This window comes from Carassius auratus, chromosome 36 (genome assembly GCF_003368295.1).
Source record: "Carassius auratus strain Wakin chromosome 36, ASM336829v1, whole genome shotgun sequence".
Classification (NCBI taxonomy): domain Eukaryota; kingdom Metazoa; phylum Chordata; class Actinopteri; order Cypriniformes; family Cyprinidae; genus Carassius; species Carassius auratus.
The window spans coordinates 904737-1135541 of NC_039278.1; the positions used below are offsets into that span (position 1 = coordinate 904737).

At 38.9% G+C, this 230805-nt stretch overlaps 1 protein-coding gene, 1 long non-coding RNA gene and 1 other non-coding gene across 11 annotated transcripts; 2 read left to right on the forward strand and 1 right to left on the reverse strand.

Moving 5' to 3' along the window:
* Positions 1–16598: 16598 nt before the first annotated feature.
* LOC113054914 (plasma membrane calcium-transporting ATPase 2-like) lies at positions 16599–214684 on the reverse strand. 9 transcript variants are annotated; one of them, XM_026220711.1, is made up of 25 exons: positions 101999–102097; positions 85487–86015; positions 67597–67794; positions 58090–58347; positions 51155–51280; positions 50478–50603; positions 48143–48175; positions 47417–47509; positions 44087–44128; positions 42557–42721; positions 42239–42453; positions 41248–41490; positions 36289–36530; positions 35778–36012; positions 32260–32439; positions 29909–29996; positions 28782–28888; positions 27488–27679; positions 26406–26619; positions 26038–26249; positions 25658–25765; positions 24547–24729; positions 22901–22987; positions 21341–21389; positions 18107–18231 (listed from the first exon to the last, which is right to left on the reverse strand). In XM_026220711.1, the coding sequence occupies exons 2-24, from the start codon at positions 85683–85685 to the stop codon at positions 21348–21350; spliced, it is 3588 nt and encodes a 1195-aa protein (XP_026076496.1). In that variant the 5' UTR covers positions 85686–86015; positions 101999–102097; the 3' UTR covers positions 18107–18231; positions 21341–21347. The 9 variants fall into 9 exon arrangements, with proteins under 9 accessions (XP_026076491.1, XP_026076490.1, XP_026076492.1 ...); XM_026220708.1 differs by having other exon boundaries at positions 18140–18231; positions 22819–22987; XM_026220713.1 differs by having other exon boundaries at positions 18174–18231; positions 21338–21389.
* On the forward strand, positions 53447–53519 carry trnac-aca (transfer RNA cysteine (anticodon ACA)). The gene has a single exon. It is a non-coding gene; the product is annotated as a tRNA-Cys (tRNA).
* On the forward strand, positions 159482–160671 carry LOC113054915 (uncharacterized). Its single transcript, XR_003277459.1, has 2 exons — positions 159482–159673; positions 159974–160671. It is a non-coding gene; the product is annotated as an uncharacterized LOC113054915 (long non-coding RNA).
* Positions 214685–230805: the final 16121 nt, after the last annotated feature.

A 230805-nucleotide genomic window follows, 5' to 3' on the forward strand; every position in this document is an offset into this window, starting at 1 on the left:
ACTTTGACTCCTAATAGTCACATATATGCGATCGACATCATACAATGAATAATCTGATGAAGTTTGATTAAAATTAGGAAATGTATGTGGATGGTATTAGACACTTCCTGTTTCTCAATTCTAGCCATAAATTCAACGCCTCGCTACGAGCAAGCCATTTGAGATATCAAAAATCCCCTGGCAATTTTTCATCCCCAATGTCTTGAGATCATGTTGACCGAGTTTGGTGGCAATCGAGTAAAAAACCTATGACAAGTATATCAAATTCCAGAGCATGCGCTTTTTACATAACTCTAAATAGCTGACTTCCTGTTGGGCGGAGCCTATGACATGCAATACGCAAGTTGTTCGGCACAATGAGATCTATATGTGTACTGAGTTTCATATTAATACGTGCAAGTATGTGTGAGCTATACAACAACATTTATGACTGTGTTCCAGGGGGCGCCGTAGAGCCCCTTTGCCACGCCCGGGTCCCAACCTCTGCAGGCTCCTTAAGGCCACAGATTCCAAAGTGTGTGCAAATTTTCAAGAGTTTTTCAGTATGTTAAGGACTCCAAAAGCCCCCACAACTTTGATGAGAAATATGAATAATAAACCCTAAATAGCCAACTTCCTGTTGGGCGGAGCCTATGATATGCAATAGGAAAGTTGTTTGTATTGATGAGTTCTATACGTGTATCGAGTTTCGTACGTCTATGTACAAGTATGTATGATATATGGCCCTCCATATTCCAGGGGGCGCTGTAGAGCCCCTGTGCCACGCCCGTGTATCAGTCTCTGCCCGGCCCTAATGGCCGCAGGTTTCAATGTGTGTGCCAATTTTCAAGACTTTTTAAGCATGTTAAGGGCCCCAAAAGCCCCCGTAACGTTAGAAAAAAAAATAAAAATAAAGCTGCATGCAGCGATGGCGGGCTCAAGCCACCAGTGCCATCGCCACCCCGGTGGCATCAGGTAAACTGTGCCCAGCGGGCACATGCATTCACAATATCCCTCTGGCAGTGAGGTTTTAAAGGATATGGCAGTTAAAGGGTTAATCCGAATCATCTAGACTTTAAAATCACATTCACAGAACAATATATATGTATAACGTTAGTAACACTTTACAATAAGATTCCATTCATAAACATTATGTTAACATGAACAATATTTATATAGCATTCATTCACGTCAGTTAATATTCCAAACTTAAACATTAAAACATTGTTTTATTGTGATTTTTTTCCAAGCACATTTTACCAATTCCTAACCATATAAATCTTAATAACTACCATTATTTTTTATTTAATCATTTATGAGTGCTATACAATAGTCCAGGAAAGCTGGAAGAGAAAAACTCCTTATATTCATGTGTGCAGAATTATTAGGCATGTTTTCTTTTACAGATGAAATGCGCTAAAATAGACTTTTAACTCAAACTGTAAGGTCGAAAATTATGAAATACCCATGAGAAATATCAAACACAAATGCAATACAGAAATGGATAAGTTAAGACTTGACCATTGTACAAAAAATACTGACTGGGTCATGAGGTCAGAAAAGAAGAAGAAAAAAGCAGGTCAAGAAGAACTGACAAAAAGAATTGCAAAATAATTAGTAATTAATGTGAAGATTAATTTTTAGTCAATTCTGCAAGACAGACTTTTCAGGAAAGGAGGTGGAATAAAAATGAGCTCCTAAATCTTAATCCTGGATTCTGGAAGATATATTCCTCAAACCATCGAACAAGAGGAGGTGGTGCTGGTCCTTCACGAGTCACTCTAATCTGTTCATAAAGCCTATATATAAAGTCTTAATATATAGTATTTCACAATACTTCATGGTATTCTAATTAAATCATTTTTTGGGATCTTAAGTCTCTCAGAGCCTGACACCGAGTAATTCTGGAGACTCCAGGAAAGTGGCAGTTCTGTAAAATGTTGGCGCTGGAGACTAAATGCACCCTGATAGTTTCACACCTAATTCACTTAACACACACACACACACATTACCCACAGTGACAGTGGGACTGAGTGAAATCAGATGTATGATAGTTTTTTTTAATTTTCTATCATCCATACAGTGTTGTATAGTCATGAAACTATGGTCATGAGACCAGTCATTCTGACCAGTCACCTCAGAATGACTGGTCTTCTATGTGTACATTTTTTTTTTTTTTTAAGTGTTTAGAAGCTGCACTTTAAAAAAATAAAAAGACATTTACTGGTTCCTTTTTTACTATTATTTAAAAAAATCATCACGGCAAAACCATTCAAGCTATCCAAAATTCATTCACACCTGTTCTGTAAGATTAATTCTTTAAACAGTGGTAAAAGAGGATGTGGTGCTGAACCTTCAAGAGTCACTCAAAACGTTATCTGTCCATAAAGCCTATAAAGAATTATTCTTAATATACAGTTCAAAATACTTCAGCTTGTTATTCTAATTAAGTGAGGGTCATTTTATCAGTAAAATATATACAATTCATTTTTTTTTTTGAAAGATTTCTATAAATGATTTAAATCATACTCGTTTCTACAATAATTATTTAAAAGTAATCCTATAGCTTCCTCTGGTGGCCATTATAGGTACTAAGAATTGCAAGCTTGATTTATAAGTTATGATAGTTTAAATTTTATGCTGGCTCTTGAAAGTGATAAAGCTATGAAACTTACTGTGCTTCCTTCAAATGAGGACTTCTACTTATATAAAAAATTATGAAGATTTAGAATGAAAAATTGTAAAGATATAGTAAAATAACTATTGTATTTTTTTTTATGTTACTTTAATAAATCTCTATGGCAACACCATTTAAGCTATCCTAAACCCATTCACAATTTAACATCTCAGTATATAGGCATAATGTTGAAAAAGGAGTATGGAGTAGTATGAGTAGGAGTATGAATTCATTTGCAGGCTTTATCATAAATCCACAATAAAATTTCTGAGTTCTGTATCAATCTGTGTTGTTGTTTGTTTATTTTTATCTTTTATTTTTCATAGGAAGATAACTTACTCTCATTTTTAATAAATGTGCTTATAAACCAAGGACAAGCTATTTATAGCTGTATTTATAAACTGCTTACTACTGACTATTGATATTGGGACAAGGCTTTATAAAGCATGAACTGACTATTTAATAATGAGTGCAGTTATTATAAAGTGTTATCAATGAATTTGCTAATGTTAACAAATTAGACATTATTTTACAGTGTTATCAAATCCTTAAATGACTCATAAGCATTTGTGAAAGTTCTGCTTGCATTACAGCTTAGTATTGATCTGTGAGCTGAACAGATTTACTGTTACATCCATGAGATTATGTAAATTAAAATAAATATAATGTCACAGGATGTCATAGGTCAGTATCAAATGAGTTTGAAATTATTATTTGCAGCACAAATAAGGTTTTTTTAGGATTTTTAAAAATCCCTAAAACTGTCAGAAAAAGGTTAAGGCCTAAGCTATTTCTATGTGAGTGCCTAATTTTATTTTTGTTTTTATAATTGTAATACACAAACTATGAAATTATACAAAATGTATAAAAAGATAAATAAATAAATACGCACACATTAAAAAAGCAGCCAAGTCGAATGAGTTTCCTTTTTTATATAGATTAAAATTGAAGACAGAAACAAGTGGTAAATGTGGTCACTTTAATATTCAAATCCAGTAGATCCAGTTTATGTTCACGTGGCTGTTTTCGTTTATATTCGCCAAGCTATTATGTATTTTGAAATAATCTTGTCCGTGATGTGTTCGTTCGTACGACGAAAGCCAGAATCCTGCAGCTCGAGAGATATGTTATTCTGCCAGTCGCGCTTTCAAATAGTCTTGCACACTTAAACAGGTCACAAACACCTGCATTTAGCTCTTGTTGTGTTACAATGGGTTTATTGTGTGCATTTGTGGTAATATTTTATTTAAAAAAGCTCTTAAACAAGAATAAATTCGTTTGTTTTGAGCTGGACACTTTACGCGCTGATCGGAGGCGGTGATTTCAGATAGGCAGCCACAAATATTTCATTTTCACACAAACAGTTCAAAAACATCTTAATTTAGCTCTTGGTGTGTTCTAATTGGTTGATTGTGTGATATCGCTGTAATAATTTATTTTTAAAAGCTTTAAAACAGGAATAAATTCGTTTTCTCTGAGCTCTTTACTCCAGACGCTCGTGATCACAGCGGTGATTCATCTCTCCTATTTCTCACATATCTCTGGCCAGAAATAATTTATCCATGAGCCCTGAACCGGTAATAATCAGATATGTTGGTTTAGCTTGTCAGTGTGAATTAAATCTAAGTATTTGTTTGTATTTTTAACCGATTTAAAAGTGAAAGTAAAAGTTCGGGAATTGAACCTGTAGGGGCGCTATTTCTCTCAGACAATGGAAGTCTGAAGCACATATAGTAAAACAGAGGGACAGAGTGAGATGAGATGTCTGACAGTTTTTTAATTTTCTGTTATCCATACAGTGTTGTAAAGTCGTGAAACTATGCATATTTCCTCAGAATGACTTTTTCATCTGTATGAAAAAATTATTTGACGTGTTTGGAAGCTGCAATTTAAAAATACAATAATGATTCCCTTTGTAAGGTCATTTAAAAAAATCACCACGGCAAAACCATTCAAGCTATCCAAAATCCATTCACAATTTAAGTTCCTATCAGAAATACTGATGTGTGTTCAGAGTTTTGTGAAATTCTAAGTATGTTATTTGCCTCAAAATCACCTGAGAAGTATTCCAGTTTGACACGTTGCCATGGCAACACTATATCAGATATCAATATCCCCACAACAGATTTACATCGGCCGTGTTTTGTCATTATTCTGATGAAGTTTTAAGCAAATCGAGTAATAATAAGATGCTGAATTCAAATCATTTTGAAAATGACACACTTCCTTCTGCCAGTTGGTGGCGCTATAACTTTGACTCCTAATAGTCACATATATGCGATCGACATCATACAACGAATAATCTGATGAAGTTTGATTAAAATCAGGAAATGTATGTGGATGGTATTAGACACTTCCTGTTTCTAATTTCTTGCCATAATTTCAACGCCTCGCCACGAGCAAACCGTTCGAGATATCAAAAATCCCCTGGCAATTTTTCATCCCCAGTGCCTTGAGATCATGTTGACCGAGTTTGGCGGCAATCGAGTAAAAAACCTATGACAAGTATTTCAAATTCCAGAGCATGCGCTTTTTACATAACTCTAAATAGCTGACTTCCTGTTGGGTGGAGCCTATGACATGCAATACGAAAGTTGTTTGGCACGATGAGATCTATATGTGTACTGAGTTTCATATGAATATGTGCAAGTATGTGTGAGCTATACATCAACATTTCTGACTGTGTTCCAGGGGGCGCCGTAGAGCCCCTGTGCCACGCCCGGGTCCCAGCCTCTGCAGGCTCCTAAAGGCCACAGATTCCAAAGTGTGCGCGAATTTTCAAGAGTTTTTGAGTATGTTAAGGACCCCAGAAGCCCCCACAACTTTGACGAAAAATTTGAATACTAAACCCTAAATAGCCAACTTCCTGTTGGGCGGAGCCTATGATATGCAATACAAAAGTTGTTTGGATTGATGAGATTTATATGTGTACCGAGTTTCATACGTCTACGAGCAAGAATGTATGATATATGGCCCTCCATATTCCAGGGGGCGCTGTAGAGCCCCTGTGCCACGCCCGTGTATCAGTCTCTGCCCGGCCCTAATGGCCGCAGGTTCCAATCTGTGTGCCAATTTTCAAGACTTTTTAAGCACGTTAAGGGCCCCAAAAGCCCCCGAGACGTTGGAAAAAAATAATAATAATAATAATAAAAAATAATCCTAAGGAAAACAATAGGCCTCTCGCCCTTTGGTCTTGAGCCCTAAATAAACGGAGCAATTCCAAGAGGGTCCTCCCACCATCGGTGCTCGGGCCCTAATAATAAACGGAGCAATTCCAAGAGGGTCCTCGCACCATCGGTGCTCGGGCCCTAATAATAATAATAATAATAATAATCAACGGACCAATTCCAAGAGGGTCCTCGCACCATCTTTGCTCGGGCCCTAATAATGATAATAATAAACGGAGCAATTCCAAGAGGGTCCTCGCACCATCGGTGCTCGGGCCCTAATAATAAACGGAGCAATTCCAATAGGGTCCTCACACCATCGGTGCTCGGGCCCTAATAAATATAGCTGCAAGCAGCGATGGCGGGCTCAAGCCACCAATGCCATCGCCACCCCGGTGGCATCAGGTAAACTATGCCCAGCGGGCACATGCATTCACAATATCCCTCTGGCAGTGAGGTTTTAAAGGATATGGCAGTTAAAGGGTTAATCCGAATCATCTAGACTTTAAAATCACATTCACAGAACAATATATATATATATATATATATATATATATATATATATATATATATATATATATATATATATATATATATATATATATATATATAACTTTAGTAACACTTTATATAAGAGTCCATTTATAAAAAATATGTTAACATGAACAATATTTATATAGCATTCATTCATGTCAGTTAATATCCCAAATTTAAACATTAAAACATTGTTTTATTGTGATTTTTTTCCAAGCACATTTTACCAATTCCAAACCATATCAATCTTAATAACTACCATTATTTTGTATTTAATCACTTATGAGTGCTATACAATAGTCCAGGAAAGCTGGAAGAGAAAAACAGGTCAAGAAGAACTGACAAAAAGAATTGCAAAATAATTAGGAATTAATGTGAAGATTAATTTTTACTCAATTCTGCAAGACAGACTTTCAGGAAAGGAGGTGGAATAAAAATGAGCTCCTAAATCTTAATCTTGGATTCTGGAAGATATGTTCCTCAAACCATCGGACAAGAGGAGGTGGTGCTGGTCCTTCACGAGTCACTCTAATCTGTTCATAAAGCCTATATATAAAGTCTTAATATATAGTATTTCACAATACTTCATGGTATTCTAATTAAATCATTTTTTGGAATCTTAGATCTCTCAGAACCTGACAAATTGTAATTCTGAGACTCCAGGAAAGTGGCAGTTCTGTAAAATGTTGGCGCTGGAGACTAAATGCTCCCTGATAGTTTCACACCTAATTCACTTAACACACACACACACACACACACACACACATTACCGACAGAGGGACAGAGTGACATCAGATGCATGATAGTTTTTTTAATTTTCTATCATCCATATAGTGTTGTATAGTCATGAAACTATGCATATTTCCTCAGAATGACTTGTCTTCTATGTGTACATTTTTTTGAAGTGTTTAGAAGCTGCACTTAAAAAAATAAAAGACATTTACTGGTTACTTTTTTACTGTTATTTCAAAAAATCACCGGGACAAAACCATTCAAGCTATTCAAAATTCATCCGCACCTGTTCTGTAAGATAAATTCTTTAAACAGTGGTAAAAGAGGATGTGGTGCTGATCCTTCAAGAGTCACTCAAAACGTATCTGTCCATAAAGCCTATAAATAATTATTTCTTAATATACAGTTCACAATACTTCAGCTTTTTATTCTAATTAAGTCAGGGTCATTTTATCAGTAAAATACATAAAATACATATTATTTTTCTTTGAAAGATTTCTATAAATGATTTAAATCATACTTGTTTCTAAAATAATTATTTAAAAGTAATCCTATAGCTTCATCTGGTGGCCATTATTGATACTAAGATTTGCAAGCTTGATTTATAAGTTATGATAGTTTTATTTTTATGCTGGCTCTTGAAAATGATAAAGCTATGAAACTTACTGTGCTTCCTTCAAATGATGACTTCTACGTATATAAAAAATTATGAAGAGTTGGAATGAAAAATTTTAAAGATATAGTAAAATAACTATTGTATTTTTTTATGTTACTTTAATAAATCGCTATGGCCACACCATTTAAGGTATCCTAAACCCATTCGAAATTTAACATCTTCAGTATAATGGCTTCATGTTAAAACATTTTGGTGTGAACTACTTGTGTCTTCTTGGAGGAGTATGAATTCATTTAAAGGCTGATTTTATCACAAATCCACAATAAAATTTATGAGTTCTGTATCAATCTGTGTTGTTTGTTTATTTTTATTTTTTTATTTTTCATACGAAGATAACTGACCCTTTACTCTCCTTTTTAATAAATGTGCTTATAAGCCAAGAACAAGCTATTTATAGCTGTATTTATAAACTGCTTACTACTGACTATACCATAGAGCCCCTGTGCCACGCCCGGGTCCCAGCCTCTGCAGGCTCCTTAAGGCCACAGATTCCAAAGTGTGTGCAAATTTTCAAGAGTTTTTGAGTATGTTAAGGACCCCAAAAGCCCCCACAACTTTGACGAAAAATATGACTACTAAACCCAAAATAGCCAACTTCCTGTTGGGCGGAGCCTATGACATGCAGTAAGAAAGTTGTTTGGTTTGATGAGATCTACATGTGTACCGAGTTTCGTGTGTATACGTGCAAGTATGTATGATATATGGCCCTCCATATTCCATGGGGCGCTGTAGAGACCCTGTGCCACGCCCGTGTATCAGTCTCTGCCCGGCCCTAATGGCCACAGGTTCCAAGGTGTGTGCCAATTTTCAAGAGTTTTCAAGCATGTTTAGGAACCCAAAAGCCCCCGTAACGTTAGAAAAAAAAAAAATTATAAAAAATAATCCTAAGGAAAACAATAGGGCTCTCGCCCTCCAGGCTTGAGCCCTAATAATAATAAATATAGCTGCAAGCAGCGATGGCGGGCTCAAGCCGTCAGTGCAACGCCACCCCGGTGGCATCGGGAAAACTGTGCCCAGCGGGCATAAGCATTTACAGTAACCTTCTGGCAATCAAATTTTAAGGGATATGACAGTTAAAGGGTTAATCCGACCCATCTAGACTTTGAAATCACATACACAGAACAATATATATAACTTTAGTAACACTTTATTTTAATATATATAAAAAATGTATAAGTCGTAGCTGACACCTAAATGAACACATTACAATTGTTTTGTGACTGCAAGTCTTTTTCCTCAAATGCTATTGAGCTTCAAATTTGCGTTTGAGCCCATTTGAAAAAGTAGCATAATTTACATATGACTTACAGTTTGTTTTAATAAATATCAAACATTCAATTTAATTGTGCATTATAGCTGTCACCTAGATGAACAATTAGAGTTGTTTTTATGACTGTAAGTCATTCTCTTCAAATGCTACTGACGTTAGAAAAGTGTATAACAATATCACATATAACTTTAGAGACCAGCCCTAAATTTCAGACTCTAGAATGTCCAATGTCAACTTTATGCCTGTTTTTTTTTCTTTAGTTTTCTTTTCTCTGTGCCGGATTACTGATGTCCTATACCCAGGCATAGATGTCCATCCATCAATTACGAACATTCAGCTGCAAACATGGGGTGTGAGCGGTCGCGAGCGCGGATGGGAGAATGGCGCATGTTTTTTTTTTTTGTTTTGTTTTTTTTGAGCAACTGGGATGGTGCCCCCTCTGGGAGTTGGTACCCTACGAAGACTGCATACTCTGCATATAGGGAGCGGCGGTACTATCTGGAAGATATATTCCTCAAACCATCGTACAAGAGGAGGTGATGCTAGTCCTTCATGAATCGCTCAAAACCTATTCAAGTGTACAGTTTCCTTTTATTGCATCTTGAAATAAATATTTCTGAATTCTGAATCAAACTGGGTTGTGTTTATTAATGTATTTATTTTATAAGACAACTGAGACTTTAATCTCCTTTGTAATATATGTGATTTTAAACCAAGAACAATTTATTTATAGATGTATTACTGCTTAATAATGACTATTATTATAATAGAGTGCCTCCTTCACGCCCTTTTAAAAGCTTTTGCCATTGTCCAGCTATCAATAATACCGATATGTGTTTTGACTTTCATGTAAATCTGAGCTTGGTATCTGCCTCAAACTCACCATAACAGAATATTCAAGTTTGACACGTTGCCATGGCAACACTATATTAGATATCAATATCCCCACAACAGATTTTCATCGGCCGTGTTTTTTCATTATTCTGATGAAGTTTGCAGCAAATAGAGTAAAAATTAGATGCTGAATTCAAAGCATTTGGAAAATGACACACTTCCTGCTGCCAGTTGGTGGCGCTATAATGTTGACTCTTAATAGTCACATATATATTATCTGTATCATACAACGAACAAACCAATATAGTTTGTTGAAACTCAGGAAATGTATGTGGATGTTATTAGGCATTTCCTGTTTCTCATTGTTTGCCCTAATTTCAACGCCTCGCCATGGGCAAACCGTTCGAGATATCAAAAACTCCCTCACAATTTTTCATCCCCAATGTGTTGAGATCATGTTCACCAAGTTTGGTGGCAATCAAGTAAAAAACCTATGACAAGTATATCAAATTCCAGAGCATGCTTTTTATAAACAGCCCTGGATAGCTGACTTCCTGTTGGGCGGAGCCTATGACATAGAGCGTGAAAGTTGTTCAGCTCAAAGAGATCTATAAGTGTACTGAGTTTCATATAAATATATGCAAGTGTATGTGAGCTATGGTTAAAGATTTCTGACTGTAGAGCCCCTATGCCACGCCCGGGTCCCAGTCTCCGTGGTGTCCTGATGGCCGCAGATTCCAATGTGTGTGCTAATTTTCAAGAGTTTTTGAGCATGTTAAGGCCCCCAAAACCCCCCGGAAGGTTTAATAAAAAAAAAAAAAAATAATAATAATAATAATCCTTAGAAGAACAATAGGGCTCTTCGCCCCTTCGGGCTTGAGCCCTAATAAGAATAATCCTTAGGGGAACAATAGGGCTCTTCGCCCCTTCGGGCTTGAGCCCTAATAAATAATCCTAAGGAAAACAATAGGGCTCTCGCCCTCCAGGCTTGAGCCCTAATAATAATAAACGGAGCAGATACAATAGGGTCCTCAAACCTTCGGTGCTCGGGCCCTAATAAACAAAGCAGATACAAGAGGGTCCTCGCACCTCGGTGCTCGGGCCCTAAAAATAAGGGCATGTAAAAAAAAATACAGTTAAATAAAGCAGGACAAGGCAAATGGAAGAAGTGCAAGCCAGTGAAGTAAACTAATAGTGCAGATAAAATGAATGTAGTGCAAAATAGTACAGAGTTCAGTGGTGACTGTGGCAAAATAGAGGAGGGGAGGCAAGGTTGGGAGGGGGTTCAGCTTCCTGACAGCCTGATGAATGAAGCTGTCCTTCAGTCTGCTGATCCTGGCCTGGAGACTCCAAAGTCTCATCCCTGATGGCAACAGACTGAAGAAGCTGTGTGACAGGTGGGTGGGATCACTTGCAATGCAGAGGGCTTTGCGGGTTCCATAAATGTCCTTTAGGGAGGGGAGAGAGAGGCGCCAACAATTTTCTCAGCTGCTCTTACTATGAGTTGAAGTGACTTGCGTCAGGACGCGGTGCAGGCGTAATACCACAAAGTGATGCAGCTAGTCAGGATGCTCTCGAAGGTGCACATGATGGGGGCCGGGGCTTTGGCTCTTCTCAGTTTGCGGAGGAAGAAGAGACATTGCTGTGCTTTCTTGGCCAGTGCTGCGGTGTTGTCCTCTGTGATGTGCACACCCAGGAACTTAGTGCTGCTTACTCTCTCCACAGTCGCACCATTGATGGTCAGAGGAACATCATGAGTGTGCACTCTCCTGAAATCAACAACAGTCTCCTTCGTCTTCTCCATGTTCAGAGAGAGATTGTTGTCACTGCACCACCTGGCAAGGCGGCTCACCTCGCTCCTGTAGTTTGTCTCATCTCTGTTGCTAATGAGACCCATTACAATAGTTTCATCCACAAACTTAATGAAGAGATTGGAGTTGTGTGATGGTGTGCAGTCGTGTGTCAGCAGAATGAAGAGGAGGGGGCTCAGGACACATCCTTGGGGAGCCCCAGTGTTCAGTGTGATGGTGCTGGATGTGTTGCTGCAGGCCTATACTGCCTGAGGTCTTCCAGTTAGAAAGACCAACAGCCAGTTGCACAGTGAAGGGGCCAGACATGATATGTTGCATGACTAGCCATTCAAAGCACTTCATGAGAATAGGGGTGTACTCACACTGCCAGTTTGAACCGTGCCCGAGTGCGTTTGACCACCAAAGCGCGGTTCGTTTGACTAGTGTGAGTGCTCCGAATCGTGCCCGGGCGCGGCTCGATTAGCCGGCCCTGGCCCGCTTGGAAGAGGTGGGCCAGGGCACGGTTCAGTTGGACTCGGGCGCGGTTCGCATGCAGTGTGAGCGCTAACCGTGCCGGAGCACGGAAAAGGACGCTTTGCATCACGGTTTTGCGACGCTCCAAAACCAACATGGCAGGGAAAGGGTCGCTTTGGTCTACGGCAGAGGTGCAAAACGCATAAAAAACGAAAAACTGCAAAGTCCTTGCTGCACTTCAGCTGGTACCTTGCAAACATCCTCATATGAGTAGCACGATTACGTGAAAATGTTCGCGCCACTAAGGCGACACATCTGTTTAACAACAGGCTGTGGACCAAACAACACAAAATTATCCACAAAGAAAACAGAGCGATGCACTCCATTGTGTTCAGAGAGCGCCGCTCTTCCTGTTTATCCCGAAACCGTCGCACCATAATGACGTAAGCGTGCTCCGGCACGAATGCTGAAACCCTATATGTGAGTGCAGGCCAGAGGGGGAGTGGGGAGGGGGGACAATCGTACTCGGGCCCGGTTCATGGCAACCGTGCCTAGTGTGAGTACACCCTAGGAGTAAGTGCAACTGTACTGTAGTCATTGAAGCAGGATGGAGACTGCGTGCTTTAATCATGCTGAGGTATCTCCTCAAGCTGTCTGGGGTCAGCATCATCACCTGGTTGCCAGGAGGAGGAGGAGTCTTCTGTGCGGTGGTGCTGTTTTGTTCCTCAAAGCGAGCAAAGAAGGTGCATTTTATTATTATTATTATTAGTAGTAGTAGTATTATTTATAGCTTTATATTATAATACAGATGTATTTTCATAAAGCAGTCCAAAAATGGCTGGGATGCAAATGCGCCTTTTTCCAGTTTTGACCACAAGATGTCACAAGTGTGCAATGTGTTGAAAAGCTTTGAGTAATGAATAATTTTACATAAAGTTGAGGGGAAGGCCTCAGTGCTTCCTAAAGCATAATTTCTCCATCACTACTGGTTACATAAATCTACAAATTGCAACACTAACTAATGAAACATACAGCACACATACCTGCAAGAATGGAAGGGGCAAGACTGGAATGGACAGGCCTCAGGCAGTGGCACACAAGCGGTGCTCTGACACACAAATGGTCTTAAAAGTCCCATTTTACACACTCAGAAAATTAGGTGATTAGACAACTCACACATTCACACTGAACATTTTTACCCCAGTACACTTTGGATTAGTTAAAAAATATATATACATCTATTGGCAATTTGATTTAAAGTCATAACAGTGCAACCTTTGCTAAAAAGAAATCCACATCCATTAATCCACAAACTTTTCATGATTTATTACATTTGTAAACTTAAGGTATTTTCCCTTAAAAAAATAAATAAAAATAAAAGTATCATTATTGTCACAGTTTTGTTCTGTTTGATTCTGCCTTCTGTGTTGACCTTGTTTCTCAGTCTGTTTGATTAACCTTATGTCCACCTGTGAGCTGTGACCTCAATTATTTCATTAGTTCTTTCTCATTTATACTCCCTGTTTAGTTCTGTTTCTTTGTCTGGGGTCTTCGTGTTTTATAGTTGTATTTTGCTTACTTACCTTAGTTTGGATTTATTTGTGGATATTATTAAAGACTATATTTGAATCTAAATGTGCTTCATCATCCTCATCTATACAACCAAGTTGTGGCAACTATACTAGAGTCAGTTCTAAGTCACATGTAAGTCAGTTATTATAATTAAACTAAAGTATAAAACACTACTGAAATAAAATGAAAAAAATTAAATAACAATAATGATAATAATAATAATAATAATCAAATAATAATAATAATAAAAACAATAAGCTTTTATTTCAGCTACTTGTCAAATACTTTCTTTCTTAGTTTAACTTTGTGCTAAAATAACTACAATTGAAATATAAATTAATTAAATGTATAGTTATATAAAACAAATATAAATGAAAAGAAAATGGTAAAACTTTAAAAGAATGAAAATAAAATAAATGAAAATAAATCTAAAAATAATATGTATGTGTGTGTCACTATCGTCTCAGTTATGTATGTAACCCTCAGGAGCATCAGTTCTGGGAACCAAGTCTGACTGGGCCAGTATGGAGCTAATAAGAGGACCTGCTCCTCTTCCTCCCTGACCATTCACAGCATCTGTGCTGGAAGGCTCACTGGGGGAAACATATACTTGCAAAGAACAGATGGCAGTGGGACGTGTACGGGAAGGCAAACAGGTCTACCTGAGGTTTAATATACAGAAGACTTGAACGCAACATTGGGATGGTCATATTCCCACAAGAAGAACATGAATCATCCACGAACGCTGCCTCAGCATGCTCGGTCCTTTTATACCCACGCTGCAGGGCGAGGTGTGCGATGCAAATCTTGCACGTCAATATTCATTGGCTTGTTTTGTTAACACTCGAAGGTGATTCATCTCTCTAGCGAGTTCCCCAATTTTGTCAGTCACTAACCAGACTAAAAGGGAACTTCAATTTTCTTTATGTTTGCTCAATTTTATTTTTATTTTTTTGGTGATTTTTAGTTGAATGTTCAATGTTTAGATGAAGTTCACACAGGTCTTCTGTAGAAAAGGAACCACAGGACAGTTCCAAATCTGTAGTTTTAGCATAACTACAGTGTGTGCTGTATTTGTTGATTTAATATTGGGTTAAATAATGCAGTTATTACATTCAATAAGATGTCCATGCATTTAAGAACAACTCAACTGAATGAGGCATGCATGTTGAAGCACATGATAATCAAGAAATGTCCCAATGATTGAGGGACTAAAACATACATTAACTTTAACAATCATGTACTATAATGATGCTGCAGCTCTGAAATCATGTGCCACAGATGAAAGTTCACACACACGCACACTGCCTCACGGGACACACGTCCATGCTCTTTTGGGAGTTTATTAAGTGCTTGTTTTTTCTTCTTTTTTTCTTCACTTGTATCACTTACACTCCTGTCTGGAATCTTGATAGAGACAGTGAAGCAGCATGAGCCAGTTTATGTTCTAGGTATAGAAAATAATTTACATCACTTTTGTTGTTGTTGTTGTTGTAGTTTTACTGACTTTGAGACCACAAACATTCCAGCAACAAACTCTAGGGTAGATGAGAAACAATCAGAAAGCTTGACATTTTGCATAGTTTTAAATGAACAAAAAAGACATTGTTTTTTTTATTTTATTTACAATTATTGTATATATTATAAAATTCATAAAAACAATATGGATGAACACTTTTCATTTACCCATAAATTGCTAGATGCGCCAAAAGTACCTGTGGCATTGTAAGCTCTTTGTTCCAGAAACGCATGCTGCTAAGTACAGTACATAGAAGCTGATGTATTGCAAGAAATATTATCATTATTATTATTATTATTATTATTATTATTATTATTATTATTATTATTATTATTATTACTATTATTTGTGATTATTAGAATGCTGTCTTCTCTTCAATATATTGGTTAAACATTTTAAACTGCATCCGTAATTTGGCCCGTCAACAGAGGGCACAGAACAAACTGAATTAAACTGAAGTGGCCATCCATAACGCAAAGGTCATTGCAGTCCACACACATTTCAGACAAACTCCCCTGTGGCGCCTTTCAATGTGTCAGGTGATTCTTTTGGTCAGTTTAAAGAATAATTGTGAATGAAGCATTGACAGGAGTTAAAGGGATCCTTAACCCATTTTTTAAGACCGATTTCATAGCTGGACCAGCCGACCAATTGAAAAGATCTTATTTATTCATTTCTTCTCTTGCAAACGTGCCAAGGATAGCTACAGATGATGTCATGATTTTCAGTAGATAACACCTTTATTTTGATCTGCTTCTGTTTCAGAAGACTAGAAGTCGTGCGTCCCACTTCTATGAAACTTTCATGGTCCTTTTGGAACAGAATTTGGATGAGTAAACTATCCCTTTAACATGATAAAGACCAAATGATTTCTAAAGAAACTAATCTCTCTCAATTTTCCATTTGCATATATTCTCTCATTGAGTATGCCTGAGCTAACAGTTAAAGCTTGTGCGCCTTATCTTTATGAGTACAATTTTCAGCAAAAAAAAAAAAAAAAGAGGTAAAATTTAAGAATGAATAAGAAAAATGAGTTGCATATTAAGTGTATAACATGATGCCTTTCCAATTGCAGTGAATATCAATGAACACATGGGTGACATTTATAAGTGTGCCTTTTGGTAGACCCCCATTTGTCCTTTCACTTCTAGAGTACAATAAATAGTTAACAACTAGTGAATACTGTTGAGATGCTAGAGTATATCTACTGACTGCAGGAAGACAAGCTTGATTTTAACACAGAAGCACATCTAAATTTACACCACAGAAATTCATTCATATCTGGATAGTGCAGAAAAGGAGCATAAATGTATATGTCGATATATATTTTTGTTTGTGTTTTTTTTAGTTTTTTTTTTTTTTTTTTTTTTTTAGAAAAGAGTCAAAAGCAACATTCCTTTTCGTTTTGTTACATTACATAATTCAGTTGTTCAAAGTGTCGTCAGCTCAGGAGCTAGGTTAATTTTCTTTAACTAAAAGAAATCTACAAATGGAATGTCAAAAAGAAGAATCAACACAACAAATCACAATATTTGAACACAATTTTGATTTCCATACAGAGATGACAGATATAACTTAGTTTACATGTTTCCAACATAAAACCCATTGCAGCTTTTGATGGTCACATGGAACTGAAACTATTTTATGTTAAAAAGTATGTACTTCTAAAGAAGATATTTAAATCCAATCTGTTGTGTGTGTGTGTGTATAACCACAAGTTCATCACCAAAACCTTCAAACATTTTTCAGGGTGCTCAGAGCCATCAATCCTGACACTCATTTAATACTACGATGCCACGTTAATGATATATCCCCATATAATTTGGTTTCTTTTGTTATCCTCTAAAAATATCTACATTATTTGACAAAATAGCAGGCAAAACCAGCACACAATTGGTAATAAAACACCTAGAGCTGAACAACGTGAGCTCTTCCAACTATGTCTGCTGCTTGATTTTGAACCCTACAAATTGTTTTTAACCCTACAAAGAAACCAGGACGCATCTACAGGTTTGTAAACAAATTACATTCTCTTTAGGACATAAACAAGTTAAAGTAGTTATTGAAGTAGAACAAGGCAACATGCCAACAAATAAAGATAATCTCTGTAAATATATATTTATAATATGTCTATAAATATATATGTACACTTAATAAATTCTAATTTCTATGGGATTTCTTTTTCCGACAGGTGCAAATCTACTGTGCAAGTTGAGCGCTGCGACCCGGATACACCTTAATCAAATAACCAAATAAATCTATACAATAAGATACATGCCACACACAATACTCACAGATCAGTGAATCAGAGAAGCTGTCTTAAAATAGCAGTCCTACGTACATCCCACCAAATCAAACCAAACAGTTTAAATAAAAATAAAGGTTTCCAAATGAAAACCTGGGTTATGTACATTCATGCAGGAGCAAAGATAATAGCTGATTTCGGATTAAACTACTTGTAATAGTCTGACGTTTCCTCAGGAAGTGGGAGCAGTGCACTTGCTCTCGTGGGTTCTTATCTTGTTTCTCGAGTCACTTCACGATTATCCAAGTTAGTCATCATACATGCGTTCAATAAAAGAATGTGGCGCGACCACACGTACAGTCAACAGTACACAATCTACGTTTGTGTGCACTCCAGAGTGCTTTTAAACGTAGAGTCTAAGATGAGTATTAAGCGATCCCCCGCATGAGATTGCTAAAGCGATGTTTCCAGGCTATGAAGCGGGCTCCCGGGACTGGAGGAAGCAGCAGATTTACTTGTGTCGGTTGTCAAGTTTATGCCGCTATCAATGGCGTTGTTGTTCTTGTTGGGAGATGAGGGCTGACTGGAGTTCTTCCTGGCTGCCTCGTCGTCAATGTCGGTGTCGTCTATAAGAGGAATGTGAGGTGTGGAGTCTTCTATTCTAAACTCTGGATGGGTCATGAAATTGTGGATGGAGGTTCTGGATTCGGGTTTTTCCAAGCCTTCATAGAGGGAGCTACGAAATGCGTTCACAACACGAATCTGCATGAGGAAAGAGATCAGTGTCAAAGGGTTGAAAAGTGAGCTGCAAGACCCCCCAGTGGCACAGTGACAGCAGAAGGAGAGAATGACTGTGTACCCACCAAAAATTCCAAAACATTTGGAAAGCATCTGTAATTCACTTATTCATCTGTGCACTGAGGATTTCATTGAAAAGAACGTAACTCAAACTCATGGTAAAATAAAGAGACTGTACAAGAAAACATAGGCAATGCTCTTATGTCCCATACAGTACACAATACAGTGCAAGGTCCAAAGTGTTGTATACCTAGAGACAAGCATTGTTAATTCAACAAAAATGTAAAAAAAAAAAGATATAAATAAATAAAATAACAACAACAACAAACTAAAAATCTAAATGTCATGCAAATTGAACACATCTTGTGGAACGTTGGTAAGAGGAATAGATTAGATATTGAGATCCAGGATGAGTTTCAAGATAAACACAAAGTCACAAAGCCAAACAAAAGAGAAGTCATCTACAAAGATTAAGATGACATGTACAGGAGATCCTATGCTTCCAGAGCATAGACTCACAACATGATGATGGAAGCAAACCAACAGCTTGACAAGCCAACTCAATGACTACACACAACATGCAGCTCGGGACAACACCATATAGAGATGAACACAGGCACACAGACCGTGGAATAGGAAAAACAAAAACAAAACAAGAACAAACAAAAGTCTGTTCTTTCAACATCTCCATGCGTTTCTGTGTAAACACTCAAGTATAGGCTGAAAAGTTTTGTTCAGATTCACAGAACTACACTAAAAATAAGAGAATCCCTTAGTATGTTACTACTGAGACTTCCTATAATTATTTTACCATAATAACTGGGATTAGCTAATATTCAGCTTTGACGGTTAAAATTACAAACACACAAGTATGATAATCTAGGCAATATTCTCACAGTAAACTGAATACAATCTATGGTCATGCTCCACAACCTATTTAACTTATTCTGCCAAATTCTGAGGTAGCATTACATTTGCCCTTCACAGATAAAGCACCTTGGCGTAAATTCTCATTTTCATCAGTTGAATATATATTGTATGTTATTAAATTCTACAAATCATTGATAAAAATCTGGGCTACTTATTAGAGCATTGAGTTTTTAGCTTAACAACATGCTAATGTCAGACAAGAACTGTGATCTTTTCTGTGCTTCAAGTGAGAAGCATTCACTGTAGAGAGTTTTATATTTGTCACTTTTTAGGTTCTGTTTGGCAGGCGGGGCTGTCCTGTTCATGAAGGGCCACTGTTCTAGAGTCCCAATTAAACAATCCAGGATGTTGGGTTAGATTGGACAACCCTGCCATAAGGGTTGTTCACAGGGAACTGCCTTTAGGTTAGTAGAAGATGTTCCTACTCAAACTGTATCCCTGCATCTACAGTATGAACTGCCAAAATTGAAAATGAGTAACTTGCAACCTTTGTCACTGTCAGTGTGATCAGCTCCTTTTAAAGGGGGGGGGTGAAATGCTCGTTTTCACTCAATATCCTGTTAATCTTGAGTACCTATAGAGTAGTACTGCATCCTTCATAACTCCAAAAAGTCTTTAGTTTTATTATATTCATAAGAGAAAGATAGTCTGTACCGATTTTTCCCGGAAAAACACGACCGACTGGAGGCGTGACGTGTGGACGGAGCTAAAGAATCACGAGCGTGAGTAAGCTTTTGCGTTGAGAGCGTTTGGAAGCTGTGACCGTGAGGGAAACAACATCATCCAAAACAAACCATGGCTAACAGTCAGATTCAGCGTATATTTATGATCCAGAATCAGATCCCGAGGCTGAAACTGAACGAGAGCAGCAGCAGCAACGACTCGCTCCTAGCGGGGCTCGAACCCGGGTCTCCGATGGGAGGGGACGCACTAACAAGGAGGCAGAGATATTTGAAGCAGTTTTACTCACCGCCTGCGGTTCCAACACACGATCGTGACCCTTTTTCCTTGGGATTGCATCATCCTTAAGAAGTAAACGATACGCAAATCCGTCATCAAACTGGGCCTTGTTTGTAAATAAACTCCATCCACTGGTCCCTTAATGCTGTTTCTCTTTTGGTAATCTGTGCAGGGTTGTCTTTCCCTGGCAACCAGAAACACACTCCTTTTGTGACATTTGGCGACGCTCTCGCTCTGATCAGTGAAGTCTGTTGTGCTCTCAGTGCTCTGCTATACGGGAGCCCGCGCTCTTCCGGCAGAAGTGCCCTCAGGACACATATAAGGAAATTCCGCTCCATCTAACGTCACACAGACCCATACTCGAAAAAAAACTTTCCGAAACTTTTGACAAACCGGAAGGAGTATTTTTGGAACAGAAATACTCCTTCAAACGTACAACTTAATTTTTGAAACTTTGTCCATGTTTAGCATGGGAATCCAACTCTTTAACAGTGTAAAAAACTCAGTATGCATGAAATAGCATTTCACCCCCCCTTTAAATTGATCTCCCGAAGCAAAGGAAAGTAGAGGAGCTTGCTAGGGTATGGCAGAGAATCTGCCATAATCAAACTAGCTCTAACGACCATCAAGCTTGATTCTAACCTTCTGTCCTGGTAGCAAAGCTCACACTTTCAACCTAGCTAAGAGTAAACTTACAGAGCCAACACAAACTGGTCTAAATGACAGATGAAAACGAATGTCAGAAGCAATCACATAGATGAAAACTGGCCTAATGTTTAGTGAGATTCTACAACTGTCAGCATTACACAGAAGACTACATGACCAACAGAGTAAAGCCATGAGACATAATGGATCACTGTGGGCCTCGGATCTATATCACACAGACGACAAATAAGACAAGACTATGGGGAGGAGGCGCCACTCTCTTCACACGTCTCCGTAGCTGTGTGGAGAGAAAGAAAGTTTTTAAAAAAAAAAAGTAAAAAAAAAAAAAACATCCTCCCGTGATCAATAGAGTAACTTCAACATTGCAGCCTAGAGCATTTTGGAGAATATGTCAGGCTATAGCTGAGTGGGGAATGGTAATGTTGGCTATACTTGAATGTTTACCCAGCCTGGTGAGTTTGTTGATGGAATATTAGTTCACATCAATTTTGCGACGAACAATGGAGGGACTCACAACCTGAAATTCACTTCGTAGGCTGCACACTTAGTCCAGGGCTCTTAGCACTCTGGGGAAAACAAACACATGGTACATTGAAACACATGTTCTTCTGAGAAGTGGGTTAAAGATGATCTGATAAACAGTGACATGAAGAGTAAGAGGAAATCAGAAGCAAAGCGGATTTTCAGGGATGCCCTTTGACTGTACTTTACAATAATTGTCTATGTCTACAGAATAAGAAAATATCTGAGAGCTCCAGTTTAATGCCGAATCTCAGTCAGACCCGATGGGTAATACATGATGTCGGAGCCTTAGCCCTGATGCCAGGGCTCTGAAATAAGGCACAGCTAGACCATGAGTGATCAAATTTTGAGGTCCTTTCCTGGTCCTGTAACTTCTCATATTGCCTCTCCCTACACTGTTCTATTAAAAGTTGAAAAGCCCCAAAAATATATATAAAAAAACATTTCTGTATTTTTATTTTATTTTTAATTTAATTTTTTATTTTAGGTCTGAACAACCTTGAGAAAACTATATACTGGCAAAGTACCTGCAGTTTGTAATCTGCATGTGTAGTACAAAGTTTGAAATATGACATTCCTTATGGAACCACAGAACTTTTTGAGCCTATCATCTGAGCCGTAAATGCCATGTGACTGATCTAAGTCCACTTCACACTTTTAAGAGCCTCCAAAAATAGTCAGTAAACTAGAATAGCATATTATTCTAGACAAACTTTTTAGTATTATCACCCTTGGTTAAAAAGGAGATATCGGGGGCCCTTATCTCCAGCTAGTGCACAAATGGTGCTAAATGTTCATTATTGTCCAAGGTTGACCATTCAACTCAAAATTCCTGTAATTAAAAGGTTACTACTTAAACTACTTTAAACAAATCTTGTCTTTATCAAAAGCTTGTACATTTGAAACAGTGAATTTTGTAGGGTTTTATTATAGCTCATAACATGAAGTATGCCTTGTTTTTTAGTGATTAAGGATTTTGTTGTCAATAACAATGCTGTACATGGATGTACATTGGGCATTGCCATAAATAATAATAATAATAATTTCTGACTAAGAAAATGTGAACATCTATGAGTAGCTGTCGTTGTCTTATAATTATGGTAACCCTCACATATGATTAATGCAGCATTATATTTGCAACATTATATAAGCTTCTTTCTAGAATCTCTGTGTCAAGCCTGCTACCCCGTGATACCTTTTACATAATGTTTACTGTTGAGTCTAAAAATGTAATACTTTACTCCTTGAACTTATGTCCTACGTTAACCTATTTATATAGGGGCTGCGTCTCAGAGATTTGTGATGCGTAAGAGTCTATTTCCATCCTCTCATGTTTTATTGCTTCTATTGTCTTAATTTGTAAGTCACTTTGGATAAAAGTGTCTGCTGACTATATGTAAATGTTATGATCAGCCCACTTCAGCTCTGGGGTCTAAGGGCATCCCTGACAAACACCCAAAGAGTGTCACTCACGCCCAGAGGGAGCAGCAGTGCTGGTAGGAGAGGAAAAAGCATTGCACAAGGACACGTGACTAGGACTAGAAACATTGGTTACATCCTGATTTTGACTGGTGGTGGAGGACTGGCGTCTCAGAGCCCCCTGAAAGGATGTCCCACTCTTGAACGTGTTCACTACCTCGATCTGCAACAAGGGGAAGAGGAATATATGGAGTACAGTGCATCAATGCTTCATCACCTGGACATGGTTTAGAGGTCTATTACAGGCCCTCATCACACATTAAACGCTTCATCTTAAATTAGCACTGAGGCTTTAAAGGCTTTAGAACAGTCATCCTCCCTGCTACTGCAGCTTTGACAGCAGTCACGATGAACGCCCAGACACCTTTGAAAGCCTTGCCGCAGGATTCCTAGAAGAGCACTGTTATCATATCCCATGACAAACAACAGCCAATAGCAATCAACTGTGAATGATTTGCATGCAACTACCAAAATGCAGCAACTGCAGCATATGAATTCTGTCAAAAGCAGTGAATTACACAACCTTTTTTTGCTGCTCATCTAATCTGATGGGGCAAATGGCATTCCAGTAGTGCAGATATTTAGAATATGGGAAGTTTTTGCTGTTCACTGGTTCGCTGCTTGTCTGTGTTTGTAGCATTCCAGATAACGTGAGCAGATTTGTGCGATTTTTGCCTGGACTGAGAAGCAGTTTGGAGCAGAAATGAAGTTACAAAAGTCTTTGAGCAGGTATGGGAAGTTTCTGGTTCATTGAATTGTTGTATAAAAGCATCAAGACACTCAAAATGGTGCTGTTGGTCTGAATATCAGTCCTGTGATTTCCTCTGCCTCATGCCCAAATAACAGCCATGATACTATTTACAACAACAATGCGCTTGTGGTTGTGATATTGCTTAAGAACATGATTTTAGACATTTAAACTTCACTAAAGGCAAATATTATCATAGGAATTATCTAAGTGACTAGGCCACGACTTCCCCTTATATTAAAAACTGTTCAAAGCAAATGTGTCATATTACACATTTACATTCTCTCACATCTGATCTTATGGCTGTTTGAGAGAAAAATAATGTTATTATTAATATTATTACTACTACTTATAAGTGACCTTTGACCGATTTAAGTAAAGTAGCATCAGAAAAATTGCAAGATATGAGACTTACAATACATTATAACTATGAGAAGTATAATCAGTTGTAAAAGTTGATGCAACATGGTCATTATGTTATAAATAATCATACTCTTAAAAGCAATAACCACAAATAAGTATATATTATAATATATTAAAACTGTTCTTATGATTATACATGGGATGATACAACATATTATGAGTTTTTTTCTAATGCATATAATCATTATAATGCCTTAAGAATACCCTTATAATGTATTATAAATATAGGCTTCATAGAAAGTGTTACCAGTTTTTTTTTTTTTTTTTTTATGAAAGGTGTACTGACAGCTCATGATTAATGCAACAGTACTAAAGTCATGCGACCAGCGCTGATGTTTGTGCCAGTAATATCGATTGACTGTTCAACCTCCGCACTGTTCTAAATCTGCCTGTAAAACACACTTCCAGCCATGCAGATGGTTGAATCTCAAGTACATAATTACAAACACAACTGATGTACCAGCTAAGTATAGTTACTTTCTACCAATGCCATTTCACTGCTGAATATTTCAAACAGTTGTTACATCTCAAAGATTATAAGAGGCTCTAACCTGAGTCTGGATTCTGCTGAGGCCTCTGAACCAGAGGATCTGCCCTCTCCGCAACTCTCTCTCAGCGTGATCGATCTCCTCCTGGTCCTCGTTCATCTCCTCCTCGGGTAATTCATCCTTCTTCGACAGCTGACCAGCCCCTCTGAGGAACCTCAGCTTGCTGTTTGGGATTGATGATATAACCTGATCCAGAGTGAGGATGTGCATGACACACATGTATGGATATTAGGACATGAATGCTTAGAAAATTGAGTCATTTCAGAGCTCCATCCTCAAAGCTCCAGGTGAGGAGCAAGCCCTGTGTGTTGTTTGTAGAACACCTGGTGCATAGCTGTATAGTTATGCTGATGGCAGATACTGTTAAAAACTCTGATGGCAAAAAGAATACTTCCAAGGTCACATGCCCTGAACAAGCAACTACCAATGAGATGCATGTGTAACACACAATTCCTTCATATAGACACTGAACAAACGGTGCGTTTTGCATGGTGATATTTTTAGCCATGGAAAATCTTTGAAGGGATATTTTGACTGTAAACCTGGTGTGCCATTTATAACTTCAATGGGAATATTTTCAAAATGCATGTGCAATGTCTTTGCTGAATCAGTTTTTAAGAAAACTGTTCTTATAAACTGATTGAACAAAGAAATCTTCTCAGCCTCAACACTGACAAAATAGCATACCGACCAATGGATAATGGTTAAAATACTAGTTATTAAAGTGATTCACCCAAAAATTCACATTCTGTCATAATTAACTTTTTCGTGTTGTTCCAAGCTTGTTTTTTTTTCACACAAAGATTTGTTTATGTCAAAACTGTTTTGTCCATAAAATAAATATCAAAAGGGGACACACACACACACACACACACACACACAAAAGATGTTTTTCAAAACAACCTCTTATGTGTTTAATGGAAGAATGAAAGTCATACAGGTTTGGATCAACAAGAGGGGGAGTAAATGATGACAGAATTTACATTTCTGAGTGGACTGTCCCTTTAATGAAGAGCTTGTATGAAATTAGAAAGATGAATTAATACATACTGTATCAGCATATTTAATTATTGGATTTATATATATATATATAGAATGGAAATAGTTGCATTACCTGTCCCCAGACCAGCTCTCCCATCCCCAGGAACACACACCACATCCACTTCTCCAAGTCCAGAGGAGAACAACTGAATGGTTTCCCTCCAAACTGAACAATCACGACCTGAAATGACATGTCAAAATGGAAATACAGATGTGGTGCACTTTAGATGGGTGCATTATATTAATAACAACACTTCATTCAAATCATGCAGAACATTTTAATGAAGACTTTAATATAACTGGGTCAAATAACCAAAAATAAATGAATAAATACAGGTTTGAGTGACCTTAATTCTTAACTTACTGAGAGGTATATACCACGTCATACTAACTAGAAACTGTGCTTCTAAACATAGGGTGTATTCTTTTTTTATTTTAATACGATTTTGGTACCTGAATGGCAAAAGTGCCCAGAACAATAGAGCAGAAAATGGGGTTTCTGAAAATGCCATCAAACACGTTCCTCTCTCCATGGATCTTGCGGGCGTTGATCTCGTTGAAGAGCTGCATCATGACGAAGGTGTTGAAGATGATGGTGTAGTGCTCAGAAGGAGGAGAATGCAGCGGTGCGTTCCTGCCACTGTCAATGTCAAAGATCTGCTCGCCTGGATCACAAACACAGTGAAGATCCGACATTTACTAGATGTTTCTTCAACTGAGGTATATTTTCAAGCAATACATTTATTTGGCATTTTCCAGGCATAAAAGCATATAGTATTTGCTGAACATGCTTTGCAGAGCTAGAGCATAAGGAAACTCACCCACAAACAGCAGCGTGAAGATGATGATGAGCTGGTACACACCATGGCCCAGGATGTTCTTAGTCATGGTGCTGGAGATCAGGGGTTTGTTTCGGCCGTAGGGTTTCCTCATCAACAGAGACTCAGTGGGAGGTTCAGTGGCCAGAGCCAGAGATGCAAACGTGTCCATGATCAGGTTTACCCACAACATCTGCACTGCTTTCAGAGGAGAATCCTGGAGGAACATACAGTCTGGTTCAAATGGATTTTATAATCACAACGATAAAACATGTTGAACTGAGCTAGATGTTATTTCTCAGACCAGCTGATTCTCGATTAAAATATCAGTGGAGGACCCTGAAACGGAGCTCTTACTCATTTTCTCAGTGCATGATTGAGTGCCCTTTTTCAGCTAAAGCTCATTTCTCATGATGGTAACTTTCTCTCAGAAGTGCTGCATCATTTATTAGGTTAGCGCTCCTCTAGGAAATTAAACAATGCTATTTTTGATCACAGGAATGAAGTCTTTGGCCTTGGCCTAGTAATCTAATATGGATTCTTTGCCATTGCCCCATGTCTTTACTCAGTCTATTTTGAGATTTCATAGTAGGTCAAATAAATCATCTTATGTGATAGCAGTGGCTTTGTTTGAGTAGCCTGAGTATTATAGCATAACTATGCGGTTGTTAAGGTGTTCTGATTCCACCCGCAAGTCTCTGTGGTCTTCTGGTCACTAGATATGTCTCAGGGCTGTCCTTTAATGTAAATCTGTGGGGTCTTTCTCCTGATTTATCAACTGTCGAACTCTTTGATGGATTATTCATTTCTGTGGAAAATATCATACATTTTATTTTTCAGGATTCTTTGGTGAATAAAAAGCACAACATTTATTTGAAATAGAAATCATAATAAAAAGTGTTCAATAAATGCAATGCATCCTTGGTGAATAAAGATATTAGTATGATAACTTTAGAATGATAATATGTGTTGCTGAAGTTTATTTCTTTTAGGGTTAGGGGCTTGTTCACTAATCATTAATGCCAGGTTTGAGCAATATAAATACTGGTACCAGTGCCTGTCCCAGTGGACACAGAGGCACAAACCTGTGTGATGCAGGCTCCGGTAAAGGCGACGATCACAGCCACCACGTTAACCGTCAGCTGGAACTGGAGGAACTTTGAGATGCTGTCGTAGACGTTGCGTCCCCACATCACAGCCTTCACGATGCTGGAGAAGTTGTCATCGGTCAGGATGATGTCAGACGCCTCTTTGGCCACATCTGTCCCTGCGATGCCCTGTCAAGTCAGAAGCCCAGTCATTTCACATCATTCTTTAGCTTCAAATGATATCAAGTACCAAACACGTCCTTAAAATCAAAATCATGTATTCATTCCTTAAACAATATGCATTACTAAAATGACACTTTATGAAATCTGTCACGGTCGTATTTTAAGCTTGACATCAAAAGAAAACAAACAAACAACAAAAATAATAATAATTTTTGCACAGAGAAAATATTATAGGATCATTTTAGGACATTGTTTGAATTGCTGACATTATTTTCATGACATTAAAGCAACATTCACTTTCCATTTCAATTAGACGATACTGAAGTGATCAAACCCTCAAGTGGACAGTGAGTGATCACAAATGGTCAAATCTTTTTGGGAATCTGTGCTTGTTTTTTAAAGACTAGCCTGAGGGACTGTTCTTCCTTAAGACACGGCTGCCAGTAAAATCATGGTAAATACCACAGAGAGGAAGTTTCAGTTTGAAACGTGTCAGTTTGATGAGCAGGAACACAAGAATATGCTCTCCTCTGCCACAGCTGAACTTCTGAAAATAGAAATGGCTGGGCGGTGCTGACTCGAGCTGTTTTTTCACCTCATGTGAGTCAGTTCACATTATGTCAAAAACAGGCGTAAGAGGCACTGGCTCACACTAGGAGGCGCTCTCGGCCTGAGTTTGATCTGCATGAGGTGGCATGATTGTTCTGAAACGAGGACAGCCTGTGTTTGAGCAGCTCAAAGAGTGGAATTACAATGTGGACTGATGCACGTCCTGATTTTGCCAAGTCCGATGTGTTCCTAGGTCAACATATTTTGTTGACCCTGGAACAACATTTTACTCCAAAAATATATTATTAACCATATCCCTACACCTAAACCTAACCTTAACCATGAGTAATCCCTAAAATCAGAGGAAATGATAGATGAATGACACTGATGTACAAGGACCAAACACTGATTTTAAGCGTAAACTTCACAAAATCTATAAATTGGTTTTTCAAATCTGATTGGTTAATCACAATGTTGTTCCAGGGTCAACAACGATGTTGTCCCAGGAACATGTCTCACTTGGTAAAATCAGGTTCTGCGTGGACTGATCGGTTCTCACCATGGCAAAACCAACATCTGCCTTCTTAAGAGCTGGTCCGTCGTTGGTTCCATCACCAGTTACGGCAACCACCTGCCGCTGCTCCACCAGAGTGCTGTCAATAATACCTGTATGACAGGAAGATCACCATTACTGAAGCCATTCTCTGCAACATCGCCTTCTTCATTTAGAAAGAAGAACATTTCTGCATGATCTCAAACATTTCATCAGACAAAGAACTGCTTAGCTCTCTTTCTTAATAAACTGACAAATCAACAAATGGCACGGTGAATGTGATGGAATGTAAGTTTGTTTTATCTGATCAATTAAATGACAACTTCTCTGAAATCTCAGATAAAATGATTTTCTATTGATAAGGCCATTCAGAAATAAAGCGTTATTATTATTTTGAGCTTGCAAATTGTGTGTTTAGTGTACTTTATCAAATTCTGTGGACACAAATGCTAATCCGTTACTGAAATGACTCATTTCACACTTATAACGAACAGCCATATTTCGACAACATAAAAAGCTACACGACAGCAGAGCATTATGGATAATCAAGCGATAATGCCTGGAAATAATGAATGAATTACACTAGTGATGTGATTACAGCACAACATTTACATACAGTATGTTAATTATCCTGTAACTTCAGCCATGACGTTCAGGCTTGTGTGACGCAGATCTGATTCCAGAGCACTGTACTAACACGATCTGTCTGTAAATGCCACTGGTCAGTAATATGTCTAGTAGTTCATTCATCTAAAATGTCAGCATCTCCATTAAAATGTAGTTATATTGAGACGCTTTGGTTGTTATGATGCGGAATATCATAAATTAAATGTTTCTCCAAGCATTGTTTTTCATATTATTGTGGTAATCAGGGAATTGAATCTGGTTAGACATGAGCAATATTAACTGTTTTAAGTCTTGTTCAGTCATATCACATGCAGGGTGTGACGGTTTAAGAGTATGTTATAATAAAAATAATCATTCTGGTCTCTAGATATGTCACTTCACAACTTTCAAAGATATATAGAAATACATGAAAAAAGCATTGCTTGTGAAGTGACGTCGCGGGGTCTTTAAAGTTCTGAATGTGACTGATAATTCTCTTTTTGGTGGATTGGTGCTCAGTTGCTCACCTTTGACCAGTGTGTGTTTGTCCGTCGGTGAGGATCTGGCAAGCACTCGCAGTTTAGGCCACACTTTATCAATGCGCTCCTGCTCAACCTGCCAGAGATGTGAGAAAGACATCCACCATTGCAAGACACTCATTACAGCTATACAGCCGTCTACTGGAATACATAAAAGAGCAAATAGTATATAACATGAGAAAAATTTGGCTCTAAGATATCTTTCTTCCTGTAATGAGGGTAAACATTCATTAGAGAAGACGCTGCATTTACATATAAATGTTTAGACAGTGTATTAAATCATTCACATGTGGGGTGTTTGTTTGTTAGAATGGCCAGCTGTCAAATGTGTTCAATAACTGTCTACATCAATAACAGCAGTGCATTGTTAGCACATGAGACTGATGTCATCACAACATGCAGTAATAAAAAAGCTCCATAAATTACTAGAGTAGTGGAGCACAACAACACCATCAGGGCCACAGACTGTTACATGAAGCGATGCTCTGGGTTCAGTGTGCTTCGACAGCATTTGTGCCGTAATATTCATTACCTCAGACAATCATTTCAACTCGTTCTTTAACACAAAAATCATGTGTAGAGTAATGCGCTTGCAATAAAAGTCTACAATCCTATTGTGAAGCTTAATAACATAGTGTGGTATCTGTGGCTAAGCACTGGTTTACAGAATGCATGGATCGTAGACATGTTATCAAAATAAGATATAGAAGATCACTTAAACCAGCACAGAACAGATACATTTTAAGCAGTGTAGAAGAAATAACTTCCAGTCTCTAGATGCTGAAAGACTTTTTGTCATTTATCATAGTTAAAATCATTGCGCTATATCTCTCAACACAGAAAGTTACACAGAAAGTGCAATTTCCTAAAATTTTCTCCTTCATTTTTCCTTAACGTTGGTTACATTCTTTTTAAAATCCTAAAAGACTGTTAGTTTTGGGGTCAGTATTAGACTTTGAACAACAGGTTTCTCAATGTGACCTGACTCATCTGTATGAGTGTGTGATATTTTCCCTTAATGTCGTCATTTGAACATGATCACCATTGTACTTTGTTAGTAAAATGCTACTTGTATAATGAAAAATCCCAAACTCTGATAGCAGTAACTGTTTTTTCTTGAAATCTAAGAGCAACAAATAGAAACTGAGATTTCGTCCACTTATGAAACAGACTTGAGTAGCACAAGAGCTGCTGTCTTGATCTGCATCACTATTTCAGCAGCTGTCAAGCCAACGGTTTGTCCGAGCTACACGCATCTGTTGACTAATGAAGTGTAATTCTCACACCCTACTAGTATTCATAACTCCCGACTTACTGAAACTGGCTATGTGTCTATGAGCAATATAGCTCAGTGAGCAGGAGCGAGGGGCTTTATCTCAAATGAAATGCTGACTAACTAAACTCATGTGACATAGTCATTCTCTTGGAGAAAAATACTGCTGACTCATCCTGCTCTACAGATTTTTGTCTCAGAATGTGAATGTCTCTTGCAAAAACACCAGCTGCCACCAGCTACTGTAGATGCAGCAAATCATGTTTAATAACCGACGCAATCAAAGCATATTGGTTTCATATGGAAATGTACTACTGTTCACAAGTTTGGGGTCAGTGAGTTTTTTTTTGTTTTTGTTTTTTAAGAAATTAATACCATTCAGTAAGAATCTGTTAAATAGAAGAAGTTCAAAAAGTTTTTTTGACAAATAAATGCTGTTCTTTTGAAGTTTTTATTAATCAAAGAATCCTGAAAAATAAAATATATGATATTTTCCACATAAATATTGTGCAGCACAGCTGTGTTCAACATTGATAATAATCAGAAATGTTTCTTGAGCAGTAAATCATCATATTATTCTGATTTCTGAAGATCATGTGACACTGAAGACTGGAGGAATGATGCTGAAAATACAGCGGAGCATCACAGAAATACATTAGATAGAAAACAGCTATATTAATTAGTAATGTTTAACATATTTCATATAATTGTAATATTTACTGTTTTCAGTCTATTTCTGATCAAATAAATGCAGCCTCAGTCAACAGAAGAGACTTCTTTCGAAAACATTTTAAAAATCTTACCAATCCCAAACTTTTGAACAGAAGAATGTACTGTGTCTCAACACAGAATAGAGAACTTTGCTCGTAATGATTCATGTATATTGTTTATGTCTTGTGGTGTCTTTGAGAGTATTTTAATACTTATTGTCTTGCTTGATTTACTTCCATTAAGAGACCAGTCAAACTTTCTTTCTTGTAGCACTGGATTTCATGCAACAAACGCTGTTCATAGAGCTGAATGTTTGATGTCATTAGTGTCATGTACTGAGTGTGTAGTACTGTACCTCTCCCTTCTCATTCCTGATCCTCCTGTTGAACTCTTTCCCGTCGATGCACAGGAAGTCTTCTCCGGGGTGGATGATGCCACATTTGATAGCGATGGCTCGTGCCGTGTTGATGTTGTCTCCTGTCACCATGCGCACGGTGATTCCAGCGCGTTGGCATTTCTGGATGGCGTCAGGCACCTGCGGGCACAGAACTGCATTAATTCCACGCGCACCGCCTCGCTCCGCTCCAGAGGAAAGATTAGCGGCGAGGCAAACCCCGAGCAGCAGTTAATGAAAACACCTCCACAAAACATGCGGGATTCGATTCCTCTAATCTCTCTCTTTGTGGCGATCTGGAACTTTCAGATGCTCCAGTGAAACAAGTGAGAGATCATTAGGAGGAATTCAAAGTATGCCTGCTGTAATTATGCAGTGGTGGGGATGATTTCTCGTGTCACTCAAGACAAAATTATTCATATCAAGGGTTAATTTCTCTGTGGAAAATTCTGACCAGGTTCAGACCGACCAGCTGAAAAATGTCTAAACCATCATAAAACCAGCTAAGACTGCCTAAGACCAGCAAAGCATAAAGCCTGCTTTAAGCAGCAGTTTTATGGTTAACTTGATTAAAATTTGCATTGCATCATCAACTAATGTATGTTATGAAAGTTAAAATAAAATAAAAACAGCTAAGGGTAATTTTTAGGTATCACGCGAAGCAGAGTAGATAGATAGATAGATAGATAGATAGATAGATAGATAGATAGATAGATGGATAGATGGATAGATGGATAGATATAACAAATCTAAATAAGCATACTTGTTCTGCAGGAGAGTGAATCAGACACAATCACAGACGTAATGGAAATGGGGGCCGGACTAGACGCTAAAGCGAGAGATGATATCTGCTTGACTAGACGTCCAAGTATTTCTGAGAACTGTAAAGACAACCGAGTCCTACTCAACTCATCAGGAGGAGAGGAAGAGCCTCATCAATAAAACACCACAGCAGAGGTAACATTAGACATCTAAGACTAATGGATTTGTTTACAGATTCTTGAGTTTCGGCTGTTTATTAGGGAAAGGAATGGTTTACGTGTCCCGCCAGGTAACAGAACAGAAACACACCAAATCTGTGTAATCATCCAAGCATTTGAGTTATCAAACTGCTATAAAACAAACCGATTCAATCTCCAAAATGCTGTTTCTGCGATTCCAAAGGAGGAGAACAGCAGGTTGATCTTGCAGCCAGAACTTCACGAATGTTCCTCCATTCCTGCTGTTATTCTGTTTTACCATAGATGTTGCTTTCTGTAAGAAGTCTTCAACAAACTGACAATTACTAAGTGGGGCTCTAGAGATGGAGAATGAACGCCAGAGCAAAGAAACAGTGGGATAAAAGGAGGAGGTTAAATAATGCAGCAGCAGTATAGACGCTTCATCTGTCCCTGCGCGCGTGAAGATGTACAATCATTTGAGGACGTATTTTTAAAGCATGCCTCTCTTTCACAACCTCACAAGCATATCTGATGCAACTCCTCCTCAAATTCCCAATATTTCCCAGTAATTTCAGAGCACCTGGGCCAGCACCTGATTCTGCCAGTGAGTCCTGCACCATATAACCTCACAGTGCATTTTAAAGCTACACTAGATTCAGATGTATAAAAGCGATGAGATGATGTGAGCTGTGGGGTGTCATTAGGGGCACGACCCAGGGAGTGATTCAGACTGCAAAACCTTGAAATGTTTCTAGCGGTCTATGTTTGTCTTTAGGGATCTTCCACACATCTGTTGACTAGTTTGAGTGTTGCTCTTTTAATGCCATAAATCCTACCATATCAAATTTCTAGGTCATCTACTCAAGCAAAACTTCACTGAAAACCTGTTGCTCACAATTTACAATCTTCTGACGTCTGATTGATCATTAAGACTTTTTTAGAATGTAAATGGTCTTTTAGTATATTTGTACAAACGTCCCTCTTCAGCTCGTGCTTCATGTGGTCTGTGTAATCTTTACTGATTTTTTATAAAGCAAACGTAATAACTTTGATATTGTTGGTCATAATTCCAGATAAACGCTTACTTGGACTGAAGCAGCTCAGCTTTACTTGATTCTCCATCAATCATGTTTTAGAGTCTCAAATCTGATCCTCTGGATTTTTTGAGGAGCGTTTGTTTCCAGAAGCTTTACTTTCACTGTTCCTCAGCGGAGGAATGATCTTCACAAGCCTCCAGAGCCTTTATTTCTCCATCTTCACGGGATTGCATTATATGTTTGGATCATCTATATATCTTCTAACTAAGACATATTATTGGCAGTATAGAGTGACGACTGATATTTATATAATTTTATGCAAGTATCTGCTGTACTGTTATAAAGATTTAATTGATTTATATTATAAGGATCAGAATTTCATCTCTGTTTTGACCATATAAATAATTCTGCACCAAACTGCATATGTTTGCTTAGTTTGGGCCTCTGAATAAAACTGAGCTGTTTTCCCTCACTGGGTATGAGCTTTATATTCTCACCATATTATTCTGAATGAGCCATTCAAGTATAATGCATTAAATATGATACAAAACATTACATTTTTGCAAAGTTAAGTTCAATTAACTGCACAGAACATGATGTTTCAGATTTTTATTTCATGTGTCAGGCTTTACAGGATTAAGATGGTGTGTTAAAGGGTTAATTCACCCAATAATCAAAATTATGTCATTAATAACTCAATCATTTAAAACGATTCAGTTTGATTTGGTGAACTGATTAAAAAAGATCTGGTTACATTGAATGATTCGTTCATGAACCGGATATCACAAACTGCTTTGTTTTGAACTCTCTAACACAGACACGGAAGAGAAGACAATGCTGAATAAAGTCGTAGTTTTTGCTATTTTTGGACCAAAATGTATTTTCGATGCTTCAGAATATTCTAACTGCCCCTCTGATGTCACATGGACTACTTTGATGATGTTTTTCTTACCTTTCTGGACATGGACAGTAGACCGTACACACAGCTTCAATGGAGGGACTGAGAGCTCTCGGACTAAATCTAAAATATCTTAAACTGTGTTCAGAAGATAAACGGGTCTCACGGGTTTGGAACGACATGAGGGTGAGTTATTAATGACATAATTTTGATTATTGGGTAAACTAACCCTTTAAGACCAAAAATAAATAAATAAAAAATAAAATAAAAAACAATGAGACTCCTGCATTCTGTTACACTTCTAAATGTAATGTCGAATGTAATAATGTCTCTTAATTAAAGGCCCCCTCTAAGCAGCATCTCCGAATAGGATCAAAAGAAGCTAAAACTTACAATAAGTTTCATCATACCAACTAGTCATTCAAGAAACCTATAGAGTAGTCCATTTTCAAAATATATGGCTTTGTATGCTTTGCACAATCAGTAAATTACTGTAAGCAGAGGTCTCATTACAGGCATGGTCTCATGCATAAAATGTGTTACATAAAATCTTTAATTAAAATCATGAAATAAAACACGATGAAACAGGACAAAATTTCTCACCTCAGGTCTGACGGGATCTTCAATTCCAACAACACATATTGCAGTGAGGTCAGTCAAAATGTTGTTTTCGTCCTCCCAGTTGGGCTCAGGGTCTGCAGGAAAGTCACGGTAGGCCACACAGATGGTTCTGAGTCCTTCACAGGCCATGGGCTCAATTACTTTCTTCACCATCTCGTCTCTGTCCCTCGGTCTGAAGACACGGGGTTCACCTGCCTCGTTCAGAATGCGAGTACACCTGAAGCGAACACACCAAACCACCCCTCACATGAAACAAGGTCATATCATTGTAGAATTATGCACATTCCCTTATTTACAGCAATTTCAGACTTTCTGAGGACATTGCTTCATCATGTAATTCCACAAAGAGCAAATCTGAATGATTCCGGGCACATGAATCTACAGTATTTCAACATAATGTTCCTCCATCTGCTGTTGAGGCATGAAAATGCTTTTATATAAAAAGTGAAGGTACTACAGCTGCAGCATCAGAGAGCAGATGAAAGGCGCTCACTTTTTAAGGACGATTTCAGATGCTCCTTTGCTGTACATTCTGAAGCTGCTGTCTGGAAGCTTGATGATGGTGCTCATTGACTTCCTCACAGAGTTAAACGTGTACACCTTGTAGAGTTTCTCCTCTGGGATCTGGTTCCGGACAGTCTGGTAGTCACGTTTCAGGTCCAGGACCAGTCCCAGTAGGCCACACTCGGTTTTGTTGCCCACTTGTTTGGGAAGACCTCCTTCCTTATCTGGAGGCTGGGGAAGTATAAAGCCAAAGAGTATTCCGATAGCTGCTGTATAGTAACAAGATAAATAGTGTGCTCTTTTCATTAAAGGTCATATAACTGACCACCTGTCTACAGATAACAGCAACCGTTGCTTAGCAACCTGCACACATGGTAAGCTATGCTGCTTTGAGCGAAATAAATCCTTTGGATAAGTTTGATGAGGTAATTTATGAAGTTTCTTTGTTAACAGCTTGAATGCCTTGAATGCAATGACAACAGGTCATGTTGTACTTTTTATTATTATTATTATTATTATTATTATTATTATTAATTATTATTATTATTTTAACTTTTTTTATATAGTGTTTTTTGCAGCAGCACAGTATTAATATTCTTGGTTTGGATTTGTTATAAATCTCAAACATTAAAGCATAAAGCATCCGCAGGTAATTCAGCATGAAGCACTTAAAAGACTCAAATTCAGTCTTAGGTGTGCATTTATGTTAGTTATTTTGTTAAATTTTACACTTAACAATAAATTGAAGTTTGACAATATCTTATTGTCACATTGAGTTTAAACTGCATTCAACTATATATATATATATATATATATATATATATATATATATATATATATATTTCTTTATTTTCTTTATTTTTATTTATTATTTATTTATTCTTTTTAAGAGAACTTGCAATATACCTGTATACTAAAAAGAGCTTGATCTTACATTCAGGCATGTTGAAATGTGATCTACCTTATCCTTCTTGCTTTCATTTACAGCTTCCTTTATGCTGCAAAGATGCAATGCGTCCAACAGAAAACATGACCCAAAACTAAAACCTAAATATGACAAACAATATGTCCTTCTGGTATTAATTACTGGTATTAATAAACTGTCTGCAAAGGCTCATGTTACTCTACATCAGATCCAAATTGTCTTTCAAAGAACAAGTGTCTACGTATACATACAGTCTGAAAGCCTGAAAAAGCTTCCAATGCAAAGAAACAAAGGCACCATAACAATCTCATTATCCGTAATCTCTAATTATCTCTTCATCAGATAATAATGATTATCTGATGAAGAGACCTTGATTGTGAATTCACTTTCTGATTTACTTTTACAGCATTTCTCATAGCTAGGCTTGACAGGACCCAATGTACAAGAGTGGTGCATTGCAATGTACCCATTGAGATTACTCACAATGTGCGTGCAATGGAGTTTTTGTAAGCTCTAACTGAGAAAATCAGAAATTTCAACAAAAAAACGCAGGTGTACAGGTTCCACATTTTGATTTGTCTTACAACTTTCGGCATCAGCCAGTTGGATACATGTGACTGGCTTGTTTACATGTCAATGGCCTATTGGGTAATCAAGACTGGACCATTTAATTCCCAGGGTAGACAGGGGGTGGGAAAGATAAATTATGACTTAAGCTAAATTATGTTTTTGCCACAAGAACTTTACTAACTTCACAAACTCAGGAGAAGAAATTACATTAGAAAGTATATCATGTTTACCTGGGTCATTCAAGACTGCTCATGCATTTGATGCAAATTTCATAGCACCTCTCAGAGAGGCACTGGCATGCAAAGCTCTCCTGAACAGCTGTCTTCTCCCTGGTCAGGACGCACTCCTACGAACCACGGCATATGGCTAAACATGCACTGGCAGCACTACTTCCTCTTTACAGTCTTATTCGGCTCCTGCGCTCCACATGGGCCCTCCATCTATTCTCCTTCTCACTGCAGGGGCTGTGGAGGCCCTCTTGTGTACCCTAGAAGGTCATTTTCATAGCACCTCTTTGATTTCACAGCATTACCTACACTGACATTGACAGCCCCTGCCTCAGGCCATGAGGTGAGTGCCTTGCCAAAGCTGATTGGCTTATGTGAATGAGTGGCAGCACGAGGCATCGCAGAGAGACTTTGGCAGAGACCTTGAGTCACATGGAGCGGCTGCAGCCGGACAAACCACTTTGCCCAAAATGAGTCACAACTTATCAAACACAAGACATTGTGATTTTTCACCTTGCCATGTGTGCGATTAAAAAATTCCTCCCAAAATAGCATTTAGTCTTACAGAGAAGTCTCACAGGGCAGAATTCCTTGCAGCATATGCCCATTGTTGGATCAGAGCCAAGTCCATGTCCGAGTTCAAGTAATGTCTTGTTATCTTAATTTTCAGATAAAGTCAGAGTTCATTAATAATTGCACTTGAATCCAGACTTTACTCTGGGTTTGGCATCAAGGACCCCTTCTCTACATATGAGTAGTGGCAGACATTTTTTCTAAGCATAACCCTTACTAAACCATTGTTTCAGATGACATCGAGAACCCTGGTCCTGGAGGGCCACTGTCTAGCAGATTTTAACTCAGTACCTAATAAAATACAGCTGAGAAATCTAACCTACATCTTCAGGATTGAAGATCGAAAATTGCAGGCAAGTGTGTTTGGAAAATTACAGATTCAGACATTTTGGACATGAAAGATAATAATAGGTCAAGATAAAATGAAGATAGCAAGACATTGCTAAATGTCTCAAACTCAATTGTTTAAGGACTTGGACTCAACAAGGGGGACTTGGACCTAACACTAGTTTGCTTGTATTAAAAGGCAGGTTTATTTGATCGGGATAGAACTAAACTCTAGGACAGTAACCCTCCAGGACCAAAGTTGCCCATCCCTAATATACATTATGGAGGAGACTGATACTTTGCAAAGTCTTTCCTGACTTCAAGCCATTCCAGATTGTTCTGACTGGGTATGTACTATGTTTGTTTGACAGGAATGTTGTCCTAGGGCCTTAAAATGACATCCTGGATCATGTTTTACCACAGTACTGAATGATGACCATATTAACGTACCACGGTACCTTTCTATTGCAGGTAACAGGCATTTAAACAGAATTGTATGGTTCTAGACAAAGAGTTCTTTATCATCTGGACAACAGAAACGAGAGAGCCTGTGTGGAGTCACTGAATGGACTTTCACCACATTCAATCTTTGCAAGAAGGGCTAACTGCATCTGTCTTTGGTGTAACTAAGAATCCAGAGCTTAAAGCTGATGACCTACTGAACAGTCCTCAAACACACACACCGCCATACAGACATGTAACCTCCAATCAAGAATTGATGGGTTCCCGAGAACATGACATCAGTGTCGGATCCGACCTCTCCGATCAGAAGGCCAGGAGGTCTGATGGAACAGGTGGTAAAGCAACCTGAGATCAGTACAACAGGAAGTCTCCGCAGAGCTCAGACTACCGGCTGAAGTATCAGTGTACATGCCAGCAGCATCACCTGTACAGTGTGTCCTACTCCGATTTCAGGATTCCACTAACTCTTTTGTGGCTGAGCACCAGCCGGTCGTACAACTGAGACATGCTACATAACCACTCTAAATTATGAATGCTAAATCTGTATCAAATACAGGTAAAAGTTTAATAGTACAAATAAGCTTAAAAAACAGGAGGGCAGCCATTTCACCCAAGAGCACAAAATTCCATTAAATGTAAATCTAGAAGGACTGAGTTGGGAAGGAGACTTTTTTTTGCTGAAAGAAGGAAAGTTTGCTGAAGGAGCTGTTGAGTGTTGGGTGAGAAGAAGTTCATGCATTAAATACCTTAATGGAGCAGCAAAGCACCGTAGCTTTGGGGATATCTCCAGGGATAAAGAATCTAGGTTAAAACAAGATGTCTGGAATGATATGCTTATCCAGGTCTCGCTTTGAATGGTTATGAAAGCTCTCGGTACTGGTCTCCAGGGACAGGATCTGTAAGTAGTGTTAGTTTGCTGGGAGAAGGCATTCAAAGGGGTGGTTTCAGCTCCTAGGCATCTTAAACCGAGATACAGAACAGATCTGATTCCAGCTCTCAGAACCAAGAGAAACACATGTTGTGATTATCAATGACTTTATTTATTTATTTTTTACTTATTGTCCCAACTATATCCTTGCAGACTGTACATTTTTGGAAACCAACCCCAACTGGCGCTCCAAAACACACAGTGATTATTCTGCTGTGTTCTTGGTCCTCAAAGAACAGCACATACTGTATGGAAACTTACAAATGAAAAGGCTTAATACAAAATATATATATATATATATATATATACATATATATATATATATATATATATATATATATATATATTAATTCCAGTAAGTTTGGATTTCATCAGTGGGTTACTCTATGTAGGACACATTCAGTGTTTAGTGATCATTGGGAACGATCTTTTTCTGTTTTGAACAAACACTGAAGGTTTGTAAGTTTTCTTTCCTCCTTCGGAATTCATGGACATTACTTTCCCATTGTGGTGCTGAATGTTATTGTTCAATTAATAAAAACTGAAAAAAGGTACAGCGATTCAAACAACAATGAGTTTAGCCATTAAAAATTGATGTTGGTAGTAATGAGAAAGTAAAACTGTGCTAATATTGCTGTAGCTCAATTGGTGAGCGTGGCATTAAAAATTCCAAATCAAAGATTCGATAACTAGAGTAAACACATGAAACTCAGGCAACATGATATGACATAAAAGGTTGCTGGAACAATGCCACAATGGATGCACAAAGCAATAAAAAGTAAAGGAGGTTCAACAAATATTAGATTTTGCGTCCTTTTAGCCAGGAAATGTACATAAGTAATAGCTTTTACTTATACATTAACATTAAGGTCTATAGTTAAATAGCAATTTTTGCTGAAATGACACCAGTTTTAGCCAAAGGTTTTGATGTCTTACCAGTATTTTAGTAGTATAGGCGCTGTTGAGGGATATAGCATTGACCAGTAAATCCAGAGTTTTGTGTGGGATGGAGCTGGGGTCTGGAATCTGCTTGTAATGGACATCGCCCACATAGCACTGCACTGCTGTCATTCGGTTGGTGGTCAGTGTGCCAGTCTTGTCAGAGCAGATAGCTGTGGCATTGCCCATGGTCTCGCAAGCGTCCAGATGGCGTACCAAATTGTTATCTTTCATCATTTTCTATCAGCACAGACACAAAAATACAGATACAGATAACTAGCTAATACAACATTTTGAGAGTACATTCTGTGCATGTCTAAAACCTGCACAGTCCACTACCTATAAGAACTTGTCTAAATAAACATCCTTCTAACTGAAATGGGACATAAAAAGGCTGCTATCTCAAGAGGAACTTAGCTAATGTGTTGGTTTACTGTTCACATAGCCAGACAAATAACATTCATTTCCACTGAAATTACCATTATGCCAACATCCAAAGGTGGCTTTGTTGGTAATAAAATACTTCTGTGTGGATATACTGTAATATCTACCAAACAATCTTTACCTGTTGACGTTGCTGCCATTTTGGTTGTTTTTATGTGATTCCACCAATTTCAAGTCAGACAGTTCAGAGCTTTCATGAAATTCAGTGTTTCTAATTTGTAATCATACATTTGACATTTGACATTTGACAAACATTTGTAGCTGACTTTAAAGAGAGCATGCACAAGTAGTGGGAGTCCATTTCTGCTTGAGGCAAGCAGAAATGAAATAAACATTCATAAAAATATATCTGATATGATTGCAAATGAATTGTTTGGTTTGATTTATTCAACAACTGGTTTAACAGGTGTCATTTGGTAATGGAGTAAATGTTTCTCAGAATAAAAATAAGTCAAGCATTTTAAATCCTTTGATGCCCCAAATTGCTGTCTTGGTAATCAGCTCTATATTTATATCTAAATATGAGACATTCTAAAAAGTTTACCTTCACTGAGTAGGCCAGAGAGATGGTGACAGCCAGCGGAAGACCTTCAGGAACAGCCACCACCAGCACTGTCACACCAATGATGAAGAATTTGACAAAATACTGGATGTAGACTGGTGTACACTCCGGCAGCCACGGCTTCTTCTGAAGCACAAAGTTATCGATTGAAAAGTAAAGCACCAGGATGATGACTGTAATGGCAGACATCACCAAACCTGAGAACCAGATCAAAGCAAACATCACATTAGTGCATGGTGCTCCTCTGTGATAGTGAAACACTAACCTTGATCCTCCATACAACCTAAAAACCCATAGCACCTGCTTTGCCGATTTGTACAGCCAGCTTTGTGAGTTTTCCTTGCAGAACAGATTTCTCTTTCTTGGAGACATTGGTTTTCTTCTTCTCTTTGTCATCTGCTTCTCCACCCTCTGCGCTCTTCAAGGGCTGCATCTCCATTGCTGCAGCTCCATCCTGCTTCTTCACTGTAACGATCACAGGAAACACAAGTGGGTTATGGGTGTCGGACCTTTGCCCACGACTATAGGTAATGCTGAACCTTGACTGAACTGGCCATGAAGTCATTGTGAGAGAATAAATTAAACTGTTGGGATTTGAATGTTTCTTTGTATATTAACAGATGGATGAATGACCATTATGAGTTACTAGCCAACACTTAAAATTCCAACAGAAGTCAGTATTTGCAAAGCACTATTAATCTATAATTACTTTCAGCATCAATATCACCAAACCACCAAATCAATGTGTTATTTTGTATAACTACATTGATCTGTCTCAAAGGGAACATGAGCCAGTGAATGAATTCCACAATCCAGGAACTCAATTAAACCCATCCTGGTATCATTATATGGTTGAAGGATGTCTTATTAAAAAAAACAAAACAAAAAAAAAGACCTTTTTATGGGATCTGATGACAGATGCTCTGTAACAAGTCTGTATGGTAAAGTGCCTTTATTTAAATGCATAGGTCACCCAAAAATGAAAGCTCTGTCATCCTTCACCCTCATTTTGCTTCAAACCTCTAAGACTTTCTTTCTTCTGTGGAACACAAAAGTAGAAATCTTAAAGAGGTTTACAGGTTACCCTTTTTTCACACAACTACAATTAATTGAAAAAAAACACACACACACACACGCACACACACACACACACACACACACACACAAGTGAGGCTTTGTGTAAGGACCAGACTGAAATGTAGTCATTTTCAGTGATAATTTTCCCTCTTAACCGATATGCCTGCGACTGGATCATTGGGTCAGTAAGTTGGTTCATGAATCACATGTAGCTAATTCACTCTGGAGTGGATGTCAACTTTTTTAGTGTACATTAAAGGCAGCATGATACGGACTAAATTTTCTTTCCTATTTACACACACATCCTAGTGAAACAGCGACTTTATCAGTGGTTGTTGCAAACTAAATGTACAATTGTTTGTAACTGAATGGAAAAGAGATGCTCATTTGTACTTTTGAGTTAACTATTCCTTTAAGACAAAAGACAAACTGCTTAATGTTTCTTGTGTAATTTTTGCCACCTTGTTACCTTTTTTTGCCACCTAGATGCTCAATGCAACCCCCGCTATATAACCAGTGAATTATGCCTTTGTTACAGGAAACAATAGTTGTTTAATATCTACTAAAAACTGTTAATAATTCAACTGACTCGAGATTTTGGCACAGACAGGAAGTGTGAGGTCATCGAGAGACCCTGACGCACACATGAGAAGCAGCACAAAGAGACAAGCGGACATCTGAACCCGCTGAAAGGAAAGGAGGAATAAAATAACGGTGAGCGCTCAAACCAGTGGTAAAGTGAAAGCAGGTTACCTTTGGTCTGGTTGTTCTCCATATTTCCATCCTGCATTTTACCTATGATGAAGACATCCACAGACAAAGCAGACGATAAAACATTCATCACATGGACATTACAGTGAAATCAAATTAAGAAGGAAGACAGAGAATGAGTAGTTATCAACATCATTGTGAGTCACATACATAACATAGAGTTGTTTCATAATGAAGTTCTGAGGTGCATTATGGGTTTGGTAAAATCAAATTGATCAGTGATATAAAATATCAGCTGTAATCTACAAAGAGTTCATTAACAGTTAACACTTATTTACTTTCTTGAATACATGTATTTGATATTGAAGTATGTGTATTATGTGTGTTTGTTTCAACAAAAATAGTTCAGTTGTTATGTTTTCACGTTGGCTTTTTGACAGGAATGCCATGGAATATCTAACATGTGTTTTTAATCTTTACATCATTTTACTCTCTTTGTAGTCAAATGTTTGTCACTATGATTTGTCAGAGTGGAAGATTTGAGCAGTAGTCGTTCAGATATTCCATGGAGGAGAAACACTCAACACAATGAGGACTAGAGGAACAGCACAACACTTCTGGACATGCAGGAGGACCAGCCATGCAACACCACAGGAGCAGAGAGGAGGAGAGCCAGAGGGTTAGCTGACAGAACGAGAGGAACCAAAAACCCCAAACACGCAAAACCTCAGCATAGTGTAGTGTGTATCAGATTTATCCAATCACATACATACCCACACAACTACATGAGTACTGTTGTATATGGCACTTCTGTCTAAAGCATGAGATCAAATTTACATCTATCTATCTATCTATCTATCTATCTATCTATCTATCTATCTATCTATCTATCTATCTATCTATCTATCTATCTACCTATCTATGACTGGTAGTCAAGAACTGATTGTTATTCAGAGCTGTCCTAATATACAACAGTACTATTTTTTTTTTTTAAAAAGAAGTATTTTCTGCTCATAAAGAAGGCATTTATTTGATCAAAAATACAGTACAACACTAATATTGTGAAATATCATTATAGTTTTCTATGTGAATATCTGTTAAAATGTAATTTATTGTGAAATTTATCAGAAATCAGAATAATATGATGATTTACCGCTCAAGAAACGCTTCTGATTATTAATGATGTTGAAAATGTTGGACACGTGTTGGACAGATGTGTTAATGATTTTTTATTTTGTATTATTAATCAGTCCATTATATAAGTCCATTAATTGAAACTGACTCAAAACTTTTGAACAGTATGCTTGCTAGATTTTAACAAATAAAACAAAAAACTAATGGGATCATGATGTTAAACCACAAATTGTAATTATATTTCACACCATATTCACGCTCATATCATAAATCGTATTCCACAATACTAAAAACACTACGCAATAAGACATGATCTTATTTTTGAAACTTGAATGATTACAATTTTAAACCAGTTAAAGTGCAGCTCTTATTTTATTTATTCTTTGTTTAACCTTTCTTTATTAACAAACAAAATTCCAAGGATCTGGAAGTCAGCATTCGTCACTCCTTTGTCCAAAGGGGGTGATCCTTCTTTAATGGACAATTATAGACCTATATCTAAACTGAGTACTATCTCGAAAATCTTGGAAAAAATAGTTAGTGCGCAATTGACAAAGTATTTAAATACTCATAATATTCTGTCTACTAACCAATCCGGGTTTCCGTAAAGGATACAGTACGTTTACAGCTGTTTTCAAAGTTTTGAATGATATAGTGGAGTCCTTAGATGACAAGAAACACTGTGTCTTTTGAAAGACTGTGTCTTTTTGTCGACTTATCAAAGGCCTTCAACACTGTGGATCATGACATATTACTAAAAAGGCTTCGATCAGTAGGACTATCAGAAAATGTTATCTTGTGGTTTAGTTCTTATTTAAGGGGAAGATCCCAATGTGTCCAGATGGAAGGTATTCGGTCAGATCCATTTAGAGGCTGTTAGGGGAGTCCCTCAAGGATCTGTGCTAGGACCACTATTGTTCAGCATATATAAAAATTGTTTAGATTTTAATATTGAAAATACAAGGTTCCATTTTTACGCTAATGACACGATTATATATTGTTCAGCTTCCTCTAAGCAACAATCTGTAGCCTTTTTACAGTCTGCTTTCGATACAATCAAAAAAAAAAAGGTTTTATGCCTTGAAGCTGGTCTTAAATGAGAAAAAAAAACTAAATGTATGTTATTTTCAAACTCCAAAATTTCTGCTGAAAATTCAATTTCTCTTCTGACTTTTCAGGGTAGTCTGATTACATCAGTATCGGAGTACAAATACCTTGGTATTATTATTGATAATACATTACGTTTTGGTTGAAATATCAAACATCTGAGGCAAAAACTTCAGAAAAAAATAGGATTTTATTTTAGAAACAAGTCGTGTTTTTCATTTAATGCAAGGAAGAAACTAGTGTCTGCTTCCTTTTTAACTTTTCTTGACTATGGGGATGTACAGTAGTGTATCAACATGTGCCCTCTTATCTTCTTGTTTCTTTGGATGCTCTGTACCATGGTGCTCTTAGATTTATAACTGGCTGTAGATTTTCAACACACCATTATGACCTATACAAAATGGTTGGTTGGTCGCCGTTGAATATTAGAAGGCAAAAGCATTGGTATCTCTTGATTTACAAAGCTATATTGGGTTATTTGCCCTCTTATCTTTGCAGTCTCATTAAACAGAAATTGCCCGGTCATTATTCACTATTCTCTAAATCGATCCACAACCTGTGTGTGCCTTTTGCTAGAACCAAGTTGGGAAAAACCTTTTTTAAATATGCTGCGGCCTCAGATTGGAATCTTCTCCAGACTGAGATGAAGTTAACAAATTTAGTATCTTGTGGTCACTTAATATTTATTAAACAATCATCAGAGTAAATTAATGGTGTGTAAATGTTTTTATATCTATGAAATTATGTTTGTTTATGTTTGTGTGTTGTAACTTCGATTAAAATTGTCTATGTAAACACTCCTGTAAAAGAGATTTTAATCTCAGTGAGTCCTCTTTCCTGGTTAAATAAATAAGTTTCTTGACTATTCTGGTAATAGTCAAATGGCCTATTTCAACCAGTGGGACAATCTACATTGTGTTGTAGACATATATAATTGTAGTTGGCATATGTAAAATTAAAGAAGGGGAAAGGGTAGAAGAGGGAGGAGAACAGAAAGGGAGTCAGTGATTAGAGGTGACATGCACTGAGAGGAATGCAAAGTCGGCAGGAAAGGAAGATCAAGACAACTGGAGGAGGAGGAGGAGAGGCGGCGCCAGTGAGGGACGGACAGCAGAGAGCTGCTCAACCTACCATTGACTAGGCTGGTATTACCAGAGGCATTTGCACTTGCTGCACCATCGGTAGCTATAGTTGCGATGGGGTGTGAGGAGGGATGGGAGCAGTCTAGCCGTAATAATGAACAAAAGTAGCATGGTTAAGAGCGTCATTACCATGATTAGTATCTCTCAATATACTGTTTTCAACTGAAAGGCGACTTTAGAAGAATGGCACTGATGGGAAAAAACACTGCAACATAAGACAGGTTACACATAATATTGCAGACAAAACAAAGTTGATGCACGAAACAACACAATGATCAATGGTACAAATAGCTGGCATCGACAGATACCCATAATTTGAGAGAAAAGTCCAATTGCTATGTTCACTACCAATTAAGTAAATAAGAACAGGTGATTAAAAAAATAAACCAACCAAATATACGCATGCTTCCAAATCAAATCTAAGTGCTTCTATCACAACACTCTACAAGCTGTAGGGTATCAGACTACCAGGCTACAAAACCTCAATCAATCTATCCGCTCTTGAGGGAATAAGCTGGGGTTACATCACAACCTCCTGATCATCATCTATGTGGATCATGGATGAAATGCATTTCTTTAAATACTTAAAAAGAGCGTCTTTTTAAGTGAAAGATCGTGGTTACTAAAGCGGGGCTCAGGAGGGCAGAGCGGGTTTAGTGGGGTAATAAATGAGCATTAATGCAGATATCCCTGGGTACAGAGATTCATACTCTACCTGCCAGCTGATGGCCATCCTCCAGAGCCTGACCTGTGGCAGTTTGCAGAATTACACACACATAAGGCCAACACATGCTACCCAACCAAAAACAGCACATTTTCATGTGTCAGTCTGAAGCAGCCGTTGGGAAAACAACAGTACACATTCCACCCAAATGCAGCCTCTGATTGGGAGAAAATGAGCAGCATGTTTTTTTATTTTCATTTTTTTTAGTAATGAAACTTTCTCTGCTGTACAAAACTCAACGCTTGGGTGTTTAGCAGGGTACTGCTAGGGTTTTCTTAAGTCTAATCGCAATGGAACACACTCCTCAATTTGATTAAATTAATTAAATTAAGACTTTTCAATTCATTTTTTTTAATTCCTAATGCCCGTGTCCTGTTTTTATGGGTTACAATCAAAGAATTTCCAACATAGACCTACATTTAAGATTTATGAATTTGAATTGCATATAATGATGTATATCTGTCAGTCATACATAAGTGAAACATAGCAGCTTACTAATAGACTGAATGTATTATAAATATGCAATAACAAGATTCATTTAAAAATCAATAAATCCAGTTTCAGTCTGATACATTTTAACTAACTGAATATTGCTTGTTCCACAGCTAGCTATATTTTAACCATGTTTATATTTGTTTATATATACATGTTTATAAACTGTTTGTTTTTACAGTGACCAGATTTATGCCGATTCTAAGAAATTAGAATGCATGCATTTTTTAAAATATGATTTAATGATTTAAAATCATTTAGATGAAATTAGTTCATTATATACCATTGCATTACTTTTTTGGAGTACATAAATGTTACCTATTTCATGTATGCATGATTTGCAAACATACATCACATTAAAGGTGCCATGTGCAAAAATTGAGGTAAAAATATCCAAAAAGTGACCTACACCCATCAAAAGAATGAGAAGAAATAAAGGCGATGATGTCATTAAAAAAAAATGTCAAGTTATAGTGCTGTAGACATATCAACCTTAATTAGCATTAGCATTACTAGCCACGGCCCGACAGGTGTCGTAATACCAGTTTCGGCCATGGGAGGTGGTATGCGGGCCAACCTCCAGCCAACCTGCAATACAAGAATAACTCGCACGGCTTGTGGGCGTGTACTTGAACCTGATGTCAATCGTGTGGAAAGTACAGCCCCCTACTTCATTTCAGTTCAGGGAAGAGAGCGGAAGGATGGCTGAAGCCCTTGGCAAGAGACCACCACCCACTACAGGGAAACAACCGCGCTCGGAATCACAAATCAAATCCGATAAGTAAAGGAGCCGAACCAGAGTAAACATCGGCACTGCTTTCTATCGCTGGAGACAACTGATGGACCTGAAAGAAATGAGGTTCCACTCCGAACTTGCAACATTTCTTTTGGATTGGTAAGTTAGATGCTGTTAGTATTTCGCTAGAAGTTTGTTTTATATGTTTGTGTATTTTTTTTTTCGGGAAGTTATAACATAGAAATTATCGAAGGCTGTTCGATAAACGTGCTAATGTTAGCGATGGCTAACCGTAGCTGCGTTTGATAATTAGATAGCTATAACTTATCCATTGTTTTATATCAGAACTAACCTGCTCTGTCTAGTCCTTTGTTCTCCGTGTTCTCTTTGCTTCGTGGTTTTTCTGTGCGTGAGAAAATTGATGTGTGGTGTGAAAGCATGTGAAAAGAGTCAGTTGCGTGTGTCTCACGGTGAATGCTTGAGAGTTGGCAGCTCTGGTTACGTTGGTTGGCGCTAGCTTGGTCAACATTAGCTGTCTGATGTTGACCAATGATGTTGACAGAATGCTGTCAACATCATTGAATTAATTTAATTCAAATAATGTGTATATACAACTCAAAATGTAATATGAACAAAATGAATAGGAACATATTCACTGGTAAAGGTGAAGGGGAGTAGCTTGAAGATGTCATTTTTCAAAATCACTTGACATCACCCAACGTTCCTCTGGAGGCAAAACGTCCTCTTAGGCTTCGGATATGGCTCTAGGGTTGTTGTGAAGGTAGGGGCGGAGAACAGAGACTATGCCGTTTCTCGTTATTGAGGCATACTGCCCCCATCTGGTGTGGAATGTGGAGTATGACTTGATTTTTTTGCCAGACATGACAGATGACACCTTTAAGGTTAATTATATTTAATTATTATATATGTTAGAACTATGTAACCAAATGGATGTAAATTAAATTTAAGCCTAAATATGTTTTATACAATAATAGTTGCATATCAGTTACAGCCAGGAATTACATGTTTGGTTCTGTACAAAAGTGTCCTGGACAGATGTAACGCAAGCTTTTTCCAAGCTGAGCTTCAGTTACGCACCTTTCTTCTCTTTTTTCTCTTCCTCCTCTCCTCCAGCACCAAGCAAGGTGAAGATGATCCCGGTCTGAGAGTTCACTCCGACAGCCGTGACCAGCATTCGACCTGATCCCTCCATCACATGGGTGCCTGGTGATTCAGTTAACCGTGCAGTAAGTCATGGAGAAACTGCAAATAATAGCAGGCCGCTCTGACCACAGCACAGCTGACACAGTGTGTGATGTCATTCACGGACACTACAGATTGCTGTCTGTCAACATCCATCCCTCATACACACCTGACTTCACTGTTATCAACGGGCCAAGAAGCTAACACAGAGGACTGCTTTGTCACTATTGTCCTTTTCAGTAAATGTTTTAAAATCAAAGTACATGAAAAGTGTGTCATTATATGTATTTAATAGATACATTTAATGAACCATTAGCTAACAGTATCCTAGCATGAAGCTAGTTGCTACTTCAAACACATCAATGACTGTATGACTGAGCCCAGTTTTGTTTGGTCTAATATCAGAGGTCTTGACCTTACTCAATGTATTAAACCAATAAAATTAATCTTCATTCTGACATAATCTGTTGGACTGATATTCAGTTCACTATAGTAAATGTAGAACTTCAGTGTGTATTATGTGCAGAAGTTCACAACATTCAAATAAATATAGTAGTAAAGTGAGTATTCACCAGAGAGAAGCATGGGGTCTTTATCTGCAGATTTGCGCACATGGTCAGATTCCCCTGTCAGAGAACTCTCGTCAATCTTCAGATCATTGCTCTGTATCAAGATCCCATCAGCTGGAAGCAGGTCACCTGAACACAGAAATTCAGCATTAGTTTATAAAAATTCTAAAGGATTAGGGCTGCCAATTTCACATGTAAATTCAGTAGAATTAATAAGAAAAAATAATAATATTAACAATGAATTTATCCATGGACTCTAATCCATAACAAATGGCCTCCTCATTAATCCACATAAGAGAAGCAGTACTACTTAATGAAAAAAAAAACACAACAGATTTTAAAAAGTACTGTACTCATGGTGTGAAGTGCTTAAAAATAGCAACATGGGACACAACAGCCAAAGATGTATCTCTTGCACACATACAGTAACTGAAACATTTACAAATGATGCAGAAGGGGTCTGTGTGCCATACTCTTCATCAGACAGACTGACTGATTGGTACAGTAACTCAGTTACAGACTAATGTTGATATAAATGACAAAACTAATAATATATAGATTTTTAGAGCCTTGTTTTGTAGTCAGTGATTTACTTGTCAGTCACAACAATATCTTTCAATGACCTTCATTTGTCTTTAATATCTTTAAATTATCTCCTATTTATATTGGCACAGTGATGAACTGTGGGACATTTAAGCAGCTGTTAACAGGCTAAACAGCTTTATGTTAACAGTTGACACTGAACACAGAACTAAACAACCCTGAGGGATCAAATGTCTTAAAGTTTTTAATCAAACTGTAAATGTATTTTGCCTATTAGAGTCAGGGTTAAGTTTAGGGAGAATGAGATCATGTACATGACATTCAAAGCCTATGCCTATAACAAGTACACTTGTCTTTCTTCAGCAACTGAAGCATAATTAAGCATATGATCTAACATAAATAGCAGACAAAGCAATAGTGGAGAACACAGATTTTTAAATACTGGGAAAGTAATTAGTGGTAAACAGAAACAGGTGTGGGGCTAAGTAATTAACTAAACAAGAAAAGGAACATGACCAAATAAGGAAATTCAGTAAGAACAGAAGTCCATAATTGTGACAGTTTGCCCCCTCCCGGAACGAGCCTGTCCTCCAACAAAATCGCGTTGCGTCTGTTGTCATGAATTGACGTATAACGTCATTACCAATCAAAATGCACGTTTATTTAAATACAATGTGTAGGCGTTTTACACCGATCTCACAGTATTTCTACATATTTTATTACTGTAGGTGGCTTATTCATTCGAATGACCACACCTAACCCCACCCCTGAACCTAACCCTCACAGAAATCATGCTAAATTATGATTTATTGAGCATATACATTTTCGTGCACGTCTGTTCCCTGGGATCGAACCCATGATAGCATGATTACATATCAAGATATAACGCAATAATCTCCTAACTGAGCAACACGAAGCGCAAACCAGAGGGCAAATAAAAGAGTACAAAACATTAATATGAAAACGACCTTTTGCCGATAGGGGCGCAATTGTAGTATACGCTCTGATGGGTCTAATTTCAGGGATTTGGACAAACGACCTATACAAGCATATTGGTTGGAGGATAGGTTGCCCGGAACAGTGCGTCCCCACACTGACATAAATAGTCCAGCAGAGGGAGGGTAGGGGTTCAGGAGGCGGGCGTGAGGCAGGCAAGGGGCAGGCAAAGGAGAAGGAGCATAGACCATAGTGCCAAAGTTGAATGGATGGTGGGAGGAGCCAGGGAGGAGCCCAAAGCAGGAGGAGCCAGATGGAGCTCCAGAGGCTAGCCAGGATGGTGACCCATGGTGGAGTCGACGGTGGGAGGAGCCATGGTGGAGTAAGAGACTGCAACAATGGATGAGGAGCCCAAGATGGAGCCGAGCAGACATAGAGCCAGGGCATCAGTGAAGGCACAGGCAACCAAGGTGGAGGTGGGGCTCCAGAAGACCACTGCGGAGCCGGAGCGACTCAGGATGGAGGTGGAGCTGGAGGGAAGGAGGAGCCTGACAGAGACTGAGGGATGGAGTGACGAGGCAAAGCCAGAGGACTAGAGTCCCGAGGCGGCAGATGGTCGATGACTGACCAAGGCAGAGATGGAGGGACTCGAGCCCGGTGGAGCTGGTGGGATGACAGGCCATGGTGGAGATTGAGGGAGATAAGTGCAAAGATGGAGCTAATGGTTTGAAGGACCGAGGTGGAGTCCAGGACTCGGAGGCTGTAGGCGGAGACAGGGGATCTTCACGCTAAGGCGGAGCTGGAGACTGGATGTGTGGGCCAGTGGCACAATGGATAAGGCGTCTGACTACAGATCAGAAGATTCTAGGTTTGACTCCTGGCTGGCTCGCTCTGTGTGTGTTTTTCACCGGTTTATTTTGTAGGTGGTGTTAGTGCAGTGGATAAGACACACGTCTGTGGTGTGGGAGACCCGGGTTCGAATCCACTGTGAGACACCAATGTGTCCCTGAGCAAAACACTTAACCCCTAGTTGCTCCAGTGGTGGGCGATAAAAGCGTCAGCTAAATGAATAAATGTAAAATGTAAATGTCCCGAGATGAATAATAGCGCCCAGATGGCGCTGACAGAGGGTGAGCTGAGGGACTGACCAGAGGAGATAGGGTTGAGGAACTGGCTGGTTTGTGAGGAAGTGGGAAAGGAAGACTGGTAGGGAACACAGAACGACTTGGGCTGGGTAGAACAAATGGAGACACAGGATATTCAGGGCTGGGTGGAACCAATGGAGACACAGGAGAATTGGGTAATACCTCCTCAAACAAATCTATTAAATCCCTCTTGAAAATGTCCAGTGACCACTTGGAGCTCACCCTCAGTGGCAGGAGTGTGGGTGGGGCTTCCCTCCAAACCCGTGATCTCCACCAAAACTCCCTTGGGAACGGACAATGTTGTTATCATTGCTCATGCACTTGGTCAGACAATGCTGGAGGCTCAGGTTCCATGGTAATTCTGTGCTGCGGGATGATGAATGGCTGCTCTCTGGTTCAGAAGTGGGGCTGGAGATATCGTCCTCAGTTGGGCAGATGGTGAACGGTGATTCTTTATTCTCCAGCACCCACTCCACGAAAGCGGCGAAATCCTCTTTGGGACCGTTAGCTGGTAGATGTGCCTTACACTGCTCGCTCAGACTAGTGTAATAAAAAACACAGAGCGAGCAGTCTGGGAAGTGGGTAAGACACGCCGGATCAATAAAGTCCTTGGTGTGGTCCTCCAGCGAACGGTCCAACTGCTCCAGCCATAGTAAAGCCATACCAGGAGAAGGGAAAAACAAAACAAAACAAAAAAGAAAAATGCAGCTAACTTACTCACTTTAGGGTCCGCTTTTCTGTCACACGTGTTGGTGTGTAAAGCAATTACACGACGAAGGAGATATATCAAAAAATAGTTATTTAAAAAAAATGGAGAAGACAGATTTTTAAATACTGAGAACGTAATCAGTGGGAAACAGAAACAGGTGTGGGGATAATTTATTAACTAAACAAGAAAAGGAGCATGACCAAATAATGAAACTCAGTAAGAACTGAAGTCCATAACTGTGACATATTGCTGTCTCCAAAGAATTCCAAAGTTGATCCTCCAAGATGGCATTTGTCAAGCATTTCACGACAGAATCTTTCTCCAGTATTTCTGAGTTTACAGCCCTAACTAAGTCTATATGAAAATGACAAGGCCTGCAGTATGTTGTGCTCAATAAGGCAACTCTATATTGTAGGGGATCCCCAGGGTTCGGTATTTGGCCCTTCTGTTGTTTTATCTATCAAGAGAAAGTAATTTTGTTCAGAGATAATTTTGCTTTCATTTTACATCTTTGCAAAGCAACATATCAACTCCCACACATTTTCAAAAATAATGGTAAGGCTGGGACTGCTAAACATCACTGTGCTAGTCAAGGAGATGGAACCCCACTTCCAGCCTGCCAAGCACTCTCACCCACAGCATCACTCCGTCACTGTCAGCAGATGCATTATCTGCTTCCCACTTGTTCAGGAAATCCGAAATAACAACCGGAACCCCTCCAACACTGCAGAACCAGCACAGCCCTTAAGTTTCATAAAATCTCTATACTACAGAGTGTTGATCAGCTTATTCAACCCTCATAATCAAACTGTAATTAATGACACAGATCAGTCTTGCTTCATCCCACAGCAATTATGTCCAGTCAAGTGTAAAACCTCTCTTGATAATGGACTACTTAATTACATATGGATGAACCTTCAATGATGAGTCTTGAAAAATGTCATTCTTAAAACTACATTTCACCTATGTTCAGAAAGTATAAATTTTTCAAAAATAATTGATGTCAATCATCTTATTTATTACTTTTGTTTAAAAATTAATACATAAATAAAAACATTAATTTGTTATATTTACAAATACCTAAATATTATGTCTATTACAGAAGTGTTAACTACAGTTCCCCCATATTATAAATGTATTGTATTGAAGTTAAAAATCTAGATAATGAATAAAATAACCCTTCAACACAACTGAAACAGTAATTAAAGGGACACAGTAAAATATTAAAGGAATAAGAATTTAGAATTAATATATTTTTCTTAATTAAAAAGAAATCACTGTATATATACTGCAATATATATACTGTAGGGGAGAGCAGGGGCGAAAGTACCATTTTTCAGAAAAATGATTTTAAAAACATTTTAAAAGATAATGTTGTATACAGAGATATATTTCTGCTGTGGCCAGTAACTCAGAAGTGTGGTCTAACAATACCAGGTGGTAATTTGTAGAAATGTAGAAAGACTTCAGTATAATTTCACTTTGAACATAAGTTGCACATTGTTACTTTCGACCCCATCGGTTGGGATGAAAGTAACACACAGGTGGGTCAAAAGTAACACAACAATATAAGCTAGATTTTTTCTGTTAATCTTATTTTTCTTAAGTATACCTAATTGTGACCTTGTTAATAAATAACTGCAAACATATTTTGTCCTTTATCTTTTCAAAAAAATTATTAAATTACATTTTCATATTTTCATTTTAAATGTAAGTTTCATCAGATGTCTTAAAACCTGACTGTATTTTTTTTATTGTAAATTTCAATGTATTTTTATATAATGATAAAAAATTCTACAGAATGCACAATATAAAAATTTAATCACATTAGCATTATAAAAAAACTCTAAACATAATGTAACAGTAGGCCTATTTATGTTTCCATTCAGTTGTTTTTATGCATGAATTAAAAATGTGCATTAAAACATCTGGAAACACTGCAAATTCACAGGTTGGGGTGTAAAGGCTAAGATATGGCTTAAACCTAAATATAAATGTGATGTAGCAGCTGCCCAGAGAGAGATGTTCCTCTATGTCCAGAAACACCCTCTCAAAAACATCTGAATAAAACCAGAACTCTGTCTGTCTTTCTGAACCTCACTCGGACATATTCTTTTGGTATAATATGACATTAACATTTGTAAGAAATGATGCAAGACACAGAAATTCACAATATAGCTTGCACTGGAACAAAATAAATACTTTCTGTGACTGTAGCGGGACAAAAGTAACAACCGCTTTGATAGTGATAGTGTTTTGCAGGACCAACTCAGGCCCTGTTTACACTGGATGTATTTTTGTCAATCCGATCACATATGGACAACATTTGGACAAACTCAAACATTTTGAGTTTGTCCACTTTTAGCCACTTCCAGAGGTACAGTAGTTGAAAATTATTTCTTTCCTAGTGTAAACACTCATGTGGTTGAATGCATTTGAACAGCTGCTAAAGGCCTCCTCCTCTTTGCCTACTGACCTCATTCTTAAACATAATAGACATGTTATTGAAGAATGTTAGCCAGACAGAACACAATTTAAACTCGACCAGCTGAAGTTTGGTTTGAAGGTAAATTAAAGTACAATGTTTTCTTACGTAAATCATAAATCTATCATAAATCCACACTGTTCACATAGTTTTGTAAGTGTCAGAGTAGAAATCCAGAAATGAAAGCTACTACTGTCCATATAATTTTCCTTTGTCTCCTTTCAAGTTTGTGTGTAAATGGGGCAGTCATGGCCTAATGGTTAGAGAATTGTTACCTGAAGATAACGGGTTCGAGTCCCAGGTCCGGCAGGAATTGTCGGTGGGAGGAGTGAATGTACAGCACTCTCTCCCACCTTCAATACCACAAATAAGGTGAGACCATTTAGCAAGTCACCGAACGCCTAAATGCTCCCCGGGTGCTGCAACATATGACTGCCCATTGCTTTGGGTGTGTGTTACTTGTGACCCAACCGATGGGGTCGAAAGTAACAATGTGCAACTTATGTTCAAAGTGAAATTATACTGAAGTCTTTCTACATTTCTACAAAATAACACCTGGTATTGTTAGACCACACGTCTGAGTTACTGGCCACAGCAGAAATATATATCTGTATACAACATTATCTTTTAAAATTAAGTTTTTCACTGTTTGCACTTGGATGGTAGAAATGCAGAGCACCGATCCAGAGTAATTGTCACCATACTTGGCCACATGTCACTTCACTTTCACTTGAACTTTCATTAGATTGAAAGATCAGAAAAAGCCTACACATGCACCCACCCATAGACTCTCCCCTCAAAGAAATCAGGAAAATGGTCAAATGTGGACAAAAGAGATGGATTAAAACAGCAAATTTAAAAAGGTTTCCCTCGTCTGCTTATGATCTGATCGACCAAGACACATCTTAATACCAGGTGTAAACAGGGCCTTATAGCCTATAATAAACCAAAATATTTTAATGTTGAGCCAGCAATGTCACTGGCTGCAGAATCAGTAGAGGCCAGTCAGCTTGTGCCATGTAGTCCTATGTGACTGCTTGCAGACTGCATGTAAAGCCTGTGCCATACAATTATAAATACAAGGAAGATACATTTAAAATAAATAAATGCGGACACATACCATACTTGACTTGTGCAATATCGCCAGTGACAATATCTGACACAGGAAGTTGGATGACCTGCCCTCCACGCACCACCTGGAATCTCTGTTCCTGTTCGATGCGGCTTTGTAAACCCCTGAACTGTTTCTCTTTGCTCCAGTCATTGAAGGCTGTGACCAGAACAACACAGACCACTGAAAGTAAGATAGCAGCCCCCTCAATCCAACCAGCCTCTGCTTCCCCTTCGTCCTCCGCACCCGCATTCGCCGTCCCACAGGCTGCAGAAAGAGAAAGACCAGATTTAAACATACTGGTGGAAACACACATTGAACTAATCCTACTAACCACCAAAACAGGAGTCAGAAGAAAGGGATACGATTCTGGTACTCTATTAAAATCAACAAAGTAAAAGTTAATAATTTCCAAACCAGAATAATTGTTAAAATGTGTCCGTGCTGATATTTCTGCAAAACCACATTACAGTATCGCTCCTCATGTCACGTCTCAGCTAATCTTTGCACTGTATATGACATGGAAAGATACAGGATACTGGAGCCATTTCTAAACAAAATTAATGTACAGATCTGAAACAAGATTGCAAACAGGAACAGACACATAAAAGTATATATACTAATATATATATATATATATTATATTAGTAATGGGGGGGCTAATGGGGGGCACTGCAATAAACCCACCCAAACAGTTAATCAAACATTTCCCAAAGTAGCCTAAATTCCACGGATTTGGCAACATACCCGCATGCAAACACACCTGGATGTAAGGAAAGCAAAAAGGGACAAATTCCTTGCTACACTGCAGCATAGTAAAATGATTCTCACACTCCCGTTTATGTTCTTTTTTTTAAATTATTCATCTTGCAGTTGTTCCGTTATTTTAGTCTTATGTTTTTACATTTCAAGTTGAAAAACCTCTCGTCTTAAATTTATTTTCAAGTTTAAGATTTAGGACGGTATTTTGAACTATTTGACTTTCCGTACATCCATTCACGCTTCTTGCGCACGCTAGTTCTGATCGTACGTATGGTAACTCGGCAACTACGCAAGAATTGTAGTATGTTTGCGTAAAGGGAAACAGACATGCCGAGGGGAACAGTATCGACTGCTACACCGCATCTGCTGGTAGGTGCCCCCCACGCACAAAAGTGAAACTCCGCCTATGATACAGTATTGTTCAAAATAATAGCAGTACAATGTGACTAACCAGAATAATAAATGTTTTTCGTATATTTTTTATTGCTACATGGCAAACAAGTTACCAGTAGGTTCAGTAGATTCTCAGAAAACAAATGAGACCCAGCATTCATGATATGCACGCTCTTAAGGCTGTGCAATTGGGCAATTAGTTGAATTAGTTGAAAGGGGTGTGTTCAAAAAAATAGCAGTGTGGCATTCAATCACTGAGGTCATCAATTTTGTGAAGAAACAGGTGTGAATCAGGTGGCCCCTATTTAAGGATGAAGCCAACACTTGTTGAACATGCATTTGAAAGCTGAGGAAAATGGGTCGTTCAAGACATTGTTCAGAAGAACAGCGTACTTTGAATAAAAAGTTGATTAGAGAGGGGAAAACCTATAAAGAGGTGCAAAAAATGATAGGCTGTTCAGCTAAAATGATCTCCAATGCCTTAAAATGGAGAGCAAAACCAGAGAGACGTGGAAGAAAACGGAAGACAACCATCAAAATGGATAGAAGAATAACCAGAATGACAAAGGCTCAGCCAATGATCACCTCCAGGATGATCAAAGACAGTCTGGAGTTACCTCCAAGTACTGTGACAGTTAGAAGACGTCTGTGTGAAGCTAATCTATTTTCAAGAATCCCCCGCAAAGTCCCTCTGTTAAAAAAAAGGCATGTGCAGAAGAGGTTACAATTTGCCAAAGAACACATCAACTGGCCTAAAGAGAAATGGAGGAACATTTTGTGGACTGATGAGAGTAAAATTGTTCTTTTTGGGTCCAAGGGCCACAGGCAGTTTGTGAGACGACCCCCAAACTCTGAATTCAAGCCACAGTACACAGTGAAGACAGTGAAGCATGGAGGTGCAAGCATCATGATATGGGCATGTTTCTCCTACTATGGTGTTGGGCCTATTTATCGCATACCAGGGATCATGGATCAGTTTGCATATGTTAAAATACTTGAAGAGGTCATGTTGCCCTATGCTGAAGAGGACATGCCCTTGAAATGGTTGTTTCAACAAGACAATGACCCAAAACACACTAGTAAACGGGCAAAGTCTTGGTTCCAAACCAACAAAATTAATGTTATGGAGTGGCCAGCCCAATCTCCAGACCTTAATCCAATTGAGAACTTGTGGGGTGATATCAAAAATGCTGTTTCTGAAGCAAAACCAAGAAATGTGAATGAATTGTGGAATGTTGTTAAAGAATCATGGAGTGGAATAACAGCTGAGAGGTGCCACAAGTTGGTTGACTCCACGCCACACAGATGTCAAGCAGTTTTAAAAAACTGTGGTCATACAACTAAATATTAGTTTAGTGATTCACAGGATTGCTAAATCCCAGAAAAAAAAAAATATTTGTAAAAAATAGTTTTGAGTTTGTACAGTCAAAGGTAGACACTGCTATTTTTTTGAACACAACTAATTGCCCAATTGCACAGCCTTAAGAGCGTGCATATCATGAATGCTAGGTCTTGTTTGTTTTCTGACAATCTACTGAACCTACTGGTAACTTGTTTGCCACGTAGCAATAAAAAATATACTAAAAACCTTGATTATTCTGGTTAGTCACATTGTACTGCTATTATTTTGAACAATACTGTATATACATATATATATATATATGAATGCTATTTCATGCATACTGAGTTTTTTACACTGTTAAAGAGTTGGATTCCCATGCTAAACATGGACAAAGTTTCAAAAATTAAGTTGTACGTTTGAAGGAGTATTTCTGTTCCAAAAATACCTCTTCCGGTTTGTCACAAGTTTTGGAAAGTTTTTTTCGAGTATGGCTCTGTGCGACGTTAGATGGAGCGGAATTTCCTTATATGGGTCCTGAGGCACTTCTGCCGTAAGAGCGCGCTCCCGTATAGCAGAGCACTGAGAGCACAACAGACTTCACTGATCAGAGCGAGAGCGTCGCGAAATGTCACAAAATATGTGTGTTTTTGGTTGCCACGGCAAGACAACCCAGCACAGATTACCAAAAGAGAAACAGCATTAAGGGACCAGTGGATGGAGTTCATTTTTACAGAGCATCAACGGAGTTGTGCAAGTGTTTGTGTTTGTTCCCTGCATTTCGAAGATACTTGTGTTACAAACAAGGCCCAGTTTGACGCCGGATTTGCGTATCGTTTATTTCTTAAGGATAATGCAGTCCCAACGAAAAAGGGTCACGATCGTGTGTTGGAACCGCAGGCGGTGAGTAAAACTGCTTCAAATATCTCTGTGTTGTTAACTTAGCTATCGGCGCGTAAGCACATCAAGAAAAAAAACATGCAATGTTGTCATCAAACTGCACTTTCCACATGTACAGCTTAAAAAAAAAAAAAAAAAAAAAAAAAAGACGACATAAAGTGGAACTTAGTCAAATATATACAGTTTCAATACATACCACATAGAGACATCGTTGCTGATGCTGCTCTTGTTAAATTTCAGCCTCTGGATCTGATTCTGGATCATAAATAAATGCTGAATCTGACTGTAAGCTATGGTTTGTTTTGGATGATGTTTTTTTCCTCACGGTAATGTCAAAGCTTCCAAACGCACTCAACGCAAAAGCCTACTGGCGCTCGGGATTCTTTAGCTCCGCCCACACGTCACACCTCCAGGCGCTCGTGTTTTTCCAGGAAAAATCGGTACAGACTATCTTTCTCTTATAAATATAATAAAACTAAAGACTTTTTGGAGTTATGAAGGATGCAGTACTACCCTATAGGTACTCAAGATTAACAGGATATTGAGTGAAAACGAGCATTTCACCCCCCAACTACCCCCCCCCCACTATAACTATAATGATATTTAATTTAGTTAAACTGAAACGTAGAAGCCACTTTTTCATATTCATTAAAGTATTTTCATTTGGATTGAATCACAATCATGCAGAATATTGCACAAACACAATGATTCATAATTGTGATTACTGCAAATGCATTGAGAGTATCTTATATAATAGCAGGATGCCGTTAGATACACACTGGTAAAGATTTCGACAAATCTCATAGAGCATATGAACTGTGTAACATTTTCATGGCTAAATAACTACAAACCTGACAGAAATGCATCTAGTGGTAAAACTCTATCTGTATTATCATTTGCACACATTTGGGTTGTGTCCTATTATTTCCTGCTTGAGTGATTAGTGTGAGAGTTACAGTAATTCCACTGGGAGTCTGTCTACAGAGGCCAGTCCTGCTCTAGATGTGGAGGATACAGCAGCAGACTGTAAGCACAGGACACTCTGATTGCTGGAAAGCTCTTTATTTGCATCAGATAAAGGACAAATGGACACACTCTCCACTGTCACAATGACACAGCCACTGCTAAATACACCAGGACATACAAAATACCATCAGATTCAGAAATACGGTGGAGCTCATGTTAAGCTGTGTCCATAGGCTCGTCAATTTTTTGTTTTGTTTTCCTTTGTCTCTTCTTCCTTTTTGGTTTCATCGTCAGGTTTTCTCTTGTGTGTTGTCTTCTCACCGGGTTTTGTTACACCTTTTATATGTCGCCACATAGCTTCACCGGCATCCAACGACGTAACTCCAGTAGGGCAGCTAGCTGTCTCTTCGTTTCTGTCGCTAGCGTGCAACCACAAGGCAACACTGTGTGCATTAGTGATGCGCGGGTTCCGCAGGTAAAGAAGTTGTCACTTTATTTGGGTTGGGACTGGTCATAAAAAAAATTAATAAAAAAATCCATATATGTTGTAGTGTTGGGCGATATCGTAATTTTTCAAATCAGATCAGATCAATGATACACGATATTATCGTGCATGGGTGGAGCAAGAGAGAGACTCTTCGTTCTTGTCATAGCAGAAGTATTTGGTGTTTTAAACCTCAACGGTGCTTGAGAGAGATCCTATGGAGTCACCAATAATTGAAACAAATACTTTCAAACATACTGATAAACTAACGTTAAATATAAAAATACTGTATTTAAAACAGCTACTTCATATAGTTTAACACTAATATTGGACATAAACGAACATGTTAAATATAAAGTATTCAAAACAGGTGAGTTCATATAATTGGAGTAAAGTTTAAATGAACTGTTGCATCAGTCATACAGTGTTCCGGACCGCGCGCCTCATGATGAGACCGACGCACCGCTACAGAAACGAGAATGAGATGCTTTCTAACATAACTGTGGCATTATACTCAGTTAGTGTGGGCTCGGTTAAAATATTGCACATATATAGGCCATTAAGATTACATGTTAAAGTGCAATGAAATACCTTATATCTGCAGACGATGTACATCCGTTTGTGGATGGAGACTGCTACAGACCAGCTGCAGGCTCTAATCCACATGTGCGTGCGTGTGTCGGATTTCACGGTGCTGAAGTGAAATAGCTGGACAGTTTGATAGTTGAATTATAAAAGGTCAACTTCATTATCTGCGTGGTGGGCTGGGATGGGCCAAATAATTTCATAAAAGCAGGACTCGCGGTTTGGAAAAAACCCCGACCCACACATCACTAGTGTGCATGTAATACTCATGGATAAGTTGAAATGTGTTCTTTATTAAATAACTGTTGTTGTTAGCATACTAAGTCAGTATTTACTGACTGCATATGGACAACCAAGCCATTAAATTATTTTGCGCATTTAATCTAGCAATTTATGTACAGGTCTATAGTTCTTTATTTATACATTGTAAATGAAATAAATTTATTTAATAACTACCATCCATAATAGGTAGCCGGCTATGTCCATTTAAATCCAAAAATATCTTTAAAAAAAACATTAAAAAAAAAAAAAAAATGGTCTTGAAACGGCAAGATGGAATGTAATTATTAAAAGTTTGATTCAAATCTATTCGGTGAACTGTCCCTTTAAATCTTCTCCCGCCCACTAATGAATATGCTAAACTCCAGTATGTCTGTGTTTCATAGGTCTATTTTTAGCCTTTGCAGTAGGAGTCTCCTGATGGCAGTGCAGGGACATTGCTGTGCATATCTCTTCCTTAGATTTAGCAGCAAACGCTTCACAGTGTGTGTGAGTGTGGAGCTGTCCATGGTGCTGAGTGGCCCTTAGATAACAGCCAGCGCTGCTTCACGCTCCTCAGACTTCACCACATGCTCATCAATGTGCAGGAGCTATGAGCTCAATTAGCACTTATTTTATCAGAAATCTGACAAATTTACACAAATGCACCTTTTTGACCTCCTTCTTTGCTCATTTTACAGATTTGGTGGTATAATGATGATCACCACAGAAGATAATGTGTGTGGAAAAAAAGTCATTTTGAAAAGTGTGTGCGGTTTTCAAACACCAGTTTATCGCAGCTGTAAGATCCTTGTTGTAATTATTATTTTACAATAAGGAGAAAAGTGTAAAAAAAATATATTGTCTTGTTAGGAAAAAACATTGTCATAAATGGTGTCAGTAAATATTTCATATAATGTAGTTTTACTTTTTTGTGATACAATTCCTTGTTGAAATGTAATGTGCTGCTGTCTCTTCTCCTCCCCTCACACTTGAGCTAGAAAGTCTTATTCTGCCTGTACTGATCTGATCTGTGCTTATCTTGCATGTGGAAGCTGCAGGTTGAAGATGTGTGTGGGCATAATTCAATCTGAACGACAGTGATGTCTGGACACATGTAGCAGCAACACATTTCATCTTCCTTAAGAGACAGCACCGTTCTACATTAAAACCAGAAGAACTGTCACAAACCTCAGAGCCTGTGTTTGTGTGGATGCATCATCTACCTTTTCTGAGTCTTTTCTCTACCACTGGACTGTTAGTAATCATTGAACAACCTTTGTATCAAGTGTATCATTGTATCATTGAATGTACCAAGCATATTAAAGTATAAATGTATATATGTTATATATATGTTAATGTTTATGAGGAACAATGTAAGGGAAACTACAAGCTACTTAAAAATTAATTAAGCTTCAGAATGTAGTTAACTACTTTTTTTTTTTTAAGATAACCATTTTATTATAAACATAGAACACAAATAATATTATTTATTTTAAGTACAACTTTCCTGGCTCGTGAACTAGTCCAAAACATAAGCATAATGTCAATACATTTTCTTATAAATAAAGAAGACCTAAAATGCAAACTTTGTTCAAATGAACTGTCCAAACAAACCAACTGACTAGAATAAATGGTCCATTCTGGCGCTACTGTATATATGAGAGAAAGGATAATTTCATAGCATGTTTGATTATTACTTCAGCTTGCAAGATTCAATATTACATGAAACACAGCAAATTAGCACTCCATTTTGATACTTATTGGACAAACTAGGTCCTTACTAGTCTTGCATAGTCAGACCTTCAGACTGAAGATCTGCAGTCTATGGCAGATTTTATTGGCCAAGGCCTGCCCATGAGGCCGTTTGCCCGACGTGTTAAACAACCAATCACAGTTCGTTTCGTTCAGCATCACGTCTCAGGGCGTGGAAATGTCGCCACAATAACAGACTATTGTGTAAAACTCTCGGACATATTTTAAAGATTCTATGCCGCAAACTAAAAATTCCACATACTTTTGCAAATCCAGCGTTTAGTTGAACCTGATAAGCGCTTGTCATCACAGTTGTAAAAACAGCAGCTTTCTTCTTTTGTGAGGGGGTTTGGCGGCACAGTATCTTTGTTTTCAGGCAGAACGGTAAAGAAACGACACACACATATTGCGGTTATCCTGTAGAATTCAAGCAATCCGATGATGATACTTCTACCTGATTTAATATATAAAATGAGTTTTGTTAATAATAATAATAATAATTCCTTACATTTATATAGCGCTTTTCTAGGCACTCAAATCGCTTACATGGTCAGGGGGTATCTCCTCATCCACCACCAGTGTGCAGCATCCACCTGGATGATGCGACGGCAGCCATAGTGCGCCAGAACGCCCACCACACACCAGTTTACTGGTGGAGAGGAGACAGAGTGATGAAGCCAATCAGCAGATATGGGGATTGTTAGGAGGCCACGATGGTCAGAGGCCAATGGGCAAATTTAATTTAATTCAATGGGATTTTTAATCACCACAGAGAGTCAGCACCTCGGTTTAACGTCTCATCCGAAGGACGGTGCTTGTTGACAATATAGTGTCCCCATCACTACACTGGGGCGCTAGGACCCACACAGACCACAGGGTGAGCGCCCCCTGCTGGCCTCACTAGCACCTCTTCCAGCAGCAACCTAGTTTTCTCAGAGGTTTCCCATCCAGGTACTGACCAGGCTCAGCCCTGCTTAGCTTCAGTGGGAAACCGGTCTTGGGATCCAGGGTGATATGGCTGCCGGCAAAAAACTGTTGGTAAAAATCTAATTATTTAGGTGGATTCAGTGATGGATTCAGTTAAATTAGATGGTTTAATTTTATTTTGTGTGTGTGTGTGTGCGTGTGTGTATTTGGACACTTCAGCCAAACTTCAAAATGTCTGAATGTCATTGCATGTAAAATGCAAAGTAATTTATTGCAAAGAAAAAAAAAAATCATCAAAACCTTAAAAAAAAAGAAAAAGAAAAAGGAAGTGTTGTAAAAGAGGAAAGTCAGTGATTATTTATGGTTAGTGTTAGCTGCTCTGATATCGTAGTAGCATGTATTTGAAATAATTCTGTCTGTAAACAGCATATCAAAGCTAAACTAACTGTGGCTGATCGCTCTGTATGTCATTCAAATGCTTTTATTGGTACTTGGCCAGAATAAGATTCAATGAGCGCCAGATTTTGTGGAAACATTTGAAAAACCCACACAAATTACCTTCAAAGCATTAGTATTACTAAAGGATTACTTATTGGCAAAACTTTAAAAAGGCTGCATCACCTACAGGACAAAAACAACTTAAAACAGCCGTTGAACTATTGGTTAATATTAACTAAACTTAACATTAAAGTTCACCCAACCCACATACAAATTCTGTTAGAATTGACTCAACCTCATGTTGGTTTAAAGCTGTATGACTTTGTTTTGATTTGAAATAAGATATTTCAAAAGATGTTTATACATCGAAATGCCTAAACAATGAAAATCATATTTTTCAAAACATCTCCTTTTGTGTTGAAAAAAACAAATAAAGTCATACTGGTTTAGAATGACATGGGTGAACTTTTCTTTTAACTGATGAGGGAGGACTGGATTGTGGGGAGCCTAAAAAGTGCAGGCTTTGTAGAGGAGCAAGAACTGCAGCCCTGCTAGGAGCCAAAAGCCTTGATTACATTTATAATTTAATCAAAAACTATTCTGTAAAACAGGAAATAACAGCTCACTTCAAAGGAAAGTCAGACACATAAAGCTGAAAGCCACCTCATCAAACCTGAAGAGAAGGGTGTAATGACAGACAGATACTCACACTCGCTGCCCTCTCCAGGAGGCTGATAAAAGGACAGTCCCAGAGAGATCAGTGCTGCAATCTCCAGGATAATAAGGGTCACATCTTGTAGTGCTTCCCACACTAACTGTAAAAAAGTTTTTGGCTTCTTTGGAGGTATAAGGTTTTGCCCGAAGACTTCTTTTCTTTTATCCAGATCTGTGGCATCTCCATCCAAACCTGTGGGGAAAAACAACAAAGACAAACCTTACAAAATAGCAGAAAACACAACACAAGCAACATGATGGACTGTGTCATAGAAGAGTGACTTCACATACAGCCAGTTTGATCAATTCATGGTTTTCTGAGGGAATGTGGTCAAAGGGTCACTTGTAACCATGGAAACTGGGCAGTTTTACTGTTGGCTCATGCAGTCAGTCAGATTTGGGCTGTTTGCTGCTGCTGGTCAACACTGTAACTACACCATTCTGATGGCAAAATGCAGTTTTCTGAGCAGCAGACTTACTAAATATAATATAATATAATATAATATAATATAATATAATATAATATAATATAATATAATATAATATGTGACTGGCTCAAAAAAGTAAAATGACGGTCATTTATCTAAAGTGCATTTTATAGTGGTCAAATTTAAAATCTTGGTTTATTTATTTATTTGTTTAACTACATTTTAAAAAACATCATGATAAGCATTAAGATATTTTGAAAAGAAAATAAATAAATAGAATGAATTAAATACTGACTAACAAAAAAGCCTTTAAAATGATTATACTGAACTAAAATATATTAAAGCTGCAGAAGGTAACTTTTGTAAAAATGTATTTTTTACATATTTATTAAACCTGTCATTCTGTCCTGACAGTAGAATATGAGACAGATAATCTTCAAGCTCAGACAAATTCAAGCTCCTCTGGCTCCTCCCAGTGTCCTATTGCCATTTGCAGAAAATACATCGCACCCGGTAAGAAACAACCAATCAGAGCTGCGGTCCGTACCTTTTTTTTTGTGTGCAAAATTTATAAAATGTATATAATAAGCAAGTACACAATGAATCCATTTTCCAAACCGTGTTTTTAGCCTGTCCTGAATCATTAGGGTGCACCTATAATAAGTGTTTATATTCTGACTATTTTAGATTGCTTCGGGGATACCACGGCGGAGTAACCCAGTACCTTTGTGATTCTTCATAGACATAAACAGAGAGAAGTATTTCTCTCTGTAATTGAGTGTGTATGTGAAGTAGCTTTGCCATTAGAAATATTTGTCTTTTTATTCATATTAAATCAAATTTAAATACAAATAAAAAGGTTTGAACTATATATATAATACATGATAAATAATAATAATACGTTTTTTTATTATTATTATTATTATTATTATTATTATTTGTCCAAAGTATGATTATTTTGTGTGGAACTGAGTGCTGATTAACACAATCCCAGCAGCATGAAGCGTGTATTTCCAGATGCTCCTGTACACCTGACCAGCTGCCATTGAGATGAGCAAGAATGCTAATGGATGGCTCTACTCTCCATCTCCATGCGCACCTCAGTCCCCAGCTTCAGTTCAGCAATGGAACGTCTCTCTTCACCACAGTAAAAAAAAAGGCTTTACATCCCGTGCCCACGAATGGAAATGAGCAATCCAGCTCTCAGCGTAAGATTAGGCCCTCATGTCACCCACAGTCTCCAATTACCCTGCTGACTCACAGCGCAGGCTGATCTACACGCTTACATAAAGCCCTTCTGCAGCTACAGAGATACAGGCCTGCAGAACACACTAGTCAGTGAGCTGCCTGAACAGCTGCTCAACTGATATGAAGGAAGTCCTGTAGAATTAAACTGGTTTCCATTCTTCTAACTTTGACATGATGCATTACACTACACAACTTGAAGGGATTTTAAAACACTTGGCATGATGCACTTTCTGACTTTTGTAAATATTCACATAGTAAAGACTGGCCATCACACACTAAACAACACACACTATCAGATTTTAAAGATGTTCTGATTGCAACAAACTCATGCAGAAACGTGCTCCTTGTTGCTAGGAGACGTGTGACAAGTGAAAACAATGTGTCCTAACATCGGCTCAAAATATCTATCATGTTTGATATCCTAGATATATTAAGGAAAAAATTTAATAAGTGACGTTATAATAAATGGACATTGAAAACAGTTATTTTCAATAGTAAAATAATAGTAATGATAATAATACAATTTTTTTTACTGTATTTTTGGTAATAAATGCAGCCGTGAGGATCAGAAGATGATAAGATTTCTTCCAAAAACATAAAAAATTCGAACCATCTCAAAAACAAGGGATGGTGATCATGGGGAATTCAACAACTTCACTTCCTTCATAGTACAGTATGTTTGAGTCTCCACACTCTTGGAATGTGTTTGGGAGATCGGGTCAGAGCTGGCAGCAGCAGCTGGACAAACGCGGTCGGGCCTAGCCTCGTTCTCCAGGGTCCTTGATGACCAGGGTTTGCATGTGTTGTTCAGCTGGGCTGTGCTGAGTCTGAGACAGAAGTCTGGCCCACATTCACCAGCAGCTGTGACCGCTTGTGTCTCCACCAGCACTGTTCAGCCATTACGGCTCGTCTTCTGAAGATCAGCCATATTAGTGAACACCAACACAACTATCAGTGTCCTGAAACTGAAGTTTGCTAAGCTACAAGCTAATGAAACAGCTAGACTATGATAAAGCTGTCATGATTCTGCCCTCGTGTCCTTGATTTTCCTCTAGTCTTGAGGCAGGATCATGTCAGGCCCGTGGCCTTGTGTTTGGGTCATGTGCTTGTGTTGTCTTGTTTCCTTGCCCCGCCCCCTTGTTATCCTAGTTTTGTCATTATTGCTTTACCTGTGTCACCTGTTATGTCATCATTAGTCTCCCTATTTCTATCCACTTGTGTTCACTGTCTAGTGCGGTTCATTGTTACATTTTGAAGAGATGTTGTGAGACCTGTGATTGTTTTTCTGTTGTAAGAGTTCTTGTGTGAAGAGTCTTCTGTTAATTGTTTGTTCCTAGTCTTGTTAAGATTTTTGTCTTTGCCCTAGTGGTTGTTTTCCCCCTCATGGGTTTTGTTTTCCCCTTTTTTTCAATAATAAACCCTGTGTGTAGTGCATCCTGTCTGCATCCTGAGTTCGTCTCTAACCCCTACGTGACAAAAGCTTCCTGTTCAAAGAACTAGTTAGCTACAATTCATGCTGACTAACATAAGCATATTTATTGTTATGTTTATATTGTTATGTGTATATTGTGCCAATAAAAATGTGAAAAAAACAACAACTGGTAATTAATTTTTAATCATATGTGTACAAACTGATTAACAGAAGGGAAGTACTTCAAAATGCCCAACTAATATGAGAAGGAGGGCATACTATTCAAAAATAAATGCCACCAATCAAAAGTTCAGTGTCACGTGACTTCAGAAATCATTCTTACATGCTGATTTGCTGATCAATAAACATTTCTTATTATTATTAATGTCCAATATTTATTTATGTGTAAGCCATGATACTTTTTTCAGGATTCTTTAATGATCAGAAAGTAAAAATTATATATATATATATATATATATATATATATATTGTTACATTATAAATGTCTTTACTGTCACTTTTAATCAATTTAACTTATTTCTTAAAAATCTTACTGGGCATCATACTGCAAAATATCAGCAGCGTTGCTGTACATACTGTAAATACAACAACATTTTTTCATATTCTGTATTATATTTGACCTTGAGATATTCTGCATAGCTTTGATGCCAGCAGCTCCTGTGGTTAGAGGAAGCACATTCTTCAGCTGACAAGGGCTGACACCAAAAGCTAAAGCAGGGAATAATAAGACGATGGCTACTTCCGTGGGCACATGAAACCAGAACAGCCCAGAGATGGAGAACTTCAAGAGATCAAGAGAAGGAAGCAGCGTGTGACACGAGGAGATGAAGGTGGCCGCTGGGAAATATGCACAGGTTGCAAATAGCACAGTGTGCTAAAAATAAACTCCTTATACATTCCATCTTAATTGAGTGTGTATGTGTGTGTGTGTACAGCGTCACTTTCATCATCACGCGCAGACCATGAACGCTAGCACATCTTCTGTGATCGCTGCTGAACTGGGCATGCAAGTACTTCAGCAAACCCTGAGCTCAGGGCACGTGAGCAGGCTTGTCATCATGTGATCAAGCTATTAAAGCTTTATTAAAAGGAACAGGAAGACAGCATGGGGAGATATAAATATGTTAGTGTTTCATGTGGTTTAGACTGCGAATCATACACAGTCATTAGCAGGTGTCAGCAAACGGCTCAAGCATGCTGAAGTGATAAACACAACAGTGAAAAGAAAAGAAATCACTGCGTGTGCAACACAAAAATGGAATCATAAAGGTGTCTTGTGCACTTCAGAGCCCGCTATTATCAGACTCTAAAGAGGCCTGTGAACATTAAAGACAGAAAAAAAGAAAAAGAAAAAGAAAAAAGAACGTTAAAATACGGTGCATAGAACTGCGGTTCAGCTGCAAGCAATATATATAATACTGTACATTCTGCACATCACAGAACTTTTAACGCAACAGAAAAGCCCTTGTGAAAAATGAGTGCACTAAATTGTGCTTAAAAAATTAAAGTGTAAAAAAAAATTGTACTTGAAGACAATATAATATTGAATAAATACAGTCTCACTTAAAGAGAGACACTTTCTTGAGAGTGTTTCTTACTAAATTGCAACTTATACAAATGTGTAATTAAAAATATATTTAAATATATGACATCCAAGTTTCAATAGAAATGCAATAAAAGTATGTTTACCATAAATGCTTAAAATGCTCAAGTATGCTTAAGAATCACCAAATAACAATAACAATAACAAATAACAAATGAAATGTTTCTCACACAAAGCACATCTTACTTCAGTACACTAGACAGAAATAGAGAGAACATCTGGACGGCCTGTTGGTTTTTGTCCATACTGCTCACTGTATGCTTATCACACTTATATTTGAAACAACAGATGAGTAAATTATGAGTTTTATAATGATCTACGACCGGTTTCTGGATTCTAAACCTAAAGAGTGTGCAGTTTAAAGCACACTGCATTCTTATACAGTATGAGTTTGTGACAATGGATTCAGCATTAAGATAAAGAGCAGAATGAAGGAGTGAAGCTGACCTCATTACTCACTGAATCCACTCGCTCTGGGGACTTACGAGACCACTGAATATCAGATTAATTAGGGTGTAAAACCAGGACAAATACAAACTCATCATGCAGGACCATGTATTTGGTACAAATATAGATGGAGAGCAGGGAGTAAGTGTGCTTTAAAATGATGAAATATTGATTTTTGCACTTTGTGTGAACATAAGCTCACTCACAGCTATTTATACAGCTGCAGCTCAAACCGTGCTGGAATCTTTATCCGTTATCACTGGAGATATTTGCATATGCTCATGCACTTGATATGAAATTCAAAAAGTTCCCTTTCAAAAGAGAAAGACAGCAAGAGGGCCTACATTATTACATATTTTAATGGCTAGCTTTTTCACTGTGGATAAAAATAGATCACCATGGAAACCCTACACATAAAGCACTGTGGGTATTGACTGGGCACTGCAGCACATGCAGATGATAATACACAAGAACACCTGCATTTATGCACATCTGTACGTCAATGCACTCCTTGTGGAAATAAAGTAAAAAAAAAATGAAAAAATGCTTAATCATTACAGAGACTGAATGGCTAAATGTCATATTTTATTGTAAATAAATCAAAATGAGGCTCGGAGGAATAGGCAAGAAATCTGCTATACCAAAATGCTTAATCTAAATGAATAAATGAAAACATGGACAGAATAACAGTGCTCATATGTACAGAGTGCAGTATGTACACTGTGTAAAGTTTGCATGGAAAGCTGCATCCCATGTCATTAGTGACAAATGAACGGACACTAATATCAATTCAGCTGAAAAAATAAGGACAGAGACATAATTATTTTAAACAAACACAATTTTTTTTTTTTTTTATCCCATTCTAACTCCTATGCTGACTGTGCTTATAATGATTTATACTTATAACTGACTGAAGACTAACTGTGGGAAGCTGCTTAATAAATGCTTCTACTTGAGCTTCAGAAAGACACATCACACACTTCATATTTCCTAGGGTTTCTTGGTCTCTGCAAGACATCAGAGATAAAATAGTGTTTTGTCCAGGACTAGTTTCCATGGCATTCTGCTGAATCGATGATAACTCTGTGTTACAAGGGTGTGTAGTAGCCTATAGTTCACTGCTGAGTCACATTTTGTGACAACTCTAGATCCTTTACTAATAAATATAGAGAAAGTGCTGTGACTAGACAAGCAGACTTGCTCAAAGAACAACCACTCAAAGATTTCTCCGGTACATCAGATGAACGCATTCATCTGACAGCACAATATAATTGTGTGGACTTTAGTGGGTGTATGTTGATTATTTTCCCACCAGGTCAAGGATCTTTCTTAAAATGCTCTAAATAGAAAGATATTCTGCCCTTCAGGCTGAAAGCATCACCCGCTGCAGCCCATTCCTAATCAAATAATCGTTCTATGCTAAATTAATTTTCTGGCTCAATACTCTTTAAATTTGCATGAACTGATGACTGAGCTTTATCAACCGTGACCAACCTTGTTTCTCAGCTGAACAGTCTTTTTGTTTTGCTCAAATATACTTCAATCTTAACACTGACTGGACATGTCTATTGAGTGTTTTCTTTCAAATATTTTGGTTACATGGTCAGAATGTTATTATATTGCAGTAATTGTTTAAAATAACTTTTTGTTTAAAAACACTGTCTGTTTAGTTCCTCCTGGTCCGCTACTGATGTATTTATGTATTAATGTTATATCCTATGTTTGATTTGTTTTGGATGTGCCTTATTCTCCCGTAAGCATTAAAATAACTCTTTGATATATATCTTCTTCACCGTGCGGGTTACTCTACACACCAGCACACTTGTGACATTAAGGTGATTATAGTTTAAATGACAGCACTAGATCTACCAGTGGAAACACAACGCCCATCAATTTAATATACAAAATTCAATTGTGTGATGTTTTTATCAATATTTTCCCCAACATTATAATGTATTGCCTCTTTTTTACAATTGCAATGAGACAGTGAAAAGAATCTGCTGTGTTGTGACAAAATATTCAGAATATAGCACAGCCTTTCATATTTTATACACTTAAAGAAACATCTATATAAATAAGTCTCAATGTACTGTTAATATTTAGACATTTTTCATATTATTTGTCCATAAACTTCATGGATAAAAATCCAGCAAATTATTATAATTTTTCTTACAGTGTAATGTTTAATATAGGTTATATAATAGGGTATAATATGATTCATGAGCACTAATGTTTAATATGAACTAGCATTATGTCTCTGTCCTCTAATAATGCTGCTTTGATGACTTCAAGGTGACTTACAAATGAGAAAGGTTTAAGTTGACATGGTGATTTACAAAAGTACGTAAATTTAGCTTGTTCTGTGGAGGTAGGTGGACATGGACAGGGAGATTTCAGTGTGAGAATTCATTATAAATCTTCAACATGGCTCCTTGCTGTTTAAGGGCAACTTAATTAGACATTGTACTGATGGAGCAATGTTTTTGAAAAGGGCTTTTCCTGTTCAGACAGAAAACTTGTGGATGTAAGGAAATGTCTTTTATTTATATGTGAACACCCCCAGTCCACCAGCGGCCCTGAAGAACAGGCTTACGGATCTTCAAACCCACGCTCACATGCTTCCTGTGTGGAGTAATGATAAAGCAGCAGCCGTGGGCAGCGGTATGGTGTGAGTGTGTATTTGTGTGTACGTGCAAACTATATACAGATGCATCTCAATAAATTAGAATGTCTTGGAAAGGTCCTTTTATTTTAGTAATTCAACTCAAAATGTGATTATTTCATGATTTTGGCTCACATTTAACAAAAAAAACTAACATACACTCAATACTTGGTAGGGGCTCTTTTTAATTTAATTACGGCCTCAGTTCAGCGTGGCATGGAGGTAATCAGTTTGTGGCACTGCTGGATGGTCTGGAAGCCCAGGTTTCTTTGACAGTTTTTTTGGTCTCCTGTTTCTCATTTTTCTCTTGACAACAGTCCATAGATTCTTTATGGCGTTCAGGTCTGGTGAGTTTTTCTGGCCAGTCAAGCACACCGACACCATAGTCATTTAACCAACTTTTGGTGCTTTTGGCAGTGTGGGCAGGTGCCAAATTCAGCTGGAAAATGAAATCAGCATCTTCAAAAAGCTGGGCAGCTGAAGGAGGCATGAAGAGCTCCAAAATTTCTTGGTAAACTTCGGTTTTCAAAAAACACAATGGACCAACACCAGCAGATGACAAATCATTAAATCATCACAGACTGTGGAAACTTAACACTGGACTTCAAACAACTTTGGCTATGAGTTTCTTCACACTTCCTCCAGACTCTAGGACCTTGGTTTCCAAATGAAATACAAACTTGCTCTCATCTGAAAAGAGGACTTTGGACCACTGGGCAATAGTCCAGTTCTTCTTCTCCTTAACCCAGGTAAGACGCCGCTGACATTGTCTGTGGTTCAGGAGTGGCTTAACAAGAATGCAAGAATATGACAACTGTAGCCAAATTTCTTGACACATCTGTGTGGTGGTGGCTCTTTATGCCTTGACCCCAGCCTCAGTCCATTCCTTGAATCGATTTTGCTTGACAGTCCTTAAAAGGCTGTGGTTCTCTCGGTTGGTTGTGATTCTTTTTCTTCCACACTTCTTCCATCCATTCAACTTTATGTAAGCATGCTTGGATACAGCACTCTGTGAACAGCTTCTTTGGCAATGAATGTTTGTGGCTTATCCTCCTCGTGAAGGGTGTCAATGATTGTCTTCTGGACAACTGTCAGATCAGCAGTCTTCCCCATGATTGTGTAGCCTAGTGAACCAAACTGAGAGACCATTTTGAAGGCTCAGGAAATCTTTGAAGGTATTTTGAGTTGATTAGCTGATTGTCATGTCACCATATTCTAATTTGTTGAGATAATGAATTGGTGGGTTTTTGTTAAATGTGAGCCAAAATCATCACAAAATTTGAGATGCCCCTGTATGTATACATAAGAATGATTTCTGTGATGGGTAGGTTTAGGGATAGGTTTCTGTGAGGGGTAGTTTTAGGTTTAGTGTAGGTTAGTGATGTGTCCATACTATGATTAGTATTAACATTCTATAAAAAACTTCTTTATTATTACTTTAAAGATACTGTCTTTGTGGGGTCCAATTACAGAACTACTATCTTTGTGGGGATATTAAGAAGGTGTGTGTGTGTGTGTGTGTGTGTGTGTGTGTGTGTGTGTGTGTGTGTGTGTGTGTGTGTGAGAGAGAGAGAAAGAGAGTTATTGTTTGTCTATAGCCCTATTCGGACAGGACTAGTTTTACAGGGGGTCATTGGTGTACTTGGTGATTTTAATCCTGTCTGAATCTGCCACGTCTGTGTTTTTCTCACACAACCTCTATGATAATTCCAGAGCAAATTAGAGAAGGCTTGGAAAACTCTGTTTTCATTCCACATCCAAAAGTTTCAGCATACTAGTTATGCCAGTATTGAGGAGATGTGTGAGAACAGTTATGAGAAGATGCCCCCTATTGAAGATAGATCTCGCTCTCCGTGCCACTAAGCAGACTGCCACTGCCATTGGCAGATCTATGATAGTCATGATGGTAACAGAGAGGCATCTGTGGGTGAACCTGGTGGATATCGGGATGAAAGAGAAGGGCTTTCTCCTTGATGAGCCAGTTTCCCCTTCTGAGGTTTTTGCCACTTTTGTCGAGATGGTTGTCGAGAAGTTTAAGGAGGCCAAGACGTGCTCGGCTTCCTTTATAATACATAATGCTTTGTGACTTGCTCCTTGATGTCTGGGCTGGATGTTCCCTTTGAGAAGCTGCCCCGGTCAGGACACGCTACTCATATGTTGCCCCAAGGGGTCTCCTAAGGTTTGAGTCATTATCTCGACCATCATGCACATTCTCTGAGCTAGAGCTCCACGCACTGATGTGTTGAGTGGCTTAACACTCCTAAATGTCACTCTGCAATTCGATAGGTGGTCAGGCCCATGGGGGCCACCCTGTCACACTGCCCTTATTGTTGAACCAGTGAATCACCCCTTCGCAGAGTGAGCTTGAGTATGCAGCATTCCCTGAAGTATAAGTGAACATCTCGTCAGGCTCTGTTGTTGGGTTCTGATGCCTCTACAGGTTCTCGTTAAGCTGTGAACATCTGCACTGGCTGATGGTCTCTCATTGGGCCCTGCTAGACTGCCCTTCTAATCTTGAGCAGAGCGCTTAGTAGCCATCAGAGCGAGATCAGTTGCCGCGCGCAGATCCCTGATGACGTGGGGTGCATGCCGATTGGGGTGCAGCCAGTGACTTCACCACTTGCTCGTGTATGTCTGGGAAGATCAGCGTTCTTCTTCTCGATGTAAGCTGGCATCCGCAAAGTCAACAGCGTTGAACTCATCCCTAGATGAGGGAGGGCCCACCAGCGGCTCACTGGCAACAGTGGGACTCATACCTGCTGTTGCCTGAGCCACTTCTCTCCTGGATCCAAGGGCGCACACTGGCAGCTCTGCACAGTGGGTGCACGTGTTGTCCATGAGTGCCACTTTGACGTGGGCAAGGCACAGGAAGGTGACACAGAACTGATGAAGGTCAGGCGGGTCAATGGGACCCACACAAATCTGGCATGTAGTGGCCATCGGATGCGGAGAGGAAAACAGGGGTGAGTAGTCCTCTAAAGCAACTTCCACGATGACTTAACAAGACTTCTAGCATGAAGAAAGAGATGCTGAAGAAATTTCCGTGCCCATGCAATTTATACTGCCAGCAGACCTGTTAGTATTTGGATGCTTCTCGTCAATTGGCCAGCTGTCTCCAGCTGGGGTTACCCCATAAAATTTCAGAGAAAGTGGAGAAGGGATGAGTTCCCATATACGTCAGAAGGGCAAAGTCGGGGGCCCATGGCCTGCAGCCCACTCAAGCCCAATGGTAGGTCCGGCCATGCATATGATAATGCATATATTCGATATAGCATATACATCTGAATTAGAATAGTTTATCGTCAACACTGAGGATACTGTTAGAGAAAGCGATTTCATGACTTTTATGAAATGGGCTTAAGTCAACATCAAACAGCATTCACCCATTTTGTTTTCATATTGTTTCATCAAGTGAAACAGGAAACAAATTGTCTCTACAAGAGAATAAAAAAATAATTGCGGTTGTTTGGACATCAGCTGAAAAGGAAATTAATCTGCACTGAAAAACAAATGTAACCTAAAAATGGTCACAACTAAATTAATTGGTTTTATTCAACAACAAAAAAAGCATCACTGAATCAAACACTCAACCCAAATTCAAATATTTAATAAAAAGTTTTTTTTTTTTTTTTGTGGGTTAAAACAGGTAAAATATATTTTTAAGGTAATGATATGATATATATATATATATATATATTCAAGGCTTGGAAAAAGTCATGGAAGGAAAAATACAGTTTTAAAAGGTCATGAAAATATCAAAAGTCTATTATACTTAGCAAAAGATGTAACAAGACAAGCACAATCACAACAAGGTGACTCAGATAGTAAAATAGTAACACTGCATTTGTCATGACACATTCAGTGATGTGCATATTACACACTATGATGATGTTTGTTTGATTTCAAAGGGGTTCAAATCACTTTCCTCATCTGTATCATCAGTATTTGTCTTGTTTTCTGTTGAAATATCCAAAAGTCCTAAAACTAAGCTTTATTTGACAATCAAACCTGTGTGAAATACTAGGACGTGTTTTCAGAGAATATATTCTTACCCTTAGTTATGACAAACTGTCTTTTGCTTGTCAAGAAATGTTATTTTGTTTGAAATATGTTAAGATACTTTGTCCTGGAAAAAAATAATAATCTACATCATCTCTCATTTTGCTGAAATGTGCCAACACCAAAGCTCAATGCTGCGACAGGATGGATGACACAGTATCAACGCCACATGCCACACAGGTGCAAAAATAGATGTAGAGGGCAAGAGGGCAAGGAAGACAGTGACAAAATGAAAAATCAACACATCAGCAAGTGACCTGGCTCTGGTTAACGGTGTTAGGCAGACATCAGACATGACGGATGGGGAGGCCCAGGATGTGATTCACTGACCAATCCAGAAAGTCAGCTGTCAGGTTTCACTAAAGGAAATTGCACCTTCCCATTGCAGCGAGCAGCCCGACCCCTCCAAGCACATGCCTGACAAAGAAGCGTCCATTTGCATGACCCTGAACACACACTGACTGAGCCCAGGAGGTTTGTACTGTATGTGTCATTCAGGGACCCCTCGACCATGTCCCAACTTTTAAAAAAATATTTTGTTAATTTAGATACCTTTTCTTGACAAAAATCAATATAATTAAAGAGTTTTGTTTTGTGTGGCTTCAGTGCAAACAGAAAAATGTTGTTGACCAGATAAAGCAGTAGCTTTCAGTTTTAGCAGCAAGTCATTTTAGTGCTACATGACTAGAGAGCAGAGAAAAATGTAAGAAAACTTCAACACCTAGAATGCACTGGATACAACTGTCCGTAAGCAGGGATACTAAAATGCAGGGGTACAATATGTATTTTCACAATCAGATATTTATTTTCATTTTTTGAAAACTACTGATAATTGGACTGATAATTAATCATGGATATTTTGGTGTTAGGTAACACTAAGAAAGAGTACCCTGATAAAAATGATTTTGTAGTGAATTAAATACTACATAAATACATTAATTTCTACATTAAATAATTTAGTTAAGGCAAGAATAAAACAAAATAAAAAGTAAATTCTATGTTAGTACTTAATTTAAGCTTGTAGAAATTAAAGTTGGAACTTATAAGTATATTTTACTTGGAACCGTCTGTTATGTTTACAACGATTCTTTAAGTAAATATCAAAGTTATGATCCCATATTTCCCATCATGCACTGGGGCACAAATAATTAAAAATGTTAAATGTTTCACCGTTTTCGAGTTGTATTTACACAGTTTTATGGTTGCTTTGGTTGTTAGGTTTAGTAACTTACTGTTTTGTGTCATTTGGAGTTCATTTTCTACTCAAAATGACCCATTCATACTCGAACACTATTCACTGACCGTCGTTTTGTACAGTGTACCAAGTATCGAGGTCTCTGAGTTCATTTTGCTAATTATTTTATTGACTGGACATATTATCTCAAAGGATAATCTGTCTATTTGTTTACTTACAGATTTTATTTAATTCAATGCTTAAGCTTGACTAAAATATATGTGTGCAAACATTGCAAACAAAAGAAAACGTTTTTTTTTTTTTTTTCAGTGCATTGAACTACTGTTATTGAATCAAATTTACCGGGAATTCCCAAGTAAACTTAACTTAAACATTTCTATTTAAACCTACTAATAATTATGTTTAGGCTTTAACTTGTATTTTTTTTGCAACTAACTAGCTGAGTGAGAATTGTTTCCAAGCTTTTTTCATGTAAATACTACTCCACATTTTTTTCAGTGTACACATTTTTTAATTAACAAATAATTAAAGCCAAAGTCAAATCTTCTGCATGAAAAATTCTGCATGCAAACGCTTGCTCTGTCCATTGATTATTTAATATTCAAAAGCATTTGCCGGTCATAGGTGAACAAAGCAGAGGTGTTTATCACATAAATATATAAAATCACGATCTGGGTGATTTAGCCCCCTTTTGTAAGCCATTAGTCCGGAATTTAGGTGTTCTTTTTGACATTGATCTCAGGTTTGAGAGACAAATTTATTCTGTCGTCAAGTCTTGTTTGTATCATTTGAGATTAATAGCTAAAGTGAAACCATTTCTGTCCACTCGTGCTCTCGAAAAGCTCATTCATGCATTTATATTTACAAGACTAGATTACTGCAATGCGTTATATGTCGGTATAAATAAGTCACTGATTAAACGCTTACAACTAATTCAAAACGCCGCCGCGAGACTTTTGACAGGTACTCGTAAGCGAGATAACATTACCCCAGTAATGAGCTCTTTAAATTGGCTACCGATTGACTACAGAATAAATCTTAAAATTTTCATTTTTGTTCATAAATCACATTAATCAAATCTTATTAAGAAAAACGATAACCAAAACGGTCCTTGAGGTCAGCTGACCAGCTGGTTTTAATGACTCCAAAAACAAAGCGGAGAAGTGGAGATCGAGATTTTGTAGCGATAGCTCCTAAACTCTGGAATGATCTACCCCTTCCTATCAGATTGGAGCGTACATTTACTGTTTTTAAACAGAAGCTTAAAGAACACCCCCTAGCTCTAGCATTCAATGGGGTATAGTAGTTGCATTTGAAGGTTATCAAACGGAGGGGTTTATTTCATTATTTATATGTGGTGTTAATGATGTATGTTTTTAATGTGTTTGTATAGCACTTTGTTCAAAGACAAGTTGTGTAAAAGTGCTAAAGAAAGAAAGAAAGAAAGAAAGAAAGATAGATAGAAAGAAAGAAAATCATAAAACTCACTCAGCTTTAAGTCAAATCCAACCAGCTGCATCAGGAGTCAATCAAACGAATGTGTGAACAGTAATCAGTAATGCTAACACGCCTAGTCCATGCTGTATTTCAACATATGACATACAACTACCTATTGACAATACCACGAAATATTCATGAGCCAGGCTAATAAGGTTTACAATGCGTCCCCATCCTTCTTCAGATCGCTCTTAAGCCCCTGATCATGTTACATGCGTTACGTACTTTTCTGTGCCCACATCACCAACTCAAAGTACCCTCCAAGGTCATCCATTCAGGAGCATCTGTCTCTCAGAAGAGGAGAAATGTAGCCTAGTCTCTTATTTATAATCTGTCCTCTAAGGGAAATGCTTTCTCCTTTTAAGAATGGCTGCTGGAATCAGGGCAGCACTACTGTCCTTATTAGACAAGATTGTACTCCTTCTGAGCAATTCCTGCTGGGACCCTAGACTAAGTAGGTTTGTCAGAGGGGAATGCAAACGCGGACTAGATTAGCGTGCTGGTCAAGGGCATGGGAGGAGGGCACAGCCTAGCTAAGGTGGGACAGTGTTTAAGTAGCCAACAGCTGTTGTCATTGCTCCAGAACTGAGTCCCAGCACAATGTCAAAGCGTCGCCAGGGATCGGACAGGTGAAGCGCTGGCTCTGATAAGTGGAGCTGGCCCACTGATGCTCATTGTGTGAGCTGCGGTCATGTTTTGTTTGCAGCTTGGCTCTGGGATGTTTTGCCAGCTTGCTTTGACCTTCAGTGCCTTTTACGGTTTAAATGTAGCATCGTATTACATGGAGTGCCTCACTTCCGATATTCACAGCCCTTCTGTTTCTATCCTTTTTAATTGCTGTAAAAATTGGCTATTAGCTGCATTTAGCATTTTCTCCTCACAGCAGAAGCCTTTGCGTTAAATGCAAGTGCGCTAATAAGCACCATGGATAAAAGTCTCACATCTGTGCCTCTAATACACCTCAGTTGCACTAGGCTAGGCTCTGGAGATATTTTACCTCTCATTTCATTATGAATTAGTCAGGAGACACACCAGGACATACGAAACGTGAGCTTAGACTAGCTAGACAGTCTAAGTGTTGGTTACTTTAATGCTAATTCGGGTAAGGATGTGCACTGCGTCAAAGTGAGATGGGCCATCAGACTGAAATAGAAATGAGAACAGAGGAAAGCATGGGGGAGGACAGTCACGGTGAGTGAACATACACTACTGGTTGGCTTGCAGCTGGTGCTAGGGCACAGCACACTGAGACCATTAGCACACAATAGCTGTCATACCCCAGCCCACCTCTACGGCAAATTGTTTATTGTGATTGCAGCATCAACAGAAGTGCCTTTCCTACTGTCTGAACACATGGACATAGTCATTTAGTCCTGCTCAATGTACTGTGTAAAAATAGGAACTCTTCCACCATCCTTCATAGATTTCCCTGGCTCTTAATAATTCTTGTTAACTGTACCTTACGCTGCAGGCTTTCAGATGGTGTGTGGCATTTGTCCTGACTACAGGCACTAGCCACAGCATTATCTGAAGCAAGCTGACTTAAAGGAGATGCTTTCTCTTTTTTGGGAGGTCGCCAGGCTCCTCCATCTCTCGCTCAGCTCCCATCTGCCAGGAACTCTCTCTGCGAGAGTGGCCAACACCCACAACTTTGAGAAAAGTGGGCGCTCTTGCGGCTCAATACTACCCACATAATGTACTGTAGCATCCAGGAGGATCGAGGGAGACTTGTGTTGTCCTTACAGAGCAATTTCTTTATTCAGTAGAGATGAACTGACCATCAGCCCTGCTTCATCATCGATTGTAGTATAAGGTAAATATAGATTAAAGGCACAAGTATTGACTGAAGAGCTTGGAGAAATCGAAGAGGGAGAATGTTACAGTGTCTGGAGTGTATTCAGTGTTTGGATGCCTCCCGCCCTGCGGGAATATCCAGCTACAACTAGCTGCTGTAACAGGGCTCCCAGGTAGTCAAAGCTGGACATAATTTGGTTCAAGCTGGTCCAGAGGGTTGATCAGAAGAAATATCAGCCTGTTTTCTCTAACATAGCATGACATTCTTGTTCACTTAACAGTTTAAATTGTTTCCTTTAGGTAAAGCATGGGTAGTTTGTACTTTTTGATTGACAGAGGTGCATGTCAATGTGGAAGTCATAAAACTGGGATACAACTAGACCCTTTTGATGTTGTTGACAAATTCTTGCCTTTAAGCTTCCTCTGGTTCACTGTAAAGATACAGATATACCATTTTCGATTTTTGGACAGTAGTTTATGCTGCTAACATTGTCTATGCATTCCTAAAATATCTTTCTTAAGATGCAGTGCCTCATATGTTGACTTAAAATGGGCTGAACTACTGAAAAATGGAAGAAAGAATCTTAGAAGATGGTGTATGTGGTAGTGGTGACTGCATCCTGAGAGAGAAGGCATAGCTTTCATGCTCAGCTTATTAACCAGACTAGATGTGACCATTTGTCTTCATTATCATGTCACACTTGGGGTGTCAGCACAAGTCACTCCAGCACTGCAGAGCAACAGCCTGCTCCTAAACATGTTCCTAACACTCAAACCAAACACATAGTTTGCAGAGAAGGAAAGATTATGCTGTCACCCAGGCTGACAGATCTATCAATCTAGTGCTGTCACGGGTAACACATCTACTGCAGGCCAGTTCATATAGATTGTAATTTTGTTTAATCTAAAACAAAAGGCATCTGAATTCACAATATGGTTGCATATTGGAAACATTACATTCATAACAAGCTATCTACTCCAACACCTATATCAAACAAAATGGTATTAAATGACGATGCATCTAACAGAAGAAGTTTAAATGGTGCATGCATTGAAAAGGACAGTCACACCACCAGTTGGACCATAACAAATCAGGACACAATGAAGATGCCAATCACACCATTTTTCCAATGGATGCTCGCAAGCTCCTTTCTGCTCTAAAGGTTATGCGACTGATTTACAATGCAAGAAAATACTCTAAAATGGACCCTACAGTCAATGCAGTGAGATGATTTGTAATTAAAATTATATATATATATGGATGGCTTTTCTACCCAGCAATACTATCATTGTAAAAAGTAGCAAATTTAGTTTGACCCCTGCGCTGTTGCCTGGGAGACACATCCTAGTTAATAACTCTGCAAGACAGCCAACCAGCATCAGCCGCAGGTTTAAGGGGGAAGAACAGCATACTGGAATGGAAATTATTATCATTTGAAAGAGTTTTACTGTATGAGTGAGAGCTTAAGCAGGGCAGTTGTGTTTAGTGCATGAGACGGCATGAGACAGTGCACACTCACCCTCTGTCGGCGAGGTTTTCAGCCTCTGGCACAGTCCCTCGACACCTCCATAGTCCTCCTGAATTTTGACCACTGCCTCTGTTCCTCTGAGCTCCATGAGGGAACGCAGCTCCATGAGCGAGCATCCAAATCCCCCTGCATGGTTGCTGTCATTTCTTTGGTTCTTGGTGTAAAAATCGTTATTTGTCATGTCCCCCATGGTGGCTGAGTATTGCTTGGTAGCTTTTCTTGAAAGCGGATGAGAGAAATTGAGAAAACGCCGCACGGGGCAGAGAAGGAGTTCCTGGTGTGGCTGGAAAACAGGTGTCTAAAAACAAACGAGAGCAATGCAGGAGAGAATAGAAGGTAAGAGAGGGAGGATGAGGAAAAAAAAAACAGATCCTGTCCGCTGTCAGCAGTTGATCTCGGCTGAGGTCCTGAGGATGTCTGCTCTCACCACGGCTGCAGACCGGCGGCTCTCCATACGTGGTATCCCATTCTACCTGCTTCCCGTCGGCTACTGTCTACATGGTGATCCGCTCCATTACTCCTTCAGAGACAGACACAGAGAGAGAGAGAGAGCGGAGGACAGAAGGGGAGGGAGGGTGAGAGAGAGGGAGAGAGAGAGAGAGAGAGAGAAGGAGAGATAAGCATGAGTGTTTCTCAAAGGTGCGAGCAGCACAAAAGTGAGAGAGGCGCTAGGAAAGCACGGCACGAGGCATTGTGTCGTCAATGCATCTGCGTTTCGCTTGCACACAGAGGTGGGGGGTGTCCATCTATTCCTGTGATTCTCCTCATCATATGACAATTCTGTCACATGCATAGCTGCGGCATGCTGCACTTTGATTGCTCTCTGACTGAATACAAAGCCATGTAAATACTGAAGGCACATGTGAGTATTTACACTGCTCGTATGAACTGAACGAGACTGCGGAGTGCATCAAACGGCTTGACGCTATGAAGAAATGGAGGCAATGCATCCCACACTGCAGCAAGATTAGCTGGAGGGGAGCTAGTGATGGTAAAGGATTATATAATCCATCCATGCGAATGCAATTGTGGTGCATAGAGCACCATTTGAATACCAGCCAACTAGTGCCGCTACATCCTGTAAGGTAGTTCTCACATTTACTGTATCACTTTTGGTATGTGAAATCACACAAATAGTTGTTAAGTGCACTGCAAACTGCAGATAGATAAGCATTGTTGAGGAGTAATGATCTGAAGGTAGTGATGTTACTTGCTACATTTTTTAGCAGTGTATCAGCAGCTCAGGTGTTTTCACCTTAAAAACGGTGTAGCATGACAAAACACCTCTGCTTTACTGCAGAGCGCGCTGAGGATATACGATCATATGCACTCTTCTAAATAAATGATTCATGAAACAAAATAGTTCAGTGTAATGTCACCCTGATGGATATGTTTTAATGAATGCACAATTCTTGTATATGTATTTAATAGCTCTTTAATCGTTTCCATGTAATTTGCTTCTTTTGGTTAGCAACTTGTACTGCTTTTTCAGAAAAACACTAAGTATCTTCATAAAGTTTAGACAATTTCAAAGTATATAATATATTTTATAAAGTTTATAAAATAGTTTTCAGCTTTCCTTAAACCAGCTGTATACCTAAAACAACCAAACCCAGCCATAATTCATCAGGAGAAATACAATTATTGATTCGATCTAACTGTATGACTTGGGACAGACAATCAATACCATTTCTAAAGAGAAACATTTGCATTTTTCTATGATGCAGTTCTTTGTCAGAAACTGTTTGTCAGAAAACTCTGCCTGTATTTCCAGACTCCAGATGTGTTTAGGAGTGAATGGCTCATCGCATCAGTCATGACACCTCTATGAACATGTCATTTCTGTCCAAACATTTACTACTAAAGCCTCACCATGCTGACAAATCTGTCAGAATCAGTGGACCGTGATTTTGCCAAACAAGACATGTTTCTCGCTGAAATCATGTTGGGAATGAGTGGCCTCGTATGGGACGGCCCTGCTTTCCATGGCCTTCAGGACTAATCAATATCCACCGCTGTTGCCAATACCAGCTCCACCAACTCCACCAGCTGTGCCAATGGTGGTTAACGTACCAGCTCTCAGGGAGGCATAATGAAGTCCTCCAGAAGGTTACTGCAGGTAATAATACAAGCACAGCTGCTTCTTTTTTATTGATGCTGCGACAGATGCTCTCACATCATCACTGTAAAACAACACAGACTATCCAACAGGACATGAATGCTTTCAGGAAGATATCACTATCACCCTAAGGTGCTATCACTGTAAATGAGGTGACACAATCATCCTAAAGAGCACCTACACTCCGAGTGTAATTACATGTTGATTCATGAAAAAGACTGACAGAGACAAATGAAGTGTTCAAAATGTAAACACAGCACAAAATTTCATAAATTTCAAATTTTAAAGCAACGTGAGGAGTGTCACTAGAGATGTGCCTATGAACCGTTATTTGTCTTATCAGGACTGTTTTATATGATTGAAGATAAACCTGTACAGCAGTCTAATCACACGGTTAAATATATAGCTGAGCTCACTCATAAAACTGCTTTCAAAACATTCAAAAGCTGCCTTGATTAGCTGTTAATCAAACAACAGTCAGGTTCTTTTTTTAAAATGTTGAACAGATTGAGAAAAAAATTGGAAAGGCTGCATGTTTATTAGTTACAGTCAATTTATTATATACATTTTATATTGTTGGCTTTCTTAAAATATAATTTTAGTCTACTCTATATAAGTTAATTTGACAAAGCAGTATAGTTTAATGATAGACAGCAAATATAAGAGTGCTCCGTTGAAGATAAGATGTCACCTTTAACTAACATGTAATATGAACAGAGCAGGAATTATTCACATCGATGTGATTACTAATCTTTATTAGCACTAAATTTGTAGTATTGGGCAATCTGCTTATGATTATGCTGGTATTTGGGATTTTTCTTTGTTTTCAATTTTCTGAATGTTTTATGCACACAAGTTCTTTTGAACAGATTTTAACCGATTAGTGCACAGATCGTTTGAAACAGAACATACAACCATTAACAACTGTAAGGCAAAGTCAGCCTTTTACATTAGCATCCTCACAACTACAGAGCTCAGCCAGGATCGACAGCACTGAACTGTGCACTGATTAATATATATATATATATAGAGAGAGAGAGAGAGAGAGAGTGCATGCCACGGAACACACTGTACGTCTGTCCTTCAAAGCCTAGTTTTACAGCCAAGCAAAGTGAGGCAGTATCATGTGCGCTTGTCTAAAATTTCTACAATTTGTACTCAAGTGTTTTGTTCAGGCATTAAAATAGTAATTAACAGTAAAATAATGGTGTTAACAGTACTATTTATTCTTTCATTTATTAATTCATTCATTCCAGTCATTTTTTCATTAATTTTACAAATGAATGGACGGATAAATGAATGAAACTGAATAAAATAAAAAATAATAAATTTGAAAAATCATCAGTTAGCTTCAATGTTAGTGTAGCTTTTTTTCAGAACTGTAGCTTGGGTGTAGATGAGTTGCTTGTAGTTTGAAGTTTTCATTTTAAAATACTTATATTTAAATACTTAAATATTAGCACTGTCGTTCACCAGTGGATTTAAGCCAGCTTTGCTGATGTCAAGCATACAGTATATTTACCTACTACTAATGACACACTGTTCCCCATTTAAGATGAACATAATAAGGATGTGTAACTGGCATGATCATTGTGTTGTGTCGGGCAGCTGGGTTTGGTGAGGCACTGAGTTGGAGGTCTAGTTTTGGATAGCAACTTCAAAGGTTCTTTTTCGAGCTCTGCCTCCTACTGTAGCTGCAGTATAAACTACTCAAAAGAGCCGGAGCATCATCATTCCCTGCTGATCCGCAGAAGGAGCGAGGCGGTGAGGACGAGACTGCACCATGTGAAATGGGGAAAGACATTAATGATGGTGGTAATGATGAGTGGAAAGAGGAGGGTGGTATCAGACATAGCTGCTAACCCTTCAACACTGCACTGTCAACATACAGAAACTAGAACATTCTGCTCCTTCCACTTCCTGCCTAAACATGAAGGGAACAGTTCACCCAAAAATCATTAATCTTTTGAGAACTGTACTGAACACTGATTGTCATGGAATTAAAGTAATTGTTGACATGAGACAGCTTGGATTACACAGATATGGAGCATACCACATGAGCCATAAGAAACACATCCATGCTACTTTTATGATTTGTGTCAATTTTAAAGCATAAAAGCTCTCTGAAAAAACTTGCCTCTACAGTTTCCAGCTGAAATGAACACTAGTAGCAGTACAAACACCAATAACTTTTGTTCCTTTTCACAGAAATCATGATTACAGGGACAGGGTATCAATAAAAAAACCTTATTCTCATTTGGTTCCTTGCACAATAATATACATGTGGATCTCAACAAATTAAAATGTCATGGAAAAGTTAATTTATTTCAGTAATTCAACTCAAATTGTGAAACTTGTGTATTAAATAAATTTTGGTTATTTTAATTGTGATGCTTTTGGTTTACTTTTAACAAAAAACCACCAATTCTCAACAAATTAGAACACTTCATAAGACCAATAAATAAATTAAATTTTTTTAGTGAATTTTTGGGCTTCTGGAAGTATGTTCATTTACTGTACATGTACTCAGTACTTGGTAGGGGCTCCTTTTGCTTTAATTACTGCCTCAGTTCAGCGTGGCATGGAGGTGATCAGTTTGTGGCACTGATGAGGTGGAAGCCCAGGTTTCTTTGACAGTGGTCTTCAGCTCGTCTGTATTGTTTGGTCTCTTGTTTCTCATCTTCCTCTTGACAATGGCCCTCTCTGAGATTCTCTTTGGGGTTCAGGTCTGGTGAAGAGGACTGTAACAATACAACCTTTGTACTCATCGGGAAGAAGGAGGCGGGAACCGGCGCACAATCAAAAACACTTTAATATTTAAAGTAAATACAAAACGTCGCACCAGCCCCTCACGGCCGACTGGTGCGCATAAATAAAAAGCAAACCCATAAAATAATATCCCAGGCCTGGTCCTCTCTCGTCCTTCACGGTCGTCACTCCAGTTTTATATCCTTCCATCTCCTACGTGGGACTCAAGACCGGCGGTGGGGCGCAGGTGCAGCGCATCTCCAATCACTACACCTGGCCTCACTCCTCGTTCCCACGCCTCTCGGCCCCGCCCCACTCGCCACAAGGACATTGCACCACTGGGCAACGGTCCAGTTCTTCTTCTTTGCCCATGTAAGACACCTCTGATGTTGTCTGTAATTCAGTAAATCTCTTGACACGTCTGTGTGTGGTGCTCTTGATTCCTTGACCCCAGCCTCTGTCCATTCCTTGTGAAGTTCACTCAAAATCTTGAATCATGTTTGCTTGACAGTCCTTAAAAAGCTGTGGTTCTCTCGGTTGGTTGTGCATCTTTTTCTTACACACATTTTGCTTCCACTCAACTTTCTGTTAACATGCTTGGATACAGCACTCTGTGAATAGCCAGCTTCTTTGGTAATGAATGTTTGTGGCTTACCCTCCTTGTGAAGGTTGTCAATGATTGTCTTCTGGACAACTGTCAGATCAGCTCTCTTCCCCATAATTGTGTAGCCTAGTGAACCAAACTGGGAGACCATTTTGAAGGCTCAGGAAACCTTTGCATGTATTTTGAGTTGATTAGCTGATTGGCATGTAACCATATTCTAATTTGTTGAGATTGGTGGGTTTTTGTTAAATGTGATCCAAAATCATCACAATTAAAAGAACCAAAGACTTAAACTACTTCAGTCTGTGTACATTGGATTTATTTAATACACAAGCTTCACAGTTTGAGTTGAATTACTGAAATAAATGAACTTTTCCACAACTTTCTAATTTATTGAGATGCACCTGTATTATGAGCTCACAACACTGTGGTGGGGGAGGCGTGGTTTAGCGAAGTCTGCAACTGGAGAGCTAATGAAGAGACGTGCGGTGGTAAGTGGTTCAGGTGAGAGACAAGTAACAGTTGGATCTCATTGCAGTGATTGGCGTGGGGAACCGGTATTTAAGCCGCACGACATCCGGAGAAGGACGAGAGAGCTGAGGACTTGTGGGGAGAAAGAGCCACAGATGGGTGCGGAGAGATCGTAAACCCAAGAGCAGTGCAGTGTATCGAAGACGTTTGAACGTGTGCGCATGTGGCGCAAATTTATTTCTCTGTTTATTTTTTATTATTAATAAATACCCATGAGCCTCAGAATGCCGACCCCGGTCTCCTTCCTCTTTGATCCTCTGAACTTTATTACACTGGTGCCGAAACCCGGGAGGAAGGAGAACACTTCCGCCATGCAGTCTCCATCAGGACCATCGCCTACGCCATTTGCAGACATTATAACATCGCTCGTGGGTCTGCACCAGGAACATCATAAGGCCCTGCTGGATCTGCGAGCCAACCATGAACATCTGTTCCAGGCCATGATGCAGGTCCAACAGGAGGACCGCGAGCTCCTGGTCTATGCTGACCTGAGAAGAGCCATCCTCCAGAGGGTCGGCCTCAGACCCGAACAACACAGGCAGCGCTTCCGGTCACTGGAGCTGAGCGAAGCGGGCCGGCCCTTTGTATTGGCACAGCAGCTCCGGGACTCGTGCAGCAAATGGCTGTTGGCCGGAGGCAAGCGACACCGAGACCATCATCAACGCAGTGGTGCTGGAGCCATCCAACTGGCGAAAGACCACCTGGCGTTGTGATCCCGGGTTGGTGAGCCCCTTCCTTCTGTCTCTCTCTCTCTCTCTTCCCCTGTCTCCCCCTTCCCCCCTACCCTGAAATCTGTCCCTCTCCCTAGGTCCCATTGGGTGGGGTCACCGAGGCCTGGCCCCCGCTGGAGGATGGGGATGGAGCCTGCAGCCGGGGCACGAGGCCCTGCGTGGGGAATGGCCGCATCCCAACGAGGGGGGACTGAGGAGCCCTCTGCTGCTTCCCCACGCAAATCCCCTGACCCACTTCCGGCCACTGCTGGCATTGCGGGGATCCGGGCCACTTTGTGGATAGGTGCCCGGTCATGGAGGTGGGGACACTGGTCCGGATCCCGGACAACCCGCAGGCTGTCCACGATCAAGCCGGGCTATACCAACTTGGGAAGTCGTGACCTAATGGTTAGAGAGTCAGACTCCCAATCGAAAGGTTGTGAGATCGAGTCCCAGACTGGCAGGAATTGTAGTTTGGGGGAGTGCATGTACAGTTCTCTCTCCACCTTCAATACCACAACTTAGGAGCCCTTGAGCAAGGCATCGAACCCCCCAGCTGCTCCTCGGGCGCCGCAGCATAAATGGCTGCCCCCTGCTCCGGGTGTGTGTGTGTGTGCACTTTGGATGGGTTAAATGCAGAGCACAAATTCTGAGTATAGGTCACCATACTTGGCTGAATGTCACGTCACTCACTTAATACCCGTGAGTATTAAGGGGGGTACCTATCAGGCTTTGGTGGATTCAGGTTGTAACCAGACCTCCATACATCAAAGCCTGATACGGGCCGCATGGTTAAGGTGAGGTGTGTGCACAGGGATATGGTGGAATACCCCGTAAAGGCCATAGCCATTAAATTTAAGGGCCAAAAGCATAATGTGGAGGTGGCCATTAGTCCGCGCCTCCGGCATCCGCTAATCTTGGGAACTAATTGGCCAGCATTTCAGCAATTATTGGGCTGTTTAACAGTGGATGCCGTCATGGGACGAACTGGCTGGGGGGTGGGGCGAGTGCTCAGGTGGGAGAGGTCTCAGGGGATCCGAGCGGCGTGGCGAGGCTAAACCTTTCCAGTCGCGATGACTTTCCCCTGGAACAATCCCAAGACGAGACACTCAAACATGGCTGCAGCCCCATGCTGCATATGCCGCGGCCTACCTGGATGATATTATCATCTATAGTTGGGACTGGCCGCAGCATATGGAGCATGTGAGGGCAATCCTCAGGGCGCTGAGATGGGCGGGGAAGACGGCCAACCCAAAGAAGTGTGCAGTTGGGCGGGTGGAGGTAAAGTATCTGGGATTCCACTTGGGCTACATATATATATAAATATATATATATATATATATATATATATATATATATATATATATATATATATATATATATATATATATTTTTTTTTTTTATTTTTATTATTTTTTTTTTTCTGATATACTAAACTCGACAGTGCACCCGATATTTCAAAGACTTGTAGAAGCAAGATACAATTACATGGTTACTTCAGCATATGTGTAGGTGTTACATTATTTTTGGAACAACATGAAGGCAAGTAAATGATGATGACATTGTCATTTTAGATGAGCGATTGCTTTAGCAATACAAAGGGCACATTACCACAGTCTCTGAGACAAACTTTGGGTATTTCCATAAACACAATTCAACATCAAATTGCAAAACAGGTTTTTTTTCTGTGTGCATGGCAAGTTTTAATTTTTCTGTTATCTTCTAAAGACGGGGCTATTTTTGAGACAAATGGCTGTGCCACTCGAAGTAATTTTGGTGTGAAGAGTAAAGAGATTGTAAGCCACGCTGCCTTTTATCCCCAAGAGTCTTCCTTAGTCCATGGTGAGAGAGAGTCTTTTGAGGAGTGGTGGCATGGATTGCTCCGGGGTTTTTCAGGCCTTTATGGAGAGTGCTGGATATTAGACACCATGTCTCTCACATGACTGCACGCAAACTACGGTTTGAGAGATCGTCCTTTACAGCCGTTAAGACCTTAATGCATCCCTTCTATGAAAGAGCTGCCCCAAACATGTGAAGGAGTGCATACTCCAGCAGCACTGATTAATGTAATACAGAAATTACAGATTTTGCCGTGTTTATCTTGTGAATTTTAAAAGGTAAATTGATGAATTTGAGAAACAACAAACACTGGCTTGGCAAAAAATGACTATATTTAATAACTGAATAACTATTACTATAAGAATGTATATGTTAGCATTAGCTAATGTGATAGTTAACATTAACGAACTATGAACAGCACTTACATGCACACTACTGTTAATAAGAGTTTTAATGATTTTGAAAGAAGTCTGCTCAAATGCTGCTTACCAAGGCTTTAATTGATCAAATATTTTTACCATTTCAAACAGCTGTTTTCTATGTGAATCTCTGCTAAAGTGTAATTTATTTCTGTGATGTGCAGCTGTATTTTCAGCATCATTCAATTCATTTGAAAATGAATTGAAAGTAATGACAATCATTGCATTACTTGGTCTGACCCAAAAATTGAGATTTTGAGATTAAAAACAATTAGGTATGAAACAGTATATTGTTAAGCATAATGTAATAGTCTAAGGATAAATAATTAATTATATTGTTTAGTTAAATGTTCATCACTGGAAAGTTTAGGTTTTTAAATGGGACTATCAATAATTTTACCCTAATAAAAAAGCCAACTGTGTTTAATACATTGTTTAGATGAAGATGACTTCATCTTAATACATACAGCAACTGCAAGGATGGCCACAAAAATCTAAATTGTTGTTTTATATAGAAAAGCATCAAGATAAAAAAAATGAATGCAAATGCTTAAAGACGCATTCTTGAATGAACTGAGGAGCATCACAATATTGAGAGCGGAGCACGGTGTGCTGGCCTTTAATGCGACGGGTGAGTTCAGCTTCAGAGAGTGCAGATGACATGTGACTTCCTGGCCACACACACGACTGCCCGCTGTTGTGGGTCTCTCTGGAAGGGGAACTCTGGCGGCTGTGCTCAGTGAAAGCCCTCTCAGATGTCACGTCTGTAGGTCCACCATGTGCGATCCACCACTGTGAGTCCCCGGGGATCCATTATGTGCTGACGGTGCACACTGATCTACCACAGAGGACATCACCTTTGCTTTGCAGATACGGTTGCGTGGGAGGACACTCACAGTGATAAGAGGGGGAAAAATGTCTCTTGGGTTTGCCAGAAAAATCTGTTCCATTCGACATCCAAACTCCATCAAAAACACAGCTGAGAACTTTAATGAATTTTCATCAGTAAAGTATATTGGTAGAACAGCTGATCTTTTTGTATGCAAGTAATTAAAAATCCTTTCAGCATTAACATTTATGAATGTAGGTCCTGAGCAACGTCTACATAAACTACAGGGATGCTTCAACTTCTTTGATCAGAGGAATCATCCACATTTTAAAGGGACAGTTCACTCAAAAATCACTCAAACCCACATGTCTTTTGTTCTTGTGTCAAACCGAAGTTTTGAATAATGTGCTGGCCGCTCTTTTCCATTCACTTACGATGCATGAGGACCGAAGCTTCAGAAAGAAAACACAAAACACCACAAGAGCATCGTGACAGTAATATATGCTGGACACACTACTTGAGCTGCATGGAAAAATTTCATCTCAGTGTCTCCTTTTGTTTTTTAATGGCCTGAAAAATTATAATATTTAATTTAATTTAATATTTTTATTCGATTTGGGACAGTACACAAGCATCTAGGACATTTTCCTGGTCAACACAGGTAATGCAGTGAAATGAGTTAAATGTAGAGTCTCTTGGGATAATGAAGCAATTTTTAGTAATTGGGCAGTACTTGTCAATAATCATCTGTCAGTCATTCTCCTCCCAGTTCAACCTCAGCTAAAGATAAAGAGTGTAACCTCTATGCTACTAGAAGAACTGCTAACATTTTCACCGTTTTCAAAATGTTTTTTGTTTTTTTTTCACTTGTGAGAATAAATGAGATGGGGCAGCATGACGGGGCACCTGAAGACCGATGTACTGATCCAGAAGGTCTGACTATGTAACTCATCTGTGCACTCTGCCTCATGTAACATGTCAAAGCATGCACACAGATCTGAAATAAAGACGCTGCCCAAGCTGCTCCACGGGACTCATCTCCTCATGAATCTGCACATGTTTATCAGAAGCCACACTACTAGAGATTTGTTACATTGACCTATGTGTATTTGCTATCGATATACTATTACATGTTTTATAGTATTTAAAGGTATGTGTTTCAGTTATATGAGTAAAATGTACATTTCTGTTTCATTCCATAAACTACTGACAACATTTCTCCCAATTTCCAAAAAAACATATAGTCATTTAGAGCATTTATTTGCAGAAATTGACAACCAATCAAAATAACAAAAATATTGTTTTGTGTGTGGGTTTTTTTTTCTTAAATAATGCAAAGAAAACAATTTCACATTTATTTGTATTAATGTTTTAGCTTAGGTAGTGTTCAGAAATCAGTAACTGGTGGAATAACCCTGATTTTCAGTCACAGTTCTCAGTATGCTCTCCACCGGTCTTTCACATTGATGTTGAGTGACTTTATGTCAGTCCTGGAGCAAACAATCAAGTAGCTTGGCTTTGTTTGATGGCTTGTGACCCTCCCTGATCTTCCTCTTGATCCCATTCCAGAGGGATCCAGTGGGGTTCAGGTCTGGAGATTGGGCTGGCCGTGACAGGGTCCACACCTTGATTGGCCAGGCTGTGTCATAGAGCATGGGTCCTGCTGGAAAAACCAATCCTCAAAGCTGGGGGACACTGTCAGAGCAGAAGGAGGGACGTTTTCTTCTAGGACAACGTTCTATATGGCTTGATTAATCTGCCTTTTTAACAAAGACAAATCTGCTCGATTCCAGTCTTGTTGAAAACCCCAGATCATTACAGAATATCTGAGTGGGTGACGTGTAGGCATCTCCAGGTCAACATCTAAGCATAAGACAACCGGGTGTTAGGCGAAGCTGAAAATTGGACTGATCAGAGAAGATGACCTCACTCCAGTCCTTGTGCTCTTCTGCAAACCTCAGCTCTGCCCCTTGGAGCCTGTTTCGAAGCATCCTCGCTGTGTTCTTCAACCCTGCTGCCTATTGCCATTCCTTTTGTAGGTCACTTGATATCATCCTACAGTTGTTGAGTGACACTCAAATGAGTTGGTGGTCATCCCTGTCAGTGGAGACTTGTTTTCATCCTCTGATGGTCTGTAACTTTTTTGTCCCAAATGTCTGAGAAACTGTGGAAGAAAGTAAGCTGATGCTCATTGCATTTCTCCCCATAAAGCCAGAATCGATCCCTTCTTTTCCTCACTCAAACTTCTCTTTTCAGCTCTTTTGCCATGGTTAGTAGTTATTATTTGATTCCAGTTTATTTTGAGGTACTACTAGGACAGTTTTTGCCATCCAGCTGGTTCTATTGCAAGAATGACCATCCTGGTACAAGCCTACCAATGTTGCTATGATCAGATTTTTATTTAAAAAAAATTGCTTGCTGAGCTCTCCATTTTTGTTTTGTTTTGAGTGGGTGGCATCAGGATGTTCGCTAACTGTATATTTCTCCTAAACAAAGAATGAAAAAGAACTTTGTTTCGAGTATATCAGGGTCTTTACTCAACCTTGTGTTGTTCTAATGTCATGCTTGGGTAACTGAAAGTCCCTGTTTTCTGGCCGCAGTCCCTATTTTTGGTGTCCTGTCCCCGGAAATGTCCCTGTTTCACAGCATGTTCAAAACATACCGCAAATACACTATAAAAGTCTGACCAATTTTGCCAGCTGTCCATATGATTGTGATTATTTTCATTAGCAGAGGGCGCTGCGAGCTATACCGATCACAGTTCTCTCTACTTTAGCCATGATCTCGGATGAGAGCAGAGAGCTATTATCATCAATTATTAAAAGAGATACCATTATTGGTTTCAAGGTAGTCTCATAATAGCTATACAAAGTAATACTGTTTGTGTGCACTGTAAAACAAGGCATGATAAAGTTTTGGGATTGTTTTGCACACAGTTTTAAACATTCCTGAACACAACTCATACAACATAACCTAAAAAATAATAAACTAATCAGTTACACTTGAACAATTACATTTGCAGAAAGCACATACTTTGTGGTCAAAATGAGCCTAAAATGCAAAACAATGATCCTGATAGACATTACTGATATTATTGATAGAAAATATGCATTTCCAAAAGCATAAACATAAATTTGAAAATCTACTGTGATATTAAACGTATTTGTTAAATAGAGTTTTATATGTCATATTCTTATTTGATATGTTTTTATTTGTAATGTGTTTTTGTAAAGGCATAATTTTGTTATAATACTGTTTTGCTTTGCTATTTGCAATAATTGCTATTTACTTTTTTCGTAGGGTGATTATTGGTAAGCTGTTTAAATAAAACAAAATAAAAATAGGATAAGTTTGATTCTCAAACATCACTGTAATTCTAAATTATGATATTAATATATGGAACCAACAACACTAAAAAATTAATAATAATAATGAATGAATATATACATTGATTGAGTTTGTTTAATTTGTGGACAGATCAGTGTGGACTTCCTGTTGCAACGAGCACCACAAATATATTTACCTCAGAGAAGAGATGGATTGTCTTTCATATCACATTTTTATTTATTTCGATTTTCTCAACTTGTGCTTTTCCTGGGTGAGTCGGCATGAACTGCAGTGCTAATAGAGTCTCATGAACGCACAGTCGTCCAACAGAGACCAATGGCCAAGTCAGGGTACATTTACTTTTACATTTATTCATTTTGCAGATGCTTTTATCCAAAGCGACTTACAGATGGAGACAGTGGAAGAAATCAAAAACAACAAAAAGAGCAATGATATATAAAAAAAGGGTATTCATTGATTAATATGTTTAATTTCAGTCTGTTTCTCACCAAACATAATCGTATACCAGCAGGAACTGTATGAGACAGGTTTTTTTTTTTTTTTTTTCATTATTTGAATGGGACACTGGACAAGACAGAAAATTGCCCCAGAATTAGCTACAGAGTTCAATTTCAGCTGCATAGCAGACAGCTCATACTAACAAAAAAAAAAAAAAAAAGTTTTAATAGTCTGCTCAAATGAATGGTCTATAAATATTGAACCAGACTTTCAATGAGAGAAGAGAGCTTGGTTTTATATAGACTCAGATTGTTTGGCTGTAAAGCTGCAGGCAAAACTCACTGTGGCAAAAACAATGTCATGTTACACCACTATTCACTGGAAAAACAAGCCTGTTACCACAAAAGCTTAAACCAGCTACTACTCTCACACTACTAAACAATGTTGCTAGTTAGCAGTGTCTCTACTGATCAGACTATTGGACAAATATTTTTATAGTATTGTACTTTCATCACTGAAGTGGCTAATGTCTGGCTTTTACAGTAAGCGAGTAAATGACGACATATTTTATCACTTGTGTCTGAATAGTTTACCTGCTCTAATTTTGCTTTAGTTTTACTCACAGAAGATAAGCAAAGCTGGCAACAAAGCAATCTGTCTGCTATTTCATTGCTATTACACAAAATACAATGGTCTAAGCCCTCTGACCTCAAGTCCTCCTCCGAGTCCATGCTGTGTTGATATAATGGCGAAGATGCTGTGTGGTAGTGGGCCGCTGTGGGGCTTGACTACAGGACACGTGAGGGTGTTTACTGTAACAACGCAAGATCGGGGCAGAGCTTACGAGACTCCAACAACCAGTTTGTGTCAAACTAGACCTCGATGTACAAGCAGGAAACCCAAGTATGTAAGGTTTGCTGCTGAGGTTGATGATAAGTGAAGAATGGCATCTTGGGATGTGTGTGATGGGTGTTGTTATGCGATTGCTATGGGATCTAAGTTTTTTTTAGTCGCTCGCTGTTGTTTGGGTGGTTTCTAAAGTCTGTGTATACTTCATATTCTGTGCTCGTGTGCACACAGCTTTCAAAGTTCACCCAAACAGCAGATGAAAGGATATGGATGAGTTCGACACATTCACAGCTTTTTATACTCTCCCAGACATGAGAGGGCAACACTGAGTCATGCCATTTACAGGATATTCGCTCTGAAGGACAGAAGAAGGAAAATACAGAATACACCATTTAATGCAATGTTGGAACAAAACACAAAACACAAAAACGAATGCAAAATATATGCTTTGTGTTTTTCTTCTTCTGTTTCAATGTGTTACTTTGTATAGCTTTTCCCCTTCACTCTTCTTCAACTAATGTACAGTACAACACAACTGTGCATGTTCCCAGTCACCTTGTGCATGCACTGTTGAATGTGGAAAGCAGATGGTCAAAGTTATATTGGACTTAAGTCTCTCCAATGTTCTGGTTTTCAGGGCGCCTACGTCATGACGACACACAAACACTGAAGTTTAACACTAGCAATGAACCATTACCATCATGGCCTGTTATTTCTCTTTAGTGATGCTTTCAAACTATGTATGAAACCCTTAGTGTTGCAATGCATTTCCAGCCTTTTAGAGCTTGAATGTGCTAAACTATCGGAAATTTAACTGTTTTTTTATTTTTATTTTTCATTATGGGCCTGTAATAATGATGCATGCTAGGTTTATTTGTACTGAACGGCGGCAGACCACAAAGCTGCCCCACACCCCCTCCACCCAAAACCCTGCAGTCCCAAACTAATGATTAATACTGTACTATGTGCACAAACACAAAGACAAGCAGATTCCTCCAGGATAACGCAAACCATTTGACCTCATCTGCGGCCCGTTCACTCCGTGTGACAGATGATCCAGCACCACGGGCTGCACTTCTGTCTGTCACAGGCCAGCTGTGGGCTTGTGAGTGTCCGGCACATGTGTGCGGGTATGACGCATCAGACTGCAACATGTACTAATCTGATCCCCTACAGATACAATCATACAGCCCCACACGCGTGGGTAATGAGCGAGCCTCCCGCTGCCGGGCATGATGAAGGACGAGCCACAGCAGCAGCAGCAGAAGTCAATTTCTGCAGTAATTACAGCAGACACACATTTACGGCTTAAGCGCTTGTGCATATCACACCTACTGCATGACTAAAATGCTGAACAGGCAGCTGTCTACAACTTTGGTTTTCTGTTTTTATGTACAAATAGTATATAGCTTTATAAAAACTAAATATAATGTTTTCCAAGTAATTATTATTTTTTTTTTCAACATGAATGTTATCTTCATAACAAAAGTTTGCTGTAATATTACATTTCAGCTACGAAACTACTGTCAATATCACTGATCCCCCTCATGTTCTTACGTAGCGCATCCTCCACCTCCAAAAAAACGTGTTTGTCGCAGTGAAGCTACTACTACTCTGGAGGTCACTGCCATAGAGTCCCTGAAGATGGTCTTGCGCTGCCAACATCAAAAAGCTACTTTAAACCGCCTGACTTACTGTGAAGCAATCTAATTTAACAGCATGACACTGTGTCAGGAACGTCCCTGTCGCCACTGTCTGTACTCAGGCGTATCTGAGGGCACCCATGCAGGAGAGCTTTGACATAATCCCATTTGACTGTAACTGGAGCTTCCAGAGGAGAAAAAACATCCATGACACTGGTCAGGAGCTCCGAAGGCTTGTTTGACACACAGTATGAAACCTAATGCTTTCCCACCTGCCAGCATGCCAACCTTCTGCATGTGAAGGACACATGCATTTCAGCACAGCTGTTCCACATTCCCGCATTGAAGATCGCCACTGCAAACATTCATTAACCATAAAATGATGTGGCACTAGTAGCATAGGTAGTAGCATGGAGTTTTACTTACTGAACCAGACGATCATGTCAAATCCACAACAGTGTGAGTCACAGAGAAGAGAGATCACACTTCAGCATCTGAACCAAGAGACGTGTACACACAGCCTCAACCATACTACACAACACACACACACAGAGAGACAGAGAGATAAAGAGAGAGAGAGGTGGAGGGAGGGGGTGATCCCTGCAGAACACACAGAGAGAGAGAGAGACATGAAGCAATGGAAACAGATAGATAGATAGATAGATAGTTAGATAGATAGATAGATAGATAGATAGATAGATAGATAGATAGATAGATAGATAGATAGATAGATAGATAGATAGATAGATAGATAGATAGATAGATAGATAGATAGGGCTAGTCAACTTTTTCCACACCAAACTCATCCAGTCATGTTATTGAGCTTAATTTGTGCACAGTAATGCTGGAACAGAAAAGGGAATTTATGTCTTGGTATGCTGAAGCATTATGATTTTAAGAGGCCTGCCCAACCCCTAAAAAGTCCCATACTATTTTATTTTCCTCCTCCAAACTTCACCAAACTGTTGTCACAATACAGTCAGGCAGGTAACATTCAGTCCAGTGTTGATGTGCTTTACATCACTCCATCCCACCCTTGGCGATTGTGAGGCTTGGATGCAGATGCTTGGTCACAGAAACCCATTCCATGAAGGTCCCGCTGCACAGTTTTGGTGCTAATTATTATTGGCAATGGAATTTTGGAAATTTTTAGCTATGGAATCAGCAGAGCATTTTTTACACCATGCACTTCAGTGGAATATCTAGCAGAGATTAAGTTTAATGAACTGATTTATTCCAAAGGTGACATCCTCATCACAGTACGCCTTTTCCCCCCCACAAATGTTTGTAAATGAAGTCTCCATCACTAGGTGCTTGACTTTAAATACCTGTGGGAGTATGACCAGTGCAGGACATTCCCAAAACTGGTTGCTTTGTCCCACATCCTGCAAGATTATATCCTTATTTCTTTCTTCTTCTCTGTAATAATAATACTGCAATAAGAAATTTATTTTTACATTAAGAATGTAAAAAATATATTTGCACAGCATAGTGGGAAAATAATCAACCAACACTTTCGTAGAGATGTTTTTTTTTTCTGCTGATAAAACCTGGACAAAGCAAAGGAACTAGTCTGCACCTCATCAAAGTCACTAAATACAGCTTTACCAATCAGCACTTCTTCTAGAGACATAAAAGATAAGAACCTCCTACTCAAAACTACCAGATTCAAAAAATACAAGTTCCAGATGTGCTGAATCTAATAAAACACATTTAATGTGTGCATAGTCTAATAAGGGAACATGAATTAGTTGTTAAGGAAAATTATTTTAATTATTATTATTATTAATAATATTTTATATTATTATCTACTAGTCTGTAACCCTGTTCTTATATTTAACAGACTGAATAGGTCCTGTGGAGTAAGTTGAGTGCAAAATGTTTTTCAATGATTTAAAGCATGTTATCTTCCAATCATCATCAGTTTTTGAATTGTCTAGTAGTAGTAAATTAATCTCTCAAGCATATTCTGCATTGTCCTACAAAATCACATCTACTGTCCTGCAACAGAGCAATAAGCAGGAGTTCACCCTAACCTGTGGCAATGGGTCTGACTGAAACACCTGAATTGAATAATTCAGAGGTGTGTCCAAATACCTTTTATCCATATACAGTAGTATACTCTCTGTTTCGGATTCCTGGATTCCTACCTCACGACCAGCAATCAACCTATGGATCGTCAGGAGGAACCGGTCTTCGGCACCGCTCAGGCAGTACAAGCTCTAGTGACGCAGATGTCCGAGCTCACTACCCAAATTCAACAGATCGCCCGCTGTGCCCACCCCACCGCCTGTTTCCCCCAACCCTATTAACATCACCAGCCAGCAAGAGCCCAGGATACCAATGGCGGAAAGATATGCGGGTGAGCCAGAGCTGTGTTGAGCTTTTCTGACTAGATGCTCAGTATTCTTCTCCCTGCAACCTGTAACATTTTCCACTGAGAGATCCAGAGTGGCGTTGGTGTTAAACCTGCTGTCGGGGCATGCAGCTCTTTGGGGGATGGCGGTGTGGGAAAATAACGATCCTTGCTGTTCCTCGTTCCAGGCACTCCAGGAGGAGATGAGACTGGTGTTTGACTGTGCGGTTGAGGTGTGCTAGGCGTCCTGCAGACTCTCTGATCTTCACCAAGGCAAGCTTTCAGTTTCTGACTACATGATACATTTTCGCACCCTGGCTGCCGAGAGCCACTGGAACGGGGAGGCGCAGTGGGACAGATTTCTGCATGGGCTGGCTGACCTTGTCCAACGTGACATATATACATTGGATCTTCCCAAGAGCTTGAATGGACTGATGGAGTTAGCATTACGGGTCAACTCGAGGTTGGAACAGTGTTCTCAAGTAGAACAGCACTCCTGAGCCAGAAGACAACTCAAGCCATTGGGATTCCTCGCCGAAGACACGGTCAGTCCATCCAGCGATCCCAAGCCCATGCAGGTGGGTAGAGCTCGTCTTTCCCGGGAGGAGAGAGTGCGTCGATGAACTAAGGGAATATGTCTTTACTGCGGCACGGCGGGGCATTTCCTCAATCGCTGTCCGCTAAAAGACCAAGCCCAGCAGTAGAGAGGAGGCTACTGTCAGGTTGAGCAGCATTGGGGAAATCCTCGTCCGCGACTTGGACTTCTCATTGGCCAATCATCTCTGCATCCCCATCACTTCACTCCACAAACCCATTGCAGTCCACGCTTTCAATGGTCAGACATTACCCACCATCACACCACGCACACCACGGATCCCATTACATTGACGGTAGCGGGTAACCACACTGAAACACTGGAATTCCTCCTCACTGACACTCCCCTCAGCCCCATAGTTCACGGGCACCCCTGGCTTATCAAACACGACCCCGGGGTGGACTGGGGCCAAGGCTCCATTTCCACCTGGAGTAATCAGTGCCATGCCTCTTGTCTTGTGACTGCTCATTCGGCTGTGTCTAATTCTATGTTTCAGGAGGAGACGGTGGATTTGTCAAAAGTGCCCAAGGAGTACCTCGACCTGAATGAAGTGTTCAGTAAGTCCATTCCATATTTCTAAATTGAAACCTGTTTTTCACTCCCATATTAACCCGCCTGTCCTTGTTCACTCATCTGTGCTTCGTCCAGTGAAACTGTCATTGTCATTTCACGAGTGCTTGAGTATAATAAACCTCGGTCATTTACTCGCTATTGGATTCTATGCCTTTCTTTCCACACCAGATGTAACAGGAACATAACCAGAATAAGAAACAAAATTTCATTTTATAGTTCCGAACAGAATCGAAAATTTTAAATGGCCATTAACCAGTTAATAACGTTATTTTAGCGTTCCATTTAATATTTGAAATTTGCTGTCAACCAATCATGAATTCCAGTAGTACGGTGTATGCAAATGTGATGTTGAAGCCAATGAGTGAAATGTCCGCTCAGCTGTGAACTCATCATAGGTAATTCAACACTCAAGCGCCAGAATGCTTTCAATGCTTTCCTGTCCAACTGAGGACCGCAGCTCTCCTTTGATCATTCCCAACTCTGCTCGCCGGAACGCAGAACAGAAACGTTAACATATCGATTCTGCTCGGAATGAACCAACTGAATTTTTTTTTTTTTTTCGTCAAGCCTTGAATCAGACTACTTTTGGATTACTTTTAGATAACTTTTGACCTAACTCGTTTATCACATTGATTTCTCTGAATGGTTTTCTCTTTTCCTCTCGGGTTCCATCTTAACACACATACAGTACAGAGTCGAAAATACTTTGATGAGAGAGAGGCTAGTCATGTGGTCAGGTATATAGCACATGCACTAGACTTTCTGCACTACAAAGGTAAGCACTGTACATTTACTCTGTGGCTCACTGACCATGACTCAGTGCAAGTGTATTTACATATAGACTTCTCTCACCGTTTCCAACAGGAACCGCTCACCGGGACCTAAAGCCTGAAAATATCCTGTGTGAATATACTGATAAGGTAACGCATGCATTTTGACTTTGGTAACACTCTGTGTAATTTGTCTGGTTACAGAAGGGTTAGGGCTGGGAGAATCCAGAAAGACTAGTCAGTAAAGACAAAAAATGCATTATTTTACATCAAACGTAAGTATACATTACTAATAAAAGATACCACAGTAGTAGTCATTGGACACCAACATGCACAGTTAGATGCGCAACCCAATTTCGACATTTGGAAATGTCTGAGAAAGATTCACCTATGACAAAAGCTTGTACAAGCTCTGCTGATTCATTCTTAGTGACTGGTTTCTGAGTGCACATGAATCCAGCAAACTGTATCAGCTAATTTTGACCGATTAATAATCAGTTAAACGATTTAAAAAGACATTTATTTATTTTCAGTAAATTATCAAAATATTAAAAAAGGTTTGCTGCATGGTTAAAATGTTTTTTTTTTAGAAAAAAAAATTATTTCATTCGGAAATATACATAATGCAGACACAAAATGTTTACAAATATTAGGCTATAATAATCACTGTAATCATTTGGCATTCAAATACATTGTGAATACGGAAACATTTGATTAATGTCGAATAAATATTAACCTCAAAAATGAAATTTGCAGTCCAACTTTTGGACACATATACAGCTTTACTTATTATTCAGTAAATATTATTCTATATTCCTTGCACTGTGACCTTACTGACTTACTTCAGTTATTTTTCCTAACCGACACTCCTTAAACGATTATTAATCGTTTACCGTCAAGATTATTTTAAATAATAATAATAATAATAATAATAATAATAATAATAATAATAATAATAATAATTTAAAGTACAAACACTATATAATAAAAAACATTTAAGCATGCATTCAGATACATCGGGAACATGGAAACATTTGGATTCGTGCCGAATGAGAGAGGTAGGCATCAGCTTCACCTGGATTAATTTAGTTTTGGATTGACGTTTTCATTGCCTAAACTTTGAGGATTTATTTTGGAGAGAAACTAATAACTGTTTTTATAATGTTTGTAAAAATTTTACTTTAGACTACAGGCATTTTAGCCTTCATTATTTCAGAGAGTAATAGGGATAATAAAATGTGGCATAAGCCGCGGCTTTTTTAATTTTTTTTATTTTTTTTACTCTCAAAACGCAATCTTATATACAAGTGTTTTTTATTTTATTTTTATTTTTTACAATGCACCAACCATTTTTAAATATCTTTAAAATACTTTGATGTCTTTAGAGTGTTGATAGAAGTTTTTATTTTTATTCATAAATTTTTTATGTAGCTTACAAAATCTAGAGAAGATGATGCTGTTTGGCTGTGACTAAGCGTTAGATCTAAATTTTTTCCTTTTCTTTTTGAGAAAAGAAAAAATATACTATATTATTATTATTATTATTATTATTATTATTATTATTATTATTATTAGGCAAATAATATTCAAAGAATATTGTTTTTTAAAAATAACGATATTAACCAGTACTTCCATCCTAACGGTAATAATATCAGAGAACGCATAACAGAAACGTTAACATATTGATTCAGCTCGGGTTGATTTTTTTTTCCATTTTCAAGCCCTGTTTTGAACTCATTCCAACAATGACTGTATGATTTTGAGAGTCATCTTTTCAAACAGAGGACACCTGAGGGACTCAAACACAACTATTACAGAAGGTTCAAACATGCACTGATGCTCCAGAAGGAAACACTATGTATTAAGGGGGTGAAAACTTCTGAATTTGAAGATCAGTGTAAATTTAACTTATTTTGTCTTGAAACATGCAAGTATGTTTTGTAGCTTCTGAAGGGCAGTACTAAATAAAAAAATATAGTTAGACAAAATAAGATAATAAGATTCATTCTGTTCAAAAGTTTTCACCCCCTTGATGCATTGTGTTTCCTTCTGGAGCAACAGTGAGTGTTTTTCACCTCCAGTTCATATTGATTATATAATTATGGGATATATGATTATAAACAAAATTAATAGTGATTGATGTGGTTTGAAAACGTATCCGGCACGGAGTCATATGGTGTCTGGGAAGTCTCTTGAGCTTGTTCCTATAACATCAGTTGTGTTCATGCTGCCTTTTTGCAATTTTTTTTTCTTTTGTGGTTTTAGCACACATATTTCTCTTCCGTTGTTTTGCTGACCAATGTAGCACCTCTTGCAAACTGAAGACATTTACCTCATTCTTTTTATTTATTTATTTTTAATCTACGGCCATCTCATAACTCCACTTGCAGATATTTTTTGTTTTAATATGGCATATCCTGATCAGTATTTCTAGCCACATATCCAGTTTAAACCTGATAACCAACCATAAACCCCTTCGACCATATTTGAACATATTTACTTTGTTGATTGGTCACATGACATACATGTAAACAAATTATAGATATATACAAATACAAATCTTCATTCTGTTCAAATGTTTTCACCCCCTTAATGCATTTTGAGCGTTTTTCACTTCCAGTTCCTGCTGATTTATATAATTATAAGATATATGATTGTAAACAAGATTAATAGTGATTGATGTGGTTTGGAATTGGTAAAAATAGTGGATCTGCCGTAAAGTCAATTGGTTGTTCTTGGAGATAGCGGGTTAACTCCTTGTCAGCGCGCGCTCTGAATGGTAAAGGGGCTAGTGATGGCCGATTCGTGAACGAATCGTTCAATTTAACCGGTTCTTCTTAGTGAACCGGTTGAACCAGTTCACCAAATCGAACTGAATCGTTTGAAATGGTTCACGTCTCCAATAAGCATAAATCCACGAATTACTTAAGCTGTTAACTTTTTTAACGTGACTGACACTCCCTCTGAGTCAGAATAAACTAATATCCCGGGGTAATCCATTTACTCAAACAGTACACTGAATGAAATGCTGTGAAGACCGAACTGAAGATGAACACCGAGCCAAACCAGATAATGAACAAACACGCCCACTGCTGGAGCAGTTCTCGTTCTCGAGTCAAGAACCGGTTGCATCGGTTTTCGGATCACCAGTACACTCAACCGAGAATCGTTTCTGTCGGACGCGTCCGAATTGAGAACCGATGAACTGATGATATTGCGCATGCGTGTACTTTTGTAAGTATTTTGTTAAACATCGGAAAGTGTGATAAAATAACTATATTTTATTTTGATTTTTTTTATTATTATTTTTTTTAGATTAATGTTTCCAATCTGTATATTGTATATAATGTATAGGCCAAATGGTAATAATTAAGACTCTAAAGACTCTTATGTTTAATAGGAATAAGGGATGATTTATGAGATATCTGTACTGTATTTATAGTTAATGATGACATTCACAAATTGAGTTTGTAGTAAACAGAAAATGAACACAAGTAGAGCAGCTGATGACACTGAACTGCAGCACGTGCCGGTTAGAGCGATTCTTGTTCTCGAGTCAAGAACCGGTTGCATCGGTTTTCGGATCATCAGTACACTCAACCGAGAATGAGAATCGTTTCTGTCGGACGCGTCCGAATTGAGAACCATTGAACTGATGATACTGCGCATGCGCGATTCAGCGTGAAGCCAACTGACTCACAGCATGTCTGAACCGAAGGGATTCTTTTGGTGATTGATTCTGATTCTGTACTAGTAATGTTATGAGCGCAGGTATTTCGAGGGCTTGGATGAAGGGCAATCTGGCGAAACGTAAGTTCATTTAATAACAAATACATCAAAATGGATTATGTTTATTAAGTGGATCATGGTTTCTCCACTGATGACACCTAATTTATTTACGTCATATCTTCAAGACTTAAATCCTCATATGCACATTATTGCTGTTACTGTATTTAGGTGTTGTTGCAAAACTCAAATGTAAACTTTTCATGATTATGAGGTTTTAACTGACTAAAGTTATGATTACTGACTTTATATATTTGAATGTTTGATAGACGTGACGCCATTACGTCATCGCCAATGACGTCATTACGTTGAGTGGAAAGAACCGATGAACCGGTTTTTTCAACCAGTTTATTGAATCGAACCGTCCGAAAGAACCGGTTCGCAGAAAAGAATCGAACTTCCCATCACTAAAAGGGGCAGAGATTTCAGACCTCCGTTTATTAAGGAGATCTGTCACAAAACTCATAATCCGCGCCAACATTTTATGAGCAAATTTCAAGGTCGCACCCGCCCGCCATCCGCTGATTGTTTTGCGGTCTATGGATGATGCAATGCTTTGCTGATGCGAGCCGCAAAAAAATAAAAGCCCTTGTCTGTTCTAGAAAGGATGCAGCAAAGATATTTAATGCTAATGTATGAGGCATAGGCCTACGCTGAGTTTCATTTACGATGAGATGCGCTCTAGTTCACAGTGCAGTGCAAGTGAACGTGGCGAGCTTGTGCTTCCATGTCACGGTTATCATTGTCTGCTATATTTGCCTTTTATTTATTAAAATACATGTGTTACGTGCTGCGTTTTTTTTTTTTCTTGTGTCTATTTCTGTTCTCCACCTATCATTTCTGCCAGGTCTCCGCTGATTGGAAGAGGCGACTGCCAATCTTAATCAGTGACATTAATCAACTGACAGCCAATCAACTGCTGCCCTGCTGATTTAAAAGCCTCCCAGTTCACTCTGATCGGGAGCTCAGTGTGTGTGGTTTTGGAGTTTTGAGTTTGTTGTGAACTTTTGTTTCGCCTTTGTATATGATTTGTATTCGTGATTCTAGCATTTTCGTTCTTGATGATAACCCTAAGGCAAGGGCTGTTATGGGTTACTGTTCACTTTATCCTTTTGGGGACAAGGAACAGGGAAGCATGTCGTGCGACCTACATATCGCCCGTAGCTACGAATGTTAGAAACATTAGGTAAGCGGTGAGTGCCACTTTTGTTTTTTTGTTTATCAGTTAGCATAGTTTAGTCTGGGCGCCGGACGCGCTGAAGATTTCGGGTTTCATTTTCGCATTTTGTTTTGGTTAGTTAGTTTAGAGGGTTTGGGAATTTAGTTTACGGACTGTTTTGTTTTATTCCTTTCTTTAATTTGCCGCCACCTTTGTTCGTTGATCCCCATTGGGTCTTGTTGTTTATCTTTTTCTTCTCTTTATTTAACACTGTAAATAGTACACACGCCATTTTAATGGCTTCAGCTTTCAGTAATAATAAATCACGTGAACTGCAATTGTGTTTGACCTGATCTTTTCTACTGCTCACTCTCAAGCAATATTCTCAATGTTACTTCCTATCTTAGACAACTAAAGGGTCGTAACATTTAATGGGGGCTCGTCCGGGATAATATAATTTCCCGTAAATAAATATTGCTGGAGTGGAAAGTGGAAAGACCATGTCTTTTTGGTAGCTGATTGTAGTAGGGCGTGGCTGATTGAACAGGTGGTAATATTTATCATTGCTTCATGATGGCAGATTTCGATCTGGATAGTTTTGTTAAAGCGCCGTCTTTTGAACAGCTAGAGAAATGTAGGAAGGATGATCTACTGCTCATCGCTGCTCATTTCAAAATTGTGGTTACGAAGCAACAGCTTAAGAGAGAGGTGAAAAGTGCTGTGTTGCGAAGATTAGTGGAACTGGGTGTTTTGGTGTTGCCTGGAGTAGAGGAGGATTCTCTTGGTGCTGATGTTCACTCAAATGTGTCTGGTGATGAGGAGCATGGTGAAACTGCTGAGGTGGAGGGGTCTGAGACCAAAGCTGTTTTGCCGCCCTTTGAACCATTTTCTCCGACCTCTGTTAGGTCTGGAGGTGGTGCCCAGTTGAAGGTTCGCTTGGCGCGAGTCCAAATGGAAGCACACGAACGAGCAGAGAGTCGTCGGACTGAGATGAATTTTCGCCTTGAAATTCGCAGGCTAGAAATTGAGGCTGAAACGCAGATTAAACTGCGTGAATTGGAATTAAATGCAACTAAAAGTGCAAATACCCCAGTTGTTCCACCAGTGCAATCTGCTAGCACTTCATCAGGGGCTGAATTGGCAGTAACCACCTTTGACGTAAGTAAACAGATTTCTCTCGTACCACAATTTCGAGAAGCAGAAGTCGATTCTTACTTTGGCGTGTTTGAACGAATTGCGTCTGCATTAAATTGGTCTAAGGAAGTTTGGCCTTTACTTTTGCAATGTAAGTTAACAGGCAAAGCTCAGGAGGTCTGTGCAACTCTATCCTTAGAGGATAGCTTGAATTATGATATCATGAAAGTTGCAATCTTGCGTGCCTATGAGTTAGTGCCAGAAGCATACAGACAACGGTTTAGGGGTCATAAAAAAACCCCTAGCCAATCGTTTGTTGAGTTCGCCAGAGAAAAAGGCGTTTTGTTTGATAAATGGTGTGCTTCGAGTAAGGTAACAGATTTTAAAACCTTGCGAGAGTTACTTCTTGTGGAGGAATTTAAAAACTGTGTTCCTGAACGTGTTGTTGTTTATTTAAACGAACAAAAAGTGAGTTCTTTATCTCAAGCGTCTGTCTGTGCTGATGAATTTGCGCTGACACACAAGAATGTTTTTACCACCGTCCGTTCTGATAAAACTGCATCTGTCCCTTTGGTTAATCAGTCACGATCTAAAACAACTTTTCCGAAACCAAAGGAAGACAGAGAATGTTTTTATTGTCATAAGTTTGGTCATTTAATTGCCGATTGTCATGTGTTGAAACGAAAGCAACAGAGTTCTGTGACAAAAAGCGTTGGTTTCGAGAAAGCTGTTAACGGTGATAATGTTGAGTGTGAGTATAAGCTAGATGCTAGCTATGAACCGTTCGTGACAGAAGGGTTAATTTCTATTATGGGTAAGTTTGCAGAACAGATTAAAATTAAGATACTCCGTGACACTGGCACTACCCAGTCTTTTGTAGTTGCAGGTGTACTGCCATTTTCTGAGCAAACCTTTTGTGGCAGTAATGTGTTGGTACAGGGAATCGAGATGGGTTGCGTTAAAGTTCCGCTACATCAGGTGCATTTGCAGTCTGATTTATGTACAGGATTGGTTAAAGTAGGTGTTCGCGAATGTTTGCCTGTGAAAGGGGTAGATTTTATTCTCGGCAATGATCTGGCTGGAGGAAAGGTTTTTCCTGTTTTGGAGGTTTTTGATAACCCTGTGATTGATCAGGCCGATGAGTTAACTGAAAGATACCCAGAAATCTTTCCGGTTTGTGCTGTTACCAGAGCTCAAGCTAAGAAAGAAGTGTTTGATTTGTCAAACTCTTTTATTGCACCTATATTTACCACCAACGTTTTACCATCAATCGAAGGTAAAGCTATTGACGAATCCTCTCCTGTCAGTTTGCACTGTCTAAAACTACCTGTGACACGTGAGAAAATAATTTCTGCACAAAAAGCTGATTCGACTTTACAAAAATGTTTCTCTGCAGTTGTTTCCCTGGAGGAAGCACAGAAAAGAAAATCTGCATATTTTGTTGACAAGGACTTATTAATGCGTAATTGGTGTCCTAATATTAAGGATGATTCTGAATGGAGCGTGGTGTATCAGGTTGTCGTTCCGTCGAATTACCGACAACATGTTTTATCACTAGCTCATGATCACGACTTGTCTGGACATCTTGGGATTACGAAAACGTATAATCGCATTTTAAGGCATTTCTTTTGGCCGCGGCTGAAAACTGATGTCGTTCATTTCTGTCGTACTTGTCACACTTGTCAGATCTCTGGAAAGCCGAATCAAGTAATTCCACCTGCGCCACTTATTCCTATTCCAGTGGTAGGAGAACCGTTTGAGCATGTTATTATTGATTGCGTAGGACCTTTACCTCGAACGAAAAATGGTAATCAGTTTCTCTTGACGATTATGTGTAGTGCTACGCGTTTCCCTGAAGCGATTCCATTGAGAAAGATTACAGCACCAGTGGTTATTAAAGCACTTGTGAAATTTTTCTCCACCTTTGGCTTGCCAAAGATTGTGCAAAGCGATCAAGGCAGTAATTTTCTATCAAAGCTTTTTTCACAAGTCATGACTACTTTGAATATTTCTCACAGGGTTGCGAGTGCCTACCATCCAGAGAGTCAAGGTGCTCTTGAACGTTTCCATCAAACCTTGAAGGCAATGCTTAAAAAGTATTGTTTGGATACGAGTAAAGATTGGGACGAAGGGGTACCATTAGTTCTATTTGCTGCTAGAGAGGCTGTGCAGGAAAGTCTTGGATTTAGTCCAGCCGAGCTTGTATTCGGACATGCTGTCCGAGGTCCTCTCAAGATGCTCAAGGAGAAAATTCTGTCCACTGAATTGAGTTCTAAGACGAACATGTTGGATTATGTTAGTAAATTTCGTGAGCGCTTACATAAAGCATGTGCTGTGGCGAGAGAATCATTAGCTAGCGCACAAGAACATATGAAGCATCACTTTGATCGAAAATCCGTACAGCGCTATTTTCAAGAAGGAGATCAAGTTCAATTCAATTCAATTCAAGTTTATTTGTATAGCGCTTTTTACAAAACAAATCGTTACAAAGCAACTTTACAGAAAATTATGTTTCTACAATATTTAGTAGTAGCTAGTAGTTTGTGCACATTTGACAGGATTTTAGAAAAACTAAAAAATAATAATAATACAAGACGTAGTCAGCTAGACGATGAACTATCAATATTATTAATTAAGTTATTATATGATTAAGTCACACATTTAGGAATAATTGTTCGTTCTGTTTGTTCATTCAGGGTTAGCATCATCTGAGGTCCTCTGAGGGTCAGCATCATCTCTTCTCAGGTGTTCTGGATCCAGACTGGAGCTTGTGTAAATCCTAGTTACCACGGGATGTGAATCCCGTGGCAAAACATAGAAACAAAATACAGACATCATTAGCATAGCTGCTGATCCAACAAAGTAAAATTAGTTTAACCCAAGCTAATGAATAAAAATGCACCTTTGATCAGATGCAACTACACTCACAATTAAAAAGATACATTATTCGAATGCTTGGCGAAAGAGATGTGTTTTTAATCTAGATTTAAACAGAGAGAGTGTGTCTGAACCCCGAACATTATCAGGAAGGCTATTCCAGAGTTTGGGAGCCAAATGTGAGAAGGCTCTACCTCCTTTAGTGGACTTTGCTATCCTAGGAACTACCAAAAGTCCAGCGTTTTGTGACCTTAGGGTGCGTGATGGGTTGTAACGTGGTAGAAGGCTATTTAGGTACGCTGGAGCTAAACCATTTAGGGCCTTATAGGTAAGTAATGATAATTTGTAACTGATACGGAACTTAATAGGTAGCCAGTGCAGAGACTGTAAAATTGGGGTAATATGATCATATTTTCTTGACCTCGTAAGGACTCTCGCTGCTGCATTTTGGACGACCTGTAGCTTGTTTATTGAAGAAGCAGGACAACCACCTAGAAGTGCATTACAATAGTCCAGTCTAGAGGTCATGAATGCATGAACTAGCTTTTCTGCATCAGAAACAGATAACATGTTTCGTAGCTTGGCAATGTTTCTAAGATGGAAGAATGCAATTTTTGTAACATTGGAAATATGATTTTCAAGAGACAAATTGCTGTCTAATATAACACCCAGATTTCTGACTGTAGAGGAAGTAACAGTACATCCGTCTAGTTGCAGATTGTAATCTACAAGATTCTGTGTAGTGTTTTTTGGTCCAATAATTAATATCTCCGTCTTATCCGAATTTAATTGGAGAAAATTCTTTGTCATCCAATCTTTTACATTTTTAACACAATCTGTTAGCTTAGATAATTGGGAAGTTTCATCTGGTCTCGTTGATATATATAGCTGAGTATCATCAGCATAACAGTGGAAGCTAATTCCGTATTTTCTAATAATATTACCAAGGGGCAACATGTATATTGAAAATAGAAGGGGACCTAGGACGGATCCTTGTGGCACTCCATATTTTACTGATGATAAATGAGATGACTCCCCATTTAAGTAAACAAAATGGTAGCGATCGGACAGGTAGGATCTAAACCATCTTAGAGCCTGCCCTTGAATACCTGTATAGTTTTGTAATCGATCTATGAGTATGTCATGATCTATGGTGTCGAACGCAGCACTAAGATCAAGTAAGACTAGAAATGAGATGCAGCCTTGGTCTGACGCAAGGAGCAGGTCATTTGTAATTTTAACAAGTGCAGTTTCTGTGCTATGGTGGGGCCTAAAACCTGACTGAAATTCTTCATACAGATCATTTTTATGCAGGAAGGTGCTCAATTGAGCAGACACAACTTTTTCTAAAATTTTAGACATAAATGGAAGATTTGAAATAGGCCTATAATTTGCCAGTACACTAGGATCTAGTTTTGGTTTCTTAATAAGAGGCTTGATAACCGCCAGCTTGAATGGTTTTGGGACGTGTCCTAAAGATAACGACGAGTTAATGATATTGAGAAGCGGTTCTTCGGCTACAGGTAACAGCTCTTTCAGTAATTTAGTGGGTACAGGATCTAATAAACATGTTGTTGGTTTAGATACAGTGATAAGTTTATTTAGCTCCTCCTGTCCTATGGTTGTAAAGCACTGCAGTTTATGTTTGGGTGCGATGGATGAAACTGAAGTGTTAGATGCTGTAGAATCTACATTCGCTATTGTATTTCTAATGTTATCTATTTTATCAGTGAAGAAATTCATAAAGTCATTACTATTTAACGTTGGTGGAATATTTGAATCAGGTGGCATCTGGTAATTTGTTAACTTAGCCACTGTGTTAAATAAAAACCTTGGATTGTTTTGGTTATTTTCAATGAGTTTGTGTATATGCTCTGCCCTAGCAGTTTTTAGAGCCTGTCTATAGCTGGACATACTGTTTTTCCATGCAATTCTAAAAACTTCTAAGTTAGTTTTTCTCCATTTGCGTTCAAGACTACGAGTTACTTTCTTGAGAGAGTGAGTATTACTGTTATACCATGGTACAGTACGTTTTTCTCTAACTTTTTTCAATTTGATTGGGGCAACAGCTTCTAATGTATTAGAGAAAATAGTGCCCATGTTGTCAGTAATTTTGTCTAATTCATGTGTATTTTTGGGTACAAATAGCAGTTGAGATAGATCAGGCAGGTTATTTGCGAATCTGTCTTTGGTGGCTGGAACAATAGTTCTGCCCAGACGGTATCGCTGCGACATATAGTTAATATCAGTTATACGCAGCATGCACGATACGAGGAAATGGTCTGTAATATCATCACTTTGAGGTACAATATCTATAGCAGTAAGATCGATTCCATGCGATATAATTAAATCTAGTGTATGATTAAAACGATGAGTGGGCCCGGTGACATTTTGCTTGACTCCAAAGGAGTTTATTAGGTCAGTAAACGCAAGTCCTAATGTATCATTTGTATTATCAACGTGAATATTAAAATCTCCCATGATTAGCGCCTTATCAACTGTAACTAGAAGGTCTGAGAGGAAATCTGCAAATTCTTTTAGGAATTCTGTATACGGCCCTGGTGGTCTATACACAGTAGCCAGAGCAAGAGATACATTAGATTTCTTTTGCATGTCTGACAGAGTAACATTTAGCATTAGTATTTCAAAAGAGTTAAACCTGTATCCTGTTTTCTGGGTAACATTGAGAATATCACTATATATTGTTGCAACACCCCCGCCACGACCAGTCTGACGGGGCTCATGCTTATAACAGTAGTTTGGTGGAGTAGACTCATTTAGACCAAAATAATCATTTGGTTTTAGCCAGGTTTCAGTCAAGCAGAGTAAATCAAAACTATTATCTGTGATCATTTCATTTACAATAACTGCTTTTGGTGTGAGTGATCTAATATTTATGAGCCCAAACTTTAAAAATTGTTTTTGTTCATTTACTTTACATTTTTCTGGTTTAATTACGATAAGATTTTTTCTAGATCCTACATTATATTTATATTTATATTTTGACCTCACTATTCTGGGAACAGACACAGTCTTAATAGGTTTTACAGCACAAGTACTTTTATCATTTAAGCGGGTGGAACAAAACTCATCATAATGGTTATTTGAGAATTGACTTACTAGTCACATGGAGCGAAGTGACTAGTAAGCGATCAAGTGTTGGTTTTACTCCCTGTTGTAGGCTCTTCTCTATCTGCACGATTCTCAGGTCCCTACAATGTTCTGAGGAAGTTGAGTGACACTGACTATGTCGTTTGTACGCCTGACAGAAAGAGAAAGTCTCGTGTGTGCCATGTGAATATGTTGAAGGCATATCACAAGAGAGAGTCACCTCATGTAGAAGTTCCAGCTGTTTCAACCTCTGTTCCAGATACTTTAGCTACCGTCTGTAGTGGAGTGTCTACTCCCTGTGCTGATGTTGAGGATGATGGTGTAGTGTTTCGTCATACCCATCAACAATGCGCTAGACTAAAGAATTCTGAGGTATTGAGTGAATTACCAGCTCACTTAAGTCACTTATCCGATGAACAACGAGATGACATTATGCATTTGATTAATAACTTCCCGAATCTGTTTAATGATGTTCCTTCCCGTACCACCGTTTTGGAGCATGATATTAATGTGGGGGATGCCACCCCATTAAAACAACATGCGTACCGGGTGAATGCAACCAAGAGAGCTGTCATGAGAGATGAGGTTGACTATTTGCTTAAGTATGGTTTTGCGAAATACAGTTATAGTCCTTGGAGTTCACCATGTTTATTAGTTCCAAAAAGTGACGGCACAGTTCGGTTTTGTACTGACTACCGAAAGGTTAATGCAGTTACAATTGCAGATTGCTTCCCATTGCCGCGCATGGAAGATTGCGTTGACAATCTTGGTACTGCTCGTTATGTCAGCAAGTTAGATCTTTTAAAGGGTTACTGGCAAGTGCCCCTTACTTCTCGTGCATCTGACATATCAGCATTTGTGACTCCCGACAATTTCGCACAATATTCCGTTATGGCTTTTGGTATGCGCAATGCTCCTGCTACTTTTCAGCGGCTCATTAGCATCGTTCTTTCAGGTATTCCGAATTGCAATGCGTATTTAGATGATCTAGTTGTGTACTCTACAGACTGGTCAGAACATGTGTCATTGTTAAACACCGTATTCGAGCGCCTTGCTAAAGCATCACTGACCCTGAATTTGGCCAAATGTGAATTTGCTCAAGCGACTATCACATATCTCGGTAAGGAGGTTGGTCAAGGTCAAGTGCGTCCGATAGACGCGAAAGTAACTGCCATATCAGAGTTCCCCATTCCAACTACTCGACGAGAACTTCGTAGGTTTTTAGGTATGGCTGGTTACTACCGCAGTTTTTGTAAGAACTTTTCTGTCATTGCACAACCTCTGACATCTCTACTTAGCCCATCTTGTCAGTTTCGGTGGTCTGACGAATGCCAGTATGCATTTGTCTCGATTAAGGCTCTTTTGTGTAGCGCTCCTGTTTTGAGGGCACCTGACCTGTCTTCTGAGTTCAAGCTAGAGGTGGATGCTAGTGCGGTTGGCGCTGGAGCTGTACTCTTGCAGGAGGATGAAAATGGAGTTGATCATCCCGTTTGCTATTTTTCACGTAAGTTTAATAAGCATCAACTTAACTATTCAACAATTGAGAAGGAGGCATTAGCATTGCTGATGGCACTTCAAAATTTTGATGTTTATGTTGGCTCTAGTTACTATCCCGTTACTGTGTTCACAGATCATAATCCGTTGGTTTTTCTATCACGCATGTACAATCAAAATCAACGCTTAATGCGTTGGTCTTTAATTGCACAAAACTACAATTTAGTGATTAAACATAAGAAAGGTGTGGAGAACGTGTTCGCAGATGCTCTTTCTAGAGGGTAATTGTAATATTCTACCATGAGACAAATATATGTAATTTCATGTAGTTTGTTTTTAAGGGTGGGAGTGTTACGTGCTGCGTTTGTTTTTTTTCTTGTGTCTATTTCTGTTCTCCACCTATCATTTCTGCCAGGTCTCCGCTGATTGGAAGAGGCGACTGCCAATCTTAATCAGTGACATTAATCAACTGACAGCCAATCAACTGCTGCCCTGCTGATTTAAAAGCCTCCCAGTTCACTCTGATCGGGAGCTCAGTGTGTGTGGTTTTGGAGTTTTGAGTTTGTTGTGAACTTTTGTTTCGCCTTTGTATATGATTTGTATTCGTGATTCTAGCATTTTCGTTCTTGATGATAACCCTAAGGCAAGGGCTGTTATGGGTTACTGTTCACTTTATCCTTTTGGGGACAAGGAACAGGGAAGCATGTCGTGCGACCTACATATCGCCCGTAGCTACGAATGTTAGAAACATTAGGTAAGCGGTGAGTGCCACTTTTGTTTTTTTGTTTATCAGTTAGCATAGTTTAGTCTGGGCGCCGGACGCGCTGAAGATTTCGGGTTTCATTTTCGCATTTTGTTTTGGTTAGTTAGTTTAGAGGGTTTGGGAATTTAGTTTACGGACTGTTTTGTTTTGTTCCTTTCTTTAATTTGGCGCCACCTTTGTTCGTTGATCCCCATTGGGTCTTGTTGTTTATCTTTTTCTTCTCTTTATTTAACACTGTAAATAGTACACATGCCATTTTAATGGCTTCGGCTTTCAGTAATAATAAATCACGTGAACTGCAATTGTGTTTGACCTGATCTTTTCTACTGCTCACTCTCAAGCAATATTCTCAATGTTACTTCCTATCTTAGACAACTAAAGGGTCGTAACACATGCAATTGGTTAATGAAACATTTATTAAAATTAAGATAAAATTTGTACAAAACGAAATTCATTTTTAAGAAAGGTTTTCTACAAAGCAAAATGTAATGTAAAGTGGTAAAAACCATGTCTCCTGATATATTGCGCATTTTATGATCCTATCTAAAAAATGAAAATAATTTTTGATAAAAAATGTTTGTAAGAAATATTTTAATGACAGGGTTTTGGCGGTTATAAAGTTCTAATGACGGTGTTCAACTATAAACGCCGGTCTCACGGTTATATACTAACCGTCACACCCCTATACACACACTTATTATAGCACTGCTATGGGACTATGACTCATAACAGGTATATTATTCAGGATGCTAACTAACAAAACAGTATGTTTTGAACAGCACTACTTGTAACATTATCAGGCACTCAATATTACCAATACTCAATTATACATTGTGGCATTCGAATAGCTTGAATAACTCAACCTCCATGGAACACTTTATTATTATTACTATGAAAATATGAAATTATTTCTTTAAAAAAAGCCACAACTTGACCCCAGAGAACTTGTTAATTATAGACCAATCTCGAATCTCCCTTTTCTGTCCAAGATACTAGAAAAGGTGGTATCCTCACAATTATATTCCTTCTTAGAGAATAATGGTATATGTGAGGATTTCCAGTCAGGATTTAGACCGTATCATAGTACTGAGACTGCTCTCCTTAGAGTTACAAATGATCTGCTCTTATCATCTGATCGTGGGTGTATCTCTCTTTTAGTTTTATTGGATCTTAGTGCTGCGTTTGACACAATTGACCACAACATTCTTTTGCATAGACTTGAACACTTTGTTGGCATCAGTGGAAGTGCATTAGCATGGTTTAAATCGTACTTATATGACCGCCATCAGTTCGTAGCAGTGAATGAAGATGTATCATATCGATCACAAGTGCAGTATGGAGTACCTCAAGGCTCAGTACTAGGGCCGCTACTCTTCACGCTTTATATGTTACCCTTGGGAGATATCATCAGGAAACATGGTGTTAGTTTTCACTGTTATGCTGATGATACTCAGCTCTATATTTCCTCGCAGCCTGGTGAAACACACCAATTTGAAAAACTAATGGAATGCATAGTCGATATAAAAAATTGGATGACGAGTAATTTCTTACTGCTAAATTCAGAAAAAACAGAGGTGTTAATCATAGGGCCTAAAAACTCTGCTTATAATAAACTAGAACACTGTCTAAGACTTGATGGTTGCTCTGTCAATTCTTCGTCATCAGTTAGGAACCTAGATGTGCTACTTGATCGCAATCTTTCCTTAGAAAGCCACGTTTCTAGCATTTGTAAAACTGCATTTTTCCATCTCAAAAATATATCTAAATTACGGCCTATGCTCTCAATGTCAAATGCAGAAATGTTAAGCCATGCATTTATGACTTCAAGGTTAGATTATTGTAATGCTTTATTGGGTGGTTGTTCTGCACGCTTGGTAAACAAACTACAGCTTGTCCAAAATGCAGCAGCAAGAGTTCTTACTAGAACCAGGAAGTATGACCATATTAGCCCGGTCCTGTCCACACTGCACTGGCTCCCTATCAAACATCATATAGATTTTAAAATATTGCTTATTACTTATAAAGCCCTGAATGGTTTAGCACCTCAGTATTTGAATGAGCTCCTTTTACATTATACTCCTCTACGTCCGCTACGTTCTCAAAACTCAGGCAATTTGATAATACCTAGAATATCAAAATCAACTGCGGGCGGCAGATCCTTTTCCTATTTGGCGCCTAAACTCTGGAATAACCTACCTAACATTGTTCGGGAGGCAGACACACTCTTGCAGTTTAAATCTAGATTAAAGACCCATCTCTTTAACCTGGCATACACATAACATACTAATATGCTTTTAATATCCAAATCCGTTAAAGGATTTTTAGGCTGCATTAATTAGGTAAACCGGAACCGGAAACACTTCACATAACACCGTACTTTCTACATCATTAGAAGAATGGCATCTACGCTAATATTTGTCTGTTTTCTCTCTTGTTCCGAGGTCACCGTGGCCACGAGATCCAGTCTGTGTCCAGATCAGAGGGTCACTGCAGTCACCCGGATCCAGTACGTATCCAGACCAGATGGTGGATCAGCACCTAGAAAGGACCTCTACTGCCATGAAAGACAGCGGAGACCAGGACAACTAGAGCCCCAGATACAGACCCCCTGTAAAGACCTTGTCATCATCACCATCCGACCGATCGGTGGGTGACATCATCATCACCGTCAGACTGATCAGTGTGTGACATCAAAGTACCATGAGAGTTTAGAGAGCAGGCGACTCCTTGTGCTTTTGAATCTCTCTCGCGGTACTTTGATGTCACACACCGATCGTTCTGCAGCACCACTTCAAATCCAATGCGATTATGGCCAGTGGTTCAACACGCCAAATGGTTCACCAGATTTGTTAAAAATGTGGATTAAGAAATGAAATGCCACTGTGAATTGCTCTGAGATGAACAATTCTGCTTTGTCTTTATCTTCTGGTTGGCAAAATTGAGCAAAACAGACAACATTGTGTCTAAAATAACACAATATACTTCTACAAAATTACTTCTTAATGAACTGTTGTATAAGATGAGTATCACATTTGCACTAGTGTGATATTGCACTTAGCCTACTATCACACTTCTCATGTGATATTTCTTAACTATGTGATGTAAATATGAGACACAATTTGAGACAGACATTTTGCTCTATACCTTGAATTTTATGAACATTTTCTAGGCTCTATCACACAGTAAGTTGTTGCCCTGCCTCATATTACTCATCAATCGACTGTATGAAATGCCAGATGATCCTCATAAGTCTGGGGTGGGAAAGTGTGTAAAATGCATAATTATAATTTTTTTTCTCCATAATTAATTAATCTAATTAACGCGTTAAATTACCAGCCCTAATATATAAATATATATAAACATATCAACCAATATAATGTAATACGTCTCTCTCTGTTTCTATCATTTATATCATATTATTCATTGCTTTGATCAAAGCACAGTGTTGGAAACAGTTGAGCTGCTTATTTTTATTTTTTTGGGGGAGCCTGTGATACTTTTTTTAGGATTTTTTTAGGATTTTTTAGGATTTATTGATTAATAAAGTTTTTTTTATTCAGCTTTGCCATCACATAAATAAATTATATATTTATTATAATTTAAAAAAGTTATTATCAGTTATAATATTCATTTTCTTTGTGAATATATTGTAAAAAGTAATTTATTTCTGTGAATGGCAGCTGTATTTCCAGCCTCCAGACCTCCAGTCACATGGTTTTCAGAAATCAGAATAATATGATGATTTACTGCTCAAGAAACATTTCTGATTATTATCAATATTGAAAAACAGTTATGCTCTTTCATTTATTCAGAAATCATGATATACAACTATTCAAATGTCTGATGTGTGTGTGTTATTAAATAGGAATTACTGTTTTTATTCATCATATAGACATTAAATAGATAGAAGTAAAACATTTATAATGTTGCAAAAATATATATTTAAAATAAATGATGTTCAAAGAATCATAAAAATGTTTCCAGGAAATGTTCAGCAGCAAAAACTTTTAGACAAATTAATATACTTTTTATTCTCTAACGCTCGTCTTGTATAGCTCTGCAATGCGCATGTGTACTCTGTGCAGTTCCGTTCGCAACAGTTAGGGTAGGATAAAAATCTCCCATCTCATTTTCTCCTCCAACTTCAAAGTCATACTACATTGCTGCAAAAGTACAGACCCAGTGTTTACAAAGTGAACATGCAAAGACGTTCACACGCCCTTTACAAAAAAAAAAAAAAAAAAGTTGGAGCAGAAAATGAGATCTTCGATATATCCTAACTGTCCTAACCCACAATACACAGAGCCAGACAAGACAAGTGTTAGACTAGTTTTTTGACTAACCTCCGCCCACATGAATTCACAAACAGGGGGGCGTGGCCTTGTTGCGCTCCGACGGAGAAGAGGAAGAGCTGTGTTTGTGTTTGTCGCCATCTCGTTGAAACGCTGTTATTTTCATCTCTGAGTCCAATCATGTTTGTTTGGCCCTTCCAGGGACGCTGTACTTAGAGATCAATGGTTACAATTTATGTTTAACTCGGTTCTCGAAAATTATAATGCACATGTAAAACTATGTGCAGCACATGTTGCTGAGGATAGCTTTCTCAATCTCAATCAGTTTAATGCCGGATTCGCACAAAGATTATTCTTGAAAGATGGAGCAGTTTCCTTTTTGTCTGGAGAAGGTGTTGTTTATGGACCACAACCGGTAAGTGTATTTTATTATTTAAGTTAGTGCGTTTAACAGTTTCTGTATCTTACTACACAAAGGGCAACGCTGTTTAGCTTTGTTAACTAGATGTTAGGGCTGTGCAAAAAATCAAATACGTTTTTAATGCGCATCTCATCAGTAAAAGCGCTCCTGTGGTTATAAATACATCTCCAGCACATGCTCCTGCAGACTTGCTTCTCAAAACTAGACCAATCACGTTTCAAGGAGGGCCGTGCGCTCAGCTGGTGTCGAATCACAACACAGGAACCGCTGGCCCAATCAGAACTCGTTACGTATTTCTAAAGGAGGGACTTCATAGAACAAGGAAGTCATCACCGTTTTTATGACAGTGAAAACAGCGGTACACAGATAGGTGAATTGTGTGAAAAATACTGTGTTTTTTTTTACACGCGAAACATGAACACATGTTAGATTGCACACTGTAAACACAATCAAAGCTTCAAAAAAGCACGAAAAACATGACCTTTAATAAAGAATTATCTTTAATTTATAGTCCAAAGTGCAATGCTGTTTTACATTTGATTACTTTGTTCAATTTCTGTACCTAAAAACTAATATAGCACATATCGAACTGTACGAAACTGTGACTCTTAAACCATGAAAAAATCCGAACTGTGAAAAAGTTGAACCATTCCACCACTATTGTATATTATCGTATTGTTTAATGTTTTACAATAGTACTGCATTTACTGTGTTTTATTCAAATAAGGGCAGCCTTTGTAACCAAAAAAATATTTATTTTAAAAGCATTAGAAATTCTTTATAAAAATCCACTGTCCTGTAGTCATAATTCAGAGAGACTTCATTGGGTCAAGGTCCAGAATGCCATGCTCTACAGCAACATACATGTACGTGTCAGAGCATCACAACCAGTTGATCATGTCTTCAGCACACACAACATCTGTTTTAAAGAGTGTGTGAGTTCTGCTGCAGGACAGATGGAGCTTGTGCCTGTGAATCGGGACGGCCCCAGCATTTCAGTGCTGCACCATAGGGCTGCAGTGCACCAATCACAGGACAGACTCAAACCCATGTCTACAGTGTCAGCACCACTGCTCATGTGTGCACCACTAACCCAAGGCTCCCAACATTATGAAGTCAACATTTATTCACTCACAGAACTGTGGATGGATGGATGGAGGGATTCTGTAGAGAAAATCACCATCCACATATAATGAAAAAGAGCAGCTTGTACAAAAGAATGAACCTTTATTAGTTTAGAACAACATTCTCTCATACACACACACACACAGTGATGTCATCAAGGCCTAAGGTCTATTCACCCCCCGTCATCTACATCCCACACTCCCACACACCTCCTCTCGCTGTGAGTCATCACCCTCACCTCCTCACACACCGCCACATCAGTCAGCTAATTATGTTATGTTAAATGCAGATTATTAATGGACCAGCATTAGCATTAAATCATTTAGCTCTCTGACAGCACAATAGGAAAATAATTATAAAGCCACTAATCTAAATTATCTTTGTTCCATAGCCTCTGGCTCCAATAATGACACATATTCCTCATGTCACATGCTATTATTGGAGAGCGAGGAGTATTTTATTTACCGCGAGCTGATTTCAGCTGCTCTTCGACACTTTGCATCTCAGTTGAATCATACAGCGCTGGGCTAAATTAGGAAGCTCAGCTTCACATCTTCCTGTTCTACACACCCACATGTGAAGGCTTCAGAGATGTGTGCTGAACAAAAGAATCACTCGATCCAAGGTCACTGACAAGCCAGATGTGCTTGTACAAACAGGCTTATTCACAGCATTATCAGTGCATCAAGCCACCAAGGATATGCTCAAGGAGTTAGAAAATACTGCGAAATGTTTACAGCCCTTGCATTGACCTTTTATGACTGGACCAATAATGGTGCATGTTGCCACACTATACCTCTGTGGGGTTAGTTGTCACAATGGAAGCCACTGTTAAACCACACTATAATCAACAACACATTATTACAGGCTTTTCTAATAACTTTTTAAGGTTTTTTAATTAGTATTATTATTGTATATATTTTTAAGAAATTTATAATTTCATTCAGCAAGGACATTAAAGACGATGTTATAAAAGATGTTTATTTCAAACAAATGCTGTTCTTCTGATCTGTCTGTGAATCATGAAAAAATAATACATCACAGTTTACACAAAAAATATTGGGCAGCACAACTGTTTTCAACATTAATAATAATCACAAATGTTTCTTGAGCAGTAAATCATCATATTTTCATGATTTCTGAAGATCATGTGACACTGAAGACTGGAGGAGTGATGCTGAAAATACAGCGGTGCATCACAGAAATAAATGTAACATATTCACACACACACACACACACACACACACACACACACACACACACACGTTTGTTTTTGTGAAAAGTGTGTTCATCCCATAGGTGTAATGGTTTTTATTCTGTAGAAACTGTATATTCTATGTCCCTTCACCAACCCTACCCCTAACCCTAACCCTCACAGGAAACTTTGTGCATTTTTACTTTCTCAAAAAAACTCATTCTCTATGATTTATAAGTGTTTTGGGGACATGGGTTATGTCCTCATAAGTCACCCTCTCCTTGTAATACCTGTGTCATACCCATGACATTATACAGAGTTGTGTCCTGATATGTCAAAAAAACAAGAGCACATACACACACACACACAAGTGTGAAGGAGCAATTATCGTTGATCACTGATCTAACACATCTGCGGAAGCCATTAACCTTTTACACACAGCGAATGACATGTAGCACCAGTGTGTTTGGAGAGGGTCCTTGAGATTGTTACCTTCACTGACCCCTATAGCACACACACACGTTACACACACATACGGCGTTTAGGCATTCTCTGCAGGAAACATACATTTGTTGATTTGTGTTGACCGTGCACAAAAATCATGTTTCCTGCCATTATAGTTCACCCTTAAACACATTCATTCTGCCTCTGTGTTTCATAAAAAAAACCTCAGATTTTTAATGTGGAGTCTTGTAGATAGAGATTATGGAAGTAATTACACTGTTGGTTTTCCAAACATACCTCGAGATATGAACATACAGCACATATTCATTAACACACAAATTATTTCATCCTCACTAATAATACTAACAATACATGTGCTGTTGACAAAAACATTATCATCTGTATGAGTTTCTAACCGTCTCTGATTTGAGAAAGTCATTAAAATGCATGCTCCTGTGCTGTGAAGACAGTTTTGTTGCTGTGATAGATTGCATCGATGAGGGTCAGGGTTGAAGCACACAAATATCAGCATTACTTTGCTAGCACTTGACCTCTAACCAGAGTAATTCAGATGGAGGAACACATTCCACTTTCAAGGACAGCAGAGACATGGCCGTAAGATGGATGGCTACATTTTGCTCACAAAGACAGTGTAAGATGCAGTGTTACGTCATACTGCCGTCTTGACCCATTCTGGAGACGGCAGCTATCTCAACGCTTAAATATTGTATGTTATGTTAGTAGCACAAAACTACTGTATATTTCTCAAAAGCATCATCTATGTGCAGTAGTATGATTAACAGGATCCTCAGACCACTTGTGAGTTAATTATGTGTAAGGAATAACTCTCACCCTCGTATTGTTCAACTTCAACTGCATGATCCGCTTTCTTCCATGACATTGAAGATGAAGTCAGTAGTGAATGAGCACTTACAGTTTACTTCACATCTTTATGGTATATGTAAAAAAAAAATGTGCTTGCAGGTCATATAATATTCATTAATTTAAAACATGACTACTTAAGTGACTTGAAGAGAGAGAATTGTATGACTGTTTCTTTTAAAAAGTGCCGTTTGTAATTGTAATCTGTTCCATGTCTTGTGTGTGTTTTGTTCCCCATGTTTTTCCTTATGCTCATATTTGGTTATGTTCCAATCCTCAGTGTTTCATTATTAGTTCATTAGTATCCACCTGTGTTTGTTAATTATGTCGTTTAGTTTGACAATTTAAGCCCTGTGTTTTCCAGTGTCAAGCGTCCGGTGTTAATGTCGGTGTTGTGTGTCTCTGCCTGCCTTGTGTCAACCTTTATGGATTGTGGACTAAAAACTGTTTATTTGAGTTTTTCCTCATCTCTGTGTTATTCGTTTTGCAACAGATAGCAACTGTGACAGGAATAATGTCAAACTAACACTTATTTTGATGTGTTAAATGATATCCTAAAGCACGTTAAGTACTTGATAATCATTTTAACTGTAGTGTGTGATCTGATATTACATTTAAAGTTCATATTTTTTAAATGTAGTAAAATCCCATTTAATCATTACAAATGTGTAATTACAATTATAGTACATGACATGCAAGTTAAAGTACATTTTTGTTTAGCATAAAATCAGTACATTCAACAGTTACTTTCAATGACAATAAATTAATTATGAGATTACATATAAATATGCCATTTCATTGCGTCATACAATAATAGAATGATATATTATTTTAATGCTGTATGTAATTTCAATTAAACATGCATTTAAGTTTGAAAATATTAAATTAAGTTTTATACTTAAGTATATGTTTTGAAGTATATTATTTTTATAATAAGTACAGTTTTTAAAAGTGTTCTTCTTTTTTACACAGGTGGAGCTGTCAACTTCCAAATAACATGTGACAAAGACAATATTAGTAGTTCACATTGGATGACAGCTTTGTGTGAAGAACGGACTGCGAGTTATTTGTTGAAGATTGCAGATCTTAAATATCTTTTGTAATTGTCAACATTCAGACAATAATAACTTATAAATGGTTTCCTATGTACAATAAACATGAGAAATGATGATAGTTATTAATGCATTTATGCAATCAGCCATCATAATATCCCTGTGGTGTATGCATAAGTTATGGTATTTGTTTTTTTAGGGGCAAATACGGCACATTATAATTTATACTTTAATTGTGCTATTGTATGAAAGAGCAAACTCATAAATTGAGAGCATTATTCATACAACAGGAGCTAAATAGCTCCTGTGTTTGTGTATTAGTCACAGACTCCAGCCATCAATGACATAACCGTTATAGTATTTTTACATCTGACCTCTGAACAAATGCCTGTAATCACACTGCTAGCAGGTACAAAAGCTACTTTCAGTGTCTCTGCTCCTTTGGGGCTTCCTGGAAAGGCATAAGGCCAGTTTATTGAACACTTTTGTTTGTCTAAAGTAATGTAGCCACCAAGTGACAGTGTTAGGGGCACTCAGTGCTTCCTCTATTTAACAATGCTTTGGGCCTCAGATGGTACTATGTTCACTTGAATTATGGCCAGTTGTTGCAGATGGACAGGTTGTAAATGTCACTGCTCTTACATACTATACATTACATATAACATGAGAATGTATTTAAAATAAAAATTCAAAATATCTCAGTGTGAAAAGGTCAAGCACACATACAAAATACTGTGGAAAATGATTTGATTTACTCACTTTGATCTACATTGCATATCAATTGACAGCAATTATTATTTTGGTAACACTATAGTATATGGACCAATTCTCATGACTGACTTTTCAGCCTCTTATTAACATATTGGTGTCACACTACACAAGGTGTCAAGGAAGCCAGGAATGAGGAGATGAGGAATTCACAAAACAAGAGTCATTATTAATCCAAAGGGGAACACAGAGCACATTCAAGAACTGACAAACACAAACTGAAAGACTAGGGCTTATAAAGACAGGATAATTGGAGAAATGCAGGTGCAAAGAATAACACATCAGGGGTGTTACATTACTCTCCCCTCCTGGAAGATGCGTCCTCGCATCATAGAAACAACATGGAGAGGGGAGTGGGTGGGAACTAGGGAGGAGGCTCATGAGGTGGATGGATATCTGGGAGGGGGCTGGCAGACAAAGTGATTGAGGTGGAGATCTGAAGATCTGCGGCAGAGCCGGAGCAACTGAGGATCCATGTGGAGCCAGTGGAAGGAAGGGGAAAAAAAGTGGGAGGAAGGAGCCCGACAGAGCAAGTGGGAGCAACAATGCACAGCCAGAGGAGAGTAGTCCAGAGGGGATGGCGGGTTCGATGCCCAGCCAAGGCAGAGCTGGAGGGACAGTGGAGCCTGGTGAGGTTGATGGATTGATGGTTTGCAGTGGAAGTGAGGAAACTAGGAGTCGAGGTGGAGACGCTGGGTCTAGGGCCGAGGCGGAGTCCGGTCCTCGGAGGCTGGAGGCAGAGGAGAGAAATACTCCGACCACAGTAACGCTGTGGCAGTCCCGCGGGGATCGGACCGCAATGATGTGGGCTGAGGGTGAACAGAGGGGCTGCCAGACGACAGCAGTGGAGGAGGCTGGAGTGGGTGAGAGGGTGGACATTTTCGAGGAGCAGGCACTGGAGGACCAGAAGCCCCCTCAGGACTGGATGAGGGAACCAAGGACAAACTAGGGCTGGACAGGAGAAGGGACAGTTCGATCTCCAGTTCAGACTCCAAGTCTATTATAACCCCCTCCTGGTTTTGGCACCAACACTGCTTGATGACCCAGCTCACCCTCAGCCATGATGCAGGTGCAGAGCTCCTCTCCGTACTCACACTGTTCTCGGCTTTCACCCTCATGGTGGGCTCTGTAGCCAGCTCTCGCACCTGTTCTGATGGCTTGGGCATTCCATCTGGGGCAAACCTCCACTTAGTCACTCGGTATTGTACTGGCTCGCAAATTGTGGTGGGAATTGGCTCTCCGTCATTGGTGGGTTAGGCTCTGGGTCTGGAGTGGCACTGGAGATAAGCTCCTGGAAACCGGCGGGGAATGGAGATCCATTTCCAAAAATGTGCTTGGGTACTGTCCTTGGACGACAGCGCTCTGTATGCGATGTCCAGGTAGCTGGTTAGGCTTGCCAGTTCCAAGAACAGTCTGATGTGGGCCCTGAGTGATTTCTCACCAGCAGGAGGAGGAGGTATTCCAGGAAAAGGAGGGGATTCATTGTACAAAACAATGGAATGAAAAAACTGAGAAAAACTAGAGAACAAATGGAGGGGAGACAACGTAGGTAACTGTTTTTTTAGGGTGGGTTCTTCTGTCACACTACACAAGGTATCAAGGAAGCCAGGAACGAGAAGATGAGGAATTCACGAAACGAGTCTTTAATAATCCAAAGGGGAACACAGAGCACATGGAAAACATTCAAGAACTGACAAATACAAACTAAAAGGACTAGGGCTTATAAAGACAGGATAATTGGGGAAACACAGGTGCATAGAAAAACTAATTAACAGGGAGAAGAAACACATATGGGGGAAAAACAAAATATAATGAGTCCAGGGTCATGACAATTGGCTGTTTATTAGTACTTATAAAGAACGTAATCTACATGACCTTATTCTACATCCCTAATCCTACTCAATACCTAAAATTAGCAAATACTTATAAGCAGCAAATTAATTAATTATCTTACTTCCAGAAAATTCACCCATTACCAAATGTATTTTTTGCTAGTACCGTATTTTTCGGACTATAAGTCACACCTGAGTATAAGTCGCATCAGTCCAAAAATACGTCATGATGAGGAAAAAAAACATATATAAGTCGCACTGGACTATAAGTTGCATTCATTTAGATCCAAGAATCAAGTGAAAACATTACTGTTTATAGCCACGAGAGGGCGCTCTATGCTGCTCAGTGTAGACTACAGGAGAACTGAGCAGCATAGAGCGCCCTCTCGCGGCAGTAGACGGTAATGTTTTCTCTTGGTTCATTTCTCATGGTTCATGTCAAATTAATTTTGATAAATAAGTCGCACCTGACTATAAGTCGCAGGACCAGCCAAACTATGAAAAAAAGTGCGACTTATAGTCCGGTAAATATGGTAATTAATTTAAATGTCTGAAACCTAAAATTAATTTTATGTGGCGGAAAACACTGAGTAGCGCCACAAAAAACATAATAATTTAGCAGTGAATGTTCTAAATCACCAAGTCATCAAATGGTTAAAATCGACACATTTTAGGGGATTGGATGGGGTCAAATTGGATCGTAGGTGACACAAATCAGATCTGAGCCTGGGTGCCCCTCAGTTGAAATCACATTCGGTTTAGAGGGGTGGCTCCTTTAGATCATTGCAGGGGGGGCTTCAGAACATCATGGGGTCCTGAACCCCACCATGACGCCAGGCCTGATTCCAGGTTCGATTCCATCAATTCCAAGAAATTATACTGATCTAATGTATTTCCTGTTCTTATTTGTAGCTGATTTGTGGTGTTTAAGAGCTGCAGAGGTACTGGATTTTAATTAAGCACTGTTTTATTGATTTTTATGGAAGCTAATTTCCACTACAGAATTAAAATAAATAAATATATTGTAAAAAAAAAAAAGAGAATTTTTGTCTTTTTTCTATCCAGTTCTGACTTCTTATAATTGTGTTTATATCTTGAAATTGCAAGTTAACATCTTACAATTATCTCTCTATTTTCTTTCTTGTTTGACTTTTTTGAAAACAATTTTGATCACATTTTAGTTTGGGGACCAAATCACACTATTACTAACTAAAACTTTTGCCACAATAAACTCCTAATTTGTTGTTTATTAATTGTCAGTAAGGTACAGTAGTTGTTAAGTTTGGGTATTGGGTAGGATTAGGGATGTAGAAAATTGGCATGTAGAATATGTGCTCTATAAGTACTAATAAATAGCAAATCTGCCAGTAAGACACTAGTTAATAGTAAGAATTGGTCATTTTTTTCCAATCACACTTGCAAAAAAATAAATAAAAAGGTGTGCACATCCTATAAACCAACCTACAGACCAACTGAAGCAAAGAACAAATGGAATGTCCACACAATGATATAACTGCTCCGTAACTGGACTTTGTTAGTTATTATTTGTTATTTTTTTTATTTATTTTTTTTTTGCTTCAATCCCATAGCAACAACAAACTGACCATTTGTAGAGAAAATATGGACTGGCAAAACTGCCATTTGGAAATAACTTTCAACCTTAAAATTTACTTTGAGATTAAAAAACACACTTCAAGAGATTTGTCACTTCTTGAGTTTGTTCTTTTTGTTTGTTTTCTTGTCTCTTTTTTTCCTGTTTTGGTCTTGTGATCAGATTTATAGTTTGATAATTAGTTGGTCCTACTCTCTTTCATTCCCTGCCTGTTTTGTCTATGGTTTCTTATTAATTAGAGTCCTCGGTTCAGATGTGTCTTTGTTTAGCTCCTTAGTTTTCTGTGTATATAAGCCCTCAGTTTGAGTTAGTTCTTTGTCCTGTGTTGTCTTTATGTAGAGTGTGTTCATGCTAGTTTGGATTCTCCTGTTATTGCCTGTGTTTTGCTTTTCTTATTAAAGACTTTGAATCAGCACATCTTCCTATATTGTGACTAAAACACGCCAGAATCGTGACAAGATTAGATTTGATTACCTGTGTGTAAACAACTTCTATTCACTCTTTCTGATTCATGTAGATCAGTGAAAACTTGGATTGTCATAAATGACAGAAACTGAAAATCTGTGTGGTTGCTTTGCAGTGAACAGCTGTCATTAGATCAGCACTGGAACCCTGGACTGACCAATCAAAGGACAGAAACACACTATCCACTTTACATTCATCCTGATGAACAGTCTCAGTTTACTCAGTCAAGCAAGGGAAACAGTGGTTGTGTTTTAGCAGATGTCCTTGAGGTGCATTTCCCTGAAAGAAGATCCGTTCTGACTGTGGTCAGGGCTTAATGAGGGACTAGGCAGTTTCATGTGCTGATGAAATGACTACATCAATGGATAGATACAGATTTCAAACTAAAGTACTGACCAGGTAACAGCGTCACATGTGTATCTCTGTATATGGATATCTGCAAGTAATAACATTTATGTGTGTGTAGTGTAACTGTGCTGACAGATGCTGTATTTACTGAGTCAGACAGTGATGGCAGGAGTTTCACTGGTGTCTGCAGGCCCCTGATCTTGTGCATGTGATTATTGGCTTTATGTTGTGCTGCTGTAAGAGTCCCGGTTGAAATCTCCATGAGCATCATTCACTGTGCTGGCCCGGATGGTTGCTTAGCAACTGGATTTAGTGTTTTCATGCTCTGAAGCTTTTCATCAGTGGAAAGTGTCAAAACCATGAATATAAGTTGGACGAAAACCCCGCTGAGGACATTAGCTGTACATCTGTTCTATGCTACATCAGCGCACCAACCATCACATTTTATTCAAACTTTGCAGGTTAGGGATTGGCCGACTTTTAGAGTTGCAGGAAACTCAAGTCAGAGAGTCAGTACTGTAATGGCAGTCCAATATTTCAACATACACAAGGGAAATCCAAAAGGCAGAGATGAGTAGGCCGGCGAATGGTCAAACACAAACATCAGTCCAATCAGGCAGTGAATCCAATGGGGCAATCCAAGAAGCAAGAAGGTGAAAACAGGCAGAATCATACACAAACAGGCAGTCAAAATAACCAATGGGAAAACGCTTGGTAAGACAGGTAAACTGGCAATACTTCACAATCTGTGAACACACTGACTCGTGTTAAATAATACCACACAGGAAATGATTGTAGAAGCAGAGGGAGCGGTGAACAGTCAGTACTCGGGTGAGGGCTCCCTCTGCTGGCGCGGCGTTACATGTGTAAAGCACTTGACTTGACTCTTGCTTTACAGTTTGGGAAGAAATGCATAGTTTTCACAACGTTCATTTGTAAGATATCAGGAGACGTCAGAAGTACTGGTAGTAAAATGACTCTTTCTGCAGTATTGTTAGTACTGATTCAGTTCTGCATACGTGAATAATTTATTTAATAAGTTGCAGCTTAATTGAGAAATACTTGAAGTTAAACTACTTGGGAACATAGTTTAAGGCCCTGTCCCTAGTTTACTTGTGATGGTCCTACAGTTTGACAAATACAGTTTATGATTGAGCTGGTAAAATATGCGTGCATAAACATGTCAAAACAATCAACATAATGTCAAAATGTTGTTGAAAATAGATCTAGATAGAGCTTAGCATGTCATAATGTAGGCCATGTCAACTGGTTAACCAACTTTAACTGAAATGAAAATTATTTTCAACATTGTGATATTCCACTGGTATTGTTATGAATTTGCTTATGAGGACGCGTTCTGTAGAAAATGAAATGAAGGTTTCTGGTTGTTAGCAGAGTGACAGTAATATAAATGTCATTGGCATTTCAGTCACATCTTCAGGGCTTGATTCAGTCATTTTCAGAGGAGTTTCTCACACTGTGAAGCAACAGATGTGCCTGATCAGTTAGATCAAAACATTCCTTTAGTTTCTTTACCCACTGTTGAGATGTCATTTCTTTTTTTCACACCATAGATGTGAATGTGGGGTAGAACTGTTTGCAGTTCACTGAAATGACTGGGCAGCTTCACATTCCTCAGAACTGTGATGAATTGTGGGTGACCTCTGCTTGGGATTGACACTGTGACCTCTGACCTCTGACCTGCCAACACCTTCAGCAGCTGCTACCTCCATCCCCACCATCACTGGACTTATGTCAGTCCCTGGCAGTGGTCTGTACATCACGTGTTCACGAACTATCACTGGTTGCTTGAGAATTACATTAATATCGGTTTGTTTCTATAAACATGGGTAAAAGTTTGGGTTTTCTTTGTAAATATCTAAATACTGCAGTGGATTTTATTGCAATCATTAATTATGTATTTTTTTTATTTTTTGTGCCATGTCACTTCAGTGTTTTTTGTTTGTTTTTTCATTCAATATGGATATCATAAATGCAGCAACATATGTATCAATGTTAAAAGTGGTTTGGTTCACATAATTTAATTAAAAACTAGAAAGCGTCAGTACAGCATCATAAAATTCTGACCTTCAAAATCGTTTTCCAGACTAAATGAATTGTAGGAGACATTAAATCCAGCCTCTTTAACCCTCACCTCTTTTCACTGTAATGAGCAATGCATTATGTAGTGCTGAAATGTTTCTTAATCAACACAAAACAGAAAAGTTGAAAGCGGATCAATAGTTTTTCAGTTTGACCTCTGTGAGGACCACGTGTTCCCAACAGGAAAGTTAATCCCAGGTCAACAGCTGCTGGCTCCCAGAATTCCTGGCGTGTGTGTTGCACAACAAGGGTTAAAACCAAACACACTCTTTCACATTATCTACACATCACCAGTAATTCATTTCATATACACAACTTCTATCAAAACTCATTTTTGATTGCATATACATGTGACTTTTATACTAATTCTGAGTCTGCTGTCCTGACGAATGGAGCTTTGTTTGGTAAAGGACTCTTAATAAATACTTAAATCTGTTGTAAATCTTACTTTGCCAAATAAGCCAAACATCACTGTAGCTTGGCGTCAGATGTGTTGTGTGTATGTCATGGCTGACAGATACTCTGTGTTTGCTGTTCCTGCCATATGGCCATCAGTAAACACTTTCTGAGTGTCTGGAGACGGTCCAGGCCGGTACGGGTGGGCTAGCGCAGTGTCTCTCTCAATCGTGGCCTGCTGAAGTACTAAGCAGATTACACTTCACCGCTATCACCTACATAAAACATTTGTCAAACATGTAGGCATGCAAACATTTGAGAATTTTACCGTGTGATTAAGAAGTTCCTGTGTGCTCAGAACGAGCAGGAGGCTGTTCTGGTCATTCCTCAGATACTGAATGTGACACAATTAGCCTCACAAATGCAGAATGCAATGCCCTGTACTTTGGCTGCCAAGATGTACCCAGCCGTCTGCATTTTGAGCATTACAAATAATAGGCTCTCCTCGGGGTGAAATTAGCCCCAGTGACAGGTTTACAGAGATCCTGGGAAATGAGGCATACTAAAAGATTAATAGGTAGATGTCCATGCTGCTGAAACTCACTGTTCTTTGTTTCGTAAGTTGGATTTTTTTCTATCAAGAGCAATTTTTGAATGAAAATTATTTCAAAGTAAATCCAAAACCATTTTTTTTTTTTTTTTGTGGTCGCTGTACTTATGCAATAAGCAGACTGTTTCTCAAGCCAAAACTATGCAGGACAGCCTGTGAATAATTCCCAGTCTCATGCACAGAATGGTCACATTTAATTATTAATGTAAGCACAGACTGAACTGAACCACACGAGTGATGATAGGAAGAATCGACACAGACCCTTTGCTAAAATTCACATGGCCCTATTAATAATAATTAGCTTCTTCTCCATTTATTTCAGTTGCACACATTTTCAAAGCACAAGCTGTTTCTTGGTGCTCAATGCCTCATTTGGTCTTATGTGGAGCATGAGTTGAGCACACTGGGTGGTCTCACAGTGTCGAGAAAAGACATAGGTCATTATTGCTTTGCAAGTGAACCGTATGTTAAGCAATAACTATTAGCTAGATGCTGGCCATAAAGCAAATACACTCTTCAGGATAGCAAGTGACTAACAGATTCCTTTGTATCCCAGACAATAAGCATGCCAGATATTTCAGAGAACTAGTTATCAAGCTAACTACACAACTCTGAACAACACACCATTTACAGCAAGAGAGAAACGATGGCACATTCTAGTAATTCCCATGCTTCAGATAGGACTGACTGACCTGCTCTCGCTCTGCTGGCATCTGTCATCCTCTGGTGTGAGCAGATCCACACGCACACATCACTTTAATTCCAAGTTCACAACCATTACTGCCTTTTGGTATGAATGCTTTATGGTTTGCAAAGTTGTCAGAATTACACTTGTTGTTGTGTTGGCAGTGTGGTCAGATCATGATGGGATGGAGCAGGGGGAGGGGGGAGGGGGGTGTCCATGATTTGTCTGTGTCACTGCCACACAGAGCATATCAAGATATGAATTCCAGATGTTTGGCAAGTCAGCAAAGATAAGTGCAACTTGTCCTATGATTTTGCACAATTTAGCATCCAGAAAGAGATGAACAGCACCCAAAGATAAAAGTGACCCCGTCTCCATCTGATTGCTAGAAAGGATGATGGTTTGACTAGCGTGTGAAATTAGCAGACGTGTGTGTGACCGCAGGCTGTTTCTGTGATCTGTTGAGCATTCTGTCATTCACCAGTGAAGATTTATTTAGCGTTCCCTTGAGAAGGCAAATAAAGTGGGCAATAGTGGCAGCATCATTTCCTTCCACCCTACAGTATCACCGTCTTCAGCTGCAAGGTCACAGGAAGTGCTGCAGAGAGAGAAAGCGACATCCTCTGAGCGGGTTATTACACATTGATCACTGTGCTGTTTGGCATTAGCTATGCACCTGCAGCAAAAGCCTCCTTATTTTTCACACGTGTTTCTTAATAATGCAGTACAGTACATGAACATCTGCAATTAAACCAATTCATGTTTCAAAGCAGGTCCCGCCTTCTGGATGTTTGTGTAAAGAACGAGTCCTTCAGGTGCTGCAAACTATGTGATGCCAACGGCTGAACAGGCACGCAAAGAACTATAGTTACTAATCCAGGTGTGGGAGTTGTTGTCATCTATTTTGGAGTGATCGGAATGTATTCTAAATATAAACTTGTTCTTTCGATGAGCGTGATTTCTGGAAAGATCATTCACTGCTTTGGTTATCAACATAGAATCAGAATAACACTGAATGCACTGAAACACTGAAGTCGTGTGTATGTGTGTGTGTGTGTGTTTTCCTCTCAGGGTCTTTACTGTGCTAAAGGTGAAATCATACCCATAATCTCTCTGGACACTTGACATGATTACCCAACACACTGAATTACAGCGGGCTGATGCAGCTACATTCATCTATTCTAAGATTTCTCAAATTGACATTGCTCTTTGATTGAATTAAGATTTGGAATTAATATGAGACTCTTTAATATTAGTTTTCTTGTTGGGTTTTCATTGCTCAATCATTTGAAAGCCCAGTGAAATTGAAGTACAACATGTCCACAAGCTCTAATTCAATGTGCTAATCCAGAGCCCAGGGGGACGAGAGATTAGCTCGGATTTACTGTTTCATGAAAGCAAAAATGACATTATGAAAAGAAATTCATTGGCTAGATCAGCATGCCAGGGGAGGATGGTGCAGCCGTGCTGTATTTTATATATCCTTCACTTTTATTGTTTTGCACTTACAGGCAGTAAGTTTGCTGAAGTGACGTCGGTCAGAGTGAAGGTACACTCGTTCTTGTAAGATCTTTAAAAATGCTGGAATTATGAAAGTATTAAAGCCAACTTGACAAAACAATACAATGACATCTGCGCTGCACTTCATTAGATGAAGACAATAATCACACATTTACAAGACTGCACTACTGATTGAAGTATCGCCTAAAACCTAAGACTGTATGCAGGAATGACAAGTTTCAGATACGTGTATTGAAAATGTTTTTGAAATACAAAATGTAATTTATATTTAAATACATTTAAGTTTAGTATTTTTGTATTTTCAAAATCATTTGTGCCAGCCAGCTTTGTTATTAAGCTGCAGATTTCCTATATCAATCCCCCAAACCCAGCTGACATGTACACAAGCTGAAGATATCAGAGAAAACTGCTCCATCTAGCATTGGGGAGGAAAAAATAAATACAAATCCTGAAACAAACTTCGATTTGCATGATTTTGCTAGAAATTATGTTACACTAGTTCGTTCTTCAATATCACTTAAAGTACACTGGGAACTTAATTCACAATCAAAAAAGTAAAAGTAATAATAATAATATTAAGTTTTGTGGCTATATCTACTGCATTATGTATAATCCACCCTAACTATAAGCCAAACTGTTTTCAAGTACCCTTAAAGTGCCCTTATTATGCATTATTTCCAATAATGCCTTTCATGCAATGTGTAATGCAGCTGTGTGTGATTGTAAACGATCTGCAAAGTTGTAAAGCTGAAAGTGCATGATAAATAAAGTTATTGTCTCCCAAAATAAAGACTTGTCTCTGTACAGCCTAAACGAGTCATTAGTAATGCGAACCCCACTTCCATGACAGCTACACGGGGTAACACATTTGCATAATGCATGCCTATGTTCTATGTTGGCCAGCCGCGAACAACTTAACCCCGTCCACAAACACATCATTCTACTGATGACTGCTTCTCTAATCACGGGATTCTAGTGATGGCAAGTTCTGATCATTTTACCGACTCAGACTTTTGAGTTTCATTCAGCAAAATGAACAAATCTTTTTTCGTGTCATTTCGTTCATTTTAGAAAAATGTAATTAAAATGTTATGTGTTACTTCCCCAACACATCTAGTACTTACACAAACATTGATCACACTACAAACAATACAAAGCTAAAATGCTATAAGATACACAAAAGGTTAATTAATTCTTGCCTGGGTCCAGGAACGTGGGAACTATATTGTGGGGGGGGGCAGGATTCTTGGGGGGGGGGGGGGTAGTCTGGGCCTATATCAGGCTGTGTTATGTATCCTGATTGGCTTTATGATTAGTTAAATCTGTTAACCGCCACAGAGTTAACCATTTCAGACAGTGCAGGACAGCCTTTGTCTCGTTCACTTGACGTCTGTAAGCGTTACGCATGGCTCAGTGTTGCCCGAGCGCCAACTTCTCGCTCTCTCTCGTGAGGCCAATAAGGAAGTGACTAAAACTGCAATTCATCAACTGACCTCTTGAGGCTGGCTGCAAAAGGGAGTCAATCCCATAGACTCCCCATGTTAAAATGCCCAACTTTACAGCAGAAAAAAAACATGCTTACAGCCTGGTTCAAAAAATGATTTTTGTCTAAATAGCTAATTTCGTCCTTCATGACAACTGTGAGGGGGTGCATTTTTTTTTATAACTCATCCATTTAAATTATATTTAGACTCAAAGTTCTGCATAATTAAGGGCGTGGCCACTTGAGTGATAGGTGGATTGCCGCTGCTGACACAGCCATCGCACTAGGTGGGCGTGGCTTCAGCAAGTAGCTCCCACCTTTTTGAACATTTTTGATTGTCCGGGACGCGCTGCCAAGATGGCGATGGCTCACTCTGCACACTTTGGGCTTCAAAAACACACTTCAGGAGTCTACGGGTGACGTCACAGACTTGTTTTTATACAGTCTATGGTGTGGCCCAGGCACGGCGCCAGGATTCCAGTTTTGGATGGGCCAGACCAACTGTGGGTGGGCCTTAAAAAAAATAAAAAAATAAAAACGTTATGCAATCACTTTCGAAAAATATTGACTAATATAGCCTACTGTTATATTATCTCTGCGTATACATAATATAGATTTTAAAAGCTTTATGATCTTTAGATATTTTGTTGCATTGTTAAAAGTTTCGGTGCATAGGACAGATCTATCCGTGATCGCTTTCCATGTTTCTGACCAAAGAAGAGCGCTTTGGAATCTCCGTTATGCATGAAACGCATCATACCTGGGCTGCGTTTCCCGATAACATTGTCTCTTAGCGTGCTACGAAGACTCTTAAGGTATAACTTAACTAAAGGTATAGTGCCACTAAAGGTATATCATTATCATATATCACGAGGCATTGGCGTTGAAAGGCAATGGCGCTGTTTTTGGTAAAACATGATTTTGACGACTTCATTAAGTTTTGTTTTATAGAAAACTCTTTTTAAAAGATATTCATTTTGTATAAAATGTATCTTAATTTTGATCAATGTTTAATCTATCAATTGCCTGTATTTAATAAATAAGAAGCAGACAATGTATTAACCTCAGTGTAATTGACATATTAACTAAAAAAAAATATATATATATATATATATATATATATATATATATATATATATATATATATATATATATATATATATATAAACGGAACCCCCCCGAAAAAAAACAGCTGGGGAAAAGACGTGTTCCAATGTCTATGCCTGGGTCTTCAGCCTGTGATTAGCTCACCTCATCTCTTGTCTGACAAGTCTTTGGGTTCAAGTCATTCCTTAATCACGTGACAGACCCATACGCTAAACCAATGCAGTCTTGAGCCGGAAAGAGAATTGATTAGTTAATCTCATGAGTCTTCGGGTCGAGTCATTCTTTAATCATGTGACAGACCCATACACTAGTTCTGACATTCATGTCACTATGTTTTTGTTACCGTTTCTTCAGGATCTGTGGTGTGTTATTATTTTATAAATAAATAAAGCCCTGTTATAAATAAAATATTGATTAATTTGTCTATCAGTAAATAAACACAATCTCTTCTTTATCAAAGTGATTTCGCCATCTGAACAAATCACTCCCTGAGACGACTCATTCTTCTCCAGTCACATTAAAGATTAATTACAAATGAACAAATCGTTCAAGAACGACACATCACTAGGGGATTCACAAAATGCTTGCTGTTGAAAGATGGATCAGTATCCTGTTTATTTGGACCAGCTGGCAGAGATGGGGACTCGAGTTTTAGACTCGGACTCGAGTGCGACTTAAGTCGCACAAACAGTGACTTCAGACTCGACTTGAGACTCGTCCTCGAAAGACTTCAGACTCGACTCGGACTCGAGCTCCGGGACTCGTGAACAATGTTAATTTTTAGTAAACGTCAGATGAGCTCGCTGTTAGAGTTGTGACGTTCGCGAACGAACCGATTCTTTTGAACGGCTCATAAACGTGAACGATGGGAGCCGAGTCACGGCTGGAGGGGAGCCGTTCTTTCTGTCGCTCTTTTTTCCTATGCGTGTTTCAGAGCGCGTGTTTCACACAGATGCAAACAAATGAGCTCCTCCGCGAGACAGAACAGTTATAGGGGGAGGGGCGCACCCAGCGCAGGCCAACCCTTTATAGCGTGATGATATTAGTTATTAGTTGTGCACGCATCCTTCACGTGAGTACTCCAGTGGAAAAAAACCTGCATGCCTCTGTCATTGGGTAGGAGCGGAGCCATGACGTTTTGCACAGATATTCATTGCAGCCCACTTTGTTATTGTTCATTGACTTGAAGGGGCTGATGTCCTATTTGCAAAGTTTACAGTAGTAATAGTATGTAGACATTTCCATTTTATTTATTCTAATTTTATCTACTTTAAATATTTTTGGTTCTCTATCAACATGTTCTTGTGTGATAACAATGTTCTTGTGTTGAAGTGTTTGTAGTAAAAGCTGTTTTGCACAGAAATTCATTGCAGCCGGCTTTGTTTTTGATGTTTATTTGTGAGTAGGTATTGTATGAATAACATAAGTCAGCGTAGCTTTGTTCATTCTTAAGCCAGACAAGAGGTGTGCAGCTATACAGCCAGGACAGACAGAAGGCCATTACTGAATCCATAAATGCAAAATACAAATATTAACTTAAAAGTAAAGCATTCTTGGTGTTTTTGTCATGTTGCAATAGCCTGTTTACACTGATTATATACCAAAATCAAAGTTGATATTGTATGCTAATAAATAGAGTTGTCATAATAACATATTACATGCTTTGAATTCCTTATATATATAACAATGCAGTGTTCTAATCAGCTTGGATGGGTCGTTGTACGTGATGCAACATTTATTATAACCAGAGACTTAATATAATAAAGAGACTTGAGACTTGACTTGGACTCTAGCTCAGAGACTTGAGACTTGACTTGGACTCTAGCTCAGAGACTTGAGACTTGACTTGGACTCTAGCTCAGAGACTTGAGACTTGACTTGGACTCTAGCTCAGAGACTTGTGAGCATCTCTGCCAGCTGCTCCACTGAATCACAACCTGTAACTTTGATAAATAATAGATGTTTATATGTTCTATAGAGTGTTCCAAATACAGAACTATTGAAACAGGCATATTGTTTCCGAAACACACTGTATGCTGTAGAGCAATTACAACAGACTAGGCCATCTGACCAATCAGAGCAGAGCAGACTCACAGAAAGAAGGGGTTTAGAGACAGAATCTTAGAATAACTTTGAACGAATCGTTTGAGAATCGCTGGAATATTAGGTGATATTAAATGCATATTTTGAGAAAACGAAAGTGCTTTTTGACCTTGCATGCTTGTAATCCTATTGAAGGAGACTCCCAAAACAATATTTGGTACTGTAAAAATGGCATAATAGGGGCACTTTAAAAATGGTACACTGAACAGACAGAGCAAGCGCCGGTCTCCATCTTCACAGGGTAGTGGCATGCAGCTTTTAAAGCATTCGCCATTCATGCTGTCTGGCTCGGTCCAAAAGAGCAGCGCTACTGCTCAAATAACAATGGAGCGTGTGATTAAAGAGAGAGACTGAGCAATGTGAAAGAGCCCGAGAGTCCTACACTGATCTGAGCCTTGTATGCGTGTGGGTGGATGATGACCTTCCTCACATTATACACACCTTCAGAAGTGCCTGTGTAAGCAAGCTGCTGTGATATCAGCGAGATCCATGAATCACTCTGCAAGTTCAAGTTTCATTTTATTATATCATCACATACCTGTTCTTATTAGACCTTCTAAATGGGGGTGCATTGTCTTCAGTGTTTCAACTTTCTCTTTAAAAAAATACTTATTATATATGTTATAGATAATAGTTTTATTTAGCTGGTTTATAGCTGTGTGCTAATAAGTGCCATTTACTATTACTATTAAAGACCCATAGTTTGGTGAAAATTTGATAAAGAAATAGTTTGTCCCAAAATGAACTGTTTCATTACAAACCTGAAAACTGTGTTGGTCGCTCTTAAACTACAGCTTAAAAACAGCATTAAAGCACCATAACAATGCTAAAAAAAGAAAAAGAAAAACTTTAATAGTCTAATAGTTTAATAGTCTTTCAAAGTCATGCGATACATAGTTATGTCTGATTCATTATTGTTCTTTTGAGTTGCATCTTTATTGAACTGAATCCATTTACAAGCTGGTCTGAATGACTGGTCAGTAGCTAAATGAAAGATTATCAGTATTTGATGACAAACCAGCTAACAGGGAACCTTCTCAGAGCTTTGGCAAATATTCTGACAAGGTCTTCTCAAACGTTCTTACATTAATGTTTATAGAACATTTGTTCAAAGTTATCAAGTGTTTTAAAATGTTTTAAAAACGTTAGCACCAAAAAAATGTTAGATATTTCTTATGGAATTTTTATTTTATTTTATTTTGTTGGAATATTTTAGATGGATGTTTGTCAAACATTTTTTAAATGTAACTGCGTTTTTTAAAATGGCTAGAGAACATTCAGAAGTAATGTTACCATAAGGTTAAACAATTAAATGAAATGTTCATATAACCAAGAAAAATGGTTTTTATACTCATTTTAAAGGTTCCAAGAACATTCAGTAATAGCGTTTTTATTGCTTTATGGGAATGTTAACAAAACTTTCTTCTAACAGATTTTTATTATACTTGCGAATTTCTTTAAACTTAAAGTGGGGGTGAAATGCTATTTCATGCATACTGAGTTTTTTACACTGTTAAAGAGTTGGATTCCCATGCTAAACATGGACAAAGTTTCAAAAATTAAATTCTGTTCCAAAAATACTCCTTCCGGTTTGTCACAAGTTTCGGAAAGTTTTTTTCGAGTATGGCTCTGTGTGACATTATATGGAGCGGAATTTCCTTATATGGTGAAATGTCACAAAAGAAGTGTGTTTTTGGTTGCCAGGGCAAGACAACCCTGCACAGATTACCAAAAAAAACAGCATTATGGGACCAGTGGATGGAGTTTATTTTAACAGAGCATCAACGGAGTTGTGCAAGTGTTTTTGTTTGTTCCCTGCATTTCGAAGATGCTTGTTTTACAAACAAGGCCCAGTTTGACGCCGGGTTTACACATCGTTTATTTCTTAAGGATAATGCAGTCCCAACGAAAAAGGGTCTCGATCATGTGTTGGAACCGCAGGCGGTGAGTAAAACTGCTTCAAATATCTCTGTGTTGTTAACTTAGCTATCGGTGTGTAAGCACATCAAGTAAACAACATGCAATGTTTTCATCAAACTGCACTTTTCACATGTACAGCATAAAAAAAACAAAAACAAATATATACAGTTTCAGTACATACCACATAGAGATGTCGTTGCTGCTGCTGCTCTTGTTAAATTTTAGCCTCTGGATCTGATTCTGGATCATAAATAAATGGCTGAATCTGACTGTTAGCCATGGTTTGTTTTGGATGTTTTTTTCCTCACGGTAATGTCAAAGCTTCCAAACGCCCTCAACGCAAAAGCCTACTGGCGCTCGTGATTCTTTAGCTCCGCCCACACGTCACGCCTCCAGACGCTCGTGTTTTTCCGGGAAAAATCGGTACAGACTATCTTTCTCTTATGAATATAATAAAACTAAAGACTTTTTGGAGTTATAAAGGATGCAGTACTACATATGTTAATGATAAATCCCCTGTTATGTTTGTACTGGCTACTGTATACAGGCCACCAGGGCACCATACAGACTTTATTAAAGAGTTTGGTGATTTTACATCCGAGTTAGTTCTGGCTGCAGATAAAGTCTTAATAGTTGGTGATTTTAATATCCATGTCGATAATGAAAAAGATGCATTGGGATCAGCATTTATAGACATTCTGAACTCTATTGGTGTTAGACAACATGTTTCAGGACCTACTCATTGTCGAAATCATACTCTAGATTTAATACTGTCACATGGAATTGATGTTGATAGTGTTGAAATTATTCAGCCAAGTGATGATATCTCAGATCATTATTTAGTTCTGTGTAAACTTCATATAGCCAAAATTGTAAATTCTACTTCTTGTTACAAGTATCGAAGAACCATCACTTCTACCACAAAAGACTGCTTTTTAAGTTATCTTCCTGATGTATCCGAATTCCTTAGCATATCCAAAACCTCAGAACAACTTGATGATGTAACAGAAACTATGGACTCTCTCTTTTCTAGCACTTTAAATACAGTTGCTCCTTTACGCTTAAGGAAGGTTAAGGAAAACAGTTTGACACCATGGTATAATGAGCATACTCGCACCCTAAAGAGAGCAGCCCGAAAAATGGAGCGCAGCTGGAGGAAAACAAAACTAGAGGTATTTCGTTTTGCTTGGCGGGAAAGTAGCATATCCTATAGAAAAGCATTAAAAACTGCTAGATCTGATTACTTTTCTTCTCTTTTAGAAGAAAACAAACATAACCCCAGGTATTTATTCAATACAGTGGCTAAATTAACGAAAAATAAAGCCTCAACAAGTGTTGACATTTCCCAACACCACAACAGTAATGACTTTATGAACTACTTTACTTCTAAAATCGATACTATTAGAGATAAAATTGCAACCATTCAGCCGTCAGCTACCGTATCATATCAGACAGTGCACTATAGACCCCCTGAGGAACAGTTCCACTCATTCTCTACTATAGGGGAGGAAGAATTGTATAAACTTGTTAAATCATCTAAACCAACAACATGTATGTTAGACCCTATACCATCTAAGCTCCTAAAAGAGGTGCTTCCAGAAGTCATAGGTCCTCTTCTGACTATTATTAATTCCTCATTGTCATTAGGATATGTCCCCAAAACCTTCAAACTGGCTGTTATTAAGCCTCTCATAAAAAAGCCACAACTTGACCCCAGAGAACTTGTTAATTATAGACCAATCTCGAATCTCCCTTTTCTGTCCAAGATACTAGAAAAGGTGGTATCCTCACAATTATATTCCTTCTTAGAGAATAATGGTATATGTGAGGATTTCCAGTCAGGATTTAGACCGTATCATAGTACTGAGACTGCTCTCGTTAGAGTTACAAATGATCTGCTCTTATCATCTGATCGTGGGTGTATCTCTCTATTAGTTTTATTGGATCTTAGTGCTGCGTTTGACACAATTGACCACAACATTCTTTTGCATAGACTTGAACACTTTGTTGACATCAGTGGAAGTGCATTAGCATGGTTTAAATCGTACTTATATGACCGCCATCAGTTCGTAGCAGTGAATGAAGATGTATCATATCGATCACAAGTGCAGTATGGAGTACCTCAAGGCTCAGTACTAGGGCCGCTACTCTTCACGCTTTATATGTTACCCTTGGGAGATATCATAAGGAAACATGGTGTTAGTTTTCACTGTTATGCTGATGATACGCAGCTCTATATTTCCTCGCAGCCTGGTGAAACACACCAATTTGAAAAACTAATGGAATGCATAGTCGATATAAAAAATTGGATGACGAGTAATTTCTTACTGCTAAATTCAGAAAAAACAGAGGTGTTAATCATAGGGCCTAAAAACTCTGCTTATAATAAAATAGAACACTGTCTAAGACTTGATGGTTGCTCTGTCAATTCTTCGTCATCAGTTAGGAACCTAGGTGTGCTACTTGATCGCAATCTTTCCTTAGAAAGCCACGTTTCTAGCATTTGTAAAACTGCATTTTTCCATCTCAAAAATATATCTAAATTACGGCCTATGCTCTCAATGTCAAATGCAGAAATGTTAATCCATGCATTTATGACTTCAAGGTTAGACTATTGTAATGCTTTATCGGGTGGTTGTTCTGCACGTTTGGTAAACAAACTACAGCTAGTCCAAAATGCAGCAGCAAGAGTTCTTACTAGAACCAGGAAGTATGACCATATTAGCCCGGTCCTGTCCACACTGCACTGGCTCCCTATCAAACATCGTATAGATTTTAAAATATTGCTTATTACTTATAAAGCCCTGAATGGTTTAGCACCTCAGTATTTGAATGAGCTCCTTTTACATTATACTCCTCTACGTCTGCTACATTCTCAAAACTCAGGCAATTTGATAATACCTAGAATATCAAAATCAACTGCGGGCGGCAGATCCTTTTCCTATTTGGCGCCTAAACTCTGGAATAACCTACCTAACATTGTTCGGGAGGCAGACACACCCTTGCAGTTTAAATCTAGATTAAAGACCCATCTCTTTAACCAGGCATACACATAACATACTAATATGCTTTTAATATCCAAATCCGTTAAAGGATTTTTAGGCTGCATTAATTAGGTAAACCGGAACTGGAAACACTTCACATAACACCGTACTTTCTACATCATTAGAAGAATGGCATCTACGCTAATATTTGTCTGTTTCTCTCTTGTTCCGAGGTCACCGTGGCCACGAGATCCAGTCTGTGTCCAGATCAGAGGGTCACCGCAGTCACCCGGATCCAGTACGTATCCAGACCAGATGGTGGATCAGCACCTAGAAAGGACCTCTACATCCCTGAAAGACAGCGGAGACCAGGACAACTAGAGCCCCAGATACAGATCCCCTGTAAAGACCTTGTCTCAGAGGAGCACCAGGACAAGACCACAGGAAACGGATGATTCTTCTGCACAATCTGACTTTGCTGCAGCCTGGAATTGAACTACTGGTTTTCGTCTGGTCAGAGGAGAACTGACCCCCCAACTGAGCCTGGTTTCTCCCAAGGTTTTTTTCTCCATTCTGTCACCGATGGAGTTTCGGTTCCTTGCCGCTGTCGCCTCTGGCTTGCTTAGTTGGGGTCACTTCATCTACAGCGATATCATTGACTTGATTGCAAATAAAAACAGACACTATTTCAACTGAACAGAGATGACATAACTGAATTCAATGATGAACTGCCTTTAACTATCATTTTGCATTATTGAGACACTGTTTTCCAAATGAATGTTGTTCAGTGCTTTGACGCAATGTATTTTGTTTAAAGCACTATATAAATAAAGGTGATTACTCTATTCGGTTGTTAAGTAATGACGTAAGAAGCGCTGCTTCCGGGTCCAAGCCTCAACTCGCTTCACTTGAGAATACGGCCTCAGCAGCCGTTTATGAGCACTGTTTATTCATATTAATAATTTAAGCTAAACGCTTTAAAACTTACGGTATACACTACAGTCTCCGTGCTCACAGCGTCCCAAACACAAATAATTTTTATATATATTTTTTTATATTTATATTTTCATTGTCTGGCTATCTGGGACTTCGGTATGGAGTTAAAGGTTAAGATTATAACTTTTTCGCTAGTATTCTATCACATTGTGAGTTTATATTAGCACCTTTTGTTGTTTTCTTGTGGTAACTGATAGAGCGTTTGAACACGGAAACGCTGCTACGTGACGTCAGACTTAACAAGCGAATAGGTACTCAAGATTGACAGGATATTGAGTGAAAACGAGAGTTTCACACCCACCCCCCTTTAAGCATGTCCCATCATGTTGCATTTGTGCTCCAGTCATGAATGATTCCTCAAGTCACGTGTGTTGACAGCAACTGCATAGTAAAACCCTAGCAACCACCTGGAACACCCTAGAAACTGCAAACCAACATTCTAACAACCAATCAAAAGCAGGCATGCAGTCAGAAAGCTAAAGCATTGTGTCAACAATTACTGCATTCTAGTCTTTAGCAAACTTCATATAGCTACAACTGTAAATGCTAATCCTAGTTACAAGTATGGCAAGAACCATCAATTCTACCACAGAAGACTGCTTTGTAAGTAATATCACTGATTTATCTCAATTCCTCATAACATCCAATAGCTCAGAACAACTTGATAATGTAACAGAAACTACTGACTCTCTTTTTAGCATTTTAGAGATGTTTGCTCCTTTACACTTAAAGAAGATAAAAACAGTCTGACGCCTGGTATAATGAGCACACACATCTTAAAGAAAAGCATTAAAACTGCTCTTTTAGAAGAAAACAAACATTACCCCAGGTATTTATTCAATACAGTGGCTAAATTAATGGAAGCATCAACAAGTATTGAATTTTCCAAACAGCATAAACAGCATAAATTACTTTATGAACTACTTTACTTCTAAGATTGATACCATTAGAGATAAAATTGTAACCATAAAGCCGTTTGCTATGGTATTGCATCAGATACAGTATAGATAACCTGAGGAATAATTCTACTCATTCTCTACTATAGGAGAGGAAGAATTGTATAAACTTGTTAAATCATCTAAACCAACAACATGTATGTTAGACCCTATACCATCTAAGCTCCTAAAAGAGGTGCTTCCAGAAGTCATAGATCCTCTTCTGACTATTATTAATTCCTCATTGTCATTAGGATATTACCCCAAAACCTTCAAACTCACTTTGAGGCACAGTGAAACATAACAATTTTAAAAAACTAACAGAATGCATATTCGATATGAAAAACTGTATGACAAGTAATTTCTTATAGCTAAATTCTGATAAAACAGAGTTGTTAATTATCGGACCTAAAACTGTCTAAGACTCAATGGATGCTCTGTCAATTCTTCGTCATCAGTTAGGAACCTAGGTGTGCTATTTGATAGCAATCTTCCTTTGACAGCAAAAATTTTTAGCATTTATAAAACTGCTTTTTTTCCATCTCAAAAATCTAAATTACGACCTATGCTCTCAATGTCAAATGCAGAAATGTTAATCCATGCATTTACGACCTCAAGGTTAGATTATTGTAATGCTTTATTGTTATTTTCATTGTACATGCTTCCCCTGAGTTCCATCTTTCAGAAGTATAGTATATACTATCACTGCTATGCCGACGACTCCCAATTTTATTTTCCCGTGAGTATAGACAAGAACCATGCTGTCACGGAACGCTCGACAACGCCTCCTCCTGGTTTCACCAGATCCCTCTCTCCTGTGTATTAGGACTGCTTTGCCTATTACTCACCTGCTCATTATCTCCTGATTAATCTCCTTAGCATTGCATTATTATCACCTGTGTATCCTCAGCTCCCCTTTATCTGGACTGCTCTGCTGATAGTTCATTTGTGAAGTCTTGATTTACCCTAACTCTGCCTCTAGCTTGTTTCTCGTGTTTGTTCTTGTGATTTTGACTTGGACTCTAATCTCTTTTGTGAACCTAAGCTGCCAGCCCTTTCACCCACGCCTGTTTAAGTTACGATTCTTGGATTGCCCTTACCTGTGTTAATAAAATACTGCAAATGGATCCGACCGCTTCAGCCTCTTCATCACAGAAGACTTCACCTAAACAGGATCCAGCAGATTTCCATCGACTGGCCTCTGAGGTATCCTCTCAAGCTAATATGCTGGCCGCCCATCAGCAACAGCTGGTCAAATTAACAGCTCTCACCGAGGAGCTCGTGAGATCTGTCCGAGCCCTATCCTCGCCGAGCACGGCTGAGAATCAAGCTCCGAGTCCCGCTGCATCCGCTCCCGTTACACCTGCCGTGAGTAACCATACAAACCATTCTGCCTGTAAGGGATTTTTGTTGCAGTGCAGCTTGTTTTCTAACCAGCAGACACAGTCCTACTCCACTGATGAGAGCCGCGTTTCCTTCATATGCTCCCTACTCACCGACCGAGCTCCGGAATGGGCTACTACACTCTGGTATGGAGGTCAGCTCTCTTTCCCCTCTTATGATGAGTTTTTAACCCAATTTAGAGAGGTGTTTGAACATTCAGCGAGAGGAAAGGATCCAGGAGAACTACTGCTCACGTTACGCCAGGGTAATTCCACCGCAGTGGACTACACACTCTCTTTTCGGACCCTCGCAGCTCAAGCTGGATGGGAGGAGGAACCTCTTAAGCTCCTGTACCGCAAGGGACTCAACTCGGACCTCCAGGGAGAGCTGGCATGCCGTGATGATGGTAAATCCTTGAATCAAATTATGGAGCTCGCCATCCGCCTTGACAACTTGATTCGCTCCCGATGCACACCTCTCAGGTCCAGTTTCTTTGAGTGTGCTTCCCGCAGCACGGAGTCGGAGCCCATGCAGATCATTTACATGCGCCTCTCTACGGCGGAGCGGGAAACGAGATGCCGTAATCATCTTTGCATGTACTGCGGAGAGGCAGGACATCTGAGAGCTACCTGTCCAGTTAATCCAGCACTCAAGCTGCGGTGAGTTCTAATCACTCTTCTAAATTATTCTCTGTGGATAGTTTTTTGGAGGTTAATGGACAAACGTTAAACGTAAAGGCCTTGATTGATTCTGGAGCTGCTGGAAATTTTATCGACCTTGCATTTGCCAAAACGCATCATGTTTCTCTCCTCGCATGTGAGTCTGGTGTGACTGTGGAAGCACTGGATGGACGCCCCCTGGGGACTGGAGAGGTGCATTACACCACGCAACCCCTCACGCTCAGCTTCGGGACACAGCATTCTGAAACTATCCAGTTCTTCACGATCCACTCACCTGGGCATCCTATAATCTTGGGTCTTCCATGGCTAGAGAGACACAATCCCCAAATTTCCTGGTCAGAAGGGAGAATATCCCGGTGGTCCGCATTCTGTCAGATCAACTGTATGGCTGCTGTCCAAGGTTCTGAACTCCACAGCGCTTCCCTCAAGGGAGTAGATTTTCAGAGGATTCCCCCCGAGTACCACGATCTAGCTCTGGCTTTCAGCGAAACCGAGGCCTCTCATCTTCCGTCTCACCGTGCCGGCGACTGTGCCATTGAGCTTTTGCCTGGGGCTGTACCTCCACGCGGAAGAGTTTATCCGCTGTCACAACCTGAAACAGAAGCCATGAGGGCGTACATTGACGAACAGCTGGCTAAAGGTTTCATCACTACCTCTACCTCTCCTGCTTCCGCCGGATTTTTTTCGTTAAGAAGAAGGATGGGGGTCTTCGGCCGTGCATCGACTATCGTGGTCTTAATGAAGTAACAGTGAAGTACCGCTATCCTCTCCCGTTAGTCCCAGCAGCCCTGGAGATGCTTCGTACAGCCCGCTACTTTACCAAGCTGGACTTAAGGAACGCATACAACCTGATTCCCATAAGGAGTGGTGACGAGTGGAAGACTGCGTTTTCTACTACATCCGGCCACTACGAATATCAGGTAATGCCGTTCGGCCTGTCAAACAGTCCTTCAGTTTTTCAAGCCTTTGTAAATGAAATTTTCCGGGACATGTTACATCAGAGAGTTATTGTCTACATTGATGACATTTTGATTTATTCTGATTCCCTTGAGGAGCATGTCCAAGATGTTCGTGCGGTCCTCAAGCGCCGGATTGATAACCAGCTCTATGCCAAGCTCTCCAAGTGTGAGTTCCACCAGACACGTATCTCCTTTTTGGGCTATATTATCAGTGCAGACGGAGTTTTGATGGATGACAGCAAGGTCAAAGCCGTGGTGAAGTGGCCCCAACCTTCCTCTGTTAAGGAGCTGCAACGCTTTTTGGGCTTCGCCAACTTTTACCGCAGATTCATCCGCAATTTCAGTGTAATTGCATCTCCCCTCACATCTCTGCTTCGAGGAGGGGGTAAATATTTTAAGTGGACAACGGAGAGTGCTGCGGCCTTTGCTCAGCTCAAGGAAAGATTCACTTCTGCGCCTATTCTCCATCACCCGGATCCTGAAAGGGAGTTTATCATTGAAGTGGATGCATCTAACACAGGAGTGGGGGCTGTGCTGTCTCAGCGGTATGGTAACCCTGCGAAAATGTTCCGGTGTGCCTTTTACTGCCGCAAACTTAACTCTGCAGAACGAAATTATGACGTGGGTGATCGCAAACTCCTGGCCATGAATACCGCCTTTGAGGAGTGGAGGCACTGGCTGGAGGGAGCTCGTCAGCCTTTTACAGTGCTCACTGATCACAGCAATCTGGAGTACATCAGGTCAGCTAAGCGTCTCAATGCTCGCCAAGCTCGCTGGTCTCTGTTCTTTTCAAGATTCGATTTTAAGATTACCTACAGGCCGGGCTCCCAGAACGGCAAAGCGGACGCCCTGTCCCGACAGTTTGATGGTCCCAGTGAAGAATCTGAGCCTGAACCCATGATTTCCCCTGCACTAATCGTGGCACCTGTCCAGTGGGACATAATCTCTGAGATCACGGCGTCTCTAAGCAATCATCCCGCTCCGCCAGAATGTCCCACCGACCGCCTCTTTGTTCCGTCCAGGCTCCGCCACCGTGTGCTTCAGTGGGTTCACTGCACCCCTAGTGCTGGTCATCCTGGTATTGCGGCCACCATACAGTTGGTTTCCAATCGCTTTTGGTGGGCTTCACTCCAGTCTGATGTCATAAAATTTATTCATCAATGCTCCGTTTGTAACACTGTAAAATCCTCCCATCTCAAACCCGCTGGATTATTACAACCTCTGCCAGTACCACAGCGCCCCTGGTCGCACATCGCAGTGGATTTTGTTACGGATCTGCCTCCATCCCAGGGGTTTACGACCATCCTCTCCGTGGTGGACCGCTTCTCTAAGTCCTGCCGTTTTATACCCCTGACTGGCCTGCCCACGGCCTTACAGACAGCCGAGGCTCTTCTCAACCAAGTGTTCCGTCTCTTTGGTCTGCCCGAAGACATTGTCACTGACCGCGGACCCCAGTTTACCTCCCGTGTCTGGAGAGAATTGTGTTCCAAACTCAATATCAACGTCAGTTTAACTTCTGGTTACCATCCCCAGGCCAATGGGCAGGCTGAACGTCTAAACCAGGATTTGATTCGATTTCTAAGAACTTACTGCCACCAGAATCAGCAGGACTGGAGTCGCTTTCTGGCCTGGGCGGAGTATGCCCAGAATTCCCTGTTAAAACCTGCCACTGGTCTAACGCCTTTTCAGTGTGTTTTAGGTTTCCAGCCTCCCCTCTTCCCGTGGGCCGGGGAGCCATCCGACCTCCCAGCAGTAGATGCATGGCTCCGGCGCAGCGAGGCCACCTGGGATGCTGCTCACGTTCACTTGCAGCGCGCCATTCGCCGTTACCAGCATCAGGCAGATCGGAGGAAGCGTGGGGGTCCCAGTTACCGACCCGGCCAGTGGGTGTGGCTCTCTGCCCGAGATCTCCGTCTCAAGCTTCCGAGCAGGAAACTATCTCCTCGTTTCGTCGGGCCATTTAAGATTCTACGTCAGATAACACCAGTTTCTTTTCGTTTGGCTCTCCCTGCTCACTACAAGATCTCACCCACATTTCATGTGTCCCTTTTCAGACCCGCTGTCACCCCCAGGAGAGAGAGGAGCCGGGAGGAGGTCGCTCCTGTGCAGACTCCCCCCATTGAGGTGGATGGCGTGGAGGCTTTCCGGGTGCGAGAGATCCTGGACTCCAGACGTCACGGTGGGGTGTTGCAGTATTTTATCGACTGGGAGGGGTACGGTCCCGAGGAGCGTTCCTGGGTCCGGGACATCCTGGATCCCACACTAACTGCTGCTTTTCACCGAGACCATCCAGATCGACCTGCTCCTAGACCCCGTGGTAGACCCCGCCGTCGGCCAGGTCCTCGCTTTCGGAGCCGCACGCAGGGGGGGGGGCTCTGTCACGGAACGCTCGACAACGCCTCCTCCTGGTTTCACCAGATCCCTCTCTCCTGTGTATTAGGACTGCTTTGCCTATTACTCACCTGCTCATTATCTCCTGATTAATCTCCTTAGCATTGCATTATTATCACCTATGAAGGAGTGGATGCCGATTTGCCACATCCTTCATACTGATATTAATTATTTTATTACATGATTTCTTGTTTGACTATTAATCAAGTTATAGCAAGAGTGAAATGTGTAACCTTATGTGTGCTGTATTTCTTTTCCTCAAGATTAATGTCCACATATTATGTGTGTGTATCCAACCGTAATGATAAGACACTCGCCAGCGCTAGAAAGCCTTGAATTTTAGATAAGTTCTCTGTGTACGTGTGTTAGTATCTGTCTGTACAGGGAGAAGCTCAGACAGTCCCAGGACAAACGATCAACTGCCAGTGTCCAGCATATCAGATATACGTCTTTGGAGAGTTTTATCTAGGTTTTGGAACCAATCAGAATTTTGTTGACTCATGTATTGACGCAATTAGTATCCTCTGTCAGGGTATAACTGTGGTTGATTTTGTATTGTACTGGGGGCGGCCTGCGAACTCCTTTTAGAGTGTTGAAGCTGACTTCTGCTGATGAAATTGCAAACTATTTTCTTCAAGTAAAATTATTATTATTAATTGAACTCATCTCTGAGTCCTGGTCTTCATTGCGACATATCTGGTCCTTGGGTTTTAACTGTAAATTCCCCTACACCTGTGTATCCTCAGCTCCCCTTTATCTGGACTGCTCTGCTGATAGTTCATTTGTGAACTCTGCCTCTAGCTTGTTTCTCGTGTTTGTTCTTGTGATTTTGACTTGGACTCTAATCTCTTTTGTGAACCTAAGCTGCCAGCCCTTTGACCCATGCCTGTTTAAGTTACGATTCTTGGATTGCCCTTACGTGTGTTAATAAAATACTGCAAATGGATCCGACCACTTCAGCCTCTTCGTCACACATGCATCTAACAATGCATTAAATTGTTTTAAAGATATAAAACAGTGGCTGGCAAATAACTTTTTACAATTAAATGAGTGCAAAACGGAAGTCCTGATTCTTGGATCCTCCTTGTCCAGTCAACCTGGACTAGTCATCGAACTAGGCCCATTAGCATCGAACATACAAGACCCTGTGAGGAACCTTGGAGTAATTTTTGACTCCTCCCTTCTTTTCAACAAGCAGATTAGTGCTGTTGTAAAAAAGCAGTTTTTTCCAACTGAGACAAATTGCTAAAATTAAATCTTTGCTTTCCCCTTCTAACTTGGAAATTGTAATCCATTCATGTATTACATCTAGGTTAGATTATTGTAATTCAGTGTACAGTGGTTTCCCCCAAAATGCATTATCTCATTTACAACTTGTTCAGAATGCTGCAGCCAGACTGTTACTTGGATTAAGGAAAAGGGTTCACATTACCCCAGCGCTTAGAAACTTACACTGGCTCCCTGTCAAATTTAGGGTGGATTTCAAAATTTTGATGTTTGTTTACAAAGCATTATCTGGCCTCGCTCCCAAGTACATCAGTGATCTTTTACATCCTTACTCTCCGACTAGAGCACTAAGGTCCTCTGACCAACTGTTACTGACGGTTCCTCGCTGCCGCTATAAATCTAAGGGTGACCACGCTTTTTCGGTGAGGGGTCCGAAATTGTGGAATAGTCTTCCTCTCTATGTGAGGTCATCTTCAACTTTAGCCATTTTTAAGTCGTCCTTGAAGACATATCTGTTCTCTGTAGCCTTTGAATAGATTATAAATTATGTGTTGATGTTGATAGAATTATGTGTTGTTTTTTAACTGAATTTTTTCAAATTTTATTCATTTGTAAAGCACTTTGGCTCAACCTCTGTTGTTTTTAAATGTGCTATATAAATAAGGGTTGACTTGACTTGCCTTGACTTTATTGGGTGTTTTTTTCTGCAAGCTTAGTAAACAAACTACAGCTAGTTTAAAATGCAGCAGCAAGAGTTCTTACAAGAACCAGGAAGTATGACCATATTAGCCCGGTCCTGTCCACACTGCACTGGCTCCCTATCAAACATCATATATATTTTAAAATATTGCTTATTACTTATAAAGCCCTGAATGGTTTAGCACCTCAGTATGTGAATGAGCTCTTGTTACATCATAATCCTCCATGTCCACTACATTCTTAAAACTCTGGCCAAATCTCTGGAATAACCTACCTAACATTGTTCAGGAGGCAGACACACTCTGTCAGTTTAAATCTAGATTAAATACCCATCTCTTTAACCTGGTTTACACAGAACACACTAAAACATTTCTAAAATGCAAATCCGTTCAAGGATTTTTAGGCTGCATTAATTAGGACAACCAGAACTGGGAATATTTTCTATAAAACTGAATACTTGCTACATCATTAAAAGAATGATGTAACCCAGGTTAGAAATATAAAAACACAACCTCAAAAGAAAAAGAGAGAATCTTAAAATTACATTCTGTTACTTAACTAACCAATTTAAATGTTTAAAACGCTGTTTAATGTGAGGAGGAAAAAAAGAACACGGCCCCTTTAAGAAAAACGCATGTGCTGAATAGGGAAGAGAGAGAACGGGCTAATTGAGATTGAGATGAAGAGACGAGAGGTGACGCTGACAGTGATCGGTCGAGTAAAGAAAAATAACTTTGACTTTAAGATTGTAAAAGTAAATGTAAATTGTTCTGAGGTGCTACATTGGCGAAATCTTTTCCATTTACATCTCTGAGATTGACTTGGATTATATTTGCGTTTGTGAGTTTGAGACCAAACGGATTTGGTGAGTTCTCTAAATTGTTTAAAATGTGTATGGTTCCAAAAATGTATTTTTATTTGTAACTTATTAATGAGGAGTAAATGTTTTGGTTAATATATGTGGGAATGAGAAGTGGATTATATGGAAATGTATATCCACATGTGCTTCGTTACAAACGTGAGCCACCATTTTGAGAACATCTCATGGTTGTATGAGACTGGGAAGATTATTGTTTCAAGCAAATCTTTAATCTTTAGAGATTGTGTTGTATTGTTAATGGTGTTTTGTTCTGTTTGTGTGTGTATGGTACTGTTTATAAAACAGGACAGGTTTTTTTTCCCTTTGAAGACATCTGAAATTTGATTTCAACAAGATGGCGAGCCACCCAACAAACCACTGAGGAGAACAGAGACTGTTGCTATATATCAGCGACCTGTAAAGGAAAGCAAATTCACCTGGGTATTCTCCATCCTGGTAGGACTGTAAAGACTGCTATATTTTCCTTTCTGCAGACAGCAGTTGGACTGAGTGACTGACTGTAACCAGAATTGTGCGTACAGAATTGTGAAACCAACTTTGAGAATTTTGTAACTTTTGTGCATTTTCTTATTTATTTTTATTTTTTTTCCCTTCTTGAATGTTGAGTTTGGTTATCTATCATTTGTGTTAGAACAAAGAAAAAGGTTACTTTGAAGCAGTCTAAATAATACTGCATAACAGAAACCACTGAATAAGAAAAGAACCAAACTTAAATTGATTAAGCCTAAAAGCGAACATAAAAACTTTATTAGATCTGAACTAAATAGGATAAAACAACTAGGTGAACAAAACTAGTTAAATTAGCGCTAATAGAAGGAAACCTATAGGAAAAAAAGGTAAACATTCATTTGATATATTGTTTTATTTTTATATTGTTTTTCCTTTTATACTGTGGATGGTCATTTATTTATTTTCTTTGTATTGTGTGTGAAGTGAGGTTTACGAGTGCACTGTTTGTCAATATAAGCCGGCAGTTATTCAAACACATTTAGTGGTCTGTGTGAGTTTATTTACTGCTCCTCTGAATCTAGATACTGGTCCAGCATACCTCAACCTGAGGGTGACATAAGTGTTACATAAAGTGGCGAGCCAGCTCAGGAGCAGTTTAAAAAAAAAATAATAATAAAGAAATAAAATAAAGCACACAGACCTAAAGTAAAATAGTCTTGATTGGGTTAATCTTGATCCTAAAAAAATAAAAATAAGAAAAAGATATGGAGATAGTTGAGAGAGAAAATGTAAAAATCACAAGCTCCATAATTGTTAGTGGACTTACTAACACAGAGTTAGATGAAGATCTGTCAGACTTTATAAATAGTCATGGTCGTGTAGCCAGAATTCTTCGAATAGATGACCCACAATCTCCACACCATAAAGATGCAATTGTGGAGTATGAAAGTTGCTATGCCCTCACAACCCTACAACCTTTGATGCCTCATGACTTCAAGAGCTCACACAATATCACCTACCAAATAAGGCCCTTGTCAAGTGTTTACCTGCCTATAGTCACTGAACATGCCACATTGAGTTATTTCAGTGAACTGCAGAAGATTGCCAAGCTTAGTGGTAAATCATTTGATGACATCTTGAAGGAGCAGCTAACTAAATGCTCAGAGTCAGCCACTGGTCACCTGAAAGATACAAGTCAACCTTTTACTAGTGAGCCTCATGTACCTTACCCCCTCTCCCCTGTTAGGAGCCCTGACCCGACCCAACAGTTTCAGAGCCCAGTTACAGCCAGAACAGTGACAACAGAGAAGGAATCACCTGCCATCAGGGTAACTGATATGAACCCACCAGAAGTTCAACGTATGGTGGTGGAGCATATTGTAAAGAGTGACGCAGCATCCTCACAGGTACACACATCTTTCAGGCTCAGAGTATTCTCTGGAAAAATACCCCGGCCAAGTACTGAAGTTGATTATGAAACTTGGAGAAACAATGTGGAGCTCATTTTGCAAGATCCTTCCTTTTCTGACCTACATCGATCGAGAAAGATTCTAGATAGCCTTCTGTCACCAGCAGCAGATGTAGTTAAACACCTAGGTTCACAAGCCCTTCCCTCAGCTTACCTTGACTCACTGGACTCTGCATTTGACACTGTAGAAGATTGGGATGAACTTTTTGCCAAATTCTTAAACACGCTACAAGACTCTGGTGAGAAGCCATCATTATACTTACAGCGGTTGCAGACAGTCCTTACCAAGGCAATAAAGCGAGGTGGTGTTTCTTCTAAAGAAGCTGAGAAGCAGCTGCTTAAACAGTTTTGTCGAGGGTGCTGGGACAATGCGTTGATAGCAGGCCTCCAACTTGAACACAAGCGAGACAATCCACCTCTGTTTCCTGAATTGCTTCTACAGTTACGTAGTGAGGAAAGCAAGAGCATGGCCAAAGAAAGTAGAATGCGAAAACATCTTGGAGCACATAAGCCAAAAATTGCCTCTCAAGCTGCATCTCTCTGCCCTACTGACAATGATCCCGACCTGAGCACAGATGATGAAGTATCGGAGTTGAAAAAGCAAGTTGCCAAACTTCAAAGCCAGCTTACCAAACAAAAGACTAAGCCTGTTGAAAAGAGTGTACCACCCCAAAACAGTGCTGTTCTAGAGCTGAAAAAACAGATCACAGAACTGCAGAGCCAATTCACAAAATTAAATGTGAAACAGAATCGTCAAGGAAGTGCTGATGGGATGAGGAAAGAATCTTCCCACAAACCCTTTCCAAAGGGTCCACCTCACACGGCAACTAAGAAGGCACTGGAGAGACCGAGGCCTGGCTATTGTTTCCATTGTGGTGAGGACGGTCACGTTGCTTTGACATGTAATGACGAGGCGAACCCTTCACTCGTAGCAAGCAAGAGGAGGCAGTTAAGGGAAAGACAACAATTATGGGACAGCCAGTACAGTTCTGATTCTTTAAACGAGAAGTAGCTCTTGTGGAGGGACGCACAAGGGCAGGTGCATTTAAGCTTAGTCCCATTGATCCTGGCGAGATACAGAACCACCCAAAGATTTGTCATACAAATTCCTGCTCTGTTCACATACCGAAAGGGCTGATTGGTGCCAAGTGCACAGCACAAGTGTGTGTTGAAGGCAAAGATTGCCACTGTCTTCTTGATACTGGGTCTCAAGTGACCACAATTTCTCAGTCTTTCCATAAACAGAATTTTCCTGACTTGAGCATAAATTCCCTTGACAATCTTCTGGAAGTGGAGGCTGCAAATGGCCAAACCGTTCCGTACTTGGGATATGTGGAGGTGAACATATCTTTTCCTAAAGACTTTCTGGGATCAGAAGTTGAGGTGACAACTCTTGCATTAGTCATTCCAGACACAGGCACCACTACTCAGCCTAATGTATTAATAGGTACAAATACTCTGGATTTGGCCTATGAGAAATACTTTGACTCCAACCTTTCAAATTCTAGACCACTGCTGTATGGGTATAGAGCAGTTTTAAAGACAATTGAACACCGACATAAGCAGAAAGGGAATAGCAACATTGGATGTGTGAGACTGCTCGGGGACATACCAGCTGTCGTTCCTGCTGGACAGAGTATTGTCCTTGATGGAGCTGTAAATGTCAAAAGCCATGTTACTGAGAAGTGGGTTGTGATGGAACCTCCTGCATCTTCTATCCCTGGAGGGCTGTTGGTCACCAGTTGTGTGCTTGCCTTACCTCAAATACCATCGCGAAAAGTGCCAGTGGTCATGAGAAATGAGACAGAGCATGACATCATTATACCAAGGAAGAGCATCATTGCGGAAATCCATGCTCTCAAGCAAGTTGTGTCAAATGATCATACACCAGCAAAAACGGTACCACCAGATCAGATTTCAAACAAAGAAGATTTGCATTTTGATTTTGGGAATTCTCCGGTCCCTGAAGAATGGAAGAAGAGAATTGTTGAGAAGCTGTCTGCAATGCCTGAAGTATTCGCATTACATGACCTTGATTTTGGCCACACAAACAAAGTAAAGCATTGCATAAAACTCCACAATGAGACTCCTTTCAAGCAAAAAGCAAGGCCTATACACCCAAATGACTTGGAGGCTGTCCGAAGACATTTGGAGGAGTTACTTGAAACTGGGGTAATCCGTGAATCTGAATCTTCGTTTTCCTCACCCATTGTGGTAGTTAGGAAAAAGAATGGGGACGTCAGGCTCTGTATTGACTACAGAAAGCTGAATCTCCAGACAATAAAAGATGCTTATGCCTTACCAAACCTAGAAGAAAGCTTCTCAGCGCTCAGAGGATCCAAATGGTTTTCTGTTTTAGATCTCAAGTCTGGCTATTATCAAATAGAGATGGATGAATCAGACAAACATAAGACAGCCTTTGTGTGCCCACTAGGATTTTGGGAGTTCAATCGGATGCCACAGGGGATCACTAACGCTCCGAGTACATTCCAGAGGGTGATGGAAAAATGTATGGGCGGGATAAACCTCAAGGAGGTCCTCGTTTTCCTGGATGATCTGATTGTATTCTCAAAATCCCTGGAAGAGCATGAGGAACGTCTTCTCCATGTGCTAAATCGCTTAAAAGATTATGGGTTGAAACTCTCTCCTCAGAAGTGCAAGTTCTTTCAGACATCAGTGAAGTACTTGGGTCATGTTGTTTCCCAGCAAGGTGTTGAAACAGATCCTCAGAAAATTGAAGCCATAAAAACCTGGCCAAATCCAAAGACTCTGAAAGAATTGCGCTCATTTCTTGGATTTTCCGGTTATTACCGTAGGTTTATCCAGGATTATGCCAGGATTGTAAAGCCCCTAAATGCACTTACAGCTGGGTACCCACCATTAAGGAAGAGTTTCAAAAGCAAGAATCATGGCAATCACTACTTTAATCCCAAAGCTCCTTTTTGTGGTAGATGGACTGCAGACTGTCAAAAAGCCTTTGAGACACTGATCAACAAGCTGACAACTGCCCCAGTGTTGGGTTTTGCTGACCCAGGCCTACCGTATGTAATGCATACAGATGCAAGCACCACTGGATTGGGAGCAGCACTCTACCAAAAGCAGGATGGTAACATGCGTGTAATTGCCTTTGCAAGTCGTGGCTTAACAAAGAGTGAAACTCGTTATCCTGCCCACAAGCTTGAATTTTTAGCCCTCAAGTGGGCTGTCACAGAAAAATTTTGTGACTATCTCTATGGCAATACTTTCACTGTGGTCACGGATAGCAATCCTTTAACATACCTGTTAACATCCGCCAAACTTGATGCAACAGGCTATCGATGGTTATCTGCCCTTGCAACTTTTTCTTTTAAGCTCCAGTATCGACCAGGAAAGTGTAACCTGGATGCTGATGGTCTTTCAAGGCGTCCCCATGATGGCCTGACAAATGACTATGTATCTTTGAAGGAGCAGGAACGTATTCGCCAGTTTGCTTTGCACCACCTGCCTGAGGTTGAGAACTCTGATTTTGTTTCCCAAGAAGTAATTCTAGCCATTTGTGACAAACATCTGGTACGCCAAACTTTGGATGGTGACAGTGTTCCTCTGGTTGAGTCATTGTCAATGTTTCCAGAAGCTGTACCAGAGAGTTTTGAATATTGTGTTGGGTTTCCTGTTGTTCCCAGTGTGTCTGAAGATGAGCTAAAGGAAAAACAGAGAGCAGACCCTGCAATACGAGAAGTTATACATCAGTTAGAATCTGGAGACACTTCGCCACCAACAGTGAGAAAAGAGTTACCAGAGTTTCCATTTCTGTTGCGTGAGTGGAAGAAGTTAGAGCTGAAAAATGGGATTCTTTATAGAAAGAGAACCATTGGTGAAGAAATTCAGTATCAGTTGGTCCTTCCAGATGAGTTCAGAAATGTGGTTCTGAAGAGTCTACATGATGATATGGGACATCTAGGATTAGATCGAACCCTGGATCTTGCCAGAACTCGGTTCTATTGGCCCAAAATGGCAAACGATATTGAACACAAGATAAAGACTTGCAGTCGATGTGTGTGTCGCAAAGCTTTACCAGAAAGAGCTGCTCCATTAGTTAACATCCAAGTCTCCAGACCACTCGAATTAGTCTGTATGGATTTCCTTTCGTTGGAGCCTGATTCCAGCAACACAAAGGACATCCTGGTAATTACTGATTTCTTCACAAAATATGCGGTAGCCATTCCTACTCAAAACCAGAAAGCCAGGACTGTAGCAAAGTGTCTCTGGGAGAATTTCATTGTTCACTATGGTATTCCTGAAAGATTACACAGTGATCAAGGCCCAGATTTTGAATCTAAAACTATTAAAGAGCTGTGTGAAATTTCTGGGATTCATAAGGTTCGAACTACACCATATCACCCAAGAGGAAATCCTGTTGAACGGTTTAACCGTACACTCTTAAGCATGCTTGGTACCCTTAAGGACCATGAAAAGATACATTGGCGTGATTTTGTCAAGCCAGTTGTACACGCCTACAATTGTACAAAGCATGAAACAACTGGATTTACACCATATGAATTGATGTTTGGGCGTCAGCCTAGATTGCCAGTAGACCTCGCCTTCAATGTACCTATGAGACAGAGTCATCAAAAATCTCATTCTGAGTATGTCCAAACTCTCAAAACACATCTTCAGGAGAGTTACCAGCTAGCTAGAAGAAATGCTGCCAAAACAGCTTACAGAAACAAGCAGAGATATGACAAAAGAGTATCAGAATCTGTTTTGGAGATTGGTGATCGTGTCCTGGTCAGAAATGTGAAGTTGAGAGGGAAACACAAACTGGCCGATAAGTGGGAGTCTGTGGTGTATATCGTTGTAAGTCGTGCCGGGGAACTCCCTGTCTACTCTGTCAAACCTGAAAACAAAGACGGTCCCTTACGAACTTTACACAGAGACCTCCTGTTGCCATGTGGTTTTTTGTCACCTGTCGAAGAGAGTCACCCTGAGTCTAAACTGCGTAAACGGCCAGCAACGCGACAAAACCCAGAGGTAAACAACCAAGGAGATCAAGAGAGTTATCTGAGCAATGATGATGATGAGGAATGGTTGACACATATTGCTGGACAACCTCAAATGACAGACACTATAAAATTCCTACAGGAGTATGATGTGGTGAGATATCCAAAGGACCCACCTCTTGCACCTACTGACTCTGCAGAATCAATTCCTATCCACCTAGGAGATAATCTTAATGACACATCTTGTAACACACAATCTGAAAACTTGCCTGAGGTAGCAAACGTGCAACAAAGAGAATACTTACCTTCTGGACAACCTGAAAAGGAAAATGTCAGAAAAGTCAGTCATTTACCTGAACTGAGTCCAGAACAACAACAGCTTTCTTCTGAAATCTGTATGGAGACACAATTTGAAACCGATACAACTAGTGTCATTGCAAACGTAACTGATCCTCTGGTGGACACCAGTGCAGTTCAACCCAATGAGTCAAATGAACCTGAGGAAGAAATAACTCTGCGTGAGTGTGGACAAGATGAAAATCAGATAAATGTTCCAAGAAGATCTCAAAGAGTTAAAGAGAAAGCAAAAAGGTTCACTTACCCTGAGTTGGGAAATCCTTTAGTTACAATCATTCATTCCCTTTTCCAAGGTTTGAATTTGGCCTTCACAAACTCACTCACAGAGCAGATTAGTGACCCTGAGTTCCCTCAATCTATAACAGTACAGCCAGTCAGTGTCATGCAAAGGGACTTGCATGGGTTTAACGGGGGAGGGTGTAACCCAGGTTAGAAATATAAAAACACAACCTCAAAAGAAAAAGAGAGAATCTTAAAATTACATTCTGTTACTTAACTAACCAATTTAAATGTTTAAAACGCTGTTTAATGTGAGGAGGAAAAAAAGAACACGGCCCCTTTAAGAAAAACGCATGTGCTGAATAGGGAAGAGAGAGAACGGGCTAATTGAGATTGAGATGAAGAGACGAGAGGTGACGCTGACAGTGATCGGTCGAGTAAAGAAAAATAACTTTGACTTTAAGATTGTAAAAGTAAATGTAAATTGTTCTGAGGTGCTACATTGGCGAAATCTTTTCCATTTACATCTCTGAGATTGACTTGGATTATATTTGCGTTTGTGAGTTTGAGACCAAACGGATTTGGTGAGTTCTCTAAATTGTTTAAAATGTGTATGGTTCCAAAAATGTATTTTTATTTGTAACTTATTAATGAGGAGTAAATGTTTTGGTTAATATATGTGGGAATGAGAAGTGGATTATATGGAAATGTATATCCACATGTGCTTCGTTACAAACGTGAGCCACCATTTTGAGAACATCTCATGGTTGTATGAGACTGGGAAGATTATTGTTTCAAGCAAATCTTTAATCTTTAGAGATTGTGTTGTATTGTTAATGGTGTTTTGTTCTGTTTGTGTGTGTATGGTACTGTTTATAAAACAGGACAGGTTTTTTTTCCCTTTGAAGACATCTGAAATTTGATTTCAACAAGATGGCGAGCCACCCAACAAACCACTGAGGAGAACAGAGACTGTTGCTATATATCAGCGACCTGTAAAGGAAAGCAAATTCACCTGGGTATTCTCCATCCTGGTAGGACTGTAAAGACTGCTATATTTTCCTTTCTGCAGACAGCAGTTGGACTGAGTGACTGACTGTAACCAGAATTGTGCGTACAGAATTGTGAAACCAACTTTGAGAATTTTGTAACTTTTGTGCATTTTCTTATTTATTTTTATTTTTTTTCCCTTCTTGAATGTTGAGTTTGGTTATCTATCATTTGTGTTAGAACAAAGAAAAAGGTTACTTTGAAGCAGTCTAAATAATACTGCATAACAGAAACCACTGAATAAGAAAAGAACCAAACTTAAATTGATTAAGCCTAAAAGCGAACATAAAAACTTTATTAGATCTGAACTAAATAGGATAAAACAACTAGGTGAACAAAACTAGTTAAATTAGCGCTAATAGAAGGAAACCTATAGGAAAAAAAGGTAAACATTCATTTGATATATTGTTTTATTTTTATATTGTTTTTCCTTTTATACTGTGGATGGTCATTTATTTATTTTCTTTGTATTGTGTGTGAAGTGAGGTTTACGAGTGCACTGTTTGTCAATATAAGCCGGCAGTTATTCAAACACATTTAGTGGTCTGTGTGAGTTTATTTACTGCTCCTCTGAATCTAGATACTGGTCCAGCATACCTCAACCTGAGGGTGACATAAGTGTTACAATGACATCTACGCTAATATTAGTCTGTTTCTCTCTTACTCTGAGGTCCCCGTAGCCACCAGATCCAGTCTGTGTCCAGATCAGAGGGTCAGTGCAGTCACCCGGATTCAGTACGTATCCAGACCAGATGGTGGATCAGCACCTATAGAGATGACCTTGACAGCTCTGAATGTCAGCGGAGACCAGGACCACTAGATGTGACATCACTTCCTGTTTGTTGCTACCATGTGTCTTGAGTTTGAGCTCCATCACGTAAATACTTTATCGTCCGTTTTTTATCTTAAAATCTATTTTATACACCACCATTTTCATTTCTATAACATAGCCTGACATTCTGTCGACTAATCTAACGATTATTTTTTCGATTAGTCGACTAGTCTAACGATTATTTTTATTACAATAAATAATTAATCTAATGTTCTTTTTATATTATTAGCTAATGAATCCTTGGGATAACTTTACAAAAAAATATATTTATATAAGTACAACTTCTAATATAATATTTCAACCTTTATTCATTTTCAACCAGTGTGATTGAAGTTTTTACAGAATACAAAAAATATATATTTATATAAGTACAACTTCTAATATAATATTTCAACCTTTATTCATTTTCAACCAGTGTGATTGAAGTTTTTACAGAATAAAAAAATAAACAGGCAAAGAAAATTATTTTACTATGGTAAATATGAGTTTATGATAGCGTGTATAATTAAACCACAGTAGCCATAAACTTACAGTTGTCTGAGACGTCATGAAATGTTCTTTAGCATCACAAACCATAAAATGTAGTCAGGGTTCTGCTATGGATTAGCATGGTTTCCAGAGATCTGGAGCTGATTCGGAACTTTTAAGAGGCCGTTCACATATCACGTCTTTTGCACGCTCAAGTTTTTTTTTTTCAATGTAGGCGTGCGATATGTGGGCTCATAATGGAAGCAAGCGGTGCAACGCGCTCGTTTTTTCCAGGCACGTCCGCACAGCATCGAGCTAAAAACATCTCAACTTTTCAGAATGCCGCAAGCGCAAGAATATCAGACCTGAACCAGGAAGTTGGTCACCAGATCACACGGTAAACAGTTAAACCGTAACACCGGACAGCGCCAGGATGTTTTCCTCTGAGGTGCTCGCGCATCGCAGTTGTGCTGCCATGGTACACCATATCGGTTTTGCAAAGGGAACAAAGGGCCATTTTATTTGTCCTCTGTGTAAAGTATTCCCATACTTTTGATAACAGTGGTCTCTGTTTTTGTGATAGAATGCAACTTTCTCCATTCCCAGTATGCCATTACGCGAGATGTAAACAAACAGTGTGACGCGTCGACGCATTTCACGCACGTCAACGTATTTTTGTAGTCGATGTAATCGATGACGTCGATGTGTCGTTGCAGCACTATTGTGTGCGTGCAGTCAGTCATCGCAGCAAGAGTGAACTGTTCATAGTGTGGGCTCTCGTTGAAAAACTAAGGGACAATGTCAGATGCAATATATGCAGTAGTGTAATAGTGAACGAAGGAGGCAACACAAGTAATATAAAACATTTACTAACAAAACACAACATGTACCTCAAGCAATGTGCTGTATTATGTCTCGTGGATCTAGCTTCATCTGCAACTCGCGAGACATATTCACATCAAATGTCAATTCAAAGGTAGTGTTACACTCATGAGACACTACACTTATTTGCAATCACAAAAGTACATTATTTGCTTGTGCTTTATGGCCTTGACGATAAAACGTTTTAGTTTCATGCTGTTCCAACATCAACTGTATCATCTGATTGTGCTAGTATAGTCTAAAACACACAAGGTTTACATATGAACACAGTTAATTATGTATAAAGTCAAAGTAAACAGGCAAGAGAGAAATGGGTGCATGCACATCTCTTAAAGGGACAGTAATAAACATACTGCAGCTTGTCATTAAAGGGATAGTTCACCCAATAATTAAAATTATTTAATTATTTACTCAATCATGTTGTACCAAACATGTATTTATTTGTATTTATTCTTGTGCTGAACACAAAATAATATATCTTGAAGAATGTGGGTAAGCGAACAGTCGCTGATCCCCACTGAAAAAAAATCTATCAAAGTCATTGAGGAGGACCATAATTTATTTAGTTTTCCACATCCTTAGAAATAACTTATTTTCAAGAGGAAAATAATCTCATTCAGGTTTAAAACTATTTGAGAGTGAGTAAAAAGGTTGACACAATTCCTTTAAAGTTAATAAAATAAAACACAAAGAGAAAAATAATTCTCTGCTCTTGACTGAAGGACATTAATACAGTTAATAAAGTTCAGCAGTAATAAAATAACTTGAAATTTCAACATCTTCATATCTTTTTGCACCAAATAGTATCGATAACAGTATCAATAAGTATCAGTATTGGTAAGCAGTTGATAACATGTACATTTATGAGGGACTTTAGGAGCCGCCTCCCATGTATTGATGAGGATACGAAAGGTTCAGTAGACTTTATGCTTTAAATGAATGGTTATTGGCAAGGTGTAAAGAACATTAACTGCTCTTTTTTTAATAATTAAAATCTTTTCTGAGAGTGTCCAAGGCTTTTTCGCTCTGATGGCCTGCACCCCAGCAGAGTCGGAGCAGAACTCCTGTCGAACAACATCTCCAGTACACTTCGCTCCATGTGACTAGTAAGACAATTTTAAAATAACTGCTATGATGATTTTTATTCTACCTGCATAAATGATAAAAGTTCTTGTGCTGTCCAATCTATTAAGACTGTGTCTTTTCCCCAAATAGTGAAGTCAAAATATAAATTTAATGTAGGATCTAGAAAAAATCTGATCGTGATTAAACCTGAATTTTTTTTTTAAATAAATGAACAAAAACAATTTAAAAGTTTGGGCTCATAAATATCAGATCACTCACAGCCAAAGCAGTTATTGTAAATGAAATGATCACAGATAATAGTTTTGATGTACTCATGATGTGCATGACTGAAACCTGGCAAAAAAAAAAAAAAAACAAACAAAAAAAAAAGATTATTTTGGTCTAAATGAGTCGACTCCACCAAACTACTATTATAAGCATGAGTCCCGTCAGACTGGTCGTGGCGGAGGTGTTGCCACAATATATAGTCATATTCTCAATGTTACCCAGAAAACAGGATACAGGTTTAACTCTTTTGAAATACTTCTGCTAAATGTTACACTGTCAGACATGCAAAAGAAATCTAATGTATCTCTTGCTCTGGCTACTGTGTATAGACCACCAGGGCCGTATACAGAATTCCTAAAAGAGATTTCCTCTTAGACCTTCTAGTTACAGTTGATAAGGCACTAATCATGGGAGATTTTAATATTCACGTTGATAATGCAAATGATACATTAGGACTTGCGTTTACTGACCTAATAAACTCTTTTGGAGTTAAGCAAAATGTCACCGGGCCCACTCATCGTTTTAATCATACACTAGATTTAATTATATCGATGATGTAATTCAAAGTGATGATGTTAAAGACCATTTCCTTGTATCGTGCATGCTGCGTATCACTGATATTAACTATATGTCTCAGCGTTATCATCTGTGCAGAACTATTGTTCCAGCCACCAAAGATAGATTCGCAAATAACCTGCCTGATCTATCTCAACTGCTATTTGTACCCAAAAATACACATGAATTAGACTAAATTACTGACAACATGGTTACTATTTTCTAGAAGCTGTTGTCCCGATCAAATTGAAAAACATTAGAGAAAAACGTACTGTACCATGGTATAACAGTAATACTCACTCTCTCAAGAAAGTAACTCGTAGTCTTGAACGCAAATGGAGAAAAACTAACTTGGAAGTTTTTAGAATTGCATGGAAAAACAGTATGTCCAGCTATAGACAGGCTCTAAAAACTGCTAGGGCAGAGCATATACACAAACTCATTGAAAATAACCAAAACAATCCAAGGTTTTTATTTAGCACAGTGGCTAAGTTAACAAATTACCAGACACCTGATTCAAATAATCCACCAACGTTAAATAGTAATGACGTTATACATTTCTTCACTGATAAAATAGATAACATTAGAAATACAATAGCGAATGTAGATTCTACAGCGTCTAACACTTCAGTTTCATCCATCGCACCCAAAGATAAACTGCAGTGTTTTACAACCATAGGACAGGAAGAGCTAAATAAACTTATCACTGTATCTAAACCAACAACATGTTTATTAGATCCTGTACCCACTAAATTACTGAAAGAGCTGTTACCTGTAGCCGAAGAACCGCTTCTCAATATCATTAACTCGTCGTTATCTTTAGGTCACGTCCCAAAACCATTCAAGCTGGCGGTTATCAAGCCTCTTATTAAGAAACCAAAACTAGATCCTATTGTACTGGCAAATTATAGGCCTATTTCAAATCTTCCATTTATGTCTAAAATTTTAGAAAAAGTTGTGTCTGCTCAATTGAGCACCTTCCTGCATTAAAATGATCTGTATGAAGAATTTCAGTCAGGTTTCAGGCCCCACCATAGCACAGAAACTGCACTTGTTAAAATTACAAATGACCTGCTCCTTGCGTCAGACCAAGGCTGCATCTCATTTCTAGTCTTAATTGATCTTAGTGCTGCGTTCGACACCATAGATCATGATATACTCATAGATCGATTACAAAACTATACAGGTATTCAAGGGCACGCTCTAAGATGGTTTAGATCATTGGTTCCCAACCTGGGGTCCGCGGGGGCGCCAGAGTTCACAGGGGGGGCGCGGGAGCGGATATGCTTTGAGGTGAATAAAGATGCATAAAATGTTCTAATAATCATTTTATATAAAAATAGTTTTTTCAAAGTTTAAAAAAAAATCATATGCTAACAATGTCAATTTCAATTACAATTTCGTTATTTCAAATGTAGGCGCGTTGCGTGTGGCAAGCGCGCTCATAATGTAAAAGAGACGCCGACGCGACCACAACAGTGCCCAACATCAAATGGCAAACATAATGCAAGCGAAACGAAACTGCTCGTTATTGTGTGGTTGACGGACCGTTTATCAGTTTGGACCAGTGCAGCGCGAGCCGATCGTGATCATGCGATGCTGTTACTACACAGCGCTAATAAGAGATCCAGTACAGAAAGCATTTGAATTTGCCACAGAAGTAATAACATCGCTGCGAGATCTAGAGAGAAACATTCACATTTCTCCGTTATTAACGGATCAAACAGCACGTGGAAACCAGGAAGAAACATTGTGCCGTGAATGAACTATGTCCAGATCTGCAACATTCACCATGGATTTACTGTAGTAACACTAACCGAACCATGAAAGTTTGGCAGGAATAGTAAGCTATAATGCCTTCAATTAACATTACGTCGGTTTTATTTTGACATGAATACAATTGCTGCCCTCAAATGTTGATCTGAAATAAAATAAACCTTGGTTTATAACTACTACAATTTAATTTTTTTCCAAGAAGCTGTTTTGTTTTATATGCTCATAAGAATAATCAGTTATAGCTCCAGAATTACTCAAAAATATCACACTTTATTATGTTAGTTTAAAAAAAAAGAAATCTCTGGCATTTCTTTCTTTTTGCTGTATGAAAACCGTACCGTGACACAAGTGTATCGAACCGAACCGTGAACTTTGTGAACCGTTACACCCCTATATATATATATATATATATATATATATATATATATATATATATATATATATATATAGGGGTGAAAAAAAAAATTAATTGCATCCAAAATAAAAGTGTGTGTTTGCATAATATATGTGTGTGAACTGTGTATAATTATTTTGTATATAAATACACGCATATGCATGTATTAATTTTTTTTTGCATGTATATACATAATTTATATTATATATAATTATAAATAATTTATATATAAATAAAAAAAATAAATATATACACGCATATGTGTGTATTTATATATACAAAATAATTATACACAGCACACACAAATATATTTTATGCAAACATAAACTTTTATTTTGGATGCGATTAATTTTTTCCCAGCACTAATATATATATATATATATATATATATATATATATATATATATATATATATAGTGGTGTCAAAAGTATTGGCATTCATTACTCAAGTAGAAGTATAGATACTAGGTTTTAAAAAGACTTTTGTAGAAGTTGAAGTATCAACTCAAGCTTTTTACTCAAGTAAAAGTGTAAAAGTACTGGTTTAAAAAACTACTTAAAGTATAAAAGTAAAAGTAATGTAAGGAAAAAAATGCCATTAAGAACAAAAGCTTAGGCCGCACCACAGGGGCCTATTGTGCACTACCCCACCTCCTCAAAAAACATTTTTCTAAAGGCCATAATGACTATAATGTTATATTAAAATGTTCATGTTGAAAAGTTTGGGATGCACTAGGCTACCTGTTTCAGCGACATATATGCCCATTGAAAATTAACTCATTTTAGTACAATGCAAATACATTAAAGAGCTAGAGATATGATGACTAGTTGCCAGTAAGTATTGTTATGGTGCAAAAAGTCAAACTTCAGAGGCATGTCATCAATAACCTTGAATGGAATGTAAATGTACATCCAAGCTTAGCTGCAGGAATCTGCGAGGGCAATGGACAAGAACATTGGTGCAGGCTAAGAAACAATTACTCTTGTGTGGTTGACTATTTACAATAAACATTATAGTGCTGTCAAAATGAATGATTAATCTAAGTGATTAATCAAAAACTAAAAATGAAAAATAACTCATGATCCTGATACCTTCTTGATTGATAGCTTCTTGTATTCGGTACGTCTGCTATGTCCAGTGTTTGGGGGGTAACGAGTTACAAAGTTGATATAGAGCTTCACAGTCCCACCCACAGCCCGAGAGAGCTTTGGTGCCGGAAGTAAATTTCCCATTCATTTCTCCCATTCACTTTCGGAAAAATCCGTATCTAAAGAGTTTTAGAGCATGTGTGAGGATAACCAGCTACGGCTGAACTCATAAGCATATAACATATCATTTCAAGTGAAAAAATTAAGACAAAATCCAAAAAAAGTCAAAGGTACAAGACTGTGTACCGCTCAGTTGTCAACACATGTCGTTGCCATTACACAAATGTTCAGTAAATGCACAAAAAGGTATGTCTAGGCTAAATATTGTTTTGACAGTGGCATTATAAAATGCTTGATATGACTCATTTCATATGGAGGCTACAGTAGCCTAGCTAAAGTGGACGATAATGCTAACTAAAGTTACCAACCTCCCTGCAAAACTGTCAATGGCAGCCAAGGAGATCATGATTGCACTGATAAGTCTACCGTGCAAAAACGCAACACAGGTTTTTATTTTATTTTATTTTTTTATTAATGATCTTCAGTCTTCACGGACCTTCGCGGGTTTAACCAGACGGTTATACGAGCTCCACCAATCAGATGCATCACTGTGGGATTGTGGGATTGTTCAGGATTGTGGGTAATGAAGTACTTAGCCAAGACATAGCGAATAAAAGGCATTTATCTCAAAACAAGGTTAGTGCCCCATGATCTTTTTACGTTTATATGAGCATATACTGTCGTTTAGTACAGCCGTAGCTGGTTTTAAGTCTACCATGTATGGTTACATTTTAACGGCTTATACCCCAAATGTCAATGCAGAAATTGCATTGAATTTTTAGTTCCGGCACCAGCTGTGGGTGGGACTGTGATGCTCTATAGCCTAGATATCACAACATTGTCATTTGTGTCATCAATCGCAAACGATAATTTATTAAAACGTCTCACTACCCAACTACCTACAGTAGCTTAATTTGTGGAGGACGAAGAGAAAGCACCCATTTGGCAAATGAGCCAGTAGTGAGAAATAAATAATAACTTTTAAGTAGGGTCCAGTGCCTTTTCGATACTTTTAAAATGGTACTGGCGCCTCAACGTGCCTGAACCGATACTTAAAAAAAAAAGAACTACAAAAAAAACTATGGATAACATTAAAGAACATTACAAATATTTAAAATAAATCCATAGCTTTCACCTTGGATGCTCTCATTTCCCAAGTTGTGCTTCCCTTAATCTAAGGCTAATAAATGTATTTCACAATCTGGGTCATTATTTAATACAAAACCACACATAATGTTTCTGCTGTATCTCTGTCACTCACTCTGATATTTAGTTAAGATGAGTGCTGTCTGTCACTGTCTTAAATCAGTTCTGTGAATGACTGTATGCTCATTCTTTATAAAGTAGCAACAATCTCGTTTTTAAAATACAGTACTGTGCAAAAGTCTTATGGAAAAGAAAGAATAGTGTTTTCACCCCAAAAAAAGGGTTTTAAGCCAGTTATTTATATCTTTTGCTGCAATGTGTCAGTAGGACAGTAGTTTGCCATTAATTTTAATAATAATCTAGTGCGATTGCACAAGCAGTTTGACAACGGCAAAATTAATGTTTGGAAATGTAAACTGATATTTTATACTGACACTCTACAGCAAAATATATAAATAACTGGCCGAACACCATTCTTTTAAGTGAAAATACTGCCTAAGACTTTTGCACAGCAGTGTATGTATAAAGTACGTATGATTAAATGAAGTATATTTAAATAAGTGTAAGGAAACTTTACAGTAGATGAGAAACCGACTGCTTCTTCGTGACCTTTTGTAAACTGTATTTTGACAAAGAACTTCACAGATACAGATATTCTAACAATCTATCGGTAAACACACACCTTGTGTCCTCTGTCTCTGTTTGAGCTCGCGCTGCTCCACCGTGGTCGGCGGATTGAAGAGCGCGCTGAAAGACGGGAGGAGACCGGACTGACGCCGGTTTCATTTGGAATTTAAGCGGACTGACTCTGAGGCGATCGGATACTACTGGTTCCAACCTACTTTTAAGAAATATATTTTTTGATAAACGAACCCAAAACTGTCTATGCAGTGTGATGTGATTTGTGTCATGTGCAGATGTGATGGATCGCGTATGGACCAATAGGGTGTCGGAATGGTATATGTGTATCTCATCCAAACACAATCAAATTCACTCCATCCTGATGGCGCGATTTATCTGGATAGGGTTTTTTTTTCTTTCTCTCTCTCTGAACGATAACAATCCGGAATGAAATAGCAGTAACGAAGCTATTTTTTAAAATGTAAGGAGTAGAAAGTACAGATACTTGCGTGAAAATGTAAGGAGTAGAAGTAAAAAGTCGGCTGAAAAATAATTACTCAAGTGAAGTATAGATACCCCAAATTTCTACTTAAGTACAGTAACGAAGTATTTGTACTTCGTTACGTGACACCTCTAGATATAGATAGATATAGATATATATATAGATTTTTGGGGGGTGGGGGTGGGGGGGGGGTCCCGGATTGTTAAATATGTACATAGGGGGGGGCCCAAGGAAAAAGGTTGGGAACCACTGGTTTAGATCATACCTGACTGATCACTACCACTTTGTTTAGTCATCTTATTTATCACCAGTATATGTGCCATATGTGCCACAAGGATCTGTCCTAGTTCCTCTGCTATTTTCAGTACACATGTTGCCCCTTGGTAATATTATGATAAAATAGGGGAGTTTCCACTGTTTTGCTGATGATACTCAACTATATATTTCAACGAGACCAGATGAAACTTCTCAATTATCTAAGCTAACAGAGTGTGTTTAAAATGTAAAACACTGAAGCACTAATATTTTTATCCTATTAAATTTGGATAAGACAGAGATATTACTTATTGTACCAAAAAAAACAGTACACACAATATCGTACAATTTATAACTACACGGATGTACTTTTACTTCCTCTACAGTCAAAAATCTAGGTGTTATATTAGACAGTAACTTGTCAGCATTCTTCCATCTTAGAAACATTGCCAAGCTATGAAACATGTTATCTGTTTCTGATGCAGAAAAGCTAGTTCATGCATTCATGACCTCTAGACTGGACTATTGTAATGCACTTCTAGGTGGTTGTCCTGCTTCGTCAATAAACAAACTATGCAGCAGCAAGAGTTCTTACTAGAACCAGGAAGTATGACCATATTAGCCTGGTCCTGTCAACACTGCACTGGCTCCCTATCAAACATCGTATAGATTTAAAAATATTGCTTATTACTTATAAAGCCCTGAATGGTTTAGCACCTCAGTATTTGAATGAGCTCTTGTTACATCATAATCCTCCATGTCCACTACATTCTTAAAACTCTGGCCAAATCTCTGGAATATTCTACCTAACATTGTTCATCTACGCTGATATTAGTCTGTTTCTCTCTTACTCTGAGGTCACCGTAGCCACCAGATCCAGTCTGTGTCCAGATCAAAGGGTCACTACAAGGAAACTGAGGAAATATGATCATATTACCCCAATTTTACAGTCTCTGCACTGGCTACCTATTTAGTTCTGTATCAGTTATAAATTATCATTACTTACCTATAAGGCCCTAAATGGTTTAGCTCCTGCGTACCTAACTAGCCTTCTACCACGCTACAACCCATCACGCTCCCTAAGGTCACAAAACGCTGGACTTTTGGTCGTTCCTAGGATAGCAAAGTCCACTAAAGGAGGTAGAGCTTTCTCACATTTAACTCCCAAACTCTGGAATAGCCTTCCTGATAATGTTCGGGGTTCAGACACACTCTCTCTGTTCACACATCTCTTTCACCAAGCATTCGAATAATGTATCTCTAAATGCACATCATTATTCTTTAGCTTGGGTTAAACTAATTAATTTAACTCTGTTGGATCAGCAGCTTTGCTAATGATGTCTCTATGTGTTTCTCTGTTTCTGCTGGATCTTCATCCCGTGGTAACTAGGATTTACACAAGCTCCAGTCTGGATCCAGAACACCTGAGAAGAGATGATGCTGACCCTCAGAGGACCCCAGATGATGCTAACCCTGAATCAACAACAGAACTAACAAATATTGCTAAAAGTTTGATTGCATCATATAATAATTGCTGTTTGATTATGTCTTTAATTGATTTTTCGGTACATTTCTGCCATATGCACATGAACTGACAGTCACCACTGACTTAATTAGAAACTAATTAAGTCAGTGGTGACTAATTAATTTTCTCTAACTTTGCTTTGCAATGATTTATATAATAAAAAGCACTATACAAATAAACTTGAATTGAATGTGCCCCAGATACAGATCCCCTGTAAAAACCTTGTCTCAGAGGACCACCAGGACAAGACCACAGGAAACAGATGATTCTTCTGCACAATCTGACTTTGCTGCAGCCTGGAATTGAACTACTGGTTTCGTCTGGTCAGAGGAGAACTGACCCCCCAACTGAGCCTGGTTTCTCCCAAGGTTTTTTTCTCCATTCTGTCACCGATGGAGTTTCGGTTCCTTGCCGCTGTCGCCTCTGGCTTGCTTAGTTGGGGTCACTTCATCTACAGCGATATCGTTGACTTGATTGCAAATAAATGCACAGACACTATTTAACTGAACTGAGCTGGATGATGACATTCACTGAATTCAATGAAGAGCTACCTTTCACTGAAAATTTAGTTTTTACTATTGTAATTTTGCATTACTGACACACTATTTTCCCATTTATTACTGTAAAGTGCTTTGACACAGTCTGTATTGTTAAAAGCACCATATAAATAAAAGTGACTTGACTTGACTGCATGCCAAACAGCACTTCATTTCTTCAGAAAAGATAAAGTTTATTTTTAAAAAGGAACTTTCATGCAGCGCATCGGCTGTTAAACCACATTACTTTGTTGGTTGTGTTAGCTTTCAATGGTAGGGAACGTCCAAATCAACTTCTGTGAAGAATTTCTAAATATTGTTGCTGTTTGTAATAAGCTGGCAATTTTGTCTAAATCTGTTCTATTTGTTGAAGGTCCACCGCTAAACCTAATCTTTCAGGGTGCAAGAGCAGACCGTATAAAAAATACAAATGAGATTGAAAGATTTCACCACCACTTCCCAGTATAGTTAAGAACTGTCATGAGAGCGTGTGGTGTTGTTCAAAGACCATGTTTGCATGCTTAGCCCCCGGGCCCCCCTTTCTTAAGGTCATGGAATCTGTATGGCTCACACTGTATAATGTATATGGATCTGTGATGAGGAACTGCAGGCAGAAGTTCTGGCATGACTTAAATTATACTAATGGTTTTTATTTTCCTATTGTTCTACTTGATACATTTATTGTTTGTAATAATCTGATACTATAATAATGAGCAAATTATCCTCCCCCACATGTGAGTATGAGTAGTTCATACCGTGAGCTCTTGTTTGGAGAGCAGTCGAAATGCACAATGTCCCTGACCTACTTACAACACCTCCACATCAGCTCTCAATCCACACACACGTTACACAAAATGTTACACATAATATAAATGAGAGTATTTCAGCACACTGGTGTTTAAAATGCAGCAGGCATACATAAACTATCTAGCAATTGTGTTATGTATGTGACTGATTAGCAAACCTGCCTGGCTTTCCTCAGATCACCTTAGTATTATGTGAAAGGTACCCACACTTTGCATTACTTTTCTTCTGGATGAGTTTTTTAAAACCCAAACCTATGCTTGCACCTTTTTAGCCAATCAGAAATGCTTTCTCCATGTCAATAATTTTGTCAGGACGGGAATTTGAAGAAAGGTTTTTTTAACATATATATTTTTCTGATATTTCAGCATTTTGTCTTGGATGTGGGTTTTGTAATATTCCAACCATTGATAATTGGCACCTTTTGGTGGGTGTTCACATACACAGCAGCTTGCTTTGCTTAATTTAATAAAGTGCATTAAACAGTCATTCATGCTCAAATGAGATATGTTACATTAATATTGCCTATGCTCATTAGTCTCATTTAGCTTCTGTTCACCATGTTGATATTGAGGCCACTGTATAGAATAGCCACTGTATTCAGCCTAAAAAAAGATCCACTCATGTAAAATCCCCAAACTATATTGAGATTTACTATTTATTTCGGTCTTATCATCTCTGTACTTACAGCTCTGTGGAAGTTAATGGGAGTGATTGATTAGATTAGATTAGATTCAACTTTATTGTCACTGCACATGTAGGTACAAGGCAACGAAATGCAGTTAGCATCTAACCAGAAGTGCAATAAGCAGTAAGTACAGAATAAAGGTCTATAATATGTACAATAACTATACAGGTAAGTATTATGGACATAATTTACAGATATTAAATACTATAAGCACGATATACAGATAGGTGTACTATGAACATACTATACAGATGGGCTATGTAAAAGTGTATGTACACTATAGGCAGAACTATGAACATAATTTACAGTATTGCAATGGACAGTAAAGTGCATAGAAAAAAATATTTCAATGTGCAAATGGATTATACAGTGTTCCTGGATGAACAGGCAGTAGTGCAAGTAATAACAAGTTACTTTTTGCTTGTTGTGAGTAAATAAATAAATCAGAGTGTTGAAGTGGGGGAGGAGTCTATGTGTGTGGTGTGGGGGGTGTTGAGGGGTGTCAGAGGGCAGAGTTCAGCAAGGAGACAGCTTTAGGGAAAAAGCTGTTCCTGAATCTTGTGGTCCTTGTCCGGAGGCTCCTGAAACGCCTTCCGGAGGGCAGGAGGTTAAACAGTTCGTGGTCAGGGTGAGAGGAGTCCTTGAGAATGCTGCGAGCTCGACGTAGACAGCGTTTCTTCTGGATGTCCTCAAGAGCAGGAAGTGGTGTCCCTGTGATGCACTGGGCAGTTTTCACCACCCTCTGCAGTGCCTTGCGATCAGCCACTGAGCAGTTTCCATACCAGACTGTGATGCAACTGGTCAGGATGCTCTCGATCGCACACCGGTAACAGTTCACCAGGATGGTTGAAGACAACTGGTTCTTGTTCAGTGTCCTGAGGAAGAAAAGGCGCTGGTGAGCCTTCTTGACCAGGCTGGAGGTGTTTGTGGCACAAGACAATTCTTCCGATATGGTGGTTCCCAGTAACTTGAAGCTGGAGACACGTTCAACAACCATCCCGTTAATGTGGATGGGGTCATGCGTGCTTCCTTTCTTCTTCCTGAAATCCACAATGAGCTCCTTGGTCTTATTGGTGTTAAGGAGCAGGTTATTGTCAGCGCACCATGTGGCCAGGTGCTGTATCTCTTCCCTGTAGGCAGTCTCATCGTTGTCACTGATGAGGCCAATCACCATGGTGTCATCTGCAAACTTAATGATGGAGTTGGATCCATGCACAGGCTTGCAGTCATGGGTGTAAAGGGAGTAGAGGAATGGGCTCAGCACACAGCCCTGTGGTACGCCGGTGTTAAGTGTGATGGTGGTGGAGTGGGTGTGGCCTGACCTAACATGCTGAGGCCTGTTGGTCAGAAAGTCCATAATCCAGTTGCAGAGGGAGCTGTTAATGTCCAGGTCTCCAAGTTTTGTGGTCAGCTTGGAGGGAATGACGGTGTTAAATGCTGAACTGAAGTCAACAAACAACATCCTAACATATTGAAATATCATTCTAGTAAAAGTTTGCATTTAAAAACATTTGACTAAAATATATTTTATGTTTTTTTTTGTGTTTTTTTTTTGTGACTGGAGTCACTGAGTGTTGTGATAAGGCTTAAAGCACCCAAATGCATTAAACATCATAAACCCATATTTCTAGGACATGACATGGGTGTCAACAACCAGACATGGGTGTCATGTAATAAAATATGCTTAATGGGACTGACTTTGTATTTAACGTTATTACAATTTAAAAAAATAAAAATAAATAAACATTGATAACTAGGCTATGTAATGTTTCCTTTGCAAGGTTATTCAAACAGCAAATAAATTATAGGCTTCATAGAAAGTGTCATTAACACTAACTTTGATCTATCTCCAGTTTAAGCACTCTAAACAAAATACATATAGTTATGATCAGTGAAGCTGTATACAATGTGAAATGAATATCTTAGGCTACTTACATTGTACATGCATCTGTGCTTTGTTGTTTATGATGAGAGAATTCACGTAATTCAGTCAGAGAATGCCTACACACTCAAAACTGATGAGATTCAGTGATGACTCATCTGAACGCATCTGATTGGCCGTTGCATTCCTAAACTCAACAGAATTGTGTTTGATTGTTTAAAATGCCAAACACTTTAAAAACGCCTTAAATGAAATATGGTGGAACATGAGCAGATAGTGAGCCCTATTCTAACGGCCTAAGTGCATGGTCTAAAGCACATGGCGAAGATGCACTCAGGGCGTTTTTTTTTCTAGTTTAACGATGGGAAAACAGCTGGCGCAACTGGGGGCATGATCTAAACATTTGCAGGGCATTTGCTATTTAAACAATGCAACTAGCAACCATGTGTTGCATTTGCGCCGGGTGTATGATAGGGCCTCTTACATTTGATGCCACAATCAACACTGTTAATTTTCATTTTGTTAGGAACAGACACAGGGGCGGAGCCAGAGGATGTAAACATTCGGGGCTTAGCCCAAACCTAGGGGGCTGCAGGGGTGTACTCCGCAGGGGAGATTCCCCCCCATTTATGTCAGCTAAATGCACTATTTTTCAGGCTGTTTGAGATAACAGAATGCCTAAAAATCTATACACTATCTGGGAAAATGATGGTTACTAAATATTCACCCAGTAGAACCTACAAACTATTTTGTATTTAATTGTTCTCCAGCTATATTTCTCAATTATTCTGTCTTCTTATCACACTAATGTGCCGAGAACAGTTGTAAAACATGCCCTGAAATAACTTAGCATTTGATACATTGGGATATATTGCTTTTGAATCTCTCTCTGGCCGGTGAGGTTTGCTGTTACGAGTTCCTTTTAAAAAAAAATATGTCCATAATGTTAATTTCAGGCGGTTAGTCAGTGAGCTCGCTACGACGGCGGTGAAATAAAAAGCCCACCAGCCCCTAATGACAACGACGAAGAAGATGATTTATATTCTTCTTCGTTAGTTTTTATCAGCAGTTGCCAAACAAGCGAAGTGATGCGTGATGCTTTACCGTCCGCCACAACGCACAGTAATAGAGCTTTTGTTTCTTTTTTTGCCGCTCCAGTCTGAGAGACTGAGAGGAAATGAAACAAAGTTGAAATTATTTTAAAAAAGCTAAAAGATTCGGGGCTTTTGACAAAACATTCGGGGCTTAAGCCCCATTAGCCACCCCCCCGCTCCGCCCCTGAACAGACATAGTAGATTTAATTTGTTTGTGCAGGGGCATTTTTGCCCCGAGTCCCCGGGGCTAAGCCTTCCCCAGACTTACACACACTCCGCTTATGGATATGAAGATGACATTTAACAAAAACACAAGTAAAACATTTAATAAATATGGGTTCTGCATATCAGTTATATAAACATACAAATACTCAGCATTTGCATCAGTTATAAAAAAAAAAATCTATATCGGTTGCTCACTGTTGTGGTCTAATTTAATGGCTTAATCTGGTTCTTTTTAAATTTAGTGTCAATATTTAATTTAATCATGTGATCTCAGACACACCAATCCAGACAAAGATCTTCCACATTACTTAAGACTATTTAAGAAGATTGTGCAGTGTTTGCGTATTCTAATGCCTATTATAACCAGAGGCCAAATGCAAACTGAAGTACAAACTGACATGATCAGTAAAAATAATGCACATTATGATTCAGCACAGTTCCAATAGGTTTACTTGTCTTTCCTCCAGTGCAGTATGTACATTAGAACGGACAGTATGTGCTGTGTCTGCATGAGCTACAGTGTGCAATTTATTTATTTATTTAAGTTTTATTTTTGGCATTTATTGTGATTGGACAATGTAGAGCTGAAAAGTGTCACACTTCGCTGCAGGAAGGAATGAGAGAAAAAGGTGGAGTACAAGCAAAGTCCTTAATCCAGGAATCACAGGAATAATCCACAACAGCAACACAGAATATCCAACAAGTATGGACGAAGTAGACCTGACAGAGGAGAGACGCAAAGACAAGAATTTAATCCCATAAATAATTACTAAACACAGGTGTAGAGAATGACTAATTAGCAGGGAAACGGAACAGAACTTAATGAGTCAAGGGTTTTTGACAAAAGGAAATGGGAGAGAAAGAGGGGCGTGGGATTGGGAAAGGTCTTCGAGCCAAGATTCAAACTCGGGACGGCCATAGCACAACACATTTCCATCCATATAAGTTGTGAATGCTCCACAAATCCTCAGAGCATTTTTCTGGATATTGTTGTATGGTATTGTTCTGTTTGTTTTGCCTTATGCTTGTGTTGCTTACAGTTAAAGTCCTTCTCTGATTTTAATGTTGTTTGCAATGTTGCAATTAATTGGCAATGTTAAATGTGTAGTATGGAATTTTTGGCCACCAGGGGTCACTCAATCAAAAAAATAACATAAGACGTACTTTGATGACGTCGGGAAAGAGCGTAAGGCTCATGGGAGTTGTTGTTCATTGGAACACGCGCTCTGTCGCTCCCTATCATTCCTCACTCATTCTAAATTAGTATTTTGACAATCACGTCTTTTCGAACGGAGAGACGGTTTCAACGGCAACAACATAAACAAACGTTACTGCGCATGAGCGCTGTTGTGGAACTAACTTAACTTCCGGTAGACTTCCAAATAGCATCAATAACAACAGCCAAGTCCCTCTAGAGTAGATATTTTTTTATAACAAACAAAATGTTTGCTGCGTGGATCAGGCGGACTTAATGGAAATGCAAATCCATTAAATGCCAACAGGAGATGTTTTAAAGCATAGACATAAAGCGCCAGAAATAGAGGTTTCCCCAGTAACAGCTGTAAATGAAGCAGAGCTGATACGCTCATACGCTGCTAACAGGCATATAACATGCAAGTCTTCCTTCAGAAATACAGCGATATAAAAACACCTGTGCCTCGCTTTGATATTTAAACATATAAATGTAAGGAATTATTATTATGAAACGTGCAGTAAGTAACGTTACTCATGTTTATTCAATGAAACCTTTTTGAAAAAAGATCAGTTTTAAAATTGTGGCGAGTCTCCAAAAATAAATAAATGTATGGGAAACACACCCCGCAGCACAACCACCTGAGCCCAACTTCAGTCTCCTCATCACCTTGGCTTTAACGGCGTTTGTAGAAGGCACCGCGGCCAGACCGATATACACGACCGTGCGCCCGATGAAACCGTCTATATGAATTATGAGACCCCTATCAAGTCAATATTCCATCTAGCTAGTAGTAATATATGTTAAAAAACACGACCGCCTTTCGTTAATAATTATAATTACGTTATACTATGATATCGAACAAGTTAGAGAACTGCATTTGAAGCTACTTTATTCAGCTAGATATAGAACAAATGTAGATTTACATGAGAGTTAGTCCATCTGCGTTTTACACAAGACATCATCGTTTCACAAAATATACGGATAGATAAAGTTAGCTGAATGGATGCATACCTGTTTATCAGAATGCAAGCGAGTTCGGCAGCTCTCTGTAGTTTCAGCTTGTCACGAAGCTCTCTCTATCTTGGAAATGCAACTGCAATATTCACCTGTGTCTTGTAGCTTCTCTTGTCCCAAAACCATCTCGGGTCATTTATTTCACCCGTGCGTTTGCGCTTCACAGAACGTGCAGGCAAAGCATAATCATGACCCATAACTAAGTTATTGATTGAGGTTTAAATACGAATATAAATATAAAATTAATAGTCTCAATCAAGGCTACTATTTTTTCTTCTTCGTCTCGTCTTTGTTTCTGTTCACCTTTGTATTTGGCGGAAGTTAGATAAACTAGAGGGGTCAAAGTTTATATGACGCCATAGACGGGCGACAAAACGGAAATAAAGAAACATGCCGTGTCTTCTAAATAAACTATAATTTTCTCCGGATTTGAAAGTTCGTGGAAACTGTCGGGATGATGTAAGTACACAACAAAAAAATATATATAACATAGATATAGTGATTTCTGCTATTTTTAAAGCAGAAAAATTACATATTGCGCCTTTAATATATATATATATATATATATATATATATATGTGTGTGTGTGTGTGTGTGTGTGTGTGTGTGTGTGTGTGTGTCCGTGTGTGTGTGTGTGTGTGTGTGTATTTGTGTGTGTGTGTTCTTGTTTTTGTGTCATATCAGGACACAACTCTGTATAATGACATGGGTATGACACAGGTATTACAAGGAGAGGGTGACTTATGAGGACATAACCCATGTCCCCAAAACACTTATAAATCATACAGAATGAGTTTTTTTGAGAATAAAAATGCAGAAAGTTTCCTGTGAGGGTTGGGGTTAGGTGTAGGGTTGGTGTAGGGCCATAGAATATACAGTTTGTACAGTATAAAAACCATTACACCTATGGGATGACCCCACTTTTCACAAAAACAAACGTGTGAGTAAATTTTTGTGAGTGTGTATTTTGCATTGTATGTTGTTGGAGTAGCATCACCTGGGTGAGAGATTTCCCTCCTATTTACTGGCAATAAAAAAAAATCATTCAGCAGATGCTGAGACATTTAGATTGGAGGAATACCCATCCCACAACCCCCTGAATACACTGTATCATCACGTAACAATGTTAAACGTTATTTGCATGCATTTAAATCAACACCTGCCAGTGTTTCTTATTTGTCCTCTGTGATCACTCTTTAAGTGTGTCCTAAAAGCTGATGAGGAGGGGAATTTTTATCTTAGCACTCAGCATAGCCTGTTAAAAGTTTAGTAGAAAATGTAATTTCACAATGAGTGCCTGAGGGCCCCTTCAGGTCACAGGGCCCCTTGAGGAAGCTGCACAGTGTCTGCAAGGCAAGGGCCTGTGTGTTCAACACAAGACGCAGGGGAAGGCGTCCCATACTCTAAAAACTGCAATGTCATCGGATAACTAAGGGCACTTCTCAGCACAAATGCCTCTTGGAGTTATTACTGCCTATCGGAGCATCCAGTCTTCTGGACTTAATGGCTCCCTCTGGGTGTGTAGAAGCCAAATAAATGTAATTATGCTTGTTTCATGCCCACTATATTTGAAACGTCTGGGTGCATGCTTTTTAATTGAAATGAATGGCTGGTGCAAGATTCCAATGTACTGCCCGCTCGATTCACATAATTCTCTAAAGACACAACGGCATGTGAACTTTACAGGTGCACGGAAGAGGAAATGACCAAAGACAGATAAATCCAAATCACTTACAGCAAGAGAGGCCCAGAGTATTGATTATTTCTGATGCAATCAATTTGATTTTGTTCATGTTATAAAATTAAATAATAACATGAATAATTGTGATGATGAATAATTTGGTAAAACTTAATAAAAAGTGTTCATTTGTTAACATTGGTTAACTACATCAGTTTGCACAAACTAACAATGAGCAACATTTCATCACTTGTTTACCAATGGATGCTCTGCAGTAAATGGGTACCATCGAATGAGAGTCCAAACAGCTGATAAAAACATCACAATATTCCACAAGGGATCCACACTATTCCAGTCCATCTTGTGAACACAAAAGAAACTAATCCATCACAACGTCTTTAACTTCAAACCTTTGCTTCTGGCTAAAATACATGTCTATAATAATACTCCCTACAGTGAAAAAGTCATCTGATATAAAACAAGATAGAAATCTGCACAAATCATAGTATTGAAGAAGAGGTATCATATCCATCACAAGTGCAGTATTGAGAACCACAAGGCTCAGTACTAGGACTGTTTCTTTTCACACTTTACATGTTACCCTTGCTTGATATCATCAACAAATATGGTGCATTCCTGTTTTCACTGTTATGCTGATGATACTCTGCTTTATATCTTTTTGTGGCCCGATGAAACATAAAAAAACTAAAAAAAAAAAAAACTAATGGAATGCATAGTTGATATTAAAAACTGGATGACTAGTAATTTCCTACTGCTACATTCTGAAAAATAATAATAATAATAATAATTAATTATGTCTGTTTTAATTATTGGCCCAAAAACCTCTGCATGTAATAACCCACTGTCTAACACTTGAAGGCTGTTCTGTCAATTATTTGTCCTCAGTTAGGAACCTAGGTGTAGCCTGACTACGTCAGACTTCCTAACTTCCGCTCAATTTCATTTCGCTTCTGTACTCAGTCTGATACAGCGTCAGAGCTTTCTGTTTGCCACCGGTCTGGAAACAGCCGGGCCAATCAACGAGCAGAGGGCGGGCTGAGAGGCGTGACGTAGATGCTAAGCGCTGAGTTTTACATTGTAGGTTAGAGAAATCGAAAACCGAAACGACCGCGGAAATGGGAAACGAGACACGGGATGCAATTCGCTCTGTTATGGAGAACATTCAACTCTTTTTCAAACTGAATCCAGAACAAGAAGAGTGTTTAACAACAGGTTTACAGTGGAAGTTCAATCATAGATTTGAGTTCGATGCATGATGTCTGTGCTTTGATGCGGCTGTACAGGCGCATAACATACGTCTAACTAAACGTATCTGACTGGCTTACGGGTAGCCAATGATTTTAAACTTCAGACAAGCACCCCCTAGCGAGAGAGAAAACACTTCTCTATTATGCCATTCCAGACTCTGTCTACGAAGCAAAGTGAAGTAGCAGAGTCTGGTATTACCAGGCTAACCTAGGTGTGCTATCTGATAAAAAATCCTTTCCTTTGAAACCCATGTTTCTATCACTTGTAAAACCAAATTTTTTCATCTTAAAGTGGTCATATGATGCTGCTAAAAAGAACATCATTTTGTGTACTTGCTGTAATGAAATGTGTTTATGCGGTCCAGCGCTTTGTGATTGGCCGACTGACTCAAGCCTGAGACGGATATGTTACGCCTCTTAACATTTCGAGATGCCTTGTCCGGCAGGAGCGATGAGACAAACACATAAAACCCATTATAAACGTGATATAAACATGATTCCTAGTCATGTTTTCTTTTGGAAGGCAAAAACAAAGTAGTTTCGCTTTCTCAACGAAACAGTGTCACACACTATGACCTTGAGTGAGCAGAGGCCAGAGGCCTAGAATGAGCCGCAGTTTAGAGTGAGCTGAGGCCGTCTTGAGTGAGCAGAGGAGGGCCGTTTGAGAATGGTGCCGCAGGCAGATTCTACGAAGGAGCGTACCTTGGTCTTACAGCAACCACATGTGATGAACCCAGGCTGGACGCCACTTCATCCATGGTGAAAACGGAATCGGCGATCCACAGTGGCAAGTTGATGTATTTCCTCAAAGACCAGAACGAATCAGCTCCAGGCATGATGAAAGCGAATATCATCCTCTTTTGGAAGGCCAAACAAAGTACTTTCGCTTTCACAGTGAAACACACAGCGTCTATACGACATGGCGGCGGCAACAACAATACTACAATGAGAATAAAAGGTATGCCTTCTTCTTTGTGTGAAAATCTGTGTGGTGTTATGCAAATCTTCCCACATACTGACGTAGATATGTGGGGGTCGTGTTAGAATTGAGGCAGGATCATGACAGGAGCGTGGCCTTGTGTTTGGGTCATGTGCTTGTGTTGTCCCGTTTCCTTGCCCCACCCCCTTGATATCCTCGTTTTGTCATTATTGCTTTAACTGTGTCACCTGTTATGTTATCATTAGTCTCCCTATTTCAAACCCCTTGTGTTCGCTGTCTAGTGCAGATCATTGTTACACTTTGTCAAATGTTGTGAGACCTGTGGATTGTATTTCTGTCATGTGAGTACCAGAGTGAAGAGTCTTTTGTTTTATTGTTTGTTTCTAGTCTAAGTCTTGTTAAATTATTTGTCTATTCCCTAGTTGTTGTTTTCCACCTCGTGGGTTTTGTTTTCCCCTTTTGTCATTAATAAACCTTGTGTGTAGAGCATTCTGTCTGTGCTTGAGTTCATCCCCGCACCTTCCTGACAACTCCAAAGAGAAAAAAAATTTAATACAAATTTTAATTGCATCATCTGACCCCTTTTAAAAATATATCTAAATTACGGCCTATGCTCTCAATGTCAAATGCAGAAATGTTAATCCATGCGTTTATGACCAGGGGCGGACTGGCCATCTGTGTGATCTGGAGGATCACAGAACGGCCGGTACTTCAGGATTGCCGGCGGGCCGGCCCACTTCCCACCACGCACACAGTCATCACCTGTTTTCTTTTCCCTGCTAATCTGTATTACACTCCAGTACTGTAGGTGGCAACAATGCACCTTTAAGTTGGATGCCAGCTGCACTGGCCGTGGCCGCCAAGTAAGAAGAATAAGAAGTGGAAGAGTATGAAGAAATGAACAGCAAAGACGTTAACGTTAGATTGAAGAAGCATTGAAAGAAACAAACAATATGCATATCGTGGCCGCGGGTAAAAAAACGGAAAGAAAAGGGTGGGGCTGAGAAGGCTTGGATCCAGATCCAAGTAAGGAACATGAGAGGAGAAAGAGAGGTACTTGCTAGAGATGATGTTAGGAAGTGATATTCAGGTTGCTACATTTTTAATGATTACAGTAGTTAAAACAGCTAAACTTTAACATTTTAGTTGTAAAATGTCACATGCAGTAGCTAATATTAAGAAATATGTTGTGCTTTTACTTTTAAAAATGTTGTTAACATTACAGTTAATGCTTACAAACTCTGAAGATTTTGAATACAGAAGTTAAATTTGTAATGGTGTATTTCCATTTAGATGTGGTATTATTATCTGTGCATTAAGATTAATTCATTACTGCATAAATTAAGATTATTAATTAATAAATTCATTTTAAGACAGCATGAAATAGATTGTATAATATGCTGTTATAACAGCATATTATATAAACAATTCCATGCTATCTTGGAATAAAACCTGTTTAAAAAAATAAATAATCCATTCCATCATTGTTTATTCAGGTTGAGCTTAGACCAAGAGCAGAGAAAGACACCCATTCCAGCTCAACATCTAGTCAACATCAGTGCTATTGCTATAATTTGGATGGTATGGTATCATGAGCCACAATTAAAGTCTTGTGACACTCATGCCAGGCGTTATTGTTGTTGTTGTCGAGTTTACACGCGCAGATTGCTATGGGCCGGGCCCAGTCAAAGTCCAGGGCCGTTTTTAAGTCCCAGTCCGTCCCTGTTTATGACCTCAAGGTTAGACTATTGTAATGCTTTATTGGGTGGTTGTTCTGCACGCTTGGTAAACAAACTACAGCTAGTCCAAAATGCAGCAGCAAGAGTTCTTACTAGAACCAGGAAGTATGACCATATTAGCCCTGTTCTCTGTACTGGCTCCATAATGAACAATGGATACATTTTTTAAATCGTTTGCTATTTGAATATATATATTAACTAATGATCCATTAAGCATTATATAATGTTTGTTAATAATTATTAATGAAAGTTATTATAAAGTGTTAAAGAGATGTTCACTGATGGACTGGAGTGCTGTGGATTATTGTGATGTTTTCATCAGCTCTTTGGACTCATTCTGACGGCACCCATTCACTGCAGAGCATTCACTGATGAGACACTGATGCAGTGCTACATCTCGATTCCCACCCTTAGATGGATGAGCACATTGCAAGGGAACGTTCATTCTTGGGTGAATTATTCCTTTAAGATAGATACTTTAATAGCACTTCAGATTTAAACATTTGTAAGAGATTTGTACACTCTAAAAAACTTTTCCACGTCAAAATGTAATGTTTAATTCAATGTGTAACTTTCAGTTTTTTTGTGATTACTTAAAATGTAAATAAATTACAAGAAAACACACTACACTTTTTTTTTTTTTTTTTTAAGAGTTGTGTTAGGAATGAGAATTCTTTAGATCACTATCAAATGTTATAGTAAATATATAACTTATGTACTGCATGGAAAATATAGCTAGTAATAACTGTGATATATAACAGCATCTTAATAAATAATTGGTTTCAGATGATTTTTCTGGCATAACTCTGAGTTCAGATTGGGCTTTGGCTGAGCTCTGTTCATATGTGGCTAGTGCTGCACATCAGAAATGAACATAAAACAAGCCAACATGTCAAGAGAAGTCAGTATTCATCATGGTGATTAGAATGGTCCCCGTAGGGCCACAAAATGATACTGCAGCATGTAGCTCTCAGTCTCCCGGGGCACCACTTCACTACTTATGTAATTATTATGACAGGCAATTAATTAAACGGCCCAACTGAACCGAGTAATCCCGAGAGAGCACTAGTTGTGTCCTATTTTTAGGAGGTAGCCCTACTCAGTCCAGTTGTGCATTGGTTAGTCCCGTGTCATGTCCTGTCTGCTGGCTGTGTGTTGATAGCATCCAGTGTGGAGCACTTCTATGGAGTCGGACATTAACATTATCAAGTTATTTATTGTCAGAGCCTCTTTCCACTGGCCTGCATTTTCCATTGCTCTGAATGTCAGAAAGCGCTTGCTGTAATTTCCCATTATTCTCTAGACTGTAGACTATGCATCCAGTGCCTGGTGCCTGTGCTGATTCAATGAACGCGTGCTACACCTACATCTTTAGCAGGAAATGCATGCATGCAGTGTAGAAACATTTTTACTCAGAAATCATTAGTAAATTTCACACAAAAAAAAAAAAAAAAAAAAAAAATCAAGTTACAAATTGAATTTAACATGAAACTTTGTAGTAAAAATAAAACTGAATTTTTTTTTTTTTTTTGTAAATCATACTGTTTTTTAGTCTACAAAAATGCAAATGTGAATGAATAAATGTTTTAATCTATAATCACATAAATACAGAGTGAAATTAACAAACCATTTCAAAATTTAGTGTCAAATTGAATAATACAATTATGATCCACAACTGTGATGTCAATCCACCATGGCCAACCATTTAACCTGGAATAGAGTAGTCAAATATTAGTGGACTTGTTTCCCAAGTAAATAACAGTAACAGTGAAACATTTATTTATAATTTGAGATGTGATCTGTGAAGATAATGAAGTAAAATTAAGGTTAATAGTATAATTTCCTGTTGTGCATCAAGTTTCCAGTTGGAAGACATTTCTGTGAAATGTTGCTAACATATTTGTTTATTTATGATACATAAAATCCTAACTATGAAAATTTGTCTTCGCAAATGATTGCTGATGAATGCCCAGGAATGCATGCATACAAACATACTGTTGGACAAAATAGCGAGAATGTCAAAGTGTGCTAAAATGATACCAAAGTGCCCATATGAAGAATTATATTTGAGATGACTATATTTTGTGGCGCTGTCTAGCCCTGGTTCGTGTGAGTGTTTTCCAGCTGCCATGATGACTGTGCTGGAGGCATGTTAACACAGCCCACAGCCACAGGTCATGTGATCTCCGTGTGTCTTAATAATACATACAGCTTAATAATACAGCGCGGCAGCAAGATTCATTTGTAATGAGCCAAAAAGAATACACGTCACACCTCTGTTTATCAATTTGCACTGGCTTCCAATAGCTGCTCGCTAGGGGTGTAACGGTTCACAAAATTCACGGTTCGGTTCGATACGATACACTGATGTCACGGTTCGGTTCGGTTCGGTACGTTTTAGATACAGCAAAATGCAAAAACATCTCAACTTTTCAGAATGCCGCAAGCGCACCGCGGGTCATGTGACAAGAACTAACCAATCAGCTTCATTCTTTCCCATAACAACGTTGAAAACTCAGCCAAGATGAAGGAACAGCTGATTATAGTTGTATATGGATTGCAATTTTGAAATAAATTTAGTAGCAGAGCTACTGCAAGCGATTTTTAGAGCTGCAAATCCATTTATCCTTCGCTGAAATTTCCGCGTCTCATGGAGAGAGCACGTCCCCAGACAGCAAGCAGTTTTGGCCCAGATCCGGCCCACATCTGGCCCGCATGGATTTCACATGGGCCAGATGTGGGCCGAATCTGGGCCAACACTATGTTGCTGTCTGGGTCATTGTTGCTTAGCAAAGACAGACGCCTCATGAGCGCTTCTGCCCGAGCGCTTTGGAAAGGAGGAGAAAGACGTGCTTAGCGTTTTCCACGCGTTTTTAGGAGCGATATGTGAACGGACCCTAAGGCGCTCGCTCACTCAGCACGCGCTGAAGGCTCATTGCAAAATGTCTAATGCATTTAACAGACCAGAAATATAAGATCCTAAAATAACCAACAGGTCTGGTGTTTGGGTGCACTTTGGATTCCCTGTAAGCTATAATACTGGTGTCTAAATGCTGCAGGCATAGTTTGTTGCGTGCATGTTTCTCCTTTTTTTTCGTCTTTTCCCAGATACTGACACAATAAGGTGATGTCGGCGTAAATGAGTTGACATGTTTCAAGTATTCACGCTGGTGTTTTTTTTTTTTTTTAAAGCAATGAAGCAACCGCGCGAAGCCCTCACTATATAGGATTTTAGAAAGAATGCAGAGCACTAGTGTAGTGTGCAAACTTACCACAGTGTGGATTTCAGAAAGTGTGCAAAGACTTCACGTGCACACTTACCATAACATGGATTTACAAATAATGTTCTAAGGAGGGGCTCTCATGTCACTCTGATCGAGCAGCTCATAGATGGAATCATGCATCTCAAACAATATGTTTGAGAGTCATCTTCTTTTTCTAGTCTGTTAAACGCATTGGCCATTTTGCAACGAGCCTTCAGCGCGTACTGAGTGAGCGAGCGCCTGACTGAGTCATAACATAACATAAACATAAGTTGGTGTTTTTTTCTTCTTCGGGAGTGTCAGGGGCGTTGCCTGTTACGTCGTTTGGGTTATTGGGCTACCTTGTTGAACGCATATCATTATATTTCTCTTTTTTTTTTCAAATATAATTAATTAGTCCAACGAACCGTTCGGTATGCATAATGCGTACCGCGTACCGAACCGAAAGCGTCGTACCGAACGGTTCAATACGAATACGCGTATCGTTACACCCCTACTGCTCGCATAAAATTCAAGGCATTGATGTTTGCCTACAAAACTAACACTGGCTCTGCACCCATTTACCAAAATTTGTTACTTCAGACTTATGTGCCTCTAGAAGCTTGTGTTCTGCAAGTAAACGTCGCTTGATTGTTCATCCCAAAGAAGCACAAAGTCACTTTTACAGACTTTTAAATTAAATGTTCCCTCCTGGTGGAATGAACTCCCCAACACTTTCTGTTATGCTTTACAATGAAATGGCTTTTAAACAGTTAGCTTATAATAATGATTTATTATTTGAGCTGTGAGTTTAGATTTCATTGGAAATTTCAGGTTTACATCATTCATCTTTGCATTGTTACATTTATGCATTTAGCAGATGCTTTATACATTTTTAATCAGTGTGTGTGTTCCCTGGGAATTGAACCCACAACCTTTTGCACTTCTTACGCAACGCTTTACCAATGAGCTACAGGAACAGTTATGCAGTCGGACGGTTACGACGCATTATTAACAAAAAAGATGGGCTACGTGTGCTGAGAGGTGCGCTGGTTCTGACAGCCTGAAGATATGACTGTGATCAACACAAGTCAGAAAGTAACCATCTGAAAAATCATCCCTTGAAAGAGTAACACAGTTCATATCAACATCAGACTGGCTTTTCAGAAATGCTGACAACTCTGCAGAAGACAGTCACCTTCTCAAAAGGCATTATTTGTTGGACTGTTATTATTATTATGTTTTGTCTTTACAGTAGAAGTCTGTAAGTTTTACTCCATGACATTAGCAGCAGCAGTCACTCCTTCAAGATCTCAATAGTTTCTCAACTGTCCTCAGATTTCCAACATACTCAGTCCAAATAGTCTACATTTGAGACAAAGAAACATTCCTGAGATCTCCACAGGGTTAATAGCACATGTTCTTTCTCAGGGTTATCAAAGCTATGAAACAGCAAAGAATTAAAGCAAAGACCACGATAATCCTATTTTAACATCTTAACAACCTAAACTAACGACGAAGAAGAAACAAAGTCAACAAACAGGGAGAAGGAAAGTGTTAAAAGCACTTACTCTGGAGCATCTGAGAGGCTTTGTGCCAGTTACATGAACATCCATTGGCTGCGGGACTATAAATAGAGCCAGAGACGCAGGAGTCACAGCTGTGTGTGGATCTGTCGTCTGTGGGCAGGTGACGGTGTTTTCTCTCAGAGCGTCCGCACTGGCAAACTCAGTTCTCCGAATTATCCCTGCAAATCCTGCATAATCTGTGCCTCAAAAGTCATTACGCCATAACTATTGAGCAAAAGGTTATTCAGAGCTAATCCTGCTCTCCTGCTCGCTGAAGGATGTCCTCTATCAAATGGAAAGGTCTGGGGTGTTTAGAGGGATCCCAGGGCTTCTCAGAAGCTGATTTGAGGTAATTGGCATAAAATGTTTCAATGTTTATCAGCATAACAGACGTCATATTCCTTCTGTGTAACTGCATGTTCTCACTGAAGGACTCGCTGAGCTCTGTTTGTGACACATTTTAACCACTTTCTTCCCAAAAAAACACAGTGTGAAGTTCACTGGGAACTGGATGGGTCATGACTCCAAAATCAAAAAAAAGAAAGAAGTGGTCACCCAAAACGTGAATTATTTCTTAATTTACTGACCCTCAGGACTTTCCTATTACCTATAACCTGTATGCAACCTAGATTTCTTTCTTCTTCTTTTTATGGACCAAAAAATAATAATAATAATAAAACACAAAATGCCATTCACAACTCATTTTAACTACAACATCTGGAGATGCTTCTGAAAGAAACGAATGAAATGAAGATTCAGTGAGAGTAAATAGTTTCATACTCGTGTTGACCCCCCCATCATTATCATTACTATAATCTGATAAATGTTATACAATACACATATAACGTTTCAAATATATAGTTTATAAATAATAAACATGTTGTTTAAATACCAAAGTAAGACTGAAATAAACTACATAAAAAAGAAAAGAAAAAAAACACAGTGAAGGATTTACTTTTTAACCTATTTACACCCATATTACTAGTAAGTCTCACAATTAATACAATGAAACAAGGACAATGATGAAAATGCTTTTTAGTTTTTCTGTGAAACATGTCAAACTCCAATAATCTTTCTTTTATTGCCTGTACACACAATTCATGGAAGTCTTTTGTGTACTGAATTTAATATTTACTGATTTTAATTTTGTTTGTCCTTATTAAGATATGAGACTAAAAGGTTAAGTACTACTACTACAAATAAGAATGAAAATAGGTTTAATTTTTATTTATTTTTTTATGCAAAGTATAATTTAATAGATTTTAGATTTTTTTTTTTTTTTTTTGTCAGCCTGAATGCAATGTAAGTCGCTATGGATAAAAGTGTCTGCTAAATGCATAAATGTAATTTAATTTAATTGAGTGAAATTCCCCCACAAGATCCTCAGGAAATGTAACACATGAAGCTTCCTGAAGTGAGTTATTTAACCTCACGACCTGCTCTTCTTGGGTCTGGAGGTATCAAGCAGAGCATCCTTTAGTGATAGGTCTCGATGGAGAAGACATGTGAAGGCAGCTGTAGAGCTGGGCTGGAGCTGGACATCTCCCACAGGACAGGACAGCTTTAAACAGCATGCTTTCCCTCCACAGATATTATTAGTAAGTGCCATGTGCGGTCCAGAGCTCACCATGAGCAAGCACAAACCCAGGACCTCTTAATAAACAACGTCTGTCTTTCCTCACTTCATGACTCCATCTACTTTCATAGTAAAAGCAAAGCCAAACACGTTTCCCACAATCACATGCATTTCATAAATCCTGGAAGTTAAGTGTTTCAGGCGGTGTCTGTCGGGTGATCTGAGCCGTATCCTGAGCCGTGCCTGCAGTGTGTGTGAGAGTGAGCTGAAAACACTGATGGGCTGGAAGCTGTGCATTTAAATCATTGGATGCACAGGTTACTCACCGTCCTATAATAAAGTGCAACCTTAAGCGCACACACATACAGACAGTCACTCACACACTGTCACACACCTTTGGACTGTTGATCATGGTTTCTCCCTCTGTGTCCTCACTTGGTTGTTCCTGTTCACATTATGAATTAATTACCTTCATTGTGCTCACCTGTCTCACCTGTCTCTTGTGTTCTGTTTTGTTGGTTATTATGGATGTAACGCTTTTTGGATGTAACTGTTGTGGATTTTTTAAAGCATTATTGTATTCTTAATCTTTATTGTCCTGCCTGATCTCTAGCACACCGACCACAAAACAAAATCCTCTCTTTTTTTCTTCAGTGTTTTCCCAATCTCTATTTATTTAGTTTTGTTAAGGATTATTTAAAGGATCTCCTTCACCTCCTGAAATGCAGTTTTCTATCCTCATATGCTCCGCGTTGTGAGTCAAATAAAATGGTGTCTGTGAGAAATCTTTCAGCTGGTTTAGGCGCGTACAGTGTGTTAATATCCCAGATATAACTCCTAACGTTGTGTTAATGAGGTTTAATTCTCTGTATTTACACTGGCCAGGGGTTGCTGTGCACACTAGTTAGTGTTACTCCTTAAAATTCAACACTAGAACTTTAACTCTTTACTCTAAAGCCAGTTTTCCATCTAAATTACCTGGAACAATTTGTCCGAGCAACTATTTCTGTTTTTTTCAGACCTGTTGCTGTCTGAGTTTCCATCGGGGCCTAAAGTACAGTGATGATAAGGCAAATAGTCTGGTGATGTAGGACTGCACTGCGTGAACTCAACCAATCAGCTAAGCTCCGGACCTTTGAAAAAAAGGCCTACTACCTCGTGAGCAGGGTCTTTCTAAGGGGCACATTTTTGGAAACACATCGAGTGACTAGTTCCTGGGGAACGTTCCTGTGGTGGAAACAGGTTTTAAGGGTCCTTAATACCAGGATTTCAACACTGGAGATTACTGTTTTACAGACGACGCTGACTTTGTTCACGCACCACTGAATAAAGCTGCGTGTGAGACCGTGATATAATGCCACACACACAATCAAACAAACAGCAGTCATCACACCAGTGCTAATGTGATGTGACATTCCCGTTACAGCACAGCAGATAAAACACACACAAACGCTCAACAAACTACATAATAACAGAAGGAACTCCCAACCATACAGTGTGGGTTCATGTTCTCACAATGCTGACCTCTAAAATGATTTTCATATCCCTCACACAACTGAAATAAAATGAAGTCTGTAACGTGATCAGTAGTCAGTTGTGTTCACCTCCTAGATTACCTTAACCAGTTGTTCTGAACTACTTCTGCTTCAGGACCCAGATTTTACATTGGCCATCCAACACAACCAAAAGCTTTTCATCATACAAATCTGAAATGCAATCAGCAGCATTTGTGTGTAGCAATTTTTTTTTTTTAAAGTAAACAAACGCACACTTAAAGTACTTATTTACAGTTCAATTAAAATATAGTTTACATTTAAATACAAAGCAATCAGCCGAGTCCTTTTTGAGCCTCTTTTGTAAAAGGTTCTGTTGAATGTACTGATAAAGCATCAACTAAAATATACTTTCATGTCATTACTCTTGAAACTTGTCATGTATTTAAATATATTTGTATTTACACTTTTTTATTAATTAATCTGCAATTTAGCACATTTAAAAAATATTAACTTTAAATGTAACATTGAAAAACACACTTTAAAATTGTAACCAAGTACTTTACATGTGCTTTAGTATGTTAGTCAACACATAAAAAGCATGAATTAAAACATACTGCTTTAAAATGTACTTTAACGTGAAACATACTGTAACAGAACACATTTTAAAAGTGTACTTAAGTGTTTCATTGTCATGGAAGTGTCTCTCAAGTACTCTTAAAGTTTTTACTTGTAAGATGTGAGGCATCTTTTAAGAATCTTGTTTTCAGGATTCTCAGAGATGTTAAAAACAAAAGTAATTCATTTAATTGAGATTTAATTTTGGAGCGCTTTGTTTTTGGCTTTCAAGAGCCTGTCCATGTTGGTATCCCTCTCCCCTTCAAGTCAGTTGATCTGAACTGTTATACGGTTCATTTAAGCATGCAGCATTGTTTTGTTCAGTTTTCGTCTGTTCTGTTTGGAGAAGATCTCCAGAGACACCTGTAGATTCACACTGCTCTTTCTGAACACCTTTACCCATAAGCCCACGCTCCTGGACCATCAGTGGGCTACACCGTTAGCAGACTCCTGTTGGCTCTTGATATCAAGTCTCAGCAGGCATCTGAAGGCTGCTTGGCACTTGATGCTGAGGGAGGCTCTGCGTTCACACATGCTCTGCTCAGGGTCAGAAGAGTCTTCTCAAAGATCTCAGGACGGTGATGCTCCGGACAGAGTGCTTGCAGCTGCTTTAGTTCATGACAAACTCCTGACTAACTTTGACTGTTCATTAGGTGCAGGAGCACTGTAGCTGTCTCAGGAATGAGTCCATCCACCTGCTACATCAGTACTGGCCTCAGATGCTCATTTAATTAGCCGGAATCACATGCTCCCCATGAGAAAGGCTCCGGACACATTCGTCCATCACAGGAGACGGTGTCCAGCGGCCAGATAGAGCCTGCTGGGCTTCAGCTCATCTGTATCGTAGTGTGGAGCGAAACACTGACACATAGATTTTTTTTGGCAGATATGAAACTCACAGCCGAAGTATTGATGACTGTAGTGTTCCACAGATTTGTGTCCAATCAAATGCTCTTCATGATTCATGGCTGTCAATTAAACACTTGTGCTGTTGAGGTGGGAAGTTTACTAGGTGGGAGATTCAATCAATTAAATGCTGACTAGGTAGGCAGCTCATTAGCTTCAAATTGTGCTTATCATGCCCAAAATGCTGTGCATGTTGGGACGCTCACTGTGTTTTGAGATCAAATGTTTGGACACACCAGGCAGCTCTAGCATCTTTTCAGACACTCAACATGCTTTCTAGGTAAGATGCTTACTAGGACACTGCTTTTGCAGTCCTGTTTCAATCTCCTCTAAGGGTTCATGATTTATGAAGTGTGCTTATTAATGTAGTCCTGTTGTGTACTACTGTACTTGCATGCAGCAGCGCAGGAGTTACTGTTCGCTCTTTATTCAGCATTCTTGACTAAAACAACTGTTGGATGAAACATTCTCCAGCTCTACAGCCACTGTGTGTGAGTCTGAAGAAAGAAAGACAGAACCGATGTGCCTTTGTCTGACTGGCATAATCTCCTAAGATTTCACTCCTCTGCTGTGCCTGTTTGTTCTCATCATTGTTGAGCAGCACACGTGTGTGAGGTGATCGTCTTCACTCCATTCTGACACGCTTAGAGGCTTTCATTTAGGAAAATACGTATTACTGCACTCCTGCATGCAGAAGGGTTTCATTAGATAACTGCATATGTGATCTTGCACATTCGGAAACGAGTCTTACACTGTAACAGTCAAAATGAATTCAACTTAAAGACAGAAGTGGTTCAGTTAAAGGAGCTTTCAGATAAGAGCTGATGACCATGTATGCCAACCTCCGCTGAAGATCATAGTCAGGAAAAACCTGATAATGATTGCGAAAACTCTGTTTTAACAAGACTAAATACATTATTCAACTCTACCACATCCATAAAGGCCACAAATACAACTAGGCAACATGTCTGGCTCTGACTACAGAAAATCCATATTTTCCCACCAAAGCATGCAGAAAGAGTTGTGCCTCAATAACTGAATCAATGTGAGGAAGCTGATGGCCTTTGGATAGCAAGCGCTGATGGAGCAACTGAACAGACTGAAGGGCAATCTTTCTGATAAACAAATCAATGGGTATAATTGCAATATCTCCCTTGCTGATATTGTTTGGGAGTTTTTAATTAGAGGTCATTCATTTCTCACCAAACAACCAAACCATTTCAAGAATAAAGTAAGCTTAAAGCCATTAGCATTGACAGCAATTCCTGGAGCCAACAACTCTCTATGGTTGAGTACGCTCATAACTTTTTACTAGTGTCAGCTACGGGCCTCTCTCCATTTCAGTGTAACATAGGTTACCAGCCACCTGTTTTTCCTAGTCTGGAATCTGAAGTCGCGGTCCCCTCCGCTCACGCGTTTGTCCAGAGGTGTCACCGCACCTGGACCAGAGCCTGCGAGACTCTGCTCCGGATGAGGGAGCGCACTAAGGCCAAGGCCGATCGCCACCGGTCGAAGCCTCCCGTTTACGTCGTGGGTCAAAAAGTGTGGCTTTCTACTACCAACATTCCGCTCCGTTCTGTTTCTAATAAGTTAGCTCCTAAATTTATCGGCCCGTTTCCTGTCACCAAGATCATTAGTCCGGTGACAGTCCACCTCAAACTACCTCCGGCGTACAGGAGGATTTATCCAAAATCAAACCCGTGTTTTATTCACGGATTAACCCGCCCACCCCGGTTCTCCCACCGCCGTGACTCGTACATGGGGAGCCCACCTATTCGGTTAATCGGATTCTGGACTCGAGACGGAGGGGATGAGGATTCCAGTACTTGGGGGACTGGGAGGGTTACGGTCCGGAGGAGAGGAGTTGGGTACCTGCTAGGGATATACTGGATCACTCCCTGATTGATGAGAACAATCAACAGGTAGGCCCATCTGGGAACTCCAGGAGGCCGTCCTAGAGGGCCTGTCATGGTTAAAGGGTACTGTCATGGTTGGTAAACCGTGGTCTCGGGTTTTGCACTATGTGGGTGGAGCTGTGTGTGTTTTGCGTCAGCACTGATTGTTTCATGTGGGCGTCTCCACTAATTGCTCATGATCACTAGCTGCTACTCTTTACCCTTCCCTATATATTGCCCTGTCTGGCGTCTTGTGCTTGTCAGAGCGTTGTTTGTTGATCTCAGTGTATCTCATGTTCTTCCGTTCTTGCTTTTGTTATTCTCGTCATTGGATTGTCCTGTCTCCGGAGCCCCGTCCCCTCCACCTCATTCCCGGACCTCACCACTCACCTTCACGGCTCTTCCCCCACAGTTCATGTGTCACACTCTTCTGCTGCCAACACACCATCACACCTCGGATAACCCATGAGTTCTGCCTCTTCCTGGACTTCCGCCCTTCCCGTCGAGATTCCCAGTACCACTTGTCTTCGTGTTCATAGTTTGTGTTATTATTCATTTAATGTCCATAACTCGCACTTTTCGTCCTCAAACTTGTTGAACAAATTGTTACAACTACTTAAACCAGACAAAGTAAATATGCTGACATTTTTGCATTTCAATCTCAAGTAAACAAAAATAAACAAACAAATATAACATGCTGTATGTTAAGTCAGCTGCACTTTTTTTTTTGACGGAGAGAACAGACAAAATCATATGGTTGTATTGTTACATGGACATTGCTTTACATGTATTGTTTTTATGCGTGCACTGGATGTTATTATTTAAGGTACAGTTGATTAAAACTTCCACTAGGAAAACGTATACCTCTCAGGGCTTCATGGTAATTTAATGTGTATGCTTAACAAAGTGCAGTTGTATTTGCTGTCTGTTGATTTTTAAATATAAAACTTTTTGAAATATTTTCAGTGTATGTATCAGTTCTTTCTGAACATTTTCATCTCATTTTAACAAAACCATGATAATATCGATAATCGTGATAACTTTGGTCACTACAATTCTGTTATAAAATTTTCATACCGTTACATCCCTACTAGAAAGTACACTGTACACAGTACACAAAGACACACAGCAGCAAATGATAAAAAAGTGACTTTATTATTATATTTTTTAGACTTTATTATTTGATATTATTTTACTTCTTGCAAGTTTCACAAAAAACACTTTCACAGTGAAATGTCCAGTGGGAGGCAGTAAAAGTGTATTCAGATGAAATCTGTGAACATTTTATTGCATTGGTTGGTGTACATCAGGGTTCCTCAAATCTTGATCTGGAGGGCCTATCTGCTGCAACCCTGATCAAACTCACCTACCTCTGATTTTCTAATGATCCTGGAAGCATTGATTAGCATGCTCAGGTGTGTTTGATTAGGGTTGGAGCTAAACTCTGCAGAAAAGTGGATCTCTTGGGCCAGATTGAATATCCCTGGTGTACATATTGCAGCAGATCAGAAAATGAATGTCTAGTGAGTTAAAACTCTTTTGCATTTGAAAATAATGTATTCCAAAAAACTCAAACACAAAACCTAAAATGTAAACTATTTGTCCTTCAGTATATATATATATATATATATAAAGATTCTTCTTCACTGTGTTTATCCAGACATGCAGTACTCTTTCAAAGAATGTGTAATAGCGCCTCCTACCATATAAAAATGAAAACACAGAAAGCTGAAAAATTCCATCACTGGGCCAAAGCTGAAAAATTCCATCAAAGGGCCAAAGTGGGATAAAAACTCATTTACAAAAACAACCATGTTATTTTTGATTCTATAAGTTTATGAACTTTTTCATCACGACTCATTTTTAACAGGACTTGTTTCCGAGCGCTTCACATCACAAGTGTAATGCTGTACCAGGTGCGCTGCTGAGCAAATGTTCTACATCAGAAAAGACACACGTATGGAGCTGATTATATGATGCTGATGTTAACATGTATTAGTTTACAAATCATGCACTATGATAAAAGTGTTCAGACCTCATAACATAGTACACACATGAAATGATGTCTTTATTAATTGATAATCTGCCCCTTTAATCCTAACTTGTGCAAAAAGGAATAAAAGTTATTGGAGTTTTACTGCCACTAGTGTTCATTTCAGATGGAAACTGCAGTGAATTAGATGCACGGCTATGTTTTTGTGAGTTTTGCAGAAATGAGCCTACCATAGGTTGCCTAATATAAAGTGAGAACAAAGCAGTTGTGCTTCTATCTACTGTACAGCACTTCGAAATTTGAGTGTGCTTTTCTCAGAATAATGTTGCCATTACACACATTGCAATTGTGACTCCTGTTTTATAGTGTCATGTCGAAACGAGCACCATTAATCATCAAGGGCTTTCATGTTCAATGTAAATGTAATGCTAATAGACCAAAGTACATCTGAAAAGTAACTGACAACAAATGATCAAAAATGGCTAGTAAATACAGTAAAGTGTGAATCACCTCTCAGATGGTATTTAAATACTAAAACAAGTGTCCTTAGTGTGCTGCATACTAATCATTTGGCATTTAAATGATTTCTGCTTTGATCACATTTGGCTACATGGCACAAAAGAACAGCTGAACAACTCTCTTGTTAATATTAAATATAACCTAGCAGAACACCATACTGTGCTGCCAAAAAAAGATGAAACCGTGCATTTAAAGGATTATGCATTATGGAAATAAGCACTTCATTTCAAGAGGACAGTAAACTTCCATACTGATATGTCAGATGTAAATGTTTAATCAGCTTAAAATGTCCCAATCCACATTAAAGAAAAGTATCAGAACATTTTATAGAAGTTAATGCCATGCTATAGAACAAACCAGAGCACATTAGGCAGTGAATAATTCTCCGATCAGCACAGTTTCTCTAATCACATCTTGACCCAACAGCGGCTCATGCTGCACGCTATACGATTGAAACCTGCCATCAAACAGACTTTACAGGCTTTTCAAATGAATGAGTAAAGCAATTATGAAGTTCAATAATTTGTGACAAAGCAAAAATTAAGAAAAGTCACCACTATTTTTCTGGTGGCAAAACAATGTTTTGATGTGTCTGTAAGTAGCAGAAATATAATTACCGAAACGGTTACAGTTCCTGTAGATCATGGCGCTAGCAACACCAGGGTCAAGGGTTCACTTCCCAGGAAATGCATTGATCAAATGTATGCCATGAAATGAACGCAGATGTTATAGGTTATATATATATATATATATATATATATATATATATATATGAGTCATTCCACGAAACCGGTACAATTTGAGTCCCTCTGACCTTTTCAAGTGTATTTTATCTATTGGGTCACCAAAATCTATTTTTAAAAGTTTTTTGTATCAATTGAAATGTCTCATTTAATTTAGTTTGAAAACATGATATACATTTTATCTTTATATTAGAAATTATCTTGTTTTTTTCAGTTGACACCACCTATTTTGTCATGTCCCTCATGGCCTTCAATGAAAGTGTACTTGGAATATGAACAATAAAATAAAATAAAAGTCCATACATTTTGCCTTTCCCATAAATATCTATCTGTGCTTATTTGCTGTTAATTATTTTTTTCTAAGTAAGTTCATGATTATTCATTAAAATTACATTATTTAGTACTGTCCCTCAGTAACCGCTCAACCCCGTTACGCACATCATTCTCCCCCCATAAAAATAATGAACTGATCCTTATGTGGCATCAATAACAGGAAGTGACATCATTGAAGTCTTCTGACCAACATTGTGAGCAGACACAGGCGAGTTACCACCATCTTTTATAATTATAACTTATTTATATTGTGATATTGTTGTTGTCAAGCTTAACGACTCAACCCTGTTACATCAAATAAAGTTAGAAAACTATTACTTGTGAAAATTATCTTTGTTATTTCAACAATATACACAATTTCTTAAAATCATGCATGCCATGTGCTCCCCTGTCATTCACTACATGTAGAGCAGTGGCCATTTTGAGCAAAAAATCACAACCCCGTCACACTCAACCCCGCTACTTATTTGATCATAACGGGGTTGTGAGATTGTGATGGGGTTGTGTTTTTAACTCTTTGGTTCTGATGTTATCCAGTAATTTAAATGAATTAATATATTACTGCCTAGATTTTCACACCTCAGTGTTAAGTAAATTGCTCTGAAATATTTTTTTTATTTAATGGTATCAATTTAAACATCTACAGACATCTATGAGTCTGTGATGGCACCGACAACATCGGCAGAAAAAGGCAGAGGCAGTATCGTGCACGCCTAATAAGCTGATCCTGAAAAAAGGGAGAAATACTTGCAAAATGAACGCCAGAGATGGAGAAAAAATGTCGAGTCAGGAAAAAAGAAAGGTATAAATGAGCTAAGTGGAAGACAACAGCAGCTGAAGAGTAGAAAGTGGAGAGCAGCTTACAAAAGAAGCAAGGAGAAGAGAGAAGCACTGAGAAACGTAACTACTCCTCCACAAAGCCCAGATCATCCCCCAGAGCAGTATCCACAGCAAGGGTCTTCAAGGTAGAGCAACAGTGAGCAGTTAAGAGTTTAAGAAATGACTAGGCTGAGTGTTAGAAAGTGTTGGAAAATTTGAACGCTTGTAGTCAATTTAGTTTGCATGTGATAGACTGAAAAAAACATCAGATTTATGGCTGTTTGCTGTTTTGGCAGCCTTCAAATGGATAAAGATTTGTCAAGACTTTTTACCCTTCAACTGAGCCCTGATTTCTTTCATCCTTTTCCCTGTGTTATTTCCCTAATTATCCTATCATATCCATTTCTCATCATTATTGACCAATATATTGATTGTGTTTGTAGGCAACATGTTGATGGGAAGAAAAAAATAAGAAAAGAAAGAAACAGGCTGAAGAAGAAAATAGAAGAACTTCAGGAAAGCCTGGAAAAAGAAACAAAACATAAAGAAAAATACAAAAAAAGGTGCCAACGTTTAAAGAAGAATTCTGATTCACCACGGTCAAAGGTGAATGAGCTAACAGCAAATTGCCCTGTAAACCCCAGAATCAGGAAGACGTTGCTGTATCACCAATCACTAATTAAAGACATCAGTAACAAATATCAGCAGACCAACAAAGAAAGGGATAGACAGCTAATTGCAAAAGTGACAACAGGGAGAATTGTCAAAAAATACAGGTTACAGAGATATGCTGAGGATTCCCTTGGCTTTTCGAGTAAGCGTTGGCAGCATAAGGAGAGTCTTAGCTTTGAAAGGAAGACGATCAACAGGTTCACTGATGAATTCAAGAACAGAGTGAAGATGTTCTATGTAAGAGATGATGTCAGTAGGATCACAACAGGGATCAAACAAACACTCACAAGGAATAAAGTCAAGATGCAGAAGAGGTTCCTTGTGGATACACTAAAAAATCATCACAGAAGATTTTTATCAGAGAACTCTGATGAAAAGATCTCATATTTACTGTTTTGCCACCTTAGACCATTTTGGGTTGTTAATCCAACAATCTCAGAACGAGACACATGCATGTGTAAGTTGCATGAAAATCTTAGCTTTGTGGCTGAGAAGCTCAATCAGCTGAAACTTATTGAGACTAACAATCTTGAAAACTTGGTCGAGAAGGTGTGCTGCAACTCAGCCAACAAGAGCTGTATGTATGGAGAGTGTGTACACTGCAAGGACAAGAGTGTCCCAATTTCTAGTACATATAGCAGTATGACCAAAGTATCTTTCACCCAGTGGGTAACAGAAGATAAAGAGATGGATAAAAAGAAAGAGGAAGAAGAGAGGTCAACTGTCAAGGTCACCATCAAAAAATCTGTGGAGGGCACACAGGAGAACCTCACTGAGCTGTTCCACACCTACATACAGCGGTTCAAACAGCATCACTTTAACATTAAGCAGCAGTATGCCTTCTCCCGCGAGCTGAAGAGGAATATGTCAGGGGAAGAGGCCTTGATACATATTGACTTTTCTGAAAATTACAGCTGCAAATACAGCTCCCAGGTCCAAGCAGTCCACTTTGGGGCTACACACCAGCAGGCCACTCTGCATACAGGGGTGTTGTATGTTGGTGGAAAACCAGAGCCTGTGTGCTTCAGCACCATCTCCCCCTGCAGACATAAAGGCCCTCCAGCAATATGGCAACACCTCAATCCAGTGCTGGATTACCTCCAGGCCACACATACACAAGTGTCTGTGCTGCACTTTTTTAGCGATGGCCCCTGTACTCAGTACAAACAACGAGGAAACTTCTTCCTTTTTAGCACAGAATTAAACAGAAGAGGATTCAAGGCTGCCTCTTGGAATTTTTTTGAGGCTAGTCATGGCAAAGGAGCCCCAGATGGTGTAGGGGGAGCCTTAAAAAGAACAGCTGACATGATGGTGGCAAAGGGGCGTGATATCCCGAATGCACACGAGCTGTTCAAGGCCTTGACTGAGACAAACACAACAGTGAAACTGTTCTTTGTAAAGAATGAGGATGTTGAGAGTGCAATGGAGAAAATGCCAAAGCAAATACCCGCAGTCCCGGGAACCATGAGAATCCACCAGGTGATTACTCTGGCTGCAGGAGAACTGATACACCGTGATGTCAGCTGCATGTGCACAACACGCAAGCAGTTTAACTGCAAGTGCTTCAACACACAGTGTTTCAGTTTTGGCCAGGAGATACCAACTGCTGTGCCTGTCCCGCAGCCAGCCAGTGAAGGGAATCCACAGACACAGGCAGAAAAGGAAATCCAGTGGGGAAGTCCAGAGCTGCTTGGGCAGTGGTGCATACTCAGATATGATCAAGAGCTGTATCCAGGCATCATCCTTAGCACAGATGAAACACATGTCCAAGTGAAATGTATGCATCGTGTTGGGCCAAACCGATTCTTCTGGCAGGCTCGGGATGATATTCTCTGGTATATGTTTGATGACATCCTTGAAATCATTCCACCACCAAAGCCTGTGACAAAGCGCCATGTGGAGATCTTGAAAGAGGTGTGGGCCAGACTTTGAATGCCATGTGTACATGGACACTCGCTCACTCACTCACTCACACACACACACACGCGCGCATACATTTCAAGTTATGATTGATTTTGAGGACCTATTCAGTCAGATTATAATGTTCTAATGTATACTGTTATTGTTGTTTTCACACACACACACACACACACACACACACACACTCACACTCACTCTCTTCTCTCTCTCACTCACTCAATGTAAAACTCAAAACTCATGAATGAATTCATACATTTCACCGGTGAGCTGTTACTGTTGTAACCAGATTGAGTTGAGAACCAGATCAGTCCGATTTGTCAGTTTATAATGTTCTAATGTAGCTGTTATTGTTGTTTTTCCTGCACTCGGGTTAATAAAACTCAGTTCAATTGTAATTTATATTTGTTGTCTTTCTTGGTAACATATTGAAATGCAGTGTTTATAGAAAATCTTACAGTGAATTTGAGTAAAAAACAACTATTTATAAGTTATACTGTATTTGTCTCTTCAACCCCGTTACCCTAGTCTCAACCCTGTTACACTTAAGTTTTTATTAATTATTTTTTTAAGTTATTTTTTTTTTTATGAAAAAGTAATTTAATGTTTGTTGAACTCAGTCTGAAATGATCAGAGCAATAATAAGAATACTGATTTTAGTTCAAATTCTGAAGTTAAACCACAACTTTGGTAAATAATGATGAGGTTGCGATCACAAAAAGTGACCATTTCAGGCTTTAGTACAGTATTGTTCAAAATAATAGCAGTACAATGTGACTAACCAGAATAATCAAGGTTTTTCGTATATTTTTTTATTGCTACGTGGCAAACAAGTTACCAGTAGGTTCAGTAGATTCTCAGAAAACAAATGAGACCCAGCATTCATGATATGCACGCTCTTAAGGCTGTGCAATTGGGCAATTAGTTGAATTAGTTGAAAGGGGTGTGTTCAAAAAAATAGCAGTGTGGCATTCAATCACTGAGGTCATCAATTTTGTGAAGAAACAGGTGTGAATCAGGTGGCCCCTATTTAAGGATGAAGCCAACACTTGTTGAACATGCATTTGAAAGCTGAGGAAAATGGGTCGTTCAAGACATTGTTCAGAAGAACAGCGTACTTTGATTAAAAAGTTGATTAGAGAGGGGAAAACCTATAAAGAGGTGCAAAAAATGATAGGCTGTTCAGCTAAAATGATCTCCAATGCCTTAAAATGGAGAGCAAAACCAGAGAGACGTGGAAGAAAACGGAAGACAACCATCAAAATGGATAGAAGAATAACCAGAATGGCAAAGGCTCAGCCAATGATCACCTCCAGGATGATCAAAGACAGTCTGGAGTTACCTGTAAGTACTGTGACAGTTAGAAGACGTCTGTGTGAAGCTAATCTATTTTCAAGAATCCCCTGCAAAGTCCCTCTGTTAAAAAAAAGGCATGTGCAGAAGAGGTTACAATTTGCCAAAGAACACATCAACTGGCCTAAAGAGAAATGGAGGAACATTTTGTGGACTGATGAGAGTAAAATTGTTCTTTTTGGGTCCAAGGGCCTCAGGCAGTTTGTGAGACGACCCCCAAACTCTGAATTCAAGCCACAGTACACAGTGAAGACAGTGAAGCATGGAGGTGCAAGCATCATGATATGAGCATGTTTCTCCTACTATGGTGTTGGGCCTATTTATCGCATACCAGGGATCATGGATCAGTTTGCATATGTTAAAATACTTGAAGAGGTCATGTTGCCCTATGCTGAAGAGGACATGCCCTTGAAATGGTTGTTTCAACAAGACAATGACCCAAAACACACTAGTAAATGGGCAAAGTCTTGGTTCCAAACCAACAAAATTAATGTTATGGAGTAGCCAGCCCAATCTCCAGACCTTAATCCAATTGAGAACTTGTGGGGTGATATCAAAAATGCTGTTTCTGAAGCAAAACCAAGAAATGTGAATGAATTGTGGAATGTTGTTAAAGAATCATGGAGTGGAATAACAGCTGAGAGGTGCCACAAGTTGGTTGACTCCATGCCACACAGATGTCAAGCAGTTTTAAAAAACTGTGGTCATACAACTAAATATTAGTTTAGTGATTCACAGGATTGCTAAATCCCAGAAAAAAAAAATGTTTGTACAAAATAGTTTTGAGTTTGTACAGTCAAAGGTAGACACTGCTATTTTTTTGAACACACCCCTTTCAACTAATTGCCCAATTGCACAGCCTTAAGAGCGTGCATATCATGAATGCTGGGTCTTGTTTGTTTTCTGACAATCTACTGAACCTACTGGTAACTTGTTTGCCACGTAGCAATAAAAATTATACTAAAAACCTTGATTATTCTGGTTAGTCACATTGTACTGCTATTATTTTGAACAATACTGTATAGCAAAAGTGAGATTTTATGTAACTTTTATACTTGCAATTATTGAATTAAGTGTGAGGGACATTTGAATAAGAGGAAAATGTTGATTTCATTACAAATACATTTTATAATCATATTCAGAGAGCTCCCATAGTGTCCATAACGGGTTGAAGATTAATAGTGCCCTTACCTTAAAATAGTAACCAATAATAAATAGGGATTTGATGCCTGAGGTGGGAAAATATGTATTTCTGGAAGTTGAATATGTTATTAATGTTGTGGTATGTTCAGAAAAGTAATATATTTAGATAAAAAATCTAAAAATGTCCAAAAAGTCCAAATCGTACCGGTTTCGTGGAATGACTCATATATATATATATATATATATATATATATGACAGATATTACATAATCTTATCATGAGAACACCAGTAGAAACTTAGTGTTCTCTCTCTCTCTTGTCTTCAGTTTGAAGAACATGCAAAACCGCAAAGCATTGCAAACAGACACCGTGTATCTTACACAGTAGCCTACTAATGACACAACAGACCACAACACTTTCAGAAGGGACATTCACACACAACACTAATAATATCCTTCACAAATGACCCAGCTGAAATCAAATGTTAGCATATCTCGCTCTTTTCACTGATGCCTTCACTTTACACCTTGTTTTATTCCTACATTTCACCCAAAACATGGGACATTTAGCTATATTTAATAAGGAGACCAATGAAGAAATGAAATTACGCCAGTCAAGAGACAGCAGATCCAGCACGCGACTTCCATCATCATCATCATCATCAGATCACCCAAACACCAGTAAACACCACATATCAGAGGATTTACAGTCAATCATGTGCCATGAAAACTGATAGGGAGGCTCATCTGCATATATTAATACCCTACTGATTTTATTCATTTAATTTCATTTAATTTGCGCGCTCTCTCTCTCTCTCTCTCCCTCTCCCAGTGTTCTCAGCGGCGTCTCTCTCTCTCTCTCTCTCTCTCTCTCTCTCTCTCTCTCTCTCTCTCAACGGCCGGCGTCGGTGGCCGTCGGAACTCACCTGGCTCGGTCCTCTGGACTCTGGCGTGTGTCCGGAGCTCCAGCGCGTGGAGTTTGCTGGAGAACCGGGGCTGAGAGTAGATTGAAGTGACTGAGAGTTTTCCATTACGTCTCTTATATGTTTCCCGATGGGGAAGCATGCAGCTCGCACTGCACATGGCGAAGTTTTCATTCATTCCCCGAAGTCTGGGAGCAGTGTGAATTACGCCCTCCCTCCTAAAACCCTTCCAGAGAACAAGCGCAACGTCACGCGATGATGTTCATTACACACACAACTCTCGCTTACTTGTATTATGTTGTTGAAATGTTCTCTATCTCTATTTTTGTTATTTGGAAATTATTGTTGTGTTCTAACTGTTTAAATAAATAAAAAAAATAAAAAAAAACTCTCGCTTACCGCTAAAGATAGACTGTTCGGAACTGCTGCGAGCAGGTAACCATAACCACAGTGAAGGCGATTTTTATCGGGCGGCACATTTACTGCTTTACTTATTTGTGCCCATCATTTATTTTATTTTATTTTTTTTTATTTTTTTTTGTCCTCTTCTATTTTTCAGCTTAGGTTATTGTTTTTTAACAGGTCAAACCATTGATGTGCATTCAGAAACAGCTATATATATATATATATATATATATATATATATACTTACTTACTTACTTACTTTATACTTTATTGTCAGACTGTGTCTGAAATTTTTCTTGCATAACAGTATTTATGTTTACAACATTTAACATACATTCTACATTGACATTCACTCTAGCACGTACAATTATACATTTCATACAACATTTATACATCCGCAACACCGTCCCAATACTCTTGATCTCTGATTAGGTGTTTTTGTTCAGTGCAAGGATTGCCTGGTGCACAAAAGAATTTTTCAGCTTCACTTTCTTAAATTTGGGAACTCTATACCTCCGTTGTGACGGTAATAATTCAAAGTCTTTATGCAGTATATGCGTAGGATTAGAGACTATATTGTTAGCAAGCCTAAGCATCTTCTTATAATAGGATGAATCGTAAAGCTTCTCAAGCGGCTGACCTACTATCTTTGAACAGATTTTTAATTGATTAAAAACCTTGTTTTTTAGCGCAACAGATAAACTTTTATACCAAATAGAGTTGCAGTATTGCAGTAAGCTCATTATCACAGACCTATAGAACAACAAAAGAATCTGCCTTCTTACTCCAAATGACCTAAGACGGCGAAGAAAATAGATTCTCTGCTTTGTTTTTTTACATAGAGTATCAATGTGATCTTTCCATGACAACATGTCGTCTATAATTACTCCCAAGTATTTATAGGTCTTAACAAATCTAATTGTCTCGTTGTGAATAAAAACAGGAGTTATATCCGCCATAGACCCGAATACAATCTCCTCAGTTTTACTTGTATTAATGATAAGGGCATTATTGTCACACCACTCTATCAATTTAGTTACACCTTGTTGATGAACCTCAGAACTATCCGAGTCATTCAACACAGATATTAAGACAGTGTCATCAGAGTACTTCAGAATATACTGATTAAACATGTCCGTTCTACAGTCGTCAGTATATAAAGTAAAAATTATAGCAGAGCTAACGCAACCTTGCGGTACTCCGACATTTGTAATGATTTCAGACGACACGGTTTTATTCACCATGACTCTCTGAACTCTATCAGTGAGAAATGATCTATACCACCAAATCAGATAAGGATTTACCCCCAGCTGTGCAAGTTTTAACACCAGTCTGTCAATCTGTATTGTGTTGAAGGCGGAAGAGAAATCCAAAAACAAAGTTCTTACAATTGTTTTGGGTTTGTCTAAATTTTTTGAGATAATGTGCACTAAAGAAGCAACTGCATCTTCCGTACTACAGCCTTTCTTATAGGCGAACTGCCAGGGATCCAATTTATCTTTAACTACCATAACCAAATGATGGAGTAACAGTCTCTCTAGACATTTCACAATTACAGAGGTAAGAGCTATTGGTCTGTAGTCTTTACATTTTTTTGGACATGATATTTTTGGTAGTGGTTTTATGTATGCAGTCTTCCATATCACAGGAACAACATGTGTGTCGACTGAAGATTGAAATATTGGTTGCCACACAGGTGCTAATTCATGAGCAAAATTTTTTAAAAGGCCTGCACTACAACCATCAGGACCCACAGCCTTTTTTGTATTGATAGATTGAAACATTTTCCTAACATCTTCAACCTCAATGACAATTCTCTCTGATGATGCTAGAACTACATCTGTTGTTTCTATGAATTTGTCTTGTTTGCCTATTAGTTCAAACCGGGTAAAAAAGGTGTTTAATTCATTCCCAAAACCAAGTTCATCATCAGTTACAATGGATTTTTTTGAAGATGACAATCCAGACATAGTTTTCATAATGTCCCAAACCTTTTTAGTATTATTAGTTTTGAGGGCTTTTTCCAGACACTTCTTATGAGCTTCTTTTGTTTCCTTTAGTTTAATTTTTAGTTCTCTTTCCGTTTGTTTAAATACCTTAATATCTTTATCCTTGAACGCTACTTTCCTCACATTTATCATTTCTTTAATATCTTTAGTCACATATGGTTTATTATTTGGAAAAACTTTAATCTCTTTAGTAGGTATGTTCAGCTCCACACAGAAATTGATATAGTCATTTAACACTGTAGTTCTTTCGTCCAGTGAGCCTTCATCAAAAATGTCCCAATTTGTCCAATCAAAACAGGCTTTCAGTTGTTCTACACTTTCATTCGACCATATTCTGATCATTTTCGTTTCTGGTTTACTTTTTTTAAGTTTAGTCCTGTACACGGGAATCATGTGCACAACATTATGGTCAGAATTTAAAATTGGTGGCATACATTTGGACACATAGGCATCCCTTACATTTACAAAGCACTTATCCAGAATGTTGTTGTTTCTTGTTTGAGTCTTTACATACTGTTCAATATTATTATATATATATATATTATTAGTATTAGTATTTTATTATTATTTATTTATTTTTCTTTTCAGGCAACATACTAAACATTGGAAGTATTTCATTTTTAAGTATATTAATCATGTTTTACCAGGGACTAATTATTTTGGAAGGTCTAAAAGCAAGAGTATTTACAGATGTATCTCAATGACTTAGAATGTCATGGAAAAGTTTCAATAATTCAACTCAAATTGTGAAACTCGTGTATTAAATAAACTTCAGTGCACACAGAATGAAGAAGTTTAAGTCTTTGGTTCTTTTAATTGTGATGATTTTGGCTCACATTTGACAAAAACCCTCTAGTGGTCCAAAGTCCTCTTTTCAGATGAGAGCAAGTTTTGTATTTCATTTGGAAACCAAGGTCCTAGAGTCTGGAGAAAGTGTGGAGAAGCTCATAGCACAAGTTTCTTGAAGTCCAGTGTTAAGTTTCCACAGTCTGTGATGATTTGGGGTGAAATGTCTTCTGCTGGTGTTGATCCATTGTGTTTTTTGAAAACCGAAGTTTACCAAGAAATATTGGAGCACTTCATGCTTCCTTCTGCTGAGCAGCTTTTTGAAGATGCTGATTTCATTTTCCAGCAGGATTTGGCACCTGCCCACACTGCCAAAGCACCAAAAGTTGGTTAAATGACCATGGTGTTGGTCACCAGACCTGAACCCCAGAGATAATCTATGGGCTATTGTCAAGAGGAAGATGAGAAACAAGAGACCAGACAATGAGCTGAAGATCACTGAAATAAGAAACCTGGGCTTCCAGACCACCTCAGCAGAGCCACAAACTGATCACCTCCATGACACGCTGAACTGAGGCAGTAATTAAAGCAAAAGAAGCTCCTACCAAAGATTGAGTACATGTACAGTAAATGAACATACTTTCCAGAAGGACAGCAATTCACACAAATTTTTATTTTTTTATTGATTTTATGAAGACTCTAATTATAATTTGTTGAGAGTTAATTGGTGGGTTTTTGTTAAATGTGAGTCAAAATCATCACAATTAAAAGAACCAAAGACTTAAACTACTTTGTCTGTGTGCATTTAATTTATTTAATACACAGCTTTCACAATTTGAGCCGAATTACTGAAATAAATGAATTTTTCCAAACCATTCTAATTTATTGATCTGCACCTGTATTTTTTCCCCCCTTGAAATATCAGTTTCAAAATCATTCTGATGGTACACTTTTAATAAGTCGAATGGTCTGTGTAGGAGTATATATGAGTTTGGTGAGCGGGTCTGAAATTCCGCGTTAAGGCCAAATTGCTTCACAGCAGCAACAAATACTGTAATTACGACAGTGAATTCCCCTCACTTAACTGAAGGAGGCTTCACACACCCAAAACTAAATACAGTTGTTTGCTGTTGTTGTTGCAGTCACATGACACATGTCTTTATTGCATTTTCATCTTAATATCAGTTTTCATCAAGTTAGTCTTTTGCAAAAAGGTTTTTATGGATATTATTCTCCAGTTAGAGGCATCATGTATTACAGGGAAATCATCATCACAAACATCAGAATATTATTCGAGAATTGTCACAAATGAATTTTGTCCAAAATGCCCTCTATTTTGTGGTGTCATTATGATTCTTTAACTGCTCCAGATCGAGACAGAGTGTCCCTGAACTCAGATCACAACATCAGACATGAATGAAAGCGCCCTGGAGTCTGTGGTCTCCACCAGTGAAGATCTGATCTTCTAGTGTGCCCCAGGACTTAGCTGGTTTGTATCACTCAATGTAAATCAATTTGATAATATCAGAATTTTTAGAAAATTGCATTAAATATGAAAATGAACATACGTCTGATGTCCTCATGTGAACAAACCATCACTCACTAAACAACTTTTGGCTTTTTATCAACATACTGTTTATATTCATGCCATTGTGTCAAACTACTGCATGACAGTAACCACCCACCAAACACTGGCTACAGTGGACAAAACATAAGACATGCTGAACAATCAGTACAAACGCAATACTACAATAACAACTGAATGCAGTGTAATGTTAATGAGCATCTGTCATGGAATTGTTTTGGGTGGGGAAGCAGGTGTTAATCTACAGATCACACTGTTTCTCCGACAGGCTCAGAAATGATTGCAGTAATGCTGTGAGCCCCAACTCAAACACTTCAGCAGTGTATGGCCACATGGTCATTCTGGAGGATCACAGTATCTCCTGCAGTGACCCGTCCAAGAGAACAGCTCCATAAGAATGGCCAAGTGTGTTTAATAACTGTCAGTTGTGTGTTTAATAGTTAGAGCTTCCTAAACCAGGATAAGCATTGACCGCTGATTGAACAACCATGCTTTAATGTCATTCAGTTAGTCTCCAGACTGGTTTGTAATGGTTGAACCATTTTGAACTCAACATGGTGTTTTAAAACCGCAGCGCTCATGGTGTGAGATGCTGAAAATCATTTAAGATCTGGAGCTGCTCTCTCATTGGTCTGAAACATGCGTTAATTTCATTTATAATTGTATTGAGCAACTGCTATAAGAAATGTGCTTCTTTCCCACTGATGATTTTCCAACTGTGGTCACATGTTTGGAATATTCCTATGACCTCTGCAGTTAAACACCTGCAATCTGGCTATCCTGATTGTCTTTTGGCCAACTATGTGCAACACCAGTGCAAACCCACTCTTTGCCTTAAAAGACTGTCAGGAGACATGCAGTGAAAAATCAGCAATGAAAAAGAGTGGACCATTATTTCGGTGATCTTAATCCATATGCATTCATAGGAGTTCCACTTTCCCAAAGCACAATTTAAGACAGGTGATTTACTGAAGTTTGCAATCAGTCAATTAACCTGTATTTGCATGGTTATGTTATACCCCAAAAAAGCATGTCTTCTGTGTCGATGATGTTATTTGATTACCTGCACCTGATTATCACCGGCTCTGCTCATGTGTGGGCTAATGCTAATTTATGCTGCTCTTGCTGGATTCTGTTAGTTATAATGAAAATGATCTGGCTGTGTGTGTTCTTCTGCTCAATGTCAGTAGATCATTGACGTGAAAACTCCCATTGTGTTTAGTAAATCAGAAGTCACTTGCATGCTTGGCAATGTGTGCTGGGTCTCCCATACGGTAAGCTGTATCACCATTATCTGTGATCTGCTGTGTAACACCACATTATGCAGCTCTGAGCTTACTGTGGAAGTCACTCCAGAGATGTGGTTACACACATTTATATTAATTCCTCTTTAAAACTGTGCATGAGCTATAAAAGAGTCTGTATTTGAAGCAAGGACACTTGAAGATGTCCAGTAGCTGGATCAGAAATGCTGCAAATGAAGGCTGAGGGGTGGTGCAGTGGCAGATTTGGGTGCATGCGCGAGTCTCAGTAGTTTCATCATCAGCGATGGCTGAGCAGATGGAGGACTGGCCGCTCTGTGCTCCTCCAGTGACTTCAGAGAGAGCCAGTGGTGAGCAGACAGATGGTGAAGGTTTGTTTAATATTCACTCAGCCACAGTGGCAGCAAAAGACCCAGTCACTGTGATTCAGAGATCAGCCGTTCGACTGATGGACAGGGGGGATGGCAGATGGGACAGACCTTGCTTCTGCAGAGAATCTAAGTGTTTTTAAGCATCTTACATCATGAGCGCTGCAGTTTTTAAGACTTTTTCGTGCAGATTCCCTTTAAAATGACTGGATGAAAGGATTTGACAGGGAAATTATGATCATCTGTCTACACCTAATTAGACTAGAATATCAAAATCAACTGCGGGCAGCAGATCCTTTTCCTATTTGGCGCCTAAACTCTGGAATAACCTACCTAACATTGTTCGGGAGGCAGACACACTCTTGCAGTTTAAATCTAGATTAAAGACCCATCTCTTTAACCTGGCTTACACATAACATACTAATATGCTTTTAATATCCAAATCCGTTAAAAGGATTTTTAGGCTGCATTAATTAGTTTAACCCGAACCGGGAACACTTCCCATAACACCCTATGTGCCTTCTACATCATTAGAAGAATGGCATCTACGCTAATATTAGTAGCAAATTACTAATATCGGTACACTGGTATATAATTCTTTTTTATGCTTATTTTTTTCGCAATCCTTAAATACTATTAAAATACTGGCAACAAAAATAAACATATAACATCTGCTGATAATTGTCTGTATTTATTATTTGTAATATCTCCCACGCAGTGTTTTGCGCTCAGATATAATGATGCTGTTCATAGAGCGCCCCCAGGTGACTGTTCATTTTACATTAGGACAAACACGCTACTTACAAGTGATTATCGAAAACATTATAATCATCCACCTCAGCAAATTAGTAAAACATTTAATTGAGTTAATGATAATAATATATTTTAACATTAATAACACATGAAATAAATGTTAAAGGGGGGGGGGGGTGAAATGCTATTTCATGCATACTGAGTTTTTTACACTGTTAAAGAGTTGGAGGATTCCCATGCTAAACATGGACAAAGTTTCAAAAATTAAGTTGTACGTTTGAAGGAGTATTTTTGGAACAAAAATACTCCTTCAAACGTACAACTTAATTGTTTTTGGTTGCCAGAGCAAGACAACCCTGCACAGATTACCCCAAAAAAACAGCATTAAGGGACCAGTGGATGGAGTTTATTTTTACAGAGCATCAACGGAGTTGTGCAAGTGTTTGTGTTTGTTCCCTGCATTTCGAAGATGCTTGTTTTACCAAAAAGGCCCAGTTTGACACAGGATTTGCACATCGTTTATTTCTTAAGGATAATGCAGTCCGAACGAAAAAGGGTCACGATCGTGTGTTGGAACCGCATGCGGTGAGTAAAACTGCTTCAAATATCTCTGTGTTGTTAACTTAGCTATCGGCGCGTAAGCACATCAAGTAAACAACATGCGATGTTGTCATCAAACTGCACTTTCCACATGTACAGCTTAAAAAAATAATAATAAAGAGGAAACTTAGTCATTTTCCAAAACCGCTAAGCAAATATATACAGTTTCAGTACATACCACATAGAGATGTCATTGCTGCTGCTGCTCTTGTTAAATTTCAGCCTCTGGAACAGCCTCGGCCTCCTCAAAGTAATGTCACAGCTTCCAAACGCTCTCAACGCAAAAGCCTACTCGCGCTCGTGATTCTTTAGCTCCGCCCACACATCACACCTCCAGCCGGTCGTGTTTTTCCGGGAAACATCTTTCTCTTATGAATATAATAAAACTAAAGACTTTTTGGAGTTATGAAGGATGCAGTACTACTCTATAGGTACTCAAGATTAACAGGATATTGAGTGAAAACGAGCATTTCACCCCCCCCCCCCCCTTTTAATAAAAGCAGAAATAAGAAAGATGGAAACTGAAGTCAAGTCAAGTCAAGTATAATATTAGCGTAGATGCCATTCTTCTAATGATGTAGAAAGTACATCGGGTGTTATGTGAAGTGTTCCGGTTCCAGTTTACCTAATTAATGCAGCCTAAAAATCCTTTAACGGATTTGGATATTAAAAGCATATTAGTATGTTATGTGTATGCCAGGTTAAAGAGATGGGTCTTTAATCTAGATTTAAACTGCAAGAGTGTGTCTGCCTCCCGAACAATGTTAGGTAGGTTATTCCAGAGTTTAGGCGCCAAATAGGAAAAGGATCTGCCGCCCGCAGTTGATTTTGATATTCTAGGTATTATCAAATTGCCTGAGTTTTGAGAACGTAGCGGACGTAGAGGAGTATAATGTAAAAGGAGCTCATTCAAATACTGAGGTGCTAAACCATTCAGGGCTTTATAAGTAATAAGCAATATTTTAAAATCTATACGATGTTTGATAGTGAGCCAGTGCAGTGTGGACAGGACCGGGCTAATATGGTCATACTTCCTGGTTCTAGTAAGAACTCTTGCTGCTGCATTTTGGACTAGCTGTAGTTTGTTTACTAAGCGTGCAGAACAACCACCCAATAAAGCATTACAATAATCTAACCTTGAGGTCATAAATGCATGGATTAACATTTCTGCATTTGACATTGAGAGCATAGGCCGTAATTTAGATATATTTTTGAGATGGAAAAATGCAGTTTTACAAATGCTAGAAACGTGGCTTTCTAAGGAAAGATTGCGATCAAGTAGCACACCTAGGTTCCTAACTGATGACGAAGAATTGACAGAGCAACCATCAAGTCTTAGACAGTGTTCTAGGTTATTACAAGTAGAGTTTTTAGGCCCTATGATTAACACCTCTGTTTTTTCAGAATTTAGCAGTAAGAAATTACTCGTCATCCAATTTTTTATATCGACTATGCATTCAGTTAGTTTTTCAAATTGGTGTGTTTCACCGGGCTGCGAGGAAATATAGAGCTGAGTATCATCAGCTTAACAGTGAAAGCTAACACCATGTTTCCTGATGATATCTCCCAAGGGTAACATATAAAGCTTGAAGAATTCGGACAGCACTACAAAATGACCCACATCTAGTATAGTGCACTATATAGGGAACAGGGAATGGTTTGGCACACAGCTTCTGATTACTGATCCCTTGGACTATTTCCGGTGTTCAGTTCTTGTTTCCTTGGTTACTCACAGTATTGTTAATTGTTTCCATGGTGTCTGATTTAGTTCACCTCCATTTATTTCCATGTTAATCCATAAAGCTGTAATGTTTCCCGTGTCCCATTAGTTGGATGTGTAGTTAGTTGTGTTCTTAGTTTTCAGAGTTTTCTGAGATACCTCGTATTGTTTTGAGGTTGATCTTATTTTCGAATAAATCATCTGCACCAGGGGCTGGTTGCATGAACTGCTTAGACTAGTCTTTTTTGAAATGGTCATAACTTTAAATGAAGATCTGAAAAGTTAGACTGATAACTCCTTTGCTAACTGGTAGTTGGTCAAAGTGTTAACATAGTGTCTGACCCCTGGATTGGACTTTGCTTAGTTTCTTTTCTCCTGCAGGATCGTTCTGTCCTCATTACTTAACCTCATGTGTCCAAACACTGAGACTTCTGTTCATCTCCAAAACACAAATAACGATATTTACAGCCATAACTTTCAGAAGTTCAAATGAAGTTTAAGATTGATTTGGATTACTTTTAAACTTTTTGAAGCATCAATGCTATGGTTATCATTGATTCTTTCAATGGAGGGACATGAATCTCTGGACTTTGGTGCTTTGTGAAATGCAAGACTTCCATTCATTCAGAGCATGACGTCCTGCAGTGTTTTTGCTCCAGACATGAATGATTCCTCAGATCATGTGTTCTGTTGCTTTACTAAGTGATCGGCCGTACCATCTTGATATGGACCAGAAAACAATCCCAAAAATGGACACTGAAGAGGAACTCGAACCACATCTACAGAACACAGAGGCTCTTTACACACCAGAAAACACCTCAGAATTGTGTCGCAGGAGTTTTGCACAGACAAACACCACTCAAGTTTTCCTCATGAATGCTCAGATTCTTTTATTTGAGCGCTGTAGTAAGTATGGTGCTGCTTCTGACGAAAGCTGAGGTTGTGGTCGCTTCACATCGGCGGCGTCTAAAGCATAAAGCTGTGCTTGAACACCCCACTCGACTGCAGACTAGCTAGTGTGTGAGACGAGTGAACCCTCGATATCAGCAGCTACTGTATCAATATTATATATTCATTATTCAGGAGGAGAAACCGAAACAAGGATATAGGAGATATACACAGATATACAGAATGTAATCAAAGCAACGCTTTCTTACCAAATCCAATAGCAGTTAAGTTGATAACTTTCTTCATTTTAAGCATCTCATGTTCACATGATTCAACATGCTGAATCAGGCAAACTGCTGCCAAAAACACTACCCTGACAGATGCTCACCAACGGCCCGACCGTCAGCTTGGTGTGTCATGGCCTTTAGCATCTGTGACTTGCTGTTCATCAGGCGATGACTTCACAGACAACATTTGAGAAGGTACCTTGTGAAACTGATTTTACACTGACCTCTGAGGCAGTGCAACGGTTTAATGATCGGACTTGAGTATCTTCTCAACTCTGTGTGGACTCTTACAATCTTCCTCTTCTACGGTTACGCAGAATATCGCGATCAGTGCTGAAAATATGAAGGTGAGCCCATCTGCACAGCTCAAGTCTAACTGAAGGAAGCACATCACAGCAGCTGTAACCCACACACGGGTCACTGGTTAGGGGTTATGACTGCTGAACATCTGGGGATCAGGAATCAAGGTGTCATCCAGCCGAATAAGTGTTGAGTGCATGTCACTGAATCAACCCTCCAAACACACACGCACACACACGCACACACGCACACACACACACACACACACACGCACTCAAAACCACACACTCACTCAACATCATTCTGCATCATTCACTACTGGATATAAACTCGAGCAGCAAACCAGATGAAGGACTGAATAATGCAAGAAAGTACTTGCTCAAAATATTCCATGATCAGTAGATGCAGACTGCGATGTCAAAGAGAAACATGTCTAATGAGTTTAACGTTTAACTGAAAATCAAAGATGTAATTATTGATGCTCCTGAACAAGTCTTGGGGTGAACTAGTGAAAGTCATCTTCATGTCGCTGTGTGGAATTGAAGTAGTAAGAGCCTGTGACATCTCATGAAAGACTTGAGCTGTGGATTACAGAGAAACAAAAGATAACACAATCAAAAAGAGCTGAAATATTGGCCTGTGGTTTATTGTGTATTGCAGTATCAGAGTGTCAGCTTTAATGATGGATGCTTCTGTCAGACGCACTGGTGACTTCATTTGTATTTGTTCTGCATTGCTGTTTGTTTACTTGAGGCTTGAAATAATGTTCCTTTCTGGCCAGTCCCTCTTCATTTTCAGACACTCTGCACCATGATGAAATTAAACTGGTCCAGACTCATATTTCTCAGTTTTGTGCACTAGTATTAAAACACACTGAGACAGACATACACTCAGAAGGCTTCTGCCTAATCAGTGTGTGTGAGAATATGAACTCTATGAAATATGCACTGGGAATCATATTTTCAGATAAAGTCAGAGTAACCCTTATTTTAAACACAGCACACAGAGAAAATGACATGAATATGACATTGTACAAATACATATAGTGAAGTATAAGTTAAAATCACCAGTTTAAAGCATTCAATTCACACTGACCGATCATCACACAGAGAACACACGATCATGATACACACTTCACAAGATCTCACAGCCGGATTCGAATGAGTTTGCAAGGTTTGTGAAATTAAATATTCATTAGCCATTCAAAGATTTGTTTAATTATATAAATGTGTTTTTGCTTAATGCTGACAGCAAGCGAGAAAGTATTATAATGTTTGCCTTTCTATTGCTAATAATATAAAAGCAATTGATAGAATACTTTCTGTATACATTAATTCCTTTGTTTAACCGTTATATCTGATAATTAGACAGACATTTATCCATATTAGACAGAACTGTTAACGATGACGACCAACCAGAGAGAGAGTGTGAGCACTGTGTGTGTTCAGCTACTGTTCTTAGTGTCATCAAAATAAAAGTCCAGGAAATATGGAACATGTCAAATATCAGCCAAGGCCAATATATCAGTCTACAGTCTACTGGCCTACCTTGTCTTTTGTATGTGATTTGGCCAAAGTGAGGTGTCTTGTGAGGCCTCCACAGTGGTGTGTGTGTGTTTGTGTGTGTGAGTGTGCGTGTGTGTGGGACAGTGCTCACTCAGTGGAATGAGATGTGTGTGTGTGTGTGAAGAGTCACCTGCCAGCCTGGCGTTCATGAGCTGTAGGTTGACATACGGACACAGCAGAGAGTCTGAGCTGCTCACGTCTGCAGGACTCGAACCCGAGGTCACCGTCAGTGCTTTCCTGCTCAGGGACATCAGGTCAGTCTCTGCGTTCAGCACTAAAAGATACAAAACACACGTGTGTTTCTTGCACCTTCGGAGAAACAGTTCAATGTTACCCTTTCAGGAATATCTAATAATATTGAAGTCAAAATCAGCAGAACCAGGAAAAATAAAATAAAAGAAGAAACAGTCTTCCAGTCTAATAGTACCAGACTTCTCAATTCAAACAGTCATGTGTGTGTCTGCATGTGTTAAAAGTGAAGAGCGCTTCAGATGACTCAAATGTTAGTATTGTGACAATATTATCTGGAAGTGTGGGGAAATTCAGAGGAAGAGAACACACACAACTAAACACTGACCAGTTCACGAAGCAATGGCCTGACTGAAAACACACTCCACTGCTTCACTCAACTCCAAACAGAGACAGATGGCCAAACAAATGATCCCCGTTCACCAGCTGAATGTGTTGTTCTGCAGGAGAACGTGAGACTGAACAACATTACTGGCTCAAACATCTCTTTAATTACTATCCTGAGGACATTATTATAATTATTAAGCTGTAACAAATTTCTTTAATGAAGATGAAAATATATTACTATGGCAAATTACAAAGGTATTGTAAAAAAATGAATGTGGTTATTTTATTTACACTACACGTTAAAATTCTAATATTTAAGCCTTAAATTCTTGACTTGCAAACACTCAAATGCTCAATCTTTTCTTTGGGTGGAATAACTGTAATCATCTGTGTACTAAAGTGTTGGAAACTATGTGAATGTGTAAATAAAGAGAACCCAGCATGCATTGCTCTGTCAAGAGCATGTTAATCTCACAGAGCAGATGGAGCTCACTGCATTTACTGTGAACCGAACCGCTCATGCACAGGAATTCATTTCACCTTCAAATCATTTTAAATCATTATCTTTTCAGGTTTTATTGCAAATGAGAATAAACACAATTTCAAAAGCGAACTGAAAATGAAACATGATTATAGGTTTTGGTTATTTGAGTTCGATCTTATCATGTGTACAAAGAGTCACGTGATCAATGACATTCATTTACTTATATATGATTACAAAAATTAGCAGTACGGCAATTTGAATTTTTTATTTGGCAGTTTTAAATAAAATTATCAGTGTGTTCTCCAGCAGAACCACACCGTCTGAGAGAAACATGAATGGAGAAGATATAACATGACCGACATGTGTTGACAGCGCACACAGCAGAGTGGAAACACACTCCATCACGTGTGCCTCTCACCGCTGAACTACATACAAAGAGGTACGTTGACATTCCTTGCTGTTTGTCCTTGAGTGTGACGTAAGCGCAGGCTGCGGGGGTCTTCAGCTATCACACAACACAATTACAACAACCCTGATCCGGTCTGCAACAAAACCTTGGAAAACATTTATAAAGTGCTCTTTTCTTTAAGTGATTGTTCAGCAAAAACTGAAAATCATCCTCAGGCCGTCCAAGATGTAGGAGACTTTTTCCCCCAGTAAAACGGTGTGTAGCTGAAACCTTGTAATCCATAAAATTAAACAGCTACTATCACTTTTAAATAATAATAATACTAATAATGAATACCTGAGGCTCCTGATGACATATTGAGGTCTTATGAAGAGAAACCTCGGTCTGTGCAAATAATTATAGATATGATATTAGATCATCAGCAGAAGAACAGGGAGCGGGAAGCGGGCCGCAGTGTGAGCTGAGACTGAACTGATTTTCTCCTGGACGATCAGATCACACTGGCATTGAGAGGAGCTTTAGTGGTGGCAGAGATGAAGTCTGTGTGTGCTTGGATGACTTTATTCAGGTCTTCCCCCGGCAGCTGACTGCTGTAACACACAGCGATCTCATCAGACAGGACCAGATGACCCCGAGTTTGACACATTAAAGACACATAACCCAACCAAACACACACACACACACACACACACACTTAACAGGCACAATTCTCATGATTTCAAATGTGAGAACTATTAGATAAATCTAAAAGACTATAATATACAGGTGATTTGCGTGATTTGACCCTGTCCCTAATATTTGATTTCTGTTTTCTGTGTGAATTTGTGTTAAAGTGTAATGTATTTCTGTGATGCTGCGCTGTATTTTCAGCATCATTCCTCCAGTCTTCAGTGTCACATGATCTTCAGAAATCAGAATAATATGATTTACTGCTCAAGAAACATGTCTGATTATTAGTGATGTTGAAGACATTTTGACCATCCTTGATTTCTTACCCAAATATCTGATGATTTTAGTGATGCTGCTAGGAAATAAAATGTTGCTGTAAATGAATGATACTAGAACATTTTGATAACAGGGTTGAAAAAGAATAATTGCTCAAATACTATTTTGTTTGAACACTTGATTGCTGCATTTCTTCTCCTTCGGTCTGATCATTAATTATCCTCGAGTCTCTCGGCTCATTTAATCTGTCTTCAATTTAAAGAGTAAAAAACAGATGTGTACTGGGAAATGGCAGCAAGTGCTAATCATTTTCCCAAAGCAGATGCTACGACAAAACAAAGGGCTTGTTGTGGAAAATATGGGCTTGGACATTCGTTAACTTTGAACAATGAGGAAAAAAACTAAACAATGGCTTCTGCTTTTCCATTCCTGCCCCCGGTTACACCTCTCTTCTCAGCAAACACTGAAAAATTAATTCCCTCCCATGGAAAATCTCCTCTGATTTTTTCAGTCTTTCAATAAGAGAGGAATTCGGGCCTGGCAGGAGTCCACGCGCCCTTCCCCCTCACATACAGAGCCCAGTGGAAAAACGGTTGTTTATTAAAGAAAAAGAGGGTGAGAAAAAAGCAGAGGGAAGGAAATCCGTCTTACTTTACTGATTTACAAAGTGTTTGTCTTCAAGTGCTCTCTGGGTAATTAAGCGTTATAAAGGCCGTGCTGTAAGACACAGACGCTCAACACAACTCTGAGGTGGAAATATCCTCCAAATATCATCTCTCATAAGCCTGGGAAAAAAACAAGATAGCCGGAGCCAAGAGAGAGAGCAGAGACAGACACACGACGGCTGGGTCACATCATCTCCACAAATCACATTCAGCAGCAATGCATTATCAAATGACAATAAAGACATTTATAATGTTACAAAGATTTCTATTTCAAATAAAAGCTGTTCTTTTGAACTTTCTATTCATCTGTGAATCCTGAGAAAAATGTCTACAAAAATATTGTGCAGCACAACTGTTTTCAACATTGATAATAATCAGAAATGTTTCTCGAGCAGTAAATCCTCATATTATTCTGATTTCTGAAGATCATGTGACACTGAAGACTTAAAATGATAATAGTATTTCACTAATATTTTGTACTGTATTTTAGATCAATCCACCCTTAAATTAAAAATTAACCATGGTTTTACTACAAATAAGGGGAAGTCGTGGCCTAGTGGTTAGAGAGTTTGACTCCTAACCCTAGGGTTGTGGGTTTGAATCTCAGGCTGATAATATCACGACTGATATTTACTTTCATAAAAAAACATGGTTACTACAGTTAATCCATGGTAACCACAAATTAACCATGGTT

What these genes read in the sequence shown, in the direction of transcription:
- LOC113054914 (XM_026220706.1), bottom strand. Translation starts at nt 85,685, where the DNA reads ATGGGGGACATGACAAATAACGATTTTTACACCAAGAACCAAAGAAAT. An exon ending in GAAAACCTCGCCGACAGAGG is followed by an intron (nt 67,795 to 85,486) that starts GTGAGTGTGCAC and finishes TTTTCCCCACAG; the next exon opens with GTTTGGATGGAGATGCCACA. An exon ending in AGACCCCATGCTTCTCTCTG is followed by an intron (nt 50,604 to 51,154) that starts GTGAATACTCAC and finishes CTGAATCACCAG; the next exon opens with GCACCCATGTGATGGAGGGA.